Raw genomic sequence first — 288358 nt, forward strand, 5'->3', positions numbered from 1 at the left:
TTTTTTTTTTCCATTTCCAAAAGAGTTCATTGTCCCTCTTCAACTCTCTCTTATGCAAAACATCTCTATCAGCATGGGCGATGACCCCATTACTCCCACTCTTTATAGTTTAAATAGATGACTCAGGCAGGATTTATCCATGGATTTTTTCCGTGCTGTTTTGAGAAAGTACCAGTTTCAGACAAGCTATGGATGAGACTACCTGAATCAGTGGCCACAACATTCAACCTTGTTGGATTAAAAAATACAAGGGGGCCCAGATCCGGAAATGTGCCTACAGACATAGCCTGAAAAGAAATGTGCCAAAATAGAAACGGTCAGGTTAAAGTGAAAAAAAAAAAAAAAAAAAACAATTTTAAAGGTTTCCTCTATTAGAATACCTAAAAGTGTTTAAAAGTATCAGAGGCTAAATACAAAGTAGCAATGTTTCACAAAAATTAGCATTTATGAATTAGTCTTTGGCATGTACTTAATTCTGAAAGCAATATTTAATAGCTTAATTTATTATGGGTTACCATTGGCTAATAAGAATAAAATTAAATTCATTAAACCATGAAATTCAATTTAAACAGATCTTAAGGTCTTCAAATTTGCATTTATACTAGAAAGGCCATCTTAGCGAACACTTTCATATATTAGCATTACAGATCAAGGTTAAGGACATAAGTTAGCTGTGGAAATTATCTAAATCACATGCCCATATGCTCTCTACACTTCATCATCTTTCACTCTATATCTTAATTATGTGCTTATTTTTTGAGTTAATAGTTGTTTTGCAGACCTCAGGGCTGGGTCTTTATCACCTGTCTTCATGCCTTTACTGGCTTAGCACAATGTCCTCTTCAGAAGTACTACATGAGTCAAGCAGTCCAGATACGTTCAGGTTGAATTATCTTTTGCTAGTTTCCAGAGTCTTCTACCTTGAGAGATATACCAGGTATCTTCCCTTTGCCTTTCCATGTCTACTTTCCCCCTTCTTTCTATATTGCTCTCTGCCCTGGGTTCAGCTGAAGGGTAGCCTGGGAGGCAGGAAGGGTGGGTCACTGCTCTTCTCAAAGCAGTTCTCTCTACATGAAGCTCCAAAGGATTTCCGGTGAGTGCCCCCTTCCCTCACCCATGCTGGCCTAGGGGAAGCAATGGCCCTTCCCCAGATAGGTTCTCCCCACACTGCTATAAAAGTTCCTTTGTTAAACCCTGCTCAAATAGCCTAAGTTGCGTGTGCTATTTATTTCTTGCTGGGACTTAGAGTGTTCAAATTACTGAGGAAAAAACCATAATTCTTTTTAGCTGATTTTTTAGTGGTGCATTTTAGTTGTACATAATAGTGAGATTCATTTTGGCAGATCTGTACATGCAGATAACATAATTTGGTCAATTTTATTCTCTAGTGCCTTCCCATTCCTCCCTTCTCCTTCTCCCTGGTCCCCTTCCTCTACTCCACAAGTCTTCCTTTTATTTTCATGAGATCCCCTCTTTTCCCCCCTTTCCTCCTTAGCTTCCACATACAAGAAAGAACATATGATTCATGACTTTCTGAGTCTGGCTTATTTCACTTACCATAATGCTCTCAAGTTCATCCACCTTCCTGCAAAGGACCTAATTTCACTCTTACAGCTGTTTAAAACACCATTGTGTATATATACCACATTTTATTTATCCATTCATCTGCTAATGGACTCCTAGGCTGATTCCATACCCTGTCTGTGGTGAATTGTGCTATTATGGGTATTATGTATTGCTAGAGTATGCTGACTTCAATTCTTTTGGATAAATACTGGACAGTGGGAAAATGAGGTCATATGGTGGTTCCACTACCACTCTTTTGAGGAATCTTTATACTGATAATAATCTATAATTCTTGACCAGTGTATTGATTGCTTTTTAAAAAACATCAATACACTTTGTAAGTCTAAATTTTAGCTTAGTTTTTAGCCTCTAATGTATTCAATCTCCCATCACAAACGTATCTGCTTTTTGCCTCAGTTGAATTAAGATCACACTTTCTTTCTTCCAGGACTCTATTCTTTATGCCTATCTGTCTTTGGAGTTGTTTCCCTCTTCTTGGAATTTTTAGAATTCCTTCTCTCAGAAGTAGCTTCATGGGTAGAGAGAATATGAAAATTGTGTTTTCAATGGGTATTGTATGGTGTGACAAAAAGGGAGAGGAAACACAAGCTGAGTTAAACAGGTTTTTCTTTACAGTATTTCTCAGAATGAGAGCATGGGCAGCATCATTTCTCAAGCCGTGGAGCACGTGTTATCACTGAGTACCTGCTGGCATTCCTCGGGTCAGTTTGCAAAACCTTGTTCTCTGAGTATGTGTTTCATTTCATCCTTCTCTTTTCCCTTAAGTACTTATTGAAAAAGTGAATAAATATTGACAACATTGGTCAGAACTCTTATGAGAAGTTTAAGAAAAGACACCAAAATCCCTTCCTGCTAATCTACTGGTGTCTGCATATGTCAGTCTCCAAAGACATGTGGGATGGAGTGGCAGGGGGTCAGTACTTCCTGCAAGTTCCAGTCTAAGGTGCTAGTAAAGTTTTACCTGGTTATTTGTTCAGAGGTCTTCTTTAAACCTTTAATCTTAGATTGGTTGTGGATGGAGTTTCTCCTCTGGTCTTTTTGCTCTGATTCCTGAACTAGCCAGGAATGGAAGAAGAAATGAACAAGAAGGGAGAGAACAGCATTTATCAGGTACTTACAACATTCCAAATATTACATTTGCTTCTTTCCTTTTTCTTAAGAAGCTCACATTCAAGTGGGAGAGAAAAGATATGAAGATAAGTATAATTAATGTAGTATAATGTAACATAACAAAATACTATTAATGCAACTAATATAATGATTTTAGTCCATTTTTCCATTACTATGTTGAAATACCTGAGGCTGGGTGCTTTAGAAAGAAAAAAAAAAAGTTTATTTAGCTCATAGTTTTGGAGGTTGTAAGTCCAAAACTGGGCAGCCTCATTGATTTGGCCCATAGTGAGGGCCCCAGCTATCTAACTTCATGGTGTGTCAGGAGCCACTCTGGACAGGAGCTCTGTACACACCTTTAAGTCCTGAGTAAAGAGGTACTTAACAGGTATTGCATCCTGAAATACAATTTGGACTTTATCTCCGCTCAGATAAAGAGGTGTAGCTCAGGAGTGGGTGTCACCGGGTGGGGTTGGATTACACCCCCTTGTTTGTTGTAACCCTACCCCTTGCCTCATTTGAATGGCTTATCCCCAATAAAACCTGGATTTGAGGTGTGCTCCTTCTCTTTCTTGCCTGCCTTTCCTCCCTGTTGGGTGCTGTGGCTGAGGAGGGGTCACAAAACCCAAAGAAAAGGTACTTTCTGTGTCTGTGTCTTTATTTAGTTCCCAAATTCACTTGGACTGACATTGACCGGTTTAGTCGCATGTCACGACAATGGTGGATGACAACATGGCAAGAAACCAGAGAACAGGGAGAAGTCAGGCCCCATCTTTTGTAACAACCCTGTCTTGTGAACTAACCCGCCTACCACAAGAACTACATTAATCCTTTCTGAGGGCAGCACGCCCAATGACTTAATTACATTTCAAGAAGCCCCACCTCTTGAAGCTTTCACTACCTCCCAACATCAATGCACTGGGCACCAAACTTCCAACCAACGAGCACTGTGGGAACATACTTAAACCTATTCTAACCACAGCAATAATTAATATGCAGTGTAACACATGGCTGAGTATATGAAGAGCTTGTATCCTGGTATTTTAACACTGTCTCATCCTTCTGCTATGGGAAGGATATTATTAGCATTTGATTTCATGTTGTATTGTGGAGTAAGACTGAGGCCATATTGAGATAATATTCATCTATCCCCTTGTCCGATGTAGAAAAATATACAGATTTTTGTAAGTAGCTGTAAGGAACTGTATGTTACTAGAGGGTAAGAAGGAAATAAGCAGATAACTTAAGAGAAAACTTTTATTGTAATACTTCACAGTCTTTATTTATAGAAAAGGTTACAAAGGAGAGCTAATTTGCTTTTAGAATTGTCTTCCTTTGCCTCTGCACCCTTTTATTAAAAAAAACAGTTTTTTTAAAAAAAATAAGGCAGCAACTTCTGGGGAAATGGAATAGGCATACTTTTTCCTAACATCCTGCTAAGTACAGCTAAAAACACTGAATATTATATTCAAAAACATAAGACCCTGAGAAGTGGAAAGAATAAAGCAGTCCAGCTAAGCATTTGGGATTCAAGGAAGGGCATCTCATTGTGGGTCCCTGATTAGTTTACTGGGTTGTTTCCTTGCCTCTTGTATCCCAGACTTGAACCTGAAGAAGGCAACAACCCATTGCCAATACACACAGGCAAAAAGCTCCTGCTTTCCAGTCAAAGAACCAGGAAAAGGGCAGGCTAGCAGGAGGGACACATTTAGATAATAGTCACTGAACTTCAGCCAGACATAATAAGAGAAACCGTAGTACCACTGAGCCCCACACCAGCAAGGGCCTACGGGGAGCCTCAACTTCTAACCTTGAAAGGCAGTAACAAGATCCCTTAACCCCTCTGTCCACCCCCCAACCAGGGTGATATCAGAGAAGGTCAAGTAGGAGCTGATCTATCATCCCCGCCTGGTCAGATGAGCCTGTTAAGAGTCCCAAGTTTTTGATTCTGTGAATATTTCAATGAAATTGACAGAGGTGCCTTCAAATAGGTTGGAAATCATAATCTAGAGTGTGTGTATATATATATATATATATATATATATATATATATATATATATATATATTAATATATCGTATATATAATGCTCTAATCATTCCCTTATTACTTTTCTTAAAATAGAGCTCTAAAAGCAAACTATTCATTTCAAAGTGACCATAAATAGTATATTTGTTGTTCAACTTAAGTTTTTTATATGCATCCTGTTTATGGGTTGCTGAGACATAATGGGTTAAAACACCTCTCCCTCTTTCCTCCAGGATAAAGGAAGCCTCATTGGAGACTTGGGACTTTCACCACCACTCAGGGGCAATAAGGTCACCTCCCCAACCCTATGGAGGCCATGTAGGGGGATTAACAATGCATCCCCCTACTTTTTCCAGTCAGGGAGATATCAGCAGAGGGCTAGTGGGGAACTAAAACTGTAATATCCAAAAAATCAAGGGACACCCTTACCCTACCTCACCTCAGGAAACCAAACGGAGACCCTGAACTAAAATAAGGAGGTAGCACATCCTTTCTTGATTGGAGTATTGTAAAAAAAAAATCCAATTTTATCATTTGTTGTGTTTTAACTTGACTTATTTATATAGTCTTCTCAGTGGTTCTCTGAATATTGTGTTATGTATACATAACTTAACACAGTCTACTGTTGTCATCATTTCACCTGTTCAAGTGAAACGTAGAAATCTTATCTGCCTTAAATCCTTTTACCTTCTCCCTTATGTCTTTCATATTTCCTTTACACACACACACACACACACACACACACACACACACACACTGAATCATACCAAATAGTATTATAATTTTGCTTCAACTATCAAGATATATTTAGAAAATTCAATAGATGAAAGATATTTTATTGTATAGTATTTACCAATATTTTTGTTTACCATGTTCTTCCTGATATTCAAAAGTTTTTCTTTTACCATTTCCTTTCTTTTTAGAGAATTTCTGTGAGCCATTATTTAGGGTTGGTCCATTGGTGATGAATTTTCTTAGTTGTTGCTTTGGGCTGTGATAAGGCAGATCATCACAGCAGGAGTGTGTGGCAGAGAAAAACTGCTTACACACAGCCAGGGAGCAAACAGAAAAAGGAAGGAACTGGGGTCCCACAGTGCCTTTGAGGCCATGCCCCCAATAATCTGAAGCCCTCCCATGGGCCCCTCTCTCAAAGGTTCCACCACCTCCCATTAGTGCCACTTGGGGACCAAGCCTTTAACACATGGGCCTTTGGGGGAACATTCAAGATCCAAAATGGAGCAGCCACAAATACTATAAAATGCGGCTGGGAGACACCACAAAGCATATTCTCATTAAGCTAAAACTTAACTTGATACAGAATTGAGGCTATCATACCCTCTTTAGGGAAAACTGCTGTTTGTTTAATTTTAAATGTGATTTAAAAAATACTTTGGTGAGTGGAGTTTGTTCTTCTCTGTTGACATTTACCTATAGAAAATGCTTTTTTTTTTACCACATAAATCTTTTATGCTATGGTTTTAGAATATGGATCTATTTAATATATACATACTGATAACTTAAGTGCTAGCAGACTAGCAATACAGATAAGCATGGCTTCTGACTGGCAGTAATCTTCCTCAGGGATATAGAAGGAGGAGTTAGAGTTACATGATTGGAGAAGGAGTCATAATTTCATTGTTAACTAGCTGTATAAAAGTCACTTACACTTTCAAAGTCCCAGTTTCCCCACCTTCAAGCTGAGAATAATAACTCCTCATGCTATTTATTTTGAGAACCAAATTAGATAACTCCTCATGCTGTTTATTTTGAGAACCAAATTAGATAATATATGCATGTGATAGACTCTGTAACTTTGTAAGACACTATCTAAATCTGAATGACTTTTGTGGTGGAGTCATGCCTTGATTTCTTTATATTCTCAAACCCTAGCACAAAGCCAGGAACATAGTAAGTATTGGCATCAATTGTTGGATATCTCCATAAATGAAATAGAAAAATACCTTTATTAATATGGATCTTGTATGCAACTGAAGTATCAACAGACAATACTCATAAAAATGCATAAATAAGGGCTGGGGCTGTAGCTCAGGGATAGAGCACTTGCCACATATGTGTGAGGCACTGGGCTTGATCCTCAGCATCACATAAAAATAAATACCAAAAAAAAAAAAAAGATACTGTGTTTATTCACAAACTAAAAAAGAATTTTTTAAATGCATAAATCATATAGTATACTTGAAAAGTCATGAATGTAGTGGAGGGGGTCAAAGCTGAGACAGGGGAACTGAGAGTCCTGGGGGCATGGATTGCAGTTTCTGAAGGGGAAGTCAGGCTTGTCTCATTGAAAAGATGATCTCTCTAATAAGAGACTTGGAGGAAGTGAGAGTGTTAGCGCTGGGAATATTTGGGGGATGAGAATAGCTAGTACATACACCCTGAGGTGGAGTTCTGCCTCTCTTCTTTGAGGAATTTCCCAGAGACTAATTGGGCAGGGAAAGAAGTAGAAAATGAGAACAGGGAGGTCAATGGAGAGGGTAAAGCAGGGTGGATCATGACTTAAGTGAATTGGAGGCCACTATAGAATTGTAAGGAGAGAAGTGACTTGATTCACAATTGAAAGGTATCACCAGCTGTTCTTTTGAAAACTGACAAAGGCAGAAGAGGGGGCAAAGGCAGAAAAAGAGAGACAGTTAGAAACTGTTGCAGTAATCCAGGCAAGAGATGATAGTGGCTTGCCTGATGGTGGTAGAACTGAAGATATAGAGAAGTGGCCAGATTCTGGAGATGTATTGAAAGGAAAAACAACAGGAATTTTCCTGACAGATTGATTATGGGGTATGGAAGAAAGGGAGGAACCCAGGGTGAGTCCAGTGTTTTTGTTGACAACTGGAAGCCTGGAGCTGCCAACTGAGAAGGAGAAGCCTGTTGAAGGGGACTGTTTGGGGAAAAGATAAGGAGTCCATGCTGGGAATATCAGGTTTGAAGTGTTCATTGAACTTCCCCAGAAGGTCGTCAAATATGCAGTTGTACATGAAACTTGGAAATTCAGGAAGGAGGTCTAGGTTGGAAATAAAAAGTTAGATTATTGGATACAGATGGTACTTAAAGCTGTGAGATTGGCTGAGATGACAGAGGGAATGAGAATACAGACAAGTCCAAGGGGTTAGTCTTGGAGTACTCCAATTCTATTTGAGAAGTTAAACAAAGAAGAAGGACCTTAAAGGAGATTGAGACCGAGTGACCAGGAAAATGTCAGAACATCAAAATCATGTGGCATCCTGGAATCCATGCAAACAAAGTATATTCAGGAAGAGTGATGGATTTGTCAAAGGCTTGAATTTGTCAAATGAAATAAGGACAAGGAATTGACCTTTTGATTTAGCAACGTAGAGTTTATCAGTGACCCTGACAAGAGCAGTTTCGATAGTGTGGAGGGTTCAAACTCCTGTTTAGATTGGGGTTAAGAGAGAACAGGAGGTCGGGAAATGGAGAAAATGATATCACTCTTTAAGGATGTTTATCATCAGAGGAAAGGAGAGAAATAATGATGGTAGTTGGTGGGAAAAAATAACAGTATGTATGTGTGCTAGGGGGAATGGTCCCACAGGGATGGAAAAGTTGAAGATACAGGACAGAGAAGGATGAATGTCTCCTCAAGAAGGTGAGAAGGAATGGCATAGTACAAAAATACAAAGGATGACTGACTGTAAATAAGGGCATGATTCGCTCACTGAGAGGAACAAGCAGGAAGGCAGAGTTGGGTATAGACTCCGGGAAGTGGGAAATAGCAGCAGCTCCTTTCTGAAAATTTCAATGTCATCAGTGACATAAACAGTAATTCAGCAGAACGTGATGACAGGGTAAGAATGAAAGAAGTCTGAGGAAAAAAGAAGTAATTATCCAGGAAAGTGGAAGGGTAAATAAACTAAAGAAACATTTTATGATTGTTGGAATACATCCATGAATAAAACAAAAAAAAAATAGTTCTTATGAATCCTGCATTTCAATAAATAATGGACATAATTGGTGCACTAAGAAAGCAGTGTAGAACCAATCAAGTTCATGGTAGGACTCCTCAGATGATTTTGTATTTTTTTTTATCAGACACACTCTGCTGCATGGTAGAGGCTCATGGTAGTTGGGTAATGTGAAGTAGTCAGAGTTGTGGTTTTTCTACGCAAGGCTAACAGAGAGCACAAGAAAGCTGTGGGTATTTGCAGGCTGAGTTATCCAGGAAGAGGGGATATGAAGTGGGTACGGAACAGTAAAAAGGTGACAAGAGCAATGGATGGGAAGACGTATAAAATAATGAACATGTTTAACTATCTGACACATTTAACCATCTTCTCCTTCCCCACTTCTCTGTTGAAGTTAATGTACTGGCTAGGAATATCACATAGATTAGAATTTTACTTCTGCCATTTAAAAGATCTTTATTCTTTTTCCTTATTATTTTGTTTATCCCTGTCCAAAACACGTTTTCTTGATTATTAGAATTTTGTAAGTCTTGGTATCCAGTAAGAGAAACGACTGCCTCCCCCAATCCTAAAATTTTTAAAAATAAAGGTGAAATAAAATTTCAGGGAAAAAAACTGACAAAATTCATCAACAGCTAAAGGAAATGCAAAAAAGTATTTTGGGGGTATACGAAAAATGATCCAAGATAGTAAGAAGTTCTGAATTTTAGGAAGGAATAAAAGCAAGAAAATGAGCATCAACTCATAAATTAGTAATATTCAAACAAGATTTATAAACATATAGAGATTTTGACAGCTATAGTGTAAAACTCAGCAGCATATAAATGAAGTTTAAGAGTTCTAAAATCTTTGCATTGTCCTAAAAGAAGAAAAAGTACAATTATTCATCAAAGATACATGCCATATCTCTAAGAAGGAGATAACTACTAAGTACATAACAAAGAACACATATTTAATAAAGGAAATCTGAATAATAAAAAAAATATTCAATTTAAACTAGGCATGATGGTGCATGCCTGTAACCCCAGTGGCTATGGAGGCTGAGGCAGGAGGATTTCAAGTTCAAAGGCAGCTTCAGGCGCTAAGCAACTCACTGAGTTATTTCTAAATAAAATACAAAACAGGGCTAGGGATATTGCTCAGTGGTTGAGTGCCTCTGAGTTCAATGCCTGGTACCCCCTGCCACACACACACCAAAAACAAATTCAATTTATCCAAAATAAAAAAATAGCAGATAGGAAAAAAAAGATGGAATGAGACAAATAGAAAAAGTAAAATGATAGATTAGAACATTAATTTCAGTTTCCAACCTCAATGCACAAGTATCTCATTATCCTTCCACAAAGAGAAAGTTTAAATTTCTTACAGCCTGCATATAATGGAAAATACTATTGACCATAATGGTTTAAATAAAATAAAATTTTAAGCTTCTAATTGATAAATGAGTGAGTGATTGGTGGGAATAGTCAGGCAAAATTGTTGCATTATTTTCAAATAAATATATAAAAGCTCCTGAGTTGGTATACAGGTAAACCAGTGTGGATCATAATCCTGACGTCCATAATACTAAATGTTGAAATCCAAAGAATCACAGTTGTGAAAGGGTAAATGCCAAATGTTGACATCCTGAAAGTCAGATTTTCTTTTAAGATTTTTATTGTTGTTCTTTTCTTTTCTTTTTAAAGAGAGAGGAGAGAGAGAGAGAGAGAGAGAGAGAGAGAGAGAGAGAGAGAGAGAGAGAATTTTTAATATTTATTTTTTAGTTCTCGGCGGACATAACATCTTTGTTGGTATGTGGTGCTGAGGATTGAACCCGGGCCGCATGCATGCCAGGAGAGCGCGCTACCGCTTGAGCCACATCCCCAGCCCCTGTTGTTCTTTTCTTTTCCTTTCTCTTTCTTTCCTTCTTTCTTCTTCCTCCTCTTCTTTTTTTTTTTAGTTTTCCCTTACTATTGTTGGCATCATTTTTTTACAATTCACTATGTTGTATATTTCATCTCATCATTTCCAGTATTAGAGTCATAAATTGTATAAAGATGTTCAGGGAGTTCAAATTCATTTTATGCATTTTTCTTACAAATTTGACTTTGAGAAAGTGCATTATCACAATGTTGACTCTGTATACATAAAACATTGAAATTTCTTCAGTAAATGAAATGTCTTTTTTGGACATTGTTAAAGATAAAATTTCTCGAGATCTTGGCATAGGCAGTCACCCATCACTGTTTTTGATTGATTTTGTCCAAAGATTTGGGTTGTCTATTGTCACAATATTCATAGTAATAAAGCTGAATGCACACAATTACCAACCACAGTGATAAGTGTTTATATATTTCAGTCATTAACCTATTTCTTTATGAATATCATTCTTTTGCTCACATTGATATACCTATGTAACTGTCGTGGTATAGCTGAGTGTATGTGCTTGCAGAAATAGGTCATTGTTGCCTATTTTTTTTAAAAAAATTAAATAGCTGTACACAATACTTTTATTTTGTTTTTATTTGGTGCTGAGGATTGAACCCAGGGCCTCGAACGTGCTAGGCAAGCGCTCTATCGCTAAACCACAACCCCGGCCCTATTGTTGCCTATTTTATTGTGCTAAGTGTCCTGTGAAGTGATTTGCAGTGTTTTTAGACATTTCTCAAATAAATCCCCTTTAAAATGTAAGTAAATGTCTTTTAAAGAATTTTAAAATCATGTTTTACAAAATTATACTATCAGAATTTTAGACTTACACTATCAGGAATTTTAATATTTTGACACAGCCATGTAGGCATGGCTTCTCTCTTCCTCCTTTTGTCTCTGATTCCCTCTTGACAAGAGGCCTCCCTTCATTACTGTCCTCAGATATGTAAGAAATAAAAATAAATAAATAAAAAAATAAAACATAGAACTTCTTGTAAGAAAAAGCTTCTGAATTGATTCAGACAGATAAGCAAAGACACCTCACTGCTTATTGGTATTTTTATTTGTTTATGTTTTAGTTCAGTCTTCCTGCACCTTCAAGTATCTGCTTTTTATTCCTCCAAACCTTTTAATAGCGACTGAAGAACAGATATTATCCCCTTAAAATACTATTGAATTTTATAGAGTCCTCCTGTCACTATGAAGCTTTCTTTCAAACTAAACAATTCCAATTGCTTTAGTCTGAACCCCTTGAAATAATCTGAACACCCGTTAGATTCACAAAGGGGAAGCCCTTCTAGTGTATCAAATAAGAAACCTCATGGCTATGATAGCTGGATAAAGAGAAAGAAATATTTTGAGGAAAAGTATTAAACTAAATTCATATCTATTATGTAACTCCAGAGCATGCCATAGTTTGGGTCAACTTCCAGTACACTATTTCAAGTCAGTTTCATGGCTCAGGTGGCCAGCAGTGCCAGATGGAAATAACAGCCACATTCAGGTATGTACCAGAGCTTTCGGTTCCTCTTCCTGTTTTTCTTCACGGGCCTCTTCTGAATTTTTAACTATAGTTACCATTTATTAGATGCCTCCCATGTATAGAGCACTTTACACATATTATCTCTAATCCTGTTACACCCCTATTTTATAGACTCAAAAAGACTGAATCAAGAATTAAATAACCAAGACAAAACAGGTAGTAAATGGCAGAGGTGAGATTTATACCAGTATCTGTCTGAAAACATCTGGAAACCCAAGAAAGCCATAGGACAGGCTATTTCCTTAATAAGACATAATAAGAGCAAGGACCAGTAGTAAATCCAGCTGTCTGATTAGGAGGAAGGAAAGTCCTATTTGTTGAACTAGTATCATGTTTTAGGTACAGCACTTTTACCTAGTACTTAATTCATTTATTTCTAATTAGTTTATTCTTAACTCATTTATTCCTCATAATAATCTGATAAGGGACATGTATTTATGCTCATTTTACATATGAGGAAACTGAGGCCTAAGGAAATGAGTAAAGTGTCCAAAATCACATAATTAATAAGATGTGAAGTTTGGAGTTTGAAACTCACTGGCTTCAAAGCCATGATGCCCTTTGCTCCCTGTTTTAAATTTCCTTTGGGGAAGAATAGGGAGATTAATCAGAAGAAATAAGAAACCACGTTCATATGGGAGCTTGGTGCAGAGATAATTTAGTATAGGGAGAGGTCTAGGATTAGCGCAGAGAGCCAGGGCACTGTACTAGGACTCCCGTTTACTGAGGCAGTATCAGACAGGACTTAAACACCCTTGCATCTGTTTCTTCAAATGTAAAGAACGTGGGTTTTTAATTACTCGATCACCTAAGTTCTTTCCAGCCCTTAAATTCCATGTCTCAAGTACTAAGGGAACACTATGTTCCATTTCATTAAAGAGCGTAATGTGACGTTTCCTGTCCTGTCTTGATTACCTCTCACCATCCTTGGAGTTGGTTTTGAGTTTGCTGCCACTATCAGAACTAGGGATGCAGAAGTGGAAATTGAGCCCAGTGCGCTCTCTGAGTTCTCGCGCCCTTATGATGGCTGAGAGTCTGGAAACTGTCCCCACGTGGGTTTAAAGGAAAAAAAAAAAAAAAAGCCGAGTGCTAAGAGAGTGACAGTCACTTGCAGGGGCTTGGGTGGACTTCTGGGCAAGGTTCTCAGCGGAACACGCTGGCTTATCGGCCGCAGCTGGTGCGGCCGGGCCGGGGCTGGCGGCTAGCCCAGGTGGGCGGCAGCGGTGGCCCGGCGCCCCCGGCGGCGAGGGCGGCGCGCTGGGCCCCTCGCGCTCTCCTAGCCGGCGAAACGAGCCCGGCGGGCGGCCGGAGCTGCTCCTGCGGGCCCGGGCCCTCGCCCCCGCGGTAGCGGGAGGCGTCGCTGGAGCAGGACGCGTGTGGGGGGCGGGGACGAAGCCGCGGCGAGCAAAGTCCAGGTCCCGGGTCCCCAAAGCCCGCACGCTCCGCGGCTCTGCCAGAAACGCGCGAGATCCCAGGTGAAGGAGGAGGGAGATAATGGGGACTGTGGGCGCGGGCGGTGCAGTGGGACTTCCACCTGGAGCCTCCGGTACAGACCCGTGCTCCCGCTCAGGGGCCTCCCGCCTGGGGTCGCGAGGAGGCTGGTGGTCCCCTCAGAGCTGGGCCGGGTGCACTTGGACCTGAGGCTGTGGTTTCTTCCCAGGCTGAGATGGATCTTGAGGCAGCAAGAAACGGAACAGCTCGGCGCCCCAGGACAGTGGAGGGCGACTTTGAATTGGGCAGCAGCAGGTACATCACCAGTGGCCACCGGCTTTTCCGTTACACGTGAATCAGCAGGGCAAATTCAGTCCTAGAAAGAAGTTGAGAAAAGTGGTTGATGCCTTTGGCCTTTGAGGAGGCTTCTTTGGAAGGTTATGTCTGAGGCTCTGACCTTGAAGCAGAAGTTTCAAGTGGCCTCAGGAATGTCACTGAGGCTCCTTTTGGAACAGGCTCAGAAAGAAGAGTTGTCTTCCTCTGTGCCAGGGTGATTCGATGAATATTGGTGGCGCATAGCATTTTTTGTGTTACTTAATTCTTAAACTTTTACAGATAACTTTCATTATGTCTCATATGATTATTCATGCTTCTAGAGCATCGGACATCTGCTATTGACAGTTGTGCTTTTTGAATAAGGGGATTGAGGCAAAATTTCTTCCGTTATTTCTCTTCCTCTTTGTCGCATTCCTCCCCCTCCTCCTATCCTAGGCTTTTTCAGTACTTCTTTCTGGGAGGTGAGATGGGGAGGGTAAACTTGAGCAGCCTTATTCTTCGGTAACCTTGTGCTTCCAAATCAGTTTTTTGTTCAAGTGCAAAGGAAAACCTCAGCACTTCCATTACTTGTGGGTCTTTCTCCAACTCCATCTGGGTTGGTTCCCCAGCCCCTTATTAAGCACACTTTACAGGCTTTGGTAGGGACAGAAGAGCCGGTCAATGGTGTGTTTCTGTTTCCTCTTTCACTGTGGGAACAGTGAATCATTTTCATCTTTAGCCTCAAATAGTTTATGAGGCTGCTGCAGTCTCTTAGTTCACACCAGGCCACCCAGAACTAATTGACCTGTGTCATGGAGTTATCACCCAGAGGAACAAATTTATCAGGTTCTGTAGTTGGTCCTCAAGCTGCAAGGGACCTGATTAGCTAACTGAAAATATGCCTATCTGATACTTAAACTGAAGCATTATTTTGGTCTATTAACTTGTTTGGACAGTGACTTGCTCTGTTCCTTCTAAGTACTATGGTATTTATTCACAGAAATTTTAGTTTTTGCCATATAGAATTGGAAAAATAGGTAGATAGTATTACTTCTAGTAGAAAAATGAGGTTTTTATCATCTGGCAATTTAGGCTGGGAATGACTGTGAATCTATTAATAGATGGTATTTTCATGAAGAAGGCTATTTATGTATTGCACTGGCTGAACATTTGATGAGTGCAAAAAGGAGCTCTCCCTGCAAAAGGTGTGAGAATACTCTGGAACCCAGGGAAATCCTCAGCAGAGAGGCTTATAGCTTTCTCTTAGAAAGAAGGAAACCACTCAAAGGAGAAATGCATAAAGTTAAGAATAAGTTAAGGTTCTGAGGTTATGAAATATTACTGGTATTACTTTTTATAAAAGCAGACTAAAGCTTATACATTCAAAGGAAGGTAAGGACATTTCAGTTATCTAGAGCAAAGTGGGGGTTAGTTATATGTTTGTCCCAGTCATGCTGCCAACGGCCCCTGGCATTCTTTTGAATATATTTAGCAGCAGATGCTCCATCCAGTGATAGCAGTAAATATCATAAATACACAATTTGGGATCAAGTCTTATGAATAAATTTTTATCACCCATCTAGAGAAATGTTTCAGGATAAAAAAAACTCCAGCTAATGTTAGAATTAATGAATACTTTGAAAAAGTATTAATAAATATTAAGAAAATTAGGAGCACAAAGCAGAAGTACTTTGCAATTTTAAGTGGAGTTGTCAGGTAGAACTTATTTTGAGTATTTTAAAAATATGTTTGTGATGTGCTGGGGATTAAACCCAGGACCTTGCACATGCCAGGTAAGTGCCCAACCACTGAGCCTAACCCTAGTCCAGGTCTTATTTTGAAGGCCATATTTGAGCAAGGACTAGAAAGAAACGAGAGGAAAGAGCTGTGTGAATCTGAAGGGAGAGCCTTCCTGGCAGGGTAACTGACAATGCAAAGTCCCTGAGATGGGAACATGCTTGGAGTGTTCATGTAGCAGCAGAGAGGCTGGAGTGACAGTGAGAGGTGTGGTCAGAAAGTAACAAGGAAATGGCATGTGGGGCCTTAGAGGCCAACATAAGGATTTTGATTTCTAATCTGAGAAAAATGGGATCCATTGTAAGTTTTTGAGCAGAAACGCAACAGGATATGATGATATGAATTTTTAAATAATGGTTACTAGTTGAGGCAGACTGAAGCAGGCATATTGAAGATGGAGTGACTAAGTGGGAGGCTGGTCTACAGGGGATAGCAAGAAAAATGGGGAGAAATTGTTAAATTCTAGCTGTATTTTAAATGTAGAATGAATAGGACTTCTTGACACCACTCTCTGAAAACCTCCAAGAGAATGGTCTTTATTATTTTTAGATCAACATGTACTTTGTTTTAGGAGAAAAATTGATTTGGCAGATATTATTAACATATTCTTCCCTCTGTTGTAGGCTCTGTAACATAGACAACTATTTCTCTTTATCCATATGTCCTTGTAGTACCTTGGACAGTTACCTTTGCACTTGGTGGCTGCCTTACAGGGTTTGTTTAACTGGGTAATTTTGACAATTGTGGACATCACTCTTTTATATTTGAAAATACTATAATTTAACATCATAACTACTAATATTTATGCTCAATTGACTGTAAAATATTTCATAACTATTTTTAGTTCAAACAATTATATTTTTTACAGCAACCAAGACACACAAAAAATGAAGAAAGTGAATTTGATTGGACCATTAACATTGGTAAGCTGTGAAATATTAGATTGGAATAATCCTACCTTTCATTCATATTTGGGGTCATGAATTAGGAGCTGCAGAGCAAGTACTTTAAGATTGTCTATAAGCAGTGATAGATCTCTGCTGTACCTGTGCTGTCTTATGTTGGTTTATAAGGCAATGGCCCACACTCCCAAGATGGATAATAAAGGAGAGAAGGGTAGACTGGCTATGCCACAGGGCAGAGATAAATAGGGTACAGGGGAATTAAAAATAGGAAGTGTATTAATAGCACCATAAAAACTTACCAATTTCAGGAAAATGTATCTTTGCTTTGCTTCACACCAACTCACCCCCACCACCAAAATATAGTTAGAGATAAGCTTGCTTATATGGAGGGTAATTGTAAACTACAGAAATTTTAATAATAATTGAGAAATCTATATCCACATTTACTTCCAGGAAAAGTGGTTAAATATAGGACACCTAGTAGGGATTCTAATTAAGACCTTTTTGTGTTTGTGTGTGGTTTTCTGCTGGTGCAAGGCAGCCAACATATTTTTGGAAGAAATCTAATCTGTTTTTCATTTGTAATATGTCTCAGAGAGGCAGTCCAAGAAAGTGTTTGCCTGCCATTGGTAAATAGGATGTGTTTCAAACTGACAGCCTTTATTTGATAGCAAAGATGTTAGAATTAAACAGCTTGTCAGTAGAAGCCTCCAACTTAGTAAGTAAATGGATAAAAAGACATCAAAATATCCACACATTTCTCATGTCACCACAAAGCCCCTATTCATTCTCTTCTTGCTTATTCTTTGTTGTTGCTTTAAAAGATTCAGTGAGAGTAAAAAAATTGTAATTTAGTGCTTTGGAGAAAACAAAACTTGGTTTTAATATACAGGTTTTAAATCTGTCTCCTGTAGCAAAGAAAATGCTCCACACCTTAGAGTAGAAACAGAAAATATCATTTGAGTTTAGAAGACTTAGTTAAATTGAATTTAAATTTACTCTTTATTCTGCCACCGAATAGATATTTTTTTGTCCTGAAAAAGTTTAAGAAAAATTGTTTTGTTAAAAAAAAATAGCTAAAAACAAATTTAGGTTTACTTAGGATGTTGCTGTGAAATTCGCCCAATTTTGAACTTAAGCTTAAAGACTGTTAATTTTAATTCAATCAACATGAAAAGCATTAAAACATTCCTCAGTGTCACATAATGTCCACAAAAGAAAACACTACCTGTCAACCTGAGCCTGTTCTTTGAATTGAAACTGACAGATCTATTTTCTTTTGCCAGGAGCTACTAACCCTGGGGACAGTAGTCCCTTTTGTAGCAATTTTAGAAAACCTCTCCCACTTGCTCTTTCTTTCTTTTAATGGACTAGGTTCTTTTTTACTCTTTTGCTCATGATTTTGCTTGCTCCTTTGGTTTCATTCTGAGCTCCACCTGGCTTCTGACCTATGTCTCTTTCAGTACTCTTTCTTGTCCTGTGTGTTGATGATGGAATTTGACCCCCAACCCCGGACCCCAACTGAACTTCTGGAACTCTTTGAGAACAGTTTGCAACACACCCAATCCCAACCGTGTGCTTCCAACCTCAGATTCACCTAGTTATTGATCCAGCCTGACTCAACTTTAGCCCTCAGATTCTAATCTACCATCCTGACTCATTACCCACTCTGTCAATAACTGTTCTTTTTTCCCAAAAGGTTGGTGAATGAAAAGTATAAAAAGAGAGAAAAGATGCAAAAAAATAGAGACTAAGCTATAGAAATGGAAGTGAAAGAAGATGTAGTTTGGAAGGCAGAGGAGGAAAAAAGAGCAAAGAATCATAGAGAGGTCCATCAAAAATATTGAGAAAAGATGAGAATGGAGAGAATTAAAAAGACAGAAAGAAACAAAGTGTTATGACACTGATGTGCAGTTAGCTCTTTGGGGTTGTGAAATTCACTGTGACAATTGGTGCCATCCCTCCTCTCTGTAGATAGTACTAAGTCCAAGATCTTTGCATAGCCCGGCAGGCCTTTTTATCTCTCTCTAATATCCTCTTCCAAGCCTTACAATATGATCTTCAGGAATTCCCTGTTGAGAGTTACTTAAATACTCCTGTAGACTCCAGTCATCTTGCTGTTTTAAGCCTAAACATCCCCTACTTCTGCCACATTCCGCAGTTGCCCATCCTTCAAGATTCTACATGGTCATTCTCTCCATCAGCACCACTTTCCTGAAGTCCACAGATAGGCTCCCCATTAAATGTGTTAGAACACTTGACTACTGAGCTGAATTAACCTTTTAAAGGGATCTAGTCCTCAAACTTGGAGGGTCTAATTGCTGTCTATTTTTAATTCTCTCTCTCAAAGATTCTGAATACTGTCTTAAGGATATGATGTGTGTGTCAACTTAATGTCTGTCCCTTGCTGGTTTAATTTATAACCTCAGAGGCTCTGGGAGATCAAACAATATTATTAATGCAACCAAACCTATACCTTCTGATTACATTATAATCGTATACCTAAATCACATACTAATTAAACAGAATTAGATTGATTTCTTCACCCAGTATAAAATAAAAAGAATCATGAACAGTTTGCAACACACCCAATAAAAAAGTATAAAAAGTATAAAAAGAGAGGAAAGATGCAAAAAATAGAGACTAAGCAATAGAAATGGAAGTATAGTCTCTTAATGATTTGGATTGCCGTTCTCTTTTTTAAATGAAAATCCAAAGGGCATAAAATTGTGGAAAAAGAGAAATTAATAAGATAAGAATTTAACAAAATAAGCATTGTTTTCTTTCTTTTTCTTTCTTTTTATTTTTTAGTTTAGATACTCTGATTGGCAGGATAAATTGTTTATGTTTTGGGGAACCATCATGGCCATAGCTCATGGATCAGGTCTTCCTCTCATGATGATAGTGTTTGGAGAAATGACTGATAGATTTGTTAATACCAATGGAAACTTCTCCTTTCCAGGTAAGTGTTTTGTGCTCGCTTGCGCGCGTGCGCTCGCTTTCTCTCTCTCTCTCTCTCTCTCCTTTTTTTTTCAATGTGTAGTATTTCTTTAACTGGGTGAGAGATTCAGAATTTATTATAATATTCATCATCTACTTGTTTAAAGATTTAGACATCTGAATGACACCAGATATTACCAAAGGAGTTGTAAAATTCCTAGAAAATCCCTCAAGTGCTCATTTAAATTTCAAAAAATTCATGTGTGCTGTTTGACTTTAATACTAAGTAAGGCAACACACAGGAAGATTTACATTTCAATAAATAGAAAAGTCATTCTACTTAAGGATGGTGGAATATAACAAAATAATCTATGTGATGTCCATTCCATCAGTGATTACTGATAAGTTACAAAATACATCATTAGCGTGACAATACTTCTTAGTTATGTTCAGCTTGTATTATGTTTCCTGTTTTAATGTTTTTCTCCTGCCCACCTCTCTTTAAAAAATTACACCCATTTCCTGTGTCCAGTTTTTTTGGATCAATCAGAATTGGATATGACACTTCACTAAAGAGAAAATGGATTCAGTGTGAATCCAAAGGAATTCACCCAAATGACTATAGTTACTGAAAAGTTAATCTATGAATTAACATCATCTATAAAAGGGGCCCTTCCAACACTGTTGGAGTAGGGATCCAGAACTTATGCTTATTTTCATAATCTTCAAATTCAATGTTGAAAGGAAGATTTCCATGGTTTCTACCAAGCCTGATGGCTGTTCCTCCAAGCAACCTTGAGGCCCCTAAGCTGTAGAAGACCAAGTAAAGCTTTACTGGCAGACAGATAGTAGAATTAAAATAAATAAATGTAAATACATATGTATATGTATGTATGTATGTATGAAAGACAGCTTTTGTATTTTAGCAAAGATAACAGAAAAATGTACTTCAACATTTAGATATTATTCCATAAGAACTCTTATTGTTCACTGATTAAGAACAATGTTTAGTTGCAGTCGTAAAGCATGAGTACAATTATGTAAGAGAATACAACTGCTTGATTATTAATATAGTAGGATATGTTTACATATATTTATACCTTTTAGAAATCCAGTTGTCCTTTGAGTAGTTAAAGCAAGCTCCTACAAAACCAGTTTCTTTATTCTCAAATATTATTATCTCTTAAAAGAATCTCTTTATAACAGCAACAACAAAAACAGTGTTTTTTCTTTGCATTTACTATGTGCTATGTCCTACACCAATTACCTTATATATAGTATTTCACGCAACCATCCTAAGAACAGTCTTACACGGTAGATAATATTATTCTCTGATATATGAAGAAACAAAGGCTTGGAGGGGACAAATAACTTGTCCATAGTTCACCATTGGTGAGTTTTTTAGGATACAATTAAAACCCAGCTCTTTCTATCTTCCCAACCATGATTATGACCGTGTGTATTTTACCCAGGGGAAAAAAATGGGAAAGTTATAAATAGATTTCTTAGGCTTGACCAGTGACAAAAACCTTAACACAAATACTGTGAAGATGAAGTTGGAGTAGGAAAGGATAGTTTTAAAAGTCTTAAAGGATGGCTAGGGTTGGATCTGCATGGTACAGTGCTTGTCTAACATGTGCAGGGCCCAGACTGTAAAGAGTCTTTAAGGAAGTGAGAGAAGTAGAAATTTTATGTTTTCTTTTTATGTTTCTTTTTCTTTTAGAAGATCTAGATCTATTACGTATTAATTTGTACATAGGTATGTATTTGTGTGTGTGTGTATATATATATATACACACACACACACACATACACATATATCAGAGTGATGCCAATAATGAAACCCAACTATTAATCAAAAATTTGTTTCTACTCAGAGTTTCAAAAAATCTGTTTAATGGATGAGTGGATAAATAAAATGTGGCATATGCAAATAATGTGATATAATTTACCTTTAAAAAGGAAGGAAATCCTGACATGTGCTACAACATGAATGAACCTTGAGGACCTTATGTTAAGTAAAATATGCCAGTCAGAAAAAAGGCAAATATCATATGATTCCATTTCTATGGGATGTCTAGAGTGGTAAGAGTTGTAGAAGAAATGGAAAGCAGAGTGGTGATTGCAGGGGCTTGGGGAGGGAGAAATGGGAATTTGTTGTTTAATAGGCATATAATTTCCCATTAGTTTTGCAAGATGAAAACTTCAGGAGATTGGTTGCACAACAATGTGAATATGCTTAATACTACTGAACTGCACACTTAAAAACAGTTAAGATGGTAAATATTATGTGATGCATATTTTATCCCAATTAAATTTTTTAAAAAAATTAGATTAAAACAGTTCAACTCACTTATCACAAATCAGTTTGCTTTTGGACCAATTTTCTTAGTCCTGTTTTTGTTTTTACTAACACAAGAAGAATTCCACAGCTTGTTTATTTGGAGCAGTTTGCTTGTTTTGCAATCGAATGGCTTTGAAGCTGGACATGGCAGGCAGGTATTAGGTGGTATGCCCAGGGGCAACTTCAAGGTCTTTCCAGGGAACTGCGTGAGTAAGTGATTGCTGGAGTGATAAACTCATGAGAGTTTCCAACTTTGTCTCAGCAGCCTCCAAATACACACTCTAGTTTATGAACCTTCACGCTCTGTAGCCATTTGGTCACTAGGCTGTCTTGGAGGAATTGGAATGGAAAGTCCCACAAATATGATGAGTTTCTAATACCCATTCTTTGGTAGTTTGTAAAACTATTATTCTTGGATCTCTTTGCAGGAAATGTCTTTAAAGTCTACTCAGTCTAAATTCAGAGTGTTCGTTGGTATGTTTGGAGTTGCAGAGGTTAGAAAACAGCATGGGAGGTGGGAGCAGATAGGGTATTTTGCAGAGGCCCTAGCTCATCAAATAAGAATAAAGTTTATTTAGAGTCTACTCTTTATAGTTGTTGGATTCTTGGACAACTAGACTCAATGGAAGCCAAATGTGAAGGGAATGTTAGAAGAGGAAAAGGTTTAAATTACAAGAGGATCTGACAATGACTTACTGTGTACAAGCCCATCCTTGTCAACAGAATAAGAGCTACTCCATGACAGGGTTGTTCCCTCACAATGATTCAGTTGTTGAGAAACTATGCACAAAACATTTTGCATCCAAAACCTAAGAACAGAGTCATAGAAAACAGTTCATCTGCAGAGTCAAGAACTTGATACCTTTGATGCCAAGACTATGTGATTACAATAATCTAGAAAATCCTGTGGGGAAATGCACCCTGCATATCCTTGCATCAACTTTCCAGCTGAGGGAGAAAAGTCATGTTTGAGCTCCAGATTACTTTAATTAACTGTTCATAGCGCAAAGATGCCTGAACAAACCCCAGCTCTATTTTTTTTTTTTTTTGCTGCTGAATAGTTCTATATAATTAAAGAAGTCCTAGTCAGAATCAAGATAGGCAGGCATTGGTTTACTTTGATGTTCAAATGTGACAAGGAGGACTCTGCTTCCCTAATGCCCAATGTATTCACTTATTATTCAGAACTCATAATGTAACTCACTGTGTGACAATGGGAAAGTTGCTTAACCTCTACAATCCTTATTATTCTCATCCTTGAAGTTAATGACTTACTGATAGAATTAAATAAGGTGATTTGTGTAAAGTATCGGAGCATAAATGATCAGTAAATATTGGGGAAACTAGCTGAAAACTTGGTAATGAAACAATCAAACTAGGATTTTATTCTTCATGTACGATATGGATGGATTTTAAGGGAGCTCTCTAAAATGAATAGGTAATTTCAACAGTTTCCCCCATTTCCTTGTTATGGGAGGCATTCAGGTACTCTGGTGTGGGAATTTTCCATTTTGTCACATTAGAATAAACTGGGGTGCTTTTAAAGCATACTATGCTCTGAGCTCAGCCAGAGGTTCTGGTTTAATTGGGCTTGGGTAGAGCCTAGGTATCTTTATTTCTTTTTTGGGGTACTGGGATTGAACTCAGAGGCACTCAACCACTGAGCCACATTCTAAACCTATTTTGTGTTTTATTTAGAGAGAGGGTCTCACTGAATTGCTTATCACCTTGCTTTTGCTGAGGCTGGCTTTGAGCTCATTATCATCCTGCCTCACCCTCCTGAGTCACTGGGATTACAGGCATATGCCATTGTGCCTGGCCTGGCACATCTTTATTTTTCCAAGGTTCTCAATGATGTCAAGAAAATCAGACCAGTTAACCACTTGGGGATTGTTTATGGGACTGAAGCATCTTAGGTGGCATCTGACAATACAGGTTCAGGCTCTTTTCATATATAGAACCCCTTGACTTTTTTTTTTCTTAATATTTTTTTAGTTGTAGTTAGACACAATACCTTTCTTTTAATGTGGTGCTGAAGATAGGCGAGCGCTCTACCACTGAACCACAACCCCAGCCCCATAGAATCCTTGACTCCAAGGATCCAAGCCAATACACATTTGTCTTGCTTATCTCTAAACACCAATACTCTGGGCTTCCTGGGGGATATGAGGTTGCTCTGGTTATTAACCCTAAATTAGATTGCCATTCTTGGCCTGGGACTCTTGAGAAAGGAGCAGGTCAAATCTAGAATGTTGATAGATTCTTATTTCCTAGGAGGGAGAGTCAACTTGGAATATGATATTCTTATATAGAGGATTAAAAATTTTGAAGTAGGTATTGGAAGAAAAAAATCTTAATTAAGTTCAGAGAGGAAAAACCCAACAATGCTTTCTACAAATGATAACGATAACTGTAGAATAGCTTCTCTGCCTATAATTCCAAACCCAGTTCTTATTTCCCATAGCTAAGAGCTCAGGAAGGAAATGGGCACACAGAACCAAACTAAACTGATAAGAAGAGAAATAAACTAGGGTAGGATTCCTCAAGGGTCTGATAATTATTCAAGAGCTAACCAGAAACATTTCACATCAGTAGGAAAAATTATGGTACAATCTGGACCATTAGCTGGCGATTAATACTGATGATAGCTTAAGTTTTAAACTAACTAAAAACTTATCTTTCTTTGAAAAAAAAATAAGGGAGATACACATCACCGAGAAGACATGACCCCTAGGCTATTTACACATGTTAAAGGAACAAAAAAAGATGACTTTGTCTCCAGGGTAAAGGAGAAGTGCCTACTTGCGCATTTCCCCAGTGGTGTGGTTTTGATTTGTCCTATTATGTCATGAATACAATAGATACCGGCATTTTCCTTTTTATTTTTTTTCACTCTGTGTTTTCTTAAGTGAAAGTAAGTCATCACCTCACTTGTCAAACAGTATAGCATAGTGTTAGAGCATAGATCAAATTGCCTAGGCTGGATTAAACTCTGCAACTTGCTAGTTGTATGGCTTTGGAAAAGTTACTTCACTTCTCTCTGCTCAGTTTCCTCTTCTATAAAGTGTGGACTTATCAAATAGTCCCACCTCATGAAATTATTGTGAAAAATTAAATGAATTGATGCACATAAAACACTCAAAACAATGCCTGACGTCCAATAAGCATTCAAGAAATGATAGCTGTTATTAAAACAGGCAAACCAGGAAAGGCACTGAGACATTTTTTATCAAATTAACAGATAATAATTTCCTTTCGATTAATACTGGTTAAAAAATACCAGAAGACAGTATGGCTAGGAAAGAAGACATAGAATGTAGAACTTGAGCAATTGCCAGCTATCGCTGTCTTATCTTTGAGTAATTCAGATATCTTCTATCTTTATTTTTTTTGGATGTAATTCAACCTTTCTCTTACATACGTCATAAGGAAGCATGTTAAAGGAAAAGCAAAGATATAACAATAAAATTTACAGAATCAAGTACTTATAAAGTACTTTGAGCCACCAAGAAACAAACAAACAAAAAAAGTGCCCCTTACATTTTGTTTCAATTTTAACCATTTCTTTTGGCCTCTTCTGCCATGTGTATAATTGTGTCCCCTGGCCTCCTGTCCTTCATCAGCCCCTCTAGGCTATCTTAGGAAGCTGCTTACCAAAGGTCAAGACCCCTAGGATGGCAAGAACCCTGGAGGGCTTATCTCCTGCTCTGGGCACCTGATGTCCTGAACATAAACCCCAGGGCTGTGTACCTGAGTGAAGTGAAAAGTACACTTGAGTGTGAAGAGGTGAAGAAGAAAGAGAGAGAGAGAGAGAGAGAGAGAGAGAGAGAGAGAGAGAGAGAGAGAAACTTTATTAGAGCAACTTAACTGTAGCATCTTTTATATATGGTTTATATGGTTTATATATTTATATTCTTAATAGATTTTTAAAATCTATCAGTGCCTTTTAATCATTTAACTTCTAAAAATGTTTTTTAAATTTTTGTTTTGTTTTCATTTAGTGAATTTTTCATTGTCACTGATAAATCCAGGCAGAATTCTAGAAGAAGAAATGACGAGGTAATTTATGTATACATACATGTGGTATACTACTTTTAATGTTTCACTTGGAAATAATTCAAAACTATAGAGTTGTAAGAATACACAAAGAATATCTGTACTCTTTACCAGATCCACTTGTTACTATCATTTATGCCTCAGTCCCCAGTATCAACTAAGTTACATCCATCATGGCCCTTTACTTCACCATGGTACCCAAGAATAAGGATATTCTCTTATATAACTACAGTAAAGTTATAAGCATCATTAAATTTAATATTCATATAATACTTTCTCTAATCTACTATTTGTATTTCAATTTGACCATTTGATCCAACAGTGTCATTTATAGCATTTTCCCACTCTTGCAGTCTTCTCAATAAAAATCTCCAAAGCCTGTAACATAATATTTCTGTGACTGCATATCAACTGATTTTGCTGATTAAAATGTGATCTATATGCTAAAGCAGGCCTGAAAAGCTTCTATCTGGAAACAACTTGTATAATTAGATTAAAAATTGAGAGTGTTGAAACATATCTATTGTTTTTTAAATATACTAACTTTCTACTTACTTGGTTAAACATCTACTCCAAATTAATTTGAATTCATGATGTTCTGCCCTATTATTTTAAAGAATATTTTTGTATTCTGTCAAAGAAGAAGAGATGCTTTTTGGTTATTTGTGTAAATGATATGGAAAACCATACTAAGTATCATTTCGCTTGCTCTGTTTATTTCTATATTTGCAATATGTAAATATGCTAGAACTTTTTCAGTATAATATAATATGCAAGCCTAGGATATAATTATGAAAGAGGAGTTAAATGGTATTTACAAATTATCAATAATTTAAAATGAATCATTAGCACCATTTGTTTTTGCAGTTAACCACAATGATTCATTTGTTTTAACTGGATAATAGTTTAAGTAAACAGACTTGCCATCATGAAGTTCCTCATCTTGTAATTTAAGAAAAAGAGGAAATTTAAGGATTTATTATAATGTCTTATACGGTCTTCATGGTTAGTTTAGTAAACTGCTTAATTTTCAATTCTGAAATTTCTCTGGAAAGAAATGAATAAAGGACAGTATTCAAAAGAATCTTTCTAATTATTTTCCAGATATGCATATTACTATTCAGGATTAGGTGCTGGAGTTCTTGTTGCTGCCTATATCCAAGTTTCATTCTGGACTTTGGCAGCTGGCCGACAGATTAAAAAAATTAGGCAAAAGTTTTTTCATGCTATCCTACGACAGGAGATAGGCTGGTTTGACGTCAATGACACCGCTGAACTCAACACACGATTAACAGAGTAAGTGTTATACTTTCATCAAAAATTAACCACTAACTGTGAAAATTTGCTGGGGAAGGCTTATGTGGAAACAAATCACTAGATTAAGTAATTGATATAAATTGGAGATATATCATCTGATCGTCAATCCTGGAACCATCTACAGTCTGTCCCACCACATATTTCTCATATCCATTAATGTTCTTCACAATTGTATAAAAGGTTGACTTGAGAAATGAGTGCACATTTGAGCTGTTTGTTTCTCATGGAGTTTAGGGCCTGACAGGGGCTAGACCTTCAGGAATGATGGTCATGTAGATAAATGAATGATTGCATTAATTCGCTAAGAAATTTGTTTTAGTAAGTATTGACTCTTCACTTTTTCAACATATATTTCAGTGGCTACTATACACTAAGCAGTCTTCTGGGGGCTTGGGGTATATTAGTGAATAAAGAAAACATCTCTGTCCTTTTGGTGCTTACATTCCAGCAGGGGGAGATAGAAGATAAACTTTTCCTGATGGAAATTCTGGCAAGAGCATCAGGAGCAGTAGAGGTCAAAAAAAAGGAGGGACAATCAAGGCATCTAGAGTCATAGGCCTTAATAAGGGCTTTAGCTTTCAGTCTGGGAGAAATGGCAGCTACTGGAAGTTTTCAGGCTGAGGAGTAACATGATAATTTTCAGAGGATCACACTGACTGCTAGGAGAATAGAGTCACTGTCAGAAGCAAGGAACTCTTCTCTGTTTTTCCCTATACTGTTGAATACCCCTTATCTCAAATGCTTGGGACAAGAAACATTTCATATTTTGGAGTATTTCAAATTTTGAAATATTTACCTAGACTTCACCTGCTGAGCATCCTTAATCCAAAAATATGAAATCTGAGATGTTCCAAATTTCTAAAACATTTTGAGCACCATCATCATGCTCAAAAATTTCAGATTTTGTAGCATTTAAATTTCAGGGGTTTTGATTAAGGATGCTCAACTTGTAATAGGAAATAATATTTCCCTGTGACTACTGCTTGTTACTGCTGCAATCCCCTTCCTAAGTCCTCTTCTTAAACAAATTGATTCATGTGTTCAAAATGTTAATGCGCTTCTAATAGGATTACCAATTTAATACTATGGAGTTTAATAATACTAACTTCTTAGAAGCATGAACTAATCCTGAATTTCTTCCTTTGTGCAGTATTTAGGTGGGGAAAGTATCATTCAAGAGGCTAAGACTCTGAAAGAGGCTTACAGTAGTATGAACATGTTTTACTTATCTATGTGTTTGTTAAATGTCTTTTTCACTTTTCTAACTCAAGACCTCCTGCCTGTAACCACTTAGGTGTGATCTTTTTTAGTGACATCTCCAAAATCAGTGAAGGAATTGGTGACAAGGTTGGAATGTTCTTTCAAGCAATAGCCACGTTTTTTGCAGGATTCATAGTGGGGTTCATCAGAGGATGGAAGCTCACCCTTGTGATAATGGCCATCAGCCCTCTCCTGGGACTCTCTGCAGCTGTTTGGGCAAAGGTCTGTGAAGCCTGGGCATTTTCATGTGTGTTAACCCACACATACAGTTATTTTTATTACCCAGGTGCTGGGACTTACACAAATCCGTGTTAAATGTCAGTAGAAACCACATCTAGAAGCATGTTGGAATATAGAGCTTTGATAAGGAAATTAACTTTTAATATCATTTAAAAGTCACAGTTCTAACCTCAATTACAGGCTTTTAGCACTGCTGTATTATTTCTTTAGCTAAATCTTCTGGCACAGTAGTCTAAATGACATGCATGGTTATATCCCTATTTAAGGAAACACTTTTAAATGTAACATTCCTCCAAATTATTGCATGACTTCAAATAAAGTTGGTATTTTTTGTTCCATTTATTTTTAATTGTTACTCATGACAGTTGTGTTGCATTGTGCCAGTTTTGCCTTATGATAATATATATATTATATATATAATCTGCTTTACTTCAGCTAACACTTCAGAATTGAGAAGTTCATTGGCAATTTTTGTTCATTCTGGGGCTGATGATTTACTTAGTGAACTACTTGTTCTCTCTATTTGGATTCTCCCTTTATTTTTCTCCTGAAACATCTTGTTTGGCCATCTTATTATTCAGTAGATTGCCCAGGAGTAAGTCTGAAATTATTCTCTTTGTAGATAAAAATCATGACACATTTAAGAGAAAGCATAAGGTTTTAATTTATTTTACCTTACAATTAACAGTGAAAAAATAGAGTAGGTGTGGAATTTGACACTATTGCCAAAAACACTATTTAGAGAATGATGTGTGGTTCCTTTTCCTGACTTCTCTTGGGAAGTCTGCCAGCTGAATCAGATCCAGCCTTTGTAGGAGGTAGAAGCAGCCAGTGGATTGTTTGACTTTGATGTTTGGTAAAGCAAAGGGTTTTGGAAGAAAAAGTAGGTAAAGAGTGACCCAGACTATCTTTTAACTTTTTTCCCACTACAAAAATCATGACTGTTTCTCTTCTGTCCAGATACTCTCTGCGTTCAGTGACAAAGAACTAGCTGCCTATGCAAAAGCGGGTGCCGTGGCAGAAGAGGCTCTGGGGGCCATCAGGACCGTGATAGCTTTCGGGGGCCAGAACAAAGAGCTGGAAAGGTCAGGAAGGTTCTTTGTCCACCAGTTCAAAGAACCCACTTTTACGTTTTGTTGCTCATTCTTTTGTGGTATGTGTTTGCTACTTTGTCTTTCCTGATATTAACCCTCCCTCCCCAGAATATAATCACCCTGTACTGTCGGCTGCACTTCGATGTCAGGCACACTCTTTTATGTTCCAGACTCCTTAGGAAGTCTGATGATGCTTATGGACTCCCTTCTAGGAATACTGTTTTTAAATGCATAAAACAGAATGTTTAGAATTACAAAGGACACCAATAATATTGTGGTGCAGTTATCAAAATTCTTTTTTCTCTCCCTTGATGATTCTAAACTGGAATGTAGGAGAGGAAAAACCTGAGAAAATATGGACCTCTTACTTATAGTGCAGGATTTTTTGTAGGACTGTATGAATCCTCCAAAAATACAAGGTGAAACTTTCCAGCCTGACCTCTGGCTTTCAGTCTTAATGGTCCAGAGTAAGCCCAGCAAACCCAAACTCATATCTCTATAGCCTTGTGTAAATGCTTTTAAAAAAATCAATGGCACATGCCTGTAATCCCAGCAGCTTGGGTGGCTGAGGCAAGAGGATCACGAGTTCAAAACCAGTCTCAACAATGGGGAGGCACTAAGCAACTCAGTGAGACTCTGTCTCTAAATAAAATACAAAATAGGGATGGGGATGTGGCTCAGTGGTCGAGTGCCCCTGAGTTCAATCCTTAGTACTGAAAAACAACAACAAAAACCCCACATTTGATTGGTATATAAAGAGCTGTATATATTTCATGTGTACATCTTGATGAGTTTGGGAATGAGTATGCATCCATGGAAAAGAATTGTGCTTTATTTAAATATAACTCATGATTTAATATTTTCCTTTAAAGAACAAAGTCCCCTAATATAGACAAAGTATGAATCCATGTGAAGAATCTTCTTTTTCTGTGTTGTAGGACTCCTGATACTCACGGCCCTTTGAAATAAAAACTCTCTGGAAGCTTTCTAATGTTGAAAAGCAAAGCTGCCCCCATCCTTTCTGTTTCATCTTCTCCCTTTCTATTCCTTAATCCCTCTTCAAAACCAACATGTTCCTGGTTCTCTAACCTCTTCCTTTTTTCTCTCTCACTGCTGCTTCCTGTACACAATAGTCCACACAGGCCACACTAACCCTCAGTTGGACCTCAGGATGTCAGTGTAATCAGTGCCGCTCCATTAGCCGCGGTAAGCAAGCCACCTAAGTGAAGGTAACTACAGTATGTCTGCCACTGTCACCTGAGCCCTGTGTCACACTGGGACAGATGTCAATCTTGCTGCACATGCTTTGAGGCTCAGCCATGCAGAAGTATTCACAGTGCTGGGTGTGGCATGTTGGCTGTCACCCCACAGAGGCAGCTCTGCTAAATTGATGTGGCATCCAGTATGGAGAAAAGTACTCTGAAGAGTTGGGCACTTTTACTATTTAAAAAGACAATATTTTTGGTGGCAGCATACTTTTTGTAAAAGCTAATTCCCATGTCTCATATGGTTGAACCAAGAAAAAAAAGGTGGTGTTGCTGGTTTGTTGTTGTTGTTAAAAAGAGAAATACCCTAAATTCATATGATATTTCCCCCTGAAGCTTCATTGTATATCCATTGGATACCTTTTCAGATTTCAGGGAGCCCAAGTTAAATTTTACACACTCTCTGGATCTACTGTGGAAAAGCAGGCTTAATTTAACTTGATGTAAGAAAAAAAACATAATTTAACAGAATCAATCTAAACATTTGTACATTTATATCAAATTATAGAACCAGTAATATGAATTTTAATTATTATTCAAAATTAAGAGAGTAATAGAATGAGCAAAATTTAGGAAGAAATGAAATTCCAATGATTATAGTAATATGAATAAGAATTAGCTGCTTTTGCCAATTATATGCCAAGTACTATACTATTTTTATGATTATGTATTTACCTCACAGTTATCTTACTAAGTAGGCATTAACTCTATTTTTCAGATGATGAAACTAAACTAAAAAAAAATCTGTATCCCATATTGTGACCACTTTATAACCTTGAACCTAGCTGGACAGTTGAAGGTCACCTTGATTTTTTAAAAAAATCAAATCAAGAAGCCCAATTTTATGTCAAAAAATGTAAAATTTCTATCCCTTACCCACTAGAGCAATAAAGAGAATGTTTTCTTTTTTTCTAGAGAAAAGAAATTGACCTGAGTGAAAAATCTAACCACTTTAGAGTCTAGAATGCAATTTACATTTTGTCTCCATTCTTGGTTGTTCTCTTTACATCCACCTTGACCCTGACTTGAAATGTTGGCCGTGAATGTGGAAAGTTCTTCATATCCCAGGAGTGACACTTCACTCTGGAACACCCCCAGGAACACTGGTTGACCTAACGGGGACTAAGGCAAATGGGTCCAGGCTAGGAAGGAGCAGACTTGGTTCTGTTCTAGTGTGAGCTGATCCTTCATGGGGTCACGTCTCAGCAAACTGGGTCTCACCAAGGGTTTGTTACTTTGGTAGCTTTGTTCCTTAAACCTCTGACTATACAGGAGGTGAGTATGGCTCGGATTATGAATTGTTAATTCTTACTATAACATCTCCCCCCTCATTTTCTGGTAGGTATCAGAAATATTTAGAAAATGCCAAAAAAATTGGAATTAAAAAAGCTATCTCAGCAAACATTTCCATGGGCATTGCCTTCCTGTTAATATATGCATCCTATGCACTGGCCTTCTGGTATGGATCCACTCTAGTTATATCAAAAGAATATACTATTGGAAATGCAATGACAGTAAGTAATTTTCCTAATATTCATGATGAATCTGAAAATATTATTTCTATATATACCTTCTCTTTTCCTTCACATTCCTCATTGGGGAAGGATGAGCTGTGATTACAGGGTTTTCTCTTTTGGTTGATCTTTGCTGTGCTGTGAGCAGTGCTGGCTTTCTGGAACATACAAGTTATAATTCTGAGTTGGACAAAACAACAACATATGGTTAGATCATTTGAGAAACATTCAACACGTAAAGGTAATAAAAATGTAATGAATTTATGAATAAACAAACATCTATTAGAGTCAACCTCATTCTGTTATTGAGTTTCATTGTATAAGAAAGTATTATTGTTATAAATAGAGCATTATACAAGAGAACATTAAAGTAATGAAACATCTACTATCTGAAATAGAAGATGTATTGGTTCATTTTTCTATATGAAAATACCTTCGTTTCATAATTGTAAAAATAATATGTATTAATTATACTAAGGATTATAATACAGAATTCAAAAAATTAAAATCATTTATAATCTAATCACCTATATATATTTGATAATTTTTGGTGTGTATCTTCCAGATCATTTTCTACATATATGCAATTTTTTCTTTCCAAATTATAATCATATTATGTATACCTTTTTGTAATTTTTTTAATAAACTAGCAATACTCTGTGACTATATTTCTGTAACAGTGACAATCAGAACAACATGTAGCCATTTAGCCATAAAGAACAAAATTATGCCACTTGTAGGAAAATGGGTGGGACTTGAGAACATTGTGTTAATCAAAATAAACCAAACTCAGAAAATCGAGGACCATATGTTTTCTCTCATAAGTGGAAGCTATAGAAGAAAATGGGAAAAGAAAGGTGTGTGTGGTGGTGGTGGGGTGTCTCATGAAAATAGAAGGGAGCCCAGTAGAATAGAGGAGAGGGACCAGGGCCAGGGAGTGGGGAAAGAGGAAATACTGGGGAACAATACTTAACAAATTATATTGTTATGTTGTGTGCATGCATGAATCTGAGTCTAGTTTTTCTCACTTGCATCTCCTCTCTGGTGTTAGTTGAGAGGTTTACCACCTTTCTTCATTTCCGTGTTTACTACTGAAGCTCTATGAAGAAGGGAGCTTGAATCCTGACTTTGCCATTCACTTTTTGTGATGAGCTTGTCTTCTGGGTTTCCTTGTTTGGAGTATGGGGACGATGATATCTCCCCTAGCCCCACAGGGCTGAGTCACACTAGCATGAGGGAGCTCTTCACACATGGGCTCTGTTGCATTAACTTCATAGCATCTGTTTTGGTGGGAATTTTTTTTCTTTCATGTCTGTTTTGTGGATTGTGGACAGATATTTGACTGATTGGGATTCTAGGTACATGAATGTTACTGCCTTTTGAAAAAAGCCAAACTATACACGGAAATTTCGCCATGCCCAGAGAGAAAGGAATAATCTATCTTCATTTATGTTCTTCTCAGTTAAATTATGCTATTAATCTAGATTCCTGAAACTATATTCTGGGCTTTTCTCTATCAGTTTATCTTCCTGATGAAAAAGTATGAAGGGAAATATTTTTTGTGTTACAGTGTAGAATAACTAAGGGGATTGCTAACTGGTGAACATAGGAATGATTTGGTGTTTGATAAATGGGTGAACTGTTACTTTTTACATTAATAATCTTGCCCATCCATCAATCAATCCATCTATCCATCTGTAGTGGTGGTTTTTAAAGAAAATTCCATAGGCCAAAATCTACCAGGTTTCATATTGAACAGCCTGTCTAATTTCATGAATAACTAGAGAAAATCACATAGGACTGGATAATACCATGATGGAAAAGTGTTTCTCTCTGGTAGCTTTAGCTTCAGAATCAACAAAATGGGCTTGAAAAATCTTTCTGACTTAAATGTTCAGGAGAAGAGCAGGAAGTTAGCCAAAAAGTTGTGTGTGTGTGTGTGTGTGTGTGTGTGTTTTGAGGGCTAGAGAAACTCATTGGGTAATGAATGCTATATTAATCATGTGAATTTTCCTCTTTACTAACATTTATTTTAATTTTTAAACTTTTTATTGAGATGTTAGAAGTGCTTATTACCCTGATTTAGTGATTACTCATTATCTACATGTATCAAGTTATTATAATATACCCAATAAAGATATACAATTATGTCTCAATAAAAATTAGAATTCTAAACAATTTAAAATGACAAACCTAAACCAACCCTTCATGTAGTATGTTTCCAGCAAGTCATAATGCAGATAATAATGAATGCCAGAAGGTGATGTGACTTTTCCTTATGTTCTTTTGCTCAGGTCTTTTTTTCAATCCTAATTGGAGCTTTCAGTGTTGGTCAGGCTGCACCATGTATTGATGCTTTTGCCAATGCAAGAGGAGCAGCCTATGTGATCTTTGATATTATCGATAGTGTAAGTAGTTTATAGTTTAATGCTGAAAATGTCTTTAAGGCTTAGATAATTAAATCGGACTTTAGATTACATTTTTTTTATTCAACTCTACTAAGTTATACTGACTCCAGCAGAATTTTAAAACATGAAATTAATGGCCTCCTCATAGTAATGATTGAAACAAAATGACCCTTAATGTGTACATAAATTTATCTTTAGATAATATATCGGCACAAATTTTATTTCAGAGACATACATTTGTACTAGTGTGTTATTATTACAGTGCAAACTAAAGATGTTTGTTTTCTTAGTTTTTCTCTCTCATGCTATAGCCAGATTGAGAATATTTTGATTTCTATATAGGATGGAGCAGCTAGTAGATAAGTTATTGATAGGACTAAAATTGACAGTTTGTTTTGCTTTGATATGTCCCCCCAAAAATTATCACTGCATTTTTATAAGATTTTGAATCAACTGTATTGAGTTGAGTGTACCACTGTGATAAAACCATTTTTGACATACTCAAGTGTGACACTACATTTGCACAAATAAAATGCAAGTAGATCACTGAAATTTGATAATTTAATCCAAGCAAAACCTCTTATTTCATTGATCTAAATCTTGAAAAAAGTGCTCAGTTTCTGAATACATTGGAAGTTTACATGGTTCCTAAACCATGTTGTAATCATTACTTATTCAGTGAGTCTTCTCAAACTAATCCATTACAGTTACTACTTAGGAAAAAACTGATTTTCCCTAAATACCTGGCCTTATCAATTATAGTATGTTTTTGTTTTTGCAGTTGTATAAGTATGCATATCCCTGAATGTTTAGAACATTTATGAAGATATACCAAAACAGAAAGTAAATAGTGCATGAAATGACATTAATATTTATTATGTGCTTTTCAGAAAAAGCCTGTTTTCTGAAAAAGAATGTTTCCTGAAACTGCACATATAGGTGCGCATGCACGCATACACACACACACACACTCTCTCTCTCTCTCTCTCTCTCTCACTGTGGGTTCTGTCTCATATTATGGATATTGTGCCATTTCAGATTCTATTTTGGAACTTTCTGAATCATATTCCTAAAAAAATGTATTTATTTGTTTATTCTATGATGAAATAGTCATTGAATTTTGTTTTATTTAGAATCCTAAAATTGACAGTTTTTCAGAGAGAGGACACAAACCAGACAGCATCAAAGGGAATTTGGAGTTCAATGATGTTCACTTTTCTTATCCATCTCGAGCTAATATCAAGGTACTGCACTTGTAGGAATTCCTAACTCAGGTTGATTATTTCATCCTCTTAAGATAAAGTCTGTGTTATTTTGATATTAATGTGCTTTTTGATTTAAGATTTTAACACCTTTATTTGATACTTTTTTTTCCAAATTCTTTTTGAGGGCTTTGTCGTGAAATATGTTCTTTCTCCTTTTGCCTCAGATCTTGAAGGGGCTCAACCTGAAGGTGCAGAGTGGGCAGACAGTAGCCCTGGTTGGGAACAGTGGCTGTGGGAAAAGCACAACGGTCCAGCTGCTGCAGAGGCTCTATGACCCTGATGAGGGTACGGTAAGTGGGAAGAACCAGGTTCTCAGAAGCTGGGTACAGACTGGCCCTTTGAAGTTGGTTTTCTAGTATCAAATTTTCATGTCAATCCAGTTTTAGCAGAGGGGCTACAGAATTGCGACACATTTGGATAATCATACACTTTTGGTCTTGTTTAACAAATGTATTCAATAAAAGCCATAAAAATTACAGAAGCCAACAAGGCTCTTTTTTGTTCCAACTGATCTTTTCCTAGCCCCCTAAATTACTGGAGGACAGTCATTCAGACTGTCGACAGTATTACTTCCAGTGAGTTATTGGGTTTGGTCAAACATGTTCCATGTAACAATTGTTGACAGTCTGGTAACCAGGTGTCTTAGAACAGCAATTAAATTCAGCAAAAACAGCTGAATTTTCTTAAGCTTTGGAATATCTAACGGGGAAAGTGAGATAGTGTCTGAAGAAATTTAAGTCTCTTAAGAAACTTATTGGCCATGAGATATATATATATATTTTGTCCTTTACATTTTTCTTATGAATTTAAACTTACAGAAAATTGAAAGCCAGAAACCCACATATACCCTTCACCTAGATTTACCAATTGATTATATTTTGACCCACTTTTTTTATTCTCCTCTCTTTTTCTGTGTATGTATCTGTGTATTATATTCACACATATACTTTAGAATATATTTCTTAAGAAGGATATTCTCTTATACAAACACAAAACAATGATCAAAAGCAGTAAATTACCATTAATGTAATACTAATCCACAGTGTACATTCAAACTTTTCTTAGTTGTCCCAATTTAAGGGTATTGGGTTTACCTGATATTAAAATGTATTATAATTTAATAATTATAAAACAAAAGATTATAAAATAAAAATAACTAAAGCAAAAAGAATATTAAAAGGTATAAGGATGGAAAAGAAATCTTAGCAAAATACAAATTTTCTAGGATAACAGAAATTATTTATTTAGTTAATTTGATAAAATTAGTAAATATTCTTGAAAAAATCTGATATTAGCAAGAAGGAACAGAGGCCCATCCTCATTTACTAAAGTAAACCCTAGTTTGTTTAAGTGTAAATATTGTTTTTTTTTTAAAGAATCTAGTAAAATAATAATCATTGAGGATAAGTGATCTAAAAATATTCCATTTTAAAATTATTAATGGAATAACATGTTTTTTAGAAAATATGAATCAGTAGAAAAAGAAACTCTTCAGAAATTTTAAAATTCATTGTTCACTTTATAATTTAATAATTTTCTTACTGTTGAAATAATAGAAGAAATACTTAACAATAATTTGATTGATTCAGCTTTTCCTTAAACCCTGCTCCAATAAAAATCAATAAAACTAAGGTAAAAGAAAGCAATAAATTGGAACAAAATATTTGATATATATAAAAGATATCATATTTAATATTTGAGAAATTAATAGGAATCTATGAAAGCCATCCTGCTCAGCATGGGATATAAACACAAATATCTTGAGAATAAATAGATATTTGTAAAAGTTTCAAGAAATGGTCAACTTTATTTATAAATATATAAAAATGAAAACAGAGATAAGCTATCATCTCACACCTATCAATTTAAAAAACAAATTAAGGGAGGCTGCAGTTGTAGCTCAATGGTAGAGCACTTGCCTAGCATGTGTGAGGAGGTGGGTTTCATCCTCAGCACCACATAAAAATAAATAAAGGCATTGTGTCCATATACAACTAAAAAAAATTAAAATAAGGCCCAGTGCTAGTAAATTACAGTGAGGCAGATACATTTATATGTTCCTGCTAACATTGTAAATTGTTAAAATATTTTTAAAGAGTTGTTTAGGCAGCCTTTATTCAATAAGCATTAGATACCCAGAAAACAGCAGTCATTGGACAGGTAAGCAATTATTATTAAAGGAGAAAAATAAAGCATACTCTTCAAGTTGGTGATTCTTTGCTTTTATAGTTACTTTTAAAGGAAGCCAAATATCTGAAAGGTGAGAAATGCTGATGTAAATTATGGTATGTCAAATATATTAAAACACCATAATGCTGTCAAAATGGTAGATAACCTAGGTAGATAAGTGGACTTTTTTTTTTAATTTAATATTGGTAAGTAAAAATAATAGCCTGCCAAAAACATATAACCAGTAGCTCAGTGTTAGAGCACTTTGTAAGCAAAAGGTGGCCCTGGGTTCAATCTCCTGCACCACAAAAACAAACAAATTTATAATCCAAAATGCCTTATGGAGAATAATCAATAAAAAGGCTATATATGGGAAAAATATCAAAAGAGAGAATAAACATTTGATTTTAATTCTTGTATAATACTATTTATTTCCAACTATCATTTCTAATTGCTGAAATAAGTTCAATATTAGCTAAGATTTCTTCATAATAAATTAGAATCTTAATGCTTTAGATATCGGGTGGTTTAAAATACTTAATAGGAAATATTTCTTCCTTTCAGATTAGCATTGATGGGCAGGATATTAGGAACTTTAATGTAACATATCTGAGGGAAATAATTGGAGTGGTGAATCAGGAGCCAGTGCTGTTTTCCACCACAATTGCTGAAAATATCCGTTATGGCCGTGGAAATGTAACCATGGATGAGATAAAGAAAGCTGTCAAAGAAGCCAACGCCTATGAGTTTATCATGAAATTACCACAGGTAATGATATAATGTAGTTGTTCTCAAAATTAGAATTTCAAGATAGGGAACTGAGTCCTTACTTTAAAAGATAAGCTTATGCTTGAGATGCAAGATTGCCCAACTTTGCTGGGTAAATCCCTTAAGTTATTTAGTAATGGATTTCAAGAGTATGTTCTGGTACAAAAATAAGATTAAAATTGTATACACAATATGTAGTAGTTTTTTATGACTCAGTGTTCATTATAATTTATGATACTTGATGATAGTCAAAATGTATTTTGTCATCATGTATTTCTACAGACTCCCTCTGCTTTTGTATTTAAAATGCTTCAAGAGCTCTTCTGTGTTTTCTGTTGCAGAAATTTGACACCCTAGTTGGAGAGAGGGGTGCCCAGCTGAGTGGGGGCCAGAAACAGAGAATCGCCATTGCGCGTGCTTTGGTTCGAAACCCTAAGATCCTCCTGCTGGATGAGGCCACTTCAGCCTTGGACACAGAAAGTGAAGCTGAGGTACAGGCAGCTCTGGATAAGGTCAGTAGATCCTGAACACCTGAAGGACAAGCAAATTGAAACTGTATTGCAAACTCTCACCAATGCTTTGAGAATATGTAATGGGAAACATACACATAAGGACAAATCAAGCTGTCTCATGAGGATTTACTGATTTTTCTTTTCTGTGGGACTAAATTTTCTGCAGAGAAAGGTGAATGCTCCCAACTTGCTTTTACCATGGTGCATGAATCTTGATCCAGGCCTATGTTATGAACCATTTAGCTTTGTTTTATTCTTACACATGGACTACGCTTTGATTAAAAGTAGTTGTGTTAAAATATACAAAGAAATTAATAGAAAAATAGAACTACCCAATCATTTTTCTATGACATTAGTTATAATAATAACATATTGCTCCTTTCTTTGTTTTTCTGAAATTTATTTAAAATTTTAAGCCAGGTGTGGTAGTGTACATCTGCAATCTCAAGTCCTCTGAAGTCTGAGGAATTGAACCCAGGGGCACTCTATCACTAAGCCACACCCCTAGTTCTTTTTATTTTTTATTTTCAGACAGAGTCTCGCTAAGTTGTCTAGCCTGGCCTTGAAATTTCGATCCTTCTGCCTCAGCCAACTGAGTAGCTGAGATTCCAGGCATATGCCACAATACACAGATGTATTGATCTTTTGACATGGTGTTAACCTAATATTATAATGGTAATATAGCCATTATAAAAAAAATGAATAATGATTGTTAGCAATTTATTCATCACTATTAACATCATTAATATAATTAGATTGATTAATTTATTTCTTATGTGTGTTATTATGTGGACCAAGTCATGAAATTTTCTTTTTCTTCATATATAGTAGAATCTATCTTCTTTTTATTTTATTTTATTTATTTTATATATTGGTTGTTCACAACATTACAAAGCTCTTGACATATCATATTTCATACATTAGATTCAAGTGGGTTATGAACTCCCAATTTTTACCCCAAATGCAGATTGCAGAATCACGTCAGTTACACATCCACATTTTTACATAATGCCATATTAGTAACTGTTGTATTCTGCTACCTTTCCTATCCTCTACTATCCCCCTTCCCCTCCCCTCCCATCTTCTCTCTCTACCCCATCTACTGTAATTCATTTCCCTCCATGTTTGTTATCCCACTCCCCTCACAACCTCTTATATGTAATTTTGTATAGCAATGAGGGTCTCCCTTCATTTCCATGCAATTTCCCTTTTCTCTCCCTTTCCCTCCCATCTCATGTCTCCGTTTAATGTTAATCTTTTCTTCCTGCTCTTCCTCCCTGCTCTGTTCTTAGTTGCTCTCATTATATCAAAGAAGACATTTGGTATTTGTTTTTTAGGGATTGGCTAGCTTCACTAAGCATAATCTGCTCTAGTGCCATCCATTTCCCTGCAAATTCCATGATTTTGTCATTTTTAGTGCTGCGTAATACTCCATGGTGTATAAATGCCACATTTTTTTATCCATTCATCTATTGAAGGGCATCTGGGTTGGTTCCACAGTCTAGCTACTGTGAATTGTGCTGCTATGAACATTGATGTGGCAGTATCCCTGTAGTACGCTCTTTTAAGGTCTTCAGGGTATAGTCTAAGAAGGGCAATAGCTGGGTCAAATGGTGGTTCCATTCCCAGCTTTCCCAGGAATCTCCATACTGCTTTCCAAATTGGCTGCACCAATTTGCAGTCCCACCAGCAATGAACAAGTGTACCCTTTTCCCCACATCCTTGCCAGCACTTGTTGTTTGACTTCGTAATGGCTGCCAATCTTACTGGAGTGAGATGGTATCTTAGGGTGGTTTTGATTTGCATTTCTCTGACTGCTAGAGATGGTGAGCATTTTTTCATGTACTTGTTGATTGATTGTATGTCCTCCTCTGAGAAGTGTCTGTTCAGGTCCTTGGCCCATTTGTTGATTGGGTTATTTGTTATCTTACTGTCTAATTTTTTGAGTTCTTTGTATATTCTGGATATTAGGGCTCTATCTGAAGTGTGAGGAGTAAAGATTTGTTCCCAGGATGTAGGCTCCCTATTTACCTCTCTTATTGTTTCTTTTGCTGAGAAAAAACTTTTTAGTTTGAGTAAGTCCCATTTGTTGATTCTAGTTATTAACTCTTGCGCTATGGGTGTCCTATTGAGGAATTTGGAGCCTGACCCCACAGTATGTAGATTATAGCCAACTTTTTCTTCTATCAGACGCCATGTCTCTGATTTGATATCAAGCCCCTTGATCCATTTTGAGTTAACGTTTGTGCATGGTGAGAGAAAGGGATTCAGTTTCATTTTGATGCAAATGGATTTCCAGTTTTCCCAGCACCATTTGTTGACGATGCTATCCTTCCTCCATTGCATGCTTTTAGCCCCTTTATCAAATATAAGATAGTTGTAGTTTTGTGGATTGGTTTCTGTGTCCTCTATTCTATACCATTGGTCCACCCGCCTGTTTTGGTACCAGTACCATGCTGTTTTTGTTACTATTGCTCTGTAGTATAGTTTGAAGTCTGGTATCGCTACACCGCCTGATTCACACTTCCTGCTTAGCATTGTTTTTGCTATTCTGGGTCTTTCATTTTTCCATATGAATTTCATGATTGCTTTATCTATTTTTACAAGAAATGCCATTGGGATTTTGATTGGCATTGCATTGAACTTATAGAGAACTTTTGGTAATATCGCCATTTTGATGATGTTAGTTCTGCCTATCCATGAACAGGGTATATTTTTCCATCTTTGAAGATCTTCTTCTATATCTCTCTTTAGGGTTCTGTAGTTTTCATTGTATAAGTCTTTCACCTCTTTTGTTAGGTTGATTCCCAAGTATTTTATTTTTTTTTGAGGATATTGTGAATGGAGTAGTTGTCCTCATTTCCATTTCAGAGGATTTGTCGCTGATATACAGGAATGCCTTTGATTTATGCGTGTTGATTTTATATCCTGCCACTTTGCTGAATTCATTTATTAGCTCTAATAATTTCTTTGTAGGCCCTTTTGGGTCTGCTAGGTATAGAATCATGTCATCTGCAAATAGTGATAATTTAAGTTCTTCTTTTCCTATTTTTATGCCTTTAATTTCTTTCGTCTGTCTAATTGCTCTGGCCAGTGTTTCGAGGACTATGTTGAACAGAAGTGGTGAGAGAGGGCATCCCTGTCTTGTTCCAGATTTTAGAGGGAATGCCTTCAATTTTTCTCCATTCAGAATGATGCTAGCCTGAGGCTTAGCATAGATTGCTTTTACTATGTTGAGGTATGATCCTGTTATCCCTAATTTTTCTAGAGTTTTGAACATAAAGGGATGCTGTACTTTGTCGAATGCTTTTTCTGCATCTATCGAGATGATCATATGGTTCTTATTTTTAAGTCTATTGATGTGGTGAATAACATTTATTTATTTCCGTATATTGAACCATCCTTGCATCCCAGGGATGAATCCTACTTGATCATGGTGTACAATTTTTTTGATATGTTTTTTAATCCGATTCACCAGAATTTTATTGAGGATTTTTGCATCTAGGTTCATCAGAGATATTGGTCTGTAGTTTTCTTTCTTTGAAGTGTCTCTGTCTGGTTTAGGCATCAGGGTGATGTTGGCCTCATAGAATGAATTTGGAAGTTCTCCCTCTTTTTCTATTTCCTGAAATAGCTTGAAAAGTATTGATATTAGTTCCTCTTTAAAGGTTTTGTAAAACTCTGCTGTATACCCATCCGGTCCTGGGCTTTTCTTAGTTGGTAGTCTTTTGATGGTTTCTTCTAGTTCCTCAATTGTTATTGGTCTGTTTAGGTTGTCTATATCCTCCTGACTCAATCTGGGCAGATCATATGACTTAAGAAATTTATCGATGCCTTCACTATCTTCTATTTTATTGGAGTATAAGGATTCAAAATAATTTCTGATTATTTTCTGTATTTCTGAAGTGTCTGTTGTGATATTGCCTTTTTCATCCCATATGTTAGTAATTTGAGTTCTCTCTCTTCTTCTCTTCGTTAGCATGGCTAAGGGTCTGTCTATTTTATTTATTTTTTCAAAGAACCAACTTTTAGTTTTCTCAATTTTTTCAATTGTTTCTTTTGTTTCGATTTCATTAATTTCAGCTCTGATTTTAATTATTTCTTGCCTTCTACTTCTTTTGCTGTTGTTTTGCTCTTCTTTTTCTAGGATATTGAGATGAAGTATGAGATCATTTATTTGTTGGTGTTTTTTTTTTTTAAGGAATGAACTCCATGCAATGAATTTTCCTCTTAGAACTGCTTTCAGTGTGTCCCATAGATTCCGATATGTTGTGTCTGAGTTTTCATTTAACTCTAAGAATTTTTAAATTTCCTCTTTGATGTCTTCTAAAACCCATTGATCATTCAGTAACCTATTGTTCATTCTCCAAGTGATGCATGATTTTTCCTTCCTTCTTTTATCGTTGATTTTCAGTTTCATTCCATTATGATCAGATAAGATGCATGGTATTATCTCTACTCCTTTATATTGTCTAAGAGTTGCCCTGTGACATAATATATGATCTATTTTTGAGAAGGATCCATGTGCTGCTGAGAAAAAAAGTGTAACTGCTTGATGATGGGTGGTATATTCTATATATGTCAATTAAGTCTAGGTTGTTAATTGTGTTATTGAGTTCTATAGTTTCCTTATTCAACTTTTGTTTGGAAGATCTGTCCAGTGGTGAGAGAGGTGTGTTGAAGTCTCCCATGATTATTGAATGCTGGTCTATTAGACTCTTGAACTTGAGAAGAGTTTTCTTGATGAACATAGCTGCTCCATTGTTTGGGGCATATATATTTATGATTGTTATGTCTTGTTGGTGTATGGTTCCCTTGAGCAGTATGTAGTGTCCCTCTTTATCCGTTTTGATTAACTTTGGCTTGAAATCTATTTTATTTGATATGAGTATGGACACTCCTGCTTGTTTCCGCAGTCCATATGAGTGATATGATTTTTCCCAACCTTTCACCTTCAGTCTATGTATATATTTTCCTATCAAATGCGTCTCCTATAGGCAGCATATTGTTGGGTCTTGTTTTGTGATCCATTCAACTAGCCTGTGTCTCTTAATTGGTGAGTTTAAGCCATTAACATTTAGGGTTATTATTGAAATATGGTTTGTTCTTCCAGCCATATTTGTTTATTAATGTTACTAAACCTGATTTGTTTTCTTCTTTGATTATTTTCCCCCATTTATTGTCCTACCTCCCACTGTTGGTTTTCATTGTTATTTTCCATTTCCTCTTCCTGTAATGTTTTGCCAAGGATTTTTTGAAGAGATGGTTTTCTAGCTGCAAATTCTTTTAACTTTTGTTTATCGTGGAAGGTTTTAATTTCATCTTCTATCCTGAAGCTTAATTTCTCCGGATACACGATTCTTGGCTGGAACCCATTATCTTTCAGTGTTTGAAATATGTTATTCCAGGATCTTCTAGCTTTCAGAGTCTGTGTTGAAAGATCAGCTGTTATCCTGATTGGTTTACCCCTAAATGTAATCTGCTTCCTTTCTCTTGTAGCTTTTAAAATTCTCTCCTTATTCTGTATGTTGGGCATCTTCATTATAATGTGTCTAGGTGTGGATCTCTTATGATTTTGCACATTCGGCGTCCTGTAGGCTTCTAGGATTTGGGATTCTGTCTCATTCTTCAAGTCTGGAAAGTTTTCTCGTATTATTTCATTGAATAGATTATTTATTCCTTTGGTTTGGACCTCCATGCCTTCCTGTATCCCAATGACTCTTAAGTTTGGTCTCTTTAGGTTATCCCATATCTCTTGGATGTTCTGCTCATGGTTTCTTAACTGTCTTGCTGAGCTGTCTATGTTCTTTTCAAGTTGAAATACTTTGTCTTCATTGTCTGATGTTCTATCTTCTAAGTGTTCCACTCTGCTGGTAGTATTCTCAATTGCGTTTTTAAGTTGGTTTATTGCTTCCTGCATTTCTAGGATTTGTATTTGTTTGTTTTTTATTACCTCTATCTCCCTGTATTATTGATCCTTTGCTTCTTGGTTTTGTTTATGTAATTCCTTGTCAAAGTGATCTTTCATTGTCTGATTTTGCTGTCTCATGTCTTCCTTGAGACTCCAGATCATCTGAAGCATGTATATCCTGAATTCCTTATCTGACATTCCATCTGTTGCAGCTATTACCTCTTCTAAGTTGAGTTGACCTGCATTGCTTGTGGTCCTTTCTTGCCTTGTCTTTTCATACTGCTTGCGTTTCTTTCTGCTTGGTAAAACTGTTGTGTTTTTGAAATTTTCCCCCTATTTATTTATATTGCTCTTGTATAGTTGAAAAATCTCCCTTGAAGGGCGGGTAGTGGCTGTGCTCCTCCTCCAATTGGGGTGATCTGTCTACCATGCTGGCGGGCCGCTAGGCCTGCTCTGCCGGTCGGTTGCAGGTCTGCCCACCCTGCGGGTGCGAGTGGCGGCTCTGCTCTGGCCCCACACCAACTGTGGTGACATGACTACCACGCCCACGGGTTGTTGGGCCTGATCCGGATGCAGGCGGCGGCTCTGCTCGGCCCCTACTCCAATTGGTGTGACGTGTCTACCACGCTGGCAGGCCTCTGGGCCTGTTCTGCTGGTGGGTCGCAGGTCTGCATACCTTGTGGGCTCGGGAGGCAGCTCTGTTCGGCCCCCACTCCAAATGGGGCTACCTGACTGCCACTCCGGCGGGTTGCTGGGCCTTTTCCGGACACGGGCGGCAGCTCTGCTCCGCCCCCACTCCGAGCAGTGTGACGTGTCTGTTTCGCCGACCAGCCGCTGGGCCCGTTCCGTCTGTGGGCCGCCGGTCTGCCTACCTTGCGAGCTCTGGCGGCTCTTCTGCTCGGCCCCCACTCCGAATGGGGTGACTTGACTGCCACGCCGGTGGGTCGCTGGGCCTTTTCCGGGCACAGGCAGTGGCCCCGTTCAGCCCCCACTCCAATCGGTGCGACGTGTCCACCACGCTGGCAGGCCACCGGGTCTGTCCCGCCGGTGGGTCGCAGGTCTGCCTACCTTGCAGGCTCGGGCGGCGGCTCTGCTCGGCCCCTACTCCAAATGGGGTGACTTGACTACCATGCCATCGGGTCACTGGACCTGATCCAGGCGTGGGCGGCTGCTCTCTTCTGCCCCAACTGCAGTTGGGGTGACGTGATACCACACCGGCGGGTCGCTTGGCCTGTTCTGGGTGCAGGCGGCAGCTCCACTCTGCCTCTCTGATCCCCACAGCACCCAGCAGGACCCAGACTGAGAAGCAGTTTCCGCAGGATCCCCAGCCCAGGGCCAAAGCAGCTCCGGGAGCCAGAACCCGGCCGCCCCGAGCTCGGTGTACGCTCTGCTGGGAGCGGGCTCCAAGAAGCAGACTCCGCGGGTTCCCCCAGCCCTGGGCCAAAACAGTTCCGGAAGCCAGAACCCGGCTGCTCAGAGCTCAGTGCATGGTCTGCTAGGAGCAGGCTCCAAGAAGCAGTCCCTGCGGGTTCCCCAGCCCTGGACCAAAGCAGCTCCGGGAGCCAGAACCCGGCCGCCCCGAGCTCGGTGCACGCTCTGCTGGGAGCGGGCTCCAAGAAGCAGTCTCCACGGGTACCCCAGCCCTGGGCCAAAACAGTTCCAGGAGTCAGAACCCGGCTGCTCAGAGCTCGGTGCACGTCCGCTAGGAGCAGGCTCCAAGAAGCAGTCTCCACGGGATCCCCAGCCCTGGACCAAAGCAGCTCCGGGAGCCAGAACCCGGCTGCTCAGAGCTTGGTGCACGCTCTGCTAGGGGCAAGCTCCAAGAAGCAGTCTCCGCGGGTTCTCTAGCCCTGAGCCTGAGCTATCTGTCTGCGATACGCAGGCAAATAACAGCCTGAAATTACCTGTTCCGTAGCTGAATGAGCTGAGATCAGTAGAAAACAGGGATGATTACGTCAGCTCTTCAAGATGGCGGCCGCTGGCCTCCTCCATGGACTGACCGGTGTGGAGAACTGAACTGGACCGCTTCCCTCCTCCGTCTCAAACCCAGAACTAAGCACTGAGCACAGCCATTCCACCGCTGGCAGAAGCCCACAGAATCCTCAGTGCTGCACCTCCTCGCCGCCACCTCGCCACTTCCCAGCCGAACAAGCTGTGCGACCCTCCGTGCGGAGAAATTGCCCGCGACTGAGCCCCCGCCGCCGATCCTCATGCGATGAAAATCCCTCCACTAGATTCTGGAGCACCTCAATTTCGCTGTAAATTCCCAACAAGACAACCTTCAGCTGTTTTAACTCGTCATTCTCCTGCACAGTGACGCAGCACACGGGGGTGATGCACTCCCTTCGCCGCCATCTTCCTACCCTTATTTATTTTTTCGAAGAACCAACTTTTAGTTTTGTTAATTTTTTCAATAGTTTCTTTTGTTTCAATTTCGTTGATTTCCGCTTTGATTTTAATTATTTCTTGCCTTCTGCTACATTTGCTGTTGTTTTTCTCTTCCTTTTCTAGGGCTTTGAGATGAAGTGTGAGCTCATTTATTTGTTGGTTTTTCCTTTTTTTGAGGAATGACCTCCAGGCGATGAATTTCCCTCTTAAAACTGCTTTCATTGTGTCCCATAGATTCCGATATGTTGTGTCTGTATTTTCATTTATCTCTAAGAATTTTTTGATTTCCTCCTTTATGTCTTCTGTAATCCATTGATCATTCAGTAACATATTGTTCATTTTCCATGTGATGTAGGATTTTTCCTTCCTTCTTTTATCATTGATTTCCAGTTTCATTCCATTATGATCAGATAAAATGCATGGTATTATCTCCACCCCTTTATATTTACTGAGGGTTGCCCTATGGCATAATATATGGTCTATTTTTGAGAAGGATCCATGTGCTGCTGAGAAAAAAGTATATCCACTTGATGATGGTTGATATATTCTATATATGTCAGTTAAATCTAGGTTATTGATTGTGATATAGATTTCTATAGTTTCTTTATTCAACTTTTGTTTGGAGGACCTGTCCAATGGTGAGAGAGGTGAGTTGAAGTCACCCATAATTATTTTGTTGTGGTCTATTTGATTCTTGAACTTGAGGAGAATTTGTTTCATGAACATCACAGCACCATTATTTGGTGCATAAATATTGATAATTGTTATGTCTTGTTGGTGAATGGTTCCTTTTAACAGTATATAATGTCCTTCCTTTTCCCTTTTGATTAACGTAGTCTTGAAGTTGATTTTATTCGATATGAGGATGGCCACCCCTGCTTCCTTATGAGGACCGTGTGCATGGTATATTTTTTCCCAACCTTTCACCTTGAGCCTGTGTATGTCTTTTCCAATCAGATGTGTCTCCTGTAGGCAGCATATTGTTGGATTTGTTTTTTTAATCCATGTTACCAGCCTATGTCGCTTTATTGGAGAGTTTAAGCCATTAACGTTTAGAGTTACTATTGATATATGGTTTGTACTTCCTGCTATGTTTGATTATTTATCTTTTTTTTCTAATTTAGTTTGTTTCTCCATGATTAGCTTTCCCCCCATCCTCTGTCTTTACCGAGGCACTTCCCACTGATGGTTTTGGTTATTGTTTTTCATTTCTTCCTCATGTAGTGTTTTGCTCAAGACGCTTTGCAATTCTGGTTTTCTGGCTGCAAATTCTTTTAGATTTTGTTTATCATGAAAGATTTTTATTTTGTTGTCGTACCTGAAGCTTAATTTTGCTGGATACAGAATTCTTGGTTGGCATCCATTGTCTTTCAGTGTTTGAAATACATTTTTCCAGGATCTTCTCGCTTTCAGCGTCTGTGATGAAAAATCCCTTGTTAACCTTATTGGTTTACCCCTGAATGTAATCTGCCTCCTTTCTCTTGTAGCTTTTAATATTTTCTCTTTGTTCTGTATATCGGATATCTTCATAACAATGTGTCTTGGCATTGGTCTACTGTGATTTTGTGTGCTCGGTGTCCTGTATGCATCTACAATTTGTGTATCTGTTTCCTTTTTTATTTCTGGAAAGTTTTCTGTAATTATTTCATTCAGCAGATTACTCATTCCCTTGGTTTGAATCTCTGTACCTTCCTCTATCCCAATTCTCGTAAGTTTGGTTTTTTTTATGTTATCCCATATCTCTTGGATGTTTTTCCTTGTGATTTTTTACCAGCCTTTCTGAGTAGGCTAGCCTCTTTTCAAGATGAAATATTTTGTCTTCATTATCTGATGTTCTGGCTTCTACTTGCTCCACTCTGTTAGTGATACTCTCATTTGAGTTTTTAATTTGGTTTATGGTTTCTTTCATTTCTAGAATTATTGTTTGATTTTTTTAATAATCTCTATCTCCTGATAAAGATGCTTAACTTCTTCTTTTATCTGTTTATGTAATTCATTTTCAATGTATTCTTTCACTGTTTGAATTTGCTGCCTCGTATCCTCTTTAAGGTTCCATTCCATCTGTCTAAGGTATTCCTTGAGTTCCTTATATGACCATTTTTCTGATGGCTCTAGGTCCTCCTGAATATTTAGGCTGTCCTGCATTGTTTGTACTCCTTTTCTTCCTTGCTTTTTCATGCTGCTCATGTTACTTCTTGTTCTGTTTGACTGCTGAGTTACTGTTTACTCCTATAAATTTATTTGATGCTTGGGAGAAAAGGTATTAGAAGGAAAGGGAAGAAGTCATTAAAGAGAATGAGAGTAAGCAGATAGAATTCGAGGAAGGGGGAATAAGAGAACTGAAAAGAAATGAAAAGACAAATAATAATAAAAAAATGAAAATTAAAATTAAAAAAAAATAAAATAATAAAAAAATTTTAAAAAAATTAAAAAAAATATTTACAAAACAACAACAAAAAAATGAAAATTAAAAAAAACAAATTAAAAAAAATTAATAAATGCAGTCTTAGAGTTTGATTAACTTCTCTTCCAGTAGGTGGAGCTGTGCCCACTGGGCCAAGCTTCTCCTCTGAATAGGCAGGAACCAATCACTGTGCAGCACCTCTTCCTCCCAGACTGGGCGGGTCTCCAATCCTGGGTGCCTAGGGCCTTCTCTTGTGTCTAGAAACTTCCCCTCTTTTCCTCAAGCCAGGCCCCGCTCACTGGTGACACTCACCACAATATTGGGTACATGCCAAGTCTGCTGCTCCTGGGAGCCCTGTTTTCATGAACGACTGGGCACACTCTCCCTGTTTGCCATTCTCTCAGACCCTAAGTTTGTAGATCTTGGGGCTGAGAACCCCCAGCGAATTTGCTTGCCCTCCGGTAGCCACGCCCCTGGTAGCTGGTGCAAGGGACCTCAGTTGTCAGCACTGGTGGGAGCGGTAGCCGGGAGTTCGCGCCGCAAGTCCCGCACCACTCCTGATTCCCTCGTTCTGGCTATCGCGCTCACGGGAGAGCTGGGAGGAGGGAGGGGCCCTTAAGGTTTCCCCGCTGTGTGGAAAGGGAAGGCTAGGGGATTACACACCTGTTGCCGCTGGTTTCAATGAAGTTATCTTCCCCGCCGCATTTTGGTGATGTCAGTTCTCTGCCATGGTGGTATCCCATGCAAATGGTGACAGTTCGTTCCCTTTGCCGGGTGACCAATGCAACGGGTGGGTCCTGACTGTCTCTCCCAAGCCCCGTTTCAAACCTGTGGCCACTACCTATGAAGGCTCAGTAGGCAAACACAATTGATTCATCTGAATTTATTTTAGTGTAAGGGCTAAAATAAAAATGCCATCTTATTTATTTTAAGTGGCTACACAATTATCTTAATAATATTTATTGTATAATTCACCTCTTCCCTCCAGAGAGACGATACTATATCATATACCAAATTCTTTTTGTATGTGAATGTGGTATGGGGCATTGAGCCCTGAGCTACATCTCTAGCCCTTTTTATTTTTTATTTTGACATGGGGTCTCACTAAATTGCTGAGCCTGGTCTAGAATTTGTGATCCTCCTGTCTCAACCTCATAAGTTGCTAGGATTACAGGCATGTGTGCCAGAGTACGTAGATCATACATTAAGTTCTCAAGTGTTTTGTTATCTATTTCTGAACTATTTTGCTCTGTTAATTAATTGTTCATTATGGGCTGGGGATGTGGCTCAAGCGGTAGCACGCTCGCCTGGCATGCGTGCGGCCTGGGTTCGAACCTCAGCACCACATACAAACAAAGATGTTGTGTCTGCTGAAAACTGAAAAAAAAAAAATAATCTCTCTCTCTCTCTTTAAAAAAAAAATTAATTGTTCATTCATGTGCCGTCTTCCCCTTGATTGTATTGTTTCAATTGCTGTTGCTCTTTTTTTAAAACTATTTTGTAGAGATTTTCACTCGTCATTAACTTTTTTTTCAGAATTTGCATGGCTACTTTTTTAAAATGTAAATGACATACAATTTGCCCTTTTTAAATGTACAGTTCCATGCCTTTTAATGTGTTCATAAGGTTGTGCAATCATTGCCACTGTCTTATTCCATTACATTTTCACAACCCCAAAAAGAAACTGTTCACTCCCCATTCCACCCTCACCCCAACCTTTGGCAAACAAAGAATCTACTTCTGCTTCTATGGATTTGCCTATTCTACACATTTCATATAAATGGAAATACACAATGTGTGGTCTTTTATATCTGACTTCTTTCATTTAACATGGTGTTTTCTAGGTTCATCGATGTTATAACATCCATTAAACTTTATTTATTTTTATGATCCAATAATATTCCAATTGTGTGAATATACTGCATTTTGTAACCATTCTTCAGTGGTTAACATGATGAACATTTGGGTTATGCCCGCCTTTTGAGTTATTGTGAATCTGTCCTCTAATTTTTTTAATTTATATTTCAACTAACTAGGTGAATTAAGCTATACTCTGATAACCATCCAAATGATCTATTGTAACACAATGGTGCTAAGGAGCTCTTGGCCTAATAGGGCTAATAAGAATCAGAAAAAGTAGCTATTGATATTACATTAATAATTTGATTATTTAAAAAAATATTTTGTGTTAGTTGTAGTTGGATACAATACCTTTATTTTTTATTTTTACATGGTACGGAGGATCGTGTGCATGGTAGGTGAGTGTTCTACCACTGAGCCACAACCCCAGCCCCAATAATTTGATTATTATCTTGGGTATAAGTCCTGATTAAATCTGGCAAACCAACTTGAGATCACTGAACTACTTCCAGCAGTGATTTGTAGCTGTTAGCATATTAAAAATCATGTGATGGGGGCTGGGGTTGTAACTCAGTGGTAGAGCGCTTTCCTAGCACTTGTGAAGCACTGAGTTTGATTCTCAGCACCGCATATAAATAAATAAATAAATAAATAACAGTATTGTGTCCATCTACAACTAAAAAAAATATACATTAAAAAAATTATGTTGGGTGCTTGTTAAAGAATAAAGTTACTGGTCCTACTTCAGAGATTGGGATTCAGAAGGTCTTTTGAACTATAATCTGAACTCTCCTGCTGCCAAAGTACCTTTTCACTTAAACTATGGTCTTGAAGTTCATCAAAATAGCAGTTACCTTGGCAATGACTTCCCCCAAGTGTTTCTACCCATTTCTAGCACACCATGTATCTCAGAGCAAGGGCTTGTCAGGCAAGTGTGAAAAACACTTGAGAAGGGTCGAACTTTGCTTGTTTTTCTTGAGGAGCATTGACTCTGTGGTAGGCTTCCAGAGCAATCCATAGTCATACTGAAAGGGCTGGCCACCTGTCTGGTCCAGAACTCGAGTCTGACTTTAATCTTTCATGGAAGAGTCATGCCTGCACCCTAATCACACGTAGCACTGAAGTATTTGTGTTAGTCGTAGTTGGACACAATACCTTTATTTTTTATTTTTATGTGGTGCTGAGGATAGAATCCAGCACCCCACATGTAATTATACAATTACTCGCAAATCAATCACAAACAGCACCCATCCAAGGGCTCAAATGTGTTAATTCACAATTAACAATTGTCAATTCTTAACCTGATGTGTCACAATTTTGTTCTGTTTCCCTTTAGGCCAGAGAAGGCCGGACCACCATTGTGATAGCGCACCGACTGTCGACAATCCGAAATGCAGATGTCATCGCTGGATTTGAGGATGGAGTCATTGTGGAGCAAGGAAGCCACAGAGACCTGATGAAGAAGGAAGGGGTGTACTTCAAACTTGTGAACATGCAGGTAACTGCTGCCTAAGAGTTTTGCACAATAAATAACCTAAAAATGTTATTCTATGACTGTGATTCATATATGTGTAAAATTATGCAAATTTGCTTTGACGTAATCATAATTAGTATATACACATATATTTTTGGGTTTTTTTCTGTTAACATTTCAAATATGTACCATTCAAATACTATAATTTTAATTACTCAATCATAGTAAGAAATGTGTGAAAGTAGTCTAAAGTTGGATATTTGTTTTGTTTCTAGTACTTCTCTATTATAAATATTGCCGCTGTGAGTACAAATAGGCCCCCAAAAAAGTTAAGTAAAAATTTGCCTGACAAGTAGTTTACCTCTGCTGAGCTTCAGTTTCCACAGTTAGAAAACCAAACCTGCCATGAGAAGTTGTTGTAAATTTAAAAAATAAGTATCTTGCACAAAAAGACAAGTACTACTTGTTGTCACTTATATGTGGAAGCTAAAAAAAAAAAGTTGATGTTAGAGAAGCAGAGAAGAGAGAAATGGTTACTAAAGGCTGGGAAGTGGTGGGGAGGGATAGAAAGAAGATGGTTAATGCAGCTACATAAAAGAGTAACTTCCAATGTTCTGTTGCATAGTGGGGTAACAATGGTCAATAAACATTGACTGTATGTTTTTAAATAACTTAAAATAAGAATTTTGAATGTTTATAACCCCAAGAAATGATACATGTTTGAAGTGATATGCTAGTTACCCTTATCTGATCATAACACATTGTTTACATATATTGAAATATCACGCTGTACAGCATAAATAGGTACAATTACTTTTCAATTAAAACAAATGTTAATATATTACACATATAATACATATATTAATATATTAAACATATAATACATGTATATCAATATATTAAAAAGAAAAAATAATGAAATAATCACTTGAATATACTGAAGTGTTTATAAGGATAAATTTATGATATATTAATTATGTCTCAATAAAGCTGGTTTTTTAAAGGACCTGATGCACAATAGATACATGATTAATAATTAAAATTTGAAAATTCTCCAAAGTGAATATATAAAATGAAACTCTATCATTTCATTTGATAGAAAGTTTTATAATTGGTCTTGCATTTGCTAGACAATGTTCACCAGCAGAACAGGATCAGGCATAGTTTCTTTACCAATCAGTTAGTTCTACATGACTTAGGCACCATAAAATCTCCTTACCACTTCACTAGTTAAAAATATATAAAATGTTACCTTAAATCTACTTTAGTTTTAATTTCATTAGTGGTTTCCAAGGCTCTGTGATTTTCATATGATAACATGTTGGATCCTCAAGTAACACTTTGACTGTCCTCCTGCTGTGTTTCCTGTAAGAATGATCTTCCATCCCGTAAAGACAGGCTGGGAGACTGCCAGACAGCTCTGATCTTTCTATATCATATTCTTTGAATTTTCTTTCCTAGGAAAATGTGTACATTTTCAGACTGAATGGTGACCTGGTAGAACAGAAAAGGCCCTTCACCAGCTAGTCAATCACTTTGGGCAAGTCACTTAGCCAAATGGGTTTTGGTATCCTCCCTTGTTAAGTGAGTAGAAGCTTGCACAAAGACGACCTCACATGTTTCTACCAGCTCTGGAATTCTGATTCGTTGAGATGTTTTCCCCTTCTGAATTGGTTTTTGCCCTCCCAACTACTTGTTGGAGAAATGGTGGAAAGAACCATGGTGAACCTGAGGGTTCACTGGATGCTCAAGATACTGCTGCTTCCTTTCCTGCAGACCACAAAGACCAGCCTAGTTTTAATTCAAGTTTGTCTTGGTTTTGCTTCTAAGAAAAACTATCTATGCTTCTCCATTAGGTAGATTGTTGGTTCTTAGTTGTTTCTTTAAACATATCTTAATCTTTTTCTGATATATTCTTACTTTTTAAAGTCCAAGCATTTTAAAATATTCAAACCTGTCTCTTAGAAATTTGAAAATCGCCATAATCTAAACCCTACAAATAGTTACTGACAGTTATTTAGAATTTATTTCTCATCTTGTTAGCTTAAAAGAGCTAGACACTACCTCCCGATTTCTTCTCCTATTCATAAATTGAGCATCTTTTCACATGTTCATTGGATGGATATATATATATATATATATATATATATATCTTGTATTAGACCATTTCTTTCCAGTGTTCCTTTGTTATATGTTTGGCTGCAGTAAAGAAGCTTTAAAATTGTATAAAATCAAATTATCTATTTTTTTTCTCCATGCTTCAGAATTTCAGGTTTTCTTAGAAAGAATGTTCACCCATATTTCCTTTCAGCATTAATTGTTCTACTTTTTAAAAAAATATTTATTTTTTAGGTGTAGATGACACAACACAATGCCTTTATTTTTATGTGGTGCTTTATTTTTTTGTGAACCCAATGCCTTGTGCATGCTAGGCAAGGGCTCTACCGCTGAGACACAATCCCAGCCCCTAATTGTTCTACTTTTTACAATTAGATTTTTGAGCCATTTGAAATATGTTTGAATATAAGAAATGAGGGCTATTAAAGTCCTTCCCAGACAAATGCTTACATAGAATGTCCTCAAAACCAATCATTCTCTACTCAAAGACTGGACAGCATTTGACAGACTGTGGGAAGCCCAGGACTTGTCAATAGAACTCTCACCCCTTAGTGGAAAGAACTGTTGTAGGTGGGCGGGGGATAGAAAGGGGAAATCCTATGAAATGATAGTGGCCAAGTTACACTGCTATATTGTATGCATGCATGAATGTGTAAAAATGAATCCAACTTTATGGAAAACTATAATAAGCCAATAAAACAAAATATACAGAAAAAAAACAAAAAGAAGAAGAAATGAGGGCTACTAGTTTTAAACATATGCTTTGTATTACCTGGTGAAAAGTGACCATCCTGACTTTGGAGCTTAAAGACCTCTTAACTGAAACATCCAACACCAACTAAACCGAGTGCCTTAGATAGGCACAAGAAAAATATTGTGAGACAGGTGATGGTCATTTGATCGTAGAAGGAGGCTAAGATCTGAATGGGATTATTTAAAGAATTGTCCATTGAGATGGACTGCCCCTCTTTTTTTTTTTTTTGATACTAGAGATTGAACCCAGAAGTGCTTAACCACTGAGCCACATCCCCAGCCCTTTTCATTTCTTATTTAAGACAGAGTCTTACTAAATTGCTAGGGCCTCTCTTAGTTGCTGAGGTTGGTCTAAAACTTGCAATCCTCCTGCCTTGTCTCCTGAGCTGCTGTGATTACAGGCATACTCCACCGTGCCCAGCTGGATCTCTCTCTCATCTTGATAGCCTGGATAAGATTACAAAAGGAGGGAAAGATAAGGGGAGGCATTCAAGAGAGGTGGTCCAGTTTGACTTGCCATGAGCTAAATTTTGGAGGCTCTGACTTGAGCAGGTAGTGGGAGGATGTGATTGATTTTTTTAGTTGTCCTTTAGGAAAATGAATATGATAGCAGCATGAGAGTAGATGGAAGTGAGATTGCAGTGGATTAATTAATTCTTTAGCCCAGGTTGGGTTTTGGCTGGGAGACTGTAAAAAAAAAACAAAAAAAAAACATTTCAGCAATGAGTGAGTAAGGAAGTTCACCAAGCAGAACATACTCCTTTTTAGTTCAAGGCAATATATAATCGCATGCATAATATTCTGTCAAGAGTCAAAAACACAGCTGGGAAGCGAGGATAAGAGGTGATGATAGACATGCTACTTCAGGGGCAATAAGGGGCTAGCCAAGCATTGGATTTGAAGCAGAACTAAAGGGGAGGAGCAAGAACAAGGTACTTGTATAAAGACTAAAGTCCTGGACAAACTATTAAGATGTGTACTTGGACATGAAAGAAACAAATAGGGAACAAAACCCAAAGTCCAACTCCAGCCAGGTTGGCTGCTCCTTCACCAGGCTGTGAACTAGAAGTCCTTAAGAATTGATCTGAAAGCAGTCAATGAGGCTGAGCCTGCCCATCAGTTCACCTGGGGTGAGGTGTGAGTCAGAGCAGGACTGCAAAGGGGGAAGGAAGATAATTGCACTCAGCCAGGTGAGGACAGCAGTTTTAATTGTCTCCCGTGAATAGTGACCAGGCCCTTTAATTTAATTTTCCTTTTTTTGGAGCTTTTATAATGAGTCCTGGTAATGCTTCTATTTATTATTCTTCCCTTTTATGGTGATTATGACATGTTTTCTGGATTCTTTCATATTGAGGAAATTTCTGAACACCTGCTGGATTATGAAAAATGTATCTTTAAATTTTTAGAAAATATTCATATGCTCTAATGCTCATGTTATTTATATTGAGTTTAATGTTTCATTTTTAACCTTCTCTGAGTGTTGCAACACTTTTAAAATTATTATTATTTTAACTTTTTATTTGTTTGCAACACTTCTTTATAGTTTCCCAGTGAATCTTGATTGAGAAGCTGGTGTGGAATCTAAAACTCTTGACATGTGTAATATTTATAATTGCTTTATGGTTCTGAATTTGAAGGTTACATCCATTTTTATACACAAACACATGATTTAGTCAGTATTTTGTTTTTCTTTCAGACATTCGGAAATCATATCCAGTCAGAAGAATTCGTAGTTGAACTAAATGAAGAAAAGTCTCCAAATGGCTGGAAAACTCGCATATTTAGGAATTCTACTAACAAAAGCCTCAAGAATTCACAAATACATCAGAATGGCCTTGATGCAGAAACCGATGAACTTGTAAGTTGTTTTTCACTTAAATTAAGTCTATTACTTTATAATTTTGCTGTTAAACTTCTTAACCTTGCAAATATTTTTCAAGCACAGATAATTCCTACAATGAGCCATACTCTTAAGCAAAAAATAAAAAAAGAAAGAAAAGAAAAAAAAATGAAATTTCACATTTTAAATATATTTGACCAGTGAATGAGATTCCAATCAGAAATGGGTTTTTAATGGAAAAAACAAATCAGAAAATGTAGTCTTTGGGGCTGGGGTTGTGGCTCAGCGGTAGAGCACTCGCCTAGCGTGCACAAGGCATTGGGTTCCATCCTCAGCACCACATAAATGTAAAGTAAAGATATTGTGTCCACCTAAAACTGAAAAATAAATATTAAAAAAAGAAAGAAAATGTAGTCTTTGTGCTGAGAGGCTTAATATTAAAATTAAAGATCTCATTCATCTTTGAGACCCAGAGATAATAAGACGAGTCTAAAGTAAGAAGTCCTGGTATTGGCATCATCTGTTAGGTATGATTCCATTTGTTACAGGTGAAAAGCAAGGTCCAAAAGCTTGTTCCATCTTTACTGGGGACTTAGGCTCCTTTCATATTTATCTTCACTACCCTGACACATAGCCTCCATCCTCAGGACACTTCATAATCTATGATGGCTTCTGAAGCTCTTAGTCATCATCTCCACATTCCAGATAGCAGGAAGGAACAAAGAGATTTTCCAGAAGTACTTTCACTTAGAAGTCATTTGTCATCAATTAAGCATCTGGCCATACCCAGCTACAAGGGAATGTGGAAAACTGTATCTCTTTGCCATATGCATTGACACTTTGAATTAGCTGAGAATACTCTTATTTAAATAAGAGACTACTCTTATTTAAATCCAGAAATAGCAAAATTATATACTCTGCAACACTCCCGACTTGAAGACTTAGGATATTATTAAGTGAAGTAAGTTTATAATAGGGAGGAGATACATCCTCAGAAAAGATATTTCCTTAACTCAAGTATATTTCTGGTGTGGTTTGATACTATTTGTTGATAAAGGCTGAGTTTATTTTTACTCTTGTGTTAGCATGAAGACTAATCCTACCGAGAGTTCATTGCATTCCTATCTCTCTGCCCACATGTTACATACTGAAGAAATTACAGGAGCCACTCAGAGGTCTTATGTTTGGTATGTTTACAGAAAGAAGAATGAATGATGGTTGTATTATTGTGGAGCTTCATTATCATAAGGAGGATAAGCAATTCCCCCCTTTGGGCTATGGAATTATCTACTTTTCATTTCCTTATTTATTGAAAGAGGCATTTTGCTAAATATTTATAAAGGCCAGTATTTTAGAGGAGCACATCTCTTGAAGAAATGCACAGAGGAGAGAGGAGGAAAAAAAAGCCACGTTCAACAAGATTGTCCTAAATACCATCATAGAAGGATAAATAATATGCCAAAGGAAAGGGAGAGATGAAGTCTGACTAGAGGGACCTGGGAAGGCCTGTTTGTGTGCAGTGAAGAAGAGCAGCAATCTGAGGAAGAGACTCATTTATCATACTGGAGAGCATGACTTAAAGGTGATTTTAACTAGGAAGGGAAAAAAAAAACCTCTACAATACAAAAATAGAGAAAATGGGTAATTTGAAAGAAAGGAGCTGAGTGGAATCTATTCTATATTCTCTGTTTCGTAGACATAAATAAAACCAACTAAATGACCTTAAGGCCATGGGATTTAATCTACCTGTATCTCTAGTTTAATGTTAAACTGCTTCTGCAGTCAGGATATTGTTTATGAGTCCTAAATCCTTCATGCTGGACCAGACATTTAGCTAAGCATTTGCTAAGCATTTGCTAAGATATGTGCCAGGAATTGGATTAGTTTCTAGGACTATAAAGACATAGTCCTCACTTTTTAAATATTCACATACTAGCCAGGTGCGGTGGTGCATGCCTGTGATCCCAGGGGCTCAGGAGGATGAGGGAGGCAGGGGACTGGCAAATTCAAAGCCAACCTCAGAAACTTTTCAAGGCCCTAAGCAACTTAGCAAGACCCTGTCTCAAAATAAAATTTAAAGGGGGCTGGAGTTGTGGCTCAGTGGTTAAGTGCCCTTGGGTTCAATCCTTAGTTAAAAAAAAAAATAGAAAAGGAGCTATGTGAACAAAATGAACAAAAAAATTACCATAAACTAAGCTATGAAATAGGAGGTATCTGCCCAGGAAACAGTGATAAAAGAAAAGGGGCAAATTAATTTTTTGTTGTTTGTTTGTTTTTGAGTTGGGAAGCATGTACTGGGCAGGGTTCTGTGGTGAGAAGACCAAGCCCATGTTCTTTGGTTAATGAATAATGGTGTCCTGATCTGGGAGTGATAATGCATACCTGTAATCCCAGGTACTTGGGAGACTAAGGCAGGAGGATCACAAGTTTGTGGCCAGCCTAGGCAACTTAGCAAGACCTTGTCTCACAAAGGTCTGAAGATGTAACACTTGCCTAGCATGTGCAAGGCCCTACATTTATAAGGACATTGACCCATGTACTCATGTGTATTGTTTCCTTTGACTCTGAAGCAGGACTGCATAATCATTATGAAAAAACTGCAGTTCCGCTCATGTGGCCCAGTCATGACAGTCACCTGGACCCAGAGTTGTATAAGTTCAGAGTTAGTCTTGGATTCCAGGGCATATTGTGTCCAGATCCTGCTACCTGTCAATCTGTTGAGAGGAGGAAAGATAACTAGTCATACTGTAAAGATTGCCTGTCGGGTGAATGATTCATGCTCAGCTGGTGCTGTGTCCTCAGTGGGCTTTGTTAATATTTTGTAACATACCATCTTACTCTCTATTATTTCTGCTGGTCATTTTCTACACTTAGTTTGCAAGATCCTTGAGGACAATGTTCATGCTTTTTCTATGTCTCCAGAGTCCAGTAACTGCTGTGTTATCACAAGTTTGTCCTGATATTTATATATTCTAGGGTGAAAATGTGCCACCAGTGTCTTTTCTGAAGGTCCTGAAACTGAATAAAACAGAATGGCCCTACTTTGTGGTGGGAACAGTCTGTGCCATTGCCAACGGGGCACTTCAGCCAGCATTTTCCATCATATTTTCAGAGATGATAGCAGTAAGTTTGAAAGCATCACATAACAGCTTTAATTGAGTCAGTTTATCAGCTGCTCCTCAATCCAACCTCACCCAACTGGCTCCATTCTGGTGTCAAGAAGCCCTAAATTAAACTAAGACAAAATTCTTACCTCCTTTTTGAGGTAGGCTCTAAAAGAAAAAGAAAAGTAGCCTTTGAACTGTTCTAAATCATGATATAAATGAACTTATAAAGTACAAAATCAATGCAGAGGCATTCTAATTAGCTCTCTTCATTTGGGTGAAACTGGTGTCAATGATCCTCATCTGCTTGTGGAGAGTTGCTGGCACAGATCTCACAGGGAGTTGGGAGGGACTGGAGGAGAAGAAACATTCAAGTCACAGTGTTTAATGAGTCCAAGCTCTGGGGGTAGTCTGGCCCTGCCATTGAACATGTGGGCAAACTCTGGTGAGATGCTTTCCCTGAATTTCTTCATCTATAAAATAAACCTACCTCATGGGATGGCTAAAGGTTAAAAGAGATTATATAAGGAACTCGGTAGAAAGCACTTAAGAGTATCTGTCTGGTGGTAAGTACTCAAAAAGTGATAGCTACCAAATCACTATTTTAGCAATCCTTCTAAGACATGGGAAGTCCAAACTAAAAACAAAACCTCACTATCCAATCATTGCATTCACAGTGTGATACTTATAGGAAATTATCAAAATATCTTGTCTGTGTCAAATACAGATTGATGCTGTATAACTGCATTAGTCAAACTCTAACCATCATCAGAGAGACATGTTGGTTAAGGATGAATCATCCTCCATCATGTTAAGAGTTTGTTAGTCTTGTGACATTGGACATTGGGTCTAAAATTAAGACCATAAACCAAAAAAATCAAGAAATTAGAAAGCACTCTCCAGATCCTATTAAATTTCAAAACAAAGAAGTCCCTGGCTCTCTTGCAATTTAAGAGCCACTATATTTACATTTTTGAGAATCTCCAACATGGCAGGTGCTTCTCTAGGCACTAGAGATATACAGTGCTACACAAAATAAACCAAGGTGGCAGATACGCAGCAAATACACACACACAATATACCTCATGTGTCAATGGATTACATGTGTTTTAAAAGGAGAACAGGAAGACAGAGGAGCAGAGAAAGGATGCTCTTTCAGATGGGATGGTCAGAGGAGGCCCCAGGGAGTGACATGGAGGGTTGGAGCCGGGGCTGGGCCTGGGCCTGAGCCTGGGCCTGGAGGCAGGGAGGAGACAAGCAGAGGGAGCATTGAGTACAGAGGAAGAGGGACAAAGACTGAAATGTGGAAGCACTCACAGTACACAGCCCATGTTAATCCTCTGTGCTCAAATTCACAGAGCTAAGGAGTACAAGGTGGTTTACAGGGGCTTTGAGAAAAGAGAATGGGGGGGCACTGTTTAATGTGATGATGAAAAATTCTGGAGATGGAGGGTTGGGAAGGCTGTACCACGTGAATGTTGTAATGCCTCTGAATTGTACACTTAAAAACGGCTGAAATGCTGGGCACAGTGATGCATGCCTGTAATCCCAGCCGCTTGGACGGCTGAGACAGGAGAATCACAGATTCATAGCCAGCCTCAGCAACTTAGCAAGACTCTGTCTCAAAAAAAAAAAAAAATTTAGAAAGTGCTGCAGATGTAGCTCAGTGGTTGAGCACCCCTGGGTTCAATCCATGGTACCAAAAAAAAAAAAAAAAAAAAAATTGGTTAATTTTATGTCTATTTTATCACAATTAGAAAACTCCCACATTCATATTCAAAACCTACTTTGAAAAATGTGACATTCAAGCCATTATTTAGGGGAGGAATAAGCAAGTGTCCATCAAGTCATCCAAATGGTTATTTTTAATGTTCTTTTATAGATTTTTGGACCAGGGGATGATGCAATAAAGCAGCAGAAGTGCAACATGTTCTCATTGCTTTTCTTAGGTCTGGGAATTATTTCATTTTTTACTTTTTTCCTTCAGGTAAGTACCCATAATTTGCCCTTTTCATCAAGTCTGTAACTCAATAGAAAAATTATGACCTGATGGAGCCTCCAAATCCTTAGACTGAAATAAATTGCAAAACAACTGGCACAAGCCTGGTTTAGAGGGAAGACTCCTTACCAGGAGGAACCCTGACTTCTCTGTGCACTGAACTTGCTACACATTTGCCTTCAGCAAACTGTTCATTATCAAGGAAGCAGACTAGAGCTCCTAACAGAACCTAAGAACCACTTAAATGCAACTAGTTGCAAACTGGGGGAGGGGAGGAGGCAGTACAGCAGCCTTTTCTTTTCTGTTGTTACTCTTTGTAGGATATCAAGTAACTTTAATTTGTCCTACTTAGTGGATGAACTATTAGAAAGAACACGCACATTGCATTCACATAATGCACACTTGGCCAAAAAGAACTAGTCACACCTGCTGCATTTGTTCATTTCTACCTAATAACACTTTTACCAAATCTCTTTTGTCTCAATTAACCCAGTGGGCGTCCCATTGGCCTTTCAAATACAATCCATTGAATCAGTAAAATAATGTTTCCTGGTTGCGCCCCTCATGCTTCTGTCTTATCATTGTTGAACCAGTGGTGATAATGAGCCAAGCTTTTTATTTAGAAATCATTGCTTTGCTGGTAGCATCTCAGTGACCTCATTCAACCCCAAGCCCTGGCACATCAGGGAGTGGAGTTTCAAGGACTGCAGAACAGTGGGCTGAAGCATAGCAATCTGCCAGTAAAAAGCAGGAGAGGAGGAAATAGTTAAGGAGCACATGGGTCAGCCTCATCCCACACTCTGATTCCTTGCTTAGTAAAGAGTTCTGATGTGTAAGAGTGTCGTCCACATGCCTACCTTCCCACTCACAGCACAGCTGGAGGCCCACCCGTCCCATGTGTCCCAGAAACAAGCCCAGCGATAGACACCTGGGCTACTCTGCAGTCCATACGTGGTGTTTAGGAAGAGGGAAAGTGCCTGACAAGGAGGCTTGGGAAGAGCAATCTTACCGTTCCCCAATCTGAAAGCTGGTGGAGCTGTCACAGGGAATCAGAGAACTCATTGGGAGTTTAATATTAAGGACATCCTCCCTCTGCACCACATGAGTCAAAATGTATTCCTATATAGAATTGCATTACTTTCATTTTCAACTCTTTTTTTTTCTTTTTTTCTTTTTATTTTTTTTATTGGTTGTTCAAAACATTACAAAGCTCATGACATATCATCTTCCATACATTTGATTCAAGTGGGTTATGAACTCCCATTTTTTTACCCCAAATACAAGTTGCAGAATCACATCGGTTACACATCCACATTTTTACATAATACCATATTAATGACTGTTGTATCCTGCTACCTTTCCTATCCCCTACTATCCCCCCTCCCCTTCCCTCTCATTTTCCCTCTCTACCCCATCTGCTGTTGTTTAATTCTCTCCCTTGTTTTTTTTCCCCTTTCCCCTCACAAACTCTTATATGTAATTTTGTGTAACAATGAGGGTCTCCTTCCATTTCCATACAGTTTCCCTTCTCTCTCCCTTTCTCCCGCCCACTGGTCTCTGTTTAATGTTAGTCTTTTCCTCATGCTCTTCTTCCATGTTCTGATCTTAGTTGCTCTCTTTATATCAAAGAAGACATTTGGCATTTGTTTTTTAAGGATTGGCTAGCTTCACTTAGCATAATCTGCTCTAATGCCATCCATTTCCCTGCAAAAACCACGATTTTGTCATTTTTTAGTGCTGCGTAATACTCCATTGTGTATAAATGCCACAGTTTTTTAATCCATTCATCTATTGAAGGGCATCTAGGTTGATTCCAAAGTCTAGCTATTGTGAATTGTGCTGCTATGATCATTGATGTGGCAGTATCCCTATAGTATGATCTTTTAAGGTCCTCAGGGAATAGACCGAGAAGGGCGATAGCTGGGTCAAATGGTGGTTCCATTCCCAGCTTTCCTAGGAATCTCCATACTGCTTTCCATATTGGCTGCACCAATTTGCAGTCCCACCAGCAATGTACAAGTGTACCTTTTTCCCCACATCCTCGCCAGCACTTGTTGTTGTTTGACTTCATCATGGCTGCCAATCTTACTGGGGTGAGGTGGTATCTTAGGGTGGTTTTGATTTGCATTTCCTTGACTGCTAGAGATGGTGAGCATTTTTTCATGTACTTGTTGATTGATTGTATGTCTTCCTCTGAGAAGTGTCTGTTCAGGTCCTTGGCCCATTTGTTGATTGGGTTGTTTGTTTTCTTATTGTCTAATTTTTTGAGTTCTTTGTATACTCTGGATATTAGGGCTCTATCTGAAGTGTGAGGAGTAAAAATTTGTTCCCAGGATGTAGGCTCCCTATTTACCTCTCTTATTGTTTCTCTTGCTGAGAAAAAACTTTTCAGTTTAAGAAAGTCCCATTTGTTGATTCTTGTTATTAACTCTTGTGCTATGGGTGTCCTATTAAGGAATTTGGAGCCTGTCCCCACAATCTGTAGATCGGAACCAACTTTTTCTTCTATCAGACGTAGAGTCTCTGGTTTGATATCTAGCTCCTTTATCCACTTTGAGTTGACTTTTGTGCGTGGCGAGAGGAGGGGATTTAGTTTCATTTTGTTGCATATGGATTTCCAATTTTCCCAACACCATTTGTTGAAGATACTATCCTTTCTCCATTGCATGTTTTTAGCTCCTTTATCAAATATAAGATAGTTGTAGCTTTGTGGATTAGTCTCTGTGTCCTCTATCCTGTACCATTGGTCCACCCGCCTGTTCTGGTACCAGTACCATGCTGTTTTTATTACTATTGCTCTGTAGTATAGTTTGAAGTCTGGTATCGCTATACCACCTGATTCACACTTCCTGCTTAGAATTGTTTTTGCTATTCTGGGTCTTTTGTTTTTCCATATGAATTTCATGATTGCTTTATCTATTTTTACAAGAAATGCCATTGGGATTTTGATTGGCATTGCATTGAACTTATAGAGAACTTTTGGTAATATCGCCATTTTGATGATGTTAGTTCTGCCTATCCATGAACAGGGTATATTTTTCCATCTTCTAAGATCCTCTTCTATTTCTTTCTTTAGGGTTCTGTAGTTTTCATTGTATAGATCCTTCACCTCTTTTGTTAGGTTGATTCCCAAGTACTTTATTTTTTTTGAGGATATTGTGAATGGAGTGTTTTTCCTCATTTCCATTTCAGAAGTTTTGTCGCTGATATACAGAAATGCCTTTGATTTATGTGTGTTGATTTTATATCCTGCCACATTACTGAATTCATTTATTAGTTCTAGTAGTTTTCTTGTAGACCCTTTTGGGTCTTCTAGGTATAGAATCATGTCATCCGCAAATAGTGATAATTTAAGTTCTTCTTTTCCTATTTTTATGCCTTTAATTTCTTTCGTTTGTCTAATTGCTCTGGCCAGTGTTTCCAGAACTATATTGAATAGAAGTGGTGATAGGGGGCATCCCTGTCTTGTTCCAGATTTTAGAGGGAATGCCTTCAATTTTTCTCCATTCAGAATGATGCTAGCCTGAGGCTTGGCATAGATAGCTTTTACAATGTCGAGGTAAGTTCCTGTTATCCCTATTTTTTCTAACGTTTTGAACATAAAGGGATGCTGTACTTTGTCAAATGCTTTTTCTGCGTCTATTGAGATGATCATATGGTTCTTCTCTTTAAGCCTATTGATGTGGTGAATAACATTTATTGATTTCCGTATATTGAACCATCCTTGCATCCCAGGGATGAATCCTACTTGATCATGGTGCACAATTTTTTTGATATGCCTTTGTATCCGATTCGCCAGAATTTTATTGAGGATTTTTGCATCTAGGTTCATTAGAGATATTGGTCTGTAGTTTTCTTTCTTTGAGGCGTCTTTGTCTGGTTTCGGAATCAGGGTGATGTTGGCCTCATAGAATGAATTTGGAAGAGCTCCCTCCTTTTCTATTTCCTGAAATAACTTGAAAAGTACTGGTATTAATTCTTCTTTAAAGGTTTTGTAGAACTCCGCTGTATACCCATCCGGTCCTGGGCTTTTCTTGGTTGGAAGTTTTTTAATTGCTTCTTCTATTTCATCTATTGATATTGGTCTGTTTAGGTTGTGAGTTTCCTCCTGACTCAGTCTGGGCAAATCATATGACTTAAGGAATTTATCGATGTCTTCATTTTCTTCTATTTTATTGGAATATAGGTTTTCAAAATAATTTCTAATTGTTTTCTGTATTTCTGAAGCGTCTGTTGTAACATTGCCTTTTTCATCCCGTATGTTAGTGATTTGAGTTCTCTCTCTTCTTCTCTTCGTTAGTATGGCTAGGGGTCTGTCGATCTGATTTATTTTTTCAAAGAACCAACTTTTTGTTTTGTTAATTTTTTCAATAGTTTCTTTTGTTTCAATTTCATTGATTTCTGCTCTGATTTTAATTAGTTCTTGCCTTCTGCTACATTTGCTATTGTTTTGCTCTTCCTTTTCTAGGGCTTTGAGATGAAGTGTGAGCTCATTTATTTGTTGGTTTTTCCTTTTTTTGAGGAATGACCTCCAGGCGATGAATTTCCCTCTTAAAACTGCTTTCATTGTGTCCCATAGATTCCGATATGTTGTGTCTGTATTTTCATTTATCTCTAAGAATTTTTTGATTTCCTCCTTTATGTCTTCTATAACCCATTGATCATTTAGTAACGTATTGTTCATTGTCCATGTCATGTAGGATTTTTCCTCCTTCTCTTATCATTGATTTCCAGTTTCATTCCATTATGATCTGATAAAGTGCATGGTATTATCTCAACCCCTTTATATTTACTGAGGGTTGCCCTATGGCATAATATATGATCTATTTTTGAGAAGGTTCCATGTGCTGCTGAGAAAAAAGTATATCCACTTGATGATGGTTGATATATTCTATATATGTCAGTTAAGTCTAAGTTATTGATTGTGATATTGAGGTCAATAGTTTCTTTATTCAACTTTTGTTTGGAGGATCTGTCCAATGGTGAGAGAGGTGTGTTGAAGTCACCCGTGATTATTGTGTTGTGGTCTATTTGATTCTTGAACTTGAGGAGAGTTTGTTTTATGAACGTCGCAGCACCATTATTTGGTGCATAAATATTGATAATTGTTATGTCTTGTTGGTGAATGGTTCCTTTTAACAGTATATAATGTCCTTCCTTATCCCTTTTGATTAACTTAGTCTTGAAGTCGATTTTATTCGATATGAGAATGGCCACGCCTGCTTGCTTACGAGGACCGTGTGCTTGGTATATTTTTTCCCAACCTTTTACCTTGAGCCTGTGTATGTCTTTTCCAGTCAGATGTGTCTCCTGGAGGCAGCATATCGTTGGATTTGTTTTTTTAATCCATGTTACCAGCCTATGTCGCTTTATTGGAGAGTTTAAGCCATTAACATTTAGAGTTACTATTGATATATGGTTTGTACTTCCTGCCATGTTTGATTATTTATCTCTTTTTTTTCCCCTAATTTAGTTTGTTTCTCCATGATTAGCTTTCCTCCCATCCTCTGTCTTTACTGAGGCACTTCCCGCTGATGGTTTTGGTTATTGTTTTCCATTTCTTCCTCGTGTAGAGTTTTGCTCAAGACGCTTTGCAATGCTGGTTTTCTGGCTACAAATTCTTTTAGCTTTTGTTTATCATGGAAGATTTTTATTTCGTTGTCGTATCTGAAGCTTAATTTTGCTGGATACAGGATTCTTGGTTGGCATCCATTGTCTTTTAGTGTTTGAAATACATTGTTCCAGGATCTTCTCGCTTTCAGCGTCTGTGATGAAAAATCCGTTGTCAACCTTATTGGATTACCCCTAAATGTAATCTGCCTCTTTTCTCTTGTAGCTTTTAATATTTTCTCTTTGTTCTGTATATTGGATAGCTTCATAACAATGTGTCTTGGCGTTGGTCTATTGTGATTTTGTGTGCTCGGTGTCCTGTATGCATCTACAATTTGTATATCCATATCCTTTTTTATTTCTGGAAAGTTTTCTGTAATTATTTCCTTCAGTAAGTTACCCATTCCCTTGGCATGAATCTCTGTGCCCTCCTCTATCCCGATGACTCGTAAGTTTGGTATTTTTATGTTATCCCAAACCTCTTGGATGTTTTTCTCGTGGTTTTTTACCAGCCTATCTGAGTTGGCTAGACTCTTTTCAAGGTGATATATTTTGTCTTCATTATCTGACGTTCTGGCTTCTACTTGCTCCACTCTGTTAGTGATACTCTCGATTGAGTTTTTAATTTGGTTTATTGTTTCCTTCATTTCTAGAATTATTGTTTGATTTTTTTTTATAATTTCTATCTCCTGATAAAGATGCTTAACTTCCTCTTTTATCTGTTTTTGTAATTCATTTTCAATGTGATCTTTAAGGTTCCTTTCCATCTTTCTAAGGTGTTCCTTGAGTTCTTTATATGGCCATTTTTCTGATGGCTCCAGGTCCTCCTGAATATTTAGGCTGTCTTTCATTGTTTGTATTCCTTTTCTTCCTTGCTTTTTTATGCTCATGATACTTCTTGTTCTGTTTGACTGTTGAGTTACTGTTTACTCTTATAAGTTTATTTGATGCTTGGGAGGAGAGGTATTAGAAGGGAAGGGAAGAAGTCACTAAAGAGAGCAAGTGTAGGCAGGTGGAGTTCAAGAGAGGGGAAATAAGAAAGTTGAAAAGAAATGAAAAGACAAAAGAAAAAAAAAGTGAGAAGAAAGAGAAAAAATGAAAAAATAGAAATTTAAAACAAACGAAAAAAAAAATTATAATGGTAATAAAAAATGGAACTTGAAGTTTAAAAAATAATAGTAATAATAATAGAATAAGAAAAATTAACAACAAAAAAAATTGAAACCATTAGTAAGAAAGTTAAAGAACACAACAACGTCAACTACAAAAAGTGAGAATAAAAAAAAAAATACTAATAATAATCTTTAAAAAAATAAAAAAAAATTACTAATAATAAATGCAGTCATAAAGCTCGATTGAGTTCTCTTCCAGTGGGTGGAGCTATGCCCACTGGGCCAGGCTTCTCCTCTTGATAGGTGGGAGCCAATCACTGTGCCTCAGCTCTTCTTCCCAGACTGTGCGGGTCTCCAGTCCTGAATGCCTGGGTCCTTTTCTTGTGGTTCCTCAATCCGGGCCCCACTCGCCTGTGGTGCTTATCGCATTACTGTCTACACGTCGGGTCTGCTGCTCCTGGGAGCCCTGTTTTCACTGATGCCTGGGCACACCCTTTCTGTTTGCCTCCCTCGGACCCTAAGTTTGTAGGGTTTGGGGCTGAGGACCCCCAGCGAATTTGTTTGCCCTCAGGTAGCAACTCCCCTGGTAGGTGGTGCAAGGGACCTCTGTTGTCGGCCCTGGTGGGGGCGATAGCCGGGAATTCTGTGCCGCTAGTCCCACATCACTCCCGATTCCCTGGGTCTGGCTATGGTGCTCTGTTTTTTTTTTTTTTTTTTTTTTACCTCTGTGAGATCATGTGGGCCGACTAGTTATTTCAGCTGGGTCGTTAGTGCTGAGTCACGAGAAGCAGGCGATCCGGGGCTTAAACGCCGCAGATACGTGCTCAGTGTGCGTTTTCTGAGGGGCCCAAAGTGTACGCCCTAGCTCCACGTCAGCTCAGCATTGCCTAGTGATCCTGAGCAAATAGGCTTTAGATAGCAGCGCCGCCGCCGCAGCCTCCGCTGTTCCTCGGCCCGGTGCCTAGCTCCCGGGGCCCAAGTGGCTGCCGCCGCAGCTCTCCAACCGCCTCCTCCGGAGCACGGGTCCTCTCGCAGGGGGATGCCGAATGACCCAGCCTTCGGAGGACAGGGCTCGGCACGCCACCCCGTTTTAGTCTCTAGCTGCTGCAGCTAGACCGAGTAGACAGGGCCCTCAAGGCAGCATGCCGGAAGCAAATGGCGGCTCCCGCGGAGTGGATTTTCGGCCCCGAAACCACAGCCCAGCCAACAATTTCAGTCCACTAATTCTCCCTGTATAGACAATATTAAAAAAAAAAAAAAAAAAGGGCGGGGTGTACTGAGCTTTCTTAGCCTCAGGTACTTAGGATCCACTGCTGATTACCCATTCAGCTTCTCTGCGGGGAGCGAAGTGGAAGAGGAAGCAGATGGGCGCAAAGCGCCCGTGGCTCTGAGGAGAAAAGCGTCAGGGAGCCAAGCGTCTCTTTTTCAATCTTTTTGTTTTTTTTGCTGCTTGGCCTGGTGGTCCACTACAGATTAATGGTGAAAGGAGCTCTAACAAGCTGCGCAAAGTCTCGATTAAAGCCTCTGCTCTGAGCTCCAGGCTCAGCACTTCAGCCACCCCCGTACGCAGCCCAGTTCACTATTTCATAGAGGCTTGGTTAGATTCCCTTCACGTCGCCTCCTGGGCTGGGCGGGCTGGGGGCTGTTTGATGAGCGGGCGGAGACCCTTCTTGCCACGCCAGGTCCTGCAGCCAGGGGCCGTTTGCAGAACGGGCAGGCAGCGGGGACCCTTCCCGCCGTGCCAGGTCCCGCCTCCGGGGGCCGTTTGCAGAACCGGGCGGGCAGCGCCGGCTGCCTTTTGGCGGCGGCTGGCAGTGGGACTAGTCCTCTGCACCGCGTGGCCAAGATTCACTCCTCTGGGACAAACTGTCACCTCTAATCAACTTACTAATTTCCGGCAGGTCTCTTTTCAGCGGAGTTTTGCTCGAAGTTCATCAGTAGGTAGAATCTGGGTGTATTAATGGATCTTTTTGATCCCGTTACTGTAGAGATACTGAACGTGCTGTTTCCTCGCCGGCCGCCATCTTTCCTCCTGAATTTCATGATTGCTTTGTTTATTTCTACAAGAAATGCCGTTGGGATTTTGATTGGCATTGCATTAAACCTGTAGAGAACTTTGGGTAATATTGCCATTTTGATGATGTTGGTTCTGCCTATCCATGAACAGGGTACATTTTTCCATCTTCTAAGATCTTCTTCTATCTCTCTCTTTAGGGTTCTGTAGTTTTCATTGTATAAATCTTTCACCTCTTTTGTTAGGTTGATTCCCAAGTATTTTTTTTTTTTGAGGATATTGTGAATGGGGTGGTTTTCCTCATTTCCATTTCAGAAGTTTTGTCGCTGATATACAGAAATGCCTTTGATTTATGCGTGTTTATTTTATATCCTTCCACTTTGCTGAATTCATTTATTAGTTCTAGTAGTTTCTTTGTAGACCCTTTTGGGTCTTCTAGGTATAGGATCATATTGTCCGCAAAGAGTGATATTTTAAGTTCTTCTTTTCCTATTTTTATGCCTTTAATTTCTTTTGTCTGTCTAATTGCTCTGGCTAGTATTTCAAGGACTAAATTAAATAGAAGTGGTGAGAGAGGGCATCCCTGTCTTGTTCCAGATTTTAGCGGGAATGCCTTCAGTTTTTCTCCATTCAGAATGATGCTAGCCTGAGGCTTAGCATATATAGCTTTTACAATGTTGAGGTAAGTTCCTGTTATCCCCAGTTTTTCTAGTGTTTTGAACATAAAAGGATGCTGTACTTTGTCGAATGCTTTTTCTGCATCTATCGAGATGATCATATGGTTCTTATCTTTAAGTCTATTGATGTGGTGAATAATATTTATTGATTTCCGTATATTGAACCAACCTTGCATCCCAGGGATGAATCCTACTTGATCAGGGTGCACTATTTTTTTGATATGCTTTTGTATTCGATTCTCCAGGATTTTATTGAGGATTTTTGCATCTATGTTCATTAGAGATATTGGTCTGTAGTTTTCTTTCTTTGAAGTGTCTTTGTCTGGTTTTGGGATCAAGGTGATGTTGGCCTCATAGAATGAATTTGGAAGAGCTCCTTCTTTTTCTATTTCTTGAAATAGCTTGAAAAGTATTGGTATTAATTCTTCTTTTAAGGTTTTGTAAAACTCCGCTGTATACCCATCCGGTCCAGGGCTTTTCTTGGTTGGTAGTCTTTTAATGGCTTCTTCTATTTCTTCCTTTGTTATTGGTCTGTTTAAATTGTGAGTGTCTTCCTGACTCAATCTGGGCAGCTCATATGACTTAAGAAATTTATCGATGTCTTCACTGTCTTCTATTTTATTAGAATATAGGGTTTTGAAATACTTTCTAATTATCTTCTGTATTTCTGTAGTGTCTGTTGTGATATTGCCTTTTTCATCCCGTATGTTAGTAATTTGAGTTCTCTCTCTTCTTCTCTTCGTTAGCATGGCTAAGGGTCTGTCGATCTTATTTATTCTTTCAAAAAACCAACTTTTAGTTTTATCAATTTTTTCAATGGTTTTTTTGGTTTTGATTTCGTTGATTTCCGCTCTGGTTTTAATTATTTCTTGTCTTCTGCTATATTTGCTGTTGTTTTGCTCTTCCTTTTCTAGGGTTTTGAGATGTAGTGTGAGTTCGTTTATTTGTTGGTTTTTTCTTTTTTTGAGGAATGAACTCCAGGAAATGAATTTCCCTCTTAGAACTGCTTTCATTGTGTCCCATAGATTCCGGTATGTTGTGTCTGTATTGTCATTTGTCTCTAAGAATTTTTTCATCTCCTCCTTTATGTCTTCTGTAACCCATTGATCATTCAGTAACATATTGTTTATTTTCCATGTGATGCTGGATTTTTCCTTCCTTCTTTTATCATTGATTTCCAGTTTCATTCCATTATGATCAGATATGGTGCATTGTATTATCTCCACACCTTTATATTTACTAAGAGTTGCCCTATGGCATAATATATGATCTATCTTTGAGTAAGATCCATGTGCTGCTGAGAAGAACATGTATCCACTTGATGATGGTTGATATATTCTATATATGTTGGTTAAGTCTAGGTTCTTGATTGTGTCACTGAGTTCTATAGTTTCTTTATTCAGCTTTTGTCTGGAGGATCTGTCTAATGGTGAGAGTGGTGTGTTGAAGTCACCCATAATTATTGTGTTGTGGTCAATTTGACTCTTGAACTTGAGGAGAATTTGTTTTACGAACGTTGCTGCACCATTATTTGGTGCATATAAATTGATAATTGTTATGTCTTGTTGGTGGATAGTTCCTTTTAACAGGATATAGTGTCCTTCTTTATCCCTTTTGATTAACTTAGGTTTGAAGTTAATTTTATTCGATATGAGTATGGCCACTCCTGCTTGATTCCGAGGGCCATGTGAGTGGTATGATTTTTCCCAACCTTTCACCTTCAGCCTGTGTATGTCTTTTCCTATCATATGAGTCTCCTGAAGGCAGCTTATTGTTGGGTTTGTTTTTTTGATCCAGGTTACTAGCCTGTGTCTCTTGATTGGTGAGTTTAGTCAATTAACATTTAAGGTTACAATTGAAATATGATTTGTACTTCCAGTCATGTTTATTTATTTATTTATTTTAGTTTGGCTAGTTTTTACTTTTTGATTTTTTTCCCTCCCCCTTTACTGAGAAACCTCCCGCTGTTGGTTTTGGGCACTATTTTTCCATTCCTCTTCTTGTAGAATTTTGCCCAAAATGCTTTGCAGTGCTGGTTTTCTGGCTGCGAATTCTTTTAGCTTTTGTTTATTGTGAAAGATTTTAATTTCATTGTCAAATCTGAAGCTTAATTTTGCTGGATACAGTATTCTTGTTTGGAGACCATTATTTTTCAGCGTTTGGAATACATTGTTCCAGGATCTTCTTGCTTTCAAAGTCTGTGATGAAAAATCAGCCGTTAACTTAATTGGTTTACCCCTGAATGTAATCTGCCTCCTTTCCCTTGTAGCCTTTAATATTCTCTCCTTGTTCTGTATGTTGGCTATCTTCATAATTGTATGTCTTGGAGTTGGTCTATTACAGTTTTGGATGTTTGGGGTCCTGTAGGCTTCCAGGATTTGGCAATCCATTCCATCTTTCATCTCTGGGAAGTTTTCTAGGATCATTTCATTTAATAGGTTGTGAAATCCTTTGGTTTGAATCTCTGTGCCTTCTTCTATCCCCGTGACTCTCAAATTTGTTTTTTTGATGAGATTCCATAACTCTTGGATAGATTGCTCATGAGATTTAAGCATCTTTTCAGTGTTGACTATACTCTTTTCAAGTTGATAAACTTTGTCTTCATTATCTGATGTTCTGACTTCTACTTGATCTAGCCTATTTGTAATACTCTTGTTAGCGTTTTTAATCTGGTTTATGGTTTCTTGCATTTCTAAAATTACTGTTTGTTTTTTTTTAAGATCTCTATCTCCTGGTAAGGCTCGTTCTTTGCAGTTTGAATTTGTTTGTTTAGTTCGTTTTCAAAATATACTTTCAATTCTTGGACTTGCTGTCTCATGTCTTCTCTAAAATTCCGTTCCATCTGAGTTAGGTATGCCTTGATTTCTTTCCCTGTCCATGTTTCTGATGCTTCTAGGTCCTCCTGTAGATTTAAGTTGTCCTGCATTATCTGTAATCCTTTTTTCCCTTGTTTTTTCATGTTGTTCACGTTACTTTCCAGCTCTGTTTGACTGCTTTGAAACTGCTTTCTCCTATACATTTGTTTTGGCTTTGTTTATCTCTGTTGTCTCTCCTTTGTGGTGGGAGATTATGCCTATAGATGTTGGGCTTTATTGTATTTTAGAGCTGATTCATTCAATTTATAAAGGGCTTCCGGATTTTGTATGCATATAGTCGTTTGTTTTTTATTCTTAGGACTTTAGGTTAGGTGCTATGCAGGTATAAGTGTTAGTATGTCTTGGCTACTTTAGAAGATTGCCCTACTGAAGGGGGATACTAACCGTCGATTGGATCAGGGTATTGGCAGGAGCTAGGTATTTAGGAGCACTATAGACGGCCTCGCAACATTCACCTATTTGCATTTAGACAGTTACACGAAATGGAGGACGTAATGCTTGTGATGAAAGTTGGGGGGAAGGGGAAGGTAGGTGCTCTTGGAAAGAAAGAAGGAGAGGGAGATAGGTAGCATAGAGGAGAATGGAAAGAGCAATAAAACTTGGAAGGTGAGAGAGAGAGAGAGAGGGAAAAGGGAGAGAAAAAAATAAAATGAAATAGGAAATAAAATTAGGTCTTAGAGATCCATTTTCTTCTCTTCCCATAGGCAAAGCTGTGCCCTCCGGGCTGAGTTTTGCCCTCAATGTGTCAACAGCAATCCCTGTAAGGCGGTTCCTGGGAGTCTCTCAATCCTGTTGGTCCAGAGCCGTTTCACTTCTACGGCCCCTCCTCCCCTTCCTCCTGCCAGCCAGCCAGGTCCTGCTCACCGGAGGCAGTTCCCCAAGGATTTGGTTACACTTTCAGCCCCACCGAGTGCTCTATTTCCCTAACTACTGAGCACTCTCTCTGTCATTCATCTAAGCCCCAGTGCTGTGGAGCTGTGGTGTGGGAGTCAATTGTTTAATTTTTCCGGACCCCTTTGGTGGGCACACCTTCGGAATCTGGCGGCTAAGACCATTGGTGTCGCTGCTGGTGGTAATAGGAGTTGGGGGTCGAGGATCCCCTCTACTTCCCTCAGCCTCTACAGTCACAGCCACACTGCTGGTGGTAGGAGGAGTTGGGGGTCTGGAGTGTCGTCTGTTTCCCTCTGCCCCTACCGTCACACCCTCTCAGTTCACGGTTGGGGGAGTTGGGGGTGGGGAGTCTTCTCTGCTTCCCTCTGCCCCTACAGTCACGCCCACGTCACTGGCAGTAGGGGGAGTTGGGGGTCAAGAGTCCTTTGGCCCTTACGGTCACGCCCACGGAGAGATTTTGAAGTTTCCTGGTTGTTTGTATCTGGTGTGGGTGGGAGTCACACACCTGCTAAAGTAGATTCTGCTGGGAAGGAATCTCTTTGGCTGAACTTTGGTGACTTCCCCTCTCTGCTATGGCAGGCCCCTGGCTCCTTGCCAGAGTGTCCGAAGGGAGGGGTGGAACTGGCTTGTCTCTGGTCTGACACAATCTCTGGTTTTAGTTCCCAGTTCGCTATTTCGTAAAGGCTTGGTTAGATTCCCTTCATGTGGTCTCAGGGGTGGGGAGCCGTTCGCCAGGTGGGCGGGGCTGTTAGCAGAGCCAGGAGGGCACGGGCTGTCTGCTGGGCCAGGCAGGGACACTTCTCACTGCGCAGGGCCACCGGGGGCCACCTGTAGAGCCGGGCAGCTGCAGCCGGGTGGCCAAGAGCCGGGTGGGCGGGGTGGCCTTTCGCAGAGTGGGCGGGGCCACCAGGAGAGCCGGGATGGCAGGGGCTGTCCGCCGGCCGGGCGGGGACCCCTTTCGCTGAGCCGGGCCACCAGGGACCGTCTGTAGAGCCAGGCAGCTGAGGCCCAGTGGCCAAGAGCTGGGCGGGAGGGGTGGCTGCTTGCAGAGTGAAAGTGGGGCCGCTAGGGGAGCCGGTATGGCAGGGGCTGTCCGCTGGCCGGGCAGGGACCCCTCTCGCCGAGCCGGGCGCTAGAGGGCCGCCTGTAGAGCCGGGCAGCTGCGGCCGCGTGGCTAAGATCCGGGCGGGTGGGTTGGCCGTTCCCAGAGCGAGAACGGAGCCTCCCGGGAGAGCCGGGATGGCGGGGGTCGTCTGCCGCTCCGGGCTGCTGGTCGCCTGCAGAACCGGCTGGTGGCCGCGGAATTGGACCTCTGCGCCTGCCGGGGCCGCCTGTAGAGCCGGGCAGCTGCGGCCGCGTGGCTAAGAGCCTGGCGGGCGGGGCGGTCGCTTGCAGAGCGAGAACGGAGCCTCCCGGGAGAGCCGGGATGGTGGGGGCCGTCTGCCGGTTCGGGCGGGCCGCGCCGCTCTGGGCCGCCGGCCGCCCGCAGAAGCGGCTGGTGGCTGCGGGACTGGACCTCTGCGCCCGCGTGGCCGGCCAAGATTCACTTGTCTGGGACAAACTGTCACTTCTAATAAACCTACCAATTCCCGGCAGGTCTCCTCTTAATGGAATTTTGCTAGAAGTTCCTCAGTAGGTAGACTGCAGCTGTTCCAATGGGTCTTTCTGATCCCGTTAATGTGGAGACATTGGAATCGCTGCTTCCTGTTGGATCATTCTCATTTTCAACTCTTGTATTGAAAGTATTAAGAACACACTGAAAGTTATATATGGTAACTTTGTCACTGAGAGGTTACTCTTGAAAGTTTTTAAAAAATAAGCCTATTTAGAATGGTTTAGAGCCAAAACTACAGTTTTATGGTTTTCAGTCATATGATTCTAATGCATACTAGTTATTCACCAGTGCATGCATTTTAATTTGGGACTTTGAATTAATATTTGGTCCTAGGCTTTTATTATTTGAATGTATCAGTTAATGTATAAATAATACAGAAATCATTATGAATATGTGCATTCATGTAAGAATGATAGTGACAATCAAAAGGGTCAGAGCATTTTCTTCTCTCCCAGGGCTTTACATTTGGGAAAGCTGGAGAGATCCTCACCACAAGGCTGCGGTCCATGGCTTTTAAAGCAATGCTAAGACAGGTGAGTGTGTGTACTGGCGAGTGCCTTCTGGGTTTTCAGAGTTCTTTCATTTTAGGCCTCTTCCAGTTCTTATTGGCACACTGATGTGCATATTTCCTCCACTGCATCCATGCAAAGATTGATCAGAATCCTGCAAATTGTCCCAATCCTTCAATATCTAGATATTCAGGGTCTTCATGGGAGTAGTCTTAATTTCAGTAGATTTTTTTAACTAATTATCTCTATCCATGAGGACATTATCATTTCAAGACCTGTATCTCTTCTGTGGACCCCATACCCAGCACTGGTCAGTCATTGGAGACTTTAGGATGCCTTTATACAAAGGAAAAGGTAGTTGGTAGCTTGCATGTTCATGTACCACAACTGATCATACTAACTGTAGGTTTTCATAGTTGGTACTCAAGTTTTGTTTCTGGCTTGACATTAATTCACTTGTTAATTAATTCAAACATCACTTACCATGTACCAGATAGAGTGCTGATACTCTAAAATTCACTCTCTACTTTTTTGGTGAGTTTGCATTCTAGTGCAGGATGTGTGGGGAAATGTGCAAACATGAATTCTGTATTTGGATAGAAAGGACCTAAGAGAGGACTATCTCCAGTCCTATTGACCAGAATTGATTTTCTTGTTCACACAAGCACACGTAGCAGGTATTACATTTTGAGCAAGTCTGAGTTGATAAATCTTTTTCTTCATCATCTTTTAAACTCTTGTTAGGTAGAGAAAAATCTTTCATATGAAGGTAAAAGATGCGGTGGGTGAGTAGCTTATAATTGAAATCAAATCTAAGACACACTCTTAAAACAAAAATATGGTGAGAAACCAGGGCTTAATTTCTACTGCCTGGAATTTATAAGATAGCCATTTCCCACATGACTCTACCACTCTTTATGACAGAGGACCCTCTACTGAGGCAGAAGTGTCCATGGTACAAGTTGTGATGATTGGGTAGCTTAAATGCCACATGGTGAAGCTGGCAGTGGATGAGCCCTGCCACAGATGTCCCAGTTCACCAAAAAGCTACTGGGAGGTGGGGCCTAGTGGACTGTGTGTGAGCAAGATGTGCTCAGGGTTGGACAGGACTGCATATCACAAGCAGGGTCTCCCTTAAAATTCAGTACCCAAGTCCAATGTGGATATTTCTTCTGCATTGAAACTTTGGGAGTTTCTTTTTTATCTGATCTTCTTTGATTATTTAATTTTGACCTAATTTAAAAGTATATTTTGTACCGTAGGACATGAGCTGGTTTGATGATCACAAAAACAGTACTGGTGCACTTTCTACAAGACTTGCCACGGATGCTGCCCAAGTCCAAGGAGTATGTAGTCTATACTTTTATTTGTATTTTTCTTTAAAAACAAACAAAATACATACAGCATAGCTACATCTGCTAAGATGATTTCTGCTGGAAATAGAAGAAAACCCAACTCAAACAGGCCTAAATAGTCAGAGGAAGGTTAGACTTCTGGATTAATTGATCCATCAGCTCAAAAACCTCATCAGGAACCCAGGTTCCTTCTGTTTGCATGGTCTGAGTTCCCTCCTCAGTGTTGACTTAGTCCCTAGGCTCATTCCCTTTGGTCATAGATTGACCACCAGTAGCAGTCTTAGAGCTATGGTCTTCCTTATTCTCATGCAGGGAAAGAGTGAACAACTGTCTCAACCTCCAAATAAAAGTCCTCCCTTTAAACCTGATTTGAACTAATTTGGGTCACATGTCCAGCCCTGAAACAATAACTGTCTTCAGGGGAAGGCTATGCCCTGACTGGCTTAGGTCCTGCCATGGAAGCAGAGGAGGGCTACTCTAAAGTTTGCTGTTGCCACACAACAGAAGAGAGGAGAAAATGTATGCCAGTGAGTCCCCTGCACTGGTGACAAGTGGCCCTCGTTTTCTGAGTGGTACACTAATTTGATCTTATATTTGCTCTGTGATAGACAGTCACTTAGAATATGTGTGCTTTGTAAACATGGTCTCTGGAGGTGTGTTAATTTCTGTCATTCACATTTGAAGCAAATGGCCTTTAAAATTACTAGAGTATATTGGGGTCGGCTTCCTCTTTGAATGGTGCCTTTGTGAGAAAGTTCATGTGTCCCCACTACCCATCCACAGCAGAGTGGTAGATAACTTGGTGCTATAATGTTGGTCACATGGGAAAAGAGGAACATGCTAGAGGATAACAAAGCTGACCTGTAGAGCATCGTGAGTTAAGCACAGGTGTTTGGGATTATTGGAGAAAAAGAGGGAATGTTAGTGCAGGCACAAAACCCATGCACCATGCTGACCATGGACTTGGAACTTCACCTACAGTGTTCTATTCCTCTTCTCTTCCAGGCCACGGGAACCAGGCTGGCTTTAATTGCACAGAATACAGCTAACCTCGGAACTGGTATCATCATATCATTTATCTATGGTTGGCAATTAACCCTTTTGCTGCTATCAGTTGTTCCAATTATTGCTCTCTCAGGAATTGTTGAAATGAAAATGTTGGCTGGAAATGCCAAAAGGGATAAAAAAGAACTGGAAACTGCTGGAAAGGTGGGTTAAATCAGGTTTCAATTAGTGAAACTATTGTTTTTATACATTCCATTTGAATTATTACAATACACATATTTTAATGTTTGTGCTCACTAAAACTAGTCATTTTAAACAATTTATGAAATATTTTACCTACTAACAATGCCTAGAACTCGAAAATGAGATTATTATAAATCTTTTAGCTTGTAGAAAGCACTTAACATGTGGGTTATTATAAAGAACTGAATTTTCAAAATGCATTTCATTTTTACTTCAAGTACCCCTGATGAACCCAGGGGTATGTAATGACTGAGTTACATCCCCATGCTGGTTTTGAATTTGTGATCCTACCTCAGCTTCCTGATCTGCTGGAATTACAGGCATGTGCCACCACACCTGGCCTGACGCCATTCTTAGAACAAATGTCACCCTGTTTTACAGAAAAAGAGACTTTAAAGCAGTGAACAGAAGGGAATTGTTGAAAGTCAGACATTCTGCTGTGCTTAGGAGACAATTGTTTGTCCTTCTTGGCTGTGATTTCTATCTTTAAGGCTGGAAGCCACCAGGTGGCAGTAATGCCTCAGGTTTGTGGTTCTAACTAGTGGGGGCAATTGGGCTAATATTACTTGAGCCTTACTGTGTGCCAATTACTGTCCTATTTATATGCACCAACTCATTCCACCTCCCTATGAAGCAGGTGAGGATAATAACATGTTTTTTTTAAAAATGTGGAGCCTGAGTTTCAAGCAGAAGTTAGAGGCATGGGAGTAGGGGTGTAGCTCAGTGGTAGAGTGCTTGCCTAGCATGTGCAAGGCCTGGATTTGATTCCCAGTGCAGGGGGTGGAAAAGAGGTGGAGCTGGGATTCAAGTTTAGTTTTCAAGGTTTTGGGATTTTTTTGTTTTTGTTTTGGTACTGGGGATTTAACCCAGGGGCGCTTAACCACTGAGCTATATCCACAGCCTTTTTTATATTTTATTTAGAGACAGGGTCTCGTTGAGTTGCTTAGGGCCCACTAAATTGCTGAGGCTGGATTTGAACTCGAAATCCTCCTGCCTTAGCCTCCTGCTGGGATTACAGGTGTGCACCACTGTGCCTGGCCTAGTTTCCAAGTTTTCTCTCTAGTCTCTTTATAGTTGATTGAATGGGTCTAAATCTACAAGTAAACACTTATTTGCCCAGACCTGCATTTAAATGCTCAAATGTAGATGACAATCATAAATATTTTTACTCTTATGGATGTAAATATTATCTTTTATTGAAACATTAGGAGGTAAAACAGATGATGAATATAAATTGTAATAGTTTCTAAGCACCACACTTAAAACCCTCTCACAAACATTACTGCAGCCTGACCTTTTCTACAGTTATGTGAGGTGGGATACTGTCTGTATCTCCACCTTACAGGGAAGAAAGCCTCCAGGGTTGCAAGTCTTGGGCCACATGTGAGGCATTAAGGTGAGTAGAATTAGAACCAAACATGTTCTGACTAAACCAATTAGGTCCCATTAACCTTTCCCCACCGTGACCTGGCACCAGGGCAACTCCATGCAGCGTCGGTATCATCTCAAGGTTTCAGCCAGAGCACTTCCATTTGCACGTTCTGTCCTTTCCTGGAGTTTCTGGAACAGTGTGTGATTCCTGTGTGTGAATCCCTAAGTGTTCCAAATTCTTGAAGATCCTCTTGGTGGTTCTGTGGGTGTTTCAAGGCATTACTTTCTTCACTTCCATGTGTCACAACTAACTGCTAAAAAAAAATACCCTATAGTTTTGTTCCCTCCCGCACCATCCCTGATTGTTCCCACATTTCAGAAGGGAACATTATCAGAATGAAAATAACCTTTCCTTAGACAAATTACAGAAAAAGAACACATCTTGAGTCTAGTTAACATAATAGTCTTTAACTGTTAAACATGGTAATACTGAAAATTGCTAAAATTTTGGCAGGAGTAAGTCACGTAGAAATAAGCAGAATTAAGCAGTATTGCAAACAGAACAAAACAAAATACCTTGGGTTCGTAGTCTCGGCTTAGTTGTTCAGTGTATGGTGCTGGAGAAGATCCCCAACTCTTCTGACCCATACTCTCTAACTTAGTGAAATGAGAAATTGTGTCAGATATTGGCCAAGTTCCTTCTTGAAACTTATTTTATGGATCCAGGAATGAATAACTCAGACTGACCAGTCTAATTTTTTAGTAGCTATTTTAACCTCACAGGTAAAAATGTACAATGAGAGATTGAGTTGCTGGTAATTAACATTTAAAGTTTTCAATCATAGTTCAATATTGTTTTCTTAGCCAACTGTTAACTGGCAGAATGGGGGTTAGACATTTATAGAACACCCCTGCCATCACTCTTTGTTCAGAAAGAAGTGCACTGATTTACCTGGGGTGCAGATTAATTTCAATTCTCCAAAAAGGTCTTGGTAATGAAGGTATGGATTGCTGGGTGATGAGAAAATGGTGGGCCTGCCTATGTGTAACTTGATAGTCTCAAAGAGATTTGAAGTGCAACTAGGCACAGCCTACTAATTGATTTCCCCAGCCTTGTTCCTCCTAACTCTATTTAGTGAAAACAGCCTCAACTTTTTATAAGTGTCTTGATCCAGACCTAGTTGCTGAGATTAGAAGGCCTGCTATACCAGAGCTAGTTCACAAGCAGTTAATCCTTGACCAGAAAGTCCAGTTTTGAGTATAAAGTTGTTCACAACTGCTTTCTCTTTATGTAAATTACAAAGTAGGAGCAACACAGTATGGAGGCTAAGAACATAGACTTGGCAGAACATGGCCTGGTAGGCAATCCTTGTGCTCCTACTTATTTACTCCAGAGGTTTGAGCAAATGGGAACCTTCTCTGTACCCCAGTTCCCTAATTTTAAATGTAGGAATAATATGTACCCTACAGGGTTGTTGGGAGGCTAAATGAGATCATGCCAATCCATGAAGCAGTGTTCTGGCTATTACTACCTGTTAGATCTTTCATTTATAATATACAGCTATTCAGCCCAAAGTCTTTGATATCTTGCTTTTATTTGGTTATAGAATCACAACTGAGAGAAGTCTTAAAGCTGATAAGACAAAATGTAAAATTAAGATCTTATGCTTCCTGGGCTGATGGTTTGGGCAACTCAACTGCAGAACTGATTTAGACTCAGTAGTTAAATCACAGACCACGTTCATTAAGGGTGATTTGCCTGTAAGAATCAGAAAACTGATCTTGCTGGTTTGTGTAGAAAACGGTTTGGTATAGAAACCCCAAAGTGCAGGAAGTATAGACAGATGATATGAACTGGCTCTTTGAACCACAAGTTCTGTTGTCTGAGTCTTTCCACACACTGTTCCTCTAAAGTGCTCTATATTCAGACCAGCTTCCTACATCCACATGGTGACATTTCCCTCTGGCACCACAGTTCAGGTACTTGCCTCTTGGTCCAGGGAACCAGATCTGATTGACCCAGATCAGTCAAGTGTCCTTGGTTTAATTAGGGATTTAAAGCAAGGTCAAGTTGTTCACAAAGGTGACGCCTCCCCTCTTGTGGGTAGACGGCTTCTCCAAGGAGAGAAAATGACTGGCATCTCCAGTGAACGTTTAGAAACCACAGCCTAATCCTCTCTTCAAGAACTCGACATGGTGAAGAAAGAAAAGGGGTTGTAGCCGAGGTCAGTCACGTATCTACTCTCTGGCAGGACTAGGAACAGATCCAGGCCTCTGGTGCCCAGGCCATTGTCTCTTCCGTGAGCTGTTGGCCTCCCTGAGCATACAAAGACTTACCTACTATACTTAATATGACCAGAAGTACCAGTTTCATCCTAAAACTGGTATTGAAGAACACTTTCTGCCTTTTGCTTTTAACTGAAGGAATCTAAAACCCTTCAACTGAACCGTCAGGATACTTTTGACAGAGCCCTGAGCCTTATATTTTTAATTATTTTAGAAATTAAATTGTCTCTTCTAATGAAAGTCTGTTCTGTTACAGATTGCAACAGAGGCAATAGAAAATATTAGGACAGTTGTATCCTTGACCCAAGAAAGAAAATTTGAAGCAATGTATGTCGAAAAATTGTGTGGGCCTTACAGGTAATGAACAAAACATTACTAAGAACCCAGTGCTTTCCCAAGGCTGAATCAGTGTTCCCAAAAGATAATTAAAAGTCTGCTGCTTCAAACAATGACCATAAGATGACCTTAGGATTTTTGTGTGTGTGTGTGTGTGTGTGTGTGTGTGTGTGTGTGTGTTTTGCTGGGGATTGAACCCAGGAGTGCTCAGCCCTTTTAATTTTTTGAGACACAGTCTCAATAAGTTGCCAAAGCTGGTCTCAAACTTCTGCTACTCCTGCCTCAGTCTTCTGAGTTGCTGGGATTGCAGGTATGAGTCACTGCATCTGGCTTAGAATTAGATGTTTATACCTCTTATAAAAACAGTAAGATTATGTCTCTAAGAGTGAAAAGGTACAGAGAATTGCATAACAGCTCAGTCATTTGTGTAGGCTACATAAATAACCCATGTAGATGATTCAGGATGAACATTCTCTTAAGGAATTGCTCAAACCTTTATTTTCTTTGGAGTGGGTAAACTGATCCAAAGATGAAATTTGTTATTTGGTGTATTTCAGAGAAAGGTATGCCATTTGTTCTCTGATGAGGACCCAATCCAACCTACACTGAAGACAAAGACCCACAACTAATTTCACTAGCTTACAGCTGAACAATTTTCAAAAAGCTGCCAGTTGGTCTGTGTGGTACTTGTCTCCACTGTGACCTGATTTTATAAATGAATATGTTGTCACACTGACAAAACTGAACACAACTTAGATTACAACTTTGTAGTCTGAAACAATTTTCGGACTACAGTTAGTGTGAACACTTGCAAATTTAAAAAGGATTCTTGAAATTTAAAAAGGATCCTTGAAATTTAAAAAGGATCCTTGAAATTTAAAAAGGATCCTTGAAATTCTTGATTAGTTCCATTTCTTCAGTTATGTATAGTTTGTATAATACTATAAAAGAATATGCAGTTACATTTTTCTATCCATTCAATGTTGGACATATGTATGTATGCTCCATTACCTATGACCCTACCATTTATTTTGAACTTCAAAGAATTAAGGAGGAAAACAAGCTGAAGCAAGTTATGAATTTGTTTATAATTAAAGATTCAATAACCTTGCAAATTGTTCAGTCATGTGAAATGTTGCAACAACATGCTCACTGCACTTATGTTATACTGTCCAAATCAGGAACACTGTGGGTTTGAGAGTAAATAAATTAAGATCCCTTTGGAGGTTTTGGAAGCCTAAAGTATAGCATGAAGTCTAATTAGAAATAGTGAAAAAGAAATTATATATGAGGTTGGCAGGATCTATTTGCAGGAAGGACTTTGGGTGTGTGTCTGTATGAACTTCAAACACACAACTTTTATGGATCTGAGACATCAATTTCAACATAAGAGATGACAGCTAGATACAGGAGACCAGATAACAATATTAAAGAAATCACCATCAGATGATTCAAACTTTAGTTCTGTATTTGACATTCTGGGCATTTTTGACACAACTATGTTTACATTTTTGACACAACTATGTTTATTCATTTACATATGTGTAATAATAGCAGTAGTGACTATCATTTGATCAACCACTGTGAGCTAGGCACTACAAAAGACATTTATATTGTTTTACTGAATTTAGTTCTGAAACCATTTACTCATTATAGCTATTATATCCACTGTACAAATAAGATTTGTATATTGAAACATTTACCAAACTCCTATAACCAAAGGTAGAATTTAAGCCCCAGTTAGTTGATTCTTGAAGCTGTGTTCTTTCTACTATACAATACTAAGAAAGTCTGAATAGATGGCTATGAATATACTAATTATGCATATACTTACTTGCCTTTCAGGAATTCAGTGAGGAAGGCACATATCTATGGAATCACTTTTAGTATCTCACAAGCATTTATGTATTTTTCCTATGCTGGTTGCTTTCGATTTGGTGCTTATCTCATTGTGAATGGACATATGCGCTTCAGAGATGTTATTCTGTGAGTAGCTTTAAAAATATTAAGATGATTCTATACTAACCCTATGATAAAGTTCCAATAGGTTTATGCAAATATTTGTAGTAAGAAAAAAAATCCCATTTGTCCAAAGATGACATCAGGGAGTTAAATTTACCGGAGTTTTCACCCTGGCAGGCACAGAAGTCTGATCTTGTCAACACTCCAAGTGCAGTTTCATCATCCCAGTGGACTGAAATTAATCAAGCTTGTGAAAATGATCATAAAGCATAATTTTGGTTATATGTGGAACCCCAGTCAGGAGGGCAGCAGTTTTCTCATTGCAGAATTTAGGCAGAAAGAAAATATAACTAGAAAGTCGCCGATGACCATGGACTGAAAATAGAGGGTTAATTAGCTTGCTGTTTATCTGCAACCAAAGCAAGGCCTGGAGCATGGGATGGGAATGCTTGAGTGAAGTCCAGCAAAGCCAGGTTCTTCCTAACCATGCCTGGGCTCTGCCAACATTTTTCTCTTAGCCCCTGCCTTTCCCTTGGTTCCAAGGCTAACCAAATTGTTTCTGATTGCCACATTCTTCTTTTTATAAAATGCCGAGTACATCTGGTTAGATTACACTTTGTACTTGAAAGAATAAAACCACTCCTTTATGATCATTAGGCACATTTCCACTCTGATGGGATGATTTTAAAGCAATTGTGAATAACCTTTTTTTGAAATAAGTTCAAGACAAAATGAAAATATTTAAGAAAGAGCTCTTCTTTTGTTTCATCCAAAATTAAAATAAAGCATGGAAAAAATATATACCTAATCTTTGTATCAATCAAGATCCTGGCAGGAGACAAAATGGTAGCTTAAATGGGGTAATTAAGGAGTTCCATGAAGAATCTGTTAACAGAGGTGTGAGAAGTGTGAAGGTACATAGTACCCAGGAGTAACCAGTTAGAAATTGCTGCCACCACAAGCCCTAAAGGACAAGAGGAGGTAAAGACCATAACATTCTCTTAAGCATGGAGCTCTTCCTCCGTCTTTGGTGGAGGGACAGCCGTCATTCAAGCAATCCTTACAAGAAAGGAACCAAAGAAACAAAGAGCACAGCCTCATTCCTTCAGCACTCCCATTCCCTGCTAGTGCCTTTCCTTGTCTGCCTTATCAGGTCCAGAGGACAAGAAAACCTTTTGATACAGTTCAGCCTCCCAGGGCCAGGAGTAGATTGGTACAAGGTGGTGGCAAAGGGTAGAAAATGAAAACTGATTTTGGAGAGACAAAGGGAATATCAGCTGAGAATGACATCTGAGAGTATAGCTTTTATTGTTTAGAAATACATCACTGAAAAAAAATGGTTGCTTTTTTTTTAATCATTGAAATGTTAAATTCTTGGTAATTGGAATACAGCTTTTAATTTTTCATGTTAAAACTAGATAATAGCTTGTGTAGAGAAAGTAGGCAGCCATATGTGGGTTGTTTATCACTTTATAATAGTGATTATAATAATAAGTTTTATAATAAGTTAATATTTGGGGGACTGGGGTTGTGGCTTAGCGGTAGAGTGCTCACCTAGCATGCATGAGGCACTGGGTTTGATCCTCAGCATCACATAAAATATAATAAAGATATTAAAAAATAAGTTAATATTTGGTAACTAACCTTATCATCAAGGGAGAGCCTTAGTACACCCCCATTCATACCTCCAATATTTTGAATTTAGAAATTATGGAGATAAAAACTTAAACAACAAACAAACCAAAATAATGACACCCCAACCTCTCTTCTGGGAACTCTTGTATCAGAAGTAAATTGCTTTGTGGAGATGTAAATCAGGATCTTTAGCCCTTCCTAAAACTTGTCATATTCAATATATATATATTCCTTAAAGAGCATATAATTGGTCCTTCAGTTGAGAACAACTATCTTTTGAGGGTAATTATTTTAATTACAGAAGAAAAGCTACTTCTGGTAAAGGCTTACTTCCCACAAAAAATGCTTTAAAAATTTTATTTAATACATATTGTACATATTAATAGAGTTCACTGTGATATTTCCATGAATGTATATAGTGTGCATCGATCAATTCCAAGTGAACTTTTTTCTCCTTCTCCTTTCCACCATCCCAATTTCTAGTAGTCACTATTCTACTTTCAGGTCGACTTTTTTTTTTTTTTTTAATCTTCCACATATGAGATACATGTGGTACTTGTCTTTCTTCATGTGACTTATTTTACTTACCATAATATTCTCCATTTCCATAAACATTGCTGTGAATGGCAGGATTTCATTATGGTTTATGACACTGAATAACACTCCATTGTGTATATGTACCACATTTTCTTTATCTATTTATCTGTTGATGGGCACTGAGGCTGTTGGATAGGGTAAATACAGGTGCAATAAACAAGGGCACTCGAGTGTCTCTTGGATATGCTGGTCTCACCTCCTTTGTATGTTTACACAGGAAAAAAATAGCTGGTTCATATGGTAGATCTATTTTGAGTAACCTCTATATATTGGTATATTGGCTGCAATAATTTACATTCCTATCAACAGTATATGAGTTCCTTTTTCTCTATATCCTTGCTAGCATTTGGGTTTTTTGTTCGTTAATAATAGCCACTCTAACTGGGTGAAATGGAATATCTTGTAGTTTTGACTTGCATTCCCTGATAGTTGATGATATTGAACATTTTTTCACGTTTGGTTATTTTAATTTCTTCTTTGTAGAAGTGTCTTCAGGTCATTTTTCAATTTTAAAAAGTAGATTACTATTTGTTTGTTTGTTTGTTGTTTTAGTTTTTGAGTTCTTTTTTTATTCTGGACATTAATCCTCCATCAGATGAACACTTGGCAAGTGTTTTCTCCCTTTCTGTAGATTCTCTCTTCACTGTTGTTTCCTTCATTGTACAGAGTGTTTGTCAATTTTTGCTTTAGTTTCCTGTGCTCTTTCCTATCTAGAAAACCATTGCCTGTATCAGGGTGTTGAAGTGTCTCCTCTGTTTTCTCCTAGCAGTTTCAGAGTTTCAGGTCTAACATTTAGGCCATTGATGGATGGACTGGGAGTTGACTTTTGTACAGAGTGAGAGAAGGGGATCAAGTTTCAGTCTTTTGCATGTGGAGATCCAGTTTTCCCTGCACCATATGTTGAAGGTGCTGTCCTTTCTCCAGTGTATTTTTTGGTGTCTTTGTTGAGATGCAGTTGGCTTTGGATGTGTGTTGATTTCTGGGATCACGATTCTTTTCCCCTGATTTATGTGTTTGTGTTTATTACAATACAACGCTTCTGTTACTAAGGCTCAGTAGAATGTCTTCAATTAGTTGTTATGTTGCCTCCAGCTTGATTCTTTTTGACCCAAATTGCTTTGGCTATTCTGAGTCTTTTGTGCTGCTATATGAATTTTAGAATTGTTTTTGCTGGTTCTGTGAAGAATGCCATTGGTATTTTGATGGAAATTACATTGAATCTTTAGATCTTTTTGAGCTGCTTGGACATTTTAACAATATTGATTTTTATAATCCATGAACTTGAAGGCTCTTTTTCTTTTATTTTATTTACACTTTTTATAATGAAAGCTTTGTAGTTACACATAGTAGTTGGGTTCATCCCAACAAACCTGTGCATGCATGGAAATCTATTTCAGTTCATGATACCCCACTTTTCCCTCACCTCCCCTATTCTCCTTCCTCTACTAGACTTCCTTTCATTCATCTGTTTATCTATATTTGATTAGTTCCTTTTACTTCTTCATAAAGGTGAAATTCCTTGTGGTATACTTATATATGCACATAACATGATTTTTAAAGAAATCATTCTGCATTGCCTCCCCTTTCCTATCCCTCTGCTCTGAGATCTATCCATTTTTTGTGTGAATCTTCTTCAATTTTGTTCATCAGTGTTTTTGTTGTAGAGAGTAGGAATAAACTTTCTTGGTCTAGTTTATTCCTAGATATTTTATTTTTATAGCTACTGTGAAAAGGATTGTTTTCATTATTCTTTCTCAGTGTATTAATTAATGGTGTATAGAAAGCTATTGATTTTGTGTGTTTGTGTGTGTGTGTGTGTGTGTGGTGCTAGGAATTGAAATCAGGGACTATATGCGTGCTAGAAAAGACTTCTACCAATAGGCCTGACAAGTTACTGACTTTTGTACATTGATTTTTGTATCCTGCTAGTATACTTAATTATTTATCAGTATAGTACTTATGGTGGAGACTTTAGGTTTTTCTATGTATAGAATCATATCATCTGCATACAAGGATAATTTTACTTCCTCCCTCTTTATTTGTATGCCTATTTCTTTCTCTTGTCTAATTGCTCTGGCTAAAGCTTCTAGTACTATACTGAATAAGTGCAGTGAGAGGCCCGGTGTAGTGGTGCATGCCTTTAATATCAGCAGCTTGGGAATCTGAGGCTGAGGGCTCAAGAGTTCAAAGCCAGCCTCAGCAACTTAGTGAGGCGCTAAGCAACTCAGTGAGACCCTGTCTCTAAATAAAATATAAAAAAGGGCTGGGATGTGGCTCAGTGGTTGAGTGCTGCTGAGTTCAATCCCTGGTACAAAAAAAGCAGTGAGAGTGGACACACATGTCTTGTTTCTTCTCTTTGAGGAAGTACTTTCAGCCTTTCCCCATTCAGTATCATGTTGGTTGTGCTGTGCTTTCATCATATATATAGCCTTTATTGTATTGAGGAATGATCCTTCTATACCTAATGTGTTCAAGTATATTATCATGAAGCAACACTGAATTTTATCAAATACATTTTCTGGATCTATTGAGATAACCAAATGACTTTTATCCTTCATACAGTTGATGAGATATATTATGTTGAACTATCCTTGCTTCACTAGGGTGAAACAAGTTTGATCATGGGGTACAGTCTTTTTGATATGTTGTTGAATTTCATTTGCTAGTATTTTGTTGAGAGTTTTTACATGTATGTTCACTAGGGATATTGATCTATAAGGTGTGTGTGTTTGTATGTGTGTGTGTTGTGTCCATGTCAGGTTTTAGTAACAAGGTAATGCTAGCTTCATAGAATGAGTTTGGAAGAGTTCCATCCCTTTTAAGCCCATGAAATAATTTGAGAAGAGTTGGTGTAACTTCTTTAAAAGTTGGATGTTTAATAGCAAAGCCATCTAGCCCTGAACTTTTCTTTGTTGAGAGACTTTCTATTCCTAATTCAATCTCATTACTTGTTATTGGTCTATTCAGGTTTATGTCCTCTTCGTTCAGTTTTGATAGAACCATACATATCCAGAAATTTTCCATTTCTTTTAGGTTTTCCAATTTGTTAGCATGTAGTTTTTCATAATAATCCTTTGTATTTCTGTGGTATCAGTGGAAATATCTGTTTCTTAGGCCCTTTTTTTAAATTCTTGGTTAGTCTAGCTAAAGTTTCATCCATTTGCTTATCATTTCAAAGAACCAACTCTTTGTTTCAGTGATTTTTTTCAGTCTCTGTCTCATTTATTTCTGCTTTGATCTTTCTTTCCTTTTACTAATTTGGGTTTGATTTGTTCTTGCTTTTCTAAGTATTTGAGATATGTCAAGTTTTTATTTGAAATGGTTCTATTTTTTATGTAGACACTCAGTATTATAAACTTCCCTTTTAGTGTTTTTGCTGCATTCCAGAAATTTTGGAAGGTTGTGTTTCTATTTTCTTTCTCTTTGCAAAAATTTTAAATTCCCCTTTTGATTCCCTTGATAACCCATTCTGAACAGTTCAAGCAAGAGTGCTATTCAGACTCCAGGCATTTGTATAATTTCTAAAATTTCGTTGGTGTTGACTTTTAGTTTTATTCCATTGTAATAAGAAAAGAGATGATGTCATTTTTCAAAACTTGTTAATTCTTGTTTTGTGTACTAATGTATGGTTTCTTCTAGAGAAAGTCCATGTACTAATGAAAAAATGTATTCTGCAGCTTTTAGATGAAATTTTCTATAAATGCCTTCCTGATAAAAATTATTTAACTACAGTGATTATTATTATTTATATTGTAGTATTGAAGAAACCTTAAACTGGAAGTCAGGGCTATAGATTTAGTAGGGAATAATATTCCTAGTGTGGAATTGATGGAGCCCCTACAGTATTTTGTACTTTAGTTCCTTCCATCCAAAAAAGAAGCTAAAATTAAGATCACAATCAGATTTGGTTATTAGTCATTTCCTGACAGTGAAGAACCTTGGATGATTACATTAACTCTAGACAATCAGGGGCTCCTACAGAAGTTGGAAAGTGAACAGAGAAAAAAAGCAGTGGGTCTTGTTTTCATCTGGATTTCTTCTGTTACTGGAATTTCATGGAAAAGTGGGTTGGGGAAGAGGATTGTTAAGGAGTAACAAGATAAATACTAGTGAGTGATATGTCTTTGGGCTTTCAAAGATTGTGGAGCTAGTTTTATAAGCTAACTTTTTATTTCCTCTACTTCCATCTAGGGTATTTTCGGCGATTGTGTTTGGCGCAGTGGCTCTAGGACATGCTAGTTCATTTGCACCAGACTACGCTAAAGCCAAACTGTCTGCAGCCCATTTATTCAAGCTATTTGAAAGACAACCTTTGATTGACAGCTATAGTACAGAGGGGCTATGGCCTGTGAGTTTCCTGCTGTCTGATAAATGCTTAATTTTTTTTCTGTCTGCTAGATTGTAACTGCATGATAAATTGGTGGTGGTTACACCAACATATACTTATTTGTGCTGTTTATATGGCTAATAGTTGGCCACCTTTCCTACCATTTCATAGGTTTCAAGGATTCTGAATTTTAGCATATCAAAGCTTTTTAAAAAGTAAAACCAGATATACTAGAACCAAATAATTTTGACAAAAATGTAGTAATCATTTCTACATGAAGGAATAGGCATAAATAATGTCATGTTGATATGATTTGCAATTTTATTTTAATCACATTTTATAATGGCTGAGTTATAAGTGGTAAGAAGGTCACTTTATTCACAATGAAAGTAATAATCCTATATTTTAGAATCTACAAAGAGTGTTCTTTGTGTCACACATGCTCCTGTGAGCTTGATGTCCAAGAAGCAATGTAGGTAAAAAGATTGGAGGTTACCCAATCCTTTGGGGACTTTACAAGGTACTTCATGTTCTAAGAAAACTGCTGTGCCTGTCAAGTGAGATGAGGAGAGTGAGATAAAGAAGCTTCCAGGATTGAGACAGGAGCTGTCTGCTGAAACTCTATATAGATATTGTTGTTACATTTCTTAAGCTTTTGAACCTTTGGCTATGGGCTTAACTGCAACCTCAGAACAACAGTTGGGAAAGTTACATGTTTGTCTTAAGTGAGCCAGAAATTGAGTTTAGACAATACTTTTCTGTAATGATGTGTTGTCTAATCTGACTACACCCTTATTGTCCATCTTGGTTTTATATAATAACAACTTATTATCAATATAAACTGACGCCATTGTTATATTGGATATACATTTCATGTTTTTGTAGCGACAGTTTTGAAATCAGTAATTATCAGACCAATTATCCTTATAGTATTGTAAAAATTTTTAGGAGAAGTTTGAAGGAAACGTGACATTTAATGAAGTCGTGTTCAACTATCCCACCCGGCCAAATGTACCAGTGCTTCAGGGGTTAAGCCTGGAGGTGAAGAAGGGCCAGACACTGGCCCTGGTGGGCAGCAGCGGCTGTGGGAAGAGCACAGTGGTCCAGCTCCTCGAGCGGTTCTACGACCCTATGGCTGGGACAGTGGTGAGCACATTCTCTTAATAAGTAGATTTAAGGCTGTATTTTACATAGTCAAACCAATATTGTCAAAATAAAAACAATTAAATAAGTGAATATCTATAATCATATTTAATACAATGACTGTATTGTATAAGACCCAAATGGGCTTATATATGGGGAAAATAGGATAGACTATCTGAAACTTAATCTAGTTCAGAAAATACTGGATATGAGGTTGACCTCTACCTCCCATGGGCCTTTTGAGTCAGCTAAGAACAAACTCACTTCTGAAGCCAGTAAGGAATGCCATGCCTCCTGTGCCTCCAAAGGGGCTATGGCCTCTGAGTTTCCTGCTGCCTGATGAATGCTTAATTTTTTTCATAAAGGTTTGCTGTAAAATGAAAACAGTCCTCCCAAAGATACTGCACTTTGTAGCTTTTCAACTCCCATTGAACTTTCTTCTTTAATGCTGTCAGAAAAGAAAAGCAGGAGAAATTTGAGTCTGGCAGTTCTCAGGGAAGAGAGGGAGGGTAGGACCTGAGTCTGCTTTACTATTCTCTCTAACTCTGTACTGTAGGCTCTCTGACTTTGACCCCTGACCTCCAGCTCATTTGTGTTTGGCTCTTGTCATTGATTTCTGACATATAGTTCTTGGCTGTCTTCCTTGAATAAAGATCAGAGTGCCTGCATCTGCCTTTACCTTGGGATAGCACCTATAACCTAGCCCTGTGAATCTATCCTGAATTAGATGGTCACCAAAAGGGGAGAAAGTTTATGGCTGGCAGCTCTCAGGGAAAAGAGAGGGAGGAATAGGACCAGAATCACCCAACTTTCAGAATCAGGCTATGTTACTGATCATCTTATTTTTCCTGGTATGCCTATGGAAGAGGGCATAGGTCAAGCTGAAGGGTTGGTATCCATCTGGGGACAGTAGATCTGAGTGGAATACCTTGATGCAGACTCTCTAAAAGGCAGAGGATGACATAAATGCCCAGTGGAGGGCAGATAGGGACAGAGGCCTGTGGAAGGACAGGACCAAATATTTTACCATTTTTCCATCTAGATCTAGATAAGGACAACCTAGTCACCATAAAAATCATCTTGTTGGATTTGAGCAGGACTCCTGGCTCCCAAAACCCAAAGTCCAAAGTTCTAGCCACACAGGGCTCGAGAGCACATTAGCAGAATCACCAATCAACACATCTGCAGATCTGCAAGTCTTTGCTCTGCTCCCAAGCAGTCCACTTAGCTGCTACCTACCCACAGCACAATGCCATCACCCAGCTCCCCCACCCCACCAGACACCTTGACACTGAAAGCAGACTGCCTCCATCTTGGCTCAACATTCTCACCATATTAGATGGGGGCAGCTCCCAGATCAGATCTTGAGTGGCCAGGAGAGGTCTTGGAATCCTACAAGATCACTACAAATCTATAGGGTAAAAACAATAACACCTCAGACCCACAGAGCTGGAAAGGAAGACACCCGAGCAACATGAAAAGACAAGGGAAGAAAGTGCCCCAAACAAATCAAGATACCACATCATTAGAATCATTGGCAGCCACAGCAGAAGATAAGACATAGAAGGAGTTCAGGATGTACATGGTTAAAATGTTCTGTGAACTGAAAAGTATAAGAGAGCAAATACAGGCAGTGAAAGATGACTTTGACAAGGAGTTACATAAACAAATACAGGAAGCAAAAGATCACCTCAACAGAGACATAGAGGTTCAGAAAAAACAAAACACAGAAATCATTGAAATGAAAGAAACAATAAACCAAATTAAAAGCTCAAATGAAAGCATCACCAACAGAGTAGACCACTTGGAAGATAGGGCATCAGACAACGAAGACAAAATATATAATCTTGAAAAGAACATAGACCACATAGTGATAATGGTAAGAAACCACGAGCACAACATTCAAGAAATATGGGATAGCACAAAAAGACCAAATTTAAGAGTTATTGGGATAGAGGAAAACATAGAGGTCCAAACCAAAGGAACGAACAATCTATTCAATGAAGTAATGTCAGAAAATTTTCCAAACATGAAAAATGAATTGGAAACCCAAATTCAAGAAGCCTACAGGATGCCAAATATACAAAATCACAACAGATCCACACCAAGGCACATTATAATAAAAAATGCCCAACATACAGAATAAGGAAAGAATTTTAAAAGCCACAAGAGAAAGGAATCAGATTACATATAGGGGAAAACCAAGTAGGATAATGGCAGATTTTTCAACACAGACCATAAAAGCTAGAAGATCCTGAAACAACATATATCAACTCTGAAAGAAAATGGATGCCAACCAAGAATCTGTACCAGCAAAATTAAGCTTTAGATTTAAAGATGAAATAAAAGATGATAAACAAAAGTAAAAAAGAATTTATAGCTAGAAAACTGGCACTATAAAATATTCCATGAAAAGGAAATGAAAAACAGCAATGAAAATCAGTGGAGGGAGTTAGTATCCTAAAGGAAAAACTAATCAAAGAAAAAAAAATCAAATCAAGTTAAATAACAAAAATAAACAAATATGTCTGAGAATACAAACTATGTCTCAACAATAAACCTGAATGTTAATGAATTAAACTCACCAATCAAAAGACATAAGCTAGCAGCTTGGATTTTTAAAAATACTCAACAATATTCTGCCTTCAGGAGACTAATCTTATAGGAAAAGACATAAACAGACTGAAGATGAAAGGTTGGGAAAAATCATACCACTCACATGGACTGCAGAAGCAAGCAGGGGTTTCCATCCTCGTATCAAATAAAGTAGACTTCAAGCCAAAGTTAATCTAAATAAATAAATAAATAAATAAAGATGGACATTACATACTAATTAATGGAACAATACACCAACAAGACATAGCAATCATAAATATATATGCTCCTCAAAATGGTGCGCTATGTTCATCAAACAAATTCTTCTCAAGTTCAAGAGTCAAATTGATCACAACACAATAATCTTAGGTGACTGTAACATACCTCTCTCACCACTGGATAGATCTTCCAAACAAAAGTTAAATAAAGAAACTATAGAACTCAATAATACAATCAATAACTTAGATTTAACTGATATATATAGATTATTTCATCCTGCATCAAGCAGATACACTTTGTTCTCAGCAGCACATGGATCCTTCTCTAAAATAAACCATATAATATGCCACAAAGCAACTCTTAGCAAATACAAAAAAGTAGAGATACTACCAGGTATTTTATCAGATCATAATGTAATGAAATTGGAAGTCAATGACAAAATAAAAAATAAAAATTATTCCACACCTGGAGACTAAACAATATGCCACTGAAGAAGACATCAAGGAAGAGATTAAAAAATTTTTAGTGGTAAATGAGAACATAGACATAACATATCTTAGTGCTTTAGGTACTAATAGGAAAGTTCATTGCATGGAGTTCATTCCTTAAAAGAAGAAAAAGTCAACAAATAAATGACCTCACATTACATCTCAAAGCCAAAGGAAAAGAAGATCAAATCAACAGCAAAAGCAGTAAAAGGCAATAAATAGTTAAAATTATAGCTGAAATTAATGAAATCGAAACAAAAGAAACAATTGAAAAATTTGACAAAACAAAAAGTCGATTCTTTGAAAAAATAAATAAAATTGACAGACCCTTAGCTATGCTAACGAAGAGAAGGAGAGAGAAAAATCAAATTACCAGCATACATGATGAAAAAGGTAATATCATAATAGACACTAAAGAAATACAGAGGATAATTAGAAATTATTTTTAAAACTTATACTCCAATAAAATAGAAGATATTGAAGGCATTGACAAATTTCTTAAGTCATACGATTTTCCCAGATTGAATCAGGAAGATATACACAATTTAAACAGACCAATATCAAGTGATTAAATAGAAGATGCCATGAGAAGCCTACCAACCAAGAAAAGCCCAGGACCAGATGGATACACAGCTGAGTTCTAGAAGACCTTTAAAGAACAACTAATACCAATACTCTTCAATTTTTTCAGGAAATAGAAAAAGAGGGAGCACTTCCATACTCATTCTATGAGGCCAATATCACCCCTAATTCCAAAGCTAGGCAAAGATACATCAAAAAAAAAAAAAAAAGAAAACTTCAGACCAATATCTCTCATGAACACAGATGCAAAAATTCTGAATAAAATTCTGATTCTGGCAAATTGAATAAAAAACATATCAAAAAGATCGTGCACTATGATCAAATGGGATTCATCACAGGGATGCAAGGTTGGTTCAACATACAGAAATCAATAAATGTAATTCATCACATCAATGGACTCAAAGATAAAGTCAGATGATCATTTCAATAGATGCAGAAAAAGCATTTGACAAAATATAGCACCACTTTTCATTCAAAACACTAGAAAAACTAGGGATAACAGGAACATATCTCAACATTGTAAAAGCTATCTACCATAAGCCCTAGGCCAACATCATTCTAAATGGAGAAAATTTGAAGGCATTCCCTCTAAAAACTGGAACAAGACAGGGATGCCCTCTTTCATCACTTGTATTTAACATAGTTCTTTAAACACTGGCCAGAGCAGTTAGACAAAAGAAATTAAAGGGATATGTATAGGAAAAGAAGAACTTAAACTAACACTATTTGCTGATGATATGATTCTATACTTAGAAGACCCAAAAAACTCCACCAGAAAACTTCTAGAACAGTAAATGAATTCAGCAAAGTAGCAGGATATAAAATCAACATCCATATATCAAAGGCATTTCTGTATATCAGTGACAAATCCTCTGAGAAGGAGATGAGGAAAACTATACCATTCACAATAAACTAATTTAAAAAAATAAGATACTTGGGAATCAACTTAATGAAAGAGGTGAAAGATCTATACAATGAAAACTACAGAACCCTAAAGAGAGAAATCAAAGAAGAACTTAGAAAATGGAAAGATCTATCTTGCTCTTGGATAGGCAGAATTAATATTATCAAAATGACCATACTACCAAAAGCACTATACAGATTTAATGCAATTCTGATCAAAATTCCAATGGCATTCCTCATAGAAATAGAAAAAGCAATCATGAAATTCATCTGGAAAAATAAGAGACCCAGAATAACTAAAGCAATCCTTAGCAGGAAGAGTGAAGCAGGTGGCATCACTATACCAGTCCTTAAACTATACTACAGAGAAATAGTAACAAAACAGCATGGTATTGGCACAAAAACAGACTGGTAGACCAATGGTACAGAATAGAAGACACAGACACTAACCCACAAAATTACAATTATCTTATATTAGACAAAGATGCCAAGAACATGCATTGGAGAAAAGATAGCCTCTTCAACAAATGGTGCTGAGAAAACTAGACATCCATGTGCAACAAAATGAAATTAAACCCCTATCTCTCACCATGCACAAAACTCAACTCAAAGTGGATCAAGGATTTAGGAATACAAGCAGAGACTCTCCATCTAATAGAAGAAAAAGTAGGCCCTAATCTCCATCGTGTGGGATTAGGCCCCAACTTCCTTAATAAGACTCCTGTAATACAAGAATTAAAACCAAGAATCAATAAATGGAATGGACTTAAACTAAAAAGTTTCTTCTCAGCAAAAGAACAATCTGTGAGCAGAAGAGAGAGCCTACATCTTGGGAGCAAATTTTTAGCCCTTACACATCAGATAGAGCACTAATCTCTAGGGTATATAAATAACTCAAAAAGCTAAATACCAAAAACAAAAACAAAAACAAAAAAACAAATAACCCAATCAATAAATGGGCCAACGACCTGACAGACACTTCTCAGAAGAGGATATACAATCAATAAACAAATATCTGAAAAAATGTTCATCATCTCTAGCAATTAGAGAAAGGCAAATCAAAACTACTCTAAGATATCATCTCACGCTAATCAGAATGGCAGCTATTATGAAGACAAACAACAATAAGTGTTGGCAAGGATGTGGGGGAAAAGGTACACTCATACATTGCTGGTGGGACTACAAATTGGTGCAGCCAATCTGGAAAGCAGCATGGAGATTCCTTGGAAATCTTGGAATGGAACCACCATTTGACCCAGCTATCCCTCTCCTCAGGCTATACCTAAAGGACTTAAAAACAGCATACTACAGGGACACAGCTACATTGATGTTTATAGCAGCACAATTCACAATAGCTAAACTGTGGAACCAACTTAGATGCCCTTCAGTAGAGGAATGGTTAAAAAAAATGTGGCATATATACACAATGGAATATTACTCAGCAATAAAAGAGAATAAAATCATGGCATTTGACAGATTTGGAGAAGATAATGCTAAATGAAGTTAGTCAATCCCAAAAAGATAAATGCCGAATGTATTCTCTAATATAAGGTGACTGACTCATAGTGGGGTAGGGAGGGGAAGCCTGGGAGGAACAAACGAATTATAGATAGGGCAGAGGGGTAGGAGGGGAAGAAAGGGGGCAGGGGGTTTAGCAATGATGGTGGAATGTGATGGACATCATTATCCAAAGTACATGCATGAAGACATGAATTGGTGTGAACATACTTTATATACAAACAGAGATATGAAAAATTGTGCTCTATATGTGTAATAAGAATTATAATGCATTCTGCTGTCATGTGTTTTAAAAATATAATCAATTTTTAAAAAAATCATCTTGTTGGCCATGTTGGCCTCAACAGTATGAGTCCTTGCATCATGAGGCTTGGTATTTCATAACTACTGATGCCACATACAATAACCCTTCAGGAAATTTAGTTACTTATTATTCAGGGATTTTTTGTCCCCTTTTCCTTTTTAAAGCCACTTACAGTTTGTGATCTTTGCTTTTCAGCTCCTTGATGGTCAAGAAGCAAAGAAACTCAATGTCCAATGGCTCAGAGCTCAACTTGGAATTGTGTCCCAGGAGCCCATCCTGTTTGACTGCAGCATTGCTGAGAACATTGCCTATGGAGACAACAGCCGGTTCGTATCACAGGAAGAGATTGTGAAAGCAGCCAAAGCAGCCAACATACATCCTTTCATCAAGATGTTGCCCCAGGTGAGTTAATCAGTAAGAGCTGAAATTGGAATACACTACAGTTTTTATCTCCAAAATGATTCCCAAAGTTATACCAACTGGCTAGTAACAAAATGTATTGATTTAGCATTTTGACACTTTTTAAGGATAACAGGTTTTTTAATTTGCAAATCGGAAGACCTTATGCCCACCTTATACAAATGTAGTGAGAAGCAAATGAGGTGGCACTAAGGTCAAAGCAGCATACCTCAGGTTGCAAACTGGTTGTCAAGGGCTAGACTGAAGTCACATTATCTAGACTGAAGTCACATTTTGTTTAGCTCACATGCTAATTTTTTAAAATTTAAACCTTTTATTTTGAGATAAGTATAGACTCACATGCAATTATAAGGAATACAGATATCTTATGTATTCTTTGCCTAGTTCTCTGCAAAAATAATATTATAACTAGGGAATTGACATTAATATGATCTACTGCTCTTATTTGGACATTGTGAACATTACTTGTCCTTACTTATGTACATGTGTATCTAGTTCCATTAATTAGAGTGCCAGTGTGGTTTCATGTGTCCACTATCATCAGGATATAGAACATTTCCATCACTGTCCAGACCCCTCATGTTGCCCTTTTCTAGTCACAAACCCCTTCTTCCAATTCTCACTGTGTTTCCTAAACTCTGGCAACCACCTGTTCTCCATTTGTACACTTTTCTATTTTAAGAATGTTATGTAAAAATACAGACACTTATATATACTTCTGGGATTAGTTTTTTCACTTGGCATAGTTCTCTGAAGTTATGTGTACTTACAAGTCATTCCTGCTCCTTACTCAATAGCATTTCATGGTATCAATGAACCACAATTTAACCTTTTCCCTGGAAAAGGTAATAATGTAGGTTATTCCCAGTTTGGGGCTACTATAAATAAAAATGTTATAAATACTAGTATACAGGTGCTTGTATGAACCTAAGTTTTTATTTTTCTAGGATAAGCACCCAGGAGTATAATTCCTGGGCCATATGATAATTACATATTTAGTTTTATTAAAAATCTCTGAACTGTTTTTCAGAGTGTTGTACCATTTTATATTCATACCAGTAATGCATGCATGAGTGATGCTGTATTTGAATGGTTTAATCTACACTATTCTTATGAGTATAGTAAAATATCATTGTGGTTTTAATTTGATTTGCCTAAAGGGAAATAAAATTGAATAGTCTTTCCATTTACTTGTTAGCCATTTACATATACTCCTTTACAAAAAAACTTATCCATTTCTAATTACTAATTTTTAATGTTGAATTCCAACAGTTTTTAAAGTATATTTTAGTTACTCTCAGATATGTAGTTTGTAAACATTTTTTCCAGTCCATAGCTTGTTTTCTACCCTCTTGGGATCTTTTGCAAAGAAAAAATTTAATTCTGATGAGGTCTAATTTATTTTTCCTTAGACTAGTCTAAGGGCCAGAGATTTTCTCCATTTTCAAAAGTTTTATTGTTTGCCCTTTTACATTTAAGCCTCTGGGCCATTTTGTGTCAATTTAAGCATGTGTGGTCCTAGAAAAATAACTTGACATTTCTAAAGGTGATGATAAGAACAATTCATTTATGGTATTCATCTCACATTTAGGATTCCAGTGGATTAAACTGAAGTACAGCTTAATTAGTTTTGCTTTTATATTATGCTACAATTAGAAATCACTCACACAAATAATTTTAAAATTATGTTGGTTAGCCTTACCAACTTTTAAGAGATAGGTGTTGACTTGAATCAAATATTGAATTTTATATGAACAGAAAATCTTTAGCCTTCAGTTTCAGCTGAACTTTAGGAAATTAATTCACATGATGTATATCACAGCCCAAGCTCTGCAAACTTATCCAACTCAATTTGCAGCTTTTCACTCTGTCCTAAGCCTAGAAATTTTTCTAAAAATCCAGCTCCAAGAAAGTTCTATACAAAGATTTTTCTTTCTTCTATATATCTCACTTTCTTCTCTCTCTTCTACTTTGTCTCCACAATTTATCTATATTTTGATCTTTCAGAGCATCTTATAGATACTATGAATTTGGTCCTTTTCCCTTAAACTAAGTACTGTATACAAATATTTTCTCTCTCTGTATGAATTATTTTACGGAAGGAACAAAGCTGATTTTATTTGATTTTCCACAGTTTTAGGCACAGCAGATACTCAGTAAATATTTAAGTGAGTATTCATTATTATAGTATTAAAAGAGAATAAAATAGGACTGGGGCTGTAGCTCAGTAGTACAGAGCTTGCCTAGTAGGTGCGAGAGCCTAGATTCAATCCCTTGTGGGGAAAAGGATGTCTCCACAGGAGTCATAGGAACATTACAAATTTTTTAAACCTTGAAATTCTTAGCATTGGACCTTTTGAGAACTCCATGGATATCAGATCAAATGGTATTATAATAATGGTAGTAATTCAAGAACTTGTCCAAATTTCTGCCACAGAATATCATTGAGAATGAAAGTCATTAGTTTTCTAGTTTAATTTTAAAAACAAGACTTTTATTAATTTGAAAATATATTAAATTGACAAAAGTCTTACTATAAAAAAGAGCTGCGGATGTATCTTGATGATCGAGCATCCCTGGATTCAATTCCTCTATCACACACACAAAATTTATACACACCATAAAATTTATACACACACAAAAGTCACACACACACAAATCTCTCTCTCAACGCCCCCTCCCCACACACCAGTAGCAAGTTTTCTCGGTTGGGACTTTACCAAATTTATTAATGTCTAACTTGTAGAAATATGAAACCAGAGTGGGAGATAAAGGAACTCAGCTCTCAGGAGGTCAAAAACAGAGGATTGCTATTGCCCGGGCACTCGTCAGACAGCCTCAAATTCTGCTGTTGGATGAAGCGACATCAGCTCTGGATACTGAAAGTGAAAAGGTTTGGCCTCCACTTTATGCCTTACGAAGTTAATGAAATGGACATTTTAAAAAAATCTCAGCTATGAAAAAAAAGGGGGAAATTACACTGAAATTTAGACAATGGTTATTTTGAGATAGTAAATATTTCATAATTTTAAAAAATGATCACATATTACTTTTATAAAAAGAAAACAAGCATTCAAAAGAAAGCTGAATTAATCACTTTTTAGCACATTAACTATACAATGAAATATACTCAAAAAGGAACCAAATAAAATGATATGGAGATTAATTAGAAAATTTAAGTAATTAATATTATTTAAATCATGGGAATCCATTTGTAATTAAAATGTAGAACATAACTATATGTAGATTAATATCAAATACGTAAAACATACATGCATAAAACCAAAGATGCAAAAAGAGTAGAAAATAAATTAAAATAGTTGACTTGCTAGGATGGCAACATTTTAAAATACTCTTTAATGTTAAAATTTGTACAATTTTCAGGACATTGATTCTGTCTGATTTATTGACAGGTTGTCCAAGAAGCCCTGGACAAAGCCAGAGAAGGCCGCACCTGCATCGTGATCGCTCACCGCCTGTCCACCATCCAGAACGCAGACATGATCGTGGTGTTTCAGAACGGCAAGGTCAAGGAGCAGGGCACGCATCAACAGTTGTTGGCACAGAAAGGCATTTATTTTTCAATGGTCAGTATCCAGGCTGGCACACAGAACTTATGAACTCCTGTTATAGTACCTCCTAAAAATAAATTCAGATCATTCAACAACTTTCTGACTTGTAAGAGAAGTTTCTAGTTTAAGTCGTTAAATATAGGTTTATTTTTGCTTCACATCAATTCAGATTATCCAATCTGGTGTTCAATATTACAGCATCTGAAACTTGAGAGTTGGAAGTAGCAACTGTCTTGAAGTATAGAACAGCAGCTTAGCTTAACCTGAGTAATCAGTCACACCAGAGGGAAGAACAAAGTTCAGTGTAGAATTAACATGTCACAGAAATAGGGAAAATTCCAAAGGTCCTGAAGAGGTGAGTAGATGACAGGGTTGTTTGGGAGGAAGTTTTTCAAGTACAAAGGAAAAATAAATTTCTCAAAAGCCTAATCATTCTTTTGTATATTTTCAAATCATTCCATTGTAGAATATAAGGGCTTTTATTTTCCATTTTTTTTTGTTAATGCATGTTGATTGCACATATTAATGGGGTTCACTGTGATATTTCCATACATATATGCAATGTGCATGGATGAAATTCAATCAATCACCCTTTTCCACCTACATTCCCACCACAACCCTTCCCAATCCCTAGTGGTCACTATTTTGCTTAAAGGTGTACTCTTCTCACCTTCATGTGAGAGAAAACATGTGGTACTTTTCTTTCTGTATGGCTTATTTCACTTCACATAATGCTCTTCATTTCCATAAATATTGCTGCAAATGGCAGGATTTCATTATGGTTTATGGCTGAATAATACTCCGTTGTGTATATGTACCACATTTTCTTTATCCATTCATCTGTTGATGGGCATTGAGGCTGATGGACAGATAAACACAGGTGCAATAAACATGGGCACACGAGTGTCTCTTGGATATGCTGGTCTTACCTCCTTTGTTGGTTTACACAGGAAAATGGTAGCTGGTTCATATGGTAGATCTATTTTGAGGAACCTCCATATAGTTATCTATAGTGGCTGAAATAATTTACATTCCTACCAACAGTGTATTAGTTCCTTTTTCTCCATATCCTTGCTAGCATTTGGGTTTTCTGTTTGTTTATAATAGCCACTCTAACTGGAGTGAGATGGAATATCATTGTAGTTTTGACTTTCATCTCTCTGATGGTTGATGATATTGAGCATTTTTTCATGTTTGATTATTTTAATTTCTTCTTTGTAGAAGTGTCTTCAGGTCATTTTCCAATTTTAAAAAGTGGATTACTGTTTTTGTTTGTTTAGTTTTTGAGTTCTTTTTTTATTCTGAATGTTAATCCTCCATCAGATGAACACTTGGCAAATGTTTTTTCCCATTCTGTCGATTCTCTCTTCACTGTTGTTTCCTTCATTGTACAGAAACATTTGTAGATTTTTGCTTTAGTTTCCTGTGTTTTTTCCTATCCAGAAAACCATTGCCTGTACCAGGAGGGTTGAAGTGTCTCCCCTGTTTTTTCCTAGCAGTTTCAGAGTCTCAGGTCAAACATTTAGGCCACTGGTGTACTGGGAGTTGATTTTTGTACAGGGCGAGAGAGAGAGGAATCAAGTTTCAGTCTTCTGCATGTGGAGATCCAGTTTTCCCTGCACCATATGTTGAAGGTGCTGTCCTGTCTCCGGTGTATTTTTTAGTGTCTTTGTTGAGATGGAGTTGGCTGTGGATGTGAGGTGATTTCTAGGATCTATATTTTGTTCCACTGATTTGTGTGTTTGTATGAAGAATTGGTATTTTGATGAGGATTGCATTCAGTTGTAGATTACTTTGGGTAGTATGTATATTTTTTTTTAAATTTTTATTGGTTGTTCACAACATTACAAAGCTCTTGACATATCATACTTCATACATTAGATTGAAGTGGGTTATGAACCCCCAATTTTACCCCAAATGCAGATTGCAGAATCACGTCGGTTACACATCCACAATTTTACATAATGCCTTATTAGTAATTGTTGTATTCTGCTACCTTTCCTATCCCCTACTATCCCCCCTCCCCTCCCCTCCCAACTTCTCTCTCTACCCCATCTACTGTAATTCATTTCTCTCCTTGTTTATTTTCCCATTCCCCTCACAACCTCTTATATGTAATTTTGTATAGCAATGAGGGTCTCCCTTCATTTCCATGCAATTTTCCTCATCTCTCCCTTTCCCTCCCATCTCATGTCACTGATTAATGTTACTCTTTTCTTCCCACTCTTCCTCCCTGCTCTGTTCATATTTGCTCTCATTATATCAAAGAAGACATTTGGTATTTGTTTTTTAGGGATTGGCTAGCTTCACTAAGCATAATCTGCTCTAGTGCCATCCATTTCCCTGCAAATTCTATGATTTTGTCATTTTTTATTGCTGCATAGTACTCCATTGTGTATAGATGCCACATTTTTTTATCCATTCATCTATTGAGGGACATCTGGGTTGGTTCCACAGTCTAGCAATTGTGAATTGTGCTGCTATGAACATCCATGTGGCAGTATCCCTGTAGCATGCTCTTTTAAGGTCTTCAGGGAATAGTCCGAGAAGGGCAATAGCAGGGTCAAATGGTGGTTCCATTCCCAGCTTTCCCAGGAATCTCCAAACTGCTTTCCAAATTGGCCGCACCAATTTGCAGTCCCACCAGCAATGTACAAGTGTACACTTTTCTCCACATCCTCGCCAGCACTTCTTGTTGTTTGACTTCATAGTGGCTGCCAATCTTACTGGAGTGAAATGGTATCTTAGGGTGGTTTTGATTTGCATTTCTCTGACTGCTAGAGATGGTGAGCATTTTTTCATGTACTTGTTGATTGATTGTATATCCTCCTCTGAGAAGTGTCTGTTCAGGTCCTTGGCCCATTTGTTGATTGGGTTATTTGTTATCTTATTGTCTAATTTTTTGAGTTCTTTGTATACTCTGGATATTAGGGCTCTATCTGAAGTGTGAGGAGTAAAAATTTGTTCCCAGGATGTGGGCTCCCTATTTACCTCTCTTATTGTTTCTCTTGCTGAGAAAAAACTTTTAAGTTTAATTAAGTCCCATTTGTTGATTCTTGTTGTTAACTCTTGTGCTATGGGTGTCCTATTAAGGAATTTGGAGCCGGACCCCACAATCTGTAGATCGGAGCCAACTTTTTCTTCTATCAGACGCAGAGTCTCTGGTTTGATATCAAGCTCCTTGATCCATTTTGAGTTAACTTTTGTGCATGGCGAGAGAAAGGGATTCAGTTTCATTTTGTTGCATATGGATTTCCAGTTTTCCCAACACCATTTGTTGAAGATGCTATCCTTCCTCCATTGCATGCTTTTAGCCACTTTATCAAATATAAGATAGTTGTAACTTTGGGGATTAGTCTCTATGTCCTCTATTCTAAACCATTGGTCCACCCGCCTGTTTTGGTACCAATACCATGCTGTTTTTGTCACTATTGCTCTGTAATATAGCTTGAAATCTGGTATCGCTATACCACCTGATTCACACTTCCTGTTTAGAATTGCTTTTGCTATTCTGGGTCTTTTATTTTTCCATATGAATTTCATGATTGCTTTATCAATTTCTACAAGATATGCCGTTGGGATTTTGATTGGCATTGCATTAAACCTATAGAGAACTTTTGGTAATATCGCCATTTTGATGATGTTAGTTCTGCCTATCCATGAACAGGGTATATTTTTCCATCTTCTAAGATCTTCATCAACTTCTCTCTTTAGGGTTCTGTAGTTTTCATTATATAAATCTTTCACCTCTTTTGTTAGGTTAATTCCCAAGTATTTTATTTTTTTTGAGGATATTGTGAATGGAGTGTTTTTCCTCATTTCCGTTTCAGAAGTTTTGTCGCTGATATACAGAAATGCCTTTGATTTATGCGTGTTGATTTTATATCCTGCCACTTTGCTGAATTCATTTATTAGTTCTAGTAGTTTCTTTGTAGACCCTTTTGGGTCTTCTAGGTATAGAATCATGTCATCTGCAAATAGTGATAATTTAAGTTCTTCTTTTCCAATTTTTATGTCTTTAATTTCTTTCGTCTAATTGCTCTGGCCAGTGTTTCGAGAACTATATTGAATAGAAGTGGAGATAGAGGGCATCCCTGTCTTGTTCCGGATTTTAGAGGGAATGCTTTCAACTTTTGTCCATTCAGAATGATGCTAGCCTGAGACTTAGCATAGATAGCTTTTACAATGTCAAGGTAAGTTCCTGTTATCCCTAATTTTTCTAATGTTTTGAACATAAAGGGATGCTGTACTTTGTCAAATGCTTTCTCTGCATCTATCGAGATGATCATATGGTTCTTATCTTTAAGCCTATTGATGTGGTGAATCACATTTATTGATTTCCATATGTTGAACCATCCTTGCATCCCAGGGATGAATCCTACTTGATCATGGTGCACAATTTTTTTGATGTGTTTTTGTATTCGATTCGCCAGAATTTTATTGAGGATTTTTGCATCTAGGTTCATTAGAGATATTGGTCTGTAGTTTTCTTTCTTTGAGGTGTCTTTGTCTGGTTTCAGAATCAGGGTGATGTTGGCCTCATAGAATGAATTTGGAAGAGCTCCCTCTTTTTCTATTTCCTGAAATAACTTGAAAAGTATTGGTATTAATTCTTCTTTAAAGGTTTTGTAAAACTCCGCTGTATATCCATCCGGTCCTGGGCTTTTCTTGGTTGGTAGTCTTTTGATGGCTTCTTCAATTTCATCCATTGATACTGGTCTGTTCAAATTGTGTGTAGCCTCCTGACTCAGTCTGGGTAAATCATATGACTTAAGAAATTTATCGATGTCTTCACTATCTTCTATTTTGTTGGAATATAGGTTTTCAAAATAATTTCTAATTGTCTTCTGTATTTCTGTAGCATCTGTTGTGATATTGCCTTTTTCATCCCGTATGTTAGTAATTTGAGTTCTGTCTCTTCTTCTCTTCGTTAGCATGGCTAAAGGTCTGTCGATCTTATTTATTTTTTCGAAGAACCAACTTTTAGTTTTGTTAATTTTTTCAATAGTTTCTTTTGTTTCAATTTCATTGATTTCCGCTCTGATTTTAATTATTTCTAGCCTCTGCTACATTTGCTGTTGTTTTGCTCTTCCTTTTCTAGGGCTTTGAGATGAAGTGTGAGCTCATTTATTTGTTGGTTTTTTCTTTTTTTGAGGAATGACCACCAGGCGATGAATTTTCCTCTTAAAACTGCTTTCATTGTGTCCCATAGATTCCGATATGTTGTGTCTGTATTTTCATTTATCTCTAAGAATGTTTTGATTTCCTCCTTTATGTCTTCTGTAACCCATTGATCATTCAGTAACATATTGTTCATTTTCCATGTGATGTAGGATTTTTCCTTCCTTCTTTTATCATTGATTTCCAGTTTCATTCCATTATGATCAGATAAAATGCATGGTATTATCTCCACCCCTTTATATTTACTGAGGGTTGCCCTATGGCATAATATATGGTCTATTTTTGAGAAGGATCCATGTGCTGCTGAGAAAAAAGTATATCCATTTGATGATGGTTGATATATTCTATATATGTCAGTTAAGTCTAGGTTATTGATTGTGATATTGAGTTCTATAGTTTCTTTATTCAACATTTGTTTGGAGGATCTGTCCAATGGTGAGAGAGGTGTGTTGAAGTCACCCATAATTATTGTGTTGTGGTCTATTTGATTCTTGAACTTGAGGAGAATTTGTTTTATGAATGTCGTAGCACCATTGTTTGGTGCATAAATATTGATAATTGTTATGTCTTGTTGGTGAATGGTTCCTTTTAACAGTATATAATGACCTTCTTTATCCCTTTTGATTAACTTAGTCTTGAAGTCGATTTTATTCGATATGAGGATGGCCACCCCTGCTTGCTTACGAGAACTGTGTGCGTTGTATATTTTTTCCCATCCTTTCACCTTCAGCCTGTGTATGTCTTTTCCAATCAGATGTGTCTCCTGGAGGCAGCATATTGTTGGACTTGTCTTTTTAATCCATGATACCAGCCTATGTCGCTTTATTGGAGAGTTTAAGCCATTAACATTCAGAGTTACTATTGATATATGGTTTGAACTTCCATCCATGTTTGATTGTTTATCCTTTTTTTTAAAAAAAATTTAGTTTGTTTCTCCGTGATTATCTTTCCCGTCGCCCTCTGTCTTTACCGAGGCACTTCCCACTGATGGTTTTGGTTATTGTTTTTCATTTCTTCCTCGTGTAGTGTTTTGCTCAAAATGCCTTGCAATGCTGGTTTTCTGACTGCAAATTCTTTTAACTTTTGTTTATCATGAAAGATCTTTATTTTGTTGTCATACCTGAAGCTTAATTTTGCTGGATACAGAATTCTTGGTTGGCATCCATTGTCTTTCAGAGTTTGAAATACATTGTTCCATGACCTTCTTGCTTTCAGTGTCTGTGATGAAAAATCCGTTGTTAACCGTATTGGTTTACCCCTAAATGTAATCTGTCTCCTTTCTCTTGTAGCTTTTAATATTTTCTCTTTGTTCTGTATATTGGATATCTTCATAACAATGTGTCTTGGTGTTGGTCTACTGTGATTTTGTGTGCTCGGTGTCCTGTATGCATCTTCAATCTGTATATCTGTTTCCTTTTTTATTTCTGGAAAGTTTTCTGTAATTATTTCATTCAGCAGGTTTCTCATTCCCTTGGTTTGAATCTCTGTACCTTCTTCTATCCCGATGACTCGTAAGTTTGGTTTCTTCATGTTATCCCATAACTCTTGGATGTTTTTCTCGTGATTTTTTACCAGCCTTTCTGAGTTGGCTAGACTCTTTTCAAGACGGTATATTTTGCCTTCATTATCTGACATTCTGGCTTCTACTTGCTCCACTCTGTTAGTGATACTCTCAATTGAGTTTTAATTTGGTTTATTGTTTCCTTCATTTCTAGAATTATTGTTTGATTATTTTTTATAATCTCTATCTCCTGATAAAGATGCTTAACTTCTTCTTTTAGCTGTTTATGTAATTCATTCTCAATGTGTTCTTTCGCTGCTTGAATTTGCTGTCTTGTATCCTCTTTAAGGTTCCATTCCATCTGTCTAAGGTGTTCCTTGAGGTCTTTATATGACCATTTTTCTGATGACTCTAGGTCCTCCTGAATATTTAGGCTGTCCTGCATTGTTTGTACTCCTTTTCTTCCTTGCTTCTTGAAGCTGCTCATGTTGCTTCTTGTTCTGTTTGACTGCTGAGTTACTGTTTACTCCGATAAATTTATTTGATGCTTGGGAGGAAAGGTATTAGAAGGGAAGGGAAGAAGTCACTAAAGAGAATGAGAGTAGGCAGATAGAATTCAAGGAAGGGGGAATAAGAAAAATGAAAAGACAAAAGAAAGAAATAGGAACTAAAAAAAGAAAAAAAATTTAAAAAAAATAATAATAATTTAAAAAAATTAAAATTAAAATTAGAAGAGAAAGAAGAAGAAAAAAAAACCAAGATAGAAAAATGAGGATGAAAGAAAAACCCAAATCAAAAAAAAAAAAAAAAAAAACTAATAAATGCCTTCTTAGAGTTTGATTAACTTCTCTTCCACTAGGTGGCGCTGTGCCCACCAGGTCAAGTCTCTCCTGTCAGTACGCGAGACCCAATCACTGTGCAGCAGCTCCTCCCAGACTGGGCGAGTCTCCAATCCTGAGTGCCTAGGGCCTCCTCTTGTGTCCAATCACTTCCACTTTTCCTCTAGCCATGCCCCTCTCACCACAATACTGGCTACAGGCCAGGTCTGCTGCTCCCGGGAGCCCTGTTTTCATGAACGACTGGGCTCACTCCTCCAGTTTGCCATTCCCTCAGACCCTAAGTTTGTAGAGCTTGGGGCTGAGAATCCTCAGCGAATTTTACTTGCCCTCTGGTAGCCACTCCCCCGTAGGTGGTGCAAGAGACCTCAGCAGTCAGCCCTGGCGGGAGCGGCAGTTCCGCGCTGCGGGTCCTGCCCCACCTCTGACTCCCTCGGGCTGACTGTAGCACTCATGGGAGAGCTGGGAGGGGCCCTTAAGGTTTCCCCGATGCGTGGAGAGGGAAAGCTAGGGGGTTACACACCTGTAGCACCAGGCTTCAGTGAAGTTATCTCCACCGCCGCAGTCCTGCGACGCCAGCCCTCCGCCACAGTGGTGTCCCCCGCAAACGGCGACAGTTCGCCTCCCCCTGCCAGGCGACGAACGCAACGGGCGGGTCCCCACTGTCTCTCCCAAGCCCTGCCTGGAACCTGCGGCCACTACCCACGAAGGCCCGGCAGGCATCCACCTCCGTAGGATGGGAAGTGCTGACCAGCCGCCTCAGCTGGATGGATTAATGCAGAGTCACAGCTGTCTGTCTCAGCTTTTCAGACGCGGCGGCATGGGGCGCGGAGCACGGAGAGGCTTACTCACTTCCCGCCGCCATCTTCCTCTTCTTGCTATCTCGGGATGATGGCGGGGCTCTCCCTCCGCTCCCTCTGGTGTGTCTCAGCCTCGGGCTCCCGTGCCTCTCTCCGCCGGCCTCCACTGCCAGCGCTGCCCCGGTCACTCTCTCCGCCCCCGGCGTTCCCGGCTTCTGGCCGCACCGCAGCCGTGTCTCTCCGGCTCGCGGCTCCGGCGGTGCCCGGGGCCGGGGAGGCGACAGCCCCTCTCCGGCAAGTACCGCAGTCCCCTGGCCCCGAGTCCCGGCGGCCACAAACTGACACTTTTAATAAACCTACCAATTCCTGGCAGGACCCCCTTCACGGAATTTTGCTAGAAGTTCCTCAGTAGGTAGACTGCCGCTGTTCCAAAGGGTCTTTCTGATCCCGTTACTGTGGAGACATTAGAATCGCTGCTTCCTCGTCGGTGGCCATGTTGGATCCCCCTAGTATGTATATTTTTAGCAACATATACATACTAGTTTTTAACATTTTTCCAACCCACAAACATGGGAGATCTTTCCATTTTTTTGTTTTCTTCAAATTCTTCCATCAGTGTTTTATAATTTTCATTGTAGACGTCTTTCACTTCCTTAGTTTACTCCTAGGTACTGTATTTTTTAATGAAGTTATTGTGAATGTGATTGCTTCTATGATTTCTTTCTCAGAAAATGTATTATTAGTGTATAGAAAAGCCAGTGATTTTGTATGTTAAGTTTTGTATCCTACTTAATTCATTTACAGTCTGATAGTCTTGTTGGAATCTTGAAGTTTTTCTGTGTTTAGAATCACATCATCTGAAAACAAGGATAATTTCTTAAAAATTATTTTTTAGTTGTAGTTGGACACAATACCTTTATTTTATTTATTTATTTTTATGTGGTGCTGAGAATCAAATCCAGGGCCTCATGCATGCTAGGCAAGCACTCTATTGCTGAGTCCCAACCCCAGCCCCAAACAAGGATAATTTGACTTTCTCCTTTTTAAATTATATGCCTTTTATTTATTTCTCTTGACTAATGTACTTTGGCTAAGACTGCTAGTACTATACAGAAAAAGAGCAGTGAGAGTGGCATCCTTATTTGCTCCTGATCTTAGAGGAAATGTTTACAGTGTTTTCCAATTCAATATGATGTTTTGTGCATTTGTCAATTATAGCCCTTATTGTGTCAATTATAAGTATAGATCCTTCTATGCTTCATGTGTTCAGGGATTTTTATCATGAAAGGATGTTGAATTTTATCAAGTGCTTTTTCTGCATCTGTCAAGATGATCATATGATTATTATTTTTTATATAATTGATGTGATGTATTAAGTTCATTGATTTGCATATGCTGAACAATCCTTGTAACCCTGGGATGAAACCCACTTGTTAATTGGTAAGATCTTACTGATGTGCTGTGAGATTGAATTTTCTACTATTTTGTTGAGAATTTTTCCATGTGTGTTCATCAGCAATACTGATCTATAGTTTTTTGGTTGGTTTGTGGTGTCCTTGTCAGGTTTTGCTAACTGGGTACTCCTGGCCTCATCATTTCATCTCTTGGATGAAACCCTTCCAATTCTATGAAATAATTGGCATTAATTCTTTAAAATTTGATAAAGTGAAGCAGTGAAACCATCAGGTCGTGGGCTTTTCTTTGTTGTGAGACTTTTTATTCCTGATGCAATCTTACTTGTTATCAGTCTATACAGGTTTTTTTTTATGTCCTCTTGGTTCAATTTTGATAGGTCATATGTGTCTATAGAGATTGATCCATTTCTTCTCAATTTTCCAATCTCTTAGCATATAGTTTTTTATAATGATCCTTTGTATTTATACAGTATCCATTGTAATGTCTCCTTTTTTATCCTCTGTTTACTTGGGTCTTCTCTTTTTTCCCTGGTTAGTCTAGCTAAAGATTTCTGGCTTTTGTCTTTTCAAAGAACCAATTATTATCTTTTGTACCAATTTTAGTTTTTCATTTATTTCTGTCCTGACCTTTATTTCTTTCCATCTGCTAATTTGGAGTTTGGTTCCTTTTTTGCTTTTCTATATCCTTGAGATACATCATTAGGTTGTTTATTTGAAATATTTCCATTGTTATTGATGATGGCACCTATTGCTCTAAACCTCCCTCTTAGTACTGCTTTTGGTCTTTTGTGTTTGTTATCATTTGTTTTAAGATATTTTAAACTTCCTCATCTGACTTTTTTTGACCCATTGTTTGTTCAAAAGTGTGTTGTTCAGTTTCCATGTATTTGTGTAATTTGTAAAATCTTTTGTTTTTGACTTCTAGTTTTTATTTCATTTTGATCCTAAAAGATACAAGAATTCATCTTTCTTTTTAATTTAATACTTGTTTTGTGGCCTTATAGTCTATTCTAGAGAAAGTTTCATGTGCTGATATATTTGTATTCTATAGCTGTTGGATGAAATATTCTGTAAATGTCTATTAGGTCTATTTGATCTATGGTATAGTTTAACTTCTGTTTCTTTGATTTTTGGAAGGTGAGGTCTGTCCATTTGTTTTATGAAACTGGGTTCTCCAACATAAGGTGCATATAGATTTATGATGATTACATCTTCTTGATAAATTGATCCCTTGGTCATTATATAGTGATCTTTGTTTCTTCTTACAGTTTTTATTTTTAAGTCTATTTTGTCTTACATAAATGTAGCTACTGTTATTTGCTTTAGGTTTCAATTTTCTAGGAATATAATTTCCCATCCTTTCAACTTTGTCTGTTTTTACTGGTGAGGTGAATTTGTTGTAGGCAGTATATTATTGGGCTTTGTTTCTTATCCATCCAACCAGTCTGTATCTTTTAATTAGAGAATTTCACCTATTTAAATTCAAGGTTATTATTAATGAGTAAGGACTTACTCCTGTCATTTTGTTGATTTTTTCTAGTTGTTTGAATATTCTTCATTCTTTCTCTTCTATTCATTTTTTTTGTCGTTCAGTGGTATTGCTGATGCTTGATTCTTCTCTTTTGTGAATCTACTTTTCTAGTGGATTCATATTTTCACTTGCTTTCATGATGGTCATTCTATTTCTTTCACTTCAAATTCCCTTAAGTATCTTTTAAGTCTTGATCTGGTAGAAATGAATTCCCTCAGTTTTTTTCTTATTAGAAAAACTTTATTTCTTTATTCCTGAAGGTTAGCCTTGTTTGGGATAGTATTGTTGGTTAGCAGTAATTTTATTTCAAGACTTATAATATGTTATTCCTTTTCGTCCTGGTCCTTAGGATTTTCACTGAGAAATTTGCTGTTAGTCTAATTGGAATACCCTTAAATGTGATCTGGTATCCTTGCAGATTTTAGAATATTTTTGTCATATACTTTTGACAGTTTGACCATAATAACTTTGAGTAAATATCTTTTCTGGTCACATCTATTTGTCCTATAAGCCTTTTTTTTTTTTAGAGAGAGAGAGAATTTTTTAATATTTATTTTTTTAGTTTTTGGTGGACATAACATCTTTGTTTTATTTTTATGTGGTGCTGAGTATCGAACCAGCACCTGGCACATACCAGGTGAGCATGCTACCACTTGAGCCACATCCCCAGCCCCCTATAAGCCTCTTATACATGGATGTCCATATTTTCCCCAAGATTAGGGAAGTTTTCTGTTATTATTTCATTGAACAGTTTTTCTATGCTATTAAATATTTTGTCCTCACCTTGAGTTATTCTAAAGAGGTGGATATTTATGGGCTGGGGCTGTAGCTCAGTGGTAGAGTGCCCGCCTCACACATGTGAGGCACTGGGTTTGATCCTCAGCACCACATAAAAATAAATAAAGATATTGTGTCCAACTACAACTAAAATATATATATATATAAAGAGGTGGATATTTGTTTAATGGTGGCAAAAGGTCTCAATTGTTCCTTTTTCTTTGGTATATTGCCAAAGACCTGTCTTTGAATTCAGGTATTTTTTTTTCCTTCTGCTTGACTGTTAGTGAGGCTTTCAACTGTATTGTATTATTTTACTTACTAAGCTCTTCATTTCTAAGACATCTGCTTGGTCATTTCAAAATCCCTTTCTGGGGCTGGGGTTGTAGCTCAATGGCAGAGCACTTGTCTCTCATACATGACACACTGGGTTCAATCCTCAGCACCACATAAAAATAAATAAATAAAATACAGATATTGTGTCCATCTACAACTAAAAAAAATTTTTAAATTCCTTTCTGCTGAGTCTCTTATTCATTTCCTGTATTTTCTTACTAATTTCATTTAACTGTTTATTTTGAATTCTCTTGGATCTCACTGAGCTTTTTTAAAAATAATCACTCTTTTAAATTATTAGGCACTTAATCCATACTGAATTCCTTAGAATCTTTTGCTAGAGTCATGTTCTTCTGGAAACATCATTACTTTTTCATATTTCTTATGCTTCTACATGGAGTTTTGTGCATCTGATGAATTGAGCCTCTCTACCACTTTTAGGGGATAGCTTTCTTAGTAAGCAGGTTTCTCCTGAAGATGTGTTTTGGGGTGTCAGTTTGTTTTATAGCTTTATTGTTACAAATGTTTGCTTTATTTCCAGATGAGCACCATGATGCAATATTCTAATAGCTTCTTTGGCTGTGATTAGTAACTTTGGGTATAGTGTGTCTGACTCCATCACCATTCATACTATCTCTACAGGTCATACAAAAATGGACACACTCTAGTGGTTCAGAGAGCTATCAGGTGTCATGTGCTGTGTGGCTACCCCTACAGTGGGAGTGGTGGCCCTTACCAGTTGATGGGGATTTCCTCAGGCAGTGTTAATGCTACCTTCTGCTACTAGCAAGGGCCTCTGCCACTGGAAGCCCCAACTGTAGAGAGACACCTGAAGCTTTTGTCCTCTAATTATTTAGTGTTATAGGCCCAGATGCTGCAGGATGAGGTGGCAGCAGAAACCATGGTGTTGAGCTCTGCTGGTTTGGTGATAGTACCTTCCTAAAAGTTGGACAAGATTGGAGCTGGGAAAAATTGCACTCACTATGCCCAGTCATGCACACCCTGGTACAGGGTGACAGAACCAGAGTTGCTCAATGCCCATCAGTATGCACCTGTGGACAGCACAGTAATGGGAACCACTGTGTAACCCTGCTCTATAACAGGTCCTCAGTGTGGCACAGTGAAACTACACAGGTGCCTGCCTTCAGTCCTGGCATTGGCACAAATCTACATGTACTGGCCATGGCTTGGGTCTCAGAGTTCAAGTGTCCTCTTCTGATTTTCCAGGGTGGCACCCTCCATGTATTTGTGCACATCTCCTAGAGCTTACAGAGCATCCAGCAAGCTTAGGTTAGTCACTCTGCTGGGCCAAATTGGGTTTACAAGGCAGTTTCCCCAAAAACCAATGCAGGGAATATTTGTGGAGTCCCAAAGATGGGAATATGCAGGTCTTTTAGACCCCCTGAAACAGAACTCAGAAATAGTTTTTTTGTTTGTTTGGTTTTTTGTTGTTGTTGTTTTTTTTTTTTTTTTTTTTGTGGTGCTGGGGATCGAACCCAGGGCCTTGTGCATGCAAGGCAAGCACTCTAGCAACTGAGATATATCCCCAGCCAAATAGTTCATTTCTAAAGATAGCTCCTGGCTACAGTACCCTGAGGGTACCCTGGGAAATGACATGAGATCCTTTTCCAAGGCAAGGTAACCGTGTAGTTTCAGGCTGTCCAAGTAGGGTGCAAATATGTAAAGACTGAAACTTTCCAGGAACTAGAACAGCTAGTATCTGTACTAACACTTTACTGGGGCTTTTTCATCCTTACCCCTGCAAAGGAGACTCCCTAAACTCACTAATTTAATATGTACATATTTTTTCTTAGTATAATTTTGAAATGTTAGAAATATATATTATAATATATCAATTATAAATGCTCAATATTTATAGCAACTGTATTGTTCCTCTTACAAATATTTTTTTCCAGAGAATTGCCCATTTTCCTATAACAAAGAAAGATATGTTTAGATGGAGAGCAAAAAGAAATATTTTAGGAAACCCTTGGAATCTAACCACAGTGAATTTTTTCCGCATTTTTCATTTTCCTTATTTCCTACAGCAATATCAGTTCTTATTGACACCACAAGTTATTTGGGTCAATAAACTTTCAAAACCAAATTTTCTATCAGTAATAAACCAGATACTACCAAAGAATTATTCAAAGGTGAACATATATATGAATAAATTGGATTTTAGTAGACAAGAGAGGGACAAAGAATATGTTACTTTTCAGTGACTCAAAGTGAGAAGTATCCAATTTATTCCTATATAATTATTCCTATACTTAGAAGGATCTTGAGGCATCTGACTCTGAAAATTGATTCAGTAGGTCTGTGTTGAGGCAGGAATCTGTTTTTAAAAAGCAATCTGGGTGATTTCAACTTCAGGCAAGTTAAGGAAACATGTTAAAGCATGGATGAAAAGGTTTGTCTGCATGTAGCTTCCAAAGTACCCAACTTGTTAGACATATTTAAAACCAAACAATTCTAGAGAATCATGGATCTGGAGAACTAGCAGAGAGGAGCCCCACTGCTCCTGTCAGTATGCAGCTCCAGTCTGTCAAATTCACAATCAGAAACACACACCTTTCTAAAAGTGAAGTTGACCCCATTCTTCGCAATCTCCAGTCCAGGGCTGCCCTGGGAGAAACTTTGCACCTTCTTTGAAGTTTTGAAACTGAACTAGGAGAGAGACCATACTCCAGGGGATCTGCAGGCCCTGTGACGTCTTCTAGAGCTTTTTGCATGGGGAAAACACAAAACAAAATGAAAAAGCAACATCCATAGGAGCCCTCCAGAATCATGCAAGTTGTCTGGCAGTAGGGTTCAGTTTCTCCTAGCATGACCCTGCGCTGATCAGCAACTACAAGAATTGGCTCCTGTGTGTGACACTGTACTGCTGGGGCCTGATCACAACCCACAACTACAGTGTTGTCACAGCTGCTGCCTCTACTTCCACCTCTGTGATTTCACAGCCATGAATCAACCACAGTGCTTCTACAGTGAATCTATCACCTTCTATAACTTCAGTGGAAAGTATTTTGCCAAAGAATGAAACAGTTGGCAAGTTGGCGATGGGACTTAGATTCTAACTGTATCTTCATTTTGTTGGCCAACCTACTAGTCATGGTGGCAATTTACATCAACCATTGCTTCCATTTCCTCTTCATTACTTAATGGCTCATTTGGCTGCTGCAGACTTCTTTGCTAGGTTGGCCTATTTCTACGTGATGTTCAACACAGGTCCCAATACTCAGAGACTGGCCATTAGCATGTGGCTTCTCCATCAGGGCCTCAATGACACCAGCCTGATAACATTTGTGGTCAACCTACTGGCTATTGCAATCATGAGGCACATTTCATTTTTCCACACGGAGTTCTATACATGGATGAGAAACTGGCAGGTGGTAGTCGTCATTGTGGTCATATGAACTATGGTCATCATTACAGTTGCTATGCTCAGTGTGGGCTGGTGACCTTTGTGGTAATGGTGATTCTCTATACTTGCCTCTTTGGTTACATTCACCAGAGAATGTATTAGACTGTCTTGGCACAGTTCTGGATCCTAGTGGAATAAGAACATCATGATGTCTTCTGAAGACTGTAGTAATTATGCATAGTGCCTTTATCATCTGCTGGACTCCTGGATTGGTCTTGTTACTGCTAGATGTGTGTTGTCTGTAGGGCAATGTTGAGAATGTCTGTAGGCCTATGAGAAATTTTTCCTCCTCCTTACTGAATTCAGCTCTGCCATGAACCCCGTCATCAACCGAGACAAAGAGATGAGTCCCACCTCAAACAGATCCTCTGCTGCCAGCACAGGGAGAGCACCAACAGCCCCACAACCACACCATCTTGAGGGTTCTGCTTCCACCCTCAACCACACCATCTTGGCTGGAGATCACAGTAATGGCTACTCTGTGGCTCAGAATGGAAACTAAGATGTGAAGCCAGCTGTCCTCTATGGAGAAATGAACTGCCTCCCTCCACCCAGTTACCAGCGCAAGGTGGGGAGTGAGAAAGGAGAAAAAGAAACTCTTGTATTTTAACGTTGCCCAATGGCAGTATTTGTTCCTAGACCCCTATGAGACTTGATATAGGTTGAAAATTCTGACAAATTGAGTCCATAACTTCATTTATATACCAGCTTTTTAAAATTTTTTAACAATGTTATTTCATTTAATAAGCATGTTTATGTCTTTTAAAAAAACACTCAAATGCTCTGGCTCTCTAGACTATGAAACTGTACTAGTTTTAAAAAACAAAACTACTAATGAAGTAAAAAGTTCATATTTCTTCTATTGAGAGTAGTGTGAAAGATGTATCAAAGGCCATAGGCACCGATTTTGAATGTTTTCACAAAAAAATCATACTAATACTACTTCTAAGGATAGTCTGGCCCAGTGTAAAGAGTTTAGGCATCAGTTGTGATAATGTTGAATAAATGATAAACAAATGTTTAAAAGGGGAATGTATACAACCAGTGCACTAAGTATACTGACATCTATTGCATTAAACTATGTGGTAAAGTGTTTTAAAAATTGCCCCCAGTAATTCATGCCCTCTGCCCATTCTTAACAAAATGACTTTGTTCTTATTGAGAGGTGAGACTTTTCCCCCACCCCTAGAATCTGGACCTCCCTTTTGAGTTGTGACTTACCCAACAGAATGCAGCAGAAGTGACATTATGTAACTTCAGCATCTAGGCCTAAGAAACCTTGCAATTTTCACCTTTACTTCCCAGAAGACACCCATACCAAGTATGGACATCCAGTCTTGAATACTGAATGATCACAGACCATATAAGGAGACAGTCCTAGCCACAAAGTTCCAAAGAGTAGGTAAGGCCACCTTAGACTTTCTAGCTTCAGTCCTAGCAACCCCATGATACAGCCATATGCACAAATTCAGGCAAGACCAGCAGAATTATCTAGGTGGGCATAATCAACTGATAGTTGTAAGAAAGGGTAAGTTGTTCTAAGTAACTAAATTTTGAGTGGTTTATTATGCAGTAATAAATAACTGAGATCAGAAAATACAAAGCAAACAGGAATGAACCATTTTTTCAAACACAAAATAAGTTTTATTTTCAAAAAGCAGAAACTATAAAATCAAGTAACAGGAAAGAAAAACTATAAAACCCTGAGATTGATTCACTATTTAGCCAACTATAACAATTTTAAATATAAGTGCTTTATTTTTATACTCATAAAACTAATTACAACATACCCTAATTTTGTTAGAATTTTGTGTGTGAGTGTGTGTGTGTGTGTGTGTGTGTGTTGGAGAATGACTCCCTACAAAAAAAGCCCAATTCTTCTGTCTGTTCAACAGAAACTATTTTAGCTCACTATTAAATTGTAGTGGTTTCCCCCATCAAAAAATGGACTCATATCCCTGTAGTGAATGGGAAAGCCATTGATTTTAGGGAAATTAGCATCCAATCATGAATTTCATACCCTTTGGCAATTATAAAGTGTTAAAGTGCTTGAAAGATGGACTTTCTAATGATGTTGAGAGATATATACAATTTATATAAGTATCAACAAAAATATTTAAAAATTAGAATAAGATTTGCATTGTTGAGGCTTATCTTAAACATTGCATAGTTTTATATCACTATTATAATTTGCATTGTTGCTGCATCAGAGGAAGCTCAAATTTACTACCTTCTGTGGTAGAATAAAAGTATGATTCTACTTAATTTCTACATTTACCATCTTATATCCCCAATCTATTTTTAGTACCATTTTAATGATCTAATTTTAGGAAGTGCTTAGTCTCTAAAGACGAGCAGTGCTCATCAGCTGTATCATATCATGGAAAGCATGAAAAATCAGCTGAACTAGTTTTTCCGCATCAGTCTCCGGACATGATTTCCAGGCTGAACAGGCCACAAAAATCCTGTGAAGCACAAATAATGAATGATTATACAAAGTACTCCAAACTGTGATGGTGGCTAGAGTCAGAACCTTTATACCATCTGGCTGTACATGAACTATGAATTCTTGCTGACATTAAGTATATGCAATCTGACACAATTACAACTGAAGGAAAAGCCACATTATAAATAATACTAGGGAATCCCTAATTTGCTACCTGACAGCCTGAGGGCAAATCTTACAAAAAATTAGAGCCCAAATATGTTCTGAAGCAAGGTCTTACCTTCAAAACAGAACATAAAACTCTTCCTTAAAAATGTCATTGGAATGAATTGGAATATGAATTCATGTTACTGTCTGCAGTGAAATTCGAACTATTTTGAGGATAGCAATTGAATAGTATTTAAGGAAATAAGAAAAAACAGCTTTTATCACTTCTTATCAGTATTTCTAGAAGAATGAAAGAGAAAAGCTCTCTTGAAGCCAAGTCATCCCTTCTACCATGTCCTTCTAGATCCCCATGACAGAAAAATCCTAAGTAAGAATGTGGTGCCAGGAAGAAGTTGAAGTATATGAGATAGAAAATGGGTTTCTAGTGGACTCAGAGTAGATAAATGGGCTCCTTTCATGGAACTAGTCTTCTTCTTTCCAGACCCTCAGAAGTTTTTAGGAAGTACACAAATAAAGATCAACATCAAAGTGCATTGTAAAGCTTTGTACTATATAGCCATGTAATTTTCACGTTGCTGAAAAAGAGAACAAATTATGACTTTAATATGAGCTTCAGATAAAACATGAAATAAAAACATGCTCTGGCCTTGCATATAATGATGAAATCATCTTTTCCCCAGTGCTGGGAATCAATGTCAGACCCTTGTGTGTACTAGGCAAGTGCACTACCATTGAGGTAGTCTACTGAAACCAATATTTAAGTGATTTATATTTGCTGAAAGATAAATGGGAAACTTTAGGAAGAACTGCCTTATATTCACCTAATGATTCATGATCACAAAGGTAATTTTCCAGCTGTATTACAAATGAATTCTGAAAGTTTTAGAAACATCTGTTAAATTTTTTAAAAACTGTTATCCTAAAATTGTAAATATAACCATTCCTACTTCCACAAACAATTCACCAAATGGAAGCCAATAAGCCATGAAAAAATTTTCACTTCATAACTAAACAAAGAATTCAAGTTATAGTATTATCTTTGCCTATCAAACTAGTTAAAATATAGAGACTAGAGTTGACATTAGTGTGATGAAATGAGAAAGAATACACTAATAAATGTTATTTGTAATGATGAGAAATGAGAGAGAAGCAATTAGATCAATTATGGAAATTTAGCTTATGGAAGATGGAAATTTCCAATCCTTAAAATACCTCAAAGCATATTTAATGGCATTGGAAATGGCTTGAAATAAGTTGGAATGAAGTCACAAAAAGAAAAAAATTTACTATATGATTTAAATTAGTATAAATCATACACAATCTATATACATTACAGATTGACAGAACCATATAATAAATCTTGTGACTTGCACAGAAAGTATAATAGCTTTGCTCATACTTTTTCATATTTTACAAGTTTTTTACAATGGGAATATAGTACTTTTAATGAATTTAATGTAGTACTTTTAATGATACTTTAAAATAAACCAATACTCTTTAAGTCACATAATTTTCAAGTTTTAACAATGAATGGAAAAAATACTCTTCCAACTTCCAGGTATTTAATTTGAAAATTTATTTTTAGTGTATTATATGACTTGTAAATGTACGCCTTTAATTCTAAGAGCACAATGCTCATATATCCAACTATCTGCTGAAATAGCCTCTTGTGTATAAATATAATGAACTCCTATATTAGCAGAACTCTCCAAATCAACATGTACAAAACAGTTCTTGATTCTACTCAAGGCTCCAAAGCAATTTCTCCCCTAATTTTCTCCATTCCAGTAAATGTCACCATCAGAATTGGTAGTTATACTAGTTCTAATTCCAAGGTACATCTCAGATCTTCCACTTCTCTCTAACTTATCAACAACCTTGTACAAGTTATCATCCTTGCTTCTTGGTATGATTTGGATGTGGTCTGTCCTTTTAAAAACTCATGTTGAAATCTGGTCCCAATGCAACAGAAGTGGTGAAACCTTTAAAAAGTGATTAGGTTGTTAAGAGGAATTAATGTCATTCTTAAGAGACTAGATGGGTTGGAGAAGTGGCTCAGTAGTAGAATGCTGTGCCTAGCATGCATGAGGCCCTGAGTTCAATCCCCAGAACCACCTTCACAAAAAAAAAAAAAAAAAAAAAAAAAAAAAATCAAAGGACGGTAATTATAAAGGGAGGGTACCCATTGTATTCTACATCTTCCTCATATGCCACTTGCCTTTCCACTTTCTACCACAAGTAGAAGCAGTACAAGGTCTTTACCAAATGTGGCCACCTGATCTTCCCAGCCTCTAGAACTGCGAGCCAAAATAAACCTTTTCTTTATAAAGTACAGCATTTTTAGGTATTCTATATGTCAACATTTTACAAGTTTTCAGCCCAGAAGTTACATGTTTTCTTACATGTAAAAGGATCATTGGCTGTTATAAGGAGTGTAAATTGGGTGGATAGTAATATGGATAAGAATCGAGGGAGATGAGGGAAATTAGGAATGTACTGGTTTTGAGGATAGTATGATAACCTAAACCATGTTCTACATAAAAACTCCTGAAGACTGATATCATAAGTGTACCAAAAGCAAGACAGAGAAATATAAATACACATTAAATACCTAAGAGGCAAAAATAGTTACTGAAGTTACATTAGCAAACATGAATACAGAATCAACTGAGATGTAGCCAGTGACAGATGACAACATAATTTAAGGTAACAGTGTAGGAGAAAAAACATTCAAATAATAAGAGTAATACCTTTCTTATTCTACCCATTAAGAATAAAAGAAAGCAGCCTCACCTGTCATCTCTGATATGGTAGAAAAATCCATATCCATTATGTACCATGGGAACCATTACTCCCTGGATTCGTAAATAACCAACCAGACTTGTTGAGAGAACAAAATTTCCACCTCCTCCACTGTGTGGCACAAAGAAAGGATGTTTTACTAGGCCTATAGGTGTTTATATTGTTTCTTAAGAACTTTTAAAAAATAAACCAATTGCCTCAATTATAAAACATCATACAATATTACCTTCTGGAGAAAAGTGGGTCTGTGAAGAGCTCTGGAACAGGGAGACCTTCCTCTTTTGCTATGAGTAAAAGACCTAAAAGGTGACGGTCAAATCCTGCAATGAAACCCCAAAAAAGTAGTTAAAAAAAGTTTTAAACACATTTTTTAAGTCAGAATAATTCCAACATAAGTACCTTTTCCAGCTGAACACTCTTTCATCATTTTATTATGCTTTGCAAAAGCCTGTAACATCTTTTCCTGCCGCTCAAGAAGCTATGGTAAAAATCAAGAAAATCAAGTTTCAATACAAATCAAGAAATCAAGTTCAATAAAAAAACTGCATAAAATCCAACTTCAAAACAAACAAACAAACAAACCCTAAGCTCATCATAATTAGGATTTGGATCCTTTGGGAGAGAAAAGATCCTAGGATGACAGTGACACATGCATTCATGTCTTTCCTTAGTTCCTCTATTGCCTTTTCTTTCCTATATTCCCTGCATCTTAACCCCCCCGCCCGGAATAGGAAAATAGAACTTTTAGGCAGCACTGAAGTTACATTAGCAAACATGAATACAGAATCAACTGAGATTTTGAAACAAATATAACTAAAAAATGACAATGATGCAATTCTGTAAAAATAACACATTCACATTTATGAAAACTAACGAAACAAATACCAACATTTTAGTAGGAAAGAAATGTGCTGTTGTCTAAATATTTAAACAAAAAAAAGTATGAAACAAAACATAAACACCTGTCCATTATGTACCATGGGAACATAATGGTACATAATCTACATCTTCCTCATATGCCACTTGTCCTAGTGATATCAAAACATCAACACCAGGAAGAAATTCTTCCTTTAAAAAATACTTTGGAAGACCTTCTGCACTTTACTAGTGGTGTTCTAAATGTAGATCAGTAGTACTCACACACTCAAAGTATAGAAAATGAAACAAATAGGCTTGTTTCCAGGTATTCTATGTTTCTTTGTCTTCCCAAACACACACTTCACTGGCAAATGACCAAATACTTCAAAAACTTCATAAAAATTGTAAAAGTCTTAAAAGTATTTAAACAATCTAGGAGAACTAAAGCAAAGAAATTAGTTATTCAAGAGCCAATGTTTCTTTAGAACAATTAAACAAATCCTATGATTTGTTTTCTTTTCCAATACTCACACTAGTAGAAGGATCCTGCATGGACTGGCACCACCTGATTGCCTCTACTGTACATGATCGCATAGTCTCTGTACGGCCATGATAGAAATATCTTGTCATAGCTGTTTCATAACAGCAACCAGGCCTACAAAAAAAAATTTTTTTAAGTGTATCATAAGAAAGAAAATGCTTATCACAAGTACTCATTACAAATACAGTTAGCTAATAAAATTGGCTTTGTTAAGACTAAGCCCTAGAATTCAGACTAGTGTTGAAACTTTCAATAACAAGGAAGCTATTTTTCAAATGGGACTAAGAAAATACTCTGGTACCAAGGGCTGTTTCAAAGGCTTGGCTGTTGTCAGGTTATATACACTCAAATCTGTGGTATGCAGCTTTCACGATGGCCCCCAGTGATTCATGCCTCCTGCAGTTTGTAACCCCTTACTTTGAGTATGGGCTGGATTTAATGCCTTGCTTCTAGTGGAGAGAACATAGCAAGTGATAAGATGTCCCTTCTGAAATCAGGTTAGAAAGAGAGCTCTCTAGCTCTTTTACCTCCTTGCTTTGAGAAAGGAAGTTGCCATTCTGGGAACTACCCTATAGAGAGGCCAGGTAGCAAAAGACTGAAGGAGGTCCTTTGGACAACAGCTAGAAAAGAACTGAGTCCTGAAATTACCTTATATGTGAACTTGGATTGCAGATCCTCCCTGAGGAGCGCCTACAGATGAAAACAAAGCCCTGGCTGACACTCATAAGTAAGCACCTGCTAAACTGTGCCTAGATTACTGACCTGCAGAAAATGTGATATAAGGAATACTTGTGTTTAACTCAGTTTTAGGGCAATTTGTTACAAAGAAGTAAATAATATGAGTATTTGACCTTTGGTTCCTTTGTATATAACATGAATAACTAGAATTAAGTAGAAGCATTAAGAAGTTTCCCAGAGTGATAACTGTTTTCCTTGACTGCAAAATGATACACAATTTTAGTATTTTAAATTGTAACCACTTTGCTGCTGTTCAAATTTATAGGTTGGAGTGTGGGTACTAGGAGAGTTCTACTAACTAGGAGTTATTGAGTCTCTTCAGTGTTTATCTGAGTTGAAAAAGGATCCTTTCAAAGTATGAAAAAGAAAACATAAATTAAAAAAATTTAAACAGCATTAAAATAACATTCTTTCAAACAAAAATAAAAATAAAAACCATTATAAATAGCCAGGCATGGTGGCTTGTGCCTATAGTTCCAGCTAATCAGGAGGCTGAAGTAGGAGGGTCACTTGAGCCCAGAAGTTTAAGACCACCCTGGGCAACATAGCAAGACCCTGTCTTAAAAAAATAGAGAATGAAAAAAATTAAAAATGAATAATAAAAGAGAGTAACCACTGTGTAGTCTCTAATGGCCAATGACCATTAATGGCTACTTAAAGTATTTAGGGAAGAAGCCAGACAGGCATGCCTAACCCTAGCACTCAGGGGGCTGAGACAGGAGGATCACCTGGGTTCAGGAGTTTGAGACCAGTCAATGTATCATGGTGAGACCCCATTTCAAACAAAAACAAAATATCTCAGAAAACAAACCAAAAAAAAACAAGAAAACAAAAATTCAAAGAGGAAAATCTATAATGAATGCTGTTTGACAACTACTGTCAATCTTTACACGATGAAACAAACAGCATTAAACATTTTGTTTACTGTCATAAAAAATAAGAGCTGATTATTATTCCTAAGTCTTTAGTTCTAATTATCAGTTTACAGAAAATAAAGGAAACCAACAATATGTTAAAGAATACCAGGGAATTAAAATCAGGAAAATTCAGAAAACCCTTCTGTAGAAATGACCCAGTTTCTTCATCAAACAAAATGCAATAAGAAAAATGTGGGAGAAGGGATTCTTTTTTTTTTATTGTTGGTTGTTCAAAACATTACATAGTTCTTGATATATCATATTTCACACTTTGATTCAAGTGGGTTATGAACTCCCATTTTTACCCCGTATACAGATTGCAGAATCACATCAGTTACGCTTCCATTGATTTACATATTGACATACTCATGTCTGTTGTATTCTGCTGCCTTTCCTATCCTCTACTATCCCCCCTCCCCTCCCCTCCCCTCCCCTCTTCTCTCTCTACCCCCTCTACTGTAATTCATTCCTCCCCCTTGTATTATTTTTCCCTTTCCCCTCACTTCCTCTTGTATGTAATTTTGTACAACCCTGAGGGTCTCCTTCCATTTCCATGCAATTTCCCTTCTCTCTCCCTTTCCCTCCCACCTCTCATCCTTGTTTAATGTTGGTCTTCTCCTCGTGCTCTTCTTCCCTAGTCTGTTCTTAGTTACTCTCCTTATATCAAAGAAGACATTTGGCATTTGTTTTTTAGGGCTTGGCTAGCTTCACTTAGCATAATCTGCTCTAATGCCATCCATTTTGCTGGCGAGGATGTGGGGAAAAGGGTACACTTGTACATTGTTGGTGGGACTGCAAATTGGTGCAGCCAATTTGGAAAGCAGTATGGAGATTTCTTGGAAAGCTGGGAATGGAACCACCATTTGACCCAGCTATTCCCCTTCTCGGTCTATTCCCTAAAGACCTAAAAAGAGCATGCTACAGGGACACTGCTACATCGATGTTCATAGCAGCACAATTCACAATAGCAAGACTGTGGAACCAACCTAGATGCCCTTCAATAGACGAATGGATTAAAAAAATGTGGCATTTATACACAATGGAGAAGGGATTCTTAAGGCTAAAAAAAGACTTAAGAGGTATCAAATGCAATGTGTGAAACTTATGTGGGATTTGATCTAAACACATCTCCTGTCTTAAAAAAAAATACTGTGTGAAATTTCTAATGCTGGCTATGATGGGCTAGCTTGCAGCAAGTCAGTCCTACTGCTGGGAAAAACAAGAAAAACTGGATTTAAAAATAAAAAAAAATCTGTTTGAAGGCTTTGCAGAATTGTTAAGGAAGCCAGGATGTGAATAAAGGCCAAGATCTGGAAAGAGGAGCAAATTTTTTAAGTGAGGCAACTTATTTAATGCCACTTCCTCCACCTTAAGAAATTTGATGCTTCATAAGACACATAAGCAAAAAGGCTGAGAAACTGAACAGAAAATTATTGGTAAGAAGCAAAGACATGAGCTTTCAATAATATCACCAAGCTGTGAAACAACACTAGAGTTTAGGATAACAAAGGAGCTGGGGCAACATAGCAAGACCAAGATCTCAAAAACGGAAATCCAGAGATGGGAATCTGACAGTCTGAGCTTCTCTGCCCTGGATGCATTTGCTGAATAGTAAAAGCAGTAGGCTGAATGGTAGAGAGACCAAGGAGAAAGTGGCTGCATAGAGACACAGAAGCAATCGTCAATCTCATGGCTCTAACGAAATAAAAAATTAAGATCTTAAGGCTTGTTCTAGTAGAGTGGCCCAAGTAAAGACCCTAGGAGCTGACCATAGGAAAAAGGACAAATAGAAACAGATCATACTAAAAGACACTAAAATCCAGCCTAGAATCAATACAATCTTTGAATGAACTAAGATAAGGCACCCTACTTTAACTGCCCATGAGAAGGTGAAGAAATTTTTATTTAAAGGAAAATAACATTATGTAGAACAAGTTTTCTCAACCTTGGAACTAGAGATATTTTGAAATGAATGATTTTTTGTTATGGGATAGACTTCCCTTACATTGTTAAGATACTTAATCAGTGTCCCTGGTCTATACCCTTTAGATGCAAGGAGCACCTTCTCCCCAAGTTGTGACAACCATTAATGTCTCCAGACATTGTCAAATCTTAATTGGGAATGATTTTTCCCTCCAGAAAACAATTATTGATGCAAAGCCTCTAAGTGCATTACTATTGTAGCTATTAACCTTGTGTGGTAAGGGTAAAAGAAGATATACAAATGACCAATAATTATGTTAAAAAATTCAACATTTGTAATCATCAGAGAAATGCAAATCAAAACCTCAATGAGATGTCATCTCACCCCAGTTACAATGGCTATTATCAAAAAGACAAAGAATAAGGTTGGTGAGGGTGCAGAAAAGGGTAAAATTCCTACACAGTTGATAAAAATGTACATTGACACAGTCACTATGAAAAAAACTATTCAGGTTCCTCAAAAACCTAACAGAACTAACCATATGATCCAGCAATCTCACTAAAGGGTATTTATCCAAAGGAAATGAAATAAGTATGTTAAAGAGATGGCTACACTTCCATATTTATTAGAACATTATTCACACTATCAACCTAGGTATCATTTATGTCTTGATGAACACATAAATGAATAAAGAAAAAGTGGTACATATACATAATAGGATATTATTCAGCCATAAAAAATGAAATTCTGTCATTTTCAGCGATGTGGATAGAACTGGGGAACATTATGTTAAGTGAAAGCACAGAGAAAATGCCACATGTTCTCACTTGTATTTGGAAGCTAAAAATGTTCATCTCATAGAAATACAGAGTAGAGTAGTAGTTATCAGAGGCTGAGAAGAATGTGGGAGAAGGGGAATGGAGAGAAGATGGTTAACAGATGCATAAGAGGAATAACTTCTGTTCTACATACAGCACAGGAGGTTAACAATGGTTGACACACACAATTGTATACTTATATAATTTATATAATAATTGTATATTTATATTTAAATAACTGGTAAGGAGGATTTTTCAATGTTCAAACATGAAGAAATGATAAGTGTTGCAGGTGATGGACATGCCAATTACCCTAATCTGATCATTACATTTATACATATATTGAAACAGCACACTGTACCCACAAATATGTACAATTATTACGTCTCAATTAAACATTTAAAAAATATTTTTAAAAGAATATCTCAAATCAGAAAACTAACTACATACCTTATGGATCTACAAAAAAGCCAAGAGAAAACTAAATATAATGTTAATAGAAGAAAGAAAGTATGAAAGATTGGAATGTAAATAAAAAATAGGAATAAGAAAATAGAGAAAACCAACAAAACAAAGTTAGTTCATTGAAGAAAGCAATGAAAAATGACAAAACTTGTTGGCATGAAGAAAAAAAGAGAAGACTCCAATGATAAAAATCAGTTATAAAAGAGGGATTATTACTCCTGATTTTATAGAAATAAAAGGACTATGGGAAAATACTATTAATGCTCATGTTCAAGTAAACTGGATAGCCTAAATGAAATGGATACATTTCAAGAAACACACAAACTACCAAATCTGACTCAAGAAAAAAATAGAAATCTTTCTGGGCCTATAACAAATCAAGAAAATTGAATCAGTAATCAAAAATCTTTCTGCATATAAATGTCAAGGACCAGATAGCTTTACTGGTGAAGTCTACCAAACATTAAAAACAAAACAAATAAAAACACCAATCTTTCTGAAGAGGAAGGAACACTTCCTAACTCATGAGACCAGTATTATTCTGATACTTACACTAGACAAAGATACTACAAGAATAGAAACTATAGGCCAATATCCCTTATGAGTACAGACGTAAAAATCCTCATCAAAGTACTATGAAACTGGCTCGAGCGCCCCCGAGGTCCCTGGGCGGCCGAGTGTGCTTTTGCCGCCGCCAGGCCCGCACCGCCGGAGCCCCGCGGAGACGCCGCCGCCGGGGACGGAGCCCAGGCCTGTGATTCAAAACATCAAGTCATGAGCCAAGGTGGAGGGAGTCCATCACGACTTCAGCGCGAGCAGTAAGGCTGCAGCCCCAGCTGCACGGCTCTATCGGCCCCATCTCCTTCTCCTCTCCACCTCTCTGCCTTGCTTTTCCCCAGTGTCTCTCCTCCCAAGCTCAGTCTCTAAATCTAGATCTCAATTTCTTTCCCCCACCCCGCCCGCTCTCCCGCGTGTCCAGTACCCGGCCCCCGTGGCCCCAGGCGCCAACTCCCCTCCCCCAACCCGCACCCCCTCCCCGGGGGTCCCGAAGGCCACCGCCGCCTCCCCGGAGCACCATAGAGCAGACTCTTCACCACGAGAATGAGCTGCCGAATTAAATTAAATGAAACAGCTGATAAGATGAGTGACAATTTAAAATCCAAGTGATCCGAGAACACGCACTGAGCCCTGATCCGCTGAATTCAAACTCCCGGTCACCTGCTTCCCGCAGACAAACAGCTATGACTCGGCATTAATCCATCCAGCTGAAACAACTGGTCAGCCCTTCTCATCATACGAAGGTAAATGCCTACCGAGTCTTCATAAGTAGTGGCCACAGGTTTGAAACGGGGCTTGGGAGAGAAGGACCCACCCGTTGCATTGGTCGCCCGGCAAAGGGAAACAATGTCATCAGACTGCTGCGGAGGAGATAACTTCATTGAAACCTGCAGCTACAGGTGTGTGATCCCACAGCCTTCCCTCTCCACACATCGGGAAAACCTTAAGGGCCCCTCCCAGCTCTCCCGTAAGGGCCCCTCCCAGCTCTCCCGTGAGTGCTACAGCCAGCCCCAGGGAATCAGAGGTGGTGCAGGTCCGGCGGCTCCCACCAGGGCTGACTGCTGAGGTCTCTTGCACCAGCTACAGGGAAGTGGATACCGGAGGGCAAGTAAAATCCGCTGAGGATTCTCAGCCCCAAGCTCTACAAACTTAGGGTCTGAGGGAATGGCAAACTGGAAGAGTGAGCCCAGTCGTTCATGAAAACAGGGCTCCCGGGAGTAGCAGACCTGGCGTGTAGCCAGTATTGTGGTGAGAGGAGCCTGGCTAGAGGAAAAGTGGGAAGTGACTAGACACAAGAGGAGGCCCTAGACACTCAGGATTGGAGACTCGCCCAGTCTGGGAGGAGCTGCTGCACAGTGATTGGTTCCCGCGTATTGACAGGAGAAACTTGGCCTGGTGGGCACAGCGCCACCTAGTGGAAGAGAAGTTAATCAAACTCTAAGACGGCATTTATTAGGTTTTTTTTTTTTCCTTTTTCTTTTTTTTTTTTGATTTGGGTTTTTCTTTCATTTTCATTTTTTTCTTTCTTGTTGTTTAATGAATTTTTTTTTACAAAATATTTTTTTAATTTTTTTTCTAATTTTAATTTAAATTTTTTTAATTATTATTATTATTTTTTTAAATTTTTTTCTTTTTTAGTTCCTATTTTTTTCTTCTTTAGTCTTTTCATTTCTCTTATCCCCCCTTTCCTTGAATTATACCTGCCTACTCTCATTCTCTTTAGTGACTTCATCCCTTCCCTTCAAATACCTTTCCTCCCAAGCATCAAATTAATTTATAGGAGTAAACAGTAACCCAGCAGTCAAACAGAACAAGAAGCAACATGAGCAGCTTCAAAAACAAGGAAGAAAAGGAGTACAAACAATGCAGGACAGCCTAAATATTCAGGAGGACCTAGAGTCATCAGAAAAATGGTCATATAAAGAACTCAAGGAACACCTTAGACAGATGGAATGGAACCTTAAAGAGGATACAAGACAGCAAATTCAAGCAGCGAAAGAACACATTGAGAATGAATTTCATAAACAGATAAAAGAAGAAGTTAAGCATCTCTATCAGGAGATAGAGATTATAAAAAATAATCAAACAATAATTCTAGAAATGAAGGAAACGATAAACCAAATTAAAAACTCAATTGAGAGTATCACTAACAGAGTGGAGCAAGTAGAAACCAGAACGTCAGATAATGAAGACAAAATATACCATCTTGAAAAGAGTCTAGCCAACTCAGAAAGGCTGGTAAAAAATCACGAGAAAAACATCCAAGAGTTATGGGATAACATGAAGAAACCAAACTTACGAGTCATCGGGATTGAAGAAGGTACAGAGATTCAAACCAAGGGAATGAGAAACCTGCTGAATGAAATAATTACAGAAAACTTTCCAGAAATAAAAAAGGAAACAGATATACAAATTGAAGATGCATACAGGACACCGAGCACACAAAATCACAGTAGACCAATGCCAAGACACATTGTTATGAAGATATCCAATATACAGAACAAAGAGAAAATATTAAAAGCTACAAGAGAAAGGAGACAGATTACATTTAGGGGTAAACCAATACGGTTAACAACGGATTTTTCATCACAGACACTGAAAGCAAGAAGGTCATGGAACAATGTATTTCAAACACTGAAAGACAACGGATGCCAACCAAGAATTCTGTATCCAGCAAAATTAAGCTTCAGGTATGACAACGAAATAAAAATCTTTCATGATAAACAAAAGTTAAAAGAATTTGCAGCCAGAAAACCAGCATTGCAAAGCATTTTGGGCAAAACACTACAGGAAGAAGAAATGAAAAACAATAACCAAAACCATCAGTGGGAAGTGCCTCAGTAAAGACAGAGGGCGAGGGGAAAGACAATCATGGAGAAACAAACTAAAATTTTTTTTAAAAAAAGGATAAACAATCAAACATGGATGGAAGTTCAAACCATATATCAATAGTAACTCTGAATGTTAATGGCTTAAACTCTCCAATAAAGCGACATAGGCTGGTATCATGGATTAAAAAAACAACTCCAACAATATGCTGCCTCCAGGAGACACATCTGATTGGAAAAGACATACACAGGCTCAAGGTGAAAGGATGGGAAAAAATATACCACGCACACGGTCCTCGCAAGCAAGCAGGGGTGGCCATCCTCATATCGAATAAAATCGACTTCAAGACTAAGTTGATCAAAAGGGATAAAGAAGGTCATTATATACTGTTAAAAGGAACCATTCACCAACAAGACATAACAATTATCACAATAATTATGGGAGACTTCAACACACCTCTCTCACCATTGGACAGATCCTCCAAACAAATGTTGAATAAAGAAACTATGGAACTCAATACCACAATCAATAACCTAGACTTAACTGACATATATAGAATATATCAACCATCATCAAATGGCTATACTTTTTTCTAAGCAGCACATGGATCCTTCTCAAAAATAGACCATATATTATGCCATAGGGCAACCCTCAGTAAATATAAAGGGGTGGAGATCATACCATGCATTTTATCTGATCATAATGGAATGAAACTGGAAATCAATGATAAAAGAAGGAAGGAAAAATCCTACATCACATGGAAAATGAACAATATGTTACTGAATGATCAATGGGTTACAGAAGACATAAAGGAGGAAATCAAAAAATTCTTAGAGATAAATGAAAATACAGACACAACATATCGGAATCTATGGGACACAATGAAAGCAGTTTTAAGAGGAAAATTCATCGCCTGGTGGTCATTCCTCAAAAAAGAAAAAACCAACAAATAAATGAGCTCACACTCCAACTCAAAGCCCTAGAAAAGGAAGAGCAAAACAACAGCAAATGTAGCAGAAGGCAAGAAATAATTAAAATCAGAGCGGAAATCAATGAAATTGAAACAAAAGAAACTATTGAAAAAATTAACAAAACTAAAAGTTGGTTCTTCGAAAAAATGAATAAGATCGACAGGCCTTTAGCCATGCTAACGAAGAGAAGAAGAGAGAGAACTCAAATTACTAACATACGGGATGAAAAAGGCAATATCACAACAGATACTACAGAAATACAGAAGACAATTAGAAATTATTTTGAAAACCTATATTCCAATAAAATAGAGGATAGTGAAGACATCGATAAATTTCTTAAGTCATATGATTTGCCCAGACTGAGTCAGGAGGATACACACAATCTGAACAGACAAATATCAATGGATGAAATTGAAGAAGCCATCAAAAGACTACCAACCAAGAAAAGCCCAGGACCGGATGGGTATACAGCGGAGTTTTACAAAACCTTTAAAGGAGAATTAATACCAATACTTTTCAAGTTATTTCAGGAAATAGAAAAAGAGGGAGCTCTTCCAAATTCATTCTATGAGGCCAACATCACCCTGATTCTGAAACCAGACAAAGACACCTCAAAGAAAGAAAACTACAGACCAATATCTCTAATGAACCTAGATGCAAAAATCCTCAATAAAATTCTGGCGAATCGAATACAAAAACACATCAAAAAAATAGTGCACCATGATCAAGTAGGATTCATCCCTGGGATGCAAGGATGGTTCAACATACGGAAATCAACAAATGTGATTCACCACATCAATAGGCTTAAAGATAAGAACCATATGATCATCTCGATAGATGCAGAGAAAGCATTCGACAAAGTACAGCATCCCTTTATGTTCAAAACATTAGAAAAACTAGGGATAACAGGAACTTACCTTGACATTGTAAAAGCTATCTATGCTAAGCCTCAGGCTAGCATCATTCTGAATGGACAAAAGTTGAAGGCATTCCCTCTAAAATCCGGAACAAGACAGGGATGCCCTCTATCTCCACTTCTATTCAATATAGTTCTCGAAACACTGGCCAGAGCAATTAGACGAAAGAAATTAAAGGCATAAAAATTGGAAAAGAAGAACTTAAATTATCACTATTTGCAGATGACATGATTCTATACCTAGAAGACCCAAAAGGGTCTACAAAGAAACTACTAGAACTAATAAATGAATTCAGCAAAGTGGCAGGATATAAAATCAACACGCATAAATCAAAGGCATTTCTGTATATCAGCGACAAAACTTCTGAAATGGAAATGAGGAGAAACACTCCATTCACAATATCCTCAAAAAAATAAAATACTTGGGAATCAACCTAACAAAAGAGGTGAAAGATTTATACAATGAAAACTACAGAACCCTAAAGAGAGAAGTAGAAGAAGATCTTAGAAGATGGAAAAATATACCCTGTTCATGGATTGGCAGAACTAACATCATCAAAATGGCGATATTACCAAAAGCTCTCTATAGATTTAATGCAATGCCAATCAAAATCCCAACGGCATTTCTTGTAGAAATAGATAAAGCAATCATGAAATTCATATGGAAAAATAAAAGACCCAGAATAGCAAAAGCAATTCTAAGCAGAAAGTGTGAATCAGGCGGTATAGCGATACCAGATTTCAAACTATATTACAGAGCAATAGTGACAAAAACAGCATGGTACTGGTACCAAAACAGGCGGGTGGACCAATGGTATAAAATAGAGGACACAGAGACTAATCCACAAAGTTACAACTATCTTATATTTGATAAAGGGGCTAAAAGCATGCAATGGAGGAAGGATAGCATCTTCAACAAATGGTGTTGGGAAAACTGGAAATCCATATGCAACAAAATGAAACTGAATCCCTTTCTCTCGCCATGCACAAAAGTTAACTCAAAATGGATCAAGGAGCTTGATATCAAATCAGAAACTCTGCGTCTGATAGAAGAAAAAGTTGGCTCCGATCTACAGATTGTGGGGTCGGGCTCCAAATTCCTTAATAGGACACCCATAGCACAAGAGTTAACAACTAGAATCAACAAATGGGACTTAATTAAACTTAAAAGTTTTTTCTCAGCAAGAGAAACAATAAGAGAGGTAAATAGGGAGCCTACATCCTGGGAACAAATTTTTACTCCTCACACTTCAGATAGAGCCCTAATATCCAGAGTATACAAAGAACTCAAAAAATTAGACAATAAGAAAACAAATAACCCAATCAACAAATGGGCCAAGGACCTGAAGAGACACTTCTCAGAGGAGGATATACAATCAATCAACAAGTACATGAAAAAATGCTCTCCATCTCTAGCAGTCAGAGAAATGCAAATCAAAACCACCCTAAGATACCATCTCACTCCAGTAAGATTGGCAGCCACTATGAAGTCAAACAACAAGAAGTGCTGGCGAGGATGTGGAGAAAAGTGTACACTTGTACATTGCTGGTGGGACTGCAAATTGGTGCGGCCAATTTGGAAAGCAGTTTGGAGATTCCTGGGAAAGCTGGGAATGGAACCACCATTTGACCCAGCTATTGCCCTTCTCGGAGTATTCCCTGAAGACCTTAAAAGAGCATGCTACAGGGATACTGCCACATGGATGTTCATAGCAGCACAACTCACAATAGCTAGACTGTGGAACCAATCCAGATGCCCTTCAATAGATGAATGGATAAAAAAAATGTGGCATCTATACACAATGGAGTACTATGCAGCAATAAAAAATGACAAAATCATAGAATTTGCAGGGAAATGGATGGCACTAGAGCAGATTATGCTTAGTGAAGCTAGCCAATCCCTAAAAAACAAATACCAAATGTCGTCTTTGATATAATGAGAGCAACTATGAACAGAGTAGGGAGGAAGAGCAGGAAGAAAAGATTAACTTTAAACAGAGACATGAGGTGGGAGGGAAAGGGAGAGAAAAGGGAAATTGCATGGAAATGGAGGGAGACCCTCATTGCTATACAAAATTACATATAAGAGGTTGTGAGGGGAATGGGCAAATAAACAAGGAGAGAAATTAATTACAGTAGATGGGGTAGAGAGAGAAGTTGGGAGGGGAGGGGAGGGGGGATAGTAGGGGATAGGAAAGGTAGCAGAATACAACAATTACTAATAGGGCATTATGTAAAATTGTGGATGTGTAACCGACGTGATTCTGCAATCTGCATTTGGGGTAAAATTGGGGGTTCATAACCCACTTCAATCTAATGTATGAAATATGATATGTCAAGAGCTTTGTAATGTTGTGAACAACCAATAAAAAATTAAAAAAAAAGTACTATGAAACTGAATTCAGCAGTACATTATAGGATCATATACCGTGACCAAGTGGTATTTATATCAGGTACATGAAGGTGTTTAAACATTTGAAAATCAATAAATGTAATGTACTGAATGAAGGAAAAGACCAACATAATCATCACATCTTCTATGGAAAAAGCATTTGACAGAAGTCTACACTCATTTGTAATAAAAATACTCAAACTAAGAACAGAAGGTAAATTCCTTAACAACATAAAGGATTTCTAAGAAAAACCCACAATTAACATCATACCCAATGGTTAAAACCCCCAAATTTTCCACCTAATATAAGGAAGAAAGAAGAATGCCTGCTTTTGCCACTTCTATTCAAAATAGTACTAGATATTTTAGATAGAAAAAAATAAAAAGCATCTAAATTGCAAAGTAAAAAATATCTCTATAGACCATCAGGCTCATATTTAGACAGCCCTAAAGAAAAAACAACAAAAGCAGCATATAAATTCAGCAAAGTTTTAGTATATAAAATCAACAGATAAAAATCAGTTCCATTTCTATACACTAACAATGAATGAAAATTTAGAAAACAATCCCATTTATAAAGGCACCAAGAAGAATAAAATACTCAGAATTAAATTTTATCAAGAAGGTAAAAAGACACAGATACTGAAAACAGACATCACTGAAAGAAATTAAAGAATATGTAAATAAATGGGAAGACATCCCATGTTCATGAATTTTAACATTTAATGTTAAGATGACAACTAAAATGGATATACAGTGATAGTCAGCTTTTTGTCACTTTGACCAAAATACCTGACCAGAACAACTTAGAGGAAAGAAGGTTTACTTTAAATCTCAGTTTTAAAGATGTAGTCCATGGTCAGCTGAGTTCATTGCTTTGTGCCCAAGGTGAGACAGCACATCATGGTGTGGCACAGGAAGCTGACAATGAAGGTGGAAAGAGACAAAGGGAAGATGAACCCTTCCAGGGACACCTCCAGTGACCCACCTCCTCCAGCCAGGCCCCATCTGCCTATGGTTCCAAATAGGATGGACTGGTTAACTCTCATGATCCAATTTTTTCTCCTCTGAACATTCCTGCATTAACACAGGAGCTTTTGGGGAACACCTCATATCCATATCATAACATTCTTTCAAAATCTCAGTGTTGTTACTTTGCAGAAGTAGAAAAATTCATTCTAAAATTTGTATGGAATTTCAAGGGATCCAGAATACCCAAAATAATCTTAAAAGAAGAACAAAGTTACAAAGTTGAATGAACCACTTGCAGGTTTCAAACTTATTACAGTGCTACAGAAATCAAGTGTGGTACAGACACATGGATAGAAACATAGAGCAATCGAAGAGAACTGAAAAACCAAAAATAAATTTGGCCAATTGATTTTTTCAATAAGGATGCAAAGACCATTCCATTGAGGGAAAGCACAAAATCTTCAATAATGCTGAGAAAATTGAATATCCACGTGCAAAAGAATGAATTTAAACCCTGTTATATGTTAACTTGACTAAGTGAAGGGATTCCTAGATACATTCATTATTTGTATCTATGTGTTGACAGAAGAGATTAACATAGGAATCCGTATACTGTGTAAAGATCACCCTCACCAATCTGGATGGGCATCACTCAAGTCTGTTGGCCTGAACAAAACAAAACAGCAGAGGAAGGGTAAAATCATTGCATGAGCTTTTACATCCGTCTTCTCATGCCCTTAGCCACTGGTACTCCTGGCTCTTGGGCCTCCATAACTATACTGGGACTTAAACCGTCATGTCTTCTCACTCAGTTCTCAGGAATCTGGATTCAGACTAAATTACACCACAAGCATTTTTGGTTTTCCAGCCTGCCAACAGTAGATAATGGGACTCTTTAACCTCCATAATCATGTGAGGTAATTTCCATAATGAATTTCAATCTCTCTCCGTTTCTCTCATACATTTAATTGGTCTGTTTCTCTGGAGAATCCCAACTAATATAGGCCCTGGCTTTATACCATACACAAAAATTAACTCAAAATAGATTAAATACCTAAAGTAAAACTGAAACCTTAAAAGCTTCATGGCACTGGATTAGGTAATGATTTCTTGGATGTAACACAGAAGCACATACAACAAAAGAAAAAAAAAAAACCACACAGATAAATTGGACCTCATCAAAATGGAAAACAGTGCATCAAAATATAGAGGGCAAAAAAGGCAGATGCAGAGGTGCACACCAGTAATCCCAGCGGCTGGGGAGGCTGAGGCAGGAGGATCGTGAATTCAAAGTCAGCCTCAGCAAAAGCAACGCACTAAGCAACTCAGTGAGACCCTGTCTCTAAATAAAAATACAAAATAGAGGGCTGGAGTTGTGGCTCAGTGGCAGAGTGCTTGCCTGGCATGTGTGAGGCTCTGGGTTCAATCTTCAGCACCACATATAAATAAATAAATTAATTAAATAAATAAAAAGATCCATTGACAACTAAAAAAAAAAAAAATACAAGATAGGGCTGGGGATGTGGTTCAGTGGTCGAGAGCCCCTGAGTTCAATCCCTGGTACCAAAAAACAAAAAGAGGTGTGGGGGGGGGGCAAAAAGACAACACAAAGAATGGGAAAAATTTTTACAAGTCATATATGTGATGTGAAAAAGCTTTCATATCCAGAAAACAAACAAACAAACAAAAAAACACCTAGCCAGGTATGGTGGCACATGCCTGTAATCCCAGAGGCTTGGGAGGATTGCAAATTCAAAGCCAGCCTCAGCAACTCAGTGAAGCCTTAAGCAACTCAATGAGACCCTGTCTCTAAATAAAATATGAAAAAGGGCCAGGGATTGTGCTCAGTGGTTCAGTGCCCCTGGGTTCAATCCCTAGTACCAAAAACAAAGGTAAAAATACCTCCTAAAATTCAACAATAAAAGACAAACCCAATTAATAAATGTTCAAAGGACTTGAACAGGCATTTTGTCCAAAAAGATAAGCAAATTAACATGTGAGAATATGCTTATCATGAGTCATTAGAGAATTATAAATTAAAACTATAATAGAATACCATTTCATAAATAACTAGGGTGGCTATGACTTTTTAAGTGCTGGTAAGGATATGGAGCAATTAGAACTTTTGTTTAAATAGTCTGACAGTTCCTCAAAAATTTAAAGATAGATTTATCTTACAACCCATACATTCTATTCCTCAAAATAATTGAAAACGGGACTCAAACAGATACTTACATATCAATGTTCACCGCAGCATTACTCATAATAGCAAATGGTTAAACAAAATGTGGTATATATACCAGAAAAAGGAATACTATTCAGCCATAAAAAGGAACAAAGCCTGATTACAACATGAATAAGCCTAAAAACACTGTCCTAAGAAATAAGCCATACAAAGAAGGACAGATTTTACATGGTTCCATTTACATCCAGAACAAATTTACTGAGACATAAAGTAGATAGAGGATGCCAGGGACTGAGGAATCACTTTAGAGTGAGGAAAAAATTTAAGAAATAGTGATGGTCATACAATATCATGAATATAAATAATGCCATTGCACTGTGATATTTAAAAATGCACTTAAAATAGTTAAAATGGCAAATTTATATTATACATGTTTTAATACTATTTAAAAAGGTATCTGTTTAATGCAAATATATTAAAAGAGTACCATGGAGTTATAAAGTTTGACTACAACATAAAGAATGGGAGAAGAGAAATAGAAGCATTCTCTTTTAAGATCATTACATTTGAAGTAGAAAATATATGAAGGTAGACTGTGATAAGTTAAAAAATGTATTTTCTAAACTCTGTGTAATTTCTTTAAAAAAATCAATATGCTGACAGTGCAGACAAAATTAAACAAACAAAAACCCACTCTAAAAATTCAAAGGAATAGTTAAAAGAATATAAGAGATCAAGAGAAAATAAACAGCATTATGGTAGATTTAAATCCAACTTTATTGATAATTACATCAAATGTAAATTATCTAAACATCATATTTAAAGGCAGATATTCTCAGATTGGATATGAAAGCAAGATCAAGGGGCTTCCATTTCTACTTAAGATATAGAAAGTCAAAACACAGTATTTCTCCTATCCTAAGAAGAATAAAGCCTGGATAATCTACAAATCATATTCAGGAATACATCAGAAAATAAACTATAGCCAGGCATGGTGGTGCACGCCTATAATCCCAGCAACTTGGGACAGGAGGCTGAAACAGGAGGATCTTGAGTTCAAAGGCAGCCTGAGCAGATTAGCAAGGCACTTAGCAACTGAGTGAGACCCTGTCTCTAAATAAAATATAAAAAAGGCTGGGGATGTGGCTCAGTGGTTAAGTACTCCTGGGTTCAATCCCCCATACCAGAGAGAGAGAGAGAGAGAGAGAGAGAGAGAGAGAGAGAGATATTGCAGAAAAATCAAAATATCTGAATACCAGACACTAGTAGAGAGCAAACACTTCAAAATTATCAAGTGGATACTGTGATAATAGGAAAACCTGTGAAACTGTCACAGTCTCTAATGGACTATTGATGGAAACACAAAACAGGATACAGTGCTATCAAGGGGGGGAGGGGAAGCAAGAAAAAACTACTAGGGAGTTAGGATGGAATTGTTGGAAAATACATACCCTGGGACTTCAAGATTCCAAAAATGGAAAATGAATGGTGCCTACCGTCCATGAAGTCGGTAATAGGCCAGTTGAAGAGCAAGCTGAATAAATGTATCTGGGTGAAGCCCATTCTTCTTGGTTAGCTTTTTGCCAAAAGATGTAAAAGCATATGCTGCAATCTGCAGATTAGATGCCTAACAAAACAATTAAATATAAACATTGAGAAATCTTCTAAAGAGAATACCCAAAAGAAAACCAAATTACCATTTGCATTACAGTAATCAACAGATATAAGGAATTAAAGGCATTAAAGCTATAATTTCCTTTTTCTCTTTGTTATTAGGGATTGAACTCAAGGGCATTCTACCACTTATGTACATTCCCAGAGCTTTTTATTTTATTTTGAGACAGGGTCTCACTAAGTTCCCAAGGCTGGCCTTGAACTTGCAACCCTCCTGCCTCCACCTCCCACATAGCAGTGATAACAGACATCTGCCACTATGCCTGTCAAAGCTATAATTTTAAAATGTTTTATTCTTCTGGGTGCAGTGGTCATGCCAGTAATCCCAGTGGCTCGGGAGGCTGATGCAGGAGGATCGTGAGTTCAAAGCCACCCTCAGCAATGGTGAGGTGCTAAGCAACTCAGTGAGACCCTGTCTCGAAATGAAATATGCACGAAATAGGGCTAGGGATGTAGCTCAGTGGTTGAGTGCCCCTGAGTTCAATCCCCAATAACAAACAAACAAAAAAAATTTATGCTGACATGCTTGGATGGTAGCCAAATTTTTATATATGGTAGTTAAAAGAGAAAGCATTACTACTTAAGAGAAAACTCTACCTCTTTGAAATACTGGACTTTGGCTTGGCTGATGTCATTTAATATTTTCTCATCCACAGTAAAAATGAGTTCCTCTGGAAGTGGGACATCCCGTGCTTTTTCTGACCCCTGAAAATGAGGAAGAGTTAAAAATACTTATCTATGAAATTATTAGGGGAAAATAAGGAAGATTTGTTCTAACATACCTTCCATCTTCCTTCTGTCTCTAAAATTCTCTCATCAACATAATGGGCAACATTCACCATAACCATTGCATCAAAAGGAGCATGCTGAAATGAAAACACACAAGATTTTGAATGATTTATGTCAAATTAAAGCTTTACCCTATATTTTCTTTTCACTTTTCCTCCACTTTTAACAGACAATAAAGTCAAAGGTTTCTATCCTCAATTTCTAATAATAAAGATAAAGATGTCCTACAGAATAGTAATGGCTGTATTCCAAAAAACAAAAACAAAAACAAACAAAACAAAAACAAAAAACAAAAACTTATCTGGGGTCACAGATAAGTGTGTGTGTGTGTAAAGTAAACATGATGCAATCCAGAAAAATTAACTTCTATTTTTAGTGGAAGTGAAATCAGGGGAATATATCAATGTTGAGATGTTCTGGAATTGTTAAGAACAGTGTGGAAAAGCAGATTGGAATAGCAGACTATCTCAGGGCATTTAGAATGGGTATGAACTTCTTTAGGTAAAGAAGACTGCTAGGTGAATACTAGCCAGTATCTCAGCCATTCTACAAGAAAGCTGAGATATGGCAAAAATAATTTTCAAGTTGAAGAAATGTGGGAAAGATGGCTACATTTAGGGAAAAGAATTGCAGCTAGTGAATTTTCTCATCATTTATTTCGGAGAACAACGTCTTTCACCCATATTTTCTCCTTATTCCATTAATGACAAGTACATCAGATGGTGCTTTCTACTTTCCCTTCACAATAAACATTTATCATTCATGAACTGCATGTGATAATGCCAGCCTTCGAGGGAAAGAAGAAAGGGCTTGAGATATGGACCCAGTTTCAGAGGAAGTAATTAGCTATCTTCAATGTCTCCCTAACACTATGGCTCTGTTACTCTGTATCATGTCCCACTGGACAACTATATGCACAGTTGACTATTACCAACTAAGAAGTAGTCACAACATCAGGATAGGCTCTGTGGGAGGTCAGCAGAAGATGCACAAGCAATTCATCTGTCATCAGCAAGCACTTATAACAATACTGGCAGGTCACTGACAAACCCATTTTCTATCCGCATCTTACAACTGCTCAGTGCGTTACAGTTTTATGAAGAATTTTCACATATCACATATATGGTTTTATTTAAGATGACAGCATCAATTTCTAACTATTTTACTGGAACTAGTAAGAAACAGCAATACTGAAGGATTATTAGTCTCTTTGTAGCAGACAGATCCAAGAGAAATGGAGGGAAGAAGGCAGAAGGCAGTTAACCACCTTACATAGGATACTTTGCAGGAAATAGTGAGGACATAAATTAGACTGAAGAAGGTCAAGGAGAACCAAATAAGGAACAGAAAAGAAGAAAACCAAAGCATTTAATAAGAAATAGTTTATCAACAATGGATTCAAAAGAAGGGTAAAGAAAATAAATCTTCAAAATGATTCAGGACAATCTTGCACTGTCTCTCCAATGAGCTCTAGTTTTAGCACTTGCTTATTAAACAGCACACCGACTTCTAAGATAACAGCTACTTCATTGTTCTTTAAGAAACCACCACACCCATAATGAGCTGAGACTGATTCTACTCACTAGATCCCAAAGTTAGACATATGACCTAGGCCACTCTAAAGAAAGCACTTGATTGTCAGGGATAAAACCATCTTCCTCACAGGCCAATCACAATCAATGAGAATTATTCCAGTACTTTTGCTGGAACCACTGGAAAAAAAGAAACTTGCTATTTCCATGAGGAACCGCTGGAAAAAAAGAAACTGGCTATTTCCATGAGGAACACTAAGGTAAGAAAGCTATGAAGATTGAAGACTGAAGGTATGACAATTGTAACCTGCCAATACTAGACCTAAAAATGAAGGGAAACAGAATGCCAAAAAATGAGGAACATTTGCTAATGAAATGCTAATAAAAGCATCTGAACCCAGGAAGTCAGCCTTATCCATATTTAGGTGTACTCCTCTAACAACAGATATATTCTGAAGCTAATGCCAGTTAGATTTAGATTTCCATCACCTACAACTGAATAAATATTAATTAATAAAACTATCGAATCCTTGGTTTTTCTTTTTTTAATTTTCTTGCTTTATAGACCTCCTGAATGCTTATTCAAAAGTTACAAGACAGCTTATAAAGACTCTGGGAAGAGACAGAAGACAAATAAGAAAAGTTGGGTTTATTTTTAATAAAGGTCAAAAATGGTAACAACTGCCAGACACTTTAATATTCATATTATAAATAACTACTGTTCCAAAGATCATGTGACATTTTAGGAAAATATTTAATTTAATTACTAGGCAAACCTTGAAATCTAGAAATATATCCACATATATTTCTCTATGCAAAGAAAATATGCAGAATGCCGTATCATTTTTAAAACAGATTGTGATTCTTAGCAAGCAGATAATGGTACATATAAAAAGAATCATATGCAAATTTATTTTTTCGTAGAAAATACTGAAATGTTAATTCTACTATAAAAGAAAATAACTGAACTTATAAGAGTTCATATATAAATTGTTCACCATAATGTGATAAAACTTTTTAAAAGAGTATTTACTTATATTACAGTACAGCACAGCCTAAGTGTTTGTGATCTATTACTATTAAGTTAACCTAAAAGATTCAAAGAAAAAAAAAAAGACTTCAGTAGTATACTTACATCACAATTACAGCCAAATGACTTCAGTAGTATACTTACATCACAATTACAGCCAAATATTCCATTAGAAAATGAAATTAAGTTATAGGATTTGTCACCCCAGCGTAGGGTTGGATTTCCAGTAAGGAGAATCAAAAGTATCTAAAATAAATTTAATTTTCCAAATTAAAAGGATTTAAACATTGGTTTGTAAGTAGTTACATATTAAATACACATATATCATCTCATTTTTCCTCTTCAGATCAAACTAAATAAAATCAGAAGTTATAGTCATGATATAATAATTCTGGCCCTGACTTCAATTATTTCTCAAAATCTCAAGTTAAGAAAATCCTACCAGAAAAGAGAATGCAAGTATATTATTCATGGATGTTTACAGAATATACCATTAAAAACATAATTCTTCTGTAACTTCAATGGTATGAGGTCTTAAAATTCAGCCATTAAAGAGTTAAGAAGAAAATACTTTAAGAATTTATATCCCACTAAACTGGTTTTTCAAACTATAGATTTTGGCCCACCATAAGTCATGAAATCAATTTAGTGTATCACAATCAACATTCTTTACAAAGATAAATAGAATATAATAAATAGAAATAGCAGAGTACATCATAGTAATAGTAATTACTACTTTGTGAAATTACTATTACATTTATGTATACATGCACACCCATGTATATACTCATAGTAAGCTGCAATCTAATCATATTTGTAAGTACAGATTGTGATCTAAGTTTGAACAATACTGCATTAAAACATATTTTTCCTTAAAACATATTTTGGTGCTTCTCCTCCCCATCCCACCCCCCCAAAAATTGTGGCTAACGAATAGTTAGCTAGTTGTTTACTAGCTATAAGATTTAAAACCTGGATTATTTTCCCCTTTCATTTAATTTTGATGACTGCATTATGAAATAATTTGTTTTCAAAAGATTATGAGACTTCTACTTATATAAGTATTACCTTTCATGTCCCAAGAAATGAAAACATTGCCTCAGGGATAACGAAAAATCAAACAAACAAAAAAGGCCCTATTTACCCTTAAACTCAATGAAGTCACTGTGTTCAGTAAAACAAAATGATATGATAAATTACTTACAAGGGTGATATAATTCTTAGGACAGACCTTCCCAACCAGTCAAGGCACACTGGTGTGGGTTACAGGTAAGTTCTTATGTCACCTTTGGGAAGAAAAAGTAATTTATCCCAGTGTCCTATGCAATTATTTTGCTTATGTAATCAATGAAAAGGTTGGGAAACACTGAGATGTGATGTGTAAGCAATAGTCATACTTCTTTAAACAAGATACATAATAAATCTACACAGACCTAAACAATGTGGCAAAGACTTACGAAGCACCATTTTTATATTAGTTTCAATTTGGTACACATCTATTTCATCTAAGAAAAATTCTAAGAGCCCAAATACAAAAAAGGAAAAAAACAATCTTCTAGGGCTGGAAATGTTGCTCAGCAGTAGAGCTCTTGCCTAGCATGCATAAAGCCCATCTCCAGCACTACAAAGGAAAAAAAAATCATCCAATTTTCAATATATTCAAGAGTCTTCCAAGAAAACTTGAAAAGACAACAGAACAAGATAGTTACCTGACGATAATCTTCTGGTGTGACATGTGGACTGTCATCATCTAAAGAATACACAAATAAACTGCTCTGAATTTTTTCTAACAAAGTCAAGTTCTCTGGATCAAGGCCAATCAGATATTCTCGTGACTAAAGGGCAAGGAAAGAATGATTAAATGTTACAATTTAATACAATATATGCAGAAAGAAGAGTTTGTTAAAGTTTGTTAAATTAATCTTCCTGTGTGTTGGTGCACTCCTATATTCTCAATTACTTGGAAGTCTGAAGCAGGAGGACTATTTGAGCCCAGGATGTGTTTGAGGTCACAACCTGGGCAGCACAGTGAGATTCTACCTACAAAACAACAACAATAAAACTGTAATTACCTTGGCCCATCGGGTTCGCTCCTCGCAAGTTAGTGCTGGTACTCCAGGTCCTTCAGGTTCACTATGGCACTTGTTGTAGATGTATGTCAGTTGTCTTATGGAAGATTAAAAAAACAAGATTCAAAAAAGGAATAATTTATACTTTGAAAATATGCAAACACTTCTAGAACTCAAGTAAGTCCATGTTTACAATGGAGAACTTGTAGTCTGGTAATCAGTCTTACAGATATCATGTACATATATTAACTAACTAAAGTCTGTGTATGTGTGTGTGTGTAACCAGAGGACTTACTGTAGATCTAATTCATAGTTGTGTTTTACTCAGAAAAGTCCCATGTAGTAAGTTTTAAGTGTTTTCACATGTGCCATTTGTTACTTCTAACCATTATATTTTAAAGACTCTATTAACTGAGGATAAAATTTTTCTCCCTATAGCATTCTATGCTTCCAATCTGATGAGTTTCATCAATCTTTAAACATATAACAGGTAAATAACAGATTCTTTCATAAAGAGAAAATTTTTCATCCATCAAAAATTCATAAAACTTTAGTTTTAGTCCTACTTTCTCATGGCACATGCTAAAAAAATTACCTCAATTTAAGTTTGCAAGTATTCCTCAGAAAGCAGTTAATGTAAGCTTAATAAATGGTCAAAAAGCACCACTCAAAATTGGAAAAAAACTAATTCTTAATTTGCCTAATTTCCTGTTTGTTCATTATATCTGTATTTACTGCTGATGAACAAATAATTTCCTTACTCAAAATTTCCCCACTTTTTGTACATTAATGGTATCCTCTAAAGCACACGAGGATTTCTTCATCAAACAATCTGCATTGATGATGGGGTCAAATTGCCCTGACTCTCTTCCTACTTATATAGCTCAGTGGTAGAGCAATTCCTAGAATTTAGGAGGCCCTGAGTTCAATCTCTAGTAAAACACACACACACACACACACACACACACACACACACACACACACACACACTGGTTTTGTTCTAGTTACAAATAAAGCCTGGTGGGCATAGTAACTATCACAAATCCTGAATACTAAAGTAATAAATCTCTATCTCACTGTTTTTCTCCATATGGTACTTGTTGCTGCCCTTCCTTTAACATATCAAAATATTTTGACTACAAAACTTTTTCCTGTTCCCTGAAAGGCTCATTTTCATATTCATTTTATAAGGTGGTCTTTATCAGGGAGAAATGTATTAAACCTAAAATGACATTTTAGATTTGATAATAAAAGGTCACATTATAACTGCCCTAATCTCTATCACTAAGAGGTACTGATCTCAAAACGAGGATTGCCCCTCTTTTCTTTTAACTTGGCTATCTATGAATGCATTTTTCAACTACACATTCAATTTTTGGTATTTTGAAGCACCAAGATTTACATAAAATTTCTCCACTACAAAATCATATGTCTTTTTTAAAATCTTCTGTATTTGCTGTCTCCTCACAATCTGGTTTCTGCCTTCATCATTTCCCTCTCTCTCTCTTTAGTTCACTGTAATCTGCTTTTGTCCTCCAGCAATTATCATTTGAAGGAGGCTCTAGAGATGAAACCCAGGCCTGCTAGGTATTTGCTCTACCATTAAACTATATGCAAGTGTGGTGTTTATCTTGAAACTTCTTTTGTGTCACAAATAACTCCACCAGTAGAAACCTTGTTATGATTTAGATTTGGAATGCTCCCCAAAAGCTCATGAGTTAGGCAATGCAACAATGTTTAGAGATGAAATGCCTGGATCATGAAGGCTCTGACCTCATGAGTGGATTAATCCATTTGAATTTGAATGGATTCACTAGAAACTGGTGAAACTATAGGCAGGTGGGGTATGGCTGTAGAAAGTAGGTCACTGGAGGGGTGGCCTTAAGGACTATATCTGCCTCCAGCCCCTTTCTGTCTTTCTTTCCTCTTCCTGGCTGCCATGAATGGAGCTGCCCTTCTGCCATGACGTTCTGCCTCACTTTAGGCCTAGCATAAAGGAATTGTCCAATCATGAGCCAAATAAACTTTCCCCTCCAAGTTGTTCTTATCAAGTATTTTGGTTACAGCAATGAAAAGCTGACTAACACAACCCCAGCAGCCTTATCTGTCTTATTTTCTTCATTATGAAATATTCCACACCCAAGAGTGCATCTTTAAATTATCCTTCTGCATTGATTTTTATAGCACTGTTCTACTGTGGTCCCCCTACCTCATTGACCAGTCGCTCAGTCTTTTTTCATTGACTACTGTCCTCCTTCCAGCCTTCCTGTGTCTCCCTTCATATGTAATTTCATCCACTTCTTTAATAGCTTGAACTATCACCTTTACATAAGAGACAATCAGGTCTCTAAATTTAGCCCATTTTCTCTGTTAAAGAAGTTTCAAATACTGGCCGGATATGTCTACCTCAATTTTTACCAACATTTTAAACTAAAGATATATGCAACAGTTATCTCCCCCTCTTTTCACAACTTAAAAACAAAAATCTTAGAAGAAAACAATAGGTATAAATTTTCATGTTCTTGGATTAGGAAATGGTTCCTTAGATATGGCAATGTAATTATATCCAATGAAAGAAAAAATATAGACAAAATTGGACTTTGTAGAAATTAAAACATCTGTGTTTCAAGGAGTTCACCAACAAGGTGAAAAACCCAGAATGGGAGAAAAATATTTGCAGAGTATATACATCTGATAAGGGTGAGTATCTAGAATATAAAGAACTATTACAACTCAATAATTTTTAAAAAACCAATTAAAAATAGATAAAGTATCTGTGTTAAAACTTTCTCCAAAGAACATATATATAAATGGCCAAAAAGCACATGAAAAAAATGTTTAAAATCACTGTCATTATGGAAATGCAAATATAAATCACAATATAATCCTACACCACCCCTACTAAGATTTCTATAATCAAAGGCAGACAATAAATGTAGGTGAGAATGTAGAAAAATCAGAATCCCCCTATACGGCTGATGAAAACATAAAATAGTACAGCCACTTTGGAAAACAGTCTGCTAGTTTCTCAAACAGAGTTTTCATATAATCCAGCAACTCAACTCCCAGGTATACACTCGAGAAATGAAACCATATGTCCACATAAAAATTTGTATACAATGTTTGCTCACATTACTCACAAAAGCCAAAAAGTAGAAAAACCCAAATGCCCATCAACTGATGAATGACTAAATAAAATGTGGTATATACATAAAATGAAACATCATTCAGCCATAGAAAGAAATAAAATACTAATACAGGCTAAAACATATATGAACCTTGAAAGCATTTTACTAAATGAAGACAGGCAATACAAAACACCACGTTAAAGATTCCATTTATCACATGTTGTAAGATCCCATTTATGTGAAATGTCCAAAATAAGCAAATTCTTAGAACAGAAAGTACACTGGTGATTGTCTAGGGTTGGTGGGGTAGGCATGTTTTGGGAGATATGCAAAATAAATAATGGAGGAGGATTAGGAAGCAATGGAGAGCTTATAGGTACTGGATTACTTCTGAGGGTGACAAAAATGTTCTAAAACTAACTGTGGTACCACAATTCTATGAAAATACTAAAAAATACTGACTTACACTTTAAATGGTATGGTGTGTGAATTATATCTCGATAAAGAGGGTCAAACTCACTAGGGAGTTCTCAGACTTGGATAACAGATAGATATTGATACCACTGAGAGTGAGAGAAATGTAAAAGGAAGAATAGAGACATATGAGAAAAGAAGGTCTACGTACCAACACTAAGATAATGCCAAAGTTCTTGTTATTCCTCTTTCATTAGAGATATAGAAATAGAGGAATATTTCTCTTCTATTAAAATTAAGCAACAAGCACAACAAAAACAAACCTGTGTAAGTGAAATGATAAAGGGAGGTAACATTTGGTCTCAGTGTAGGGAGTGCTAGGATGGTAGGAAGCTGAATTAAAACACGTAATCTGAAATGGCAACTCTAAACTACCAGTGTCCAGCCCAGAGTTGCCATGCATGCCACAGGGCCAGCTGGTATTATTAGAATTTTTATTTTTTTAAGAGAAATCAGAAATCCAAAGTTTTATATGAATTCTCCTAATTTTAAATAGTGATCTGAATTCTGTTATCCAAGCAAAATTGGTCACAGGTTAAAATGAGCCCATGAATTACATATATTCAATTTCTGCAAAAGTAGCTCTATGTAATCCAATTAATAAGTCTGATCTAATAGTTACATGACAAATTTGGACCAATCACATTCACCTTCAAGTGTTATCTAGATCATAAAAGCAAAAGACCAAAAAGAGAATTTGCCTACATTAAAATTAACAATATATAATTTCCAAAAAAGATTTTTTCAGTTAATGAGAAGAAAATATTTGTTACACATGTAATCGATAAAGGAATAGTATACAGTTTATATAATTGACTTTTACAAATCTATAAGAATAAAATAGGACAATAGGAGAACAGATAAACACAACTCACAGAAGAGAAAATACAAATGGCCTATAAAGACATATAAAAATGCTTAACCCCCTAATAATAAGGGATATGAAAATTCAACCAACAATGAAAACCATTTTTTACTTGTGAGTTCACCAGATATGCTTTAAATTTAATAATACCATGTCAGCAATAATGTGAAAAAATGGTTATCTTCATATAAAACCAGCAGGGAAAATAATGCTGCTTTGGATAATAATTGGACTTAAATTAAAAACTTTAAGTGTATGACCCAAAAATTTCACTTCTATATCAACCCATAAGATATTTTCTCCAAAGACACATTTGAAAATGATTATTATTTGTTACAGCAATAGCTGGAAACAACTTCCATAAGCACTAATAGAGAAATGATCAAATATACTTTTAGTTTATCAATGTGACAGAATTCTATGTAACTGTTAAGAGAATAAGGTAGATGTACCTATACCACTACAAAAATACCACTGCCTTATTAGTAACTAAAAGAAGTAAACTGAAGAAAAATACCTAAAATAACACCTTTTTAAATGTATAACTACTCCTACCTTGTACCACACACAAAATCAATTTAGGCAAACTGTATATGTGAAAGGCAAAACAAAATTCTAGAATATAAGGAAATGTCTTCTCGGTATTGGGTTAGGGAACACTTTTTAAAAATAATACAAAAAATATAATCAATATGGTAAAAGACTAACAAATCAGACTACATTTAAATTAATAACTGTTTATCAAAATGATGCTTTTAAGCAACTCAATTCATAATAGCAAAGCTATAGAACCAAACTAGATGCCCTTGAACAGATGGATAAAGAAAATGTGATACACACCTACACATACACCCACACAATGGAATATTACTCAGCCATGAAGATAAATGAAATTATGGCCAGTAAATAAATGGAACTGGAGACTATCATGCTAAATGAAATAAGCCAACCCCCCAAAATCAAAGGCCAAATGTTCTCTCTGATATGCACATGCTAACTAACACACAATAAGTGGGGAGGAGGAAAGAGGAGAAGTACGTTGGATTAAAATGGGGAATGAAGGGAAGAGAGGAGGGATGGTAGTAGGAAAGAAGTAGAATGAATCTGACATTACTTTCCAATGTTCATATATGAAGCATGACCAGTATAACTCCACATCATGTACAACTATAAGAATGCGATCCTAATTAGAATAAATTATACTTCATGTATGTATATCATTCTACATTCTACTAAAAAAAACTTAAAAATTTTTTAAAATGATGCCTTTAATAGGATAAAAAAGAAATTTTAAGTATATTCTCCTCTTCTGTGTATTGAAATACATAAAACAAAGAACAATCTTATCAAGAATGTATGAAGAACTCCTATGACACTCATGCACTAGTGGAAATTAGTACAACTAATTTTAAAAACTGTCATTATCTATTGATGTTGAATGTGCATATAATCTAGGACTCAGCGAATCCTCTCCTGGGCTTTCCAGAAATGCATGCACACATCCACCAAAGACTTGTACAAGGATTTTTACAGTAGTAAATAATCTAAATGATTCAACTTAGGAAGGAGGGTAAGCACAGAGATTAGGAAGACGTATGAGAGTGAGCTTCTGGAGCACTGGAAATGTTCTGTTTTGACCTGGGTGGCAGTTACCTGAGAATTCAGCTATGCATTTGTGTGTGCTTTTGCAAGCTTATTTATCTAGTAAGCTTAATTATTTAGTAAAAAAATAATTCAAATTATATATAGATAGATATGACTCAATAGTTATAAAATAATCTAGGAGATTTGAATAGCTTATTAAATATTAATAATATTAAAGAATTATTGTTAACTTATTACAAGACAACATCAGGTTTGATAATGGTACTAGATGTGAACAATTCAAGAATCTTTATATTTTAGAAATATATACTAAAAGATTTATAATTAAAGGATATTATATCTGATATTTCCTTAAAAATAATCCACATGGGAGTGAAGGGAAGAACACAGATAGTTGAAACAACGTTAAATGACTTTATAACTGTTAAAGCTAGGAGTAAGTAACACTGAAGTTAAGGGATGGGCGTGTGTGGGGTCTTAATTATATAATTCTATATTTTAAATTTTTCTATAATTTATTCCAAAAATATATGCATACTATATATGAATTATGTGTATGTGTATATATATATATATATATATATATATATATATATATATATATATATATATATACAAAAATATATACTATATATAAAACATATATGTTCTCTTTTTTAAAATGATATGTGCATGTAAATTTATTGCAACAGATCTGGAAGGACAGAACACAAAAACTAGTATTATTTGGGGGCAAAAACTAGTGTAATTTGGGGGCAAGGAACAGGATTGGTAATATCTGCAATGTTTTCTTTTTTCTCAAGTGGAACATATTCATGTACATCTAGTAAAATTAAAAAATTAAAAACAAAGAACAGATTTTTTAAAAAATATATACACACATAAAATTCTTACTTTTCAGCTTTCTTTCACCTCATAGAAAGACAAGTTTCAACATTTTTTTTTTAACCTAAATAACAGCTTAAGATCTAATGAGATTCAAGACAGTCATGTGAAAACCTGAGAAGCTCTGGTGGGGTGATCAAACATCCTTCATGTGTTACATCAAAGACAAAAATTCGGCCCCGACACAACACTGCAATGTGACTTGGGGAATGCCCTTCACTTTCTGGAAAAAAGAAACAGAAAACACAAGACTCAAATCTCCCAAAGTTAAACAGTAGTAAAGCTGCTTATATCCAATAGAAGAAAATAATCATTCACTTATATATTTGTCAAATACATCACATGAACAAAAACAACTTGCAGGGGAAGGGGGAGGTTCATCAATGAGTACTAAATTACAGTCAGATAATGGTAAATCCTGGTGTGCTATTCATTGCACAGTAGGTAACTACTATAGATAATGATTGAGTACTCTGTATTGCAAAAGTCAAAGGGATTTTGAATGCTTTTTCATAAAAAAAGATAGATGTTACAGGAGACAAATATATTTAATCTGATTATACAAAATATACATTTATTGATATATTGCATGGTAGTCCATTGATATGTACAATTTTTGTTTTTTAACATATCAGGCAAAAAAATAATTTAATTTCAAAAAACTCTGTAAGTTCATAGAATTTCAGTTATTATGATATAAATATATACTCTTGAAACTTGTCCATGTGACATCTAGAAATCCATGAAAGTTTCAAATATTTGTACATTCTGAGAATCACATAAACCCCAAACTATTATAGGGCTTTCTAATTTTGTTCAGGGACAGGAATGTAAGGGTAAGAAAGGAAACAGAGACATGTGTCTCTTTAAAATTATTTTAATGTTAATTGCTAATCAAATAATTTAGTGGCAATGATGTCTAGCAATGATTCCCCAGTAAAATAGTTTTCAGTTCCAGGTGCAGTGGTACATACCTGTAATCCCAATCACACGGGAGGCTGAGGCAGAAGGAGCACAAGTTCAAGGCCAGCCTCAGCAAAGTAGTGAGGCCTTAAGCAACTTAGTGTCTCAAAATAAAAGAGGCTTCAGATGTATCTCTGTGGTAAAGCTCCCCTGGGTTCAATCCCCAATACCAAAAAATAAATAAATAAAAATAAATAAAATGGTTTTCAGTAGAAAAGGGCATTAGATGCCCGAGCGGCAAGGGGAAAGAATTTTGCCTAATCTGTAGTTTTACTTAAGGCTCTGATAACCTAAGTCACTGATAATTGATTCTAAGATTCCTGTGGTATACCTTAGCTCCCCAAGAATTGTTTTATCTACTGTAAACTTCAGACTACCCTGAGTTATCCCCATTTGTAAAGTATTACCTCCTTTACTAAGGGTCTTCCTATATGATCCCTGCCCCATCCCTTCTTCTAAGAAAGGAAAAAGAAGAAAGAGAAGACTGATATATACTGCCACTGGAAGGAAAATTACTGGTTGGTATTAAGTGCATTACACACATCACTTGTTAAATCTATTCATTCTAAGGAAGGACCATCTCCTGAAAAGAACTACTATTTTTCCCCTTAGATCCTACTTCCTCAAGACCTGGAAGATGAAGTACGTATTTTCCTTGTTCCTCATGGCATGTCCCAAATCACTTCTTCTCTGGCCCTTCAAAAAACCTAAAGATCCTTTTACATTAGCACCACTTTTATTGCTGGCAACTACTGATCATATCCTTTCCAAAATTTAGGGCTGGAAAAGAAAAAATAAAATAAAATTGATGTCAAATGATCCAATAAATGGTTGGAAATGGAGCTGGAACAGAAGGGTGGAACTTCAGAATGAACCTAAGAAGAAATATTTAAACAGAGCATTGAGTGAAGAAAGAATGTGAGCCTGGAAATTGCAGGAAGAGAGAACCTGACAGAAGAAACAGCAAGTGTAAAGGTATTAGGACAAAAGCAAGGGGATTTGCTTAAAGGAAAACAAGGTCAGTGCAATTATCAGCCGATTATCAGGACAGTAATAATGGGATCTAACTAATACTAACTAGTACTCTAAAAAGGTTACTTCAGCTGCCACATGAAGAATAACAGATAATAGGGGAAAAGAGATGATACAGCCAGATCAGTTATGAGATAACTGAAGTGGTCCAGATAAAAACTCTAGGTAAGAGGGGATGTTGGTTTTGATGGGGGTTTAACACTTGAAGGAAACAAGAGACGAATTATTTTTCTTTTAAGATGAAAGACATTCAGATTGAAATGATCCAATAAAGAAAAAACTAATGATGCAGCAGAGAGAGAGGATAATGACTAAGCAAAAGTGGAATTCAGAACACAAATAGAAGAGATGTCCTCGGGAGTCAGAACAGTTCATCAATTTTTTTTTTTTTATGGAAGATAAAGTATATAAATGTGCGAGGGAATAGAAAATGAGCAAATATTTGAATAAGTTTTTTATGGCTGCTATAACAAATTACTACTAACTTAGTGGCTTGAAATGAAACAAACTGATTATCATATAAGTCTGAGGGTAACAAGTCTGAAACGCATCTTATTCCAGCAGGGTTGTATTTCTCCTAGAGGCTCTATATCATTTCCATAACATAATAACACCCATCTTTTCAACTTTTTTTTTTAAATCTCCTACCGCACACCAAAACTTGCTTTTGCAAGCAGTACTTCCAAATGTTGTCACCACTTCATTAATTCATTTTCATCTCTTCCAGATGGGCTTCCTTCCCCAACTTCCACTAAAACTGCTCTTGTCAAGGATGGCCTCTGGCCACATCATCTTGATAGATCAATGGTCACATTTTCACCTCATTTGACCTTTCAGGAGCATTAGATAAAACACTTCCTCCTCTTGACTTCTAGTAGACCAATGTCTTTATTTTTTTCCTCCCTGCCTTGGTCTCCTTTGCTGGCTCCTCTGACAAGCAAATATTATATTGGATTGTGATAAAGATTAATAGTGGTTCCCTTGATCATCTTTCTGTATGTTTCAAAAGTAATCTTAACTACTTTTATGATTTTAGAAAAAAATTCTAGGCCTGCTAATGATGGCTCCTAAATCCATATCTGCAGTCCTGAATTCTCAGAACTCCAAACTGTACTTCCAACTGCCGATTTACATTTCCACTTACATGTTTAAAAGCCATCTTATATTCAACATAGTCTAAGGGACCTCTTGATTTTCCTCCCTAAAACTTGTCCTTTCAATTTTTACCACCTTATGAATATACAAACCTACAAATTTGATGAGTCTATCTGAACATTCACCTCAGTAGTTATTCAAAGCTTTTTTTTTTTTTTTTTTTTTTTTTATTGAGGGTACCTTGTCATGGCCCAGTTAGCTCAGCTGGTTAGAGAGGGGTGCTAATAAGAGAGGATCCTGCCAAGTCGCCTAGACTAGCCTTGAAATCCTAGGCTCATGCAATCTTCCCACCTCAGTTTCCTTAGTAACTAGAAAGACAAGCACATGTCACCATACCTGGCTATAAGCAAAATATCTTAAAGTCATCTCTGATTTCTATTTTTCACTTATACTTATCACCAATCTTTAGCTAATTCTGTTAGTCCCAAATCCAAAACATATCCAGAAGTGGATAACTTTTCACTACCTTCTTGCAACTACCTAGTACATGTCCTTATTATGGCTCAAATGAACTACTATAACAACTTTCTAACTGGTGTCTCTGCTACTGTACTTGTCTCCTAAAATTCTATTCTTCAAATAGCAAGTAGAATAATCTTTTAGGAACATAAATCTGATATCACTCTCTTTCTCAAAATCTATTAATAACTACGTACTGTGGCACATAGCAGAGTGGGAGGCTGAGGAAGAAGGATCACAAGTTTGAAGCCAGCCTGGGAAACTTAGTGAAACTCTGTCTCAAACTAAAATAAAAAGGGAAGCTCAGTAACAGATGCTATTGATTTAAATCCCCAGTTTCACCAAAAGAAAAAAAAGTTTGTATTTACATTTCAAATAAAAGTCAAAACCTTATCTTGGTTTATAAAGTACTATATGAACTGTCCCTCTCTTACCTGCTCTGCTCTATCCTTAATACCCTTAGAACACACCAAGTTTATTCCCACCTATAGCATTTTTGACAAAAAGTTAAAAACAAAAATTAAAGAAAAAGTAAAAAAACATGCTGATTCATCATCATTCAGATCCTCAGAGAAACCTTTCTTAACTACCTAATCTAAAACAATTACACAGTGATTCATTTTATTTGAATTTTCTGTACATTATTTACTATTAACTGTCTGACATATTTCACATTAACTTATTACCTTAGCTTTACCTATCTTCACCACTTTACATAGCTATAAGTCCAAGAATATAACAATCATGATAGCTTAAAACACTGCATTGAGACACATTATTAAGCTAATGAATCCCCATTTGACACACATTAACTCAAAAGAGTTACCTTATTTAAAGACATGCCTACTAAGTAATAAAGACCAAATTCAAAAACAGGTCACTGATCTCAATTTCTTAACTGATATGCATATTTTCTTTCTTTCTTTTTTTTTTTTTTAAAGAGAGAGTGAAAGAGGGGGAGAGAGAGAGAGAATTTTTAATATTTATTTTTTAGTTATCGGCGGACACAACATCTTTGTTTTGTATGTGATGCTGAGGATCGAGCGCGCTACCGCTTGAGCCATATCCCCAGCCCACATCTTTGTTTGTATGTGGTACTGAGGATCGAACCCGGGCCGTGCTGCATGCCAGGCGAGTGCGCTACCGCTTGAGCCACATCCTCAGCCCAATTTTCTTTCTTTACTAGTTGTTATTCTTACATCAGTTTTCGTCTATTCACCTTTTCCACTATATAACTATGTACCATAAATAAACCACTTTCCTAATCTTTCCTGTTAATGCTTTTACTTGCAACATCCAAGGTAAATGTGTGGAGGCTTGAACACATTAAGCATCTCAAATATCTAGAAAGGTTTTCAAAGAGGAGGTGAGTTCTATACAAAAGGAAACTCAAATCTTCATATTATGAGTGCAACTGACTATAAAAGTTTACTCTTAAAACTTTATGAAAAAAGTCCATTCATAATTATACTCTACTGTAATTATAAACAGTCATTAAAGCCATAAAACATAAAAATTCCTAAAGTAACTAGAAACCAGCAGTTGCCACAAAAGAATTTTCCATTTGAAGATATGCTAGAACACCAAGAAGAAATTGCCATCAAATGACAGTAAAAACACAATTTTGATGAATCAATCTGAACCTATGTGCCTCCAAGAAGCATGATTCCAGGTAACAGTTAAAGGCGGGTGGGGAGGGAAGAGTATATTCACAAAGGAAACTGGAACATTATGGGCACATACAAGCAAACACTCAAGACAATTCAGATAAGGAATGAGGGTACAAAAAGAGGTATACAGAAACCTTCCTATGCTCCAGGACTTCCTTAATACTCATTCATAACTTTGTTCTTCAATTAAATATTTTAAATTCTCAAATGATGCAACAAAAGCATCAGGTTTATATTCAATCATGCACCACAGTTTAGAAAATTAATTCCCTTATATTACATTCAAACTAATCAGAACAAATCAAAGACAAGGTTCATGGAAAGCCTTTGATTTGTCAAAGACCAATAAGAAACATTTTTCAAAACTGTGGGTTCTAGTGTCACAGTAGAAATCACAACAAAATTACCAATATCTCAATGCTTTTACAAAAAAAAAAAAAAGTACCTGTGTTTTTACTTACCAGTCCTAAAATAGTTTATAATTGAATCTCTAGTAATTCCTGGAACTTTGCAGGTAGAAAATAGCATTCGAAATTGATTCATATCTAGAGGAGTATTTCCAACTTTATGAACAGGCAGTTTTTCTCTATTTAAAAAAAAAAAAGTATTTTGATCAAGAAGCCATTATTAAACTTATAAATCAAGCCATCACAACTGTAGTATTTATTATTCCCCAAATAAAAATTTTCAACATTTTGCCAATTGATGTTTGAGGTACATTTGTTACTAAATTCATATAAGTATCCTTACTTTCTTATTAGCTGCCAGTAGTTCAAGTTATGCCAAAGGATTATACTTCCTCTTTCTAACTGAGTGCCTTCCTTTGGAGGCCAATAGTGTTCAAAATGGGCAGAAGGACCGACAAAGTTGACATTTAGTTGTGATGGTATACGAACATCCAGGTAAACAACATTCAGCCACCATTCTTCAAGCTAAAAGAAATTAAAATTATCAGCCTAGTGTTTTTCATAGTACTCAAATGTGGAATCTCTGACACCCCCCACACACAAAAAAGAAAAGAAAGAAAAAGCTACATTGTTCTTTATTTATTCTATACCACTTTAAAAGATGGTTTTTTGTTGTTGTTGTTGAAATCATCATAGATATTCAAAAATGCTACTACGATCATTTTTTGGACTTATAAGATCCAAAATACTATTTGTTTAAACACACTATCAAAAACATGAAACAAGAAAGCATAGAAAAGGCACTTTCAGAGGGACTATCATGTTGAAATCACAGTATTGAACCAAGCACTTAGTTGTTTCCTCAGAGTACCTGAGGTATAATGAATATTACTAAGTCCTCACCAAATGATAACAGTTATTAGGACATTTAAATTTTCCATTTCTAAACAAAAATAGATATTAAGTCATAAATTTAAAAAACACTTTCAGGCTAGGTGCGGTGGCCCACGCCTGTAATCCCAGTGACTCCGAAGGCTGAGACAAGAGGATCACCAGTTCAAAGCCAGCTTCAGCAACAGTGAGGCGCTAAGCAACTGAGACCTTGTCTCTAAATAAGATACAAAACAGGGCTGGGGATGTGGCCCAGTGAGGAGTGCCTCTTGAGTTCAATCCCCAGTATCCAAAACAAAACACCCCACTCTTCAGTAGGCTTAAAACTAATTTAGATTTGTCATAGACAATTCTGTGTGTCCTTCTTTCATAATATGCAATTGAATTTCATGCATAAGCAGATCTTATTAAATTATTAATAAATTAATTAATAATAAATAATTAATAATAAAGAAACTGATGTTATAAACTATAATTAGTACTGCAGAAAAAGACCTACAAAAAAAAAAGGAACTGGCAGAACAACTTCTTTACCTTCATCTCACTTTAATTAAAAAAACCCAAGGCTCAAAATTGACAAACTCATCCTTTATTTCATATATTAAAAATATATTAAAAAAGTGAAGTAGATAAGTGAAAGAAGTCAAAGAGTCCTTGTGGAAAATTATTGAGGCCCTCAATAGAGCCTCTTCCCTCATGAGTTCATGACTGTTCTCTTCTCCTTTTCTCCCATGAAGTGTTTAAATATTTCTATGCCACTTATGTAACATGTCTATGTTAGTCCTTTTCAGGAAGTTTTCAGGCTATAGTTACCTGGACAAAATGTTTTTTCTCAAGCATGGCCTATAGATTGCCTGTTATCAGAATGGCATGGAGTAGTTGCTCAAATAAGGATTTCTGGGCCCCTTTCCACATATACTGAATCAGAATCACTGTTTCCAGAAAATCTGCATCTTTAACAAGTTCTCACATAAGATAGGGGACCACTCATAACACTCAAAACTCCCCAGTTAAACGATTTATTCATTCCTTTGGATAATCATAATGATAACAATGACTGCAAGGATTATACAACAATAATTTAAAAACAAAAGTTATACCCATTTTTAAATTTCCTTCTTCAAAGATCATCATTATTCATTATAAACATACTAAAATAAATACCCAATTTCTTTTTCCTTTTGCCCTTTCAAGTAATTTCTGATGCAATTTTTCTCCAACTCCATTTTGAAATATTCGGACTATTTCTTCAGTTTTCTTATATTCTTCTTCATTTGCAAATGGCTTTACTATAAAGAAAAATGTGATTAAGCATTTAGACCTCAAGTACCACCAAATTACCTGAATTACTACAAACAAATATGTAATTAGTACATACTACATATGTAAAACACAGTGTTAATTAATACTGCAGTATAATAAATTATAATAAGAATTGACAAAATGCAAAATACTGTAAAAATTACAATGAGAGATATTATGTACTCTAATAACAATTTTCTGAAATTATTTTAAAATAACTCTAGATGATAGTTAAAATTATGAGGTGGGACTATCATCTAGTTATTAGTCCAGTTGAAAGTAAATCCTACTTAACCACAAATTAGAGAAATTAAAGCATCTTTCCATTAATGTTCACATTGGAGCCTTGATCATTAATATATGTAATACAAAATGTATGTATGTATAAGTATAAATCCTACCCAGAGCAGTTTAGAGTGCCTCATGACTAAGGGAAATATTCCATGAAAACCAAATGTTCTGAAATAAAGCTATAAAGTTAATTAGAGATCATGAGACATTAATATCTTCTTTCTGTTTGATTTTTGCCTCTGAAATCTTATCAGGCAAACTGCCAAAGTCAACTTAAATAAGTTGATTCAGAGAGAATATAAGTCAATAATCAAAAGTGGAATAATAATAAATAAATTTTTAAAAAATATTTATATTTTAGTTGTAGTTGGACACAATATCTTTTAAATCAAAAGTGGAATAATAATAAATAAATTTTTAAAAAATATTTATATTTTAGTTGTAGTTGGACACAATATCTTTTATTTTTATGTGGTGCTGAGGATCGAATCCAGGGCCTCACACACACTAGGCAAGGGATCTACCACTGAGCCACAATCCCAGCTCATAAATGAAATTTTTAAAAAATAAGAAATTAGAATTTTCAGATGAAAGTAGGTGAGGAATAAAGAATTTTTTTAAAAAAGCATCAGAATGCTTCCAGTTAAAAATAAACATATTTATCTCTCCTAGGAAAGCTGGGAATGGAACCACCATTTGACCCAGCTTCGGTCTATTCCCTGAGGACCTTAAAAGAGCATACTATAGGGATACTGCCACATCAATGATCATAGCAGCACAATTCACAATAGCTAGACTTTGGAATCAACCTAGATGCCCTTCAATAGATGAATGGATTAAAAAACTGTGGCATTTATACACAATGGAGTATTACGCAGCACTAAAAAATGACAAAATCATGGATTTTGCAGGGAAATGGATGGCATTAGAGCAGATTATGCTAAGTGAAGCTAGCCAATCCTTAAAAATAAATGCCAAATGTCTTCTTTGATATAAAGAGAGCAACTAAGATCAGAACAGGGAAGAAGAGCATGAGGAAAAGACTAACATTAAACAGAGACAAGTGGGGGGAGAGAAAGGGAGAGAGAAGGGAAACTTAATGGAAATGGAAGGAGACCCTCATTGTTACACAAAATTACATATAAGAGTTTGTGAGGGGAAAAAAAAACAAGGGAGAGAATTAAACAACAGAAGATGGGGTAGAGAGGGAAGATGAGAGGGAAGGGGAGGGGGGATAGTAGGGGATAGGAAAGGTAGCAGAATACAACAGTCATTAATATGGTATTATGTAAAAATGTGGATGGGTAACCGATGTGATTCTGCAACTTGTATTTGGGGTAAAAAATGGGAGTTCATAACCCACTTGAATCAAATGTATGGAAGATGATATGTCATGAGCTCTGTAATGTTTTGAACAACCAATAAAAAAAATAAAAAATTAAAAAAATTTAAAAAAAACATATTTATCTCTACTCATTCTAGAAACCTGCTAAAATGACAGTAAGGTAATAAAAAAGGGAAAAGTACGCCAGGATAAGATAAAAAAAAAAAAAAAAAGAAAGAGGATGGCTGACAAGTTCGGCAATATTTTACAATTAGAAAACACTGGGAGAAATGGTGACTGGGTTTATAGAATAGAGAAAGTTAATACCTAAGGCCTAAGGAATAGAGATGAAGGGGATAGGGGGAAAGTTAGACATAAATCAAGAAGCAAGCCAATTCTCACAGCAGAATCCAAAAAAAGTTCAAGAATTCATGATACATAGTACCTCCAAAAGATAAGGAGGAAATGAAGGCTCTAAGCAAGACTGTTGGAAAGTCTTCCAAAGCAGCAGTTAGATGACCATCTCATCCACACTCGCCTGGTAGATCCCTTCCTGTATTCTACAAAGCCTGGCAATGCCAGTAGAAAATAGGAGTTTTACTCCCCAGAGAAGTTGACCCAGACAAGATAGAATACATAGATTCCTGCCCATAATGAATGGGGATTATAATGGAATACAATATAATGTCTTAGATTGAAGTATATTGCTTAGCATGTATAACCAAGAAATGGAAACAACCTAAGTGTTCATCAACTGATGGATAAAGAAAATGTGATACATATACACAATGAAAAACTACTCAACAATTTAAAAAAAACAATGATATTCTGTCATTTTCAAAAACATGTCATTTGCCAAAAAAAAAAAAAAAAAAAAATCCCACTGGATTGTTATGTTAAGCAAAATAAGCTAGGCACAAAAAGACAAGTATTGCATGATCTCACTCATATGTAGAAACTAAAAAAAAGTTGATCTTATTGAAGTTGAGAGTAGCAAGGTGTTACTAAAGGTCAAGGAAAGTAGAGAAGAGGGAGGGCTGGGGAAAGGTTTATCAATGGGTACTCAGTATAGTTAGAAGTAAGGAGTTTATGGTGTGCGACTGCACAGTATGGTGAATACTGATAACAACTGTGAAAATTTTCACCATAAAGAAATGACAAGAAAGCCAGGTGCAGTCGGGATGCCTGTAATCCCAGTGGCTTGGGAGCTGAGACAGGAGGATCACAAGTTCAAAGTCAGCCTCAGCAAAAGGAGGTGCTAAGCAACTCAGTGAGACCCTGTCTCTAAGTAAAATACAAAATAGGAAAAAAGGGCTGGGGATGTGATGATAAAATGTTTGAGAACATAGAACATAGTTTCAATATAGGTTCATACATATGTATTAAAACATCACATAATACCCCATTAATACAGCTTTTTATGTATTAGTTAAAAAGTAAAATTTAATTTAAATTTACAAGAAAAAGAAAAACATTGGGGCTGGAGATACAGTTAATTCAGGGGAAGAGTACTTGCTTAGCAATGTGTAAAACCCTGGGTTCAATCTCCACAACTACCAAAAAAAGAAAAACAAAAGTACACTCCTTGAATGTTCAGCCTCCTTCTACCCCTTCCCCATTCAGTTCCCAAAACACTGGTTTATGCCTTCTAGGAAAGAAATAAGAGGAGTCCTCTTTGGAGAAAGCCATCAGTTCAAGAGAAAAGAATACTGGAATTCAGGTATGCCCTAATGGAATTTCTAGGTCTCTGTGCTATTATCCAACAATAAGGCCCACTGGCCACCAAGTCCAACTCAGTCACACAGAGTTCCTAGTCAGCTTTTTCAGAGTCTTACTCCTAAATTTGAATGTCTAAGAATATTTGCAGATATTTGAGGAAAGTCTCTCACATGAGACAGAACAAAACAAAATGGATTGCTGGTATCAAACAGTAAAGAGACCAAAAAGGAAAAAGCACTGCTATGGCTTACACATGGAAAGTGTCTGCCAAAGGGCCAGATGTAGAAGGCTTGATCCCAGCCTGGTAGTATGGGGAGGTGCTACGGACCTTTAGGAGGTAGGGCCTCAAAATCAGATGGCATCATACTTCTCAAGAAGAATAAACAATACCTTCAAAGTTCTTCAGAAAAATGATTTCTAATTCAGAATTTAATACTCAACCAACCAATCAAGTAAACATGTTTTTATTTCATACTTTTTCCTCCCAAATATTCTTTATCAGGTATCTACTGAAGATGAGTCAAATAATGAAGTAAATCAAGAAAAAGAAAGATTAAATCTAGGAAATAGAGAGTCTGACACAAGAAAGAAATGTGAAGAGAACTCCCAGGATGATGGCAAAGGAAAGCTCCAGTATACCAGTTGTCCATCAAGTTCAAGAAAAGCTAACCTAATTAGAGCAAGAGGGGAAAGGGCTCCCAAAAAGGAGTATTCAAGTAGAAATGAAACTGACAGAATACTTTATATATTTAAATGTATTCAGGAATTTTCACTGCAATGTCTGGGAAAACTTATTTATATACAAAGTAAAGTAAAAAATTAAAAATAAGGGGAAAATGCAAGAAGGTAAATCAAAGTAAAATGCAGAGTTCACGTATGAATAATTGTATAACCACAAATCCTGAATGATTAGGTGAATTAAATCAGGTGTATGTTGATTAAAATAGGGTGAAATCCTGAAATAAATAGAGGACTGCTGATTTAATCCTAAATAATGACTTTTGCACAACTATATAGAAAGAATGAGAGGGAAAATGAGGTAATGTTGGTTTGTATTTATGCTGGGGACAGGGAGGGCTAAATAAAGGATGAAAGAGAACTGATTTATAATACCTACAGGTAAAAGATGCAAGAAATAGTAAAATAAGAATATTATTTTAATTGTGTAGATAACATAAGGAACATAAAAGATTTGAAAATTCTTGCCTGAAAGGTGGGATTTTCAAGGAGAAGAAGAAGCCAGGGAAATGGGGCAAAGGATTGCACTTTTCACTGTAGGACTATTAATACTATCTTGCTTTACAAACTGTGGAAAAAATAACAAAAGAGACAAAAAAAAACATTTTGGATATTTTAAGGACACTTTATCATGAGCCTAGAAGCAATCAGACCCTCATCAACTTCTAACAGCATCTGTTTTCTAAGTTGCTAAGAAGTAATGGATAATTATAAGATTATAAACATACCTGATTCAAGGTATTTTTTTAATGATTCTTCAAGTGAAGGAACAGGCAGTGATGGAAGAGAATCCTGGTACTGAAATGTTCGTTCTTCGATTGACTTAGCCAGTTGATTTTCCATGATATAGTCACAATAAGAAACCTAAAGAAAAAAGAGACATCACTCACAAATTCAATCTCATAAATATTCTTTTTTTTTCTTTTTTTTTTATTGGTTGTTCACAACATTACAAAGCTCTTGACATATCATATTTCATACATTAGATTGAAGTGGGTTATGAACTCCCAATTTTACCCCAAATGCAGATGCTAGGCCCAATTCATTAAAACAATATTTCAGGGTCAGACTGTATCTAAGACTTGATCCCATTCTGTGGAATTTACAAGCTTGTCAGATAAAGAAAGTCAAAAAGTATTGCAGTATGTGCCAGCCCTGGGTTCAATCTCCATCACCACTAAAAAAAGAAAAAAGTATACTCCTTGAATTTTGAGACTCCTTGTACCCTCTCCCCATTCAGTTCCCCCAAAGACTGGTTTATGTCCTTTAGGCAAGAAATAGGAGGAGTTGGGGCTGGGACTATGGCTCAGTGGTAGAGCACTCGCCTAGCACATGCAAGGTGCTGGGTTCGATCCTCAACACCACATAAAAATAAATAAATAAAGATTATGTTCAACTACAACTAAAAAAAAAAAAAAAGAAATAAGAGGAGTCCTCTTTGGGGAAAGCCTAATTCAGATATGAAAACGTGTGTCATCTCCCTAATCTTCTTATCTCTGAAAAGTGACATTCTCTGCAATTTTAACATACGAAAAAAATAATACAAAGAGAGATTTAGTAATCTGCCTAAGAGATTATACCTAGAACTGTAACCCAGATCTATTAGACTGCAAATTTTTCCCCTATACAGGATAGGCAGCATGGTAGTGGGTGAGGAAGTGTGCAGAAAGTATTGATGGGTGGATGGGGTTTGATGTTTAGAAAAGGATTATGTGCTGAAAAAGAGAACTTTGAGGAACACATGAAGGGGTGTGGAAGAGTTGCTCAACTATAGAATTACAGAATACAAAAAAAATAAATAAATCATATGACAAACTGCTGTACGTTGTGAAGATGGTGTAAGGCCTACTCAGAATGGTTTCAAATATTCCAAAGCAATCTTGAATGTCTTCCACACATGAATTTTCATCATATAAATCAATCTAAACCAAAAATATGAAGAAGGTCTACATACAAGTGCTAAATTTAAAAATGACATTTCTCAAAGAAGACTTTATATATAAATTACATATTAAAGTAGCAACTGAGAAAACAGGAGTATTAATATTGAATAAGAATTTCCTATCCTTTCAAAAAAACAGCAAAGCAAAACAAATATTCCACTTAGAGGTCACAAAATTAAATAGTATCAAAAACAAAGACACAGCAGAAATCTTTTTTCAGTCAATATCCTTTCCCCTTTGAATCCTGAGTTTTAGCTGGGCATACAGCCACCCAGTTATATTTCTCCTATTCTCCCATGGAACTCAGTGTGGCCTTGTGATATATGTTATCTCCAGGTCATAACCCTAAAAAGGACTGCATGTGTTCTTTCATGTTTCCTCCTCACTGCCCATCAGGGAATGTCAACTATAACAACGCCTTGGACCTATTTATGGAAACCATTTGCTGAGGTTGTCAGAAGCACCCTATTAGCATGGACTCCTATCTCTAGATGTATCAAAAAAAAAAAAAAAAAATTGCCGGGCATGGTGGCACATGCCTGTAGTCCCAGCTACTCAGGAGGCTGAAGCAAACAGTTTGCTTCAGCCTAGGAATTCAAAGCCAGGCAACATAGCTCTCAAACAACAAAAAAAATCTCACTACTTTTGTTTTATTCATGCCATATCTTGGGTTTTTTGGGTTTTTTTATGGAGAAGAGCTATCTATACCATTAATATAAAGAGATAATTTGAAAGTGAAGTATAACAAAGATCTCATAGTTCCTCTCATTCTTCTTTTCTAATGACTTCAGTTACACATTGTTTTGAACACCCAAAAAGGCTTTGAACCTAATGAAAATGTAGATCTGGGTCCAAATAGAATAAGCCACCTTCTAGCCATGTGCTCCGAGGCAAATAACTTTAACGAATTTCCTTATCATAGACTGTATTTTAAATGCCCAAAAAAGTACATTATAAAAATAATCCAGCTGAAGCTGGGTCCAGCTGCACAGTGCAACACTGTAATTCCATCTACTCAGGAGGCTGAGGCAGGAGGATCACAAATTCAAGGCCGGCCACCAATTTAGCTGGAAACAACCATATGCAGAATTTCTCTAAATGACCTCAAATTTCAGCCCTTCTAATCTCCAGACCTGTGAATATGGGATCACTATTTCTATAATTGTAATTTGGTTATCATCTATAGAACATCTGACCATAAAACAGGGATACTGTTCAAGTGGACCTAATCTGATCACTTAAGTCCTCTGAAGCAGAGATGCTGGCGCTGACTTTGAAGATGTAGGTGGCCTCAAGGAACTGACAGATACATAGGGCTGACAGACAGTAAGGAAATGGAGTCCTCAGTACTATAAGCACAGTGGAAATCAATTCTGCCAATAACCTGAATGAATCTGGAAGTGGATTCTCCCCAACAGCCTCAGAAAAGAACTCAGACCTGCAGAAACCTTGATTTCAACTATGTACAGCTTCTATGCAGAACACCCAGCTAAATTCACTGAAGTCTTTCAGATCTACAGAAGCTGTGAGTAATACATTTATGATGTTTTGATTGTTCAGTGTGTTGTAATTTGTTATTGCAACAATAGGAAACTATTACAGAGAAGATGCAGAGAAACACATGCAGAGAAGATATTCTCTGTACACCTCCCTGCTACTTAATAGATTCTAGGAAACTGGGAACAAGAGTACTAATTTCAAACTCACTACAGTGCTTAACTCACCAACAGGTAACAATAATATGAATTATCAGATTCTTTCTTTAAAGAGTGATCTTGAATTCCCAATCACAAAGATTAAGCTAAATAATATAATTTGAATAGCACTACGAAAATGATGTTGCTGGATTTTAGAGAACCAGGAACAATAAGTAAAGGAACATACTGTCACATACCAGTATACCAACATGAACTTTTTAAGCCTACCAGTTGCAACAATTTGTTTTGAGACCACGGGCATTTGAATTAAGTTTGTGACTATGGGAAGGAAGAAACAAACTTAACAAAATCTTCAGAGAAATTAACAAAAGCTGGTGAAAGAAGGTGGAGGGCAGACAGACAATCTAGGAGGAGAAGGGAGACTCCAAGACTCAACTTTTTGGGAACCGCTGCAAACTCACGCAGAAAGTTTGTTTATCTGCTGCAGAGGATTAAATTTCTATAAAATCAACTAGGTTTCGGGAAACTGCACCTTCCATTAGATGGGTCCACCGAGACACAAGATACCTTCCGGTGCCCGTATCTGTGCCAGCAGCCCGTCGCAGGACCACGGGAGGTCAGAGCAGCAGCCAAGGGCAAGGAAAACTTAAGAGACTCCTCCCACCAACCCAAGGGCAGCTCTGCACACTCAAGACGACACCAAGTCAGAGAAATCCAAGCAAGCACCACGACGGACCAGCTCAGTGGCCCAGCCTCAGAGGCACCGCTTCAGACGCCGACAGGCGAGAGGCAGGAGGACACCACACCCCCGCTGACCCCCAGCACCTCTGCAGTTCAAGGCGACCTAACTTTGTTCTAAACGACTCAACTTTCCCCGGGCCCCTGAGCTGCCGGACTAGGAGAGGGAGGGAGTGGTGGCTCCGCAGGCCTGCCAGCCATCCTCACCGACCGAGCCTCGCCCTGGGTTCCGCTCCCGACAGCTGCGCCGCTCTACTCGCTGTGCGCCGCAGAGGAGCGGGAATTGGACGCAAAGCCAAGAGGGTCCCGCCCCGCGCGCGCCGGGGAACGGGATTGGACAGAAGGCCTCCACGGCCCCGCCCAGTGCCTGAAGCGGGGGACCCACTGGGCCTGCGCCGTGCAGGGACTCCGCCCCGCCTGCCTCGAGCGTTCTAGGCCTGGGAAAGACTTGCCTCGCACCGAGCTAGCTCCCGAAGTCCGCGCAGCCTCGGTGACCTGCCTGATGCTGTGGGAGCTCGGTGCCCCGACGCCCCGACCGGAGTTATCTGGGGAATCGCTCTCCGCCCACGGAAGGACCCCGCCTCCTTGAAGACACTGAAACTGATGGCTCAAACCTGTTTACACCGGCTTTTGCTTGACGCCGCGCCCAGTTTCCCTCACTCTTTTTCTTGCTCCCGGTTGCTCTCCTCCCTTTTCCCAGGGCGATGCTTTTTGCATCACCCAAGCAAAGAACTCAGCCCAGAGTTTTAGAAAGGAATTTCGATGTCCGCCCTGTGTTCTGGCAAGAGCACGGTGACCACACAGATCCCTCCTCGGCCTCTTTCCCTTCATCTCTGAGGCTGAAGTTTGCCCAAGCTGCAACACTATACCATCCCGGTCTCCTGGCCCTGCTGCACTTTTCAACGTCCTTGAAGGCACCAGGGATGTTCACAGGACAAACTTGGGGCTTATCTGATGTTTCTGTTATCGTGCCAAGAAACAGAATTTTTAACCAGAACAGAGCTGGACAAAGTCTAGCTGAAGAGGTGGTTAATGTAGTTTCATAGGTTAATCCATTTTACATTTCCCTCCTCAAATAAAATATACTGTTTAATTTTTAATCTTACTTCTTTTTTTTTCTCCCCACTAGTTTTTGGAAAGGAAAAGACCACAAATTTACATGTGCTCTGAACTAGATATCAAATACAGTATAAAAAGAACAAGATTTGAAATTAACATATCATTACAGGCCCCCATCCCTAATTTGTCTTTCCGAACTCATTTAGTAGTAAAGTTTGAACTGAATGGATCATAACAGAAAATTATGGTGTAAGTATTCATAAGTTTCCTACAGAAATATTAACGTGTTTGGAGGTGTTGCATAATAAGTAGTAGACTTACCTTTTAAGGAATCTTCTCAATTCTGAAACATCTACCCAAAAAGGTTATCATTTAAGGATGGTGAATTTGTTGTAAAAATTTCTGAAGTTGTGAAGAACTTTTTCTCTCATAATATATAATTGTTGTATTCTGGATTATATTAAAATTGGCTTGTAAGATACAGTTTTTAAACTGAATAATAAGAAAACTACTCGAAGACCTTCGTTGTACTTTTTCTTTGTAGTGAATTTCTGGCACCTTTTTAAGTTTATGCATATTTAATGCCTGCTGGTGGCATAGAATTTAGGGTCTCTTAGCCTAACTCTATTTCTCCTAGTCTTGATGTTTTAGTGGGCACAGATGTTTCTGTAAGGATTCCTGGGTTTGTGGGAAAAGAAAAGATTGTGAAACTTAAGAAAATGAGTGAAATATAGATTTGAGTGTGTAGGAGGGAAAAGATAATCTTTTAAAAATATGCTGATGAACAGATGTATCAATAACCACAAAAACTGGTGATATATTTAAACAATTTGTGTTTTTCTTCAAAATTTATGATATTTACCTTAATGGCAGATTTCAAATTATGTTGTACTCAGGTTAAATTTGAACTTTATAAAAATTATTTCTTAGATATTGGGAGACATTGGTTAGTGAGAAGATACTTCAGGCATTTGAAGTACATCTGATAGGAAGTAGTCCCAAGATTAAAAAACAACTATGAATCAAAATGTTTTTCTGGAGGAAAGCATGAGGTGGTACCAGTGATGTTTATAACATTTTAAAGTTGCCATAGAAATCTTTCTTATTATTCCTATGTATCTCTTTCTCATATAACACAAATTGGAAAGAACTATATAGGCAAATTTGGATAAGTTTTGCCACAAAGAGTAGAAAAATACTAGTAGTTCATATTTCAATCTCCATAGCAGGCTTACTGCTAAGACTCATGACTGATAAGTAATGGGGTGTAGTAAATGGCCCTAATCTGTAGGACAGATCTGAAAACTAAGTTCATCTTGGTGTATAAAATGAACATGCTGAAATAATTTGTGATCTTTTCTTGTTTTTAATGGGAGGAACAGTAGAGGCATCATTATTTTGGGACACAACCAACAGTAAACTAAAGGATGATGAATATAAAGAGATAAACTCAATATGAAAAATTACCAACAGCAGATGAACAGTGTTTTTTATTCAAAGGTACTGTTTTTTGTTTGTTTGTTTGTTTGTTTTTGTTTTTGTTTTTTGTACCAGAGATTGAACCCTGGGGCACTTAACCACTGAGCCACATCCCCAGCCCTCTTTATATTTTATTTTGAGACTGGGTCTCTCTACATTACTTTAGGGCCTCACTAAATTGCTGAAGCTGGCTTTGAACTGGTGATCCTTCTGCCTCAGCCCTCCTAGTCACTGGGATTACAGGCATTTGCCCACCATACCCAGCCAAAAGGACTCTTTTCAGCATTCGTGCTTAATTTGGGATCACCACTGATGATATTTATTGTATATGAAAGTTTACCCCCAAAATCCTAGGGGAAGAGTTAAGACAACTATAATGTTTTTACATTTTAGAAAAATTCCTTATTACCTAACAGAACAAAACATTTAAAAGCTTTTAACAGCTTTATTGAGATATAAATTATATGCCAGAAATTTTACCCGCTTAAAGTGTATAAATCAATATTTACTATATTGATAATTATTCAATCATCATAACCTAATTTTAGAACACTGTCATCCCCCAAAAGAAACACACCTGTTAGCAATCACTCCTCACCTCACCCCACCTACAACTTCCCAGTCCTATACAACCAGTAACTTTCTGTCACTATAGATTTGCCTATTCTGGATACTTTGTATGAATAGGATCCTGCAATATGTGGCCATTTGTAACTGGCTTTCTTTCACTTATATTCTCTAGATTCATCCATGTTTTAGCATATACCAGTACTTTGTTCCTTTTTTTAAGCTGAATAATAATTACCTTGTACCAACTTTTGTTTATGCATTCATCAGTTGATGGACATTTGAGTTGTCTACTTTCTGATTATTTGAATAATGCTACTATAAATATTTCTGTACAGGTTTTATGTGAGCATGTTTTCAATTTATCTTGAATATACTTTATAGTGGAATTGTAGGATATGTTAATTCTGTGTTTAACATTTCAAAAACTGCCAAACTGCTTTACAAAGTGACAGTACCATTTTATATACCTACTAAAAATATATGGAGATTCTAATTTTTCCATGCCCTTCATTACAGTAATATAGCAATAGTGTTCATTATTGTCTTTTTATTATTACTGTCCTAGTGAGTTTATCTTGTGGTTTTGATTTTCATTTCTATGAAGACTAACAATGTTGAACATATTTTCATATGTTTATTGACCATTTGTATATCTTCTGTAGAGAAATTTCTATTTTGATCCCTTACCCATTTTTAAATTGGGTTATTTTATTGTTGTTGAGTTTTAAGTATTTGTTATATATTCTGGATAGAAGTTGCTAATGAGATCTATGATTTGCAAAGATTTTCTCCCATTACTCAGGTTGCTTTTTTACTTTTTTGATAGTGCCCTTCGAGGAATGAAATATTTTAATTTGATAACGTCCAACTAATCAATTTTTTCTTTTATCATTTGTGATTTTGATATTGTATCTAAGAAATCATTACCTAACCTCACATCATATTTACTCCTGTGTTTTCCTCTAAGAGTTTTATAGCTTTTGCTCATAATTTATGCCTTGATCCACTTTAAGTTACAGACTTTTGTCACTATAAATTTGCCTATTCTGGATACTTTGTTTTTTTTTTTTATTGGTTGTTCACAACATTACAAAGCTCTTGACATATCTTATTTCATACATTAGAATCAAGTGGGTTATGAACTCCCATTTTTACCCCAAATACAGATTGCAGAATCACATCGGTTACACATCACATTTTTACATACTGCCATATTAGTGACTGTTGTATTCTGCTACCTTTCCTATCCTCTACTATCCCCCCTCCCCTCCCCTCCCATCTTCTCTCTCTACCCCATCTACTGTAATTCATTTCCCTCCATGTTTGTTATCCCATTCCCCTCATAACCTCTTATATGTAATTTTGTATAACAATGAGGGTCTCCCTCCATTTCCATGTGATTTCCCTTTTTTTCTCCCTTTCCCTCCCACCTCATGTCTCTGTTTAATATTAATCTTTTCTTCCTGCTCTTCCTCCCTGTTCTGTTCTTAGTTGCTCTCATTATATCAAAGAAGACATTTGGTATTTGTTTTTTAGGGATTGGCTAGCTTCACTAAGCATAATCTGCTCTAGTGCCATCCATTTCCCTGCAAATTCCGTGATTTTGTCATTTTTTAGTGCTGCGTAATACTCCATGGTGTATAAATGCCACATTTTTTTTATCCATTCATCTATTGAAGGGCATCTGGGTTGATTCCACAGTCTAGCAATTGTGAATTGTGCTGCTATGAACATCGATGTGGCAGTATCCCTGTAGTGTGCTCTTTTAAGGTCTTCAGGAAATAGTCCGAGAAGGGCAATAGCTGGGTCAAATGGTGGTTCCATTCCCAGCTTTCCCAGGAATCTCCATACTGCTTTCCAAATTGGCCGTACCCGTTTGCAGTCCCACCAGCAGTGTACAAGAGTACCCTTTTCCCCACATATTCTGGATACTTTGTATAAATAGGATCATACAGTATGTGGCGGTTTGTAACTGGCTTTGTGTGAAATAAGGATACAAATCCATTCTTTTTGTATGTAGAAATCTAATTGTTCCAGCACCATTTGATGAAAGATTATTAGACCATTGAACTGGTTTGGCCTCTTTGTCAAAAATCAACAGTCCATAAATGTTAGGATTTCTTTCTAGACTCAGTTATATTTGATACACCTGTATGTCTATCCCCATCCAATGCCACACTGTCTTGACTGCTATAGTTTTAATTTTGAAATCTGGAATTCTGATTTGTTTTTCTTTTCCAAACTTGTTTTTCAGATTGTTTTGGTTGTTCAGGATCCCTTGCTTTTCCAAGAATGTAACATTTTATAATAAAGATAGAGACACAAGGATACAATATGTATTTTTCATTTTGTGCATAAATATTGAGTTTTTATGTATTGTTATACTTCTTTTGGAGTGTGGGGAGGGTTACCAGGGATTGAATTCAGGAGTACTTGACCACTGAGCCACATCCCCAGCCCTATTTTGTATTTTATTTAGAGACAGGATGTCACTGAGTTGCTTAGTGACTTGCTTTTCCTGAGGCTGGCTTTGAACTGGCAATCCTTCTGCCTCAGCCTCCTGAGCCATTGGGATTACAGGCATGTACCACCATGTCCAGCTTCATGTATGATATACTTTAATCTCTTAGTGAACTGGAAATATCTATGCTCTTATTTCTTTCCAGTATCATCCAGCTATATCTTCATTCATACAGTTATTATATAGTATAAAGTATTCACAAATGCAAACTTAAATATGAATATTTATTAGTAACATGGGTTTGTAGACTATATATTGCATAATATGCATTTTGATGGTATCTAGGGACTTTCTAATATAAATACATAGCTATTCAAGAAAATAAGGAAAGTAATGTTTATTCTCAAAAGGAAAACAGTTTATTCAGTTTGGTTTTAAATAATTACTATATAGCTTATCCTCCCATCCACCCAAAAGGGACTATGGTCAGCCCCTTTAGTAAAAGTTCAGTGGGGAGTAATCAACAGGTCATATGCTAGGCAAGTTATATTATCATGAATGTAACTTTGAAAATCTGGGAAAATGGCCACTCAGGGAACTGTGGGTGACCCGCCTGATTATGGTGTGTCTTCCTTGCTGACATTTCAACTTTACTATTTTTGTTTTTGTTGAAACAGTGTCCTGCTGTAATTACCCAGGCTGGTTCCAAAACTCATGGGTTCCACCTCAGCCTCCCAGTAGCTGGGACTACATGTACATCTCATCAGGTCTTGTTTGAACCTACCTTTTATAAATTTTAGTAAAACTTTTCAATTTTTAGTTGCATTTTTATCATTATTAAAATGAAATGTTTAGCAACATAGACATTTCCAGTTTATCAGTCAACTTTCAGGAAAAAATGTTACATTTTGAATGACTTGAAATCTGTTATCTTTATAGTACAGTGAATTTTTATTTTTATTTTTTATTTTTTTGCAGTGCTGAAGATTGAACTCAAGGCCTCATACATTATAGGCTAGTGCTCTAATATTAAGCTACATCCCCAGCCAGTGAATATTTTGTCTTTTTAAAATTTGCACTATATATTATTTCATGCCTCATATTCTGATACATGTCCAATAATATTCTTTGCCTATTAAAATGAATGTACATTGTCTTTGAAGTATACTAAGACTATTGATTATTTTAAAAGACTTTTGGGTATTAACCATCATTTTATGTTTTTCTTCTTTTATTACATTGTCAGAATGGTATCATAAACTAACTATAAGAGCTTTGTTATAGGTTTATACAGAAAAGAAGGTATGTTTGTCTTAGTTAATTTTCTGTTGCTATAACTGAATAACTGAATATTACAGGCTGAGTAATTTGTAAAGAAAAGAAATGTATTCCTTATAGTTCTGGAGGTTGGCAAGTCCAAAGTCAAGGGACCACATCTGATGAGAGTATTATTGCTGGTGGGACTCTCTGCAGAGTCCCAAGGCAGTGCAAGGCGTCACATGGGAAGACAGAGCAGGTTAGCCAAAGAAAGCTTGCTTTGATAACAAAACCACTCCCTCAATAACTCACTTACCCAGTGATCCACAAACTACTGTCAACATATAACTTAAGTATTAAGTTTGCAACACACAAAATTTGGGGACACATTCAAACCACATGAATGCTATTCGTATTATTTCATAAGGACAACTTAACAATTTGCATCTCCTCTTACCTGTTTTTTGTTTTGTTTTATCTTTTGCCTTTCATGCTTGTGACTACAATTAAATTTTAAAACTTAAAATTGCCAAGTACTTTTTGAAGGTCCTGTAATAAGGATTCTTACATCAGCCATGAGATGAGATGAAGTCACCCATAAAGTTATGCAACTTTAAAAAATGAAAGCACAAATAGTTTTTTTGTCAAGATATTTGATATTTATGATGACCTAAAATGTTACATGATCTAAAGTACTCTCAGTAAGAATGAAATATAGAATTATGTTATACATCGACTTAGAGTCACTTCACTTATTACTGTTTTATTCCTAACAATGTCTATTATAAGGCAGGGTTTGACGTGAGTTCTGCCATCATTAACATGAGGAAGCTAAAGTTTCCTTTTCTGCTTCAAAACCACAAGTCGTGGAATCCAGTCTTCTTCCCCTTGTAACAGCATTTCTACCATGTCAAATTCATCTAAAAAATTGTTTTAATATATAAGGAACTTGGGATATATACTATATACATATAAGGTATAAATTTTAGTGAAGTTAATTGAACACACGAATCCTGTTTTTAATTCCCCTTTCCTGTTACTGGATACTTTTAAACATAAACTCCTAAGGTTATTATAGTTCTTTGAAGAGGCAGTTTCTTTTTTTTTAATTTTCTCTCTTTTATTTTCTCCCATTCCTTCCCCCAGGATGAACCCAGGGCCTCAAGCACACTAAGTGTAGGCTCTGCCCGAGCCACACCCTCCCCATCTCTGAAGCAGTTTCATTTTTGGTTAGTGCCCAGGTGGAACCATGGGTTGGTTCCTAGAGTTGAAACTTCTCACAACCCTGATTTTCCCTCTATGCTACTTCCTGCTTGCTTTTACTTTAGTTCTGCACATTGAATGAATATCTTTAAAATGTCTCGTTTCAACTCACATATTCAGGAGTTCCTTTAAGTTTCCTCTTTCTTCAAATTCATATATTTCTAAAACCATCTCTGTTTTGTTTTGTTTACTTCTGACCATATCGACTCCCAGAGCTAAAAGCTCTTATAGTACATATTAGGTGTAGCCAGACTCCTCAACCCCAAGGCTCAATACAATCCTTTGACACTGAGCAGCCAGGAAGCAGTGAGAGGATATGATCAGTGAGTATTCAGGAATGCAAACCTGGACTTCAAGAGACTACAAGAAAAATAGTTATCCTAAGAAATTTCATGAAATAAGGAATTTCATGTGAGGACTGAGAATGGAGCTTAGTGGTAGAGTACTTGCCTAGTATGTACAAGGCCATGAGTTTAATCCCCAGCAGCACAAATAATAATAATAATAATATAAAGAATTCCATGGAGAGCCTTCTAAAGCTACCAACTCTTCGTGCATTTCCCCGTCCTGCATCTTGGGTACTTCTTTATACATGGGTTGCTGAGTTACCCATTTAACCCAAAGGGAGGAAAATTTTTTCTTTAAATTAATCTGGGGTAAACTTAAATTTTCAAAAGGAATTGAAATAGGAATTTTAAGACAAAGCATATAGAAATGGGCATGCAGGATGCAAACATATCCCGATAACTAAAATCTAGCCATAATGTAGCTTACCTGGTACTAATGAGAATCTGTCTCAGATTATTCTAAATCAGCAATTCTCTAAATGGGGTGATTTTGCCCACTGAAGACATTTGATAATATCTGTAAACACTATTGGTTATCACAGCTGTTGGGGTGGTGATACAGGAAAGAGATCACAAAGACCAGGGATCGCACAGGACAGCTGCCCACAAAAAAAAAAAAAAAAAAAAAAAAAAAATCTGGCCCCAAATTTCAATAGCACTAAGGTCAAGAATTTTGGTTTAAGGAGATGTATGAGAAGAAATAGTTTCATTCAGGATGCTTAACCTTCAAGCCAAAAGTCCATTGAATTAATACTCTTATATACTAGCTCTACAAAAGCAGGATCAATCTTAAAATTTGTTCTAATTCAATAGAGCCATATCTGTTTGGCCTGACAACCAAATTTTGTTTCCTGCCTGTAGGAATTCCAACTCACTAATAAATTTTCTTTTTCCTGTCGCGCACGTGTGTGTGTGTGTGTGTGTGTGTGTGTGTGTGTGTGTGTGTTGGTGGTGGTGTTGTTGTTATTGATTGAAACTAGGGTTTTGTATGTGCAATGTATATCTCTAGCCTCACACTGATAATTTTTTAACAAAGAGCAAATAAATCCTATACCTAATCAATGATTAACACTTAATTAACTTAGGGACCTGGGTTTCTCTCCTTTCCCAGTTCTCTTTGATTATGAAAGTGCTCCTAAGAGAACAACCCCACAGATTTTCATCACTGGTTTTAAGATATCACTGTGAAATTTCCTTAAAGAGGTCACTAACAAGTTGGCATAGTAGTGCATGCCTATAATCCCAGTGACTCAGGAGGCAGAAGCAAGAGAATCAAAAGTTTGAGGTCAGCCCCAGCAACTTAAAGAGATCCTATTTCAAAATAAAAAATAATAGGGGCTGGGGATAGCTCAGCAGTAGAGCAACCCTGGGTTCAAATCCCCAACCCCTGCAAAAAGAAAAAAATATGTCACAAAAAAAGTATTTATTTAGCATATACTGAATGCCTCACATTCCATATGGCACTATACAAAAATTTTTTTAATTACCATCTTCACTAGTTTTGTTGTTATTAGTTTGTTTTTTACAGTGCAAGGGATCAAATTCACTAATTTTACATGAATATTTTGTCCTCTGTTTATATTGGGGGTCCTTGCAAGGAGCAAGAATATGAAATTTGAAATATGCCATTGTTGAAGGGACCAGTAGAGTAAGGTAAGGGGGCTAGGGAGAGAGGAAGGAGTGGGGAAGGAGGGGGAAGAAGGGGTATTGGGGAACAAAATTGACCAAATTATGTTATGTACATGTACAAAGATGTCATAGTGAATCCAACTATTATGTGCATTATAATTCACCAACAAAAAAATCAGTTTAAAAAAGACATATGCTATTGTTGGGGCTCAGGAAACAATACCCAAACTCTAAATTATAATGACTTTGAACTAAAGGAGTAACATCAAGGTATTTCTCTGAACTTCCTCCTACCCCCGCCCCCTATGCTGGTCTCTGAATCCTCGTTCTTTCCCAAAGTGCAGAGGGGGGCTTCTTCTGAGGTTCCATTCCCATAGGAATGCAAGTGTTATGAAATCTCACTCACCAGGAAAGGTTAACCACTGAGAAATAGGAAAGTTGAGGTTTCCACACCAAGGACCTTCTGCCAGCCAGAGTTCTCATCTATTCTTTTGAGGGCAGCTCTGAGAGATCACTGAGAGACTGCATCTACTAATAGGACAACCTTCATTTGTGTGCTTCCTCCCTTCACTCTTGCTATTATTGCTTGTCATTGCTACCCTCCAGGATACCCCAAACCCTCCCTATCCAAGCCTCTATTCCTCTTTGTAGCTTGAGACCAAGACTTTGGACTCTACCATCTGGCTCTTCTGAGGAGCTCATAGTTTGTGTAAGACTCTTGGGCCGTGAATTTTCTGGGTACTTATTAATTTATTATGTCTTTTTCATCCACTAATCTGTCTCTTGTCTGTTTGAAATTGCCTGATGGGTTAATTTATCCTTTGCAAACTTGCTTTTTGGTTTCTTTACCTTTGCCTGGCATTCTAAACCTTAAAGAAAAGCCACACCTACATGATTAAAATATCACCTCTAATGTCAGCTATTCTAAGATAAAACAGGAAGCACAATGGTGTGTTCTTCACCTTTCCATCATTGTGCCAAAAACAACTGGGGAAATTAACTTAAAAGAAAGAAAAGAGACCTGTTCTACCCGCTGGAGGACCAGACCCCTACAGCTCCCAAGCCAGCAGGTCTGGGGGCACACCCGGGAATCTGTGTGCTCCCCAGGGCGCCGCCCAGGCTTACAGAACCTGGGCTCCAGTCCCTGTCCCCGAAGCCATCCCCGAAGGACCCAGATCCCAGACAAACAGCTGTGACTCAGCACTAATCCATCCGGCTGAAACAACTGGTCAGCCCTTCTCATCCTACGGAGGTAAATGCCTACCGAGCCTTCATAGGTAGTGGCCACAGGTTTGAAACGGGGCTTGGGAGAGACAGTAAGGACCCACCCGTTGCATTGGTCGCCTGGCAAAGGGAAACGAACTGTCGCCATTTGCAAGAGATACCACCATGACAGAGAACTGACGTCACCAGACTGCAGCGGAGGAGATAACTTCATTGAAACCTGCGGCTACAGGTGTGTAATCCCCTAGCCTTCCCTCTCCACACATCGGGGAAACCTTAAGGGCCCCTCCCAGCTCTCCCGTAAGGGCCCCTCCCAGCTCTCCCGTGAGCACGATAGCCAGACCAAGGGAATCAGAGGTTGCGCGGGACCTGCGGCGCGGAACTACCGCTCCCACCAGTGCTGATAGCTGAGGTCTCTTGCACCAGCTACTGGAGGCGTGGCTACCGGAGGGCAAGTAAAATTCGCTGAGGATTCTCAGCCCCAAGCTCTACAAACTTAGGGTCTGAGGGAAAGGCAAACTGGAAGAGTGTGCCCAGTCGTTCATGAAAACAGGGCTCCCGGGAGCAGCAGACCTGGCGTGTAGCCAGTATTGTGGTGAGCGGCACCTGTGAGAGGGGCCTGGCTAGAGGAAAACTGGGAAGTGACTAGACACAAGAGGAGGCCCTAGGCACTCAGGATTGGAGACTCGCCAAGTCTGGGAGGAGCTGCTGCACAGTGATTGGTTCCCGCGTATTGACAGGAGAAACTTGGCCTGGTGGGCACAGCGCCACCTACTGGAAGAGAAGTTAATCAAACTCTAAGACTGCATTTATTAGTTTTTTTTTCTTTTTTTCTTTTCTCTCTCTTTTTTTTTTATTTGGGTTTTTCTTTCATTTTCATTTTTCTTTCTTGTTGTTTTTTAAATTTTTTTACAATATTTTTTAAATTTTTTTCCTTCTAATTTTAATTTTAATTTTTTTATTATTTTTTAAAAAAGTTTTTTTCTTTTTTTATTTCCTATTTTTTTCTTCATTTGTCTTTACATTTATTTTCAATTATCTTATAACCCCTTCCTTGAATTCTATCTGCTTACTCTCAGTCTCTTTAGTGACTTCTTCCCTTCCCTTCTAATACCTTTCCTCCCAAGCATCTAATAAATTTATAGGAGTAAACAGTAACTCAGCAGTCAAACAGAACAAGAAGTAACATGAGCAGCTTCAAAAAGCAAGGAAGAAAGGAGTACAAACAATGCAGGACAGCCTAAATATTCAGGAGGACCTAGAGTCATCAGAAAAATGGTCATATAAAGAACTCAAGGAACACCTTAGACAGATGGAATGGAACCTTAAAGAGGATACAAGACAGCAAATTCAAGCAGCGAAAGAACACATTGAGAATGAATTACATAAACAGATAAAAGAAGAAGTTAAGCATCTCTATCAGGAGATAGAGATTATAAAAAATAATCAAACAATAATTTTAGAAATGAAGGAAACAATAAACCAAATTAAAAACTCAATTGAGAGTATCACTAACAGAGTGGAGCAAGTAGAAGCAAGAACGTCAGATAATGAAGACAAAATATATCATCTTGAAAAGAGTCTAGCCAACTCAGAAAGGCTGGTAAAAAATCACGAGAAAAACATCCAAGAGTTATGGGATAACATAAAAAAACCAAACTTACGAGTCATCGGGATAGAAGAAGGTACAGAGATTCAAACCAAGGGAATGAGTAACCTGCTGAATGAAATAATTACAGAAAACTTTCCAGAAATAAAAAAGGAAACAGATATACAAATTGAAGATGCATACAGGACACCGAGCACACAAAATCACAGTAGACCAACGCCAAGACACATTGTTATGAAGATATCCAATATACAGAACAAAGAGAAAATATTAAAAGCTACAAGAGAAAGGAGACAGATTACATACAGGGTTAAACCAATAAGGTTAACAACAGATTTTTCATCACAGACACTGAAAGCAAGAAGGTCACGGAACAATGTATTTCAAACACTGAAAGACAATGGATGCCAACCAAGAATTCTGTATCCAGCAAAATTAAGCTTCAGGTATGACAATGAAATAAAAATCTTTCATGATAAACAAAAGTTAAAAGAATTTGCAGCCAGAAAACCAGCATTGCAAAGCATTTTGAGCAAAACACTACACGAGGAAGAAATGAAAAACAATAACCAAAACCATCAGTAGGAAGTGCCCCGGTAAAGACAGAGGGCGAGGGGAAAGATAATCATGGAGAAACAAACTAAATTTTTTTTTAAAAAAGGATAAATAATCAAACATGGATGGAAGTACAAACCATATATCAATAATAACTCTGAATGTTAATGGCTTAAACTCTCCAATAAAGCGACATAGGCTGGTGTCATGGATTAAAAAAACAAATCCAACAATATGCTGCCTCCAGGAGACACATCTGATTGGAAAAGACATACACAGGCTCAAGGTGAAAGGATGGGAAAAAATATACCACGCACACGGTCCTCATAAGCAAGCAGGGGTGGCCATCCTCATATCGAATAAAATCGACTTCAAGACTAAGTTAATCAAAAGGGATAAAGAAGGACATTATATACTGTTAAAAGGAACCATTCACCAACAAGACATAACAATTATCAATATTTATGCACCAATTAATGGTGCTGCGACATTCATAAAACAAATTCTCCTCAAGTTCAAGAATCAAATAGACCACAACACAATAATTATGGGTGACTTCAACACACCTCTCTCACCATTGGACAGATCCTCCAAACAAAAGTTGAATAAAGAAACTAGAGAACTCAATATCACAATCAATAACCTAGACTTAACTGACATATATAGAATATATCAACCATCATCAAATGGATATGCTTTTCTCTCAGCAGCACATGGATCCTTCTCAAAAATAGACCATATATTATGCCATAGGGCAACCCTCAGTAAATATAAAGGGGTGGAGATAATACCTTGCATTTTATCTGATCATAATGGAAGGAAACTGGAAATCAATGATAAAAGAAGGAAGGAAACATCCTACATCACATGGAAAATGAACAATATGTTACTGAATGATCAATGGGTTACAGAAGACATAAAGGAGGAAATCAAAAAATTCTTAGAGATAAATGAAAATACAGACACAACATATCGGAATCTATGGGACACAATGAAAGCAGTTTTAAGAGGAAAATTCATCGCCTGGTGGTCATTCCTCAAAAAAAGAAAAAAAACCAACAAATAAATGAGATCACACTTCAGCTCAAAGCCCTAGAAAAGGAAGAGCAAAACAACAGCAAATGTAGCAGAAGGCAAGAAATAATTAAAATCAGAGCGGAAATCAATGAAATTGAAACAAAAGAAACTATTGAAAAAATTAACAAAACTAAAAGTTGGTTCTTCGAAAAAATGAATAAGATCGACAGGCCTTTAGCCATGCTAACGAAGAGAAGAAGAGAGAGAACTCAAATTACTAACATACAGGATGAAAAAGGCAATATCACAACAGATGCTACAGAAATACAGAAGACATTTAGAAATTATTTTGAAAACGTATATTCCAATAAAATAGAAGATAGTGAAGACATCGATAAATTTCTTAAGTCATATGATTTGCCCAGACTGAGTCAGGAGGATACACACAATTTGAACAGACCAATATCAGTGGATGAAATTGAAGAAGCCATCAAAAGACTACCAACCAAGAAAAGCCCAGGACCGGATGGGTATACAGCGGAGTTTTACAAAACCTTTAAAGAAGAATTAATCCCAATACTTTTCAAGTTATTTCAGAAAATAGAAAAAGAGGGAGCTCTTCCAAATTCATTCTATGAAGCCAACATCACCCTGATTCCGAAACCAGACAAAGACACCTCAAAGAAAGAAAACTACAGACCAATATCTCTAATGAACCTAGATGCAAAAATCCTCAATAAAATTCTGGCGAATCGAATACAAAAACACATCAAAAAAATTGTGCACCATGATCAAGTAGGATTCATCCCTGGGATGCAAGGATGGTTCAATATACGGAAATCAATAAATGTTATTCACCATGTCAATAGACTTAAAGATAAGAACCATATGATCATCTCGATAGACGCAGAGAAAGCATTCGACAAAGTACAGCATCCCTTTATATTCAAAACATTAGAAAAACTAGGGATAACAGGAACTTACCTTGACATTGTAAAAGCTATCTATGCTAAGCCTCAGGCTAGCATCATTCTGAATGGACAAAAGTTAAAGGCATTCCCTCTAAAATCTGGAACAAGACAGGGATGCCCTCTATCACCACTTCTATTCAATATAGTTCTCGAAACACTGGCCAGAGCAATTAGACAGACGAAAGAAATTAAAGGCATAAAAATAGGAAAAGAAGAACTTAAATTATCACTATTTGCAGATGACATGATTCTATACCTAGAAGACCCAAAAGGGTCTACAAAGAAACTACTAGAACTAATAAATGAATTCAGCAAAGTGGCAGGATATAAAATCAACACGCATAAATCAAAGGCATTTCTGTATATCAGCAACAAAACTTCTGAAACGGAAATGAGGAAAAACACTCCATTCACAATATCCTCAAAAAAAAAATAAAATACTTGGGAATCAACCTAACAAAAGAGGTGAAAGATTTATACAATGAAAACTACAGAACCCTAAAGAGAGAAGTAGAAGAAGATCTTAAAAGATGGAAAAATGTACCCTGTTCATGGATAGGCAGAACTAACATCAACAAAATGGCGATATTACCAAAAGTTCTCTACAGGTTTAATGCGATGCCAATCAAAATCCCAATGGCATTTCTTGTAGAAATAGATAAAGCAATCATGAAATTCATATGGAAAAATAAAAGACCCAGAATAGCAAAAGCAATTCTAAACAGGAAGTGTGAATCAGGCGGTATAGCGATACCGGATTTCAAGCTATATTACAGAGCAATAGTGACAAAAACAGCATGGTACTGGTACCAAAACAGGCGGGTGGACCAATGGTATAGAATAGAGGACACAGAGACTAATCCACAAAGTTACAACTATCTTATATTTGATAAAGGGGCTAAAAACATGCAATGGAGGAAGGATAGCATCTTCAACAAATGGTGTTGGGAAAACTGGAAATCCATATGCAACAAAATGAAACTGAATCCCTTTCTCTCGCCATGCACAAAAGTTAACTCAAAATGGATCAAGGAGCTTGATATCAAATCAGAGACTCTGCGTCTGATAGAAGAAAAAGTTGGCTATAATCTACATACTGTGGGGTCAGGCTCCAAATTCCTCAATAGGACACCCATAGCGCAAGAGTTAATAACTAGAATCAACAAATGGGACTTACTTAAACTAAAAAGTTTTTTCTCAGCAAGAGAAACAATAAGAGAGGTAAATAGGGAGCCTACATCCTGGGAACAAATTTTTACTCCTCACACTTCAGATAGAGCCCTAATATCCAGAGTATACAAAGAACTCAAAAAATTAGACAATAAGATAACAAATAACCCAATCAACAAATGGTCCAAGGACCTGAACAGACACTTCGCAGAGGAGGATATACAATCAGTCAACAAGTACATGAAAAAATGCTCACCATCTCTAGCAGTCAGAGAAATGCAAATCAAAACCACCCTAAGATACCATCTCACTCCAGTAAGATTGGCAGCCACTATGAAGTCAAACAACAACAAGTGCTGGTGAGGATGTGGAGAAAAGGGTACACTTGTACATTGCTGGTGGGACGGCAAATTGGTGCGGCCAATTTGGAAAGCAGTTTGGAGATTCCTGGAAAATTGGGAATGGAACCACCATTTGACCCTGCTATTGCCCTTCTCGGACTATTCCCTGAAGACCTTAAAAGAGCATGCTACAGGGATACTGCCACATCGATGTTCATAGCAGCACAATTCACAATAGCTAGACTGTGGAACCAACCCAGATGCCCTTCAATAGATGAATGGATAAAAAAAATGTGGCATCTATACACAATGGAGTACTATGCAACAATAAAAAATGACAAAATCATAGAATTTGCAGGGAAATGGATGGCCCTAGAGCAGATTATGCTTAGTGAAGCTAGCCAATCCCTAAAAAACAAATACCAAATGTCTTCTTTGATATAATGAGAGCAACTATGAACAGAGCAGGGAGGAAGAGTAGGAAGAAAAGATTAACATTAAACAGAGACATGAGATGGGAGGGAAAGGGAGAGAAAAGGGAAATTGCATGGAAATGAAGGGAGACCCTCATTGCTATACAAAATTACATATAAGAGGTTGTGAGGGGAATGGAAAATAAACAAGGAGAGAAGTGAATTACAGTAGATGGGGTAGAGAGAGAAGTTGGGAGGGGAGGGGAGGGGGGATAGTAGGGGATAGGAAAGGTAGCAGAATACAACAATTACTAATAGGGCATTATGTAAAATTGTGGATGTGTAACCGATGTGATTCTGCAATCTGCATTTGGGGTAAAATTGGGGGTTCATAACCCACTTCAATCTAATGTATGAAATATGATATGTCAAGAGCTTTGTAATGTTGTGAACAACCAATTAAAAAAAAAGAAAGAAAAGATTATTTGGCTCATGGTTTCAGTCCATGCCTATAATCCCAGTGACTCAGGAGGCAGAAGCAGGAGAATCAAAAGTTTGAGGTCAGCTCCAGCAACTTAAAGAGATCCTATTTCAAAATAAAAAATAAAAGGGACTGGGGATAGCTCACAGTAGAGCAATCATGGGTTCAAATCCCCAACCCCCGCAAAAAGAAAAAAATGTCACTTGCCTCCTTTGGTCTGGGATGAGGTGAGTCAGAACATCATGGTGGGGAGCCTAGGGTGGAGCAAAACTGCTAACCTGATGGCAGCCAGGAAGGGGAGAGGGAGGAAGGAGAGAGGAGAGGTTGGGAGAGGGAGGGAGAAGCAGGGGGAGGAGGAAGGAGTGGGGAGAGAGTCATGTGGAAAGAAGACATACCCTTTAAGGGCACAATTCCAATGACCTGCTTCCTCCAATGAGGCCGAGCCCCTAAAATTTCTACCACCTCTAATAGCCCATTAAGTCTTTATTTTTTTAAAGAATATTTATTTTTTATTTGTAGTTGGATACAGTACCTTTATTTTATTTAATTATATGTGATGCTGAGGATAGAACCCAGGGCCTTGCCTGTGCTAGGAGAGTACTCTACTGCTGAGCCCCAGCCCCAGCCCCAGCCCCAGGCCCTCCATTAAGTTTTGAATCCCAAAATGCTTTAACCCATTCATGAGTTCAGAGTCTTAATGACCCAATCACATCCCAGAGGCCCCCCTCTGAATACTGATACATTAGGGAAAAAACCTTCCACAGTTTTGAGGTTCATTTAAGATCCAAAGTATAACCCTCAGTCATAAGGCTTCCTAATCAGCAATCTTCAGACATACAGAACCCAGAATATCTGGTGACCATCAGATAGCATCAGAACGTGTGTCAAAGAAATGGACCACTGCAGGATTAATGATTATTCTAGCACCCACCCATCTGTGGCTAAATAAGAACTTGCTTAAGTTTCCTACATAGGATCTGGGCTTGTGGTTGTTAACTAAAATGGTCTTCAGCATGGTAGTCCAGATATTTTCCAGTCAGCCAGCTCATCATAATAAAGTTCTTCCTCCACCACTACCTTGCCTCTTGACTAATTCGCTTCTGTCATGGGGTGAACATATAAAAACTCTGTGTGGTTTCATTCCAGCAAAACTTTGGAGCCCCCACACTGTAAAAATGTTGAGGACACTATTCATTATATCACTTATACTGTCTACCATGTTCCTGTTAAAGCTTTGTTTCAAGTTTGAATTTGGGGGAAGTTTAGGTCCTCTTTACTGAAAATGAGATTTCAACAACTTATTAGATTTCCTTTAAGCCATAGGTGCCAAAATTTCAATCCTATGAACAGTGTCCTTTTTCCTATCTGTATTTACATTTTACTTTCATTGAAAGCCTTTCAAATCCCACGTAATAAGACAGAAGCTTAAAAAAGAAGGAGAAATCAGAGGTAGGAAAAAAGTGTATGCAATTAAAAAACAAAGGCACAAATGTACATATAAAAATAACTGGAGAATATGACATGTCTGGTTTTTTTTTTCATTTGAATGCTAGAGCATGTTATAGAAGCCATAAATATCAATACCACAGAATTTTAAAACTATGAATTATAATAATCAGATAAATTTTGGAATAGGTGAGCCACAAAGGAAATATGTCAGGGAAGGAGGAAGATAAACAATGATAATAGTATGACTGTTGGACAAATGTGTGAAGATCAATGAGGAGCTCAGTGGAGATGAGAGGGTCACACTGAGTGAATCACATTTAAAGAGATGGTTAGATGATGCTAATTGAAGAGAACTTTTGATACTGCAGAAGAAAAATCCCAAAATCTTAAAGATGAAAATAAAACCTCTCCCATTTTAAAAATAAGAAACAAAGACTCCAAAACAGTTCATTTTTCCTCCACTACTTATCGGGTCTAGAATGTGGATTTCCTGCCTCTCAGCTCTGTCTGCTATACCACACGGCCTCTCAAGACCGTGTGGTATAGCAGATACCGTGTGGTATTGCTTTTGGCAAAAGAGCACTATTGATTTGTAAGCTAGGAAGTTTTAAGAAAGTAGCAGAGTGAGAGAGAAGCTGTGAAGAGATGGAAACACAGAAGACTCTCAACCAGTATTTTAATTTTCAAGGAGAAATTCATAACTGAGAGAAATTCTTTATCGAGAGGGGGAGAGAGTCTGCTGGCCAGAAAGCACTCCCAGTGCCCTGCAGTGTTATTGTCCTAGTTCCCACATTGCAAAAGGCAGGATAGCAATAAGAGGTCCCTGACTATCACAAATGTTATCTTTCTGGGAAGTATTATGAGTGTTCCACTTCAGTTATTCCTGTGCACTTTGAGCTCTGGCTCAGTAGATTAGAACACAGCTGGTCTCCACACCTTGACTCTTTCATGTTCAAAAGTCAGATTAGATATTAAAAATATGACTTCACATAAGGATAAACTAAAGAAGACGCAATGACTCCAATTTTTTTAACAAATGACTTTCTTCAGTAGCAATCTTTCCAGGGTATGGGTGTATACTTCTATATCATTGCCACTTTTCAAGAAATGAAAAACACTGAAAGATTCCTTTTTCCATATTTTGGAGAATGAGGGTTTTTTTAAATATTTATGTAGTTTTAGATGAACACACAGTATGTTTATTTATTTTTATGTGATGCTGAGGATTGAACCCAGTGCCTCACACATGTGAGGCAAGAGCTTTACCACTGAGCTACAGCCTTAGCCCCTGGAGAATGAGTTTCATGAATGAGCTTAAACAGTATGTACTTAATGATTATGTTTATCATGTGGTACAAAATGTTTCCAAGGAAGCATTCCATTTAATTGCACACTAAAAGAAAAATAGTGCCTGTTCTGAGAAATTAAATTTGACAACGTTATGAAGTTTTTATAGCAAAGCATTAAATGACTTATTCTTAGTTCAATAAAAATAAGATAATCTTGAAATACTAAGATCATTAAATAAGCTTAAGATACTATCTCATCTTAGTATTTACACAATTATATATCAACTCTTATTCAACATTTTATTCAACAATAAAGCAACTCTTGCTTTTATGAGGTAAATACATTTCATGTAAAGTATGGAGAATCCCTGAGCTATTTTTGGGTTTCTCTGGGTTCTGAGACTTATCTTTGTACACAAAACTATTCATACTTTAGCGCTGTCATTTTTTTCCAGATAGAATTTTGCAGATGAAACTTTAACATGCTTGAGTAGAAATGAACCATTGTTAACAGACTTCAGAAAACCCTCAAGATCTTATAGCAGGACTATTGTATTTCAGTTTGTGTGGGATGAGGCAGGGTAACAAAGTCAGGAGACTTATGGGGAGGTCTAAAAACCCGGTTCTGTCACAGTCATATGCTCCTGCATTGTTCTCCAAGGTCCCTTCTATTCTGTAATTGTAAGAAACTCAAATGAGTTTTACAAGGTGTCCCAAAGCAGAGTTCATTGTGGTGATGTGTCCTGTGAGGTGGAACCTCCCTTCTCAGCTGGCTTCTGGGACAGTTACTGATATACTTGTTAACACTGGCTTCCTAAAAGTATAGTTTACTTGTCAACAGTCCAAGTACTTTGGACTCTGCTTTGGTGAGCACAAGGTCACTTCCTTTTTGTTGTTGTTGTCTCATAGAAACTGTTGTGTGATAAGGTATGTGGGTTAAAAAGCCATATAAATAAGTACTTACTGAACACAAATCCTTGACCAACAACATATTGAATATAGATATAAATCAATGAGTCAATCAGGAATTTTCCAGTTTTCTATTTTTATGGACAAGACAGCTCTAGAAGGTGTCAGCCCTAAGGTGTTATTTGTTATATTTTACAGAAGCATGCATATTGTAAGAAATATTTACTGCATAAGTGTATAACTTCTGTACCAAGTACATTTGGTATTTAGCTTATGCAAATATGCATATTATTTAATGTATCTTTTCATTACTTATATAATTCTCCTCAATTTATGCTATCTTTTGAAATAATGCTTGCTTTTGAATAAAAATCCAACAGAAGGCATGTATCATTTTATTTTATTTTTAAAGAGACAGGGTCATGCTATGTTGCTCAGGCTGTCCCCAACTGCCAGGCTCAAGTGATCCTCCTGCCTCAACCTCCCAAATAGCTGTGAAAGTAGCTGCAGCTACAGGTATGTGCTATGAAGAGCTTATATGTCTTTTTTAGTCAGGGTTCTCCAGAGGAACAGAATCAACAGGAGATTACAAAAAGGGGATTTATTAGATTGGTTTACAGGATCAGAAGTTAGATAGTCTCATAATGGTCATCTGCAGGCTGCAGAGCCAGAAGAAATAGTAGCTGCTCATTGCAAGAAGATGGAACCTAAGAAGGAGGATCAATGATACAGCCCCAGTCCAAGGGCCTGGAAACTCCCTGGGGAGCCTGTGGCCAAAGACCACTTTAGAAGAGTGAAGGAGCTGGAGCCCAATGTCCTCAGACAATTGCAACAGTGATTGAAGCACCCTATTGAGAACAATCAAACTTGCAACTAAGTCAGCTTCCTCTTTCTTCCACCTTTTGTTCCACTAGGCCCCAGCCTATTGGACTCTGCTGCCTGGCATTCAGGACAGGTTTCCTACTCCAATTTGCTGTCCCACAGGTCAATCATTTCTGGAAGTACCCTCAATTCTCTAATCTCAATCACCTCTCAATCCAACCAAGATGACAATCCAGATTAACCATCATAGAACCATTTTATCAGACACACGTTGCATGTCACTAAGAAAATGCCGAGCGAAAATAAGTGTTGCTTGAATTTTTACATGTGAACAAAAAAATAATGGATAAAAGCTGTTATTTATGTAATGTAAGAATATGGAATGTTTTAATTTATTTACACTCTTATGCATTTTCCAGTGGTCTAACAAAAAAAATCTTATGCACACATATTTATATATGTATGCATATATGCATATATACCTGTGTGTACAAATATATATTTGTATCCATAGGTATATTGGGGGGTTTGAACATCATACGAGCCTGTGTCTCGGTTTCAGAAAGATTGTGTGCCATTATTCCTATAAGAAGTCAGTTATCAGAAGCCCAGAAATATTAAACAATTTATTGAAAAATATATAATCAGAAAATGACAGGTGGGACCAAAACTAAGATACTAATCTTGTGTTTTTCGTGTAAAAGTGAAAATGACAGAATTTTAGGACCACCCTTTTCTCCAGCAGAATATATATGTGTTACCTATCTTATTATGTTAAATCTCTGGAATTCCAGAACTTGAAATAAACTGTGCAATCTAGAAATATACGTATGTTTGTTTGTGTGCATGTGCATCTTGACTGTCCTTAATCAATTCGAAAGTTTTGCCTTCCTCTTTTATTTATTTATTTATTTATTGGGGGGAGGGGGTATATCTAAGTGTCTATATAGTAAAGCCCATATATTAGACCCTCAATATTAAGTTCAGATTTTATTCCTCAATTAAAGAAGATTTATTTTATTCAAAAAATCCAAATATATGTAATTATAAACAAATACAAATATATATCCACTTATAAATAAATATATAAATGTTAAATATTTAATAGTATAATGTGTTTCTTTGTTACAAAACTGTTTCACAAACTCCTTTAATAATCTGCTAGTTATGAAACCTCCCCCTTAGCAAAGAAAAATACAAATATACATATATAAAGAGAAAAGTGTAAAAATTTTCTGGAGGATCACAGATTCCCCAAAGCTCATTCATTTAAATCCTCCGTATGACTCTAAGCATAGACTGCAACTTCTATCAGAATACCTGGAATGTTTATATGAAATATTATTCCCAATCTTGCCACAGGAGGGAGAGTCAGAGGGAGGCTTGGGGCAGAAGAATCTGTCTCTTTATCAAGATAGTCCTTCCTCACCTTCCAAACTAATGAAATGCAAAACAAATAAGGAAATCACAGGACCTAAGTATCTACAGAACTCCTATTAAGAATGCTAAGTAAGAACTAGGCACAGTAGCACATGCCAGTAATCTCAGCATCTCAAGAGGCTGAGGCAGGAGGATCACAAGTTCAAGACTACCCTCAGCAATTTAGCAAGGCCCTAAGCAACTGTGTGAGGCCTATCTCAAAATAAATAATAAATAAAGGGGGCAAGCTATGTGATTCAGCATGCCTAACTTCAATCTCCAGTAGCTGCCCCCCACCAAAAAAAAAAAAAAAAAAAGAATAGCAAAACTAAAGTGATAGAAAATATCCAGTACTAGGCCTAGAAATTGGGAATCTGAGTGGGACTTTGACAGGTAGAGAAAAATAGAAGAGGATGCCCAGCTAAGGAAGGGGCAGAGATGCACAAATGGAAACATAGGCAAAGTAGCTATATGTCCGAAAAACAACTTTGGCTGTGAACTAGAAAAAAAATTAAATAAAGACAGCTTGAAGGACTCAACAAATTATGAGAAAGGCTACTGAATTGCATATATAAATCATGAGGCCAAAAGTGGAGATGCCAGGCTCTGGCTTGTGTAGTGTTAGACTTACACAAGTGACTTACAACTATGTAGTTTCTCATTGTAGAGTAGAATGTGATCCCATGAACAAATATGGAAACAGTACGTACCTGGAAAAGATAGGAGTACATGAGAACTTCAAAAGCTATTCTGGAACTATGTTAGCCATACAAGAGGCCTTACAAATGGTCTCTTCCTATTTCCTATTTTAAAATTAAATGCTTTGGAGTTCATCAAATTTTTGTTGATCATTATGTAAGGTAATTTTTTTCAGGGGATCTGGGGGTCAAACCCCAGGGCCTTACACATGCTAGGCAAGTGCTATACCACTGATCTAAACTCCATTTGGTTAGTAATTCTAGGAAGTGAGATAACAGGTCAATATGATACTTATTTCCTCATTTTGTGATTGAGATGACAAATGATGTAATTTGCCTCTAGGTCACACACTGGCTGAAGGCAGCTCCAGATTATTTCTAAAATTGCACAAAGCTGAACCCAGATAGACAGCCGGTCAGAATGTGTGCTTTATTCTATGTATCCACATGCAGACTTTGCCCAGATAGTACACGTGTAGCTACATGTGAGAAAAGATATTTGGACAGCAATAACAGCCTGAAGCCTAGCACCTGACACCTGAATCAGATAAACACTGCATTAGCCATTTGGAAACACTGAATTTTGAGTAGTAAAATACTACTGAAAGGAGTAGTATTTTACAGCAGCAGAAGTGTTTTCAGAACATGTAAAATCAATGAGTCAAATTACTTGGGCTAAATGAAACATAGCTAGACTTTAGAAATGACATTCAATCATGAAGCATGATAGTAATTCCAGATGAACGTCTACAACTCATAAAAAAAGTTTGTGTACTGTAATAAATCAGTACATTTTGTTTATCTTCTTTTTTTTTTGTTCATCCAATCATTCAACAATATTTACTGTTGCCAGTCATGGTACTAAGTGCAAGAGAAAGTAGAAGACAAGAATGATCTGATGTCGAGTCTCATGGAGCTCATCGGCTAGATGGGGAGACAGACACCAAAGCAAATGAAATATAACAAGTTAAAATTTAAATATTTATTGTTTTATTAAATAAATGAAATGTGATTTTAGTGCATATTTGTATGTGGTGGTAAAGGAAGACTCTCTGAAGACAGCACATTTAGGCTGAGATCTGAAGAATGATTAGGTGTTGCCAGGCAAAGTATCTTCCAAGTGGAGGGAAGAGAATGGTCAAAGATTTTTGAGGAAACCCTGAGAAGATTCATGTGGCTGGAGTCTCAAGACCAAAGGAAGTGTGTCAAGGGTAGAAGTAGCAGAGGAACACATTCAAGCAAGAAGGTTAACATGGTCCAAGCCAGCTCAAGCCTGCCTTAACATGTGTTTTGGAGAGAGGAATGCCTCAGACTGCCAGAGTGCAGTGTTTCAGGGACAGGCTGCCCATATCGTTTTACAATGACTTCACCACAAGATTTTAAGCTGATAATGCATAAAAAGAAATTTGTCTTGGTTAGGCAAACCTAGTACTATACATTCCTCTTAGCATTCAGCATATTCTAGTTTGGGGCAGTTTGAAAAGTTAAGATGCTATTTAGATTTGTACAATTAAGTCATGTTTTTATGTGCCGATTTATTTATTTATGTTGTTTCTTTTTCTGTTGTTTTTTTGGCACTGGAGATTGAAGCCAGGGCCTTGTGCATTCTAAGCATGTGCTTTTTTCACTGAGCTTCACCTCCAACCCTAATTCACATTTTTAAAGCGGTAGTATTTCTTAATGTTGGTGCAGATCTGGGGTATAAATATATTACTTTATATGACAAAAGGGACTTTGCAGATACAATTAAATTAAAAATCTTGAAACAGGGAGCTTTACCAGGATTACCCAGGTGGTTCTAATGTGATCACAAGTGTCATCATAAGAGAGAAATCGGCAAGTCAACAGAGAAGATATGATGGTAGAAACAGGTTGGAGTGATGGAGTGATGCGATAGCTGGCTTTGAAGAAGAAAGGAGGCCACAAGCCAAGGAATGCAGGTGACCTCCTGAAGCTGGAAAAGCTAAAACAGATAATCTCCTAGGGCCTCCAGAAGGAATGCAACCCTGCTGGCACTAACCTTAGCTCCATAGGACCCAGGTTCCAGCTTCTAATCTCTTAAGCTGAAAAAAAAAATCTGTGTGCTAACTCACCAAGTTTGTGGTAATTGATTACAGCAGCAATAGGAAATCAAAACAAAATAGATATATGAATTAAGTAATGCCTAAGGCCACATCAAGGGGATGGGTCAGGAATCAAACCTAGATTGCTCTGACCCCCAAATTTATGCTCAAACCACTATATAGCAGTATGGCTTATGTATAAGTGAGGGGAAATGATCAACATTGAGTTCTTATCAGGGATTTAGCCTAAAAGTCTGAAATGTTTGGGGAAAGAATATGTCACCATGGAGTATCAAAAGTTAGTCTTGGTATCAGATGAGCCTTCTGTATGTCATCATCCCCTGTCCATGGTTTGTAAGACAACTGAAACAAAGGCCAGAGCAATAGAGTGAGAAAGACTTTATTTCTCCAAATACTCTTCTTCCTCCTCCTCCTAATACTAGTACTATTATTAGGACCTTTTTATTTTCAGTTCTGGAGTGCTTATATTTTTAGCAATAGAAAGATGTACTCTACAGACATAAGTTCATAATCCTTCACATACATTAACATTTTAATAAAGACCTTTAAAACACTTTGTTGCCATTCAGGCTTTATGATATACAACTAAGTGAGTGAGAAAAATAAAGAGAAGCCAAAAGAACACCAAATGCCCAGATTTGAATCTAGAGTGAGTGACATATGTGGCTAATGCTCTAGGGAATAGTTCCTGACTCTTTTTTTAAAATTAATTTATTTTTTATTGTAATTTGTTATATATGACAGCAGAATGAATTACAATTCATATAAAGTAGACCAAGCAGGGCAATTCTCAAAGTTACTTTAAAAAGTAAGTTCAGAAAGAGACCTTATTTACCTTAAATCCTTTCCCACTACAGATAAAAGGGAGACAACAGGTTCATTGTGTTGTTTTTAAGTGAGGTCCATGGGAATACACACACAGGAAATAACCTGTCATGTTCTGGCTGGCTGTGCCCAGAGCCCAGGTCATACTCCATCATGATCATCTTAAAGGTTAATGCTTATTGCCATTTCACCTTGGCTCTAATTTTTCTAATGATAAGCCTGTTAATATTATACTCATGTCTTGAGCTGCAAACTGATTTAAATTGTTCTTGAAAAGGGATACACTAGAAATTAAGATGCACAAATGGCTGGACCATCAGTTGCATAAAATCTGAAACTTGAAAGGGAAGTAAATTCTAAATGTAAATTATAAACATAAACATTTCCTTTTAGGTCACTTTTTAGGTCACCTTCCTAATATTCACTCATTATCTTTCTCAGTCTCAATTCCTTTCTTGCAACCATGACAATTGACTAACTTCGTCTTCCACATGACTCTATGATACCCATGATGATTTGATCAGGTCTGTCTTATACAGGACAGGCTACAGTTCTATGAGCCCCTGCCTGAGTAAGGCAGTGTCAATAGCAGGTGGGAGCCTTACAGACATGAGAGAACAGTCCCATAACTCTGACAGATTTGTCTGCATTGACTCTACCTCCGTCTTAATCTTGATCCATACTTAGTTTTCAGTCCTATCTCTGTTTTGTTGGTGGTGGTGGTGGTTTTTTTTTTTTTTAACTTCTTATCTTCTATTAGGTTCTCTGTGAATGCCTTCCTGATTTCCAAGGGTTTCTATGTGCTAAACACACAAAAGATAATAAATACTAATCATGTGAATAGAAATCTAGAAAGGACCCCAGGTGGTAGAAATTGTAAGCACATTTCTCTAAGCCTTGGGGAGAAGAAAGGAGAAAGGGGCAGAAATGAAGAGGCCCACGAAAAGAAAGAGAACCAATTATCAATTTGTAATGGTTGGATTTGGGTCGTGATGTATTATCTGCTTTATATATTGTTGGATTTGGTTTGCTAACATATTATTTAGGTCTTTTCATTTATGCTGAAAACTATATTGTTCTAAAATTCCTATTTCTAGTAATATCCCTTGTGAGAGTTTGCTCTCAAGGTTATACTATCTTCATACCAAGCAAGGATAGGACAGAGTTTCCTATTTTTCTATTTTCTTTTAGTTTGAGTAAAATAAGTATTATTTGTTCCCTGAATTATTTGCTAGAGTTAACCAGAGAAACCTCTGGACCTAGAACTTTTATTCTGTTATTGTCTTAGAGGCAAAATTATTGGTTTGTACAGATTTAAGTATTGTCAACCTTTTAGGTTATGGTATAACCTTTCTTTTGAAACTCTTTAGTCTGAAATAGTCACAGGAATTTGTAAAAGTAGTACAGACCTGTCCTTGCAGGTCCACAGTGGTTACACTTAACTATAGTAACACCAGGAAACTGTCATTGAAACACACAACCTTTTACCAAGAATGTACATTGTATATTCATTTGCATAACCACAACTGCAATCAAGAACTATTGTATCACCACAAAGAATGTCTGTCCTCCACCCTCTGATAATCACCCATTTTGCTTCTTTCCCCCACCATCCCTAACTCCCTCACAACCACTAGTGTGTTTTTTTTTAATTGATTTTAATTTTTAACTACATGACGGCGGAATGCATTACAATTCTTATTACACATACAGAACACAATATTTCATATCTCTGTATATAAAGTATGTTCACACCAATTCATGTCTTCATACATGTACTTTGGATAATGATGTTCATCACATTCCACCATCATTGCTAACCCCCTGCCCGCTCCCTTGCCTTCCCACCCCTCTGCCCTATCTAGAATTTGTCTATTCTTCCCATGCTCTCCCTCCCTACCCCACTATGAGTCAGCCTCCTTATATCAGAGAAAACATTTGGCATTTGTTTTACACTAGTGTGTTTTTTATCTCTATAACTTTGTCAATTCAAAAATGTTGTATAAATGGGATCAGATAACATATGAGGACCTTTTGAAATTGGATTATGCCATTCACCAGGGCAGTCATGATACACATCCAAACTGTGTGTATCATAAGTTTATTCCTGTAGAATTTCATGGTACAGGAGTAGTACAGTTTGTTTAACCATTCACCCACTCAGAGACAGTTCATGTTTAGGGATATACAAATGAAACTGCTGTATATACTCATTTATCTCTCTGAAATAAAAAATGCCCAGGAGTTGTGATTGCTGAGTTGTATGCTAACTATATGCTTAGTTTTCCAAGAAACTGTCCAGCTACTTTCCAGGGTGGTTGTTCCATGTTCCATTCTTAACCAGCAATGTATGAGAAATCTAGTTTTTCTACACCTTCACAAGCATTCAGTATTATCAATTTAATATGGCTATTGTTATACGAATATAGCAATGTCATTACAGTCCAGATTTCCATTTCCTTTATAATCAGAGATGTTCCAAGTCTTTCACATTCATTTGCCCTCTGTAAATACTCTTTGGGAAAATATCTCTTTGTTTACTTCCTCATAGGATTGTTTTTTTGGCTTTTTTTTTTTTTTAGTATTAAATTTTGAGATTTTTTTTTTTTTTTGCTTCTCTTTTCTTTTTTGGTGCTGGGGATCCAATCCAGAGCCTCACACATGCTAGGCAAACACTAACACTGAGCTATGTATCCATCTCCTTCATATATTCTACTCATAACTGACTGTTAGATGTTATTTATAAATATGTTTATCCAGTCTGTACTTGTCTTTTCATGCTCTCATTTAATTAATTAATTAATTATACTTTTGTTTGTGGTGCTGGCAATTAAACCCAGGGCCTTGCAATGCATATGCCATCTACTATTGAAATATACTCCCAGAATTTTCAACTTTATAATAAGGGTCTTTTCCAGAATAAAAATTTAAAATTTTTATCAAATCCTATTTATTGAATTTTCTTCTTATGAATAATATTTTGGTGTGTGGTCAAAAACTATTCAGTTTCTAGATCCTAAATATTTTTTTTCCTTTTTTGCCCCTAAAACTCTTAGTTTTTTAATATTTTACATTTAAATTCATTTTTCATTTTGAGTTAATTTCTGAATAAAGTGAAAGATTTAATCAAGGTTCCTTCCCCTTCTCTCCCTTCTCCCTTCCTCCTTTTCTTCCTTCTTTCCTCTTTCTTTGTGTCACCATGGATACCCAATTGCTTTAGTCAGTATATATAAATACATATACCAATTTCTGTATATTGAACCTTTATGAGATAAGATTTATTAATTTTTCCCATTTTATTGGCTGCTATGATAATCCATTTTTGTTGCTTTAAGAAAATATCTGAGGCTGGGAATTTTATAAATAAAACGAGTTTATTTAGCTCACAGTTTTGGAGGCTAAAAATCCAAATAGCTTGCTGCTATTTGGCAAAGCACCTTTGGCTGCATCTCCTCATGGTGAAGGCAGCATGGTAGAAGTGTGAGACAGTGAGATCACATGGCAAGACAGGAAGCCAGAGCATGGCGAAAGGCCAATCTGGCTTTTAAAAAATCTCTTGGCAACAACTATCGGGCATCACTTCTCAGTCTTTTAGCCAAGATCAAGTGCAAGAACTGACCAGCAAGAACTACTGAATCCTTTTATGGGCAGTGCCCCCAGGGCTTCCCAATAGGCACCACCTCCTAAAGGTCCTTCCTCCTCTTAACATCACTAGACTAGGAAGCAAAACCACACATATGAAACTTGGAGAGATACACTCTCCCTATCCAAATCATAGCAGTTGTTTTGTTCACTTTTTAAATACTGCCCTTTGGTGCAGAAAAGTTTTTTTTTAATTATTTTTGATGATGTCCCATTTATCTATTTTTAAGTTTTTCTGCTCATGCTTCTGGTGTCATATCTAACAATCAATTGCCAAAGTGAAGTCAGAAGGAATTAACTGTGTAGTTTTGTATTTTCTTTCTTTCTTTTAGCTCTTATATTGAAGGTGTTGATCTGTTTTTATTGGGACAACATATACACACCAAATCATTAAATTTATCATTTTAAATGCTTTTGAATGCATAGTTTTGTAGCACTGGGCACTTTCACATACAACCGTCACCACCATTCATCTGCAGAACATTTTTATCTTTCTAAACTGAAACTCTGTACCTATTAAACAATAACTCCCCATTTCCCCTCACGTTGGTGCCTGGCAACCTTTCTACTTTCTGTCTTTTTGAGTTTGCCTATTCTAAGTACCAGAGTCATACAAAATTGGTCCTTTGTAACTGGCTTATTTCACAGAGCATAATGTCCCCAAGGTTCATTCATATTGTAGCATGTGTCAGACTTTTCTTCCTTTCTAAAGCTGAATAATATTCCATTGCATAAATATACCACAATTTGTTTGTTCATTCATCCACCCACTGATGGACACTTAGGGTTCCACCTCTTGGTTATTGCAAATAATGCTGCAATAAATGTAAGTATACAATTTCTCCTTTTGTTGTCTATGCTTTCGGTGTCATATCCAAGAGATCATTGCCAAATCCAATGACCTGAAGCTTTTCTCCTATGTTTTCTTCTATTGTGTTTTATGGTTTCAGTTCTTACATTTAGATCTTTGATCCATACTGAGGTATTTTTTGTATGTGGTTTAAGGTTAAGGACCAACTTCATTCTTTTACAGATATCTAGTTTCCCCAGTACAATTCATTGAAAAGACTGTCCTTTCTACATCGAATGGTCTTAGTCCCTTTGTTGAAAATCATTTAACTGTATATATGAGTTTATTTCTGGGCTCTTTCTTCTATTCATTTGGCCTATATCCCTGACTTTATGCCAGTATTACGCTGTTTGATTCCTGTTGTTTTAGGAAGTTTTGAGGTGAATATCCTCCAACTTTATTCTTTCTCAAGGTTATTTCAGCTATTCAGACTACCTTGAGATTTCAAGTGAATTTGAGGATGAGTTTTTCTATTTCTAAAAAAAAAAAAAAAAAAAAAACCAACAACAACAACAACATTGGAGTTGTAATAGGGACAACATTGAATCTGTAAATCACTTCAGGTAGTGTTAACATTTTAACAATATTGTCTTCCAGTCCATGAGTATTGTCTTCCAATCTTTTCATTTAGCTATGTTTTCTTTTTTTTTTATTATTTTATTGTTGGTTGTTCAAAACATTACATAGTTCTTAATATACCATATTTCACAGATTGATTCAAGTGGGTTATGAACTCCCATTTTTACCCCGTATACAGATTGCTGTGTCACATCAGTTACATTTCCATTGATTTACAAATTGCCTTTCTAGTGACTGATGTATTCTGCTGTCTATCCCATTCTCCACTGTCCCCTCACCCCTCCCCTCCCCTCCCCTCCCCTTCTCTCTCTCCATCCCCTCTACTATAAATCGTTTCTTCCACTTATATAATTTTTCTCCTACTCCTCCTTTCCTCTTATATGTAATTGTGTATAACCCTGAGGCACCTTCCAATTCCATGCAATTTCCCTTAACTCTCACTTTCCCTCCCGCCTATCATCCCTGTTTAATGTTATTCTTCTTCTCCAGCTCTTCGTCTCTACCCTGTCCTTGGTTACTCCCCTTATATCAAAGAAGACATTTGACATTTGTTTTTTAAGGATTGGCTAGCTTCACTTAGCATAATCTGCTCTAATGCCATCCATTTCCCTCCAAATTCTATGATTTTGTCATTTCTTAATGCAGAGTAATACTCCATTGTGTATAAATGCCACATTTTTTAAATCTATTCATCTATTGAAGGGCTTCTAGGTTGGTTCCACAATCTTGCTATCGTGGATTGTGCTGCTATGAACATCGATGTAGCAGTGTCCCTGTAGCGTGCTCTTGTTAGGTCTTTAGGGAATAAACCGAGAAGGGGAATAGCTCCCAGACATGTTAAAACAGAACTGTATAATAGTGAAGGAGGTCTGTTTTGCTATCTCAGAATCAGAGACTGAGGTCTCACTGTGGTAACATGAGCTGCAGTCTCCAAGATTGCCACTGAGCCAGGGAGAAGTGTGGCAAGGACTAATATAACTACTCTATTTTTCTGACTCTTTTTAAATTGTCTTTTTTTTTTTATTCATTATTTTCTTTGTTGTTATTTTCCAGAGGTCTGGCAAGGTTGGTTTTGACAGTTTCTGCTTTTGTTATTGTTTCTGCTGGTAGGTGGGGGCTTGTAGCTCCATACTGTCATCTTAATGTCACTCTTTAAAGTGAACTTTTAAAAATCTGTAGTAATATTTTTTACTTTAGGATCTATTTTTTCTGATATTAATATAAGTAAGCTAGCTTATATTATTTAATATCATTGTAGCATGACTTTTCCATCCATTTCCTTTTCTACCCGTGTGCATCTATGTGGTTTAATAGGATTTTTTTGGTAAGTGGTATACAACTGGGTTTAGTTAATTCAGTCTGACAATTTCTGTCTTAACTGAAACATTTAATCAGACTATAGATAATGTAACTGCTTACAGTCTGATTTTAAATTTATAATATTTATGAAAATTTAAAATTATCCTTCATCTCCTATGTTTCTTTTTCTGACATTTTTGGTTAATATTTTATCATTCCATTTTATTCCTATGCAAGTTATGTTCATATAATTTTATTTGTTACCCTAGAAATTAAAAAGATGTATGCTTAGCACATTGTAGACAACATAAAGACATATATGGGGATTTATCTTAGCATAGTCAATTTGACAAATTCATTTTATTTATGTTATGGTTTGGATGTGAGGTGTCCCCCAAAAGTTCACGTGTGAGACAATGCAAGAAGGTTCAGAGAAGAAATGATTGGTTTATACCTTAACCTAATCAGTGAATTAATCCCTAATAAGATTAACTGAGTGGTAACTGGAGGTAGGTGGGATATGGTTGGAAGGAGTGTTTCCTTGGGGGTGTGGCTATGGGGTATATATTTTGTTTTTGGAGAGTGGAGTCTCTCTGCTTCCTGATCATGATATGAGCTGCTTCCTCCTCTGCCACACTCTTTCACCGTAATGTTGAGCCTTATCTTGAGTCTCAAGGATTGGAGCCAGCCTTCTATGGACTAAAACCTCTGAAACCATGAGCCCTTAAATAGACTTTTCCTCCTCTACAGTTATTCTGGATCTGGATGGGTCCTTTTAGCCACAGCAGTGAAAAAGCTGACTAAAACAATTTACTTATTACAAATTATTTTACAAAGTCAAAGATTATTTGCTTAGATTGAGTTAGTTCCACCTCACACAGTTTACATCCACGTCAGAAGCTATAGTCCAAAAATATCCAAAGTCCAGACAGAAAATTTTGAAATGAAAGAGAAATTTTGGTCACTTCCCAAACCTTGTAGGGGTGGGTGGGGAGAAGCAAATTGATTCAGTAGGTCATTAGCACTCAAAAGAATTAATGTGTACTTTGGTATTACTGTTGTAGGGACAAATGAGGCAAGGCACCGAAGATAGCAGGAAACAGTTTTATTTGGCTGCAGCCAGGTTCAGAGGGTACAGCCTTTGCTGTAATCAATCAATCCCCTGAACCCCAAGTTCAGGGAGTTTCAGAGTTTTAACCCAGCATGTAAGGGTAGGGGCCCAGAACTACACAGTCTGCAGAAGCTCACATAAAGCAGCTTCTTCTTTCACTGTTCTGGGCAAGTTAACTCTTCAAGGACAACACCTGAGAAGGGGAGCGCTTCTTCTCCCCTTTTTTTCCTCCCCCTGCCAGCTGTTACCATGGAGCCCATTTGTAACTTATCTGAAAAATGTAGACATCTCTGTGAAGCCCAGCTCAATCAAGGCCAGAGGCCTTGTTTGCACATTTCTTCAAAGTACTATACTGGATACGTTTGTGAAAACTAGTCAGGGGCTGTCCAGCACCTGGAGTGCTGGTATCTTCTCGGCCAGTGGCCAAGTAAACAGGGTGACATGAAAATAGGAAGTTTATCTACACTGGACTCTTTTACAGAGACTCTTTTGCTGACAGTACTAAAATCAGCCATGGTGAAGATTTCTGGAGAGGCCCAGTTAAGATTTTTCAGTTGAGAAAGGAGGTGCCACTTCATTACCAATATTTCAATTATCTCCAAGTGAACTGGGATACAAATTCCAGTATATATGCCTTAGTGTTCTAGGGCTGCCATAATAAAATACCACAGAATGACAGCTTAAATAACAAAATTAAATTACCTGGAGGCTGATGTCCAAGATCAAGGTGGCTGCAAATCTGATTTCTTCTGAGCCTATTTCTCTGTGGCTTGCAGGTGACCACTTTCTCACAATATTTTTATGTGGCCTTTTTCCTGTATATCACTGTCTTAACTTCCTCTTTTTATAAGAATACCAGTCAGGCTGGGTTAAGACCAATGCTAAAGGTCTCATTTTAACTTAATTGCTCCTTAGAGGCCAAACTCCAAACATAGCCACATTCTGAGATATTGGGGAAAAGGGGTTGGAACTAGGGTTTGAGTTAGGATTTGAGTTGTTTTCCAGAAATGAATTGAAGGTGGTGGGTGACAAAATTCAGCCCATAACAATGTTTTTGTAAGATCCATAGTTTCATTAAAGTACTGCTATGACAGTTACTGGTACTAATAAGAAAGAAATAAGATTTTATTGAGGTTTCTCCTTAAAAGTTTTTATATTTGATAATGGATTCTTTCATATAGCATTAGGAATCCAAGCAATGAAAGAGAAAGTAGATAAATTGAACTTCAGCAAAATTAAAAACTTTTGTGCATCACTAGACAGTATCAAGAAAATAAAACTACTGGACTATGGATGTAGCTCAGTGGTAGAATGGTTACTTAGCACGTATGAGGTCCTGGGTTTGATCCCCAGCACCACAAAAAACAAAAACAAAAAAGTAAAAAAATGTAAAACCACCACTGATAGAATAAGAGAAAAATATTTTCAAATCATGTATCAAATAAGAGTCTAGTATCCAGAATATACAAAGAATTGTTACAACTCAATGAAAAAATTATTAAAGGGCTGGGGATGTGGCTCAAGCGGTAGCGCGCTCGCCTGGCATGCGTGCGGCCCGGGTTCGATCCTCAGCACCACATACCAACAAAGATGCTGTGTCCGCCGAGAACTAAAATAAATAAATAAATATTAAAATTCTCTCTTTCTCTCCCTCTCTGTCTCTCTCTCTCTCACTCTCTCTTTAAAAAAAAAATTATTAAAACCTGATTTAACAGCATACCACAGTGAGCCACACCAATGTTTATAGCAGCTCAATTCACAATAGCTAAACAATGGAACCAACCTAGATGCCCTTCAACAGAGGAATGGATAAAGAAAAATGTGGTACGCATACACAATGGAATATTATTCAGCCTTAAAGAAGAATGAAATTATGGCATTTGCAGGTAGATATATAGAGCTGGAGAATATCATGTTAAACAAAATAAGTGTAACCCCAAAACCCAAAGGCCAATGTTTTACTTGATAAGCAGAAGGTGATCCATAATGGGCAGAGTGGGAGGGTGGGTAGGGAAGAATGAAGGAACTTTGGCTTGTACAGAGGGGAGTGAGAAGAGGGAGAGTATGTGGGGATAGGAAGGACAGTGGAATGAGATGGACATTATTACCCTATATACATGTATGATTACACTACTGGTGTAACTCTGCACCATGTATAGCCAGAGGAATGAGAAGTTGTGCTTCATTTGTGAAGAATATGTCAAAATGCATTCTGCGAAGCAAAAGGAGCCAACCATAAAAGTCACATTTTGTAAAATTCTATTTCTATGAAATATCTAAAATAAGTAAATCCTTAGGGACTTACTAAGAAGAGAGTGAATGGTAAGTGACTGTGAATGAGTTTGTGTTTTTTGTTTGTTTTATGAAGTAATAAGAATATTTTGGAATTAGAAGTGATCATTGTATGGCCTTGTGAATACATTATAAAAACTACTGAATTGTATAAATGTTGTAACTGAATTTTATCTCAATTTTTAAAGTTGAAAAAAGAATGATTATTAAATACATTCATCTGTACACTTGTTTCTTTTCCTCACATATTCTTATTTTGATATTTTAAGATAAGGGATAAAAAGATTAAAAATTTAAAGTGACTAATTTTCAAGCTAGTGTTTATAAACAATCTCATATATAGGCAGACAGAAATTCAAAAACAAATTTCCCTTTTGTGGATAAGATAAAAATTTTATATAATAAAAGAAAAGGTGGCTCAAAAATAATAGGAAAGAAACAAGCCTATATTTCTTTTGTTTAAAAAAAGGGTAAGATGATTTTACTAGATTTTGAATATCTGTGAGATCAGAGATAGCTATTCAATATCAGTGTCTTAACATCAAAGGATGCTTTTGAAACCAGTCATTTGTGAACAATTTTTCTAACTGGAACAATACTTGTTTAGACTCCATGTTGGAACAAGTTTTCATTTTCAAAGGAAGTTTAAAATAAAAGGTTGTCAGGCCATTTTATCCAAACAAGCTTCTGAAAGAGTGAAGAAGTTCTTTTTCTGTGGAAACAGAGTATTGAACCCATCCACAGGCAAAAAAAAAAAAAAAAAGTAAATCTTAACCTAAGTCCCAACCTTAGATAATTCAAAAATTATATCCATATGGGACACTTACTTAAGTGTAAAGTATAAAACTATAAGAAATTTATTTTTAGAAAAGAAGAGAGAATCTTTGGTATGTAGCACTAGGCAAAAAGTTCTTAGACTAGACACTGAAAAACATAATCCATGAAAGGAAAAATTGACAGATTAAACAGAATCAAAACTTACATCTCTTGGTCTTCAAAAGACCCCACTAAGAGGACTATAACTATGGTTGTAATAATTCATTAATGAAGACACACTATAAATAGATATGAAATATGACAACAATAATATAAAAGGTGAAGTGGGGCTTTACAATAACTTAAATGTCCACCAACAGGTAAATTGTGCTGAAAGAGTAGATTTTAAACATTCTCACCATAAACAATAAAAAGAATGAGAGATCAGTATGTTAATTAGCCTGATTTGATAATTCCACTATGTAAACATGTATCAAAGCACCACATTGTATCCTATACATTACAGTTTTGATTTCTCAATTTAAAATAAGATTTTAAAAGAAAAAAAAATTTTCTTAGTGCCCATGACTGTTTTAATCTCTTTCTTCCTCACAACCAAGAAGTTAATTGAGGTACAGTTAATTCCTAGTTGAATTAAGTTGCTTTAATTTCCAAACAACACCCTTCCTCCATCTTTTAAACCACCATGGTCTCAGTAAAATACCAAGGTCACCAAAGCACAATCTACAACACACACTAGTACATTATGTCCCTGATTCCCAAAGGGTGCGTAGCTCTGTCTAGGAATAAATGGAGAGTTTTCAGAGCCAAAAAGCAACCTGATAGCAGTTGGAACATGAGCCTAGTTAGTTCCATTCATGCCAAGCTCTCAACACCCAGCCTCCCCCATTCCTTGACTGGAGTTATGGCTCATAACACTTCCTATCTGGTTAACCTAATTTCTCACATAGGCTCATCGTTGTCTGCTAGTTTCCACATATTTACTATCTATTCTTCTCCTACTTAATTTCCCTTTAAATATTCCTATTTATGTTCTTAAGCAACAATTAATTTCCAATAAACCACCCTAGAAACATAGCTAACTCTTAAATGTTGCCATCTCCTCCCCTAACAGTGACCTGAAGTTTGTGCCCCTGATGCTGGCTTCCCTCCCGAGGCTAGAAGATAGATTTGTATAATCTTGGCTCCACCCTGCCCTTTTTACTTCCTTGTTCTTCTTCAAACATTCTCTCCTCCACTGAGTTCAATAATTCCTTACATCAGCTTTAAGAATCTTGCATTCCATTACAGGAACACATACCAGGACGCAACCCTTATATATTCCTTCAAGATCTTTAAGTCAAGATGGCAATTTGTAATACGTGTATTTGTGTTAGTTTCATGTGTTGTTTTAACTGGCCACAGGGTGTCCATATTAAACATTATTTCTGGGCGTCTGTGAGGGTGTTTTCAGATGAGATTAGCATTTCAATCAGTGGACTAGGTCAAGTACACAGCCCTCCCCCATATGCCTGGGCATTGTCCTATCTATTGAAGGCCTGAAAAGAACAAAAGGCAGAGAAAGGAGGAATTGCCCGCTTTCTTTCTGTCTTCCTGAGCTGAGGCATCCCTTGAATTGGAATTTACATCATCAACTCCCCTGGTTTTCAGGCCTTTGGACTTAGACTTCGGAATTACAACACCAGTTATCCTGTGTCTCCATCTTGAAGATAGCAGATCATGAGACTTCTTTGCTCTATAATCATGTGAGCCAATTCCTCATAATAAGTATCTTTCTCTCGATCTCTCCCCCCTCCCTCCCCTTCTCTTTCTCTCTCTTTCTCACATGACACACACACACACACACACACACACACACACACTCTATTCAATTATTTTTCTCTTTCTCTGGAGAAGCAAAATACAGTATTTTATCATAATTAAATTTTAAAAAATGTTCTTATTCTCTTTTCTACCACAACTTTATATGCCTTTACTTCTGTCACTCTTTCTTCCACTAGTTGTTTATTGACTTGGAAAGACCTATCATCTTTTGACGCCTCCCTCATCCCTCAGTTGATCTCTAACTCCCAAAGAAAATAGAAACCATCCAATCATGAAAACCATCAGCTTCTTTTCTCTGTCATCTCTGCCCTCACCTCCATTGTGTTGGTCGGCTTTGTATTGCTGGGGCCAAAATACCTGACAAACACAACTTAGAAGAGAACCCTGGTTTCAGATGTTCAGATCATGGTCACGACTCCATTGCTCTGGAGTTAGGTGAGGCAGAACATCATGGAGGATAGGTGTGGCAGAGGAGCACTCACTTCTTGGCAGCCAGGAAGCAGAGACAGAAGGGGAAGGAGCCACCGAGAAGATGAACCCTTCCAGTGTACAGTGAAGTGATGGAGGCTGGGACTTGCTACCTCCTCCCGCCATGCCCCTCCTGCCCACAGTTACCACCCAGTCAGTCTGTTCAAACTAGGATGGACTGGTTAGGTTACAGCTCTCACAACCCAATCATTTTCTTTTTGTACATTCCTCCATTAACACAGGATCTTTTGGGAGACACCTCGTATTCAAACCGTAACACCCATCTTGACTAATTCTATATTCTTCCTATTGTACAGGAAATAATTATCCTTTTTAGTTTTCACCTGTGTTATTCATGCTCTCGTCTCTGCCTTCCCAGGTATCTTGCTCACTTGCTTAGCTTCTCATGCTTCTCTGTCAATCATCTCTACTATATACTTAGCCCTTGTAAATAGATTGCTTGTGTCCTGCACATACTAAAAAACAAACTAAAAACTTTCTATGGACCATGCTTCTCCCTCAAGTGATTTCTTTCTCTTCTCGTGTCACTTTCTTGAAAGAGTAGACTACCTTCCCTTCTCTCCTACTTGGTTCCGGTGTTTCTAAGACTGTCTATGCAAATGTCACAAGGGACCTCCATTATAACTATCAAAGTCAGTAGAATTCATCACACCTTCCTCTTCCTGGACCTCTCTGCTGTGTGTGAGAATGTGCATCATTTTCCCTTCAGTTTTTCTTCCTCAGGCTTCCATGGTGCTGCTTTCTCCTATGGCCTTCCTCTACCTCTGAACATCTTCAATTAAACACTATTTGGGGATTTTCTCTTTTGCATGGACTTTTATTCCTCTCTCTCCATTTTCAACTCCTCATGAAACCCTGTTATTCACCATCTGAAATGTCTCTTAGATCCATCTCTTCCTCTCTATTCACTGCCATGGACCTAGCCCAAGCCCTTCACCTATTCTAGGCCCCTCTTCTCCCCTCCCTTGTACCACAACCTCTATCCAACCCCTCACCATTGCCAGGGCTACCTCTCCAAAACCCAAATATGATCAAATCACTTTTCTGGGAGAAAGTGGTTCTCCAGTGATCCCAGGATAAATGCCCAGGCCTTATGGTGGTACTTCCACTTTTTCACTCATCTGCCATGACTGCCTGAGGCTCTATGCTGCTTTCTCCCACTTGTGCCTTAGAGCCAGGGCAAGTGTTACCTCCATCAAAATACATTGCCCTCTTCTCCTCTCCCTCTTTCACTGTCCTTGAGAACCTGGGTAAATGTGGAGCTTTGGGGAATGTTGACTCACAGTTTCAGAGATTTCAGCTCATAGACACTTGGCCCTATTGCTTTAGGCCTGTGACAACATAGTATATCATGACAGGAGTATGTGGGAGAGAAGGTTGCTCATAGTATAGCATCCAGGCCTGGGATAGCTCGGTGGTAGAGCACTTGCCTAACGTATGTGAGGCACTAGATTGCTGTGGAAGGCCACCACATCGTGTGACCAGCGTTTTTCCTCTCCTGATTGGTTTGAGGTCACTCCAGTGATCTGGCTGCTTTTGAGTAGCTGAAGACAGTAGCCCTGATCTTGAGGGTAGAAATAATGCAACCAAATGTGTCTTCATGCATAGGTGTGCCTTCCTGCAGCCCCCTGGGTCGAGCTAGGTTCACCTGTTCCTTTGTGATATTACCCCTTGCCCTTTTTGGAATAGAATGTCCCATGGAAACACCCTTTGTGTGTTCCCTTCTCTTACTCTGCCCTTGGGTGTGGCCTTCCTAGATGTCAGTCAACCTGCTGATAGCAGACATCATGAAGCTAGACTCAGCCCCCTGAAACCGGATCCCTTGCCTCATTTGAATGGCTTCTCCTCAATAAAAGGAGTCAGCACACACTTGCTCTCTCTTTCTGCGGACCCTTAAGGTCAGAGGAGCCATCACAGCATCCCCAAAGAAAAAGATATTTCTGTCTCTTGTGTGGTTATTTCGCGCAGTCCAGTTCCCCTGGAATGACCCTGAGTGTTTTAGTCGTGAGCAACATGACAGGTTGCAAACACAAATTTTAAAAAATCAACAAACAAAAACAATAGGCAGCATCACCAGGAAGCAAAGAGAGAAGAAGGGGTTCAAGTCCCAATATCCCCTCATGGGTACACTCTCATGACCTAACTTCCTTCCACTAGGCCCTACCTTCTAAAGGTTCCACCACCTCCCAACAGTGCCACAGGTTGGTGACAAGTCTTTAGGATATGGACCTCTGGAAGACAATTAAGATCCAAACTGTAACAGAAGTACCTAGAAAGTCACTTTGGTTACTTCTTTATGCTACACTTTCTCACACATTTAATTGTCATGACTAGCATTGGCAGGAAAAAATAAAGGACACTGGTTAAATTTGAATTTCAGATAAACAGTAAGTTATATTTTAGTGTAAGTATATCCCCTGCATACTTGGAACATATTTATATTATAAAGCCATCAAGTTATCTGGATGTCCTAAAAATAAATTTATAATAAAAATAATTTGTTTCTATTTGAAATTCAGATTTAACTGGGTATCCTATATTTTTAATTGCTAAATCTGGCCATTTTAGATATGAACAGCATTGAAGGATGGGGGGATAATGCCAGTTTCACAGCTAATGTAAATGAAGGAAACTCAGAGAAAGTATTTTCTGTTATGCTCGAATTCGGGACCCCCCAAAAACCACCAGAGACCAAGATCGATGTAAGCAGCAAAGAGGTGTTTATTGCGAGCTAGCTCTGTCTCTGCACACACAGCAACTGGTGATGCTGAGAGGCCCCGAGCCCAGGGTTTGCAGCAGTTTTATACACTCTTTGGGGAAGGCGGGACTTCACATACATCATAGCATCTCTTGGCAAATCATCACATACTGTGGGAAAATCAAACAACTCTAAACATTGATTAGCACATTCACTGGCAGGAACAAGTTGGGTAGGGGTGATTGGTTAGTACCAGAGGGAGATTTGTTTGAGCTGATTGGTTTAAGCCATGAGGGGAGTACGTGCTGAACTACAAGGTTTCCCAACACGTTATCAGCCACCATATACTACTGGGAGGGTCATCTGGAATCCCAGGTATTTTCCCTGTCTCATGCTGATTGGTGATTGCTAGGGGTTGCTATGGGTCCTCACCTAGCTTGACTGAGTCAGGGACACCTGGCTCCACAGATCTCTCCTGTTATTTGTAGATAAACAACTTAGCAGGGTGGGTATGTGCCTAGGAGTGCTCTGTGGGTCTTTTCAAGGACAAGGGTCGCGCCCCCTTCCTTGGACAGGCTTTGCTCTGAGGTAGGGGCTGGTTTCTCATTTTCCCCATATCACCTCATTGAAATAATGGCAAGAGAAATGAACCCAGATTTTATTCATAACCACCCTTCCATTCTGGATCACCATAGTGATGTCAAGAAAGGGAGGGTGAAGTGATGGAGCCTGGGACTTGCCACCTCTCCCTCAAACACACTGTGCATTAGCCACTGACGTGCCCTGTCTGACCTGTCTAGAAAGCCCCAATGCATCCACAAGTCTCCTTTGCATGGAAAAATGAGCTCCATGACTTGACTTCATGTTTGTTTGTTTTGGTTTTTGAACTTGCTGAGGTTATGAGCCAGGCTATATGGACAATGACCAAACAGACTCCATTTTGCCCTGAGACTCCACATCATGTAAGAAATGCTTCTCCCAGGGAAAGCCCCACCTCTGTACCCATCAACAGTTGCTTAACGTAGTATGTTTGGCAACACAAAATGCAATTCTTATACAATGTAAAAGTGTTCTCTGTTTGGTTTCCATTTTTCTTGGACAGTGTACCCTGTCAGAGATTGATTGTCTAGATGCTAGTAACCATTTTTAACTTGTACACAACTAGGGACATTTTGACCCACTCTCTTTTCTGCTTATGATTTCAGATCTCATGACATTTGTTCATGGTTTTGAATCATAGCAACAGCCACCTATGCTTTAATATGGACTATAAAAGGTGTACTCAAACCCCAGGAGGGGGTCAAAGGCTATAGACTTGCAGCCTACCCTTTGTCCTGCCAGCTGGTGGATCCAGACCCCCAGCTGGTGAGTAAATTTTCCGTCTCCTGCTTTAGGATTGATTTGGTGATTCATTGCAATCTCGTCTTAACAGTCTGAAACAGCCCTTGTCTCCTAAACATGCAATTGTCACTAGGTTCTCACTGAGGTCAGACATCTATCCTGGCCTATCCCCAGGTCTCAATGCCTAGCAGACCACCTCCACTCAAGCTTTTTGACAACGGGGAGAGACGGAGGTAGAAACCACAAGCCTGGGCTAGCTGGCTGCTGAGACATACCCAGCAGGGCTTGACAGTATGGATATTAATACAGAGAACAGCTCCCATGCATTAACACTTGATCGTATTAACATTAATACAGTGAGCAACACTACCCCATCCTTCCACTGCTGAATCCCTTACATATATCATCTCCCATAATCCTCTCAACTGTCCCAGACAGAAAAAAAGACTATTATCTTCATTGTGCAGGCTTAGGAAAGTGCATAACTTGCCAAAATTCCTGTCTAATTGGGTCTGTTCCCAAGTTCCTGCAGAATTCTACCCTTGATAGGCAACTTTGTCTGCTGTCCTTGACTGTCAGAAAACTAAACTCAGAGGCAGTGACTGCTGCTCTTTGCAGCTACTCAGGCTTCAACAGAGTGCCAGAGGAAGGTCAGTAATTTAAATGAGCTCTTTTCTTCCTGAGCTTGCTGTTCTTGCATCTAAAGAAGTTGCCTGAGGAGAAGCAGTCCTCACATGCCCCCTTGCGTCTTCCTCTTTCTTTTCTAATTAATCATATGTGCCATGATGTGAAAGGCAGGTCTTTTCTAAAATTGTTCATCAGTTTCCAAAATGCCCACCCCTGGGAAAGGCTTTCTGGTTCTGGGTGAATGAATAGGGTCTTCTTATTTGGATTTTTACTCAGTGATCGAAGCAAATATACTTTACTTCTGAACAATTTCTGCAGCTGTTGTAACTCTTTGGCAAGTAAAGCACAAGATGAAACTTGTGTTCTGTCATGTCAAAGACCCCAAGAGGCGCCAACTTAACTCCAGGACAAATTGGAAATAAATTGTAAACATTGTATTAAGAGTGCAAAACCAATGTAATTAGATTCACCCTTTTATTTAAGAGGTTGGAAGCTTTTAATCATAAGAGAGTCAAAGAATAAGGGATAATGTTCAAATACAATTACTGATATTAAATGAGACTTCCTCAAATTTATAACAATATCTTTTGAGAGTTTAAAAGGATTTAGAAAATAATTTTATTATTCTTAATTTTTATTTATTTTTTGGAGACACAGCAGAGATTTATCTAGAAAAGCCAGGACTATGCACTCAAAAGAGAGAGTGCATGGAACATTTTTTTTAGTTTATGAATGTCTATTTTTTTTGTTGTTGTTGTTTTGTTGTTGTTGGTTTTATTGTTTTGTTTTGTTTTGTTTTGGTGCCAGGGATGGAACTCCAGAGTGCTTAACCACTGAGCCACATCCCCAGCCCTTTTTTATTTAGATAGAGGATCTCACTAAGTTGCTTAGGGCATTGCTAAGTTGCTGCGACTGGCTTTGAACTCACAATCCTCCTGCCTCAGCCTCCCAAACTGCTGGGATTACAGGTGTGCACTACCATGCCTGGCCTGTCTATTGATTATTTTTTATTATTATTAATTTTATTTATCTATTTTAATTAGGTATATATGACAGCAAAATGCATTTTGATCCATTGTACATGATTGCAGCATAACGTTTCATTTCTCTGGTTGTACACGATGTATTGTTGCACCATATATGCAGTCATACATGTACTTAGGGTAATGATGTTCATTTCATTCCACCATCTTTCCTGCCCCCAGGCCCCCTCCCCATCTTTCCCTCCCGTTTCCCAAAGTTCCTCTATTTTTCCCATGTTCCTCCCCATTATGGATCAGCATCCACTTATCATAGAGAACATTTGGACTTTGGTTTTATGGGATTGACTTACTTCACTTAGCATGATATTCTCCAGCTCCATCCATTTACCTGAAAATGCCATAATTTTATTCCCTTTTAATGCTGAGTAATATTCCATTGTGTATAATATTCCACAGTTTCTTTATCCATTCATCTATTGAAGGACATATAGGTGTATTCCAGAGTTTAGCTATTGTGAATTGAGCTGCTATAATGTCTATTTATTTTTAAAAACATCAGGAGTTGGGCAACGGTGGTAAACACCTATAATCCCAGTGGCTTACAAGGCTGAGATAGGAGGTTTACAAGTCCAAGGCCAACCTCAACAATTTAATGAGGCCCCAAGCAACTTAGTGAGACTCTGTCTCAAAATAAAAAATAAATAAATAAAAGGAGCTAGGGATGTGGCTCTGTGGCAAATTGCCCTTAGGTTAAAGCCATAGTGTGTGTGTGTGTGTGAGAGAGAGAGAGAGAGAGAGAGAGAGAGAGAGAGAGAGAGAGAGAGAAAAGCATCAGGGAAACTATTTTGGAAAATGCTGGTCTAGAACTTTGCTACTCAAAGTGTGGCCCAGAAACCAGTAGAACTGGTGCCATTGAAAGCTTGTTACACTTTCAGGCCACACCTCAGAGCTGCTGAATCAGAATTGTCTCTTAATATGATCCCCAGTGGGTTCTGTGCCAGAGTCCACACTGATCAATGATGACAACAGCTGGGGAGGTAGTTGTGTTTCCTGTGGGTGGGTGAGTGGCAGGTGTGGGTGGAGCCTGAAGGGAAGTGTCTGGGTAGGTGAGGTCAGTAGGTGGACTTCCTGCTGATTGCCTGGTGTACAGCAGGGCACATGACATCTGCAGCTAGACTGGTGACTCATCTGGTGCAGACAGCCTCATTTAAAAGGTCTATGTCCATTATGGCTGGAGAGAGAAGTCTGGTGACATTATCTGCCCTTATGATCTCAAACTCTGCAATTCAGAGTTTGGGAAGTTTTTAGTGATCTTTTAAGACTCTTTTTTAAAAAATGAAATCACAAGTAATTTAATATTAATCAGTTGTTTCTTCATTCCAAACTCTTCTTTATGTTTTCTAGAATTTGCTGACTCTAGTCCACTAACAAAATCTTTCCATATTTTTTAATACTGCTACAGATTTTGTTTGTGTATGCACGTGTGTGTGTGTGTGTGTGTGTGTGTGTGTGTGTGTGTACAAAAAGAGAGAGATCTCAGTGTTGTGGCTGGGAGAAAGTTGCCAACTGGTCTTCTAAAATCCAGACTGGTACTGGATAGATCTTCCTAACAAAAGCTGAAAAAAGAAACTATAGAACTCAATAATACAATTATAACTTGGACTTAACTAACATATATGGAATATTTCATCCTTCAATGAGCAATACACTTTCTTCTCAGCAGCACTGGATCCTTCTCTAAAATAGACCATCTATTATGCCACAAAGCAACTCTTAGTAAATATAAAAATGTAGAGATACTACCCTGCATTCTATCAGATAATAATGGAATGAAAATAGAAATCAATGATAACATTAAAAAATGAAAGCTACTCCAACTCCTGGAGACTAAATAATATGGTACTGAATGAACATAGAGTTACAAAAGACATCAAGGAGGAGATTAAAATTTTCTAAATGTGAGAACACAGATACAACATATCAAAATCTCTGAGACACTCTGAACACAGTACTAAGGGGGAAAGTTCATTTCATGGAGTTCATGCCTTAAAAGAAGAAAAAGCCAGCAAATAAATGACTTAACATTACATCTCAAAGCCCTAGAAAAAGAAGAATGAATCACCACCAAAAGCAGTAGAATACAGGAAATAAATAAAATCAGAGCTGAAATCAATGAAATTGAAACAAAAGAAATAATTGAAAATTTTGATAAAATGAAAAGTTGGTTCTTTGAAAAAATGAATAAAATTAACAAACCTTTAGCCATGCTATGAAGAAAAGCAGAGAGAAAACTCAAATTACTAACATACATGATGAAAAAGGAAATATAACAACAGACACGACAAAATACAGAAGATAATTAGAAATTATCTTGAAAACTTGTACTCCAATAAAAATAGAAAATATCAAAGGCATCAACAAATTTCTAGAGTTATATTATTTGCCAAAATTGAATCAGGATGATACACACAATTTAAACAGATGAATTTCAAGTGATGAAATAGAAGATGCCATCAGAAGCCTACCAACTAAGAAAAGCCCAGGACCAGATGAATACTCAGCTGAGTTCTACAAGACCTTTAAAGAAGAACTAATACCAATACTCTTCAATTTATTTCAGGAAATAGAAAAAGAGGGAGCACTTCCAAACTCATTTTATGAGGCCAATCTCACCCTGATTCCAAAACCAGGCAAAGACACATCAAAAAAAGAAAACTTTAGACCAATATATCTAATGAACATAGATGTGAAAATTCTCAATAAAATTCTGGCAAATTGAATACAAAAACATATCAAAAAAGATCATGCACCACAATCAAGTGTGGTTCATCCTAGGGATACAAGATGGGTTCAACATACAGAAATCAAAAAATGTAATTCATCACATCGATAGACTTAAAGATACGAACCATATGATCATCTCAATAGATGCCGAAAAAGCATTTGACAAAATACAGCACTCCTTCATGTTCAAAACACTAAGAAAACTAGGGATAACAGGAACATATTTCAACATCTTAAAAGCTATCTATGCTAAGCCTCAGGCCAACATCATTCTAAATAGAGAAAAATTGAAAGCATTTCCTCTAAAAACTGGAACAAGACAGGGATGCCTTCTTTCACCACTTCTATTTAACATAGTTCTGGAAACACTGGCCAGAGCAATTAGACAAAAGAAATTGAACTGATATGGTGTGGGAGGCCATCCTCACACATGATTTGAGTTACCTCCCTGGCTGGTGAGAGGCGCTTAGACACAGCTGTGTCAGAGCTTTCCCCACCCTTCTCCAGGTCCCAGGGCTTGTCCATGCAGAGGCGTGTCTGGCCATTGCCCCAAAGACCCAATCGCCACCCCTGACGTTGGGATGCTACCCCCCTTAACCTTCATTGGATGAGATTTTCCCTGGAATTTTTTGTTCCCCAATAAAAGTCCACTCTCTGGCGTGTTCTCCGTCTCTCGCAAGTCTTTTCTGTAAACCTCGACATCGCTTTAGGTGGCTGGAGGCGGGAGCTAGGAGAAGCCGTCCTGGAGCTGGTAATAAAGGTAATTAGAGTCTGTCTCTTTAATTTAAAACTCCCTAGCATTTACTCATGAATCGAACCTTCTTCATGAAGCCAGCACTGGTCGCGTGGCAGAATATGGATAGAAAAAGAACTCAAATTAATACTACTTGCCGATGATGTGATTCTATACCTACTAGACACAAAAAACTCCAGCAGAAAATTTCTAGAACTAGTAAATTAATTCAGCAAAGTAGCAGGATATAAAATCAACACTCATAAATCAAAGGCATTTCCGTATATCAGTGACAAATCCTCTGAAAGGGAATTAAAGAAAACTACCCCATTTACAATAGTATCAAAAACAAATAAAATACTTGGGAATAAACCTAATGAAAGAGATGAAACACCTCTACAACAAAAACTACAGAACACTAAAGAAAGAAATTAAAGAAGACCTTAGAAGATGAAAAGATCTACCTTGTTCTTGGATAGGCAGAATTAATATTATCAAAATGTGTCGGGAGCAGCTCTGGAAATACAAGCCCTTAAGTCCTGAGCAAGAGATATTGAACAATTAATTATTGTGTTTCTCAATAACTTAGGCTTTACCTTCATTTGGATAATGAGGCATGGTTCAAAGAGTAGGTGTCACCCGGTGGGGTTGAGTTACACTCATCTGTTCCTTTGTAACCCTACCTTTTGCCCTTTTTGGGACAGAATGTTCCAGGGAACCTCCCCTTCTGTGTCCCCTATATAAGAATAAAAAACTCTACTGGCTCTCTCTCTTTCCACAAACCCCTAAGGTCGAGAGCCATCCACAGATTTTGAAAAGATACTTTGGTGTGTTTGAGTGCTTTCTTCATCGTTTTCTTAAGTTGTAGGAATAGTCAGATTCCTATAACTTAAGAACCTAGCATTATGTTGCCAGCTAGAATAGATGGTGATAAAAATGATCATACTACCAAAAGCACTGTACAAATTTAATTCAATTCCGATCAAAATCCCAATATCATTCTTCATAGAAATAGGAAAAACAGTCATAAAATTCTTCTGGAAAAAATAAGAAAATAGCTAAAGCAATCCTTAGCAAGAAGAGTGAAGCAGGTGGCATCACTATACCAGACCTTAAACTATACTACAGAGCAATAGTAACAACAACAACAACAACAACAACAACAAAAGCATGTTATTGGCACAAAAACAGACTGGTAGACCAATGGTACAGAATAGAGGACACAGAGACTAATCCATATAATTACAGTTATCTTATATTAGACAAAGTTGCCAAAAACATACATTGGAGAAAAGATAGCCTCTTCAACAAATAGTGCTAGGAAAACTGGAAATCCACATGCAACAAAATGAAATTAAACCCCTATCTCTCACCATGCACAAAACTCAACTCAAAGTGGATCAGGGACCTAGGAATTAAACCAGAAACACTGCATCTATTAAAATAAAAAGTAGGCTCAAATCTCCATCATGTCAGATTCAACTTCCTTAATACAATTTCTATAGCACAAGAATTAAAATCAAGGATCAATAAATGGGGGAATTCAAACTAAAAAGATTCTTCTCAGCAAAAGAAACAATCAGTGAGGTGAAGAGAGAGTCTACAATTAGGAACAAATTTTTACCACATGCACATCAGATAGAGCATGAATCTCTAGGATACATAAAGAACTCAGAAACCTTAACACCAAAAAAAACCCCAAATAACCCAATTAATAAATGGGCTAAGGAACTGAACAGACACTTCTCAGAAGAAAATATACAAAAATCAACCAACAAATATGAAAAAATGTTCAACATTTCTAGCAATTAGGAGAACGCAAATCAAAACTACTCTAAAATTTCATCTCACTCCAGTCAGAATGTCAGCTATTAAGAACACAACAACAATAAATGTTGGCAAGGATGTTGAGAAAAGGGCACATTCATACATTGCTGGTGAGACTACAAATTGGTGCAGCCAATATGGAAAGCAGTATGAAGAATCCTTGAAAAACTGGGAATGGAACCACCATTTGACCCAGCTATCTCACTCCTCGGTCTATACCCAAAGGAATTAAAAACAGCATACTACAGGGACACAGCCACATCAATGTTTATAGCAGCACAATTCACAATAGCTAAACTGTGGAACCAACCTAGATGTCCTTCAGTAGATAAATGGATAAAGAAAATGTGGTATATATGCACAAAGGAATATTACTCAACAATAAAAGAGAATAAAATAATGGCATTTGCAGGTAAATGGATGGAGTTGGAGAATATAATGCCAAGTGAAGTTAGCCAATCCCAAAAAACCAAATGCTGAATGTTTCCTGTGATTTAAGGATGCTGATACATAATGTGGTAGGGGGGCATGGGAGGATTAGATGAACTCTAGGGCAAAGGGAAGGGAGGGGGCATGGGGGGATGAAAGACAGTGGAATAAGATGGACATCATTACCCTAAGTACATGTATGAAGACAAGAATGGTGTGACTCTACTTTGTGTATGATCAGAGATATGAAAAATTGTGCTCTATATGTGTAATATGAATTGTAACGAGATAGGGGTTTAATTTAAGAACCAAATTTTCCCTGAAATATTTCAACCTCAAACTTGGTTTTCAAAAATCAGATAGATCCCTATCTAAGTTATAGAATTGACATTTAAAAACTTAAATATGAAAAATAGTGTAGAATTATGGAAAACATGGCCTCCATTACTTAAATTCAGTGTCCTGTGAAATAGGGTTAATGAAACTGGTGGGTTGCAGTGGTGCATATGGTGTCTTTTCTAAAGTGTTAGAATTGTTACTAGAATCAGTGTTCATTGCACCAATGTAAATACACCATTAGCTTCACTGTCTACTTACTAAACCAGTGAGAATCTAGATTCCCAGCAATTTCCATCTGGCTGTAGAAAGCAGCAGAGCTTGATTTAGAACCTGAAGTTCCAGATCATGATTCAAAGCCTATTTGTGACAATATACAATAAGGATACTTAAAAGTAAATGTACACAGAAGAGAATGGAAGCCCCATTTATAAAAGGGGTGATTTTTATAGCCTTGTCAGCAACAATGACAAGGGAGGGTAGAAATTCCCTTGATCCTCACCACTCTAGTTTGGATTTCAAATGTTTTCCCCAAAGCCCATGTATTAAAGGCTTGATCCTCAGGCTGTGGCCCTACTGGGAGGCAGCAGAATGGTTAAGAGATGGGTCCTAGTGGAAGGATGTTCAGTCATTGGGGATGTACCCTTGAAGGGGATATTAGAACCCTGGTCCCTTCCTTTCTTCCTCTTTTTACTTCCTGACTGCCATGAGGTGAACAGTTTCCTTGCCACTTGCTCCCCCCATAATGTGCCCAAAGCAATCCTCCCCAGGCCCGAAGCAATGGGCCAGCTGACCAGAGACTGAAGTCTCAAAGCTGTGACCCCAAAATAAACCTATCCTCTTTTTAAAGTGTTGAGAGCACAGCCAAAGGGGCCCCAGCAAACTTCCAGCTGCCAGCAAACTTCCAGCTGCCAGCTGATGATTGGCTCACAGAGGCCCCAGCAACATCTAGCTGATTGGCTCCTCTGCGGTGATGCTCATTGGGCTGTTTCCCTGCCCTTTCAGACCACAGAGCTGCTCATTGGGGGACTTCTTTGGCTCCGACCATGCGACCCAGCCAATCAGCCTTAAGAGCAGGAGGATTGTGGGAGGTGGAGAGGCTTGTGTAATGGTAAGGGGCTTGTGGGAAGCCAGTGGTGGCAGTTGGGCTCTGAGGGTTTTTTCCTGAGGAGCTGTTTTGTTTGGCGTGTGTAGTTCTAAAAATAAAGTTAGTTTCTTTTGACAAGTGGCTCCTGAATTGTGCCCAGCCAGACTGCGGCATTTGGTGGCTCGCATGGGGAGCGACTGAGGGTAAGTAAACTGCTCGCCACTGAGGGCAGGGCGAGAGGATGGGTAGCCATTTTAAGATTCCTCTTTTGTTTTGCTTCATTTTTGTTTTAAGTTGCATGTCCCTGGAGATGAGTGAGACAAAAAAAAAAAAAAAACGCTCACATCTGAGGAAAAACTATTTGCGTCTGAGGAACAGATAGGGAGAAAGGACGGATGGACATTTCAGGAGGATAGAAAGGCTGATATAATGATTTTGTGTGGTTCCATTTTTATTTCATTCTGTCTCGGTTTTGTTTGGCATCATCTTGTTGGGTTGTATTATAGTAGAAATAGGGGATCAGAAATTAGTAAAAAACAAAACGAAAGACTGTTAAGTAAATTGTTAGAGGAAGGAGGCATCTCAGTAAAATCAAGAACAGTCAGGGCATACATTGATACAATACACAAATGTAGCCCATGGCTTTTTAAGGAGGAGTTGTTAAATATATCACAGTGGGACCATCATGGTGAAGATTTAAAAAGAATAGAAAAGAAAAGCCCAGGAACTCTGCCAGTTGGCACATTGACATTGTGGGCGTTGGTATCTGGTTTGCTTAGTCCAAAGCCTTCAGTTCAGACAATGGTAGAGGAAGGAGAAGACATATTGATTCAAGTAAAAGAGAAGGTCTCTCAAGTTAGTCAGACAGAGGAAAAGATTCAAGTAAAAGAGAAGGTCTCTCAAGTTAGTCAGACAGAGGAAAAGATTCAAGTAAAAGAGAAGGTCTCTCAAGTTAGTCAGACAGAGGAAAAGATTCAAGTAAAAGAGAAGGTCTCTCAAGTTAGTCAGACAGAGGAAAAGATTCAAGTAAAAGAGAAGGTCTCTCAAACTAGTCAGACAGAGGAAGAAAGTATAAAGCAGAAAAAGCCATCAGGGGAAAAGTTACAACAGGAGACTGCTAATAACACCTTTCTATCAAAGGGCGTAAGTGTCCAACCAACAGCACCACCTCTACAGGAGACTGCTACTAACATCATTCTATCACCAGAGGGCATAAGTGTCCAATCAACAGCACCACCTCCATATGCTAGGAGACTCCCAACCCCCGCAGTTGATAGTTGGGATCCTGAGACAGGATCTCAAGTAGTATCATGCCCTGTATTTGAGGTAGGAGGGCAGCGAATTTACCATGCTTTAAATTTCAAAACAGTGAAGGAGCTAAAAGAGGCTGTAACAACTTATGGTCCTCAAGCACCCTTCACTGTAAGCTTGGTCGAATCCATTAACAACTTGAACATGAAGCCAGCAGATTGGGCTAATATGTGTAAAGCTGTGCTAAATGGAGGTCAATACCTGTTATGGAAGGTTGCCAATGAGGAATTTTGCAAGGAGACGGCTAGGCGAAATGCAGCAGCTGGTTATCCTCAGAGAAATCTACATATGTTGTTAGGAAAGGGACCTTATGAGGATCAGCAGCAACAAATTGCATATGATCCTGGTGTATACTCACAAATTGCTGTAGAGGCGATTAGGGCATGGAAGACTTTACAAGGTCATGGAGGTTTACAAGGTCAATTATCTAAGGTAATACAAGGAGCTAACGAACCTTATGCTGAATTTGTAGATAGGCTTATTCAAACACCTACCAGAGTTTTGGGGAATACAGAACAAACAATGCCATTAATAAAACAACTGGCTTATGACCAAGCAAATCGTTGGTGCAGAGATATCATTAGACCATGGAAACATGAAGATTTAAACACATATATTAAATTATGTAGAGACATTAATGAACAAGAGCAAGTCATGGCAGCTGCAGTAAAACAGGCTTTAGATGCCAGAGACATTAATGAACAAGGGCAAATTGTGGCAGCTGCAATAAAACAGGCTTTAGATGCCAGGCCAAGAACATGCTACAATTGTGAATGAACAGGACATTTTAAAAGGAATTGCCCCATAGGAGGAGGGTTTAACAAAAGGTATCAAAGGAGTAGAATACCAGGTATTTGCCCACGATGCCATAGAGGGAGACATTGGGCTAATGAATGTCGTTCTCAAACCACCATAGAGGGTACTCCATTACCAAAAAACGAACAAGGACCAAGTGTTTATCCACGATATCATAGAGAAAGGCATCGGGCTGCATTGCCAAAAAATGGACAGGGGGGCCCAATGCTCCGGGGCCCAAAACCACAAATATACGGAGCACTGGAGGAACCCAGCAACCCCATCAGGGTAGTGCCCAGGACACATTGTCCATCAGATCCCTCATCAGACAAACCAGAGGGAGCGCAGGGTTGGACATCTGCGCCTCCGCCAGATCAGTACTAACTCCAGAGATGGGAGTTCAAATCATTCCCACAGGGGTAAAAGGACCTCTTCCCAAAGGAACAGTAGGCTTATTATTGGGACTCAGCTCTTCTACTCTAAAAGGACTTATGATAAGTCCTGGGGTAATTGATCCCGATTATGAAGGTGAAATAAAAATTATAGCCAGTTCTCCAAAGGGTATATCAGTAATTTCACCAGGAGATAGAATAGCACAGTTACTAATAATACCAAGCCTACATTATAAATTTTCCAGTCGTGCTGTAGAAAGAGGTTCCAAGGGATTAGGCTCCACAGGTGTAGATTGGGCTATGCTTTCTTTAAATTTAGATTCTCGCCCCATGCTAAAACTAAATATTCAAGGACATGAATTTAATGGGCTACTGGATACAGGTGCAGACCTCAGCATCATCTCTTGTGAAGAATGGCCAAAACAATTTCAAGAAATAGAAAAAGAAGGAGCTCTTCCAAATTCATTCTATGAGGCCAACATCACTCTGATCCCAAAACCAGACAAAGACACTTCAAAGAAAGAAAACTACAGACCAATATCTCTAATGAACTTGGATGCAAAAATTCTCAATAAAATTCTGGCGAATCGAATACAAAAACATATCAAAAAACTTGTGCACCATGATCAAGTAGGATTCATCCCTGGGATGCAAGGCTGGTTCAATATACAGAAATCAATAAATGCTACTCACCACATCAATAGACTTAAAGACAAGAACCATATGATCATCTCAATAGATGCAGAAAAAGCATTTGACAAAGTACAGCATCCCTTTATGTTCAAAACACTAGAAAAACAAGGGATAACAGGAACTTACCTCAACATTGTAAAAGCTATATATGCTAAACCTCAGGCTAGCATCATCCTAAACGGAGAAAAACTGAAGGCATTCCCTCTAAAATCTGGAACAAGACAGGGATGCACTCTATCACCACTTCTATTCAATTTAGTTCTCGAAGTACTAGCCAGAGCAATTAGACAGACAAAAGAAATTAAAGGCATAAAAATAGGAAAAGAAGAAATTAAATTATCGCTATTTGCGGATGACATGATAATATACTTAACAGACCCAAAAGGATCTACAAAGAAGCTGCTAGAGTTAATAAATGAATTCAGCAAAGGGGCAGGTTATAAAATCAACACGCATAAATCAAAGGCATTCCTGTATATCAGCAACAAAACCTCTGAAATGGAAATAAGGAAAACCACTCCATTCACAATATCCTCAAAGAAAATAAGATATTTGGGAATCAACCTAACAAAAGAGGTGAAAGATTTATACAATGAAAGCTAAAGAACCCTAAAGAGAGAGATAGAAGAAGATCTCGGAAGATGGAAAAATGTACCCTGTTCATGGATAGGCAGAACTAACATCATCAAAATGGCGATATTACCCAAAGTTCTCTACAGGTTTAATGCGATGCCAATCAAAATCCCAACAGCATTTCTTGTAGAAATAGATAAAGCAATCATGAAATTCATATGGAAAAACAAAAGACCCAGAATAGCAAAAGCAATTCTAAGCAGGAAGTGTGAATCTGGAGGTATAGCGATACCAGAGTTCAAACTGTACTACAAAGCAATAGTAACAAAAACAGCATGGTACTGGTACCAAAACAGGCAGGTGGACCAATGGTACAGAATAGAGGACACAGAGACTAATCCACAAAGTTACAACTATCTTATATTTGATAAAGGGGCTAAAAGCATGCAATGGAGGAAGGATAGCATCTTCAACAAATGGTGCTGGGAAAATTGGAAATCCATATGCAACAAAATGAAATTGAATCCCTTTCTCTCGCCATGTACAAAAGTTAACTCAAAATGGATCAAGGAGCTAGATATCAAATCAGAGACACGGCGTCTGATAAAAGAAAAAGTTGGCTCTGATCTACATATAGTGGGGTCGGGCTCCAAATTCCTTAATAGGACGCCCATAGCCCAAGAGTTAATAACAAGAATAAACAAATGGGACTTACTTAAACTAAAAAGTTTTTTCTCAGCAAGAGAAACAATAAAAGAGGTAAATAGAGAGCCTACATCCTGGGAACAAATTTTTACCCCTCACACCTCAGATAGAGCCCTAATATCCAGAATGTACAAAGAACTCAAAAAATTAAACAATAAGATAACAAATAACCCAATCAACAAATGGGCCAAGGACCTGAACAGACACTTCTCAGAGGAGGACATACAATCAATCAACAAGTACATGAAAAAATGGTCACCATCTCTAGCAATCAGAGAAATGCAAATCAAAACCACCCTAAGATACCATCTCACTCCAGTAAGATTGGCAGCCATTATGAAGTCAAACAACAAGTGTTGGCGGGGATGTGGAGAAAAGGGTACACTTGTACATTGCTGGTGGGACTGCAAAATGGTGAGGCCAATTTGGAAAGCAGTATGGAGATTCCTGGGAAAGCTTGGAATGGATCCACCATTTGACCCAGCTATCGCCCTTCTCGGACTATTCCCTGAGGACCTTAAAAGAGCACACTATAGGGATACGGCCACATCAATGATTATAGCGGCACAATTCACAATAGCTAGACTGTGGAACCAACCTATATGCCCTTCAATAGATGAATGGATAAAAAAAATGTGGCATCTATACACAATGGAGTATTATGCAGCACTAAGAAATGACAAAATCATAGAATTTGCAGGGAACTGGATGGCATTAGAGCAGATTATGCTAAGTGAAGCTAGCCAAGCCCTAAAAAACAAATGCCAAATGTCTTTTTTGATATAAAGAGAGCAACTAAGAACAGAACAGGAAGGAAGAGCATGAGGAAAAGACTAACAGTAAACAAAGACGAATGGGGGGAGAGAAAGGGAGAGAGAAGGGAAAGCATATGGAAATGGTAGGAGACCTTCAATGATACACAAAATTATAAGAGGTTATGAGGGGCAAGGGGGAGGGGGAAAAAAGGGGAGAGAATTGAACAACAGCAGAGGAGGTAGAAAGGGAAGATGGGAGGGGAGGGGAGGAGAGGGGAGGGGGGATAGTAGGGGATAGGAAAGGTAGCAGAATACAACAGTCACTAATATGCCATTATGTAATAATGTGAGTATGTAACAGATGTGATTCTGCAATCTGTATTTGGGGTAAAAATGGGAGTTCAAAACCCAATTGACTCTAATGTATGAAAGATGATATATCATGAGCTCTGTAATGTTTTGAACAATCAATTAAAAAAAAAAGAATGGCCAAAACATTGGCCATTACAACAAGCCACTCAAGCGCTTCGAGGCCTAGGAGTGGCGACTAATCCCCATAGAAGTGCAATGGTATTAGATTGGAAGGATCCTGAAGGATGTGAAGGAACTATACAGCCATATGTATTGGATCATCGTCCCGTAAATTTATGGGGACGAGATGTCCTAGATCAATTAGGTTTGACATTAACAAATAACATCAATCAAAATGCACCCACTATTATGGCTAGACAAGGTTTTAGGAAAGGAAAAAGATTAGAAAAACAAGAACAAGGTATAGCAGCATCAATACAAATAGATCAAGGAACAGAGAGACATGGGTTGGATTTTCACAAAGGGCCACTGAGACAATAAAAATTACATGGAAATCAGAAAGACCAGTATGGGTTCCTCAGTGGCCCCTGACTAAAGAAAAGATACAAGCAGCCCATGATCTGGTCAAACAACAATTAGCGGAAGGACATATACAACCTTCTGTATCTCCCCATAATACTCCCATTTTTGTCATCAAAAAGAAATCTGGTAAATGGAGATTATTGCAAGATTTAAGAGCCATTAATAATGAGATGGTTATTATGGGACCTGCTCAATCGGGGATTCCTCAATTGTCTGCTTTGCCAAAAACTTGGTATGTTTTAGTTATAGATATTAAAAATTGTTTTTTTTTTCAATTCCAATTCATCCTGAGGATAGTCCACGTTTTGCATTTACTATCCCTGCACTGAATCATGAAGGTCCTGATCAGAGATATGAATGGAAAGTACTCCCTCAAGAGATGGCTAACAGCCCAACTATATGTCAAATTTATGTTAACAAAGTAATCCAGCCACTTAGAAATCAAAATCCTGAACTACAAATATTTCACTATATGGATGATATATTATTAGCACACAAAGCTAAAAACACATTGCTAGAATGTTATGCCACACTTACAAACTTATTAAAAAATTATAATCTAGAGATAGCAAAAGATAAAGTACAATTAAATTTTCCAATTAATTATTTAGGAGTTCTATTATCCTCAACCATGGTCCGTCCACCAAAAATTCAAATACGAGTAGATCAACTCAAATCACTTAACGACTTTCAGAAGTTATTAGGAGACATAAATTGGATAAGGCCTTATCTAGGTATACCAAAAGGAGAGTTTGGACCTTTATTTGATATCCTAAAAGGTCCATCAGATCCAAATTCACCCCGAATGCTAACACCTGAAGCAAGAAAGGCATTAAAAATCATTGAAACATATACGGAAAATATGCATTTGGATAGAATTGATATAAGTTTGCCTTTATTATTTATTGTACTACCAACAAAAAATATTCCTACAGGAGTATTTTGGCAAGAAGGTCCATTATTATGGATACATTTATCTTATTCTCCTAACACTATTCTTACTAGGTATCCTGAGGCTGTAGGACAATTAATACTCAAAGGAATAAAAGAAGCAAAGGGAGTGTTTGGGATTTCTCCCAATAAAATTATTACTCCATATACTATGAATCAAATTGATGAATTAGCTAATGAGTTAAATACTTGGGCAATAATCATGTGCAAATCTAATGTTTCATTTGATAACCACTTACCATCTAATCCTTTATTGTCTTTTTGGTCATTGCATCCTGTAATTTTTCCAAAAGTGACAAGAAAAACACCTATCATGAATGCTCCAAATATATTCACTGATGGGTCAAATAATGGTACAGCAGCAATAGTTACACCTGATCAAACTTTTACATTTTTAGTACCCAAACAATCAGCTCAAAAGGTAGAGCATAATGCAGTATTACAAGCTTTTGTGATGTTTAAAGATTCTGTATTTAATTTATTTTCTGATAGTCAGTATGTAGTTAATGCTATAGTATCCCTTGAAGATGCTGGTAGGATTTCCCCTTCCTCTACTGTTTTCTCTTTGTTTTCCACTATACAAAGTCTAATCTGGGACAGAAAAGATCCAGTCTTTATAGGACATATCAGGGCACATACAGGATTGCCTGGAGCCCTTAGTTTGGGCAATGATTTAGCAGATAAAACTACACATGACATAAATATTTTCTCTACACTAGAAGAAGCTATAAATTTTCATAAAAGGCTCCATGTCAATGCTAATACTTTACAAAAGCATTTTAAAATAACTAAGGAACAAGCTAGACAAATAATAAAACAATGTCAAAATTGTGTGACATTTTTACCACAAGTTAATCTTGGAGTCAATCCTAGAGGATTGATACCTAACCATATTTGGCAGATGGACGTCACACACTTGCCAGAATTTGGAAAATTAAAATATTTGCATGTTACAGTTGATACTTCTTCTGGATTTTTGATGGGCTCCCTTCATGCCGGAGAAAAAACTAAAGATGTTATAGCTCATTGCTTACAAAATTTTGCCACTGTGGGCATTCCAAAACAGTTAAAAACAGATAATGCCCCTGGTTATACTTCTACCTCTTTTAAACAATTTTGCTCATCATTTGGCATTACTCATATAACAGGAATCCCATACAATCCACAGGGACAAGGCATAGTTGAAAGAGCTCATCAAACTATTAAAATGTACTTATTAAAGCAAAAAGACGGAATTGGGAAGGGGTATATATTCCCCAAAGATAAACTTAAAATAACCTTTTTTACTCTAAACTTTTTAAATTTGGATTCATCAGGACTTAGTGCTGCGGAAAGGCATATGTGTCCAAAAAATGTGCATAAGCCCAAGGTACTTTGGAAGGATATTCTAACAGGACAATGGAAAGGTCCTGATCCAGTAATTGTCTGGAATCGGGGGTCTGTTTGTGTGTTCCACAGGAAGAACAGCAGCCGATTTGGATTCCGGAGAGATTAACTAAAGTCCTGACCCAGTGATTGTCTGGAGTCGGGGGCCTGTTTGTGTGTTTCCACAGGGAGAACAGCAGCCAATTTGGATTCCAGAGAGATTAACTAAAGCGATTTCTACAGACCAAAAAGAAGATGATTTGGCTCAAATCCATAACAGCTGATATCCAAAACTCCAATTTGGCTATCCTTACATCTGCGACAGAACCAGGATGCTTTTTTCAATATCTATTTTATTATTGCCCTTTCCCATATCATGAAGTTCTATTTTGTTTTTTGAGCTCATACAGACCTAGGTTAATATTTTGCTGATCAGTTCTATTTTTTTGACTATAGAGTTTTTAAACATTACAATGGAGATTTCACCTGTAAAAAGTTATAAGGCCTTTACTATTATGTTATGTGTTGTATGTATTATATTATGTGTGCACACTTGTGTTTTGTGTTATATGTTTGAATGTACGTATGTCCATATATCATATAAGATATGCGCTCATGAAAAAATGGATCCAAATATTTTTTTTTATTCACGTGATTTAAATGGTTTAATTTAAATTGGGTAAACAACTGTTGAGGATTGTTTTAATATGTGAACAAAAAAGGAGGTTAACAGATCTGTTTGTTTACTTTCACCTTTCCTTTTCATTATATTTAATAATTCTCTTCAAGACAATGTAAATTGTTAATAAAATTGTTTTCTTTTAGTGCCTTCTGGAATGTTACATAATTTTTTCTTTAACCATTATTGCCAGAATTCCTATCTTCATCCCAGTGCTGGTGAAGACAAAGATAAAACCAATCTACAGCTTCTGCAATAGCCATCACTGAACTGCCTGGACTATGTATCACTTGTATGCATTGTGAACTCACCTGTATGCATTGTGAACTATCTGTTGGTGCAGCGACTTGTGGTAGTGTTGGGGTATTTTTGCTGATGATGTCATCGGTGGTACAATTTTTCCAAAAGGAGCCGTCAATTGGCTTGGTGTATCTTCCTCCCTTCTGCTTGTCATGATCGTTCAGCTAAAATTTGGGGACCAACAGAGGTGAGGCAAAGAAACTCCCCCCCCCCCCCGCTGGTACCTCTCCACAGGTGTGGCTATATACTGGACCGGTAGTCAATGACGGGTAAGATCCAATTACAATGGTACCAACCTAAGACAAGAGGCTGACGCCCTGAGGTCAGCTCATCCGATGACGGGTAAGGACCATATGTAGTATTGGACAACCTAAGGCAGGCACGGTCCCTAAGCCACATGCTTGTTGTTTAAACAGAGACAGGGAGATGTTGAGAGCACAGCCAAAGGGGCCCCAGCAAACTTCCAGCTGCCAGCAAACTTCCAGCTGCAGGCTGATGATTGGCTCACAGCGGCCCCAGCAACATCTAGCTGATTGGCTCCTCTGCGGTGATGCTCATTGGGCTGTTTCCCTGCCCTTTCAGACCACGGAGCTGCTCATTGGGGGACTTCTTTGGCTCTGCCCACGTGACCCAGCCAATCAGCCTCAAGAGCAGGAGGATTGTGGGAGGTAGAGAGGCTTGTGTAAGGGTGAGGGGCTTGTGGGAAGCCAGTGGTGGCAGTTGGGCTCTGAGGGTTTTTTCCTGAGGAGCTGTTTTGTTTGGCGTGTGTAGTTCTAAAAATAAAGTTAGTTTCTTTTGACAAGTGGCTCCTGAATTGTGCCCAGCCAGACTGCGGCATTAAAGTTGATTTTTCTAAAGTATTTGTTATAATAATAGAAATCTGACCAACACACTCACCATTCACTGTGTCAAGAGCCCCAAACCAACACTATGTTGCCAGTGTTTTCATATTGTCCTGCCTATTCAAAAAGATAATTCAAGAAAATTTTAGAACTATTCTAGATTTTTCTCAAGAACTTATGAATGTTTTCATATTTTTTAAAATCATATCATTATAGTGTTTTTCCAATAATAAAGAGGATAAATCCAATGGCTATCCATTAATTACACAGAGTATAACAGAAGCACTGATTGTCAATTTGTCTTTAGTTTGGACAAAATAAAATTCTTAGACAATAGTCATTATAAGCAGATGAGTGACTTAAAAAATTATTTTCCTCTCCACATGTGAGTGATGACACGTGCCTGTAATCCCAATTACTCGGGAGGCTGAGGCAGGAGAATCACAAGTATAAGGCCAGACTCAGCGACTTAGAGAGGCCCTAAGCAACTCAGTGAAACCCTATCTCAAAATAAGAAATAAAATGTGACTCTGGGTAAGCACCCCTGGGTTCTATATCTGATACAAAAAAAAAAATCCCTCTGTCCAGAATACACTGTAGAGGTGCTAGGTTGAAGAGATATGCTTTCCTCTCTGCCTGGAGGCTATTTGTTGTGATCATTTCCCCCCAGTTGGAAAAAAAATAACCTGAGGAAAAATGTGCCACATTTACCAATGTACTGTTAGAGGCTTTTCCTGTCCACTTTTATCCACTATGGCTTTCACCACCTCAGTCCCCCCTGGCAAAGGTAGGTGGGCCACATGGTTTGGGTCCCTGAAACAGTCCTTTTGATGCCTAGTGTGCCCTCACATTTTCAAAACATTGTGATTCCTTAAGACTAAATTCCCTATAATGGCTTTATCCTTAAAAAAGGTAAAACATACATTGTCTTTCTATCCCTTCTTTAGAAAATCTCCTAAAACAAACATTTTACTGAGAATTTTTAAATAGCTGACTGTAAAAGGAATTGATTTTAAAAATACAGGGAAACTTTAAGACTAACTTAAAAACTTGATTAATCTACTCTGGGTAGTGACATGATAAAGTATGCTCTTGGACACAATAACTGCTTGGTTGTACATTTTGAAGAAATTGATTTAGTGAAGATCAGAGCTCTCCTTCCAGCACCGGCTGCAATGAAGCGACACCTTCTGGCAGACATGGTGTACTGCATATAGCTGATGCCCCTTTGAGGAGACCCTGGCCTTTGATATATAAATTTAAAAAAAAAAAAGGAAAAAAGATACTGTCTGGAGAACAAAATACAAGCTACAGACTGGGAAAAAAATATTTGCAAGTCATATATACAATAAAGGTTTTGTATCAAGAATTTAAAAAAAAAAAGAAATCTAAACCAAATTCACTGACCAAGTTAGCTGTATCAACAAAGTGAAAGGTACATGATAAGTTTGATAATAATAAAAATAAATGTCCTTTACTCTTATTTACTGGCCACTGACTTTTAGAAGGAAACAAAGCAGCCTATGCATGCACACCCTCTAGAATTAGGGGAAGTGTTGGTCAGATTGTCCCCATCCTCCGGTCCATGTCCCACCCAAAGGAGGCTTCATAGAACCAAAAATTCAATGGAATCCTTGCAACAATGATCAGTCCACAGCCCCTTCTGAGTGAGACAGACAGTTGTTACAAGGCTTGCAGCTCCAATTATTCTGGTGAGCCCCTAGGGGAGAGGGGAAAGACCAAACATAATAGTATGGTGCCCAACTTCAGAGGAGAAAAGTAGCATATAGCTACCTAAGTGTCTTTATTTTTCTAGGGCTGCCATTACAAAGTACCACAAACTGGTGTCTTGAACAATAGAACTATTTGGCCTCCCATTTCTGGAAACCCCAGGTCAGGTGTCGGCAGGATTGGTTCCTTCAGAGCACTGTCCAGAAGAATCTGTTCCATGCTCTCTGCTAGCTTCTAGGGCTTTGCTGGAAGTCTTTCCTGCTTCTTGGCTTGTAGATGCATCACCAGATTTCTGCCTTTGGGTTCAAATGGTGTTCTCCCATGTGTGTCTGTGTTTTCACATGCCATTCTTTAATAAGGACATCAATCATACCAGAATAGGGGCCCACCTTACTCCATTATGACCTCATCTTATCTACATCTGAAATGACCCTATTTCCAAATAAGGTCACACTCAAAGGAACTAAGTGTTAGGACTACCACATAATGAATTTGGGGTGGGGAAAAAAGAGACAATTCAACCCATAATATTAAGGAAATATTTTCTTTTAATTTCACCTCTGAAAAGTAATAGCTGTCTGTTGTGTATGTATATATGTCCTTATTCTAATAATGTGGTTCTCAAAGAACAGATATGCCAGCAGTTTGTGCTGGAGAAAATACTGAGAAGCAATCCAAGAGGCAAGCCACAGAAGATCTCAATACCTAGAGCAGCAAAGAGCCTTGCTGGCTGCCTGCAGTATGGACTCAGCAAAGCTTTGATGAAACTGGCCAAGTCTCTTGGACTCCTCCAGACTTGGATGATAGACTTGGATGAAATGCATGGTGAGGATGAGAACAGGTCCAGGATTTATAACTGCACCCTGTAGATAGGGACTGGCTGCCTGAGGGAGATGGTGGAGATTGGTTTGGAAGGGCTATGGACTAGATTCAGTGAGGTCACACAGAAGACCCCCCTCTGCAAAGGACCCTCCAGGCTTCAATGTTGTCCTTGTAGACTTCTGGCAAAGTCCTAGTTAGTAAGCACATAGGTCCTTTTCCCCGGGTATAAATCCCTATGAAAATGTTCCTAACCTTTCAAAGAAAACATTTGCACATCTGTACAAAGATTCCTGATGAAATAAAAGGAATCAGGTCAGGGAAGGAGAGAACTGAGTCACCTATTCTGTCTATGGCTCCAATATACAGGGCACATTATTTGGCTCAGAGGACTAATGAGCAGTGAGAAATGTAACCTGCAGTGGCCCAGTGGGAGCAGAGGGGGAACTCTGTGATCTCAGAGCATGCCCCAGTAGAGAGAGACTGATGACTGTACCTGCTTGTGCATACACATCAGTTGAAGCTGAGGAAGGGGTAGACATCTGAGTTATAATTCAAAGTGGGTCTGGTTTTGTAATAAACTCACCCCTTTCTGCAGGCTTTATTTTGTGGGCTAAAAAATGGGAAGTGGCTCTGAGAACAGGAGCTTTTTAAAAAAAAAAAAAAACTATTTGTTTTTCTAATAAAAGGAAATCAGGCTTCTAAATATTTCTTGGACTTCTCAAATTTTACACTTATAAGTTCGTTTTAGGGGGAAAAGTGTGGGTTCCTCTTATAGAAAGGGCCTCCAATTAGTACTATACACAAAGAACAATAGAAAAAAAAAGGTAAAAATAATTTCTGGCAGTTTAGTCTTGTTTCCAAAGTGGAATGTTCAGTTCATAGCTGTTTATTCCAAGACAATACTAATTATCACCAGAGGGGGTCCAAGGAGTTCAAAGAGAGGGAATCTTCATTTGGAACATAGGTTTTTTACATTTGTTGCAGAAAAAAATTGCTGCCATGTCAGTAAGCAAGGCATCAGCAAGATTTATTTAAGAACAGCAAAGTAAAAAGCACTGACAGAGAGTGTGGGTGGCCCTTGCCTCTCAGAAAAGAGTGAACTTACACATGTAAGCTCTCTGATTATTAATATATGATTTTTGTGAGGGGGGCTCCTAAGCAGGTGAGACATTGTTAAGATTTTGTTGATTGGGAAAATATTTGCAAACTTTATTAAAGATCAGAACTCATGGAGACCATTGTATACTTGGAGGTCAGACCATTCCTCTTTGGTCAACCACTCTAGCAGTTAATCATTTGTAGGCACACTGTGTAAGTTCCTCAGATGGGTCACATTTTAATTAACAATATGTCTAATCTCTTAGAGCATACATTGAATATTCTGTTGATCTTTACTGAAGGAGTAAGCTTGACACAACTTATCTTGTTTTCAGGTATCCATTTACTGAGGGTAAATGGACCCATTTTTAGTTTACCTATCTCAGTATGAGGTGAACATATTGGGAGTTCTGGGTAATGGACAGAGAGTTATAAAGAATATATTTTAGACTGAACATCTAGAAAATGTTGTCACTAGAAGCGTGACAACATCCCATCTCCCCTCCCTTCCCTTCATTCCACTGTTTCAGTAGCTCTCCTAATGTACCCTCTCGAATCAGATGCTCCATTTCCAAATCATATTTCACACAAAATTTGACCTTAGCAGCCCTAAGCAAACTCTTCAGGTTGCCTTATTTTGCAAATGAGGCAACAGGCTCATAGAAAAGAAAAGGATTTAATTAATGTTAATGCCTCTAATTAGTGGTTACCCTCGGTTTATGCCTCTACAGCAGAGGTTTCTAAATGGTAAGTGAATCAAAACCACCTCTAGGGCTTGTTCTAACCTGTAGGGTGCTGGGCCACATGCCTCAGTTTCTGGTTCAGTGGTCTGGTGTGGGACAGGAGAATTTGCATACCAAGTGATACTGATGCAAAAGGACTGGGAACTCCAGTTTGAAAGCCACTAATCTAGAAACTAGAAATGGCAATAAAAAGAAAATGGAAGTCTGAGGAAACTAGAGGTTTAGATTTTTTAAATTGTGTCAGATTGGCTCTTCAGGTTATAAGGACAGAAAATGGTGAGTTAACTAAGTTAATAGAAGCCTAACCTAAGATATTGAGTCTATGGGCAGATTTTTTATAAAGTAGATGACAGCAAAGCAAGATCACACTGAAAATTGTTTGGTTTCCAGGTGCCCCAAATGTAGGGCATATAGGTCATTCAGAATCCAGTGAAGAATCTGGTTGGACCCTGCTTTGTGTAGTAGAAGAACATTTATTTGCCCTAATGAAATGTGGAATGGACAATGGAACCACCATGGGTATTTAAAAGATGAAGCAAGACAAAACAAAATAAAAAACAGGGAAAACAAAAGCAACCTGAAGCCAGGAATCTATTATCAGCAACTCTAAAATAATGGAGGTGTGTGGCCTGTTCTTGGTGCTTTTATAAGCTTCCCAGGTTGCTTCAAAGTGCTTTACCTGTAAGGTGACTCATTGTGTCTCTCTGCAGTGTCAACCTTTGATGCCACTAGCCATCTCCCTCACCTTCCACTGGGTAGAACAGGTAAGCTGTTCATTATGCAAGGACTCTACTGTCTGCATTCTTTTGTGTATTTTAAAATCTGTTAGTCAAACTGCCAGATAACACTCCATTAAATCCTGGTTTCACATCTGGAAAAGACAGAATCTAATTAGTCTACTTCATTACCTTTTTTTTTTTTAACTGTTGAGAAGTTTTTTTTTTCTGACATTTTCTTAATTCTTTTTAGATATACATGACAGTAGAGTGTATTTTGACATATTACACATACATGGAGTATAACTTATTTTAATTAGGATCCCATTCTGTGGTTGTACATGATGTGGAATCACACTGGTCATGTATTCATATATAAATGTATGAAAGTTATATATGATTCATTCTACAGTCTTTCCTATTCCCATCCCCATCACTTCCCTTCATTCCACATTGTCTAATCCAGTGAACTTCTATTCTTCCTTGCCCACCCCGCTGCTTATTGTGAGTTAGCATCTGCATATCAGAGAGAATATTTTGCCTTTGGATTTGGGGGTTTGGCTTATTTCATTTAGCATGATAGTCTCCAGCAAATGGCATAATTTTATTTTTCTTTATGGCTGAGTAATATTCGATTGTGTATATGTACCTCATTTTCTTTATCTATGCATTTGTTGAAGGACACCTAGGTTGGTTCCATAGCTTAGCTATTGTGAATTGAGCTGCTATAAACATTGCTATGGCCACATCACTATAGTATGCTGATTTTAAGTCCTTTGGGTATATGCTGAAGAGTGGAATAACTGAGTCAAATGGTGGGTTCTATTTAAAGTTTTCTGAGGAATCTCCATACTGCTTTCCAGAAGGGTTGCACCAATTTGCAGTCCCACCAGCAATGGACATCCTTGCTGACACTTATTGTTATTTGTATTTTTGATAACTGTCATTCTGACAGGAGTGAGATGAAATCTCAGTGAAGTTTTAATTTGCATTTCTCATTTAATTTGACATTTAATTTGCATGTCAACCAATTGTATTTTTTCTTCTGTGAAGTGTATGTTCAGTTTCTTTGCCCTTTTATTGATTGGGTTATCTGGTTTTTTGGTGTTAAATTTTTCAAGTTCTTTATATATCTTTATACAAGATTAATGCTCTGAGGGGCAGATGGCAAAGATTTTCTCCCATTGTGTAGGCTCTGTCTTCATGTTATTGATTATTTCCTTTGCTGTGAAGAAGCTTTTTAGTTTGATGCCATCCCATTTATTGATTCTTGATTTTACTTCTTGCACTTTAGGAATTTTGTTTAGAAATTCAGTTCCTAAGCCAATGTGATGGAGATTTGGGCCTACATTTTCTTCTAGTAGGCGCAGTTTCTCTGGTCTAATTCCTAGGTCCTTAATCCATTTAGGGTGAGAGGGGTCTAATTTTGTTTTACTACATGTGGATTTCCAGTTTTCCCAGTACCATTTGTTGAAGAGGCTATCTTTTCTCCAATGTATGTTTTTGGTGCCTTTGTCTAATATAAGATAACTGTAGTTATGTGGGTTTGTCTCTGTGTCCTCTATTCTGTACTGCAAGTCTATTTTGGTGCCAATACCATGCTGTTTTTGCTACTATTGCTCTGAAGTATAATTTAAGGTCTGGTATAGTGATGCCTCCTGCTTCACTTTTCTTGCTAAGGATTGCTTTGGTTATTCTAGACCTCTTATTTTTTCAAATGAATTTCATGACTGCTTTTTTTTTTATTTCTGTGAAAAATGTCACCAGAACCTTAACAAGAATTGCACTAAATCTGCGTCACGCTTTTGGTACTATGGCCATTTTGACAATATTAATTCTGCCCATCCAAGAACATTGGAGATCTTTCCATCTTCTAAGTTCTTCAATTTCTTTCTTTACTGTTCTCTAGTTTTCATTATAGAGGTGTTTCATCTCTTTTGTTAGAGTTATTCCCCAATATTTTTTTAGGCTATTGAGGATGGGATAGTTTTCCTAATTTCTCTTTCAGTTCATTCATCATTAACGTATAGAAACACAATTGATTCATAAGTATTAATTTTATATTTTGATACTTTGCTGAATTCATTTCTGAGTGCTAAAAGTTTTTGGTGCAGTTTTTTGGGTCTTCTAAATATAGAATCATGTTGTCAGCAAATAGAAACAGTTTGAATTTCTTCTTTACCTATTTGTATCCCTTTAATTTCTTTCTTCTGTCTAATTGTTCTGATTAGAATTTCAGAACTTTGTTGAATAGAAGTGGTGAAAGAGGGCATCCCTGTCTTGTTCCAGGTTTTAGAGAAAATGCTTTTAATTTTTCTCTATTTAGAATGACATTGGCCTTGAATTAAGTATAGTTTCTCTGTTCTAATGCCTAGGTCCTTAATCCATTTTGAGTTGAGTTTTGTGTAGGGTGAGAGAGGTCTCATTTTGTTTTGCTACATGTGGATTTCCAGTTTTACAATGTTGAGGTATTTTCCTACAATCCCTAGTTTTTCTAGTGTTTTGAGCATGAGTGGATGCTGAATTTTGTCAAATTCTTTTTCTGCATGTATTAATCATGTGATTCTTGTCTTTAAGTCTATTAATCTGATGAATTACTTTTATTGATATATATATATATATATATATATATATATATATTTTTTTTTTTTAATAATCTTGCATCCCTGGGATAAACACCCCCTTGATCATGGTGCACTATCTTTTTAATAAGTTTTTTGAATGCAATTTGCCAGAATTTTACTGAGAATTTTTGCATCTATGTTCATCAGAGATATTGTTCTGAAATTTTCTTTCCTTGATGTGTCTTTGTCTGGTTTTGGTATCAGGGTGATAGTAGCTTCATTGAATAAGTTTGGAAGAGTTCCCTCCTTTTCTATTTCATGTAATAATTTGAGGAATATTGGTGTCAGTTCTTCTTTGAAGGTCTGATAGAACTCCGTTAAGAATCTATCTGGTCCTGGGTTTTTTTTCTGTGGGTAAGCTTTTGAGGCACCTTCAATTTTATTGCTTGAAATTGATCTGTAAGTTTTCTATGTCCTCCTTCTATTTGGGTAGATCATATGTCTTTAGAAATTTGTCAATATCTTTAAGATTTTCTATTTTATTGGAGTATAAATTTTCAAAATAATTTCTGATTATTTTCTGTATTTCAGTAGTGTCCATTGTGATAGTTCCTTTTTCATCACAAATTTTCATAATTTGAGTTTTCTCTCTTTCTCTTCATTAGCTTAGTTAAGGGTTTATCAATTTTATATATATTTTTTAAAGGACCAACTTTTAAAAAAATATTTTTTAGTTGCCAATGTATTTTTTTTTAATTTACTTATATGTGGTGCCTTTATATATTGAACCCAGGGCCTCATATATGCCAGGCAAGTGCTCTACCACTGAGCCACAACTCCCGCCCCCAACCTTTGCTTCATTAATGTTTTTTGAAATTTTTCTTTGTCAATTTCATTGATTTTGGCTCTGATTTTAATTATTTCCTGTCTTCTACTCTTTTTGGTACTGCTTGTTCTTTTTTTCTAGAGCTTTTAGATGTAATATAGGCTATTTATTAGGTTCCTTTCTATTCTTTTAATGAATAAGCTCAATGCAATGAACTTTCCTCTCAGAACTGCCTTCATGGTGTCCCGGAGATTTTGATATATTGTGCTGCTATTCTCATTTACCTGTAAGTATTTTTGTATTTCATCCCTGATTTCTTCTGTTATCCATTGGTTATTCAATAGCATATTATTTAGTCTCCAGGTGTTAGAATGACTTCTATTTTTTAATTTATCATTGATTTCTAATTTCATTCCATTATGATCTGATAGAATGTAAGGTATTATTTCTTTTTTTTTTTTTCCTATTCGCTAAGAGTTGCTTTGTGGCCTAAAATATGGTCTATTTTAGAGAAGGATCAATGTACTAATGAGAAGAAAGTGAATTCGTTCACTGATGGATGAAATATTCTATATATGTCTGTTAAGCCTAAATTATTAATTGTATTTTTAGTTCTAGAGCTTCCTCATTTAGTTTTTATTTGGAGGATCTATTCAATGATGAGAGAGGCATGTTAAAGTCAGCCAGTATTATTGTGTTGTGGTCTATTTGATTCTTGATATTGAAAAGGGTTGTTTGATGTATGTAGATGTTCCATTGCTTTGGGCATAAATATTTAAGATTGTTATATCTTATTGATATATAATTCCCTTAAGCAATATGAAATTCCCTTCTTTGTGCCTTCTGATTAACTTTGGCTTCCAGTTAATTTTATCTCAAATGAGTATAGAAACCTCTGCTTGTTTACAAGATATCTGTGAATAATGTATTTTCCATCTTTTTACCTTCTATCTGTGGATGTCTTTACCTATGAGGTAAGTCTCTTGGAGACAGCATATTGTTGGGTCTTATTTTTTCATCAAACCTGCCTCTTTTGATTGATGAATTTACATTCAATGTTATTATTGAAAATTTATTTTTATTCCCTGTCATTTTCATTTATTTCTTATTTTTTAAATTAGTTTCTCCTTTGATTGACTACTGTCCTATTGTGGTTCCTCTCTTTGATAGTTTTCACTTTTATTTTCATTTCTTCTTCATGAAATATTTTATTGAGTACTTTTTTTTAGTTCAGGCTTTCTTGTTGAAAATTCTTTTATCTTTTGTTTATCATGGAAGGTTTTTATTTTGTCATCAATTCTGAAGTTTAATTTTGCTGGATATAATATTCTTGAATAGCATCCATTTTCATTCAGAGCTTGGTATATATTATTCCAAGACCTTCTAGCTTTGAGGGTCTGGGTTGAGAAATCAGCTGAGATCTAAATTGGTTTCCCTTTAAATATGACTTGTCATTTTTCTCTGGCAACCTTTACAATTTTACCCTTATTCTATATATTAGGCATTTTCATAATAATGTGTCTTGGTGTGGGTCTGTTGTAATTTTGTGTATTTGGGGTCTTGAAAGCCTTCTGTATTTGATTTTACATTTGATTCTTATGATTTGGGAAATTTTCTGACATTATTTTGTTGAAGAGATTGTGGATTCCTTTGGTTTGTATCTCCACACCTTCATCCATCCTGATAAATTTTATATTTGATCTTTTTATTTAGAAGTTCTGTTCATGATCTCTTAACATCTTTTTACCATGGACAACTTTATTTTCAAAATTATATCTTTTGCCTTTATTGCCTGAAACTCTGTCTTCCAAATGATTTAGTCTGCTGGTGATGCTTTCCATTGAATTTTTAATTTGGTTTATTGATTTCTTCATTTTGAGGATTTATGCTTGATTTTTTTTTCAGAATCTTCATCTCTTTATTGAAATGATCTTAAACTTCCTGTATTTTCTTTCTAATCTCACTCCTTACATCATCCTTTACCTCACAGATCAGTTTAACTATGAACTTTCCAGACTCCTTCTCTGACATTTCCTCCACTGTTGTGTCAATAGATTCTATTACTGAAGTATCATATACATACATTCACATACATACATATATAAATGTATATATACTATATACATATATTATACACATATATATATAAAGTAAAATTTTAAAAGTTAAAAATGAAATAATACAAAAGAAAATTGAAATTGTAAGGGACCGGCGAAACTTCGGAGGAAGAGACCACCAAGAGACCGTCTCATGCAACAGCAAAAGGGTTTATTTGGGTACCAGCATGCTGGGGCTCAGAGCTCACTAGAGCAAAGAAAGATAGAGCCCTGAGAACAGCTTAAGCAGAGCTTATATACTTTCCTTGAAGAGGGCAGGGAGGGAAGTTCATTGACGGGTCAGGGTGAGTAGGCAGTTTGCTTGCAACCGAGTGAGGGAGTGCATTCTGGAGTTTGGCAGTTGGGGACAGCACATTCTGGGAACAAGATTAGCAAACAGTTCTCAGGATTTCAACAGTGTTTTGTTAAGCATACAGAAAAACGGAGTGACAAGTATCTATTTTATTAACTTTTTATTTTTTCTTCTGGCTACTTTTAATCATAAAAGTGATCACTGGGGGGTGTCACATTTTGTGTCTGCTAGTGGGGTATATTGTCTGATTACCATAAATTTGACTTGTCCAGTTTGGGCTTGGAGAAAGGAAACTACACAGTTGAGCAAAGAGGGTCCTAGAGTTAGCAACAATATAAGAATTATTAAAGGACCGGCCAGGGCTGATAAAAGTGTAGTTAACCAGGGGGACTGTGTGAACCAAGACTCATACCACCCTTTTTGGGCCTCTCTCTCTCTTTGACGCTCTTCAAGGCGTCTTTTTAGTTTACTCACAGATTCTTTTACAGCTCCAGTATGGTCGGCATAAAAACAACATTTTTCCCTCAATGCAGCACAAAGGCCCTCTTCTCTCATGAAGAGGAGGTCCAACACTCGCCTGTTCTGTAAAACAACTTCAGAGAGAGAGGTTAAAGATTCCTGCAAAGCTGTGATGGAGGTTTCTAATATCTTTAAGTTTTGGTCCATTGCTGTTTCTAATTGGGTCATCTGCTGTGTCCCACGGACCAGGGCAGTGGTCCCTGTGCCCACCCCTGCAGCAATTTCCATTCCTAATAAGATGGCTAAAGTGAGGGATACAGGTTCCCGGGGGAACTGGGTTGTATGTCCCCTTATTTGATCTTTAAATGAAACTGCGTCATGATAGAGCACTCTGGGAAACATCTGTACCATTATACAATTAATCACATTTGTTGACCATTTTATGAAAACATAAATAATGTTTAAGTATATAGAATTATACTGTTGTAGGGATGGACAAGGCAAGGCACCTAAGATAGCACTGAAGACAGGGAAACAGTCCTATTTGGTTGCAACCGGATTTAGAGGGCATTGCTTCTGTTGTAATCAATTAATCCCCTGAACCCCAAGTTTAGGTAGTTTCAGAATTTTGTACTCAACATGTAAGGGAAGAGGCTCAGAAGTTTACAGTCTGCAGAAGTTTACAAAAAGCAGTTTTTGTTTCTGTTTTTTTCTCTGTTCTGGGCAAGTTAACTTTTTAAGGACACCTGGGAGGGGGAGAACTTTTACTTTTTTTTTGTCAGCCGTTACCATGGAGCCCAGTTGATAACTTTTTTATCTTAGAAATGTATCCATGGGGGCTGGGGATGTGGCTCAAGCGGTAGCGCGCTCGCCTTGCATGTGTGCGGCCCGGGTTCGATCCTCAGCACCACATACAGACAAAGATGTTGTGTCCACCAAGAACTAAAAAATAAATATTAAAAATTCTCTCTCTCTCTCTCTCTCTCTCTCTCTCTCTCTCTCTCTCTCCTCTCTCACTCTCTCTTTAAAAAAAAAAAAAAAAAAGAAATGTAGCCATCTCTGTGAAGCCCCAGCTCAAGGCCAGAGGCCTTGTTCACATATTTTGTGAAAAACTAGTAAGGGGTTATCTAGCTTAGGAGTGCTGATTTTTTTCAGCCAGTGGCCAAGTAGAACAGGGCAACATGAAAAGAGGAAGTTTATCTATACTGAACTCTTTTATAGGGACTCTTTTGTTGAAAGTCCTAAAGTCAGCCATGGTGAAGACTTCTGGAGAAGGTCAGTTAAGACTTTTCTGTGGGCCTGGTACAGAGGGGGAGGACGGGGAAGGCGGTGCTGAGAGCAGCTCCATGGATCTGAGAATGAGGAAGGAGAGATGTAAAAGAATAATGGGAAAGGGGTTTGGGATTTTTCTAGCAACAAAAACTTGAGTAGTAGAACAGGTAGAGCAGAGGGGAAGACTGGAGTGAGTATCCCAAAAAGCCTGTGAGGGACTTTAAATTTTTAGTAACCTGTTTTTAGTGATGACAAAGCAACTTTAAAAATTATTTTTATTACATCTTGGATAGGGGTCTGAGGGCTCTCCTCAGCTGGTTTGAGCTTTGGGTTAGCTGGTAAGAGGACCTGGTGGGACCCGGTGTGGGCACTGACAGGAGAAGAGAGGAGTGAATGGGTGGAGAGATACCTCAGTACCTGTTACTTTAGCAAGGGGGCAATGGTCTGAGAACCAGAGGAGGTTTGGGTTCCATCAGGTAGCCCCTGTATGTTTACATCCTTATGACTTACAGAAGAAGTCGGTTTTTCCCCCACACAGCCGTGACTGTTTGTGGCTTTGATAGTCCACCGGACAAACATAGTAATCTAGGTTAGCCAACCTGCATCTGGCTCGCATGTCCCTATATTTATAATGTTTGTTTTTATTATCTATGGTACGGAAGGGATTTAATGGAATATTAGTGGGATTTTTTTCATCAAGGATATCCCAATAGGAAAGAGCTATAGCCAGCTGACAAATGTCGGGTGGAGAGATGGCCACTAGGTCCCTAAGGGGGCTATATGCAAGATAGACCATACTTCCTGTCCAGTAGGATTTGTGATCAGCCATTGCTGCTGAACGGGCTGATGAGGGTTAGGACTACTGGTGGTCAAGGGGAGAGTTCATAGCCTTATCTACATGGCGAATATGCAATTTGAGAGGGTTACCAGTTTTTTTTAATTTCCAGCCAGAGTCTGGACAGGGCGCAGGCTTGAGATGAGAGGCATGGATCCAGGAAGTGATTTCGTTTACCTTTACCGCTGTAGGTGTAGGGATGACACCTGATGTTGTCTTATGTAGATGAAGTCTCCCACTTGATATCGGTGTGGAGTTTCTTCGTCCCCAGGTTGGTAGGCAGTGGTCAGCTGTTTTTACAGGTATCACTGAGTTTTTTTAAGAGCTTTAAGTCTGTCAAGCAAGGGGGTGCAGAAGGGATTGTTAGGTCTTAGAGTTGGGGTTAGGTCCCTTACTGGAGGAGGGGCACCATAGAGAATTTTATAGGGGGTGAGGTTACACAAAGAAACATAGGGAGTATTTCTTGTATGAAACAGTGCATAAGGCAGGAGCGTAGTCCAATCTTTTATGCCGGTCTCTAAGCTTAATTTCGTTAAGGTCTTTTTAATGGTTTTATTTATTTTTTTTCTGTCCTGAGCTCTGGGGTCTATAAGCACAATGTAACTTCCAATTAATCCCCAGGGTCCTGGTTAACTCCTGACTTACCTGGGCCACGAACGCCGGTCTATTATCAGACCCTATTACCTTAGGCAGGCCGTATCTTGGAAAAAAATATCTTTCAGGATCTTCTTGACCACCATTTGCGACTTTTTTTTTTTTTTTTTTTTTTTTTTTTTTTGTGGGGAAGGCTTCAATCCATCCTGAAAATGTATCTACAAAGATTAGGAGATATTTAAGTCCATACCTTGTTGGCTTAATTTCAGTAAAGTCCACTTCCCAAAATTGTCCTGGTCTGGTTCCTCGAAGGCGCCTTCCTGCAGGAAGCTTGCAAGGGTAAGCATTAACCAATTGATAGACCCGACAGGCTTTTGTTACCCGTTCAGCTACTTTCTTTCGTTGTGAGCCGGTTAGTGGAAAACTCTGTTCTTGATCCTTCAGGAATGCTTGCAATTTCTTTGAACCAAGGTGAGTGAGTTGATGTACATTTTTAATGTAGTGTAGGGCTTTCTGAAATTGCAGGCTGGGCTCAGTAAAGTCGAGGAGTTCAGTGTCAGTGTCCTTATGTTCCCCCGGTGTGGAAAGTGTTAACATGGTTACTCCGTTTAGGGCTGTCAATTTAGCGTCTTTACTTGTCCTCTTGTTAGATGGGGGTGGTATCTGCACAACAGTTTGTTTTCTGGGCTCAGTGAGCCATTGTTTACCGCCCCTAAGGGAATAGTCCAGGAAGATTACTTCTTGCTGGAAAATTTGGGCCTTTTTGGCAGAAGCTCTATACCCGAGTTGAGCAAGCTCGGATAATAGTGCTTGGGTCCCAGACTCACAGTTTTCCTTGGTATCGGCTGCCAGTAGTAGGTTATCTACATATTGAAGCAGGGTGACTTCTGGGTGCGTAGTTCTGAAGTTGTTGAGATCTCTGTGGAGGGCTTTATCAAAGAGAGTGGGGGAGTTTTTGAACCCCTGTGGGAGTCTGGTCCAAGTTAGTTGATCAGACATTCCTGTTTTGGGGTTTACCCATTCGAAAGCAAACAGCAACTGACTATCTTTATGCAGAGGCAAGCAAAAGAAAGCATCTTTTAAGTCCAGAACAGTATACCATTTTCACTCAGGGTTCAGGGTGCTAAGCAGATTGTACGGATTAGGTACTGTGGGGTGAATGTCCTGCACTCTGTTGTTGATCTCTCTTAGGTCTTGAATGGGGCGATAGTCCCCAGTTCATGGCTTTTTTTACTGGTAGCAGGGGAGTGTTCCAGGCCAATTGAAAGGGCCTTAGGACCCCTAAGGCCAGATATTTCTGAATATGGGGCCTTATCCCATCTTTAGCTTTTTTGCTCAGAGGATATTGTTTAATATTAATTGGGGAGGCTGAGGTTTTAAACTCTACCATTATTGGAGGTTGTTTTACGGCTAGGCCTAACCCAGCAGTTTCTGCCCAGGCATCTGGGTAATCTGTTATCCATTTCTGGGATAGCTTGCCTGTTTGATCGGTCTTGGGGGGTGTGAAGAGTCGATGTTTATCTTTTACTGACATAGTTAAAGCCATGACTATAGGAGTTTTTACTGAAGGATTTAGAAATTTTATTTGGGGGCCTTTAGGGTTAAAAGTTATTCTGGCCTGGAGTTTGGTGACAGATCTCTGCCCATCAATGGGGCTGGGCATTCTGAGATCACTAGGAAGGAGTGATGGACTTTTTTTTTCCCCAGGTCCATGGTCCTCTTAGTTGTCCAAGCCCGATATTTACTGCCGTTAGCCCCTTGAACTAGAGACCTTTTAGTTGATACAGGGCCCAATGGGGCCTTAAGGGCTGAGCATACTGCCCCTGTATCCACTTTAAAGTTTACTGGGGTCCCCTCCACTTCAAAAGTTACCCTGAGCTTGGGGAGGGGATCCGAGCCCCGACTTTCCTAGTCATCCTCCAGAGTTAGAATGGCTGGCTGGCGTGGCTGTTTTTTTCTAGGGCACTCTTTGGCCCAGTGTCCTTTTTTTTTTTTTTCTCTACAGTAGGCACATTGATCTGAGGCCAGAGATGGCTTCTGGTATGGGCCTAGGTATCCCTTTTTGTCTCCCTGTATCTTAACTTTTGGCCTATTTGTTGTTGTGACCAGGACCTTAGTCAATGCCTTAGTCTGTGTTTTGCTTCTTTCATCCTCCCTTTGCTCCCTCCTTTGTTCCTTCTCTTCCTCAGTTTCTCTCTTATAGTATACCTTCTCGCCTTCTCTGACTAAATCTCTCAAAGTCATATCTTGTAATCCATCTAAGCATTGTAATTTTTTTTAATATCCAGGGCAGCTTGCCCAATAAAGGACATCGTGACAGATGTTTTTTGATCCTCTGCCTGAGGATCGAAAGGAGTATATCTCCTATATGTCTCCATAATTTTCTCTAGAAACATAGAGGGAGATTTATCAGGCCCTTGAATAATCTCTCTTACCTTGGCCAAATTAGTTGGCCATCTAGCGGCTGCTTGGAGACCCGCTATTAGAGCCCGGTGATAAGTGGACAGATGCTCCCTACCTTCAAAGGTGTTGGGGTCCCAGTTGGGTCGGTTCAAGGGGAAGTTGTGTCGGTCGCCCATCTGGTCCGAGGATATTTTTTTTTAGCTTCCAGGAGGATTCTCTTTTGTTCCTCTGTCAGGAAGAGAGTCCCTAGGAGTTGTTGGCAGTCATCCCAAGTAGGCTGGTGTGAAAACACCGGCAAGTTTTTTGAGTTTTTTTAGCTGGGCTAGTTTCCTCCAGGGGAGGAGGGGCTGTGTGTGCCGTGGGGGAGTCATCTGGAGGGTGCTGGGCCGGCTTAGTTTCCTCCAATGGTGGAGAGGCTGAGTCAGCAGCAGGGGAATCACTTAGAGGGTGTTGGGGGTTGGGGGACGAGGGCAGGGGATAAGGAGGGGGAGGAGGAGCAGAGGGTTTGAGAGACAGAATCGTGGGGGAAGGAGTAGGAGCGGGGACAGGGACAAGAAAAGGTTTTACCCATGGAGGAGGATATTCACAGAGGTCCTGCCAAGTTAAGATATACGGCTGTTGTTCTGGATGGCTATGTGGCCCTGGCTGAAAAACAATATCTCTGACTTTTCGAATTAGTGGGGAGTAGAAAGATCCTTCTGGAGGCCATCTGACTCCAAAGGCGGGCCATTTTGCGGCACAGAGAGTCTGCCAGGTCCGGCGTTTTACTGAAAAAGAAAGATTCTGAGCCCTTAAGCGGACTTCAGTCCAGTGATCAAGGGTCAGGGACAGAGGCGTGGAATGGCTCTGTCCCATAATGAAAGTTACTTGAACAAAGACAGGGACAATACAAACGTGACACAAACACGGACACACACAGTAAACGTGTAACACAAGTTCAGAGGCAAAGATTAAAAACAGACAGTGAATTTAACCTGAGAGAAAGAATTGCTGGTAAGACCAGATGGGTTGGCAGCAGAATATATCAGATGAGGGCATTTCCATCCCTCCCAGATGAGGGCATTTTCGTCCCTCCCAGAGTCCTCCAAAGCGTCCCTTGAAAGACGTGGCCTGTGGCTTCAGGATATGTCTGTCCACCACCGCCAGGGGGAGCTCACGCTCTCCGCTGGTAAACACACTCTGCCAACCCAAACCGAAAAACCAGAAAAGCTCTGAGAGCTCACGCTCTCCACTGAGCAAAAAACCAAACCCTGAGCGATCGCAAAGGAGAAACAAGAAGGAGAAGAAGGAGGAGAAGAAGAGGAAGAAGAAGAAGAGGTGCCTTATTTACCCCCTAAAGAAGTCTGTTGGGGTCTCCCTGTCCGGCGATGCGCACTTCCCGGCCAATGCACCAAATGTAAGGGACTGGCGATGCGTCGGAGGAAGAGACCACCAAGAGACCATCTCATGCAACAGCAAAAGGGTTTATTTGGGTACCAGCATGCTGGGGCTCAGAGCTCACTAGAGCAAAGAAAGAGCCCTGAGAACAGCTTAAGCAGAGCTTATATACTTTCCTTGGAGAGGGCAGGGAGGGAAGTTCATTGACGGGTCAGGGCGAGTGGGTAGTTTGCCTGCAACCGAGTGAGGGAGTGCATCCTGTAGTTTGGCAGTTGGGGACAGCACATTCTGGGAACAAGATTAGCCAACAGTTCTCAGGATTTCAACAGTGTTTTGTTAAGCATACAGAAAAACAGAGTGACAAGTACCTATTTTATTAACCTTTCAAAATATACTGATCAAACATACTAGTCCTCAAAATACTGATCCATGAAAAATAACTGGCTTTAAAAATGCTAGAAATGAGAAAAAAATATGAATATGTATAAGTATCCATGAACCATTCAGGTCACAATTAAACAGAATAGAGAATAAAGAAATAAAAATTTAAAAAAAAAGGATCTTGATGAAAAGTTAAATAATTGTTTCCCTTGGAGTTCCAAAGATTCTCAGCTTCCCTTCTCAGCAGTGTTGGGAGGGGTGGGCTGGAGTGTGATGCCTGCTCCACCCTCAGGGTGTGGTTGCTGGAGTGTGAAAGGAAATTCCACAGGTGGAGATCCTGGAGGTGAGGTTTAGGCTTAGGTAGACTACAGGTTCTTCCTTGAATGGGGATTAGTTTGAAGATTTTAAATCAGTTCACTTTTGGGGCCCAGCAAGTCCATGCTGGAAGACTTCACCCCAGGGATTGCTCCTGGATTCCACTCATATGGTGGAGAGCCCAATTCTTATTCCCCTCTGTCATCTGAAGACCTCATGTTTCCTGGTCTCTACTTGGGTTCAGTCTCCAAACTCAATCTCTCCCATCCTTCCCTTTCAAATTCCTGGCCAGGTGTGTCTCTCCCAGCCAGTCCTGCAAGCTGCCAAATTGGAGAGCAAAGTGGGTAGCTGGGTGGATTTCCATGATCAATATTCTCCTGTGTAAACTCCTCTCCATGTTTAATTTTCTCCTAGTCACTTAGACATACTCTGTCATGCAGTGTGGGTTTGCCAGGCCTGTATTTCAGGCCAAACTCAGATTTTCCAGGATTTGATTCCCCCAGCTCTTAGTCCCCTGCACCATGGCTACAAAATTGTTCCCTCCTCTGTCCTCCACAGGCATACAGGAGAAATGCAAATGCTTTCCTGCACAAGGATATTGTGCAGCACAACTTTCATATTAGTCTAGCTGTGTCTTCAACCTCTAATCTCTCTAAACCCAGACACACCTCAGGCCTTCTAAAAATGAAGGTTCTTTTAATTTTCTCACCCCTCCACTTTCTGGCTGGTGCCTCTGGCAGTGATAGCAGCAGTAGTGCTGGGCATTTCTTCCTTATTTTATTATATCAAATTTCCTGAGTCCCAATCTGCTTTGAATGTCCAATATTAAATCCCAGTAAAGTCCCACACACACACTTTTTTTTTTTACTCACCTTGCTGAGAAGTTGCCTATTTGTTTTCTTGGTTTCACCCCACAGAGCAGCCAGGAAAGTGACTTCCTCTATTCCACCATCTTGAAAAAACCTACTTCATTACCTTTTATCACTATTGAACAAAGTTCTCATATTAAGCTATCTCCTAGGCTACTTATTAATTAGGTATCTTCTTGTAGCTCAATCAGGTGTATTGATGATAGTGGGGCATAAAGAGCAAAATATGGTAAATTCAAAGAAAATAACCCCTTAGAAAGAGAAAACAGGTATAGGTTTGCCAGATTTACAATGAAAAATACAGAATACCCCATGAAATTTGAATTGCAAATAAACAATGCATAGTTTTTAAAATGTAAGCATGTCCCATGCAGTTTTTGAGACAAACTAAAAATATATCTAAATATTTCATGGGCATAATTATATTAAAAATTTATTCACTGGTTTTCTGAAATTCAAAGTTAACTATGAATCCTGTTTTATCAGGCCACCCTGAATAGAAAGGAGTTCCTAAGATAGCTGTGGTTTGGTTTGCCAGTATATCCAGTGGTATGCTGGCAAATGTCTCCAAAAAAACAAGTTAACTAAATACCTGAGAACCTTGATTTGAAGTGTTTTATGATTTTCCATGATGTAAATACTCCCACTGTGTCTGATCTCAAGCTGCCATGGCAATGTCACTAAACATGGAGTTGATAAAGATGCTCTGTGGCACATCATTATATAATATCATCCATATAGATACAAAATAACCTCTAGAACATAGATACTAGTAAAATGATTAGGAAGCAATGAGTTTTGAGTTTGAGTTATATTTAAAGAATAACATTTAATTGTAAGATTTTGTACTTTAATTTTTAATAATGGCTAGGTTAAGTGAATGAATTGTGGAATTCCTGCAAATTTAATCATTGACTCTTGCAAGCTGATAGGAGCTGGCCATAACTCATCACTAAAAGTATATCTCAGGAAAAAATGGTTTGCTAAGTTCAAACACTGTTTGAGGGTGGTGGCAGAATGGAATCAGGACTGATTAAAAGAGTGGTATTGCATGTCCCTTATAATCTTTTATATTCCTTGAACTGTTATAAATTTGAGATGGGAAGGATTTATATTATTGTAGCATCTCTAATTAAATTAATATTTAGTGCAGTATAAAGTCTTAATGAATAAAGAGGAAAATAGCTCTCCCTATGAAGTGGTTTTTCAGAAATGACACAGCAGAACTATGAAGTACTCTAACAAACTTTCTGCCATATCAGTAACAACTCATTTTCTCTTATCAAGTGTTGAACATTCTAAGTATGCTTGTATACCCACCAATTTCCCAGAACTACAGGGGTTTTTTGTCACATTAAAGTAATGTAGGTTGTAAAATTCATCACTTGGCAATTTAGTTGTGTGTTTTGCATAAATTTAGGTAAATTAAAACTAAAAGTGCACTACCTGACACCACTTCTATGTTGTAGAAGGTAAAGAGCACCATAACTTTCTTTTATGGTGAAAAAAAAAACGTGACATTTGGAAAACAATTTGGTATTAGACAGAAAGTGAGCAATTTTGAAGTGCTCAATATTTAGTACCAGGATTTGCAATGCTTATTTCCTAATCAGCCCTTAAACTTTTCCCTTTGTTATATCCTTTCAAATCCAGCACATCTTTTTTTTTGTCCCTATATTTTTGAAGCATATGAAATAAGAAATTGGAGGAGTGACGTGGGCTCATATAATTGTTTAACCTGACATTGGCATTACTGAAGGAAATTAACAAGCACAATTAAAATATGTGTTAAGCAGGGCTGGGGTTGTGGCTCAGTAGTAGAGTACTTACCTTGCGTGCATGAGATACTAAGTTCAATCCTCAGCACAAAAAAAAAATAAGAATAAAGGCAAAAAAATTAAAAGTAAAAATATGTGTTAAGTCTCCATCAGTTGAATTTTCTGTAGTTCAAGAAGAACTTCTCTGCCCTGCAAGAGCTACTTACAATTGCTTGTATTAAAATTAAAATTCAATTTATTAAAGTAAAAAATGTTAAAGCCTAGTTTTATTAAGGTATTGAGTTCAACTAAAGATCCGTGGTGTTTTTCATTTATAAATAAAATAATTTTTCATATCTTATGAAAAATCAAATAAACTTAAATTAATATTCCTCTAACAGTTTAAATTTCCCTGAACAAATAACACATTTATAAACTAATTTAATGAATCTACCTTAAACCAGTGGTTCTCAAGTTTCTAGGCAATTTACAAAAAAACATAAACTGCTAGATGCCTCCCTTAGAATTTCTAATACAGTAGATCTGGGGTGGTCCCCAAAGTAGGCTTATGTAATATATTTCCAGATGATGCTAATGATACTGCTCGGCAAGCCATTGTTAAGAACCACAACCTCTATCATTTAATGCAATAAGTACAGATGTCAAGTATCTGACTTCCTTGAATACTTCAAACATCTTGTGAGACAACCAAAGAAGGTACATGAACAAGATCTCTCTTAGTATTTAATTCTTTTAAATTAAGTTCTCTTAAATATCCAAACTCAGTCTTCTACACATGCTTCTTCAAAATTTAAAAATATAATAATAGTATTTATACCTTTCAGATAAAAATCCTATGTCTAGAACACCAGATTCTCTAACAAGTTAGTTTTTACAAACAACTTAATTACAAAATGTGCAGGGTTCATCACAATGGTTGCAAAATTTATAGGCAGAGTTATCACTTTTGATAGACTGAGGTTATTAAGAGAAGGTTTTGGACCATGAAATAATTCCTTGTGTGAAAGGAAGATTCAGAAACAAAAGTCATAAGAAAATAAAATGAGTTTTACTTGCAAATTTTTTCAAAGGAAATTGCTTTGTCAAATTAAAAAAATAGAATACCTTATTTTAAAAAGTTATTAGTATTAGCTCAAGATAGAAAATATGCACTTATTTTTTACATGATTATTATATCTGCAAGAATCATTTCTATCTGTACAAGTCAGCTATGCAAATTTTAAAGTCAAATTTGATTTTGTTCAAGAATTAGAAAAATATTTTGTGTTTCTTTAACTGTGATACATGATGTGGCAGCAGGATAAAGGATTTGTTCGTTTTCACTTGTTGAGCCAGGACATGAGACATGGGCCCTTCATATTTCCAGGTTAAATCTATCTCTGCTGCATGTGGATATGCTAAGCCTTTTGTTGTTGTTATTATTATTGTTGGGTTTTTCAAAATATATTTTTAAATTTTAAATTGTCACAGTGATTTACATATTTATGGATATGGTGTGACATTTAAATACATGTACACAATGTGTAACAATGACATTGAGGTAATTGTAAGTCCTTTCTTAAAACTGAGCATGGCCAACTAAGTAAATGAGGGTCCCTGAAGCCACATTCTAGCTAGGGCTTTGTTATGCAACTCCACAGCACCATAGATCCCTTAAGCATCTTCCACTTCTAATCATATTCCAGTGCTCTGGCCTGAAGCAGTTACATTTCTGCATCTTCATCTACACTACTCTTTATAGTGTAGAATGAATGATCAAAACTTGCTGATTTCACTGAAAAACTAAACCATAAACAATAAGTTCAATAGCAAAACCACAAACAGTACATTAATCAAAACAATAATTAATCTTATTTTATCTTTTGAAAAAATACTTTATTTGTAACATGATTTAAGAAGTATTCTTTATTATTATTATTGTTTTTTTGTAGTTGTAGGTGGACAGAATGCCTTTATTTTATTTGTTAATTTTTATGTGGTACTGAGGATAGAACGCAGTGTCTTACGCAAGAGTTTTGCCATGAGCAACAGCCCCAGCCCTAAGAAGTATTCTTAATAAATCTATATCAGAACACAAGATTAAAGTTTAAAAGGGTTTCATTTGTCATAATTGGCACTTTAATGTTCACTTGATTTTTTAAAAGCTTTTTACATCCTTGAAGAGCCATTATATATAAAAGGATCACAGCACTTCTGAGTACACTAGAAAGCTTGATATCCAAGCATACCATATATGTTGCCTAACAGTGAAGAAAGTAACCCTGATGCTTTTTTTGATAGTAAAGATCAAATAGAATACATGCTCAGCAATTAATAAGCAAAGAATAACAAGAAACATTGATTAAAACATACATCAATTGAAACACAAATCTCTTTCTTATTAACAGGAGCATGAGCTGGTAGATAAACTTGCTAGGCAGATTGAGTTGTATCTCTTTTAAGTCAAAGCCTCAGACTCCAAGATGGCCGCAATTAGAGTGCATCAAACCCTGTGTACCGCGCCACTATGCAGGTGAATAACGAGTTAGAACGACAAAAAACTATCTTGTTAGGAACTTACAGCAAAATTGGGGTGCACCGAAACCTAGAGGAAGGATTTCCAGCACTGAGGTCCGGTAATTGAGTCTCAAACACGAGCCAACTGGGCGACCGGAGATCCAGGCTGACTGAATCGCGCGGCCCGCCCCACGGCTACAGACGGCGGGGTGCCGCCAAGAAGCGACTAGCAAGCAGAGAGAAACATTGCTACGGATTCTGTGGAATCCTGCCAGCTGAGCCCTCACGGAGCCCCGGGCTGAGTTCGGGATTTCAGACGGGGAAGGAAGCGGTACAGTTCTATCCCCCACAATGGAAACTCCACCAAGGAAACCAGTGGCCACCATCTTGGAGAGCAGACATAACCACCGCCAGTCTCCGACAGATTGCAACAATAAAACAGGTGTGTGTTACTCACCTCATCTCCCATACAGCGGGGAATTCGAATAAAATCTCTCCTAGGTTTCCCAGTGGAGGAATTATCAGAGCGAGCCTGCATAAAGACACGGGGAAAGCTAGAGACACCTGACCTTCAACTCCCCCTCCCATCAGTGGCGAAAACGAAACCTGTCTTGCCAGCGCTGGGGGAGGGGCAAGCAGAAAAAATCAAAACAATAAAGTGCCGGGGTTCCCAATAGCCACCATCCACACCCAGCAAACAGCAGGTCCAGAGTACACTTTGAAATGCTGACAGGCATCACTCAGGGGAAATCTGGTCTAGCAGGAGAAACCAGGACTAGCAAGAGAAACCAGGGGACTAGACGCCAGGCCCCCGAGATGGGGCGGCTGGAGAACACCTGCCCGCCGGCGACTAACCACGCAACTGGGCGCCTAGAGATCGCCCGCCCGCCGGCAACAGCCGGTACGCTGCCCGCGTGACTGGGCAGCTGGAGTCCGCCCCCCCCCGCCGGCGACCGATCGCCCGCCAGCTGCCAGCTCGACTGGGTGGCTAGAGACCGCCCGCCCGCCGGCGATCGGGAGCTGAAACCAACCAGAGACAGTCCAGTCCCACCCCCCTATTCGGACACCCCAGCAAGGAACCTGGGGCCCGCCATAGCAGAGAGGTGACGTCACTGGAGCTCGGCCGTTGGAAATCCTTCCCAGCGGAATCCACTTTAGCAGGCATAGTCTACCAACACAAAGGAGAGACAACAAAGATATACAAAACCAAAACAAATCTATAGAAGAGAGCAGAAACACAGGAATCAAATAGAGCTGGAAAGTAACGTGGACAACATGAAGAAACAAGGGAAAAAAGGAGTAAAAACAATGCAGGACAACTTAAATCTACAGGAGGACATAGAAGCATCAGAAACATGGATAGGGAAAGAACTCAAGGCATACCTAACTCAGATGGAAAGGAATATTAGAGAAGACATGAGACAGCAAGTCCAAGCAATGAAAGTATATTTTGAAAACGAATTAAACAAACAAATTCAAATGGCAAAGAACGAGCTCTACCAGGAGATAGAGATCTTTAAAAAAAAAATCAAACAGTAATCCTAGAAATGCAGGAAACTATAAACCAAATTAAAAACTCAAACGAGAATATTACAAATAAACTAGATCAAGTAGAAGTCAGAACATCAGATAATGAAGACAAAGTTTATCAACTTGAAAAGAATATAGTCAACACAGAAAAGATGCTTAAATCTCACGAGCAATCTATTCAAGAGATATGGGATGTCATAAAAAAACCAAATTTGAGAGTCATTGGGATAGAAGAAGGCATAGAGATTCAAACCAAAGGAATGGACAACCTATTAAATGAAATAATTCTAGAAAATTTCCCAGAGATGAAAGATGGAATGGATTGCCAAATCCTGGAAGCCTACAGGACCCCAAACATTCAAAACCGTAATAGGCCAACTCAAAGACATATAATTATAAAGATAGCCAACATACAGAACAAGGAGAGAATATTAAAAGCTACGAGAGAAAGGAAGCAGATTACATTCAGGGGTAAACCAATTAGGTTAACGACTGATTTTTCATCACAGACTTTGAAAGCGAGAAGATCCTGGAACAATGTATTTCAAATGCTGAAAAATAATGGATTCCAACCAAGAATACTGTATCCAGCAAAATTAAGCTTCAGATTTGACAATGAAATTAAAATCTTTCACGATAAACAAAAGCTAAAAGAATTTGCAGCCAGAAAACCAGCACTGCAAAGCATTTTGAGCAAAATACTACAAGAAGAGGAATTGAAAAATAGTGCCCAAAACTAACAGCAGGAGGTATCTCAGTAAAGGGGGAGGAAAATAATGAAAAAGTAAAAACTAGCTGAACTAAAATAAATAAATAAATAAACATGACTGGAAGTACAAACCATATTTCAATTGTAACCTTAAAGGTTAATGGCCTAAACTCACCATTCAAGAGACATAGGCTAGTAACCTGGATCAAAAAAACAAATCCATTAATATGCTGCCTTCAGTAGACTCATATGATAGGAAAAGACATACACAGGCTGAAGGTAAAAGGTTGGGAAAAATCATACCACTCACATGGCCCTTGGAAGTAAGCAGGAGTGGCCATACTCATATCGAATAAAATCAACTTCAAACCTAAGTTAATCAAAAGGGATAAAGAAGGACACTATATACTGTTAAAAGGAACCATTCACCAACAAGACATAACAATTATCAATTTGTATGCACCAAACAATGGAGCTGCAACGTTCATAAAACAAACTCTCCTCAAGTTCAAGAGTCAAATAGACTACAACACAATAATTATGGGTGACTTCAACACACCGCTCTCGCCATTAGACAGATCCTCTAGACAAAAGCTGAATAAAGAAACTATAGAACTCAATATCACAATCAATAACCTAGACTTAACCGACATATATAGAATATATCAACCCTCATCTAGTGGATACATGTTCTTCTCAGTAGCACATGGATCCTACTCAAACATAGACCATATATTATGCCATAGGGCAACTCTTAGTAAATATAAAGGCGTGGAGATAATACCATACAACTTATCTGATCATAATGGAATGAAACTGGAAATCAATGATAAAAGAAGGAAGGAAAAATCCTACATCACATGGAAAATGAACAATATGTTACTGAATGATCAATGGGTTACAGAAGACATAAAGGAGGAGATAAAAAAAATTCTTAGAGACAAATGACAATACAGACACAACATACCAGAATCTATGGGACACAATGAAGGCAGTTTTAAGAGGGAAATTCATTTCTCGGAGTTCTTTCCTCAGAAAAAGAAAAAACCAACAAATAAATGAACTCACACTACACCTCAAAAACCTAGAAAAGGAAGAGCAAAACAACAGCAAATGTAGTAGAAGACAAGAAATAATTAAAATTAGAGCAGAAATCAATGAAATTGAAACAAAAAAAAACATTGAAAAAATTGATAAAACTAAAAGTTAGTTCTTTGAAAAAATAAATAAGATCGACAGGCCCTTAGCCATGCTAACGAAGAAAAGAAGAGAGAGAACTCAAATTACTAACATACGGGATGAAAAAGGCAATATCACAACAGACACTACAGAAATACAGAAGATACTTAGAAAGTATTTTGAAACCCTATATTCCAATAAAATAGAAGATAGTGAAGATATCAATAAATTTCTTAAGTCATACGATCTGCCCAGATTGAGTCAGGAAGCACACACAATTTAAACAGACCAATAACAAACTAAGAAATAGAAGAGGCCATCAAAAGACTACCAACCAAAAAAAGCCCTGGACCGGATGGGTATACAGCGGAGTTTTACAGAACCTTCAAAGAAGAACTAATACCAATACTTTTCAAGCTATTTCAAGAAATAGAAAAAGAAGGAGCTCTTCCAAATTCATTCTATGAGGCCAACATCACCCTGATCCCGAAACCAGACAAAGACACTTCAAAGAAAGAAAACTACAGACCAATATCTCTAATGAACTTGGATGTAAAAATTCTCAATAAAATCCTGGCGAATCGAATACAAAAGCATATCAAAAAAAAATTGTGCACCATGATCAAGTAGGATTCATCCCTGGGATGCAAGGCTGGTTCAATATATGGAAATCAATAAATGTTATTCACCACATCAATAGACTTAAAGATAAGAACCATATGATCATCTCGATAGATGCAGAAAAAGCATTCGACAAAGTACAGCATCCCTTTATGTTCAAAACACTAGAAAAACTAGGGATAACAGGAACTTACCTCAACATTGTAAAAGCTATATATGCTAAACCTCAGGCTAGCATCATCCTAAACGGAGAAAAACTGAAGGCATTCCCTCTAAAATCTGGAACAAGACAGGGATGCCCTCTATCACCACTTCTATTCAATTTAGTTCTTGAAATACTCACCAGCACAATTAGACAGACAAAAGAAATTAAAGGCATAAAAATAGGAAAAGAAGAACTTAAATTATGTGCTCTTTGCGGATGACATGATAATATATTTAACAGACCCAAAAGGGTCTACAAAGAAACTGCTAGAGTTAATAAATGAATTCAGCAAAGTGGCAGGATATAAAATCAACACGCATAAATCAAAGGCATTCCTGTATATCAGCAACAAAACTTCTGAAATGGAAATGAGGAAAACCACTCCATTCACAATATCCTCAAAGAAAACAAGATACTTGGGAATCAACCTAACAAAAGAGGTGAAAGATTTATACAATGAAAGCTACAGAACCTTAAAGAGAGAGATAGAAGAAGATCTCAGAAGATGGAAAAATGTACTCTGTTCATGGATAGGCAGAACTAACATCATCAAAATGGCGATATTACCCAAAGTTCTCTACAGGTTTAATGCGATGCCAATCAAAATCCCAATGGCATTTCTTGTAGAAATAGATAAAGCAATCATGAAATTCATATGGAAAAACAAAAGACCCAGAATAGCAAAAGCAATTCTAAGCAGGAAGTGTGAATCTGGAGGTATAGCGATACCAGAGTTCAAACTGTACTACAAAGCAATAGTAACAAAAACAGCATGGTACTGGTACCAAAACAGGCAGGTGGACCAATGGTACAGAATAGAGGACACAGAGACTAATCCACAAAGTTACAACTATCTTATATTTGATAAAGGGGCTAAAAGCATGCAATGGAGGAAGGATAGCATCTTCAACAAATGGTGCTGGGAAAATTGGAAATCCATATGCAACAAAATGAAATTGAATCCCTTTCTCTCGCCATGCACAAAATTTAACTCAAAATGGATCAAGGAGCTAGATATCAAATCAGAGACACGGCGTCTGATAGAAGAAAAAGTTGGCTCCGATCTACATATAGTGAGGTCGGGCTCCAAATTCCTTAATAGGACGCCCATAGCCCAAGAGTTAATAACAAGAATAAACAAATGGGACTTACTTAAACTAAAAAGTTTTTTCTCAGCAAGAGAAACAATAAAAGTGGTAAATAGAGAGCCTACATCCTGGGAACAAATTTTTACCCCTCACACCTCAGATAGAGCCCTAATATCCAGAATGTACAAAGAACTCAAAAAATTAAACAATAAGATAACAAATAACCCAATCAACAAATGGGCCAAGGACCTGAACAGATACTTCACAGAGGAGGACATACAATCAATCAACAAGTACATGAAAAAATGCTCACCATCTCTAGCAATCAGAGAAATGCAAATCAAAACCACCCTAAGATACCATCTCACTCCAGTAAGATTGGCAGCCATTATGAAGTCAAACAACAATAAGTGTTGGCGAGGATGTGGGGAAAAGGGTACACTTGTACACTGCTGGTGGGACTGCAAATTGGTAAGGCCAATTTGGAAAGCAGTATGGAGATTCCTGGGAAAGCTGGGAATGGATCAACCATTTGACCCAGCTATCGCCCTTCTCGGACTATTCCCTGAGGATCTTAAAAGAGCGTACTATAGGGATACTGCCACATCAATGATCATAGCGGCACAATTCACAATAGCTAGACTGTGGAACCAACCTATAAGCCCTTCAATAGATGAATGGATTAAAAAAATGTGGCATCTATACACAATGGAGTATTACGCAGCACTAAAAAATGACAAAATCATAGAATTTGCAAGGAAATGGATGGCATTAGAGCAGATTATGCTAAGCGAAGCTAGCCAATCCTTAAAAAACAAATGCCAAATGTCTTCTTTTATATAAAGAGAGCAACTAAGAACAGAACAGGGAGGAAGAGCATGAGGAAAAGATTAACATTAAACAGAGACGAGTGGGGGGAGAGAAAGGGAGAGAGAAGGGAAAGCATATGGAAATGGTAGGAGACCCTCAATGTTACACAAAATTACATATAAGAGGTTGTGAGGGGAAAGTGGGGGGGAAACAAGGGAGAGAATTGAACAACAGCAGATGAGGTAGAGAGGGAAGATGGGAGGGGAGGAGAGGGGGGATAGTAGGGGATAGGAAATGTAGCAGAATACAACAGTCACTAATATGCCATTATGTAAAAATGTGAGTGTGTAACCGATGTGATTCTGCAATTTGTATTTGGGGTAAAAATGGGAGTTCATATCCCACTTGAGTCAAATGTATGGAAGATGATATGTCATGAGCTTTGTAATGTTTTGAACAACCAATTTAAAAAAAAGTCAAAGCCTGAATATGTTAACAAATAAATTAAAAATATTTGTACTACTATCAAATTTACCAGGTGTCAGTTGCTAATAAGATCTATTTCCATATTAGAAAACAAATACTTCTTTTAGATGACTTAGAACATTAGTAACTATCACACAATACTTTTTTATGAAACTTAGAAGAAAAAGAGAAGTGTTGTGTTGTTTATTAAAATTAAAGAAATCAGATTGTCATGAAAATCCCTATCTCAGTTCACCAGCAAAGAATGAATCAAAGCCTTTGAGGCTGTAATTCTCATTAATCCAAACATTTCTGTGCACAGGCATTAACAATAGTGGAATGATGTGTGATATGATTGATTCACTAATTTGGCAAGAAATGGGGTGTCCCACTTTTCTACACTGAAATTGGTTCCCAGAAATGAAATTGAGGCAGATACATTCTTAAAATTGTGGAATTGAAGAAGAGATTTCAGGAAAAGCTCTCTGGTTTAAAACTTGAGGAAACTAACATTGTTCTGTTCTCTTTTTGTAATTAATATTGACAGTGTGAATGAGGAACTAAAAATGAAATGCTATTGAAACTGGTGCAATACAATGCTGATAGCCAAAGAGGAGAATACTGGAAAATCAGATTTGTTATAAATATCTCTGTAATTATTATTTTTTAAATCTAAAACCCATATTTTTCATGTTCAGAAATATAAACAAATCACTATTTTCCATTTAAAATAAAGCCAGCCTTTGCTTCCAGTGAGACAAAATTCTGTAGTAGGCACCAGATTTGAAACTGACAGCTAGAAACAGAAGAAAAGGGATCATGTTCCCACTTCCAAATTAAAGAAGTACTGAATTATAAAGGAATTCAATAACCAAGATATTTCTGGTGGGGTTTTTTTACTTTTTTTTTTTTTTTTTACTTTTTTAAAAATTTGTGGTGCTGGGTCTGAACCCAGGGCCTTGTGCACACTACGGAAGTGCTCTACCAAGGAGCTACATCCCCAGTCCCACAATCATGTTGAAAAATTCTTGAACCTATGCCCTATGTGCCCAGTCCATGTGTGTGGGAGTGTAAGTTTGTTTCTTGTATTACTGTTCCTGCTGCTCTGTTCTGCTCTACTTTTCCCTTCTCACACCCTCATAATCAATAGACCTAACTCACCTGTCTTAGCAACATGCTTATAAAGCAAAATTGTTTATATCCAGAAATTAGATAAGACTCAGACTGGGGAAGAGGAAGGAGGAGTGGAAGGAAAGACAAGGACAAGGGGGCAGAGAGTGGAGAACTGGAGCTGCAGAAAGGGAAAGGCAGGGAACTGTGGAAGAGCCTCTGAGCCCAGGCGTATTAGAGCAAGTCCATCCACACTGCCTGGTACCTGAGGGCAAAGCCACCACCAGAACAAGGCTGGACACTTGGATATCGTGTGTGTGTGTGGGGGGGGGGGGAGTGGTAGGGAGCAGTGGGAGATCTCATCCCAATATGGACTGCACAGAATCAATGTGAAATTGCTCTAGTAGCCCAGCAGAAAGAGATGCTGTAGTCCTATTTCAATATGTGATTTTGATACGGTGCATACTTCACCTACAGTTTGGTAAAAATATAAAGAAAAATGGGAGTGTAATTCTGGCAGTTGATGATTTTTCTTACATCCCAGCACCTCCATTCATTTATGTTACCTCTCTATCCTCTGCTCTGAACATTAAAATGTTCAGTAGGAGAATCATATACTTCAGTAAGAAATACAATCCCAAGTATTATATAGGAGCCTTATAAGGGTGTGTAAAAGTTACATATCCTGGACCACTTTTATTGATTTGAGTTTCTCCACTATTTACATTCTTGCATTGCCATGTTTTTTTACCACTTATTTTTTATGCCTTTTGTTTAAAGAGAAATGCTTATTATGAACACGCTATTCAGAAGCTGAGCACACTTAAGATGGTTTTAAATTAGATTTTTTAATTGTGTTTGCTATTTGTTTTGTTTAAGCCTTCCTGCCAAAGAAATAAAATACTTTTCAATTGCAAAAAAAAAGGAAAGAAAGAAAGAAAAAAATGGCATGAGGAAATATATTCTTAGAGATATGGTAGTAATACCAAAAAACTAAAAGTAATAATGAATAGTGGTCATTTCCAGAAATGAGAGTCAAGGTAGAAAGAGGCAGTACAAGGGTAAATCACACTTTTATTGTGAGCTATTGTCTGCTACTTATTTTTTATTGGTGTATTAAAAATATGCATAATAGTGGGATTCTTTATGCCATATTCACATATTCATATAACATAACTTGATCCTATCTACTATTTTAGAATTTTTTCTTATAAAATGATTGGATGTTTTTATCATGACAAATATCTAAATGTTTATTTTATTTAATTAAAAAATAAATAATTTTCTACATTTTTAAATTTAAAAAACTTTTTAAATTTGAGAATTCAGTATTAAACATTAATCTATTAACGTATGCATGCTATCTTTGACTTAAACCAACAATAAGATATACTACAGATAATATAGAGAATCATATATTTTAGTAAATTATTTAATTTCACCCAAATGAACAATATTCAATAAATGCCCTATTTTGAAAAGCATTTCTCAGCTAGGTACAATGATGCATGCCTGGAATCCCAACCGCTCAAGAGACTGAGGCAGGAAGATCATGAGTTCAAAGCCAGCCTCAGTAACTTAGCGAGGCCATAAGCAACTTAGTGAAACCCTGTCTCAAAATAAAAAATAAAAATGGCTGGGGATGTGGCTCAGTGGTTAAGCGCCCCTGGGTTCAGTCCCCCGGACCAAAAACCAAAACCAAAAGAGCATTTCTTGATTCAAAGTCATCTGAAATTATTGTTATATTATATATAATATGTCCTATATTATATTCTAAATGTTTTAATTTTCTTTCCATATTCAGAACTTTAACCTATCTGTAATTTATGTCTGTGATGTGAAATAGGAATTTGTTGAGAGGCGTCCATGGGCTGTGTGTGGACTATATTGCTCATTGCAGCCCAATGAATAGGATTATCTGGGAACTTCCAGTGGACATTTCCTCTGCCCAGATGCACTGTGAGCCTTATTCCACTCTGCCTGGTCCCACACAGCACCAGAAATGGAGTAACCTGCTAACCACCCAGCCTCACAACCCCTCTGAGATGGGTGTGACCTGCCAAGATGCAATCAACCAGCTGATTGCAAGACATCATGAAGCAAGACTCCACCCTTGAAACCTTATCCCTGCCTTTTTTTTACCCTCTTAAATAAACCACAGGAGACATTTTTTAATTGTGTAGCTCCAGATCTTGGGTGGACTGGACCTATCAGGGGCTCCAACTTTTGAAAAAAAATCTTTCTGACTTTGTCTTTTGTTCTTCACTAATTATTCCAGACTTTAATTTCTAAGGAGACTTATCCCTCTGAACAGGCAAGAATTCCCTGGCAAGGCACTGGCCAGCCCAAGACAGGAATCTAATTTTAGTTTATTCCATATAAGTCACCAAGAACTCATTTTCTATTGACAGCGATGAAGAAAAGGAAGAGAATGTCCCACAGCCTTAGAAAGGCCCAGAATGTGATCAGATCATGGGATAAATGTTTCCTGAGCCCAAAACTGAACCCAAGGCCCAACTGGTTGACAGTCTGTCCTACTTTGGAAACTGAGTGAACTGGGTTTTTTAGACGTCTTTAAACATCTCTCATTTTATGCCACTGTTGCTGTCCCAGTCAGGGATTCAAGGTCTATGGGCTCTTCACAGGTACTGCTTGATGGAGCCATTGTGCTCTTCCCATTTTTAATTCACTTTTGTTAAAATCCCATCTTCTTGGGGCGGAGGGGTGGGAGGGAAAGAGAGGGGGCAGGGGATTAGCAAGGATGGTAAAATGTGATGGACATCATTATCCAAAGTACATGTATGAAGACACGAATTACGTGTCAACCTACTTTATATACAAACAGAGATATGAAAAATTGTGGTATATGTGTGTAATAAGAATTGTAATGCATTCCGCTGTCATTTGTTTTTTTAAAAAAAATCAATTTAAAAAATTTTTAAAAAGAGGAAAAAAATCTCATAATGTTCCTGTCTTATTCACCTTTGTGTCCCCAAGCATTTATTATACTGCTTATCTCATTCTACACAGTAAATATTTCTTGTGGGAATTTATTAAATGCATCAGTTCCTTTGTCCATAATCATCTGTGAATTGCAATGCTCAGAAAACAATTAGACACAAGGGTATTTGAAGTCACACAATACACGCCAGAGCATACAGTCCTCAAAGTAAGAGTAGAACATAGAAACATCCTGGGAAATATTTTTGTTTTGATATTTTAATGACCAAGAGGCAGGCAGTGGGAACAGAAGCCTTCATTTCTATGGGCAAAATCTCATGAAGTGAGTATCAAACACTTAACATCAGGAGATGGGCAGAGCATGTACAAACTGAACACGTTTACCAATGATCTGTAAAACAATGACATCTATCTACCAATTCAACACCTTTATCAAAGACCTATAAATGGATAACATCTATGTTTTGTAAAACACCTAGCATCCAGTAGGAACTTACTGAACTAGGTCAAAATGAAAATGTGTGCATTAAAAGATACCTTTCAGGGCTGGGGATATAGCTCAGTTGGTAGAGTGCTTGTCTCGAATGCACAAGGCCATGGGTTCGATCTCTATTGCCACAAAAAAAAAAAAAAAAAAAAAAAAAACCTTTAAAAAGTGAAAAGATAAACCACGGATTGGAAAAGATATTCTCAGCACCTATTAGCAACAAAATACAATATAAGAGAATTCCTGCAAATCAATACAGAAAGTGCAAACAGACCAATAGCAAAGTAGGCAAAGGATTTGAACAGGCAAGTCACTAAAGAGAAAGCCCAAAGTCAATTCAGATTTGAAAATGTGCTTGCTCTCACTAGCAATCAGGTAAATACAAATCAATACCAGGTACAATTTTGTACTCATAATATTGGAAAAAAATAAAAGCATGACAAACTAAGCATTATTAAGAAATTGAAGCTAAAGGAACTCTCATGAAGAGCTAGTGGGAGCATAAGACTGCAACCACTTTAGAAAGCCATTCAGCTGTATCTAATAAGGATAGAGATTTTCATAGCTTCCTGCCCTGAGTATATACCAAGGAAACTCCCACACATGGTACAAAAATTAAAATATAAGTTTCCATTAGCAGAAAAGTGAATAACTGAACTGCAATATATTTTCAAACAACAAAGTATTATACAATAGTTAAAATGAATGAACTAGACAAGGTCCATGTATCAATACAAATAAATCTTCAAAACATCTATTATGTGAGAAAGCAAAGTGCAGATGAATTATAAAACATTCATGGGTTCTGTAAATCTCTGCAGCTTGTTAGGGTGGGAATGGAAATAAGGTAAATTTCAATTTTATCTGTTTTATTTTATTATAAAAATATGAAATAAAGATGATAAGAATTGGCAAAGCTGGGAGAAGGTATACATATATATATAACACAGAATGCCTTTCTATTTTCTTCTGTCCTCTTGAATTTCTTTCATCAGTGTTTTGTAGTTTTTGTAGTAGAGATCATTAGCCTCTTTGGTTAAAGTTTTCCCAGCTATTTGTTATAAATGGGATTGCTTTCTTGATTTCTCTTTCAGATAACTGGCTACTGATACACAGCAACTGTATTGATTCTCATGTGTTGATTTTGTATCTCACAACTTTGCTCGTTTATTTATTAGTCCAAATTGGTTTTTTGGTGGATTGTTTAAGGTTTTCCATAAATAAGATCATTTCAGCTGCAAACACTGACATTTTGACTTCCTGTTTTCCACTGTAGATGTCCTTTATTTCTCTCTGTTGCCTGATTGCTCTGGCTAGGACCTGCAGCCTCGTGTTGAATGAAGGCAGTGAAACTCGTAAAAGTGGTGATTCTTGTCTTGCTCCAGATCTGAAAGTGAAAGCCTCCAGATTTTCCCCATTCAGTGTGATGCTGCTATGGTCCTATTGTCTATGGCTTTTACTATACTGAGGCATGTTTTTGTTTGGGTTTGTTGTTTAGTTTTCGTTCCTGGGGATGGAACCAAGAGCCTTGTGCATGCTAGGCAACAATTCTACCACTGAGCCACATCCTCAGCCCTGAGGACAGTTTCATCTTTATCTAATTTGTTGAAAAAAATTTTTTTTTATCATGAAGGGATGTTGGATGTTATCAAATGTCTTTCTAAATTTATTGAGATGATTGTAAGGGTTTTGTCCTTCCTTAATTCTGTTGATATGTTTTATCATGTTCACTGATTTGGATATGTTAAACCATCCTTGAATCTGGGATGAATCCAATGTGATCATGGTGAACAATCTTTTCAATGTACTCTTGAGTTTGGGTTGTTAGCATTCTATTGAGAACGTTTCCATCTGTGTTCATTAAGGGTGCTGGCCTGAAGCTTTGTTGGTTGTATCCTTATCTGGTTCTGGTATCAGGGTGGATACTGATACTTTGCTTCATTGAATGTGTTTGGAAGAATTCTCCCCTCAACCATTTTTTTTTTGAAAAAAGATTTTATATTATTTATTCTTTAAATGTTTGATTGAACTCAACAATGAAACCTCTGGCCCTCAACTTTTCTTTGATGGGAGATGTTTTATCACTGATTTATTGTTGTTACTTATTATTGGTATGCTGAGGTTTCATATTTCCTTATGATTCCATTTTGGTAAGGCTAATAATGTGTCCAGAAATTTGCCATTTCTTCTAGGTTGTCAAATTTATTGGTACATAGTTATTCATAATAATCTCTAATGATCCTCTGTATTTCTATGGTATCAGTTTTAATGTCTCTCTTTCATCTCTGATTTTATTTATTTGAATCTTCTTTCTTTTTCTTAGTCTAGCTAAGGGTTTGCCAGTTTTGTTTATCTTTTCAAGAACCAGCTCTTGATTTCATTGGTCTATGGTATTGTTTTTATTTTTTCAGTTTCTATTTCTTTTTTTTTCTTTTGTGTGTGTGTGAGTGTGTGTGTGTGTGTGTGTGTGTGTGTGTGTGAGAGAGAGAGAGAGAGAGAGAGAGAGAGAGAGAGCTTTGTTGTATCTTCCCTTCTAATTTGGGGTTTGTTCTTATCTTTTTAGCTCTTGAGATGCAGCATTAGATTGTTTATTTGAGCTCTTTCTGCTTTCTTGATGTGGGTATTGATTGCTATTCACTTCCCTGTTTGTATTGACTTGGCTGCTTCCTCTAGGTTTGTTATGTTGTGTATCCATTTTCATTTGTTTCAAGAAAAATTTTAATTTCCTTCCTGAGTTCTTTGTTTATCCATTGATTCTTGGGTTTTTTTGTTTATTGAGATAGTATAGTGTCTTGCTGCATTGCCCAGGCTGAGCTTGAATTCCTGGGCTCTAGAAATTCTCCTGCCTCAGCTTCCTGAGAGGCTGGGACTACAGGTACACACAAACACATCTGTCTGATACATTGGTTGTTCAAGAATAAGTTGTTTGATTTTTCATGTATTTGTATATTTTTCCAAAAATTTTCTTGCCATTAATTTCTAGTTGCACTGTGATCAAAAAAGATACTTAATACGATCCAATGTTTTAAAAATGTTTTTATACTTGTTTTGCAATCAACATGTTAACTGGCCTGGATAGTGTTCCGTGTGCTGATAAGAAAATGTGTATTCTGCAGCTATTGAGAGGAACAGTCCCTTGGTTGCAGGGGCCCCCAGTCAGAGGCTTGACTCTAGGGGTCCTAAAAGACTGAATTTGGTCACCCACTCACAACAGGAGACTAGTTAATAAAAGAGAGAAATCATGGTAAAGTAAGAAATGAATTTATGCATGATTTGTCCCAAATAGGGAAGACAGGCTAGAAATCTGCCTTCCCTGTACCCACAGAAACATTAAGATTTAAACTCAGCGGGACAGAAACCAAAAATATACATATGTATATCCAGCCTGGCAGTCTTTTGCTAGTTTTTGTGCCCTGCTCCCCAGCAAGAGGCGTCCTGCTCCCCAGTCTGCTGCCTGAGAATGGGGGAGGCAGGGTAGCGGCTAGTGCAATTCCAGTGGCTCTATCCTTAGGTCTGGCCCAAAGCAGGGGGATGGGAGCTCTGCTCAGAGCCCAGGTTTCACTGTGGGGGCCCTGACCTTAATCCCTTCCCTTTAGCTGTTGTGAAGGCAGTTTGGCATGTGAATAGCAGTTCCACTTGGTGTGTCTATTGGGGAGGCCATCATGGGGGCAGGGGTATGTTTATGTGGGGGAAGGGTCTCAGTCACCATCTTACTCTGCCTCTTGGCTGAAAATCCTTAGATGTGAAGTCTTTGTGGTTTGATTCTACTACCTGGTACCTGGTTTTTGTTTTGTTTTGTTTTGTTTTGTTTTTTGTTTTTGTTTTTTGCTGTGAGCATTCATTTGTGGCTATTTCTCTATGAGCTTTTGTTCTGACTGAGTTCTTGGAACCTCTGGGATTCTTGGCAGTCTAAATTTAAGGTGGTTTCCTCCAACTAAATCCTCCAGGGAAAGACAGACCTAGGTCTGATTGCCAGGAGCCTGAGGGCCTGACAACCTGGGCCATTTTAAATTCTTGCCCTGAAGGTTTTTCTTTCCCCAGAGTATCCTAATAGTGCTGTTTGGGAGCTGAGATCTACTGCGAGGGCATTTTGTGGTTATAAATTCTCATGGATGGATTTTTTTCTTCTTCTTCTTCTTTTGCCAACATGAAGGTTTGAGACAATCAATTTCCCTTGTTGCTCCCTAAAGGAGGTGGCTGTTTCTGGTTTATACTTACACTGAAGATGTAGCCCTATGGACTCCAGCTTATTTGTGCAAGAGTGGGGATCTTGTCACACTCCCACCTTCTGTGGATTCTGGGATTATGGCCCTGGCCTGCAGTATCCTTCCCTCCCTCTGCTTCTTCTCTTCCCACTGAAGGCTGACTTCCTGGCAGGAACGGGAGGTATTTTATCCTTTATGTGCACAAACTTGCCTTCCCTCCCACACATATACTTTCCCATGCCTGGCACACAGTAGGTGCTTTATGAATACTTCCTGATGACGAAAAGGCAAGCCACATTTGGAATTACAATGATTATGTGCTAACAAATGTGAAAATGATTCTTTTTTTCTTTGAGAAAGGGAACATTTCAACCTATAACCAACAGAGACAAGTAGTAACAAAAGAGGAAATGCGTTTAAATGTTCTTATGTAATCACCCAATTCTCAGCAGGGAGTAGGTCAATCCAGTGTCTTTTCTTTTAGTGACTGACTACCAGATAATTCTGCTCAAAAATTAATTGCAAAATTCAGATGTGGTAACTGTGATGCTTAATTTAACCAAGATGCCTTGCGACCCGTTTTGTGCAGGATTTGTGCTTAGCCAGAGTGGAATATTATGAGAGTCCTGCTGGGCATGGTGGCGCATGCCTGTAATCCTTGCAACTCGGGAGGCTGAGGCAGGAGGATTGCAAGTTTGAGACCAGACTGGGAAACTTAGTGAGACTCTGTCTCAAAAAAAAAAAAAAAAAAAAAAAAAAAAGTATTGAGATTTAACTCAGTGGTACAGCAATCCTGGGTTCAATCCCCAGTACCACAGTGGGAGTAGGGGTGGGGAGAAGATGAGAGCCTCACAAACTAGCTGAGAAACAGTCACATGTAAAAGTGACTAGAACACATTCTCAGGTAATCTACTAGAAAGTCCAGCATAAATAGCCCATAAGCACTTAAAAAATCGCTCCATCTCACCAGTAGTTCAAGAGACATGTTTACATAACAGCAAGCATCATTATTCCCAGAACAAATTGGAAAGTTTTTTTTCTTTTGAATCATAATATCCAGTACTAAGTAGAGTTTAGAGAAGTGAGCTTTCAAATGTCAGTGTTTGAAGATCCTTTCAAGTAGATAATTTAACAAAAATTCTTATAAAACTAAAAACTACATACTTCACCCTAGCAATTCTATTTTCACAAGGATACTTAAAGTCTGTTTTCCAAAGATTTTGTTATGAAGATGTTCATTGCATCAGTATTTTTATTTTCAATAGTGAAAAACTGATCAAACTTGATGATAATAGCTAACATTTAATTAAGCATATAGTATGCCCTAGGTACTTGTCAGAGCATTTACATTGTTCAATTCATTCAAACTTCACAAACAGCCCTATGAGAGAGACATTATTACCATTACTATTATTATCCCACCTTATCAATGAGGGACTGAAATGCAAATATGTTAAGTAACTTGGTCAAACCCCGTACATGGAAGAGTTGAGATTTAACTCCAGCATTTTAGCTCTAGAGTTCTTGTTCTCACCATTCCTCTCCATTCCGTTTCCAAATCCTTCAGTCTAAACAACAAATGAGAAAAATGTTTAAAATCAGTAATGCTCTGTGTAGGGAGGTGGGAAGGAATGTGTGACAGGGAAGAGATGTGTCATGAGGATGTTTTCATATTACTGAGGGTCTCTGACTGGCAGGAATATGTGGTGTGTTTTGGAAGTGATGAAGAGGAGAGAAGACAGAACCACTGGATTATTTATATGAATGACAGCACATTTATGAAAATAATTAAAGTCTGTAATGAACAACTATATTGAGTTGTATTCTAGACTAGATCTTTCGACCCTTTTGACATGATCTATACTGAAAAACAAACATTTTAGCTGGGTGTGGTGGCACATGCCTATAGTTCAGCTACTTGGGTGGCTCAAGCATCAGGATCACTTGAACCCAGGAGTTCCAGACCAGCCTGGGCAACGTGGAAAGACCCCATATGAAAGCAAAACAACTTAAAACCATTTCTCATCACAACCTTATCTATCCACTTAAGGTTAAGGGTCAGCTTGCTCCCACCAGTACAGCTGCTGCTGGATTGTTTACAGTGGGTGTGTGTTCCTGTCATATCAGCTGATAAATATTTGAATATCATATACATTCTTCTATACACACACACATAAAACAAAAGTTTCACAAAATATTTGTCAATCTTAATAAATGTGATGCATTCTTTTTGTGTTCCTAATCATTTTGTACATTATAATAGTACACAATAGTGAGACTTGTTGTTACAGGATTCTTACATATTATCTTCCTTTCCAGTCCTCTCCATTCTACTTTTCCTTAAAATTCTGCTTGTCAGCCTTTGGTTGATTTCCTCATCCTAAATTAAATCTTAGAAAATCATGGTTCTTGTAATGCTTAAAGTGTCCACGAGAGGGCACCACAATTCTAGCCGGACACACTATACCAAGAGCTCTGGGCTGGTATGAGGCAGGAAAGGCAAGGATATTGCCCCTCTCCTGCTCTGTCTCTTTAGTTAGTACATTTATAATTATACATAATAGCGGAATTCATTCTGACATGTTTTGTAATGCACATAATTTTGTCAATTGTATTCCCTAGAATCTCCCCTTTCCTTACCTTCCTGCCCAAACAGACCACTGGGGGCCATCAGGGTCTTGGCATCCTGAATCTGAAATAGGAACTGTAGAAAGCTTTACGTGTTTGACTAAATAGGCCAAAGGTATAAATTTGTGAAGTGAGGGGAGGCTAGAATGGTAATGACAGGTCTTGGTAAGCAAAGGTGTCAGTAGGCTGAAATTATGGGGAAGTAGAAATAATAAACAGAAGATAAAAGGAGAGGAACATGCAGGGCAGGGCAGCCCACTGATAGAAGACTGCAGCAGAAGACAGCAGTGTGCAGTCCCATTAATGGGGGAACCCTAGGGCAAAGACCTCAAGGAGCTACCAGGCTCTGCAAGGCCCATTCATACTTGAGCTCTCTTTTTCTGGGTTTCCTGTGGACCCCTCTATTTCATAGTTCCCATGTGTCCTTCCAGTAGACTCTTCTTCCTCTTGCTGACCTATGCAGGACTTGAATCTCTTCTGTTCATTCCTACAAAGTTTACCTGGAAAAAATAATAAAAAAAAAAAAAAGATGTTCCCATTGTATTAAATTTAAAAAGTATATTACTTAAGTACCATCTCTTTATAATCTAATTTAGTTTTTTAATAGTTTTTAGTTGTCAATGGATCTTTTTATTTTTTAATTTTTTAAAAAATTCTGAACCATTAGTTTATTTATTTTTTGTTATTTTTTATTTTTTACACAAATGGAGCACAACTTTTCATTTATCTGGTTGCACATGATGTAGAGTCACACCATTCATACCTATACATAGGGTAAGAATGTCCATCTCATACCACCATCTTCCCCCTCTCTCCCCTCTGCCCAATCCAAAGCTCCTCCATTCTTCCCTCATCCCCCCACCCCCATTATGGATCAGCATCCACATATTGGAGAAACATTTGGCCTTTGGTTTTGGGGATTGGCTTAATTCATTTAGCATGATGTTCTCCAACTCCAACCATTTACCTGTAAATGGCATAATTTCATTCTTCTGGGGCTGGGGATGTGGCTCAAGCGGTAGTGCGCTCGCCTGGCATGCGTGCGGCCCAGGTTCGAGCCTCAGCACCACATACAAACAAAAGATGTTGTGTCCGCCAATAACTAAAAAATAAATATTGAAAAAAAAATAATAATTTCATTCTTCTTTAAGACGAGTAATATTACATTGTGTATATATACCACAGTTTCTTTTTTAAAACTTTTTTTTAGTTACACATGACAGTACAATGATCTTGACATACATTTGAATCAGATGGGATATAATTTCTCATTTTTCTGAGTGTACAGGTTGCAGGATCATATTGATCACACAGTCACATATATACACACAGTAATAATAATGTCTGTTTCATTCTACTATCCTTCCTATCCCCTCCTCCCCTCCCCTCCCCTCCCATCACTTCTCTCTACCTAATCTAAGGTAATACTATTCTTTTTTTTCCTTACATCTTCATACATGTATTTTGTATAACAATGAGGGTCTCCTTTCATCATCCATGCATTTCCCCTTCTCCCTCCCTTTCCCTCCCACCCCTCTTCCCTATGTAGAGGTAATCCACAGTTTCTTTATCCATTCATCTGTTGAAGGGAATTTAGGTTTTTTTTCCATCGCATAGCTATTGTGAATTGAGCTGCTATAATATACATTGATGTGGCTGCATTACTAAAATATGCTGATTTTAAGTCCTTTGGGTGTAGGCCAAGGAGTGGGATAGCTGGGTCAAATGGTAGTTTCATTCCAAGTTTTCTAAGGAATCTCCATACTGCTTTCCAAAATGGATGCACCATTTTGCAGTCTCACCAGCAATGAATCAGTGTACCTTTTCCTCCACATTCTCGAAAGCACTTATTGTTGCTTAAACTCTTGATAATTGTCATTCTGACTGGAGTGAGATGAAATCTGAGAGTAGTTTTGATTTGCATTTCTCTAATTACTAGAGATGTTGAACAGTTTTTCATATATTTATTGATTGGTTGGATATCTTTTTTCTGTGAAGTTTCTGCTCATTTCCTTGGCCCATTTATTGATTGGGTTATTTGTTTTTTTGGTGTTAAGTTTTTTGAGTTCTTTATATATCCTGGAGATTAGTGCTCTATCTGATATGTGTGTGTGGTAAAGATTTTCTCCCATTCTGTAGGCTCTCTCTTCACATTATCGATTTGTTTCCTTTGCCGCAAAGAAGCTTTTTACTTTGAACCCATCCCATTTATTGATTCTTGATTTTATTTCTTGCACTTTAGGAGTCTTGTTAAGGAAGTCAGGTCCTAAGTCAACATGATGGAAATTAGGGCCTACTTTTTCTCCTACTAGACACAGGGTCTCTGGTCTAATTCCTAGGTTCTTAATCCACTTTGAGTTGAGTTTTGTGCATGGTGAGAGATAGGGGCTTAATTTCATTTTGCTACATACGGATTTCCAGTTTTCCCAGCACCATTTGTTGAAGAGGTTATCTTTTCTCCAATGTATGTTTTCAGCTCCTTTGTCTGGTATGAGATAACTGTATTTATGTGAGTTTGTCTCTGTGTCTTCTACTCTGTGCCACTGGTCTATCTTTCTATTTTGGTGCTAATACCATGCTGTCATATATGCAGATCAAACCCAGGGCCTCACACAAGCCAGGCAAATGCTCTACCACTGAGCTACAACTTCAGTTCTAATTTTGTTTTGAAACGTATAATATATAAAATCTGGAAGGCTATGCATCAAGGTATTAACAGTGATTACAGCTGAAAGATGGCTTTATGAGCAGTTTTTCATTTTTCCACAAGTATTCTTTGTTAAAAATAAGCATATAGCCATTGTTTAATGTTTTAAGTGCAATGCTCATAAAAAGAACGAGAGAATTGTTAAAACCAAGATCTTTTGAAAGATGGCAGTACAAAGTTGCCGAGTGCCTCCAGACGCCTCCTGTGATTTGGGAGGACTTGCAGAGCACCTCTGCGAGTCCTGGAGGGAACTTTGCCTGAAGGAGCCACCCTGAGCACAGTCAGAAGCCACGGCTTCCAGGTAAACTGGGAAACCAGTGAGAGGAGGACTATAGCTGAAGCAGAGCGTGCACCACCATCGGACACATGAATCTGAGTGTATTTGGTGTGTGTGGATTTTTTTATTTATTTTTATTGTATTTTATTTATTCTAATTTGTTATATCTGACAGCAGAATACAATTCAATTCATAGTACACATATAGAGCACAATTTTTTGTGTCTCTAGTTGTAAACAAAGTAGAGTCACACCACTCATGTCTTTTGAGGTCCATCTCATTCCACCGTCTTTCCTACCCCCATGCCCCTTCCCCTCCTCTCCCTCCCCTTTGCCCTATCTAGAGTTCATCTATGCCTCCCATGCTGTCCCCATTCCCATTATGAATCAACATCTGTGTGTTTTTTATACCTCTAAAATTCTGAAATATTTGATATTTTGAAAGATGTAATGTATATGTAAGTAATGAAGCATAATAATAAAATATATCCATGATCTAAGCTTAAGATTTGAACATGACTAATTTCAAGTGAGATCTTCATATGCCCCTCCCTGAACCTATCACACATCTTCCCTTCCAGGAGTAACTGCACTTCTGCATTTTGTGTAAATGTTTCCTTTATGGCTTGATTGCAAATATTTGCATCATTAGTAATACCAATAGTTAATGTTTTTTGAGTCATTATTCCTGGTCAGACAGTAATCTTGATCCTTTACATATATTAACTCTAATCTTCACAATGACCATATGAGGTAAATACTATTGTTATCATCCCCCTTTAGTGGATGAGGAAACTGAGGCACAGAAAGGCTAGGCAACTTGCTCAAAGTCACTCAGCTCATAAGTGGCAGACCCTGATTTCAAACACTGGCAGTCCAGTTCTAGCCTCTGTAAACTTAATCATTGAGTTACCCTCTCTAAACAATATGTTGCCATTCTATCAGACCTTAAATTATACTACAGAACTGTGGTAACAAAAACAGCCTGGTACTGGCACCAAAACAGGCATGAAGACGACTGGAATACAGAGACAAACCCACATAAGTATAGCTATCTTATACTAGATAAATGAGCCCAAACCATACATCAGAGAAAAGATAGCCTCTTCAAGAAATGGTCCTGGAAAAACTCAAATTACATATGTAGCAATATGAAACTAGATCTCTATCACTCACCCTGCACAAAAGTTGACTTCAATTTCAAAGACCTAGGAATTAGACCAGAAACCCTGCATCTACTAGAAGAAAATGTAGGTCCAACACTCTAACATATCAGCTCAGGAAATGACTTCCTTAACAAGACTCCTAAAACACGAGAAGTAAAATCAAGAATAAATAAGTGGGATGGCATCAAACTAAAAAGCTTCTTCACAGCAAAGGAAACAATAATGTGAAGAGAGAGCTTACATAATGGGAGAAAATCTTTGCCACCTGCACCTCAGAGTATTAATCTCCAGGATATACAAAGAACTCAAAAAACTTAACACACACACACACACAAAAACAAATAACCCAATCAATAAATAGGCAAAGAAACTGAACAGATACTTCTCAAAAGAAGAAATATAAACTTTCCACAAACATGGAAAAAGTGTTCAGTATCTCTAGCAATTAGATGAAAATTATAACTACACTAAGATTCCATCTCACTCCAGTCAGAGTGGCAACTATCAAGAATACAAGTAACAGTGTTGGCAAGGATGCAGGGGAAAAGGTGCACTCATACGTTGTTGGGACTGCAAATTGGTGTAACCACTCTGGAAAGCAGTATGGAGATCTTTCAAAAAACTAAGAATGAAACCACTATATGATCCAGTTATCCCATTCCTTGGCATACATCCAAAGGATTTTAAATCATCATGCTACAGTGATACAGCCACATCAATGTTTATAGCAGCTCAATTCACAATAGCTAAGCTATGGAACCAAACTAGATGGCTTTCAACAGATGAATGGATTTTAAAAAATGTGGTATGTATACACAATGAAATATTACCTATCCATATAAAATGATTTTATGACATTTTCTGGTAAATGGATGGATCTGGAGACTAATATGCTAAGTGAAATAAGTCAATCCCCAGAAACCAAAGATCAAATTATTTCTCTGATATGTAGAAGCTAACCCACAACAAGGTGAGTAGATAGAAGTTCAATGGATTAAACAAAGGGGAATGAAGGGAAGGGAGAGGAGATATGAAAAGGAAAAATAGTGGAATGAATTGGACATAACTATCCTATGTTCATATATGAATACACCACAGTGAATCTCAATACTATGTACATCCCCAAGACTGGGGTCCTAATTTGAATAAGATATATTCCATGCTTGTATAATTATATCAGAAAGGATTCTACTCTCACATATAATTAAAAAGAAACAAAAAAATATTGCCATTCTACTTAGAATCAGACTGTATACCCCAGAAGCATACCCTCAGATATGGATTCTAATGCAGGAAGTCTCTTTGGGAGGTGAGCCACAAAAAACTGGAAGGGGAGTGGGGAATTGAAACAGGAGAGAGAAGGCTTCAAGGAGCCCTGGGAGCCACAGCAGAGTATTCACCTGAGTTACCCCACCTCGCTGCGGCATTCACTCATCGCCTGTGCTTCTGGGATGCAACCTGACTGGGTGTACAGGGGCAGTGGGTTTCAGCGAACCAAGAAACCCATTGTTATGGTTTGGATGTGAGGTGTCCCCTAAAAGCTCATGTGTGAAATGATTGGGTTATGAGGGCCTTAATCCACTCAGTGAGGAATCAATCCCCTGATGGGATTCACTGAATGGTAACTGAAGGCGGGTAGATGGGTCATTGGAGGAATACCTTTCCATGTATATTTTGTATCTCTTGAGTGGAGTCTCCCCTCTCTCCCTTTCTCTCTCTCTCTCTCCCACACACACACACACACACACACCTGATCATCATGTGAGCTGCTTGTCTCCACCACTTTTGTACCATGATGCTCTGCCTCACCTTGAGCCCTGAGGAATAGAGCCAACTGTCTACAGACTAAGACCTCTGAAACCTTGAGCCCTAAATAAAATTTCCTCCTCTAAAATTGTTCTCATCAGGTATTTTGGTCACAGCAATAAAAAAGGTGACTAAAACACCCACGTTGCAGTTTCTGGCAATCGGAGGTTGGATGGGCTTGTGGAAATTAAGAGGCCCAAGGAAATATAAACTGGGCACTGTAGTGTGCTACAAACTCCATGAGACATGCACCTTCTGGTGGGTTGGTTGGTTGGTTGGTTGGTTTTGGTAACTTTTGCTCACCATTATGGTTGTGAGATTCATCTTTTTTAAAATTGATTTTTTAAAAAATAAATGACAGCGGAATGCATTACAATTCTTATTACACATATACAGCACAATTTTTCATACCTCTGGTTGTATATAAAGTATGTTGACACCAATTCATGTCTTCATTTAGATAATGATGTCCATCACATTCCACCATCATTGCTAGTCTCTTGCCCCCTCCCCTTTCCTCCCACCCCTCTTCCCTATCTAGAATTCATCTATTTGGCATATTGATACAGACAACTGGTTTGTTCCTTTGATTTGCTCTATTCTGTTGTATGAATGTGCTCCACTTATCTGTCATGTTGATTGACATTTGAGCTTTTTACACCTTTTTGTCATCACAAACAATGGTGCTTGAGCTTTCTTGTACAGTCCTTGGTGTGTTTATGTAAGAGTTTCGTCTATATACCTGGGTTTAGAACTGTTGATGTAGCAGTTGCTTTCATTTTAATGTTTACTATGTAATGAGTATAGTAGTTCTTTCACTTAACATCCCTATCAGTACAGTATTAGATTTCCTGCTATTTTATATTTTGCCAAAGCACACTATCATCAGGTTTTAAATTTTTGCTAGTTTAGTGGGTATAAAGTAATAAGCAGTGAAATTTTCTTATCTTTGGAAGATATTTGCTAACTTTTTTATTTATTGTAATTTAAATGTCACATGAAGGTTTGTGGTTGTAGCTTAGTGGCAGAGTGCTTGCCTAGCATAGGCGAGGCCCTGCATTCAATCCCCAGCATACATGTGCGTGCACACATATACCTATGAGAGCACACATCACATGGGTTGGAATTCAATGTTTGCTTCTATTATTATAATTTAAGTGGTCTCTGGATGAATATTGAATAATAATACTTGAAGTTGTGAATGGAACTGTTTTTGCTTGCATAACTTGCCAATAAGGACAAAGATAAATACAAAAGTTAAGATTTTTGCCAGGCACGGTAGCACAGGCCTATAATCCCAGTTGCTCTGGAGACTGAGGCAGGAGGATTGCAAGTTCCAGACCAGCCTCAGCAATTTAGTGAGACCCTCTCTCAAAATGAAAAAAAAAAATGACTGGGAATGGGGCTCAGTGGTAAAGCAATGCGTTCAATCCCCCACACCAAAAAAAAAAAAAAAAAAAAAAAAAAAAGATTTTCAAAAGCCTAAATGACTGCATCCACTTGATTTAGGTTTGCCATCTAAGGGTGACACTGAAGTTCTGTGTATCTTGGGGTAGACCTCACACTACAGAGGTGAAAGTTGTCCTACTATGCACTTTTGTGCAATGGTCTCTTAGATCCCTTTTCACTGTGGAAGGAGTGGTTTGCTGAGGGGCTTTTCATAGGAGAATACTTTGTCAGCAATAATAAGTTCTTGCAACTTCTCTGGTGAAAGAAAATGTTTCCAGAAGAAAAGTGGTGGAGTTTCATAGAGCTGCTGTAACAGGTCACCACAAACTACAAATTTCAAGCAACAGAAATTTGTTCCTTTATAGTTCTTGAGGCCAAAGACTGAAATCAAAGTACAGGGTCAGTTCCTTGGGGATGTTCTGAGAGAGAATCCATCCAGGCCTCCCTCTCAGCTTCTGGTGACTGCAGCCATCCTTGGTTGTCCCTGGTTAGTAGCTACACTGCTCCAATCTCTGCCTCAGATTCACAAGGACTTCTTCTCTTATAAGGACACTAGTCTTCAGATTTAGGGCCCACTCCAATCCAGATCTCATCGGAGATCGTTAAGTGCACCTGCACAGACCCTTCTTTTCAAACAAGCTCACCGTCTTAGCTCTGGTTATTATAACAAATAACATTGACTGTGTAGTTTAAACAAGGAAAGATTATTTTTCATAGTCCTGGAGGCTGGAAATTCAAGATCAGGTTGTCAGCATGACTGGGTTGATGAAGGATCTCTTCCTGGCTTGCAGACTGCTGCCTTCTTGCTGAATCCTCACATGGTAAAGAGAAAGATTATCTGTCTGTCTCTTTTTATGGGAGCACTAATCCCATTTATGAAGGTTCCATCCTCACAGTCTAATTATCTTCTAAGGGCTCCACCTTCAAATACCATCCATTGGGATTAGGGCTTCAACATATACATTTTAACAATTCACAGCAGATGACAAGATTCTCTGCTTGTCCGCTTTAGTCAGGTTTCCGAATCTTCTCCTAAGTCTATCTATGTACTTCCTAGTGAGATCCGGTTTTATCAAAGGACTCTGCTAAGTCTGTTTAGCAGGAGATCTCTACTTTGGATATCTCATTGCCCTTGATATCTGGTTGGGTTTTCTCACATCCCCCAGGTGATGTTAGGTCCCTCTGGCCTGCCTTCAGCAACTATCCTGCTATGCTGGTTTAACCAGAATCCCCTTTACTCCTGGGTTCCTCTGAGTAATTTTCCATCCACTGAGCCCCCACCTTGCTCCTTGGCTATAAGTTGCCACCTGCACATGCTCATCCAAAGTGGAGCATCGGCTCTTCTCCCTCTTCCACTGCAAAGTCCCATTGCAGTGGTTCCTTTGCCCGTCTCCATGGTCCTGAATGCTGTGCTCCTCACCGTGCTTTCACAAATGGATTTAAATAATTTCTTTCACACAGTCAGAGATTTGGGGGTGCATATCTTTGGGGAGGTCACAGTATAATCTGAAAAGAAGGCACGAGAAACTGTGGAGTCTTTAATTACATTTGATATTCAGAGGTGCAATGGGAAAACACTCTGCTGGGAGG

The 288358-nt window shown here is 37.6% G+C and overlaps 2 protein-coding genes across 17 annotated transcripts; one reads left to right on the forward strand and one right to left on the reverse strand.

The window, feature by feature from the left end:
• The first annotated feature begins 13217 nt into the window (after positions 1-13217).
• Positions 13218-122092, forward strand: ABCB4 (ATP binding cassette subfamily B member 4). 8 transcript variants are annotated; one of them, XM_081287871.1, is made up of 29 exons: positions 13218-13588; positions 13774-13859; positions 16525-16579; positions 19373-19523; positions 25847-25904; positions 27006-27197; positions 28529-28700; positions 29679-29803; positions 32420-32591; positions 34886-34999; positions 36133-36243; positions 36429-36554; positions 38998-39201; positions 39543-39713; positions 53613-53774; positions 58318-58479; positions 61438-61584; positions 63448-63552; positions 78815-78892; positions 80131-80214; positions 81229-81432; positions 85385-85485; positions 87310-87450; positions 93850-94006; positions 94934-95131; positions 101933-102139; positions 104904-105050; positions 105571-105744; positions 121840-122090. In XM_081287871.1, the coding sequence occupies exons 2-29, from the start codon at positions 13780-13782 to the stop codon at positions 121951-121953; spliced, it is 3912 nt and encodes a 1303-aa protein (XP_081143997.1). In that variant the 5' UTR covers positions 13218-13588; positions 13774-13779; the 3' UTR covers positions 121954-122090. The 8 variants fall into 8 exon arrangements, with proteins under 8 accessions (XP_081143997.1, XP_081143998.1, XP_081144000.1 ...); XM_081287872.1 differs by lacking the exon at positions 121840-122090 and adding an exon at positions 120723-120776; XM_081287874.1 differs by lacking the exon at positions 13774-13859 and having other exon boundaries at positions 121840-122092.
• Positions 122093-123148: 1056 nt separating this feature from the next.
• CROT (carnitine O-octanoyltransferase) lies at positions 123149-175196 on the reverse strand. 9 transcript variants are annotated; one of them, XM_081283713.1, is made up of 17 exons: positions 174989-175196; positions 170764-170899; positions 165826-165950; positions 164114-164295; positions 163825-163949; positions 158199-158307; positions 151131-151224; positions 150768-150893; positions 149203-149304; positions 146490-146573; positions 146305-146412; positions 145530-145660; positions 128339-128462; positions 127349-127427; positions 127176-127269; positions 126941-127060; positions 123149-123998 (listed from the first exon to the last, which is right to left on the reverse strand). In XM_081283713.1, exons 2-17 carry the CDS (start codon positions 170876-170878, stop codon positions 123878-123880), a joined length of 1839 nt encoding a protein of 612 aa, XP_081139839.1. In that variant the 5' UTR covers positions 170879-170899; positions 174989-175196; the 3' UTR covers positions 123149-123877. The 9 variants fall into 9 exon arrangements, with proteins under 9 accessions (XP_081139839.1, XP_081139835.1, XP_081139840.1 ...); XM_081283709.1 differs by having other exon boundaries at positions 174827-175196; XM_081283714.1 differs by lacking the exon at positions 174989-175196 and adding an exon at positions 174586-174669.
• Between the last annotated feature and the right edge of the window lie 113162 nt (positions 175197-288358).

Source organism: Spermophilus citellus, assembly GCF_964194105.1.
Source record: "Spermophilus citellus genome assembly, chromosome: 3".
NCBI classification, from domain to species: domain Eukaryota; kingdom Metazoa; phylum Chordata; class Mammalia; order Rodentia; family Sciuridae; genus Spermophilus; species Spermophilus citellus.

Excerpts from the sequence above, each read along its gene's own strand:
- ABCB4 (XM_081287871.1), top strand. The coding sequence starts at position 13,780 with ATGGATCTTGAGGCAGCAAGAAACGGAACAGCTCGGCGCCCCAGGACA. Across the intron at positions 19,524-25,846 it reads TGGAAACTTCTCCTTTCCAG|TGAATTTTTCATTGTCACTG; the intron begins GTAAGTGTTTTG and ends GTTTTCATTTAG. Across the intron at positions 95,132-101,932 it reads ACCCTATGGCTGGGACAGTG|CTCCTTGATGGTCAAGAAGC; the intron begins GTGAGCACATTC and ends TTTGCTTTTCAG.
- CROT (XM_081283713.1), bottom strand. The coding sequence starts at position 170,878 with ATGGAAAATCAACTGGCTAAGTCAATCGAAGAACGAACATTTCAGTAC. Across the intron at positions 158,308-163,824 it reads TATAAACTATTTTAGGACTG|AAAGTGAAGGGCATTCCCCA; the intron begins GTAAGTAAAAAC and ends TCTTTTTTCCAG. Across the intron at positions 150,894-151,130 it reads AGCGAACCCGATGGGCCAAG|TCACGAGAATATCTGATTGG; the intron begins GTAATTACAGTT and ends CTTGCCCTTTAG.